Here is a 238,930-nt window from a genome sequence, read left to right as displayed (position 1 = left end):
ATGTATAATATCATTTTATAAATATTGTTTAAACGCTACCCTTTTTATTTATAATTTTATCAACTATAAACGTTATTTCACAAACATAATTTCAAATTTTTAAAAACAACAAAAATATTTTTAATTTTAATAATATTTAAAAAGTACTAAATATTTTACATTTATTTCACAACCTATTTTAAATCCAACTTAATTTTAGGTAACTTTGTTTTTTTGAAAACAAAATTTAGTTTAATTTTTTAATATTAATTATCTATAAAAATACAAATTTTCTTAATATTTTTATTTTTATTCACTTCATGTAAATTTAAATAATTTTTAAATTATTATTATATACATCTTTTAATTTTAAAAAATATGAATTATTTAAAAAAATCAGATAAACTTGCCAACAGAATTGGAAATTTCATTTGAGATAAAATACATTGAAGTTGTCAATCCAGTATTCAATTTTATCTAAACTGAAGTTGTCAATCAGGTTGGAAACTTTAATTAAAAAAAGAAAAATAAAGGGGTTAATGAATTTAATTTATGTTGCCTACACCATTGGTAACTTTGACCAAAAAATGACCATTCTTGTAACATTTTCTGAATATGCCCATTTATGTAAATCTAAAAAAAAACTACACCATTTTGGTAAAATTCCCTGGAAGTGTTCATTACTTTCTCTCCTCAAACACATTTTTTTTTTCTCTTCTCCTTATGCATATTTTGATGCATTAATATATTTAAATAGAAGAAATATCACAAAATAATAAAGTCGGAAAGAATTGTTATTAAACCAAATTGATTCCTACTTAATTAATCAGTTTATTAATTATTTAAATATTAAAAGGATATTAAATATATCATACATTTCAAATATTACTCCATTTAAAATGTATAGATTGGATTAATTTAATTAAGATTAAAATATAGTTAATACGCATACTGTTAAGGGATACCCCCGCATAACAATTAATGTTCTATAAATCCTCAACCAAAAGGTTAGTGTACTCCTTTTGTTCCTTAAGTGCCAATTCATTGATATGAAAATCACCTTTCGTAGTGACTTAGTTGTTGTGTCCTGCTCATAGGCAAACTTGATGGGTCTACTTAAAGCATGATCATGGTCCAGATGCTAAAGGAATCTCACTATGTTAGTCACTCTCTCCCTCCCATGATATACTTGAATAAAGGAATAATGTAGAAAATGTTAGAATTAATGGCTCTAGAAGGGAATTGAATAATGTCTTAGATTTTGTTCACTGATAATTAGACTAGACAGTCTTAACGTAGAAGCAACATAAACAAGATAAGAAAATTTATATTGATTCACTTAAACACATGAGCTATGTTGATTTTTTCCTTAAACAAGTTGTTTAAGAGGTTCTATTAATCAAATCAATTGATTACAATGAGTACACCAACCACTTAGAGTTATAGTGAGTACACAGACCACACCTAATTATTTGGAGTACACAAACCAATCCTGATTAGATCATCTTAACCTTACCCTGAGTTTAAGACCTCGTTGAAAAAGAATAAGAATAATTCTTAAAGAGCGAATAATTTTAATTCACTGAGCTTACCTCACGTTTGAATAATTACAACGGTTTCACACATCCATAAGAAACATTTAACATTCCTTGATGCATGCTTGATTAGAAATATTCACTACATTCTTTGATACAGCTTGATTAGAAACTTGATATGAAAAGTTTATATATATAAGTATTAGATTATTGTTAGATACAATATTATGCAATATACAGTTTTCAAAATATTATTTCACGACTATTTATAATAAAATCTTTCTTTACTTGAATTTTTAATGTTGAAGTTATAACTTTGTACATTTGAAACAATTGTCATATAGTATTGTGAAAAATAGGAAATAAGACAAGAAAGGAAGGTCGAGTTGTGTTTTAAAAAAAATGCATTTTTTCGCTAATTTGAATATACAAAAAAGATTTGAAGATTTTCGCAAGATTTGATTTTTCCTTCCTTATTTAGTTAGTTAAATAGTTATATAACACACAATGTAAAAGATTAAAGAAAAAGAAAAGATACTTAATATTTTTATACTGGTTCGTCTGATCACATGGACTACATCTCCTTCTTGACCAACTAGTTAAGTTCCACTGAATAGTTTACTATTTCAAAGTACATATGATTACTCTTTGATCAAGTCACTCGTGCTAACACTGAGTATTCTTTACACTTGCCACTCCTAACTCAAATACTTGTCACTCTTGGTTCAACACTAAGTATTCTTGAAACTAGCCACTCCTGGTTCAATCCTAAATACTCTTTGATCAAGTCACTCCTTTCTAACACTGAGTATTCTTTACACTTGCCACTCCTAGCTCAAATACTTGTCACTCTTGGTTCAACACTAAGTATTCTTGACACTAGCCACTCCTGGTTCAATCCTGAATATTCTTGACACTAGCCACTCTTGGCTCAACACTAATTATTCTTGACATTAGCTACTCCTGGCTCAAGATAGTTAGTTACAAGGTTTCAGTGATCAATAAATCACTTATTTTTTCTCATAAAGAGGATAGCGTCTTTCGGTATATGGAAGATTTAAACTCTTTTTACTAGTTTGTAAGAATGAACACAAACAATATTCTTACAAAACTTCAGGGCATAAAATAATTTAGTAAACTTCCAATACTTGCAGAATATGACTCACTTTCTTGTTTTTTTCTTCGAAACATGTCTTCTTATAGACTTGTGAAAAGTATGTATTAAAATAAAGGAAAAGAAAAATAGGATAAATCTCATTGTGTATATTGAACACAAGGTTATATTTATATAAAGAAAAAACATACAAAAAATATGGGCTAAGCCCATTACGTAGATAGAAATATCTAACAATAAGTAATAAAATTATTATACTTATGTTTCATCTCCTTTTTTGTCCATTGAGTATATTTGAACTCACTTCATTGTCCTATCTTCTCCTACTATTGTGTAATGAGCTCTTATGTTGAGAAGCCTTAAATACATGACATGGAACATTAAAATTTTTTTTTTCTTCACGAAAACTCTTTGATAGCTGGCCACACTAATCTTCATTGGTAGCAGATCCTTTTACACCAAATAGTGATTAAAAGTTCAACCGTATATGATAGGCAATTAAGCCAGAGTTAAAACTAGTCATGTCATAGAAGTTGGTGGTCATTGCACTTTTAGCTCGTATCCCAAGAGATTTTAAATGTTTTTGTTTGGCATATATCTTCCCCAGGTAGACATAAAAGACATTCTCTATTTCTGTAGACTTAGGCTTTGGAATATTCTTCATGTGTGTTAGCTTGAAGTCTTGGTTTGTACTTATCGTTTGAATAATCTTCAATTAACTTATTAGACGAAGTGGAACTTGACATAATGCTCTATCTTTTATCAGATGAAGCATATACATTTTTCATCTGATCAACTTCTGTCAGACACAATTGCTTCATATTTTTCAAGCTCTCGACTTATTGTGTTTAAAAACATAATCAAAACATTTAGGGTGTTGTAGTTTTGCTACAACAAATATATCTTAGAAAAAAAAATTGTTGCAATGATTTATTTATGCATGACAAAGTTTATTGATAGTAACATTAGATGGTCTAGTGGTCCTTTAACTAGTACAAAAACACATATTAGAATGTTCACATAATAAATCTGTCTATACAAATAATTCAAACTTAGTATTTGTTATCATTAAAACTCATAAATAGTCTATTGAGATTAGACTCTTTAGATGAGCTACATAGGTTAAATCGTCTAAGGTCTCAGCAATAAAAGGGATGATCTCTTGCTAAAAATACTAAAATCTAGACAAATAAAAACATACTAGTACTCAAGCCTCTTCCTACATGGATGAAATGCAATGCATCTCATTTAGACAAAGACATTTATGTTTGTCATCATGTCTATCTCTTAAAAATGGTCTTTTGTTTATATGAATAGTTATTAGTTGGTCATTGCTCCTAAAAGATGCAATGTGAGCAAATACCAACCACTATGGCTAAAAGTATACTCAAAAGTATAGTCTAGAGCACCCTCTGGAGTGAAGCATGAAACTTGTACATGATTACTCCTGAGTCAAATGTGTGCGCAAATGTTGGGTAGTTCACCATTCTCCAACACCCCTAGGTCTCCACGATCTTCTCATACATATAGCTTAGCCTTTCTATATTCATCTAGGAATAACAATGTAGAGAGAGTTGATGCATAATTCACAATAAAAAATATGGGATGGGTTAGACTTTTAGTTTGTCATCTCGCACATATTGCCCCATATAAGCCAGAGTTTGTACAAGTTAGCCCTTGCCCTACGATTCATATCCTTTTCTTTTTAATCTTATTATTTTTAAGAATTATTTGGGTTGAATATTGTTGAAATTGGTTTTGATGTCTCCAAATTCATGAAGATTTGTTGAAATTGGTTTTGATGTCTCCAAATTCATGAAGATTTGTTGAAGGCCTTGTTGCTAGGTAGACATATTAGAAATAATAGAAACTAATTTAGAAATTAAAATTTTTTTTGTCTCTAAAATAGTCTCTAATTTAGTCATTGTAACAACTAATTATTTTTAGTGTTTAAAATTAGTTTCTATTTTATTATTTTCTTGTAGTGATAAATAATGTATCAAAATTAAATTATTTTCTTAATCACAAGTATTGTAAATAACTAAAATTAAATTCAACAACTAGTCAAAAGTTTAACGTGGTGTTCATTTAAAGTTACTAAGGTAAAATTTTACTTTTAATTAAAAAACTCTAACGTACGATAGCTAGTTACTAAGAATATATTCTTTATTGAGTTCCCTTGCAGAGTGAGTGAAGTCAAATGAAAGTGGTGCTGTAAATTTGGCATAGTGATGCAATTGGGATTATTTTTGTATGGATAGCAGTGGAAGCTGTCATTGCCAGTTCTAAGTCATTAAATAATATTCTTCTTGCCAATTACAGCATCACAAATGCATACACCAAGCATCAGAAACCCTTTGCTGTTCTTTCAGTTCATCATATTAATTTCCAGTCTGTTAAGGACCTATTACCAAATAACAGGGTACATTTGACAAGACTAACACAAAAAAGGGGTCTAGAACATGAGTACTTTTATAAGTTTGGAATTTGTTCACTTGTACTAATACAATTTTTGAAAGATTAAAAATTGAATACTTTAAATGTTTAGAGCTATATTAAAATCTATCTTCAAATAAAATTAGACGATTACAAAGTGAGAACTAAGTGCAATTAAGACTTTTTTTTTTACAAGTTGACAATGGATACCGAGAAGGTATATGTTCAAAACCAGAATGATATTTAAGTGGTTACTATACTTTTTTCTTTCATAATCCTGAGTTATCACCATCTTCATCAAAGATAAACCCACTTCTTTGAGCAGTGAAGTGTAACAGTGTTCAGCAACTGTAACACTGTAAAATCCTTTCTGTCAGATGAGTTTTATATTCCATATATTACAAATTGTTCGTAAGGTTCAAAGAATTCTTGGTGATGCGTGAATGAGAATAATAAAATCTAAATCATGCAATTGTAAAATCTGATTTTGTTTCCTTTTTCTAGGATGTTCATTGGGTTGGTTTAGCCATTAACTAGACATGTGCACCTGATACACTTGTTTGCTTGCTGTAGAATAAAAACGAAGTGTGATTAAATGTAGTTTTAATTGGACATTTATTTTATCATGCGATTTAATTCCAATATTAGTTTTTGTTAAATAATTAACTGATAGATTTGACAAAACGACAAATGCCAATTGAGATAGTTGTAAACTATGTTAGTGTGATTTAACTTCATTTATAGTATGGATATCACAATCATTAGAGAAAGTTTTTAGTTAAATGTTATGTATGTTTAATACGACATTTTAGTATTTTTTTAATTTTTTATTAGATAAAAAAACCTATTTTAGCATATAGATAGTGCTACTTTTTTTTAATAATCTATAATGTATTTTAATTATTATGTACTTTTTTTTATATTGGTCAAGTATCTAGGAGTGAATAGAAGTGTTGTAAGTAATTTGAGATTGGTTTAGAATGGTGAAAAGTAAAGGAAGATTTGGTTCTCAAGAGATAAGATAAAGAACAAAGATGATTAATAAAGAAATTATCAAGAAGATAATACTTTATCTTGGTCAAGTTAGCTTCACTTTGGAAAGTTTTAAGATGAACCGTCATGCACTCTAATGTACTATGTTTCAAGTGACAAGCAAGAAAGTGAAGGATCCTTATTTGAGTTTCTACTTAACCATAAGAGCTCTTCAATAAAAAAAGAAAAAAAATAATTTTTGTTTAATTCCCTCTGGATTAAAGCTCAAAGTTATGTTTACACATGAGACTCATAGGGTTTAGGGTTTAGGGTTTAGATAAGAGGTCTTGAAATTTGAAATCAAATAAGGAAAACTATGTCGTTTAAGTAACTCCTAGGTTGGATTACTTAACACTTTTCCAAAAAAAACAACTCAATCCACAATCTAAACTAAAGAAAGAATGCAAAAAAACATTGTTCCTATTTACATTCTTACAAAGAGTTAGGACATCCTTAGAAGCTTATTTTATTGACTCCTTAAAAGCTTTTTTTATTGTCTGAATTCTTTTCTTCTTTTCTCTTTCTATGTCATTCTTCTTGTTATCACTCCTCCTTGACTTGGTTTTTTTCATAATTCATTATCACATCACATTGTAGGTTTGCTTTTAATAATCTCATTCATTAAGTGATTCCATACTAGTTACGAATGAGGATAATCTTATTCTTACTAATGCACTACTTTAAAGAAAGTAAAAAAAAATGTTATTTACTTTCTAAATGATGTTATTACTGCTTTTTTTCATGATTTTGGAGGTTCTATCTACCATATTCATTGGTATATCATACGTGAGGATGTTGTTAATAGTGCAATTTCACAATTCTTTCTTCAAGATTGGATCATCTTAGAAATTAATTCAAATGTTGTGTTCTTTATTAATAACTATCGTTTAGTTGACAAATTAAAAAGATTTTAACGTAGACCTTCTAACGAGGTGATATGTCTGGGTATAGAATCTAGTTAGGTGTTTGAACCTAGTAGCTTACTCAGTGATTGAAATATTTTCTTGTTCCAAAATTCAATCTATTTTTGCATATATGACACTATCAAAAAAATACTCATCCAGAAATCTTACTTTGAAGCTTCCTAGGTCACATTTTCTTTTTTATCTTTCATAATTTGTTTCATGTCTATCCACCAAAACTTAGTTTCTTGAGTTAGCTTGTAGATAACATAGGATAACTTTCTCTCTTCAAGACATTGAACGTCTTCAAAAATCCTCTTAATATCCCTCACCCGCTAATTTGCTTTATCTAGTTTTTTTTTTCTCATTAAACTTAGACGGATTGTGCCCACGAAATCCTTTGGGCTTAACGAATTATGTTGTCAATGAAGTTGGGATGCTTATGTTGCTATTTTAGCATCAAGAGTAGATGATGGGAAGCTCGGTGTTGTTGTGTCATAGGCACACTTTGTTGTTGTAAGGTTGTTGGCATCATCCCTATTGTCCATGCTAATTAGGACATATCCGCCGATGGAGGAGGAGTAGGTGATCTTAGTGTCATCTTCTAAGCACATAAAGAATTAAGTTAGAAATAAAATAGAAACTTCTAACTATAATTTTGGATCAAACTTAAAAAAATACCCACAAAGAAGAAACATAAAAAACTCACTACTCTCAAGTCATCCTAAAGACAAACAACTCTGTTACCATGAATGTAACACCCAAAAAAAAATTATCCACTATACTATAAACCCAATAAAGAGCCTGTACATAGCATAATATATTTTAAAGTAAAATTTAAAATACAATATATATATATATAAATACTTACAAAGAAATGTTAAAATAAAGTCTCTATTATCTTCCACGAGTTGCATCTTTATCTACACAAACATGAGTGAGCTATTGAATGAATTTCTAAAACAATAAAATATATATTAAAGGAAACAATTTTATTAAAAATTCTTGCACAATCCAATTTCAATCCAACACAACACATATAAAAACCATATAGACCACACAAATCTATACATCAAAGGATATTCAACAAATGAAATATCGATTGACGTCTTCGAGAAGACTCATACCAAATATGTCCTACCAGAAAGTAACATCTGAACCAATCTAAGACTTAGATTTGCAAGTGAACCCAAGAATAATGACTTAGGATAAGTTCATTACAACCCAAGTCGCACATCTGCACATGTCACAGTGTGTAAGAAATTCCCCCTCTGATTCTCATCACTTGATATCTTAGTCAATGTGATTAGACCATCAGTGAATCAACATGATCTCTATTACAACATAGGTGTCAATACTTAATACACAAAATAAACAATGATTTACATGTCATCCCATATTTATGACCCTAAATTCGTACAAATTTCATCAATCTTAGTAAGCATTGTCATACAATATAACTTTAAAAAAAACCATAAATCAATCAAATATAAAAATTAATATTCATTTTTGCATTTATCAAAACATTCATATTCAATTAGTCAAAGAGACCACGAAAAGAAAATATTTTTTTAGCTGGAGTGAAAATCTCCTCGCTTTTTGTTTTAGTGAAATTAAAGTCGAAACTGGGTTAGGTTACAGTGCTATTTTTGCTTGACCGAAAATTTCTTCGCTTAAGTGAAAATAAGAATGAAAGGAAGATTGATTTTCAGCTCTATTTTTGTTTGAACGTTTCGCTTGAGATAAAATAAAGCGGAGAGTAAGGTATGAATCTATGTTTTATTATCTTTTGAGCGAAAATCATCCGCTTGAGCGAAAATATCATAAAAATCAGCCTTAACAATAAAAATCAAAGTAGTTTAAAAAGCAATACAACTTATAAACAATTCAAAATGATCAATCTAAACTTTAATTTATTCAAACATCATCCTTCACTCATTTCAATTCAACCTTTATCATTCAAACTCAAAATATACATATTTATATTCACATTAAACTTGAAACGAACATAAGAAAAATTATAGAAAATAACTCTACTTATCTAAACCATATTCAAAACACAAATTAAGAAAACTCTATAGCTTAGCATGCATAATCTAATCATTAGATCAACTTATCAATAAGAATATCCAACTCCAAACATTTCAAAGCAATACATTTATTAACCAAAACCCAAAAACACTCAAATTCAAATGTTCAAATAGTTTTCAACCAACTTCAATCCTTGCATAGGAACTTACTTCATTTTAAATTTAATAGGACAAAAATGTTCTAGGTTTTTCAACTACTAGAAAGTGTGATCAGATTCTAAAATAAATAAGATGTGAAAACAAAAGCTTAGAAAGAAGTTGGAAGAAGAGAAAAAGAAAAAGAAAAGGAGAAAGGGGTATACAAGTCTGTATGTGGAGGTTACATGCAATAGTTATAATAAGAAAAACAATTTCTAAACTAGATAATCTTAAATAGTTTTTATATTAGTTTTCTTTGTTAAACCATTTCTTTTATCATTCTATTTTGATGTATTTCTTTCAACAAAGTATTTTAATTTGCATTTAATCCCCTATCTTTTGTTAACCCTATATTTTCTTCCAAATAAATTCCTTCAATGGAAGCCACACCAGCTGGGGAAGAGAACTTCATTTAGTAATAGTATTTTATGGCGTTATTGGAAGTATGAAAACTTTTACCAATAGAAAAGGTGGAAAATACTTACCAAATCACACCCATAAAACACAAGAAAGAACATAGCCAACATATTCTATAATTCAAATTTTTTAAATGGCTTTGTCCAAATCTGATGGTTCAGATATAGTGCCATCTACCATTCTCATCACATATAGTATCAAATATAATGTATTCTGGCTATACTGCAATATTAACCCTTAAACATGAAATCTAAAGGGAATTGACATTAGCCGTAGAATTGTGCAAGTTGAGAGAAAAGCTTCTGAATTTGAACTTTGCATCCACTATTTCATTAAAGACTCATACACACCACTTCCTGTCTATCTACTTTTTGTTCTCAAATTATTTTTCTTCATATTCTGTTTTCATATCCTTATTTACCTTTAAATTTTCACTGCCACTTGGAGTTGAATAGTGCCCTCAAAGCTTTATAAGAAGAGCATCCTCATGGGTCTCTTCAGTGATAGGGAGTGAAGAACCAAACATGGCAGAGACTCTTCGCATTGTTGCTGTTTTTGGTACTTCTTTGTTCATTCATTCCTTATCTTAGCATTGTTGACCCTTACCATGTCTTCAACAGTTTGGGTGTTTCTTGCATGTTCTAATTTATTTATGGTTTTCTTCACCCAAAGGAAAGGCAAGTTATATATCTCCTCCACCACCCTCTTCTCTTCTTCAATTTAAAATCTTTCCAAGCTTCATACCTTGTTTTATTGTATTAATTGTATATTTGGTTTCTATCAGATCAAGTCAAATGTAGTCCTAATTAAAGCTGCTACTTTGTATAACTTCCACTGTTTCATTCAAACATTAGTAGGAAGCAAACCCCAAATCAAAGTTTTTTTTTTAAAATTTATTTTCTAAATCACTGAAACATTGTTGATTTTTCAGAAATTACAAATTAAGGGTTAGGCTTTACTAAGAAGTTTGGTTAAGATGACATGATTTTTTACATATCAAGATGAAATTGTGATAAGGTAGCATGGTCTAACTTTAAAAAAATTATACCTTAACACGAATTTATCTTGATATAATAAAAATTGTGAGATTGACACGACTATTCTTAATTCTTAATTTTCAAAAAATCAATCCCATTTCAGTTATTAGAAAAAAAACTGCACAGTAAGAAAAAAACAAATCAAACGTACACTCAAACTAATCCAACCAAAGGTTGAAAACCTAAGCAGCATCAATGATACATGCATTCAATCTTCATTATATTAATTGTTTTCCAACAACAAAGGGTGTGTCAGATGTTAACTTCAGTCATAAACATACACTAATTTCTTCACCACCTTTCTCTAACAATATCTCACTCCATCAAAATACGGAAATGGAAATCAGGTTAAAGGAAACATGTGATTTATTGTTCTGTATTACATCTAAAAATCTATCCCCACACTCTATACATGGTTTCTGAACCAAGTGAAATTTCACAGGTGAAGGTGGCCATGACTGCTCTATGGTGAGTCTCTTCCTCCTCACCACAGCTTTTGCTTGTAGTATTTTTACTTCAGTTTAAACAGAACAGGGGAACCCAGTACTTCCATCATCAACAATCCAAGCTAAAAACCATCAAATATAAGAAAAAACTGAAGTACCTACTCTCTCACATTTTCAAATTATTGTCTCAAAATATCTGTATGCGTTAAATACATTATTAATCATAATAATTTATTAGATTTTTTTTGTACTGGCCAGGAATGTTTGGGATCTCGGTCCAAGCGTTGGTCAGCTTGATTGTGCGAGTTATGTCTTGCTTGGCTTGAGTCGAATATAGGGCCCAAAAGTGTGTTATGAAGTCAATCCAGGTTTTCTAGTAAATTTAGGTGGAAAACATAATTAAAAATAACAAAAGAAATAATTGAATTGGTTGAAGTACAAATTTAAATACAAGAATAACTGAATTGATTTAAATATATTATTAAATGCAAGTGAGGGCAGTTAAGAATGTTTGTGTCTAGATAGACTTCATAATCAATTTTAACTTTTTCTTGTTCAATATAATCTTCAAAGTCCTCATTTGGAAGTGAAGTACTAGGACTACCACGCCTTCTTATCACATATGCAGTTGGTCGCACACAGTCTGAATTAAAAGATCATCCTTCTCTAGTCCTCACCATCTTACTATTCATATAAATATCATCAAATAAAAAATAAAATTGGTCCTCCAAAAAACAAATAACTTGATAAGGATAATTTGAGGAACTAATCGTTCCGAACACCAAATAAACAATTATTCAATCATAAATAGCTAAGTGCACTAATATAATATTATAAGGTCAATTTTAAGACCAAAGATAGTAGGAAAATCACTGAAGTCAGAAAAAAAAACTCACCTAATTAATAGGTTTCGGATAAAAATATACAAAACCCACAACACACTTCTAGATAAAAGTATCCAGAATCCACAACACACTTCCGGATAAAAATATTTGGAACCCACAACACACTTCCAAATAAAAATATCCAGAACCCACAAGCAATGCAGAAACTCACCATTTTCGCCGGTGCACGGTGCCTTCGCTCTCTGTCACTACCTTAGTCCCTGAAAAATACACACCATAGAATTGCTAGAAACTCATCTAAACTGTCCCCCATATTTCCTAGATGCTATCCCAGAATTGATAGATACTTCACAAAGTTGCTACACACCCCCTAGAATTGCTAGATACTCATTGAGAGTTGCTTGACGCTACACAATACCCCAGACTTGATAGACACTTCCGAGAATTGATAAAATCCAATGGCATGAATCTGACGAGAAACCTTTCATAATTACCATCGGTATACAAGTTGGACTGAATGTTAAACTGATATGAAATCAATTCAAAACTTTAATGAGAAAGTAAAAACCACATAACATTGATCTTCAGTCTAACAAGCCATTTCCCCCCATGATCACATGACATATTCGTAGAAGGGGTGATTATGAATTAAAACACAAAACAAAAGTTAATCATCAAGTAAGCCCAAAAGCAGGTGTAACATAATACACCATCTCTTGAAGACAGTTTGTGACAAAACTTCCCAAATTAGAGGAGGAGCCAAATCAAAGTTTTCCTTTGTCTTCCTCCTTCATCTTCTTCTGCCACCTTCTCTTCTTGTAATCCAGCAACATCTGGGGCATCTTCTCCATCAACTTTTTGGTGTTTTCCCGCTTCTCGGCGGATATCCTATCACATTTGTGCCCTTTCCTCCTGGTCTTCATCTCCTTTCTTTCAGGATCATAGGGCCAATCTTGCCCGGCAAGGAGCACTTCCTTTCGAAGTCTGGCACGTCGCCGAGCACTGATACTCAGTGGCTTCCATGCCCCCAGGTCCCAGTATCCCCATACTCCCTTGGCAAGTTCATCCTTGTATTTCACTAGCTTCTCACGCCAAGGATACTGATATTCTGCCACTGCCTTTACCATCGAACCAACACCTTTGCCCGCCATAACGCAACAACAGACTCTTTTTCTCTACACATGACAACAGCCACTCGATCAGGCAAATTCACAAACAACTTCAAGGCCAACATTTTATCCCTTTTACACCAAATTATTACACACTACATTTATCACGTACATTCTCTTAAAATAACATAAATAACCAGAGAAACAATAAAAGTCCAGAGAGAAAAACAGACTGTGAATAAATAAAGTGAAGAAGCAAATAAAATCCAATTTAGGTCATGATTTTAGAACAGAAGCGAATATCGGATCTAATTCATAATTGAAGAAATTGTTCAATGCTGGGACAGAGGAATGACAAGAAATTGAATCGGCTATTAGCATCAAACAAGAAACAGAAAAAAGCAGACATGCAAATCTTTGATGAGAGACAAAACCCTGCAAGGTTAAGGTTCAACCTTGCTATGCGAGTGAGGTGGGACCGAAAATGACTACGGAAATAGTTAGAATTTTATGCAGGAAATGGAAAAAAAAAAAAAAAAAGAGGGATTTTTTATTGCTTACATGTTTCGGTTCAGTGATTCTTCTTCTTCTTCCCGTTTTCTCACCCTCCTTGCGGAAACAAAGAACAGTGTTTGTGTGAGACTTTTAAAATTCAAAGTGATGTTTTATAATTATTAATAGATAAAATTTTAAAATATTATTAAAATAAATAAAATTTTAAAAAATTAATAAAATGAGTAAGTTGTTTTAAGATAATATGTTTTTAGTTCAAATTTAATTCCACTACAAACGTGTTAAAACACACCTTCTTTATAATAAAATAGTGTTTTTTTATAATAAATAGTGTGATGTTGAGGTAATTTATTTATTTTAATAATTTTTTAAAATTTTATTTATTTTATTAATTAATAAGTGAAACTGCAATCAACAGAATCGTGTTTTTGTTCGTATAATTTGAAAATACTAAAGAAAAACGTTTGTTTTATGTAGTCTAAAAAATATAATGGTACTTTTTTCAGCTTAATTAGATTAATAAGTTAATTGGGTGGATTCTAATTAAGGAGCAAGCAATTAAAGCTAAGGATGTAATTTACAAGTTTAGTGAAACTTGGGTTCAATTAACCAAACAGTAGGTATACAGTTATATTCAAGTGGAGTTTTTAATCCATGATACTCCCAAATGGCTTCTTAGATTAATTCTAGCACAGGAATGCTCTTCGTTTGAGGGTTCCTGTTGATTCTGTCTCTGAGTCTATAATAAAAATGCAGATCATATAGAGAGGTATTAAGAAGTGGATTTTAAGTCTAACTCAACTCCATAAAACCGACTCATGGGATGAGGTTTGCACCCACTTATATATTATGGAAGGCTCTAATCTCTAGTCGATGTGGGATCTCCAACACACCCCTCACGCCGAGATTGTCAACTCATGCGTGGAATTATATATTATGGGTGATCCGATTACGGCCTGATAACGGATGGCCTGATAAGCTCAACAAACACTCGATAGGATAGGCTTAAAATGACTATGATAGTGTTAGGCTAAGTGAGCAGAGGAGAGAGAAAGAACTTATATTTCATTATGTATTTCCAAAAAGTATCTATTACATAAGGCGTAAGGGTATATATAGGAATACCCATGCAGTTACATAAAAGGTCATTCAGTTATACACTTAACATCCCCCCGTAAGCTTATGGTTGAAGCAGGGACAACCTTGAGCTTATTTCGAACCCGAAGGAAACTGACTCCAGACACAGGCTTGGTGAGCAAATCAGCAACTTGGTAGCGAGCTGGGATGTGAAACAGCTGAACCTGCTTAGTCTGGACATTGTCCCTAACAAAGTGCAGGTCTAACCCAAAGTGTTTTGACTTAGAGTGCATGATAGGATTAGCACTGAGAAGGACAGCACCCAAATTGTCAGAGTAGATTCGAGGGATGGACGTGGGTATGTGAAGTTCGTGAAGAAGCGACCGGAGCCAGAGGAGCTCAGCCATGACTGCAGCGATGGCACGATATTCAGCTTCAGTGCTACTCCGGGAGACACATTTTTGCTTGTGTGTGGACCATGCGATCAGATTGGAACCAAGATAAACACAGAAGCCTATGGTGGACTTGCGGTCATCCAGGTCGGCAGCCCAGTCTGCATCGGCAAAGGCTAGGACATTCGAGGTAGAGGTACGGTGAAGAAGGAGACCGTGGTGGACAGTGCCAGCAAGATACCGTAGAATACGTTTAACAGCTTGCCAGTGATGATTCTGGGGAGCATGCATGAACTGCGCAACCTTGTTGACTGAGTAAGAGAGTTCAGGACGAGTGACAAGGAGGTACTGGAGAGTGCCAACGACTGACCGATAGAGAGTGGGATCATGAAAGGCCGCAGATGAGTTTTGTTGAAGACGAACAGTGGAGATCATGGGTGTGGGCTGCGGATTGGAGGAGACCATGGTGGTTTTATGAAGGAGCTCGCGAATGTACTGTGACTGAGACAGATGCATGTCACCTGTGGAGGTACGTGTAACTTGGATACCTAGAAAATGATGTAGATTACCAAGATCTTTTAAGGCAAAGCAGGAATGGAGGCTGGAGATGAGGGAAGTGATGGCAGATAGAGAGGACCCAGTTATCAGAATATCATCTACATAAACAAGAACCAGAAGAGTGTGTGAAGAAGTAAAACGAACAAACAAGGAGGTATCACTCTTTGTAGGTGTGAAACCAAGGGTATGTAATGTATTACTTAGCTTGAGAAACCAAGAGCGAGGGGCTTGTTTCAGCCCGTAGAGGGCTTTGTGAAGCCGACATACGAGATGCGGATTTGCAGAAACGAAACCAGGGGGTTGTTGCATGTAAACACATTCACTAAGATCACCGTTAAGAAACGCATTGTTGACATCAACTTGACGTACATGCCAACCTGAAGTGACAGCATGGGCGAGCACAAGACGTATGGTAGTGTGACGAACCACAGGGCTAAAGGTCTCGGCATAGTCAAGCCCGTGCGTTTGATGAAAACCTTTTGCCACGAGACGAGCTTTACATCAATGAAACGAGTCGTCTGCATGTAGCTTAGTTTTAAAAACCCACTTGCACCCAACCAGCGATGCATTGGGAGGGAGAGTAGTTAAGGTCCAAGTGTTGTTAGAGAGCAAAGCAGTGTATTCTTCGTGCATAGCAATTGACCAAAGCGGGGAAGCAAGGGCAGTTTTGACAGAAGATGGAATGTGAGGAATGGTGGGAAGAGAGGAGAGATACACCTTTGGTTTGTGAATGCCAACCTTTGCTCGAGTAACCATCGGATGAACGTTGGTCGTAGTGGAGACAGGAAGCAGTGCAGAGGACGCAGAAGTATCAGTGGGAGGACCAGCAGGGGGACCCTCAGGAGGAACATCAGGAGGTGCAGCAGGGGGGGTAGCAGGAGGAGGATGAAACGGCACAACGGTGAGAGGGGGAGATGAAGAAACAGGAGGCAAGACATTACCTGATGAAACAGCAAAGGGAAGTGAGTGTGCATTATAGGGAAAATGAGATTCATTGAAGATAACATTGCGAGAGATAATAGTTTTCCCATCTGCAGTTAGGCAAATATAACCAGCACGGTGAAGGCTGTAACCAAGGAACAAACAACACTGAGAACGAAAGGCAAATTTACGTGCGTTATAGGGGCGAAGATTAGGATAACAAGCGCAACCAAAAACCTTAAAGTGAGCGTAATTAGGAGTGGTGTGAAAAAGTTTATGATGAGGCGTGTCACCTTGTATAGGGGAAGAGGGAAGAACATTAATAATATGAACTGCAGAAATAAAAGCCTCAGCCCAAAATTTTAGGGGAAGATGAGCATGAGCAAGCAACGCTAAACCCATGTCCACAATATGGCGGTGCTTTCTTTCCACAGAACCATTTTGTTGGCGCGTGTAAGGGCATGTTAAACGGTGATGTATACCATGTTGTTGAAGAAAAGGAGTTAAGGCAAGAAATTCACGTGCATTATCAGTTTGCAGATTACAGATTTTATGGCCAGTTTGGTTTTCAACCAGGGCTTTAAATTTTTTGAAAGCATGCGAAACCTGAGACTTGGTATGCAGAACATAAATCCATGTAAATTTGGTAAACGCATCAAGAAAAGACACATAATATCGAGCTCCATTAGAAGCAGGGACAGAAGCAGGACCCCAAATATCAGTATACACAAGTTGTAAAGGAGCAGTGTAGACAGTTAACGTAGTGGGATAAGGAAACTGATGACACTTAGCACGCGCACAGGCAGCACAGAAATGAAGATCATGTTTTACAGAGATATTACAAGACGAAAGAATTTTCTTTAAGGGTGTTAAGTGGCAATGACCAAAACGCTGATGCCAAAGATTGATAGTGGCACTGTTTCCAGTAAAGGAAAGAGAATTAGCAGAGTATTGTGATGAAGCCTTTAAGCCAGGAAAGGTGTACAGCCCATCTTTAAGAGTTCCTTGAAGAAGGACTTGCTTCGTATCCTGATGCACAACATAACACGAGTGAGGGTAAAATATAAAGAAAACATTGTTATCACGAGAGAATTTTGAGACACTTAGAAGATTTTTTGTGATATCAGGCATGAGCAAAAGGTCGTTTAAATGAAGGGACGTACTGTGAGTACCAGCAGATAAAGAAGCAGAACCAATATGGGAGATGCACAAACCTTTTCCATTACCCATTTTAACCGTTTCAGAACCTGCATAGTGTTGTTTATTGGAATAAACAGAAGGAGAGTTGGTGATGTGGTGAGTAGCGCCACTATCCGGATACCATAGAGGGTCATCCACGGAGGAAGGCGCACCAAGTATGGACGCGTCACCAGGAACACAATCCTGAGAAGAATAAGAGGAATAATGTGCCATCATATTATTAGACGAAGAAGGATGATACCGCTGCCAACATACATCCGCAGAGTGGCCATGCTTCTTGCAGATTTGACAAACAGGGCGAGGCGAGACCCAAGAGTCAGTATGCGAGGGTCTGTAGCTGGAAAGACGTCCTGAATTCAAAGGAGCATGCATGACGCCACGACCACCACGAGAGCCACCAGGCTTGCGGTGAGATTTGCCATGGGTGGAACGCGTAGGAGTCCACGTAGCAACATCAGTTGTGGGCGGAACAGTGAGATGATCAACCTGAAGGTGTTTAGCGAGACGCTCTTCTTGAGCTAATAAGAGAGCTTCAATTTCATCAATAGTGTACGCCTCTTTGCGGGACATGATGGATGCAACAAAAGGATCAAAATCAGCAGAAAGTCCATCTAGAATTGTTTCCACATGATCGTCAACAGAAACAGGGGCTCCTATGGCAGCAAGAAGATCAACGGTCTTCTTGATATCCAAGAGATAGGTGGAAACAGAGCGCTCATTCTTGGGGTTCTTGAGACGCAATCGGAACTTCTTGATCTGTGCACGTGTGTTGGCAGCGAAATAGGTGTGAAGAACATCCCAAATCTCAGCGGAGGAGTGAAGACCCACCATCTTGGTGAGGAACGGTGTGGTCATGGAAGCTAACATCCATGCCACGAGCAAACTATCTTGTTGTTTGTACCGGGTAAAGGCAGGATTGACACACGGGGTGGAGCCCTCAGTAACAGGTGGAAGAACAGAGGAAGGGACACAAGAGCCATCAAGAAAGTGAGAGAGGAGTAACCCATCAGTGGTTGCAAGGACCTGCTGCTTCCACAGTAGAAAATTTTCTTCAGACAGTTTCAACGAAATCGGTGTGGTAAAGAAGTGAGGGGAAGGAGAAGAAGAGGAAGAAGAAGCAGAAACTGTGGACGTAGCGGAAGACATGACAGAAAAAAACAGGGAGCTCTTGATACCATGTTAGGCTAAGTGAGCAGAGGAGAGAGAAAGAACTTATATTTCATTATGTATTTCCAAAAAGTATCTATTACATAAGGCGTAAGGGTATATATAGGAATACCCATGCAGTTACATAAAAGGTCATTCAGTTATACACTTAACAGATAGCATATTACGAAGTGGACTTTAAACCTAACTCAACCCCATAAAACCGATGAAGTTGAGGTTTGCACTCACATGAAAGACTCTAATCTCTAATCGATGTGGAATCTCCAACAATAGACAATTAAACTCTTGAGAAAAATGCAGTTTCAATGCCAACATCCTGATCGGACTACTTTGGCCCTTATTCTCAGTTCATGAGCTGAATTGGGACTTCTTGAGGCTGGAAAAGAGGTTCATGCTGCGTCTCAAAAGTTTGGATTCTATGATGATGTTTATGTTGCCAGTAGCCTTATTAATGTGTATGTATTCGAAGTGGGGGAAAATGGAGCTCTCTAAGCATGTGTTGAGTAAACTGCCTGAAGTAGATAATGTATGTTAGAATTCAATGTTAGCAGGGTTCTCAATCAATGCTCTTGAACAAGATGCCTTGTCTTTCTTCAAACAAATGCCAAGACTTGTCTTTCTTTTTCTTCAAACATAGTGAGCTCTTGTGCAAAACTTTCTTCCTTGTTTCAAGGTCAATTGTTTCATGCTCAGATCATAAAAGATGGTTTTCTAGATGACATATTTGTGGGGAGTTCTCTTAAAGAAAGGTATAATGGCACCACTCCAAATTTTCGCAGCATTGCATTGGATATTTCAAGTCCTTCATCAACCAAAGACGAGTGGCTACAAGCAGTTAAAACAGCAACAAAAGTAATATCATCAGGTTTCTCACCAGATGAAATCATGTCATTGTAAAGACATAGAGCATTGTGACCATCTCCATTCTGTGCATAACCGTGTATCATTTCATTCCATGTAACGGTGTTTTTACCAGGCATCACATCAAAAAAACATCTGCCGCATTATATCTCCACATTTACAATACATTTATATTATCTTTTCTTTGGATTAGGGAGAGAATTAAAAGAGTGAATTTGAGATAATTTGAAGGAAAATTTTGAAGAAAGTTATACTTTTTAGATTAAGGTAAATGGAGGAAAAATGTAAGGAAAGTTTATGAAGATTTATGAGTAATGTGATGGATGTGATTGTAATTGTAATTTTTGTTCATTGATAAAATGTAAGTTTACATATTTGCCCTTGCATTTAAAAATTGTTGAAAAAATAATTTGGTTGATTATTTGTGAATTATTATTGTTTTGAAATAAAATATTATTTTTGATAATTGAAATATTATTTCCGATATTGTATTAGAGTTAACTTCAACAAAATATAAATGATGTAAAATTTTCGTACCATGTTTATGATTATCAGAAACTTTATTTAGAAAAAAATTGTAATTGTGGTTTATTTATTTTTTAATTATAGTTGTATGTAATTAAAAGATTATTTTTGTTATTGTGTTGTTGGAGCATATTATTTTCGATATTCTATTGGAGCTATAATTTGATAAAGCAAAAAATATTTATGAAATAAATATTAATGCAATAAATTATTTAAAGCAAAATTCATGGATAAAGTCCGTGTATAACAAATATTATAAATGTGCATAGATTTCGTGTCATAATTAAAATTACAGATCCGAAAAGAAAACAACATATGCATAATAAAAGACAACCATGCTGACCAAAAATAAATAAATAAATGAATAAAAGACAACCAAATTTTTACATAGTTTAGGGTTTTGTTGTCATTATCCTCACAAGTTTTCTCATTCGTCACTTGAAAGGCAGGCCAAAGAGTTGCTTCACCACATTAGGATGACCACACAAGAAGTCATAATAGTATTCTAATAGATCTTCTTCATGTATGTTCATCTCCACTAATATTTCCCAGATATCATATTCAAAGTACTGAAAAGTCGATGTATGGCAGAGTGTGCCCGTTTGTTCACGAAATATGGAGTTTCGTTCTTCTTCTACAACAACATGGCATTTGTTATATTGCATATTTTCTTTTGTAGCATTACCCACTCACTGTGATGACAAAGCGACAACCTCATATGAAATGGCTTGTCACTCAACAATATGACATAACCTATCTGATTGATCGCTACCCCTCCCAAGGATATCTGATAATCTTTCAAACCTTGTATTAAGTCTTTCCAATTGCATGTCAATGACGCCCACCATGGGAGCTGTTCCTGCCGGTTGACCTGGGTACGCCTTTCTGTGCGACCTTGCTCGTCTGCTAGGGACACCCTTTTCTGGTAATCCGCGAACACCTGCAAAGAAGTGAACAAATGGACGCCCTAGCGGCCGTTTGCACTCCGACGCTCAAGTCAGCTAACAAGAAACACCAAAACTCTGCACCTTCGTATTGGAGCACCGCATTTAACACGTTTCCTTAAAACCTTTAATGGAGGCATTTAAAGTGTTTTTAAAGCGTTTGAAACGTTAACTGGAATAAAAACATACCTGATGAGGAAACATTTAATGTTTCCTCATTTACTGCCTTTGCTAACTTCTCGCTGACTCACTAACTTTTCGCTGACTTGATTACTATCACACGTGGAGGGCCTCACGGCGCCGTATCCCAATCTTAGGGACATTCTGTCGCGTGAGTTCCCCCCTTCTCGAAGTGCCGCTGGCGCAGGGGGTGGCATTCTGGGCGCCAACTCATGCTCCCCAGGTTTCAGCCACTCACCCTGGGAGTGTATCTACCTTCCTCTCGCATCACGCACCTGGTTCGTCCCTGGGCATGACCCTCTCTTGGGTCGTAACTATCCCAGGGATCACCCTGAGGTGGCGTGGGCTTCACGAGTCAGGATACTCCCCACTGGTACTAGAACTATGGCCTTGAAGCCACCTTTATCTTCTCTCTAACTTGGCTTCTGGCGATTTCGTCCCCTCCACAGTCTTTCCTACCCGTGGGTATCGGGGGGCGACGCCATCAGCACCTTATACTGGCGACGCCATCAGTGCCTTATCCTGACGACGCCCTTTTACTGGCGACGCCTCCTCTTGGCGGCGCCTCTTCTTCTTGGCGACGCCTCATCCTCCTTCCTCGGGCCCCTCACGGGGTCCCACCGTATCTTTGACTTTGACTTTAGTCAACGCCCGGGGACGGGACAGTACAGGAGCTTTTCTTTTTTATCTCCTAGAAGAAGAAGCACCACCTAATGGTTGGGATGACTGAGGTGGCATCGATGGGGGTGTCAGATTAAGGCTAGGACTGTATGAATCGACATTAGGTCCAGCTGAACGAGGAGTTTCACATTGGATCACATCAATATCTGGCTCCTTCGAGATGTACTTCATATTATGATTGTTAAGATCTACATTAAAACTATACGATAAGTCAATATCAGGTTGAATACGCTACCTTTATCAACACAACCCATACTTCATCTTCAACCTCAAAAAATTTCGAGCTTTGATTCCAAGCGAAACCACTCAGTCTACTAAATAGATCATGGATCTCACACCATCTATCCTTAAAGTTTTTTCTGTCTGTTCTTCACATGATTTTTTGTAATCCTTGCCAATCCACTTTGATGTGGGGATTTTAACAATGTTTGTGTAACCCTGAGTCATCCAACTATCGTCAATGTGATTACCCATAGATGTCTCATCAATCATGGCATTCAGTAGTCGGAAATCCATGTCGGTAGTCCATTTTTTGTGTTCACGGATACTTGCATATGACTCCAATGCAATACCCTTTCTCCGATCCATGATAAAAACCTAATAAAAAATATTGAACTTTTGCAATAAAATAAATAGTTTCATATGTAAATATTAATAAAGGTGGAATGTCAACATTAAACCATGAGATTGTTCTTATAGCAATATAAATATAAGTTCACAGATGTTACATAAAATTAATTATTACAATAACCTGTCCACATTTTATTTATTATAGTATCCCTAATTTGTCACCCAAGCTTGTAATCATCTTCACGAGTTTGCGAGTGTGACACATCTATATCTCCTTACATCAAGTCACGAAGACTCATCATTATCCACCTGCCAAGAAAATTATGAAAGAATACAACATGCTAAAATAATATTGGTCATAATGTCCATAGAGTAATGAGGCTATGTTCCGCTAGCGATAATTGGGAATAATTTTTTTAGGACACCAAATGTTCTTTCGATAACATTTCTAAGTGAGGAATGACGACGATTAAACAACTTTGCGCGCATTTTGCGGACCTCTTTGGGAATACTCTTTTAAATGGTATCGAACTCCATGATATGGAGTTATAACTTAGGCTTTCAGTATAAAACCAACGTCTCCAAGGTAGTATTTTCCTACAACCATCCATTAATACTTATTACTTATAAGTAATATCACCAAATGAATATTTATTGCACTAGTAACGGAGCATTGAACTAACCTTCTGAAATGACCAATGGATCCTCTCGTACAAATGCATCCTTCAATATCCTAGAATCAAAGGTTGTTTCTTCCCGCCCAGCAAGAACATATGTGAATTTCATGTCAAAATCACAAGCGGCAAATACGTTTTGAGGTGGCCAGTCTTTTCTTCCACGAAAACGAGGTGCATCAGCTCGTGGGACTTTGACAAGGACAAGTGTCGTCTATGGCACCTAAACAATCCTAATACGCAACAAATTCACATTTATAAATAACTTCAATTGTATAGAACATCAATTAAATATTTAAGTATTGTTTCTCATATTCACACCTTAAAGTATGGAAAAAAAATCAACTGTTGTTTAAGATATGAGGTTCAACCTTGATCCTAGATGGTTGAATTAAGAACTCTCCATGCAACATCAATATTGCCTTCAAAACATTATGAAAGTGACGAGATATTGTTTCCCCGGATCAATGAAAGAAGAACGAAACACTTTGATTTTTGATGTTATGACCAATGATGTGTAAAAATTTAGCCACTTGTTCTTTAACTATAGATCGAAATGCATCTTTAACCATCATCGTTCCTCTTAGTCATTGACATAAATTAATAAATGATTTTGAACCATGCGAATAATGTCACGACATCTTTCAGTATGGACCAAGTACGACTTCAATTCTTGGCGACGACGTTCTTTTTGTGGAACCAACTCCGGCATAGCATTATTTGTCTCCGTTAACACACGCAACACATTCAATCCATATCCAATCATGTAAAGGACTGTCATTGTTGCTACTAGCATCCGCAAATTTATTTACTCTTGTATTTGTGAAATTAGTGTGAAATCGACACCAACAACATCGTGATTCTTGTCATTCGTGCTAGACATCTCCACATTGTCAAAATACATAGACCAATGATTATCGTTATCGATGATTACAAAATCTTTCCAATCATATAAGTTTAACTATTAGGTTTCAAGAACCACATTTAGAAAAAAAAAAATAGTACGTAAAATAAAAAATTAAATTATATAATTAATTTATAAGATCTTGCGTAAAATTATTGTGGAGTTTAAATTGTGATTTCTGCACTTCTAAATTTTTTATTTAAAGTTTTTTTTTACTTCATTTAAAAAAAATATTATATGTAAAGTAGTATTTTTATACTAATAATTAATTTATAAATTTAAAATAATATTCTTTATACTTATAACTATTTTATAAATTCACAATAATATTTATAAACTTTTTTTACTTCATTTTAAAAAAAAAAATTAAATATATATCTAAAGTATTTGCACAGTAGTATTTTCAAAAATTAAAATATTTTTTATACTTATAACTATTTTATAAATTCAAAATAATATTTATAAAGTGTTTTTACTTCTTTTTTTAAAAGTTCAATATTATATATAATGTAGGCTTTTCCAAATATTATCTATAAAGTAGTATTTTTAAATCTTTAAATATTCCTTTATATTTATAATTACTTCTTAAATTCAAAATAATGTTTATAATTTTTTTACTTGATTTTTAAAAACAAATTAAATACTGTGAAGTAGTATTTTAAAAAAAATAAATATTTTTTATAGTTTTAATAATTTTATAAATTCAAAATAATATTTATAAAAAAATTTACTGTATTTTTCAAAAAAAATAATTCAATATATTATATGTAAAGAAGGCTTTTCGAAATATTAAAAAGTACAAGTATTATTTTTAAATCTTTAAATATTTTTTCTATTTATAATTATTTGTTAAATTTAAAATAATATTTATAATTTTTTACTTGATTTTTTCAAAAACAAAATTCAATATTATATGTAAAGTAGACTTTTCCAAATATTAAAACGTATAAGTAACATTTTAAAATCTTTAAATATTTTTTATACAGATAATCATTTCTTAAATATTAAAATGTAGGAGTAGTATTTATTATATGGCTCAAAATCAATTTTACAAGTTAAATATAAATAAATTTTAATATCTTAATTAACTCTATTTAATATTATTATCTAAAAAATATTTATGTTTTTAAACCTAATTACCATTAGCAATCACTATGCTATCAGAGTGTCACAAATGATTATTCAACAAAAACAAACCACCTAATTATCATTATATATTTTATATACATATATAAAGATAAAAATAAATATAAAAAACAAACTAAATAATTATTCATTCAGTCAAACTATTTTTTTCTCATATATACATAAATCAAATCGCAGCATAAATGCATACATACATATAAATAAAAATGAAAAAATAAAATAAATTATGGAGGGATATCAGAATGTGTAGAACTGGTTTCCATTGTTGAAACACTGATTCTTCAAAAGTTCTGAGTTTTCACAACTCTCCATTAATTATGGGTTCTCATTTGTGTACGTGAGTCCACGTGCACCATTGACCAACGATCATCACCGTGCACCACTAACCAATGACGACCACCAACCACACACCACGGCTAGCCACATCCATCGACCACCACTAGCGGAGCCACACACCACCATATGACCAACTTGCACCACACACCACCAACCTCCAAGAATTTCTTCACCAAGTTCAAACTCTTCATAACACACTCACCTCCTCCCTCAACTCAATGCATTTGGAACCCACACCTCCCTCACTCCCCTTCCACTATTTATTATTCCATTCACTCATCAACCACCACTTTTATGACAGTCAAAGGCTGATGAAATCTTTGTTGCATTTCTCTACATGGAATATGAAAATTGTTCAATGGCATGCTTTGTTTGAAAAAACATTTCTCTACATGAAATATGAAAATTGTTCAATGACATGCTTTGTTTGAAAAAGAAAAGGATAATATTGTAAAAGCACATTTCAATAGTGATTTTATTTGCGAATCACTGTAGTGTGTCAAAGAACCAAAATGCCTATTTTCTCTACAAATCACTACAGTGCGTCAAAGAACCAAAATGCCTATTTTCTCACCTTTATTCACCACTCTTTATGCATGAGTTGTTAGATACTGTACTACTAGCAGGGTCCGCATGATTGAGACTCGATTCAAGCTGACCACAAAGACCATTACGTCTAAGCTGGATTAATGAGGCTAATTAGCGATCAAACACTAAGTAATGTATTCCTAAGCATGACCAAACTCCCTAATCCAACCCAATAATAAAGGACCCAAGATAATAATATAAATAGACATAGATTCCAAGAATCAGGTACGTCATTATACTCATTATACAGTACTCAGAGCATCGACTGCCGAATACCAAATTCTCACTTGAGTATCGGAGTGCCTTTTGTAGGTACCATCCGAGCCTGTACTTCCCGAAGATCGAGAGGCAAAGTGATGAAAGAAGAAGGAGGAGTTTGTTCAGAAAGGAAGGGAGAAAGTGCAAACCAACCAACTGAGGAGTAGCTTGAATCGTTCTCTTGGTTTCAACCCCATTCGAGAACAGATACAAACAGTCCCTTAAAGACCTAACCCAAACCTCTTCAAGCCCATCACCAACGCCGCCCCTCCCTCTACCATCAACCACCATAAGGCATTGGTGACGTGGGAATGGTTAACAAATGGGAGTGTAGGAAGTAAAATCTTAATTTCAAACAGCAAAAGCGAAGAAAAGAAGATCCAACCCATCTGAAAAGCCCAATTGGTGAAACATTGAAGGGTAAAAGAGTAAAAGAGTAAAAGAGTAAAAGAGTAAAAGTGAATATTCTCAAAACGATGTCGTATAACAAGCGAGTAACAGCAACATTGGGTTGTGGGGGGAGAAGGAGAAGAAAGAAGAAGAATCTCAAAAGGAAAAAGTCATCAACCATGGCAGGGAGATTGACAAACGCAGCATCAAGGATCTTGGGCGGAAACGGCGTCGTTTACCGATCTGTTGCTTCCTCTCTCCGCCTCCGCTCCGGCATGGGCCTCCCAGTCGGCAAGCACTATGTTCCTGACAAACCCGTACATTTCTCTTAGCTTTTCTTATTCGAATTTTGCTTTTTTTTTTTATAAAAACCTAAAAATAACATCTCTTTTGAACTTGGGGCTTTTAGCTTCCCATGAATGAGGAACTTTTGTGGGACAACGGGACACCATTTCCCGAACCTTGTATAGATCGTATTGCTGACACTGTTGGAAAGGTATCTGTTTTTTTTTTTTCTTTATTTCTTATTTTTGTAAGGAAATTTTGCTTTAGTATTGATGCATGGGATTGATTTTGCTTTAATTTTGAAACAAGTATGAAGCATTGGCCTGGCTGTGTGGGGGATTGAGCTGTTTTGCGTCTCTGGGGTTGTTGGCTGTGTGGAATGACAAAGCCTCCAAGATACCGTTTGTGAGTCTTCTACTTTAACTTTATCCTTCACAATTCCTCTGAATCTATGCTCGGTGTAGACTTTGATTTGGTTGTTTTGCTATTTATTGTGCGTTTAGGATGTTGCTGATTTCAATTCTGTTATAGCATTCCTTAATAAAATATTTAAGGGAAGCTAATCATGGTCGACATTGATTAGTGTTACTGTTGGAAGTGTTTTAAATTTCCAGTAATGTTGTTGTCAAAAAATTTCTTACACTCAAAATCTTGACTGGTAGCTACAATACACATTGTTTCATAAGCCTTCTTATTTGATGTGCAAAGTTAAATTGCATTGTGAGTTATCCTATGTAGGACATATTACTATACTGTAGAAAGCTTAGAGGGACTTAGTGAACAACATTACTGTAAGGAATGATGTTATGAAGCTAATCATGGTCGACATTGATCAGTGTTACTGTTGGAAGTGTTTTAAGTTTTGGCCGAATTGGATGCTATTGTTCTCATTTGCCGCTTAGGCGATGCACTTTTGGTTGTTGTGTTCTTTTAATTCAAATGTCAAAACCAATCTGACCAGCCAACCAAAGGAGAAGATAGAAAAGCATGCGAAGTGGTAAAGAGTTCACACTCTTGAAGTTTCATACTTGATGTGTGGGATTTCATGAAACAACATTAAATCTTCTGAAGAGTGTCTTCTAAAAGGAAAATATCTCCTAGTCAGATAGTAACAGTATTAAGCCCTATATTTCAACCTCCTACCAACCAAGACCAATGTAAAAAATATACCAAACAAATCTATCATGTGATGGACAATAAATAAAATATATATAAACTTTAGGGAAAAGATTCCAATACATGATGCAAGCCTTACTCAACATCGAATCACATTTGTATTAAGATAAATGATTATTTCAACTCACCATGAGATTCTGCACCAGGAACTAATCCAAAGCACCATCATATGACTAGAAAAATAGAAAAGAATAAAAAACGTATCAATTTCATTAATTTACATTTCAACAAACATGTATGAGCAGAATATAGTACAATCTTGAGATAATTCTCTTATTCCTCTACCAGTTTGAGACACTAGGTTCACTGTTCACATCCCTGGCAGCGTAATATGTAATCCTTCGTTTTCTCCTTATCCATACCACTCCAGTTGTTCAGCATGAAACAGACTGCAGCTGATACAGTCAATCAGTTAAAAAGAGATATATCAATTCCAGGATTATTACTCAATCAAGTAGCTAGCACCGGCATTTCATAACTTTATTTCTCTTACCAGCACAATATACAAACCTAAGATCCGTTTCTCCTCCAGTATGAATGGGAATGAAACTGTCAACATAGATAAGAGAGATATTCCACTAAAGTATATCATTAGGGGCATTAATCTTGACATTAACCTGTGGCATCATTAGGGGCATTAATCTTGACATTAACCTGTGGCATCATTAGGGGCTTTTATTCCAAAACAGCTGTGAATTTTACATTTTCAGCATTGCATAGGCTTAAAGGCCATGGGTCTAATCCAAGTTTCAAAACCAAACCTTCCATCAAGCTGTTAAAGGTTCCTCATAGAAGACACGATTGATTCAGAATCAAGGTTGGATAATTCATAGCCAACAATTTTTAATATAGCAATGCCACAATAAGTACTGGATAAGTGACTGTTGTTGCAAATCAAAACCTTAAAAAAGAAAGGAAAAATAAAAGCATAAAAAAAATCAGGATCCTTCAACAAGGATGCTCACACCGGGCAAATGCATATGACATCCACACCCTAGTTGCTCCTAGCTCTTATAGTGTAGAGTGTTGTGATGGAATAAAAGACACAAAAGAGAGGGTTGAATATGTGTATATAAAACTATTTCAAAACCTCTTTTGTAAGATAGATAAATTTGAAATGGTTATAAAAGCTTTTTGATAAGGGTAAGGAAGCAAGGGGGAAGAAAAACAAACAACCAAATGTAACTTGTATAGTGGTTCACTCAACTGAGCCATACTGATCCCTTTTACAGCAAACGTATCTACAATTTTCACAATGTTACGAATATTCTGTCACTTCAGGCTACACCAGCAACAATCTCTATCTTAGATTGTCATCACAAGTATTATTTGTTCACTAAGTCCCTCTAAGCTTTCTACAGTATAGTAATATGTCCTACATAGGATAACTCACTATGCAATTTAACTTTGCACATCAAATAAGAAGGCTTATGAAACAATGTGTATTGTAGCTACCAGTCAAGATTTTGACTGTACGAAATTTTATGGCAACAACATTACTGGATATATTGGAAACTTGGGTATTTTTACTTTAGGAAAATGTTCATTGAAAGAGAAAATATATTTGTTCTAATGAACATTGAATAAACGTGCATAGCTTCCTTGTTTCTTGTGCCTGATTCAGTTTAATAAGACAGAAAAATGTGTTTAGAGAATACAAAAAAATGGCATGTCTTTGCTTGATAAATTGACTAAGGGAACCTATTCCTGTGCTTATCCAAGCATAAAGTTTGTTCATATTAAATGTAGAGCTATTTGATCATTGAAACATATAAGAAGGGAATTTATTTTATGGTTTGAAAAGCTATGTTAGTGTGAACTTTGAATCCACATAATCTAGAAAGGTTACATCAACATGAATATGAACACGGTCCATTTTAATATTTGAAGAGGAATTACACTGGATGTGCTTTGTTCAATAATACATTGAACACTTAAAAAAAATAATAATGCCTTTGGCCCCATTTTTTTCATTGGACTCTGATATATTTAATGGTTTTGTTAAAAACTTTGGACTCTTATTTTTGTAAAACATATTTGTGCACAAAGGTTAGAATCATGGTTATAGAATCGAGATTTGAATCCTGAATCGAATCTTATTATGAATCTCAAGATACATAATAAATAAAATATGATATATTTTTAAATAAGAATAAGTAACATGAATAAATGTTCAATCCATAAAATCAAAATATCAAGTCAAAACGTTCAATCCACAAAATCAAAACACAATAAAATGTAAAATACTTTCTACATTTAAATCCTACATCCTAATCTTATGCTTCCATTCATTATCTCCGAGATCAACATCACTTAGATCATCTTCTTCCTCTAATATAACATTCTCTTGCAGCTCATTTTCCTCCCCTTCCTCCACATCTTCAACCATATTTTCAATTTCATTATCATTTGCGGTTATGGTAGATTTTCCCTTTCTATCAACCTTAGTAGTTAAATTTCTTGGACCTATTAAAGAAACAAAAACCTTATTAACATTTATGATTAATTTAATTAATTGTAAAGGTTTCATAATTTGAACAAATATCTCTCTTCCTTTTGTTGCTTGGAGCCCTCTCTTCAAGAGTAAAAGATTCATGTATATTCATTCATGAAACATCATTTGGTAGGCAAAGATCTTCCTTTTCAATAATCTACTCATCATTTAATTCCATATCAGATAAATATACAAGATCATAAGTATACCCTTTCTCCTCTCTAACCTTTCTCACCAAAGAGCTGTAATTTCGAACAAAAAGCTAACATTAATAAATCGTCATCCTAACTGTTATGCTTTTTATGAAACTATTAGGATTAATTAAATGCTTTACCAGATGCTTCTTATCCTTGATATCTATTGTCATGCTTCTTCCAAACAATCCTTGTGCTTTTTTTTGAATCTATCATGTTGTTCATCAAGTTGAAATTTAATTCTTTTATTTGGGAAATTTTTTTCAATGGTCTCACATAAACCATATAAAACTTCACTATCCATATTGAAATTTTTGTCATAATGAAATATGATAAAAAGAAAAATAAAATATTGAAATAAAAATCATTATTAATTTGCAATAATGATTAAGATAATAATAGTTATTTAGGATTAAGGTAGTAAACAGCATGGAGAGGCCTATGTAATTGCAAATTCTAACTAGTATCAATTAGTTATCTGTTTGGTTGAAAGAAAAGTACAGTTTGTTTGCTAGAGCTGAGCATGGTCATGGTCTACAGACTAATGGAGGTTTCTGTCTTGCATCTGTCATTGTTGTATTCCTTGTATCCCAATTGCAATATTACTTGCACTACCTTTTCTTTGATATTTTTCTCTTTTGATGTTTCATATTCAATGCTATTTGTGCAGCTATTTAATACTTATGTTGATTGATTTCTCTGTTATTTTCTTTGTATCAGACACCCAAAGTATATCCATATGACAATCTGCGAGTGGAGCTTGGTGGTGAACCGTAGGTAAAATGATCGAATGCGAAGTTATTATTTGATGTAATTGTTCTTTTACGTTTATCTGTGTAGTTCAAAATAAGACTGGTTAAATCCAACTAATGGAAGGGCCTAATCTGGTTCTTTTGATATTTCATGCTTAATTGCTTATGGTCACTGTTGTGAGGAGTGGGCGAGTACTATGCGCTATGTTTGAATGCGTACTTATGAAATGGATTTTGAAACGTAATTTTATAAAAAAAGTTTAAGTGAACGTGATTTTCATTTGGTATCATCATGTATTTGAAAATTGTTTTTTTGCAAAGAATGTTGTTTGGAAATTGCAATCAAAATTGATTGAGTCTGTAATTACTAAAATGAGTTTTAATGTTCATATATAATATCTTATGTAATGTCATTAATTACCATTTGTGAGCAATCCGTGTTAATTCAACATAAAATTGGGATTCAATTATAAGAAAACATTTTTATACATTCAATCACTGATTTGGCCGCGGCGATTAAAAATAGATGCAATTTTTTCATTCAGGTTTTACCCTACGAAACCGATAATGAAAGTTATTTAGTAGATAAATTTAGTTGTTGCAGGCAAAGCGGTTCATCGTAATAGAATGAGAGCTTGGCGTAATTAGCGATTTGCAAAGGGAAAGCTAATCACTGTTTCTAACTTTAAACTGTACATTGACAATTTCTTCATGCATCACTTTCAGTATCATTATTAACACTGCTACTATTTGTTAACACTGCTACTAATTTAATGAGCAATTTAATACATTACACTGAAAAACATGATAAGCATTTAGAAAAATTATGCTATAAAATGGTGTTAAAAGGGGCCTAAAGTTATATGTATGTTCAGGGATTCTCAAGTACACACAGGCACATGCGTAGGAAAAAAGAGGAGACTTGAAATCAGAAATATCTACTCTTGATATCTACTCCAAGCTGGTCTTCCCAGTCTTTACCTAAATGTGACAACCATAGAAACATCAGAAATGACACATATTAGTGCATACATAGTAATAGAAACAAGCAATGGGTTAGTTCTATCCTCCGGTTCTTAAATATTCTTCTGCTGCATAAACTGCATCACTTCCATTGGAAATCTTATCAGCCCCAGACCTAAAGTATTCTGAAGCAACTTCCAAACTAGAATTAGATGGTTCTTGTTCAATAATCAACCACACCTCCAAGAACTTGATATTGTACAGATGTCCAGTGTCTTGGCATATCTTCTATTTGAATTTTAAGCAAACTTTTAAAACCAAAAAATAAGTATGATCTCTGATACCTCGTTCTCTTTTGTATGTTCTCTTATACATCATACTGGTTTCCTTTGGTTACAACAAGGTCCCCCTTATCGTTTGCTCTCACATCAAGACAAACAATCACCATAATAAACAACGCTTTGTTAGGAACTCAACAGAATGAATGCACCAGGAGGGAGCCAAAAAATACATATTAGTTCATTTAAAAGATAAGGGTTTCCATGACTATTAAAAAAAACAGATCACTTAGACACTTTCATGAAAATAAGGAGTAAGAATATGACAGCCAAAGCAACAAGGAGATTTTCAAAGAATACCATTTGCAGAAGAATAGCAGAAATTAAGCACTAAAGAAATATGAAATGCACAAATACCAATATCTCCAAATCTAAATGTTTTGGGTAAGAGTATGCTTGGGGGCATGGGGTTTGGAGAAAAGGGAGGCAAAGGGTAAAAATTTGCTAGACAAATAACCCATAAACTGATGGACAATTCCCAGAATTGCTAGACAGTCCAGTTGCTAAACTGTCCCCCATATTTCCTAGATGCTATCCCAGAATTGATAGATACTTCACAAAGTTGCTAGACACTCATCGAGAGTTGCTTGATGCTACCTGAACTGCTAGACGAATACCCATACTTGATAGACACTTCCGAGAATTGATATTCCCAAAATTGATAGACACTTGGCAGAGTTGCTAGACAGTCCCCAGAATTGCTAGACCCTCGCACTAGACGCTCCCTCACCCTCGCACTAGACGCTCCCTCACCCTTGCGTTAGACGCTCCCCAGAAACGCGCTAGACGCGTAAAAAAAATCTTCCAAAGACAAAGCAATAGGGAAAAGGCATTAACTTTGTTCCAAGGAAATACGCTGCAGATCATAAAGAATGTACCACGATGAAAACGAACCCACCACAACATTAGAAAAAAAGCAAGAAATGATTTGAGAACGCACCTGGGTCACTGCTTCTCACTTCCAACTTTCTGTCCTTTAGCTGTTCTGGATTGGGTCATGTTTTTAATATTAAAACTATAAAAATATTAGAAAAGTATAAAGATCTATTTAAAAATAATATATAATATGATCAACTAATATATCACACTAACAAAGATTCCAGTTTTTTTAATTTAAATAAATTTGTACTATTTTTTATTGTTTTTAAAATTCAAATAATTATTTCCAATAAAAAATCATCCATAGAGTAAAAATATTAATGATATGTTTGTTTCTGTGGATAGAAACATGGGAAATACTTTTAGTAAGAATTAAGAAAAAACATAAAATTATAAAAGAATAATTGTATTAATTGTGAAAGAATTAAGCTTTAGACATTCCACTTAAAAGTGTGAAGAAAGTTTGACAAAAATTATCTTTTGATAAATTAATCTTTTATAATATAATTTACTTTTATTAATAATTGTATTTTATAAATAAATAAATAATTAAATAAATATTAATATTTTATTTAATAATATATTGAAATAAATTATTTTATTTGATATCAAAATTTAAATTAATTTATTATCATTTTAAAATATATTTTTTATACATTAAAATTTATAATAATTTATTTATTTTAATTTTATTTACATTTCTAAAATTTATATTTTACATTAAAAAATTTAAAATTCCTTTTATAAATAAAAAAAATTGAATTGCATCAATCAACATCATTTACAAATTTTTATAAAGTTTTCCATCATTTTCACTCTACTTACCAGAATACAAAAGAATCTCACTTTCTTCTTAATTTTCCTTTGAATTCACTGACTAGGGTTCATTCTTTTCTCTAATAAATCCTGCACCTGTGTGTTACGCTGCTCTTCTACCGCTCAACCGTTCCACTTCTCTTCTCTCTATTTACTTCGTGTATGCTCCAGCAATTTCACTCTTCGCCTGTGCCAATTTTAACAATCTGTTCTAATTTTGCGTTGATTTGTTAATCGTTATTTTGCTAAATCAGTTCTCATTTTCTTCTTGCAGAGCTTTCTCCTCTACTCGTATCCGCTGGCTCAGTCTTCGTGTAGTTGCTCCTTCCAGGTTCGTTCTTATGAATGTTTCTTACGCATCGTGTGTACTTGATTCATATTTTGCGGATTAACCATAATATATTTTGTTGATTCACAGGTTGCGTGAGTATTTTTTACAATGAAGGTAAAGAAGGCCAAAAGAGACCCGCATACTGGGGAAAAAAAGAAGAAAAAGAACAGGGAACAAAATGCTGAAGTTGAGATAGATGCTACTGTGGAGAGCGTTGACAGTAAGTGCTTTGTTTTCACAATCATCACCGTTTTGTTTGGCTGTCTCTGATGCAAAGTGTTTGTTTCAGTGGATAATGCAATACATATTAGTGACTCAAAGAAGGAGAAGGCTTCTATCAACAAAAAAAGGAAGAACAAAGGCAAAAGCGTAGTAAGGAAACCAAAACCAAAGGGTGAAAAAGTTGATTTGGAAGAGCAAAGTGGTGAGTTGAAAGTTATGTTTGTGGTGTGGGCTAGTGCCATAATGTGAACTAGAATATATTTTATTTTCAATTGTTGTAGAACTATTGCCCATACTTCTCTAATACTATATTGCGTCGATTTTCATTTTCTGGCATTGTTTCTCCCTGTTCTGGCACTTATAGGCATCTTTTTAAGTTAATTATGGTCATGTTCAACATATTTGTTCAAATGGTAACAGATGGAGTAGTAGACAATTGTCATTCTAGTGCTGAGGAGATCCAAGACTTTGGTGGTCATAGAGATTTGGATACCGGGGCAGTTATCAATCCCTGTAAGAAAATAAATTTTCTAGTTTAATTCATTTTTTTCACTTTGGAACGTAATGCTTGAATTTATGCATTGGTTTCCCTCATGAATTTTTTTATCTTGTAGGTAGGTCAAAGAAAGGTAAGAAAAAAAGGAAAAAGGAGGTTCAAAATTCCCTGGAAAAGGGAGAAGGGTACAACAATCAGAAGGAAGTTTATACTATTTCCTCTGGAGATGATGACTCCTCAAAAGGAATGAAAAGTATGAATTGTTAGTATTAAGAGCATTTCTTTTTGTTTGATTTAAAACTCCAAATATTAGACATCCATAACTTTTATTTATGATATACATATGACATGATGGGCACATATTTCGTAATGCCAATAATTGTGTCATAGTTACTCAATTGCGTTGCAAGCCCATTTAAATGTATTTTGGCTCTATTTGCAATAATAATTGCCATATTTAAGGATTTTTATGTTAATTTTCATGTATATCTTATCATTTGCCATCATCCACCAGTACTACCTTCTGTGTTTGAACATTTAGAGATATCTTTTAACTTTATTCTTTCAATCTGTGGACAGAATGGATTGTGATGCACCTTTGTATTTTGTCCATATTTGTTACCAATTTCTTATTAATGATTATGCCTAGTATAGTTTCTGACTGGGGACTTCTGAAACTGCAGAATGGATCATGGAATACCATCAAAGCAGACCAGGATTGGAAGTACTGCAACATCAAATTGATGACTTTATAACTGCTCATGAAGAAAAACTGGAAGAGGTAAATGTTTTGACAAACATGCATGAAATGATAACAGATTGATTAGGCGCACTTGTCACTGGTTCATAACATGGACCTTTTTCTTCAGGCAAATTATCATTGGCACTTATCAATTTGGATGCTCATGTTACATAACACCATTACTTCAAAATTAGGTTAATTTATTTATACTGTTTTATGACTAAATGGAAGTTCCAGTGAACCTTTTCCTTTGGGCATAATTATCTTGGCATGAGTTTTGTTTATATATGGTATAATATTGTTGTTGGCTGGTATCTTATTCAATTGGAGCTTCATTTCCATGGCTTTGAAAAATAACTAATAAGTCCTTCATTACCAAAAGTGGGCTTTAACATATGAATCCCAGTTATAGTTGTCTCATTTTTTAGAGTTGTGTTAGTTACGTCCATGTTTTGCGCATTAGGTGATGCTTCCACTTGATGAAGCTTGTATATTTTGAGAATGGTATTTGATCCTAGAAGGATGTTAGGATACAGAGTTATTCCAATTTGTACTTTGTGGATTGTGCTCAAAAATGAATTTATGTAGTTCTCTGAACTTGCAAATTCAAAGGTATATGAAGGATTAGAAGTTCATTTTCGTTTTGGTTTGATGTTGACTTTGTGGAGTGTACCATTTGGATAGTTTCTTTCTTTTGGTCTCCTATCCGATGTGACTTGTGAGGTTACTTTTTCTGGCATTGGCAGCATAAATGGTATGGCTTTCTGCATACATGTGTGCAATACTATTTGTGAGGAGAGAAAGAGGCAATTCATGAACAAACAAAGAAATTAATTCACAGTTGAAATGATAGCATTTATGCGGCTAGCATACTGGCAATGTTCTCATCACACTGTTCTTGAGTAATGCTAGTAATCTTTATTACTGGAAACCAGTGATAATTCTGATGAAATCTCTTGCTGTTATTTAAACTGAAGCATATTCTTACGGTTCATTGGTAATGGCAATAATTTAAAGAGTAGAATTTTGGAATACAAGTCCTTTTTGAATTTATAAAAATTGTATATAAATACGGTGGTTGAACAGATAAACTAGATTCTTAGATTTCAAAAAACCAAGTTGGTTTTATGCTAGGTAGGTCAACCCTGGAAATAATATACCTTTTAAGAGTATTGGATACATAATTTAAAGAATAGAATTTTGGAATACAAGTCCTTTTTGAATTTATAAAAATTGTATATAAATACGGTGGTTGAACAGATAAACTAGATTCTTAGATTTCAAAAAACCAAGTTGGTTTTATGCTAGGTAGGTCAACCCTGGAAATAATATACCTTTTAATAGTATTGGATACATACTGAAAGTAGCAAATAGATCAACCTGTTACCTGAGGCTCTTATTGAATTGGAAAAGGCCTATGATGCTAAGAGAAGTCTAGCAGAAGGCTCTACGGGAGAAAAGAGTTTGCTTAGGAGCAAGTAATCAAACTTATTTATGCTGGGGGTTACTTCATGGTGAGGTAATTGAGGATTTCCTTTTAACCATAGGTTTACACCAAGGGTCTACTTTGAGCCCTTGTCCTTTTATATTGTTTTAGGATATGTTTACTGAACACATCCCAAAGTTAGTTTCACCATGTATTTGTTAGGATATAAGGAGAAAGAGAAGTTTACTAAGATAGTTAGAATATCAATGGGTTAGTTGGTTTGTTCGAGGGGTTAATTAGATATAATATATAAATAGGGAAGAAGTCATGCTCAATTTGAGAAAGGATCCTTTGTGAAAGAGGCATGCTCAATTTATAATAAAAACAATCTGAATCTCTCCTATCCTTCTTCCCCTATATGTAAATTATATCTGTTAACCCCTCTAACCAACTAACTACCCATTGACATTCTAACTATCTTAATAAACTTCTTGTATCCTAGCAGTATGCTTTTTAAAATGATTTAATTTAATATTATTATGCAAGTGGAGATCAATTAATTGTAACTAGAGTAGTGGAGAAAATCTTTGGAAATGCATATCTGATTAAAGTAATGCATTTCCAATTCAAAAACACTAGTTCTAGTTTAGAGGTCAGAATTGGGGATTATTCGATTCCACTAGTTTTAAAGTATGTTGGATCTTTTATACAAGATAATTGGACTTCAAGTTGGGGTGAATGTAATGACAAAGTGTCTTAGTTATTTGTGATTCAAAAATGCTTCTGAAGCGTAATGAAATTTTTACTGCACAAAACAAGATCTGGGATATCGTATGGGGTCTTATATATTGAGTGAGTGGTAAAGAGCCAACAAGAGAAGCCCGTGATAGTGTTGTTGCCAACATGAGGATGTTGTGGTTGTGGTGAATAAGTGGGCATAAAAGACTAGGTAGAATCAATAATGAATAAATTATATAGAAAGCTGGTGTAGCGTCTAGAGGAAAAAAATGGTAGAATATTGCTTAAAGTGGTTTGACTGCGGGAGAAGACAATAGAAGTCTCAATAAGGAGAGTGTCTCAGATGCTAGATAGCTCCTATAGTTAGAGAGGGAGAGAAACCAAAATGAACTTACGCAAAATCATTTGAAAAGGACTTAAATCTAAATGGAATTTTGAGGCTTTGGTTTGTGATAAAACACAATGGCGCCATTTTGGGAGGGTACTCTGTTGGATTTGAATTGCATTTGCGGTATCGGACCGAAATGAGTTATGTGTGCCTGTGACTAGTTGTCCATTTTAACTCATAAGCATCTTTTTAAATTCCTTAAACGTTTAAGCTTTTATTTTCATAAGGCATGAATGATCCCACATTTTTTTGTCTTTATTTTTGTTTTAGATGTAATGATTTATTTATCATTGCAGGAAAGAAAAGAAAAAGAAGCCCTTGCTGCAGAAGGGGGGTGGACGGTTGTTGTACACCATAAAGGTAGAAAGAAAACTACTGATTCTGAAACTGGAATTGCAGTGGGTTCGGTTGCTCAAGCAGCAGTGGAGAATAAAATGACCAAAAAGAAATGTAAAGAAGTTGGTCTAGATTTCTACCGATTTCAAAGAAGAGAAGCACAGAGAAAAGGTATTATTTCTTTTTTTGAAGTTGACCTAAAAGTTGCTCTGTTTATGTCAAACAAATGTCAATAATTAGCGAGTTTTCTATCAAGGTTTGGATGAAAAAATTATTTTAGGAGTTGATGCCATTTGTTTTTCTTTTGTTTGTAATGAATTCCTTAATGCGTAAAAGAAGAAAACCCATAGTTTTTTCATTTCTATTACCATGCTTGATTTTTTATTTGACTTTCCATAACTTCTGTTGTGCTGAAGATTCACAACTCATCTTGTCAGTAAACTAAAGTTTATGCATATGAAAACACTCGCAAATCCTTGATGGTTCTTGAATGGATGTCTTGTTGCCGTGGGTTGGACTCACTTAAGGAATTATATGATTTTATGTTGAAGTCTCATGCTTTTTTATACCATATATTGTATCATTCATAAGTGCTGTTGTGTTCTAGATTTTAAACCCATTTTGCTGCCAATTTAAGATTTATTCACAAATGACTGTCTGGAAAGAATATTTCTGGATATTCATGAAATGGATCTCATGTTGCTATTGGTTGGAACTGCTTAAGGAATTATATGATTTTATGTAAATGAATGTATCATGCTTTGTACCTCATTTTGTTTCTTGGCTCTAGTTCTTGAGAATCAAAACTTAGTAACTCTCTAAATCGATTTTGATTAGATTTTTGTTGGTGGTGGTGCTCAAACTGAGATAAACCCTTTTTGTTTTTGTTTGCAGAGATCATGACACTACAGAGCAAATTTGAGGAAGATAAAAAACGACTGCAGCAGATGAGAGCTGCCAGGAAATTTAGGCCTTATTAATCAATGTTTTAACGTAGTACAAGGTTCACGGTAGTTTTTTATGGAGGATCTGGGGTAGTTGTGAAGTCTTGAAGTTCAATTATCTATAGCTCTCATTAAAAAAAAAGGTTCATTTATCATTCCAATTTTGGCGAAAGTATTTGTTGTACATTAATGTAGGTAATGGATATTTTATTTCGAGTTACGTGACTTTGCATAGTATTAACTAATATGCAAAGGCTATGATCTGACGCTGTTGTTGATATGAACATGTCATGCCACAACTACGAGTAACCTCGATCAGTTACAGCACTGTTGTTCAGCAACAACCTGGACATCACATTACATGGCTTTCGTTACGTGAGGCAGCCACTACAACATTTCATGGCTTTTGTGTGTATGAAGTTGATGACCAATCTAGGGACCCACATTGCATGCTTCTTCTTTTGCTTTGGGTTGAAACATTGCATGCATGCTTGCTTCTCAGTTTTTCTCTGATTCTTCATCACAGCTTTTTGACAAATTTGACAAAAAGATGGGATGAAATTGCCCGTCAATGTGTCGTGGGTCATGACCGAAAGTGCCATCTTTTCTAACCCTACCCCTACGTTGAAGAATCATAACAGGTCATAATAAAGGAATAAAATATGGCTTCATTGCATATTTTTTTGTGTTGCAAATTGAAGGTACACGCATATATCTTTTTTGTGTTGTGAAAAAATCTAAATTGTCAAATTTAATTCATAATTATGCTATTCTATATTACTTTTAAGTCCACTTAAATAAATTTATCTCAACCTGAATCTAAGTTGAGCTAAGTTGATTTGAGTCCTGGTCCAACTAAGTTGATCCAGACCTAGGTTGAGTCGAATTGGCATGACCCAAGTCGAGCTAAAATGACTTGGGACCAGGTCCAATAGAGTCAAGTAGACTTGGGTCCAAGTCAAGTCGGCCTAGAGCCCGGTCAAGTTGAGATGACCCATGCCTAGGCCGAGTCGACCCAGGTGGAGTTGAGTCAGCACGTGCCAAGGTCAAGCCTACTTGGTCCAAGCCCAGGTTAACCCGAGTCGGCTAGGTCGAATTGAGTCGGTCTAGGTCCACAAGTCTACTCGGACCCAAGCTGAGTCGAGTCGGTCCAGGCCTAAGTGGAGTTAAGTTGGCCCGACCCTAGGTTTAGTCGAGTTGGCATGGGTCTAAGCCAAGTTGACCTAACCCAAGTTAATCCACACAAGCCAGCACCTAGGTCGAGTTGAGTCTACTGGAGCCTAGGTTGAGTCGAGTCGACCCAGGCCATGGTCCAACCGAGTCGGGCCAGGTTCAGGCGAAACTGTGTCTATCTGGGTCCAAGTTGTACCGAGTCGGCCTAGGTCCAAATCGAGCCGAGTTGAATCGGGCCTAGGTCGAGCCGAGTCGATCCGGGGCCAGGTTGAGCCGAGTCGAACTGGGGCCAGGTCGAGTCGAGTCAACTTGGGTCTAGGTCGAGCCGAGTTGGCCTAGGCCTAGGTTGACTCGAGATTGCCTGGTACTGGGTTGAGCCAAGTCGGCATGGGTCCGGTTGAGCCAAGTCAGCCCAGGTTTTGGTTGAGATGAGTCAACTTGGTCAGAGTCAAACTGAGTTGGCTTGGGTCAAACTGAGTGGGTCAGGTAGAGTTGGGTTAGGTCGAGTTGGGTTAGGTCGAGTTTAGTTGGCTTGAACCAGGTCAAGTCAAGTCGATCAAGACTTAGTTGAGTTTATCCACTTAAGGTTGATCCCATATTATATTTAATCTAACTAACAAAGTGAATTTAATATAGATTAAATATATTTTAAATTTGTTTTAACATTAATTTTAATATGAAATTGACGTAGAAGATTTGAAGCTTTAGGAAAGACATTGGTAATTACATTAATCAAAGCAAGGTTTATGTCACTGACAATGACTTCAAGGACCACATATGATCTAAAAAATAACTCTCTTAAATTTTCTAGAGCCCAACTGAAGTTGTTTTCTTGCCCACCTGATAAAAACACAAAAGTATCAAAGAAAGTCAACCATATGGATGTCACACCAATAATCCAAGCAAAGGAAACCTATATTTGTTGTTTTGTAAGTGCTATCCATCAAGACGATGATACTAATTGCTATCAATTTCATGATACTAATTGCATTCAACAAAAGATCACTCACAACTTAAGAAGTCTAGTGAATATAATTGTCATGGTCTATCAACTTCATTAACTGTTGCAATTCAGGTCTTCCTCCTCTATTTGATCTCCAATATAAGTATATGACATTGTACACTTCCTTTATTGTCACATTATTCTCACAGTTCTCTTTCAAAGTGAGTAATATGTTTGTCGGTTTAACTAGACTTTTAGTCATGTCAACAAGCATGGATTATTCATTCACTTTTTAATCTCTCGGTATAGAGATGACCAACTAATGTTTTAACCAATTCATGATTATGAGTCTCACATATTACCTTCAATATCCAACATTCACCATTTGCAACAGGTTTACCCCGCAATTTAAAGGGACAAACACATTTTCATTTACTCGTTACACTAACCTCCAAATCATGTTTGTATTTTCTACATTTATCACTCACTTCGCAACCTAACAAGACATTTGTCTTTCACCGTTTTTTTCCATTTGCGATGTTAAATCTAATAATCGCTATCACAAAACCAAACTCATTCCAATCTTCACTACTCGCATTATTCATTAATTCTTCCATATCTGACATTTTATATACTTCATCGGATATTTTGCTAAAATATCTAGATTCCTTCTTCGTAATTCAGCAATCACTCCCCTAAAATTACAATAACAAATGATAGATAAAACCTTTTATTATAATTTTATCAATTAATAAAATCAACATTTTAAGTTTATATTTTGGATTTAAAATAACCTTCCTGGTTGCACCTTCTATTGTAGATGGACCAATCCAAAACGTATAAATCCAAGAATATGTTTAAGGTTAGTCAATCTAAAATATAAAATTATATTCATATTGACCAATCCATAACCTAAATATGTTTCAAATTCATAATTCAAAGTTATATTCTAAATTGGTCAAATCCAAAACATACTCCTGAATCTAGGAATACGTTTTAGAATGGTGAATCTGTAATAGATTAAATTCATTATATAATCCAAAAAATTTCTAGATTACAGAATCTAGATTTAAAAAAAAGAAATCTAGTTAACTAAAAAGGAAAACCAACAACCTACCACCACCACAAACAACCAATGCACTGGCAGAAGGGAAAACCAGCAACCTACCACCACCACAAATCACCAAAACAACCAATACCACAAACTTCACCACTAACCTCATTCACCTCCAACAATAAAACACCATAACCTAAAACTATTTGCAAAAAATATTTTTGAAATTAAAAGAATTATGGGACTGCAGGAAGAAATTCCCCAGGAATTCTGAAGTTCAAACCCATAGTATGTAATATATTACCATTTCCTATATCCATGTTAGGGGCATAGAACTTAATTAAACAGAACTAAATAAATTTTGGCTTGAATCATAATAATTTTCCCAAGTCACTCAAGTCATTCTTTGTCTTTACTACCCTGCTTTCCTCATACCAAAAGATTAAATTTCTCCTATATATAAAATCAATTTATGGAATTTACTTAGAAACATTTTCTATTTTAAAATTGAAATGCACAAAATTATTGTATTTATGAAAAAACCAATTTGTTTGACCTCATAGTACAAAGATAGGAACTCTAGCAGATATTGTATAGTTTGGAATGTAGTTTTATAAACACAACTCATTACATGTAACAAGCATTAGGTTGTTATTTCTTATGATCAATAACTCCTTCATATACAAATTACATGACTATTGATTAGATTTTGTATGCTTAAATAATCGTAATATAAATTATGATGGGTATGGCTATAGGTAACTGGGACTATAACAGCAGCAATAGAAGCATATATACATTTGTGAATTCATTATACAACATAGCGACGGAGATAATCCAACCGAGCAGGGTGCTTCAGCTTCATGAGAGCCTTAACTTCATGCTTCCGAACCATTTCCCTCGAAATATTCAAATTCCCAGCGATTTCTCCCAACGTTCTGTCACCCTTCCCATCAAGTCCATATCTCTGTCTCATCACTAAGCTTTCCTTTGGCTTCAAGGAATCAAGCTACAAAAACATTCCCAACAAATGACAGTGTCAATTCCATGTTATGGTTTTACAAACATGAGAAAACCTTCTAAAATGACTAACTTAGTCTCCAATTAGAACTTGGAGGATCAAAATCACACATTTTCAATGGATCCGTTTAAGGCAGTTGAAACATGAGAAACCAAAATTGCAATGCAGTATAAAAATTAATCTAGAGACTTTGATTTTCCTCTAATTATGAATCACGAATAAATGTTCTGCCAGTGAATTAGCTAAGCCCTTGTTTATGTACTGGAAAATGATGAGTGAATGGAAGTAGATTGTTCATCACTAGAAGCATGATTAAGAATCTTCTTGTTCACAAAAATGTCTTTATTTTCTTATTTTTACATTTCATGGACTTAATTGAAATATAATAATAGAACAGGTTTGACCTTGCTTTATAGGGAGTGTGTTAAAGACAAGGGACAAAGACCTATTGAAGGGCGCCATTGAGGGAAGGACCTAGATGATTTTCAGCATTCAATACATATCTTGGAGCTGCACTTTCCATGGAAGTTTCTAGGTTCTTTGGAGTGCCAAGCATCATGCCACATCACACTTTGAAGCAACATGGGAACTTTCTAGGCTCTTCAAGCACCAAGCAAGGCAAGGAAAACATGCATGCAAACCACATATACCTTAGAATTTAATGGAAGGTGTCACTCAGTGGAAGATCCCTTTTTCATGCCTATTTTTGGGGGTTCCATCAGAAGACATCTAGGTCTTGTGAGTCTCACAGTTCAGTGAGGATAACTCTTGCAGGAACCCAGTGTTTATACGTGTAATAAATCAAACTTGGAATATCATTAAAATAATTTGAATTGATTGCACTTTGCATTGAAAAAGGTACTTAAATTACACAATTCTCTTCTCTTCCCTTCCCAATACAGATGAAAATGCCTTAATGGTGGTGAAGAACTTAATGCATATGCCTAGTTATTTTATTAAATATTAAAATCAGTTCATTTTAAACACCATACCATGATTTTAGGATTGTAGAAGATGAAATAAAGTTTAAGCTTTTATAACATCTAAAGTTTTTTATATGATAGTAGAGGTTCAGAACTAGTAGTTGAATGTTGAGAATGTCCAAAAACTCCCCAAGAGACAAAAACAGTATCCTTAAGTAATTTTCACTAAAGATGAATCAAGTGTAACACATATATATTCAACACTCAATGAAGGGGTCTAGTACAAAAATATATAATTCCAGCAAGATCTTTGTTGTCTTTTTTTATTATTAAGTTAATATACATTAAGTTATTCATTAGTTAGGCCTCTATACGCACTGTACTCCTCAAGGACAGACACTGAAAAGGACTGAGGAAGTAAGGTTTTAGGTTGGAAAGAATGTGATAATCATACTTATTTAAAGGTATGGCAAGCAGCACACAACTTTGACATTCAAAGCACTAAGTTTTAGCACATTAATCAAATTTCACTTATCATCAAAGGGAGGGTATTAAGGAGTTGAATTTTTACCACATCATCAAGAGCAAGTCTTAGAACAGCAAGTTGCCTCCTATTATCACCATCCACACCATCAAGATCAGTAATCCCATTAATAAACTCTTCTTGCGTCACTATATGTCTTGAATGAAGGGATAGAATGGGTTTTGATGCCTTCAATACATCATAATATCTTTCAGGGGAGATCCCAATTCTTTCCACTACCTCTTTTTCCGTTGGTGACCTCTGGAGCTCAAATCTTAACTCAAGTTTTGCTCTATGGATGTCTGCTCTAACCTGTTTGAAATGAATGTGAAATGTTATAAAAGGCTCATACCATACTAAGTCTATAATAATTTCCCAACCTGCATATTTTCTTTGAATGTCTTCACAAAAATTAGATATGGTCAAAGCACCAAGAAATTGTTTATATATTCTATTTTAATTATGAAAAAGCCTTCCAAGTCAAATCCTAAGGAAAACAATCCTAGATCTTTCCTTCTTTCATTTTTACCCTACAAAACAAATTTGTTGAAACTGCCCTATGATACAGGCCAAATTTAATAAAGTATGCTGCCTGTGTAAACTTGGTAATAAAAGCAATTAGTCCATTTTCAAAATAATCACAATAAGAAAAATGAATACCCTGTCAAGTCCAAAAGGAACACGTGTGAGGCTTGAGAGGGTTATGGAACGAACAATTGAATGTCTAATCCAAAATAGACTGTATGTAGATAGCTGAAGTCTCCTTTTTGACTCAAATCGATCAATTGCAGTGATAAGTCCCTTAACTCCAGCCTGACAAAGATCTTGAAACCTTGGACCACTTGCAAAATCTTGAAAATATTTGTTAATCACGAACAATACAAGCCGGAGATTGTGCTGCAATAGAAATCACTATGATTTATTAGTCACAATATAACTATTACTCATTCCAAAGAATATCAACAAACACATCAACAATTAAACCATTTGTTTCCAAAGCAACAAACAGAGAGAGAGAAGTAAAAGAATAGATGTTTATTAAATAACTGATCTTTGAAGGCTTATTATAAGCCAATCTAAAAGAAGAGTTGAACATTCCATGTTACCTTTATGAGCTTGTTTCTCGCAGCTTGACCAACCTCTAGAGCTTTCCTTACTTGAATAACGCTAATGCTGTTTGCATCTGCTAGTTCACCATCTGAAATTTCTTTCCCTACTTCCTGTAAATCTTCTCTCACTTGTAGGAGTTCCTGAACCATAATAAAACACAGCCTAATATCACAAATACTTGAATTTTCACTAAGGATCTTAAGCTATTAAACTTAAAGATTCCTTGGCATCAGAAGCTTTCATGACTGTATGCTCAAGATGTGGATCCTTGATTACTAATTCTCGTGATTTCTTCATGCCCAAATGAGTTTGACATGAAGTATACGTATACAAATGATAAAATCAGTTGAAAGTCTTTATCTTCCTGCTTAAGCTTTTAGGTTGAGGGTTCTTTGACATTCAACAATCAAAGGTGGCAAACTTCTATTTTGAGAAGAAAGGGAAAAATCATAAAAGAAAGTGCATTGGAGACCAAAACAGGAAAATAATTTCACCTTCATAGGTTCCATCAACTTAAATAACCATGCATGTTCTGAAGAAGGAAGAACTGGCGGAATTTTGATTTTCTTCCAGTCCATGCTAACTAAATCAGTTGATGCTGAATATTCCCTGATAAGCGCATCAATATTCTCTATTCTATTAACATCTCTTTTCTTCTGAGCTTGAACAATCACCTCCTGCTTTGGATTCCTTTTCAATGCAATCCTCTTATCAAGACTCAATCGTTTGGCCTTCTTATTCTGGTTTCTAACCACACTACCATCATTTCTGTCATCATGTTCATCACCAACGTTCTTCCTCCTCCGCAATACTCTCTTGGTTTTACTATCTATATCTTCCGTGTCACAAGTACTAGATACAGAGCTGAGTTTATATATATTTTCAAGTTTGGCTGCAGCTTCATTGTAGTCCACATCCAAGGTGAATGGTGTGGTTTCATCAGTAGAGACAGCTCTCACTCTCTTCACCGAATCATTAGTCTTTCCTATCCTTTTCCGGTGTTTCTTTGCCGTTTCTAAGGGTAGAGGAATTTGCTCCTTAGGTGAAACCAAAGTGGTTTTATTCAATTTATTTCCTTTAAAAGCTACAATTAAGAGTCGTTTATGTGCCTGCTGAAGACTGATCAACTTTGTACTCAATCTTAAGGGAGTCCTAGCAGCTGAGGTAGAAACAGTAACAACTCCCATGCCAGGTTTCTAAGCCGTGTTTAGAGCATAAAAAATTAAACAAATTTTCAATGCAGAGATCCTACAAGAGCAGATCAAGCCAATATCAATGACATGTGCTAATAAAAAATGTGGCATCAACATCAGCACCAATATCAATATCACTACCCAAAAGAACAAAACAATGAAAAACCAAGCTATTGTTTTATCAGACACTGATTATCCAATTTTACGATAGAAAAATGGTTTCAATTGAAATACCAATACAAAACCCAGTAGGATCGAGCTAGTAGCAGGTTAAAGTAGATGCATGAAGTCTTACGTTCAATTTTTGTGTTGTAAGCATTGTTCTAAACAAAAATTGATACACCAATACTTCAAAATAATAACAGCATTAACCAACAGAAATCAAGAAACAATCTTAATGAGTTCTAAAACAAATTGAATTTTCTGTTTTGTTTATTGTAAATAATGACATAAAAATGAAGTGAAGTAGCAGGGAGCATTAGTAGCACCTTGAACTGCAATGTTTCACTGAGTCCACGAAGATTTTCGACCACGGCGAATCTATGAGAACACGTTGAGGTGTGGTTTTGTTAAACGCGACATTGAAAAATTGCGTGTCCACAATTTAATGTCTGAAAAATCAGGGAGAGATGGACGGTGGAAAGAGAAGAGAAGCGTTGTAGGATGGATACACGTGGAGAGAACGTGGCATGATAGCGCTGACGTGGCGAAGAAAGTGAATGTGGCGCTTTTGGAATGGGGGAGGAGATATTTGGGAGAAGTGTGGATGACATGTGGTGCAGGTGGCAAGCTATTTGTGGTTGTTGAAAGCCTTTGATATTTTTTGTTGGACCTCTCGTACGTGTGGTCGTGCTGTCTCCACATGCCCACCATGCATCTCCTTCAAATCAACGTACAAAATCCATTTTAGTTTAAATAAGAGTTAAAAAAAAAACTTTTTCTTTTTATATTTTTATTAAATTTATTTTTATTTTCAATTTATATATTTTGAAATTTTGTAATAAGAAAATTATTAGTTTGTTATATTATTATGAAAAAAAAATATTTATAAAAATTTATTTCAATAATTTTCTTACTATAAACATTCAAGATATTTAATGTTTAGAATAAAGATAAAAATCAATTTTGCATCATTCAAATTATTTCTTTAAATAAAATTTTTCAGATTAAGCATCACTATGCAACTTGAGATCTCAGCTTATAAGAAATTGTATGTAAGAAGATTTTAAGAAGAAAAGTATTTACATCACTTTTATGTATAGGAAATATATATAAATATATAAGTGTATGGAGACTTTCTCTTCCCAAATTACAAGCTAATTAGGAAGGATCCACTAATCATGAAATTCTATCATTATTAAATTAATTGCATATAATTGCGTATAATATCATACAATAACGTATAATAATTGCATACAATAATGGTGTATAATTTGATAATTATTATTTTCTTAATGTTCCCCTCAAGTTGGTTGGTGAAGATCATGAACCCCCAACGTGTGTGTCGTAGCGTAAAAAACGATTCTTGCCTAGTGTCTTCGTAAAAATATTTGCGAGTTGATACTAGTGACATGTAAATACCAACTTTGGAACGGGAAAATTCAATTCCTAGAAAATATTTTAAGTCTCCAAGATCTTTAATGTGAAATTGTTGTAATAGATAGTCTTTAACACACTGAATTTCTGTCAAATCATTTTCTGTCAAAAGAATATCATCCACATAAATCAAAAGGGCAGTAAATGATGAGTTATTCTGTCTTGTGTGAATAGAGAGTAGTCTATCTTGGACTGTTGAAATCCTACATATTTAATCACACGAGAAAATGTTGAAAACCATGTTCAGGATACCTGTTTGAGACCATAAAGGATTTGTTGAGTCGACATCGACATACAATTTCATGCAATGTGCCATGTAAGAAGGCATTTTGCACATCTAGCTGGTGAGTAAACCAATTTCTGGTTGTTGCAATGGTAAAAAGACACCTCAAAGTTGTTAATTTTGTTGTTGGTGAAAAAGTTTTAGAATAGTCAACGCCTTCAATCTGAGTGTACCCCTTTGTGACAAGGCGCGCCTTATATCTGTCGAAGTTGTCATCTAAGTTGTACTTTATTTTATAGACCAATTTGCATCTGATGGGTTTCTGCCCAGCGGGTAACGGTGTCAAGGTCCACGTTTGATTTAGCTGCAATGCAAGGCAGAAAGCTCTTCGTCGATTACTTTTTTGTCAATTTGGATCAAGGATAGCTTGAGCATAAGTGTGAGGTTCTTTGGTGGTTGTGATGTTAGCAAGATATGCACTATGTGTAGAAGAAAATCGTGAATTAGAAAGAAAATGATGCATAGAATACCTGGTTCCATTCAGTCGGTCTTGGGCAGTGGTCGAATGATTGGCTTAGGATCCCGTTGCCATGAAGGTGGGGTTGATGTGCGATTGGATCGTCGAACAGGAAGGTTGGTTGGAGAAGGTTCAGTAATGGGTGCTAGACTTCCTAGCGTGGGATAAGAAGGTTGGTCTGTTAGAGGTTCAGGAGCATTGTAACAAGTAGGAGAAGAAGGTTGGTTTGCTGGGGGTTAATGTGCATTATGACGAGTAGAAGAAGAAGGTTGGTTTGCTGGAGGTTCAGGTGCATTGTGACGAGTAGGAGAATAAGGTTGATCGAGTGAATGTTGGACAAGAGTGGGTAAGTCAATGTCAATAGTGAGCAAAATACCTTGTAATGGAGGTAAGGATTGCGTCTGGGACTATTGACAAAATGGGAAAACACTTTCATGGAAGATGACATCCCGACTTTTTAAAAAAGTGATTGCATCTATATCAAATAATTTGTATGCTTTTTGATTGAGAGGATAACCAATGAAGATGCATTGTCGAGCACACGGATCAAATTTTTCTTAGTTGAAACAACAGTTGCATAACAGAGGCAACCAAAAGTTTTTGAGTGAGAAAGTGAAGGTGAAGGATTATATAGCATCTCAAAAGGTGATTTATTTTTTAGTAAAGGTGTTGACAAGCAATTAATGATATATGTGGCGGTTAAAACGCATTCCCCCGAAATTCTAATGGTAAATGGAACTGAAATAGGAGGGCTCGTGCTATGTTTAAAATGTGTCTATGTTTGCGTTCTACTACTCCATTGAGGAGTGTAGACACAAGTGGGTTGACATTCAATGCCCTTTTTGAGAAAAAAAAATTACGCATAGAAATAAATTTCAATCCGTTGTCAACGCGGATAGTTTTAATAGATGCCTGAAATTGATTTTGTGCAAAAGTAATGAATGATTCTAAGAGATGTTGGGTTTCAGACTTGTTATTCATAAGAAATAACCAAGTACATCTAGTTTAGTCATCGACTATAGTGAGAAAAAAACGTTTTCCAAAATGAGTTGGGGTTTTATGAAGACTCCAAATGTCACAATACAATATATTAAAAGGAGAATGAGATTTTATTGTGCTTAAAGGAAATGGTAGTCTTGTCTGTTTAGCTTTGGGACAAATACTACAATTATTATGAATGGGAATGAGATTTTTACTGATAGGTAGTAAGGAAGATGCAAGTTGTAGACACGTTGGAAAAGGATGTCCAAGGCGCTTGTGCCATAAATCAGGGTTGGTCGAAATTTGAGATGCATGGGCTTGGTTTGGAAGAGGGGACATATAGTATAAGCCTGCATGTTGTTTAACCGGCCAATGATCCTCCCCATAGCCAAGTCCTGCAAAACGCAACCATGTGGAGTAAAAAGGACACAACAATTTAGTGAACTAGTTCTCTTACGAACAATTTAGTGAGCGCAAAGAACATCTGTTAGAGTGATATTGTCATTGAATTTAATTGTATCCGTAAATGAGATGGGCGTAGTTGAGCCTGTGGGCAGATTAACATTTGGATTAAATGATGATGAAGTGTGTGTGAAAAATTATGAATTGGATGCAATGTGATTGGTTGTTCCACTATCCAAAATCCATGGTTTCGTAAAAGCAGAATTAATAAACGGGTTATGGGCAAGCAGACCTGCATAGCTAACAAACATGACACTTTTACCGTTATTGTTAAGCGAGTAAATAACCTTTGTCAATTGCTGAATTTGCTCAGCAGTGAAACCTTGTACGAGATTTCTATCGGACTCGTTAATGGTGCCTTCTTTTCCAGGCATGATCTCTTCATTAGCGGATAAAAATGGAGAGGTTGACAGAGTACCAAGATCAGCGCACTGATACCATATAAGAAAATTGTAAGTAAAAAGATGGTAAGATGAAAGAAAAAATTTTTATTCTCTTTATGCGTTCTTAAATCACAATACGAGTTTAAAATGGTTTATAGATCCTCTTCTCTTTAGACTGGAATTAAGCAGTTTTATTCTACTATACTTTATTATACTTCTTGGATTGTGGGTACAAGTACTTTTATTAATTTTTGGAATGATAAATAGTGTTCTTCTACTTGTTTAGCAAATATTGCAGGACTGCCAACAGTGCCACCGCTGGCGCCCTATTCCCAACTTACCTGAGGCCTCTGTCAATCGCTCGACAGCCTGTCACCGGCTGCCACTTCCTTCTGGTCGATCCCCCAATTTCCCACCTGTGTCGTCCCTGCTGTCGAGTTTTCCGCAACGTGTATTTACATCACTCCATGTATAGGAAATATATACAAGTGTATGAAGACTTTCTCTCTCCAAATTACAACCTAATTAGGTAGAGATCTATTAATCATGGAATTCTATCATTATTAAATTAATTGCATATAATATCGTACTATAACGTACAATAATTGCATACAATAAAGAAGATGTTTTTATTTTCTTGTGTGTTCTTAATCAAAATACGAGTTCAAAATGGTTTATAAATTCTCTTCTCTTTAGACTGAAATTAAGCAGTTTTATTCTACTATACTTGATTATACTTCTTGGATTGTGGGTACAGGTACTTTTTTTAATTTCTGGAATGATAAATGGTGTTATTCTACTTCTTTAGCAAATATTGCAGGGTTGCCAGCACTACCACAGTTGGCACCCTTCCAACTTATATGAGGCTTCTGTCGATCGCTTGGCAGCCCTTCCCCCCATTTACCAACCGTCATCCCCGTCACCGGATGCCACTTCCTTCTCGTCGGCCACCCATTTTCCCACCTATTCCGCCCATTATTCCATGTATAAGAAATATATATAAGTGTATGCAGACTTTCTATCTCCAAATTACAACCTAATTAAGAAGGGATTCACTAATCATTGAATTCTATCATTATTAAATTAATTGCGTATAATATCGTACAATAACGTACAATATACAATCTATGAAGCTCTGACACGGCCGGTGACGGCCTCTTCCTTGCGTCGGACGCGTATTGGACACGGATACTTGACCGACACGAGGTTGACACCGTGTCGAATGCACTGAGCTGGGCCGGACACAACCCAGATTGTGGACACGCGGTGGAACTTTTAAATGCGCGGAGGATGCAGAGGAGAACGAAGAAGATGAAGGAGTGAGGACGAAGATTGTGAATGAAGTTCTGGTGAAAGGAAGAAGAAGATGAAGCTTTTGGAATTTTTGTTTTAAAAAGGGAAACTGACATGACATGACATTTACTGTGTCTACTGCTTTTCCTTTATTTATTTCAAAAGTGACAAGACAATCACAAGGTGTTTGGGACTTGCCATTAAATAATATTTAATAATTTAAATTAAATTTTAAACAGTAATATTTTATTAAATATTAATATTATAGGATTACATCTTAACTTTAAAAGAAATAAAATATTTTAAATCACAATATTTTATATTTAATTATAATACTTTAAATAAATATAATTAGTTATTAATTACTACTTATTCATAAATATTTATATGATAATATAAATGTAATTAAATAATTATTTTTATGATTATACTTAATGATAAATATTTTTATGATTATATAAATATAAACACTTAAAAATAAATATTATATAATCAATTAATGATAAATATTTCGATGATTATGTAAATATAATTACTTAATTAATGATAAATATTTATATTTATTTAAATATAATGACTTAATTATGATTATGTAAATATAACCACTTAATGATAAGTATTTATGGTTATGTAGATATAACCACTTATGATCATTAGTTACGGTTATACAAGTGTATGAAGACTTTCTCTCTCTAAATTACAACCTAATAAGGTAGAGATCTACTAATCATGGAATTTTATCATTATTAAATTAATTGCATATAATTGCGTACAATATCGTACAATAACGTATAATAATTGCATACAATAAAGAAAATGTTTTTATTTTCTTGTGTGTTCTTAAATCAAAATACGAGTTCAGAATTCTCTTCTCTTTAGAATGGAATAAAGCAGTTTTATTCTATTATACTTTATTATACTTCTTGGATTGTGGGTACATGTATTTTTTTTAATTTCTGGAATGATAAATGATGTTCTTGTTTGGAATAAGCTAAATAGAAGAGTGTATAAATAGGTGTGCATTTATGTTCATTTGTGTACATCATATAACACACAGTTTCTCTAATAAAGGTTTTTCAGTTTTCAATTCCAACTATCATTTAATTCCCAAACAGAGTGGTATCCAGAGCATAGGGAGGGGACTTGTGTGGTTTCCTGGCAGTGAGGGTAAGACTGTTGCTGGAACTTTGAGCAGAGGAGGATCTGCTGTTTTGCAAGCCAAGAATTGAAGGTTGACTGCTGTAGGTGATAGCTGTTATGGCTGCATTTGGTGTGGTTCCAGGGAGTCTTCCAGTGTTTGATGGGAAAGATTATGATGATTGGATTGTGAAGATGGAAGCCATTCTTGGTTTTCAAGAATTAGAAGAAGCTGTCAAGATTGGGTTTCAAGATTCAACCAAGCTTGAAACAGAGGAGCAGAAGAAAAAGTTTGAGAAGCAGTCAAAAGAAAATAAAAAGATTGATTGCAAGGCACGGATGTTATTGCATCAGTGTGTCTCAGCTGCCATTTTCCAGAAAATCTCAAAAGCTGAATCTGCCAAGCATATTTGGGACATACTGGAACAGACCTATGGAAATACTGGTAGGGTTAAGAAGGTGAGGTTGCAATCACTCAGAAGACAATTTGAATTGTTGTCCATGACTGATCAAGAATCAGTGTGTGATTACTTTGGTAAAATCCAAGCAATTGCAAATTCCATGCGAGGCTGTGATGAGCAGCTGCCTGATTCAAAGGTGGTTGAGAAGATTCTTAGAACTTTGACTCCTGCTTTTGATCACATTGTTGTGGCAATTGAAGAATCCAAGGATCTTGATGAAATGACAGTAGAAGAACTCCAAAATTCTCCTGAAGCACCTGAGCAGCGGTTACTTTCAAGAAAAGGTAAAGAAAAGGTGGTAGAGCAAGTTTTCCAGGCTCAAACTGTTGGCAGAGGCAGAGGAAGAAGTGGCTGGAAAAAGAAAGGAAGAGGAAGAGAAGAGGAGGTCAATCAAGTGATTTGCCTGCTTCAAGCAATCAGAACCAGTGTCAAAATAGTGTGCTTGTTATATCCTAAAGTTTTGGGATTTGATTAATATTATTGTTGGGTTGTTAAGATTTAATTAGTTAGGATTTTATTAGGATTTAATCATTTATTTAATTAGTTAGGATTTTATCAGGATTTTATCATTTATTTAATTAGTTAAGATTTTATTAGGATTTTATCATTTATTTAATTAGTTAGGATTTTGTAATCTTTAGTACTCTATAAATAGAGTATTGAACTATTATTTGATACATGAATAATATATGCAGTTTGTTTCCTTTTCTCAATTCTCTATCATTGTTCTTGTTTTTGGTATAATCGGAAGCCACCTAAAGGTTCCCTTTGTCCAAAGCCTAATCGTTCTTCGAAATCTCTTACGAGAGGACCTAGACGCTTCTATATACGATCGTTCATAACAGTTCCCTTTGTCCAAAGCCTAATCGTTCTTCGAAATCTCTTACGAGAGGACCTAGACGCTTCTACACACGATCGTTCATATCAATTGGGTGCATAATTGATACAATTGCCCATTTGAATGTCATGGTAAGCTGGGCTCTACCGCAAACCTTAAAACAATTAAGAGGGTTTCTGGTTGTATGAATGATGTCCTATATGTGCCATCAATGAAGAATAATCTTCTCACCTTAGGCCAACTACTGGAAAAGGGATTCAAAATGTCAATGGAGCAGAATTCTATGAAGATCTATGATCATAAATCAAGGTTAGTTCTTAAGGCACCTTTGTCTAAAAATAGGACTTTTAAGACTAATCTTAATACATCAACCGCACAATGCTTGTCTTCAATTGGGAATAAGGAGGAAACAAATCTGGAGTGGCACTACAGATTTGGCCATTTGAATTTCAAGAGTTTGAACCAACTGAGCAGTAAACAAATGGTCACAGGGTTGCTACCAATCAACCTATCTCATAAGACTTGTGAAGGTTGCCTATTTGGGAAACAATCAAGAAAGAATTTCAAGAACTCTGTACTGCAAAGAGCAAAGAAGCCTTTGGAGGTTGTATACTCAGATGTATGTGGCCCTCTTGATAGCAATTCACTTGGAGGTAATAGGTATTTTCTTACTTTTGTGGATGAATTCACCAGAAAAATCTGGATCTACCTATTAAAGGAGAAAGGTGAGGTGTTTGGAAGATTTGTAAAATTCTGTGCTAAGGTTGAAAGGCAATCAGGCTATGCCTTAACCATTTTCAGAACTGATGGAGGTGGAGAATTCAATTCCAAAGAGATGGAAGAATTTTGTGTTGCAAAAGGAATTGAACATGAAGTTACAGCTCCTTACACTCCACAACATAATGGAATTGCAGAGAGAAGAAATAGAACTTTGCTTGATATGGCAAGGTGCATGCTCAAAGGCAAAGGGCTGCCTCATAGTTTTTGGGGAGAGGCTGTCACCACTGCAGCCTATATTCTCAATAGGTGTCCTACAAAAAAATTGGTGGCAGCTGTACCAGAAACAGTTTGGTCTGGACTTAAACCAACTGTTAGTCATTTGAAAATTTTTGGTTCCTTGTGCTATAGGCATATTCCAGATGAGAAGAGGAAGAAGTTGGAAGATAAAAGTGAAGCTCTTATCTTAATTGGATATCATCCAACAGGTGCTTACAGGTTGTTCAACCCAGTAAACCAGCAAATTCTCATCAACAGAGATGTTGTTGTAGATGAGAATGCATCCTGGAATTGGAGTAAATCTGTAAAACAGATTCATTGTTTTTTAGAAGACAGTGGACAACAACAAGATGAAGAACATGAAAATACTGTTGAGCCAGAATCTAGAAGATCACAAAGGCAAAGATTTCCTTCTTCCAGATTAACAGGTCATGAAGTTTACAGTGATAATTTGATCACTGATGAAGGAGAGTTGGTTCACTTAGCATTTGTGGCAGACATTGAGTCAATCACTTGGAAGGAAGCAATAGTTGATAGAAAGTGGAAGAGTGCAATGATTGAAGAGCTGGAATCACTGGAGAGAAATGAAACCTAGGAATTAGTGGCTTTGCCAAAAGGAAAAAGACCAATTGATGTCAAATGGGTTTTCAAGATAAAACTCAAGTCTGATGGCAGCATAGCCAAGCATAAAGCAAGATTAGTTGCTAAGGGTTTTCTGCAGAAACATGGAATAGACTACACTGAAGTCTATGCACCAGTGGCCAGATTGGAAACCATTAGATTGGTGATTGTTGTGGCCAGTTCTAGAAACTAGAAAATCTATCAAATGGATGTTAAATCTGCATTCTTGAATGGAATTTTAGAAGAGGAGGTTTATGTGACTCAGCCACCAGGTTTTGAAGCAAAGGATGCCAGCACTTTATGGACTCAAACAAGCTCCTAGAGTGTGGAATAAACTGATAGATTCGTTTTTGCTCAAGCTAGGCTTCACAAAGTGTTCAGTAGAATATGGAGTGTATGTAAGAGAGTCACAAAGTCAAAGCTTAATTTATGTATGTCTATATGTGGATGATTTGTTAATCGCAGGGAGTTTAATGACAAAGATTGAGCAATTCAAAAATAGATTGAAGGCTGTTTTTGAAATGACAGATTTGGGAATGCTTAGCTATTTTCTGGGAATGGAATTTGTATACACAGATCAAGGTATTATCCTGCATCAAAGGAAGTACATTAATGAAGTGCTCAACAAATTCAAATTCAATATGAATCAATGCAATGGAGCTAGGGTGCCTGTTGCTGGAAATTTGAAACCTGACAGAAGCCTAGGAGGAGATTGCAGTAGATAGTACTTTGTTTAAACAGATTGTTGCAAGTTTGACGTTCATCTGCAACAACAGGCCTGACATAAGCTATGCAGTTGGACTAATAAGCAGATTCATGTGTAATCCAAGAGTCTCTCATATGGCAGCAGCAAAGCACATATTGAGTATCTTAAGGAGACAACAGGGTATGGCTTACTGTTTCCAGTAAGCTTGAATAAATCTGAAGACTGTTTGGAGGCTTGGAGTGATTCAGACTGGTGTGGTGATAAAGTGGGAAGGAAGAGCTCCTATGGATATTTTTTCAAATATCTGAAAGCACCAATTTCTTGGTGTTCTAAGAAGCAAATTGTAGTTGCTCTCTCATCTTGTGAGGCAGAGTATGTAGCTGCAGCAGAGGCAGCTTGTCAATGTGTTTGGCTTGAATCTGTGCTTAATGATTTGAAGCTGGATCATGTCAAGCCTGTGCAACTTTGTGTGGACAACCAATCAGGAGCCATCAACCTTGCAAAGAATCCAATCTCACATGGGAGGAGTAAACACATAGAGACCAGGTTCCATTTCTTAAGGGAACAAGTTGGAAAAGGAAAGTTAGAAGTGAAGCATTGCAACACCAAGGAGCAAGTGGCTGATATTTTCACCAAACCACTTAGACTAGACAGATTTGAAGAACTAAGAGAGTGGTTAGGAGTTAGAAGTGTTGCAGAATTTAGCTTAAGGAAAAGTGTGGGAATAAGCTAAATAGAAGAGTGTATAAATAGGTGTGCATTTATGTTCATTTGTGTACTTCATATAACACACAGTTTCTCTAATAAAGGTTTTTCAGTTTTCAATTCCAACTATCATTTAATTCCGAACAGTTCTACTACTTCTTTAGCAAATATTGCAGGGTTGTCAGCACTACCACTATTGGCGCCCTATTTCGAACTTATATAAGGCTTCCGTCGATCGCTTGGCAGCCCGCCCCGCACATTTACCAACCGACATCCCCGTCACCGGATGTCACTTCCTTTTCGTCGTACACCCAATTTCTCACTTGTTCCGCCCATCATTCCATGTATAAAAAATATATATAAGTGTATGCAGACTTTCTCAATCCAAATTACAACCTAATTAAGTAGGGATCCACTAATCATTGAATTCTATCATTATTAAATTAATTGCGTATAATATCGTACAATAACGTACAATATACAATCTATGAAGCTCTGACACGGCCGGTGACAACCTCTGCAGCGCGTCGGACGCGTAGTAGACACGGATACTTGACCGACACGAGGTCGACACCGTGTCGAATGCAGTGAGCTAGGCCGTACACCGCCCAGATCTTGGACACGTGGTGGAACTTTTAAATGCGCGGAGGATGCAGAGGAGAATGGAGAAGATGATGAGTGAGGAAAAAGACTGTGAATGAAGTTATGGTGAAAGGAAGAAGGAGATGAAGCTTTTTGAATTTTTATTTTAAAAAGGGAAACTGACATGACATGACATTTGGTGTGTCTACTGCTTTACCTTTATTTATTTCAAAAGTGACAAGACAATCACAAGGTGTTTGGGGCTTGCCATTAAATTATATTTGATAATTTAAATTAAATTTTAAACAGTAATATTTTATTAAATATTAATATTATAAGATTAAATCTTAACTTTAAAAGAAATAAAATATTTTAAATCACAATATTTTATATGTAATTATAATACTTTAAATAAATATAACTAGTTATTAATTACTACTTATTCATAAATATTTATATGATAATATAAATGTAATTAAATAATTATTTTTATGATTATACTTAATGATAAATATTTTTATGATTATATAAAAATGAACACTTAAAAATAAATATTTGTATGATTATGTAAATATAATCAATTAATGATAAATATTTTGATAGTTATTATGATAAATATTTTTATGATTATGTAAATATAATTACTTAATTAATGATAAATATTTATATTTATTTAAATATAATTAAGTATTTATGGTTATGTAGATATAACCACTTCATGATAATTATTTATGGTTCTTTATACAAGTGTATGAAGACTTTCTCCCTCCACATTACAACTTAATTCGGTAAAGATCTACTAATCATGTAATTTTATCATTATTAAATTAATTGCATATAATTGCGTATAATATCGTACAATAACGTAAATAATTGCATACAACAAAGAAGATCTTTTTATTTTCTTGTGTGTTTTTAAATCAAAATACGAGTTCATAATGGTTTATAAATTCTCTTCTCTTTAGACTGAAATTAAGCAGTTTTATTCTACTATACTTGATTATACTTCTTGGATTGTGGGTACATGTATTTTTTTTAATTTCTGGAATTATAAATGATGTTCTTCTACTTCTTTAGCAAATATTGCAGGGTTGTCAGCACTACCACTGTTGGCACTCTATTTCCAACTTATATAAGGCTTCCGTCGATCGCTTGGCAGCCCGCCCCTCCCATTTACAAAACGACATCCCCGTCACCGGATGCCACTACCTTTACGTCGGACACCCAATTTCTCACATGTTCCGCCCATCATTCCATGTACAAAAAATATATATAAGTGCATGCAGACTTTCTCTGTCCAAATTACAACCTAATTAAGTAGGGATCCACAAATCATTGAATTCTATCATTCTTAAATTAATTGCGTATAATATCGTATAATAACGTATAATATACAATCTATAAAGCTCTGACACGGCCGGTGACGGCCTCTGCCACGCATCGCACGCGTATTAGACACAGATACTTGACCGACACGAGGTCGACACCTTGTCGAATGCAGTGAGCTGGGCCGGACACAGCCCAGATCTTGGACATGCGGTGGAACTTTTGAATGCGCGGAGGACGCAGAGGAGAACGGACAACATGAAGGATTGAGGAAAAAGACTTTGAATGAAGTTTTGGTGTAAGGAAGAAGAAGATGAAGCTTTTTGAATTTTTATTTTAAAAAGGGAAACTGACATGTGTGTCTACGGCTTTTCTTTATTTATTTCAAAAGTGACAAGACAATCACAAGGTGCTTGGCTTGCCATTAAATTATATTTGATAATTTAAACTAATTTTTTACAAGTAATATTTTATTAAATATTAATATTATAAGATTAAATCTTAACTTTAAAAGAAATAAAATATTTTAAATCACAATATTTTATATGTAATTATAATACTTTAAATAAATATAACTAGTTATTAATTACTACTTATTCATAAATATTTATATGATAATATAAATGTAATTAAATAATTATTTTTATGATTATACTTAATGATAAATATTTTTATGATTATATAAATATGAACACTTAAAAATAAATATTTGTATGATTATGTAGATATAATCAATTAATGATAAATATTTTGATAGTTATTATGATAAATATTTTTATGATTATGTAAATATAATTACTTAATTAATGATAAATACTTATATTTATTTAAATATAATTAAGTATTTATGTTTATGTAGATATAACCACTTCAAGATAATTATTTATGGTTATACAAGTGTAAGAAGACTTTCTCAATCCAAATTACAACCTAATTAGGTAGAGATCTGAATGGTTTATAAATTCTCTTGTCTTTATAATGGAATTAAGCAGTTTTATTCTACTATACTTGATTATACTTCTTTAATTGTGGGTACAAGTACTTTTTTTAATTTCTGGATTGATAAATGATGTTCTTCTACTTCTATTGCAGGTTCTACTTCTATTGCAGGGTTGCCAGCACTACCACTGTTGGCGCCCTATTTCCAACTTATATAAGGCTTCCGTCGATCGCCCCGCCCCACCCATTTACCAACCGACATCCTTGTCACCGGATGCCACTTCCTTTTCGTCGGCCACCCAATTTCCCACCTGTTCCGCCCATCATTCCATGTATAAGAAATAAATATAAGTGTATGTAGACTTTCTCTATCCAAATTACAACCTAATTAAGTAGGGATCCACTAATCATTGAATTCTATCATTATTAAATTAATTGCGTATAATATCGTACAATATACAATCTATGAAGCTCCGACACGGCCGGTGACGGCCTCTTCCGCGCGTCGGACGCGTATTCGACACAGATACTTGACCGACACGAGGTCGACACCGTGTCGAATGCAGTGAGCTGGGCCAGACACAGCCCAGATTGTGGACACGCGGTGAAACTTTTAAATGCGCGGAGGATGCAGTGGAGAACGGAGAAAATGAAGGAGTGAGGAAAACGATTGTGAATGAAGTTATGGTCAAAGGGAGAAGAAGATGAAGCTTTTTGAATTTTTGTTTTAAAAAGGGAATGACATGTGGTGTGTCTACTGTTTTTCCTTTATTTATTTCAAAAGTGGCAAGACAATCACAAGGTGCTGGGAGCTTGCCATTAAATTATATTTGATAATTTAAATTAATTTTTAAACAATAATATTTTATTAAATATTAATATTATAAGATTAAATCTTAACTTTAAAAGAAATAAAATATTTTAAATCACAATATTTTATATTTAATTATAATACTTTAAATAAATATAACTTGTTATTAATTACTACTTATTCATAAATATTTATATGATAATATAAATGTAATTAAATAATTATTTTTATGATTATACTTAATAATAAATATTTTTATGATTATATAAATATAAACACTTAAAAATAATCATTTGTATGATTATGTAAATATAATCAATTAATGATAAATATTTTGATAGTTTTTATGATAAATATTTTTATGATTATGTAAATATAATTACTTAATTAATGATAAATATTTATATTTATTTAAATATAATGACTTAATTATGATTATGTAAATATAACCACTTACTGATAAGTATATATGGTTATGTAGATATAATCACTTCATGATAATTATTTATGGTTATGTGTATGAAGACTTTCTCTCTCCAAATTACAACCTAATTAGGTAGATATCTAATAATCATGGAATTCTATCATTATTAAATTAATTGCATATAATTGCGTATAATATCGTACAATAACGTACAATAATTGCATACAATAAAAAGTGTTTTTATTGTCTTGTGTGTTCTTAAATCAAAATACGAGTTCAGAATAGTTTATAAATTCTCTTGTCTTTATACTGAAATTAAGCAGTTTTATTCTATTATACTTCTTTGATTTGATTGTGGGTACAGGTACTTTTTTTTTCATTTCTGGATTAATAAATGATGTTCTTCTACTTCTTTAGTAAATATTGCAGGGTTGTCAGCACTACCACTGTTGGCGCTCTATTTCCAACTTATATGAGGTTTCCGTCGATCGCTTGGCAACCCGCCCCCCATTTACCAACCGTCATCCCAATCACCGGATGCCACTTCCTTTGGCCACCCAATTTCCCACATGTTCTGCCTATCCATGTATAAGAAATGTATATAAGTGGATGCAGACTTTCTCTCTCCAAATTACAACCTATTTAAGTAGGGATCCACTAATCATTCAATTCTATCATTATTAAATTAATTGCGTATAATATCGTACAATATACAATCTATGAAGCTCCGACACGGCCGGTGACGACCTCTTCCGCGCGTCGGACGCGTATTGGACACGGATACCTGACCGAGACGAGGTCGACACCGTGTCGAATGCAGTGAGTTGGGCCGGACACAACCTAGATTGTGGACACGCGGTGGAACTTTTAAATGCGCGGAGGATGCAGAGGAGAACGGAGAATATGAAGGAGTGAGTGAGGAAGAAGACTGTGAATGAAGTTCTGGTGAAAGGAGGAAGAAGAAGGTGAAGCTTTTTGAATTTTTGTTTTAAAAAGGGAAATTGACATGACATGATGTGTGGTGTGTTTACTGCTTTTGCTTTATTTATTTCAAAAGTGACAAGACAATCACAATGTTCTTGGGGCTTGCCATTAAGTTATATTTGATAATTTAAATTAATTTTTAAACCGTAATATTTTATTAAATATTAATATTATAAGATTAAATCTTAACTTTAAAAGAAATAAAATATTTTAAATCACAATATTTTATATTTAATTACTACTTATTCATAAATATTTATATGATAATATAAATGTAATTAAGTAATTATTTTTATGATTATACTTAATGATAAATATCTTTATGATTATATAAATATAAACACTTAAAAATAAATATTTATTTGATTATGTAAATATAATCAATTAATGATAAATATTTTGATAGTTATGATGATAAATATTTTTATGATTATGTAAATATAATGACTTAATTAATGATAAATATTTATATTTATTTAAATAGACTTAATTATGATTATGTAATATAATCACTTAATGATATGTATTTATGGTTTTGTAGATATAACCACCTCATGATAATTATTTATGGTTATAAAAGAGTATGGAGACTTTCTCTCTCCAAATTACAAGTTAGTAGGTAGATATTCATTAATCATGGGATTTTATCCTTATTAAATTAATAAATTAATTGCGTATAATATCGTATAATAACCTATAATAATTGCATACAATAAATAAGAGAATGGTTTATAGATCCTCTTCTCTTTATGGTGAAATTAAGCAAGTTTATTCTACTATACTTGATTATACTTCTTGGATTGTGGGTATAAGTATTTTTATTAATTTCTGGAATGATAAATGGTATTCTTCTACTTTTTTAGCAAATATTGCAGGCTACAAGCACTGCCACCGCTGACGTCCTATTCCCAACTTATCTGAGGCCTCCGTCGATCGCTCGGCAGCCCATCCCTATTTACCAACCGTCATCCCCATCACCGGCTGTCACTTCCTTCTCGTTGGCCCCCCAATCTTCCACCTATTCCGTCCATCACTCAATGTTTAGGAAATATATACAAGTGTACGGAGACTTTCTCTCTCCAAATTACATGCTAATTAGGTAGGGATCCACTAATCATGAAATTATTAAATTAATTACATATAATTGTGTATAATATTGTACAATAACGTACAATAATTACATACAAGAATTGCGTATAATTTGATAATTGTTATTTCCTTAATACAATTATAAATCAAGTAACAACAATTATTTTTTATCACATAAAATAATTATTATTCAAAAAAATACATCATTTAGATTATTTAACCCATTGTTTAATCCATTATACTTTAATTTCTTCAATTGAATTTAATATATTTTATTTTTTTGTCTTCGAGTTTAATTAGGATTTTATTTAAATATAGGAGCTCACTTATAAAGACTTCAATTTCAAAAGACTATTTATATATATATATATATATATATATATATTGAGAAGTTGTAAAATTTTGAAAAGTTTTGTATAAATACCAATAAAATAGTGTATACTTTAATTGTTATAAACAAAATAGTGATAAAAAAAATTAACTAAACTATTAAATAAATACTGAAATTATCATGATACCAAATAAAAATAATAATATATATAGTATAATATAGTATAAAAACAAGTCAAGCATGTATGTTCAATATTTTTAAATTTTACTAAAGTGTTGATTATTTTTATCCGTAAAGAGTTATTTTGAGTGACTCAAAGATTAGACTCATTTACGGAAGTAAGTAAGTTATTACTAGTCTCACGGATTTTCGTACCTAAAAAATCTAATACAATATTCTTTCTAAATAAATATCTTCAATATATATATAAACATAAAATATCTTTGAATTATAAAAAAAGAAGAGTGATAAGTGCTTTTTTTAATTAAAACAAGTATCCACTAGCATTAATATGTTATCTCTGAAACTAACCAAATTAGAAGGTATATCACATCAATCATATGCATCATACTTAAAAAAATAGTAAATGCATGATGGATCAAATCAAACCCATTAAACAACAAACTAAACAAACTTATAAAAAGGTAAAAGATATTTGTTACTTAAGAAATTTACATGAGAAAATAATTCTAAGATTAAGATTTAAGTCTAAGCACACTAAATAACTTTCACTCTATGTTTTAATGATAATAAATAAAATTAAGTTTCAAGGAATAAAAAGTAAAATAAGACATTTTCTAATAATAAAATATACATTTGAATTAGAACGTTACAGTTTAAAGGTAATATAATCTTCTATATAAAAGAATAATATATTGTCTAAGGTTTATATTGTGATAAACCTTTTTGGGAAGGTTTGAAGAGGATAGATATATCATTCTTATAAGTTCACAAAAAAATTAGAACAAGAAGAATAACTTCTAATAGGTGTTGTTGATGAGTTAGGGTTTATTTGTAGGTTGTGCAAGGTGTCTGTAAGACTAAGGTATAGTTTGATTTAGGTTTAGGAGGAAGGATTCAAGTTCTTTGAAGAGTCATGAAGCTTTTTTGGAGTTGCAATTAATGTTTTCTAAAAAAAAGTGAGAGTGTTTAGACACTAAACTATTTATCACCCAGTAGACAATCTTATATAAATTTTATATGTTTTAATGATAACAAATAATATAAGATTTATTATGGTATAATAAAGTTTACTTAAGATTAGACAAAAATATTAAAGAATATGAGTAAGATTCACTAGAAGATCTCTCACAATGAAAAGAGTCAAGTAATAGCAGAGTAAACAATCCAACAGTAGAAGACCATTAAACGATCCAATCTTGGTCTCAATGCTGAAAACTTTTCTAAGATCCTATAAAGATAACATCTAAAGAAGAACATTAATGTAAAGAAAAGAATACGCGACAGATATCTCACATAAACATATAAGACAATATACATAAGAAGCTCACATCAGACAACTACGTTAGACAAATTCATTAAGATCTTATCAAACAACCTTAGTGCTCATGGATAAATCATACATTTCTTATCAGACGATCCTCTTAGATATCACAAAGCATATGATATCAAAGCACTTAAGTCATCTTACGATATCTAAATATTACACATATCATACTATACCATTATTTTTTAGTCGTTATACGAACTACTGCATCAACAAAGTGTACATACTTAATCATTACATTCTTAGAATATTTTATGACATTATTCTTATGTTTCTAAATCTTTATTCTGTAAGTTGTTGGTCCTTGTGGGCTGTTGGGTTGGTAGTTGGGTTGGTGGATAAGGTCAGGTGTTATATCTTGCCCCTTGTTATGGCTGTAATAAGTTTGCTCTGAGCTTGCTTTGAGTTTGTACGGGTCTTATAGCGGTAGATTTTTTGTTCTTGCTTTTTGTTGGTTTGGAAGTTCAGTGAATGTGGAATATATTATATAGGTTTGTACAAGGGTTGAATCACCCCTTAAGTGATTCTTGTTATTTAATTCTTATTGATGATAAAAAAAAATGTTTCTAAATCTTATTTAATATTTATAAATCATAGAAAACATTATTTTTAAATAAGATAAATGATTTTAGAAAGATTTCATATATGAGAACATAACATAGAGAAATTTAAAAATTTCAAATACATTAAATGATTTCATGAATGAAAAACACTTTTCATATTAATCATAAACATTTTCTAATATAGTTGTGCTATTAGAACTAAGTTTAAAACTGTAGTGAGAAAATTTTGAATAAATAGTTTTAATGTAAAAGTCTTTGAAAAATTGAGCATAAATATTTTGTATATAAAAGAGCTTTTTGAAATATAGTTAGCAAAACATATGCAGGTTAAATGTGATTACTATTACGAAGTGGACTTTAAGCCTAACTTAACCCCATAAAACCGGCTCATAGGGTTGAGGTTTGCACCCACTTATATACAATGAAAGGCTTTAGTCGATGTGAGATCTCCAACACACCCCCCTCACGCCGAGACTACCAACTCGTGCGTGGGACTATATATTATGGGTGGTTCGATAGCGGGTGGCACGATAGGCCCAACACAAACACTCGCTAGGATAGGCTCGAAATGGCTCTGATACCATATTACGAAGTGGACTTTAAGCCTAACTCAACCCCATAAAACCGGCTCATAGGGTTGAGGTTTGCACCCACTTATATACAATGAAAGGCTCTAGTCGATGTGAGATCTCCAACAATTACTGAAAAAGTTCAAAATTTATATTAACTTAAAAAGACTTGGAAAAAGCATTCAGTTGAGAAAAGAAAGTTTTGATAATTTAGAAAGTTTAGATAATTTATTGGTGTAGTGATATTCATGATTTATTTTGTTAATTATAATGTTCACTAATATTGGTATTGTTTTCAGAAAATTGTTAGAGGAACTTAAAGACGCAAATAAAGTTGATATTCAATATTTCTATTTTGAACGTCTAATACATGGAAGATGATGAATAGTACAAAAAGGGAAATATCCAAGTGCATTAATTGATTCAAGCTTTAATGTTCAAATTAAATACAATTAAAAAAAATTGAAATGTTTATATTAACTCAGGATCATATAGATTGCATCAGAACAGAAATTTCCATTTCGAACATCTAATTCATTGAAGGAGAAGAATGACATGGTAGATTAATGCAAATATAAAAGTATTCAGTGTTCATATTTGAAAAATATAAGGAAAGTATTTGAAATTCCTTAAAGTTCAAGACACACAAAGATCAATCATAAGCAAATATTTCTATATTAAACGTCTAACAATTATATGGAAGAGTGAAGAATGCAAAGCTTCAATGGTTGTATTCTTAAGACTATATAAAAACCTTGAAGGTGATGAACACAACAATAAAAACACAAACAAATATTCAAAATTGTACAAAAATGCTTTCACAATTGTGTATTAAGATTTGTGCATATACATTCATATTAGCTACTGTAGAGCGACTTGTGACATCGGGTTGTGAACTATACTTCATGTGAGTTTTCAATGTTCTCTCAATAAAAAAAAAATCATTATTAAAATGTATTGATCTTAGGGGGGGATTAGGACTGAATTCCGAAGAGGCAGAGAATATTTGGTGTACTTGGAGAGGTAGGTGACCTACAAATGTGTAAGATTACTTGGTGACTTGTAGAGGTGTAAGAATAATGTGTGACTTGCATAGGTGTAAGAATACTGCAGGTGTAAGAATAGGAGGTGTAAAATACTTATGTATGAAAAGGTGAAAAATACTTAGTGAAAAACTCTTGAACGGGTTGCTTGAACGGACTAGATGTAAAGAAATCTTTGTTTACTTATCTCTTTTTACTCTTATTTAAACATTGCTTTTAATTATTATAATACACATAAACGCGTCACCATATAAGATCAACAAAATATCACTAATTACAAATAATATATTTCAAGGTTAAATATATTTGTCGTGAAATTGGTTCTCATCAATTTGAACATCAATTTCACATAGACAAATAACATATCTAATCCATATATTTCATCATCAAGATTTTCAATAATGATAAACATCTAAATATTTCACAAAATATAATCTATTAGAAGACATGTCATACAATAACCCACTAGATTGACCATGACATAAATTTGTTTCAAAAATAAAGTACAACAAAGATGCATGACAAATATTTATCAATAATTACAATTTAATTAAAAGAAAGTAGATGTAAAAACTTTTAAAAATAACAATATATTTTCATAATAAGTATAGTAACTTTTTAATACTGAAAACATATATGAATAAACCATTTTATAATTTTAAATACACTAAAAAGTCTAAATCGGATATTTCTTAAATTTTAATTTTGATAAAATACAACAATGTTCATTAGCAACAAAAAATAAAAATTTCATTGTAGGTAAATTATAAAAGATCAAGCTAAATATAAATTATAAATTAATATAGTAACATAATTATAATGTTATAAAATTATAAATGAATAGTAATTGATAAATCTGAAGTCTTTACCCATATGAAAATACCTCTACTATTAAGTTAACACACTAGTCAAACTGAACTACATAGTGGATAGAAAGGACTACCAATGTCGAATTAATCACTGGCTAATTCGAAAAATATAATCGAAAGGACCAAAGTGATAAAAATCGACTTCTAACTACGGTATGATTGGATAACTGTGATAAGAAATCAGTTAAATCTTCGTATGAAAAAACTAACAAATTTTAATTTATACAAAAATCAATTTTACTTTTTTTAATATACTTTTATCCTAAAAAATCCCTAACGTAGCAGCATGATTGAAAATAATGCATATTGCATTTATTAGATCAGAACAAAAATACCATCTTTATGCCTCTACAAACAAAACCGGAAATATATACGGACACAAGCTGAAATCAGTTTTGAAAAGAACAAGACTCAAAAATCCCAATACAATAGTGACTTACATAAGAAAACTAATGAATAAACAAATCGCTTGCTGACATTGAAATTGGGCCATCATGCATGTGACGATTTCAGTTCATTCCATTTGATGCGAATAAAACCAACACATGCATATGTACTTTTCACACAGCTTCTACTCATGCTCAGCACTAGCTGATTCTGCTTTGCCAGGTTTAGCTAGGTCTTTTTTGTCATGATGGAAGCGAACCACAATGCATGTAATGTTGTCAGCACTCCCACGGGAAAATGCTACTTCTGTTAACTTCCGAGCAGCTGCCTCAGGCTCCTCTTCTGTGCGTGCAAGAGAAACAGCATCCTGAAAATACAGAGTAGACATGGAAAACCAATCAAACAATATGAACACCTGAACTAAGTATTTAACAGACGAACTATTTAATTGCGTATCAAACTGAAGAATTGGAAGCCACCACAATGTCACATGTCCATTTCATACCAACTACTACTTCTAGTCCTAGGCAAACATAAATACATTTTCTTTGGTACATAAATCAAACCTCTGCAAATATAAAATAATGTTATGGGCGCAGGTATAAAAGTATTCAATTTTCATTTGCAGTTAAGGATATGACAATAAACAACCCTACGACTCTATGCAGCTATACTGAAACAACTATGGTTCCTATTGAGCTACTTTCCAGCTAGCATAGCATGTCCAAGAAAGTAGAACTGTAGAAGTCAAAACTTGCAAACAGACAATCCCTCACCAGGTCCCCAAAAGCCCAACCAGATGGTTTTCTCTTTCCCTTCCCAGAGACTCCTAACTTATAGTTATTTTATTATAGGTAATCTTTTCTGATCCACTGAACACTAGTCTTAAAGACAGGGATTTGATTAAAGGTTCTGGCAGGATGACATTATTCCACAGGGTAAACATGGACCTCTATGTTTATTACTTTTCTTGTTTCTTTTACGGGCATTCTAGACTAAAAGGATAGTCCACTCCTGCCTGACTAAAATGAATGAGGCATCCAACATGCACAAATAAATAAAATAGGAAGACAGCTTACATCATTCTGTACTACATCCCAGAGTCCATCACTTGCAAGAATAAGCAGTTCAATTTGTTCATCTATCTGCTGGTCCTGAAAGCATATGAAAAGATAAATTTCATTGTCAAACTATGTCGCTTATCACTTTAACATGCAACTATCAAATGCAACAAAAGTGAGGTGATTTACATCACAGAAGCGGTTCAGCAAAACAACTAAATTAAGGCGTGTACATTATGAGTAGAAAATAGATGGTCTAAGTTAGGAATGTCAAAAGGGTGACCCGGACCAACAAGCTAAGGTGTAAAAAGTACTAGTCCGGACCAGCCCAATATCAGACTAACGATCCATTTTACAAAAATTAAACCCAAAAAATAAATATTTAATTATAAATTTAAGTCACATTAACTAAACTAAATTTAATTAGATTAAGTGATTTGATATATTAATTAAAAACATGTGTTTTAATAAGATATTATTTATTTTAATTTTTAAAGATATAATTATTTCATAAAACAGGTAAGCCAACCTAAAGCCATATGACTCCCAAACTAAATGGGTGGGACTAAAATTGACTCGGTTCAATGTTGGCCACATTTTTTTACCTGGCCCCGCCTGTTTTATATCCTTTCTCAGGCTGACCCATTGGACCCATGCCTACTTTGACATCCTAGTCTAAACACTTTTGTGCTACTATGTAAAACACAACCACAAGTTTCTATAAGCAACATATTTTGAGCTTTCAAAAGATGAAAAGCATCAAGGGACATGATTCCCTTAAAAAAATTAAACTTTGGTACTTACATGAAAAATCTTTCTACGGCTCCAACAAAATATACACACATGTTAAGTTTACTAGTACAAAATAAACCTTCAAGAAAACTTGATTAAAGAAATTAACCTATCCACATGAATTAGTGATTTGTTGAAATGTCAACTAACTTCAAATCACTAACTAGAAAGGACAAACTCTATTAAATTTACATACTGATAGTCTTTAGATTCTTTACTACTATGGGTTTTGTTATAATATTTCAGTAAATCATCAAAACATACTGTGAAACCCTTTTTTAATCAAGGAAATAATCCTAAAGAGATGTTCTCTTATTTATGCTTTGAAATTTGTTTCCTTGTGAGGTTTTAAATATATTCAGGGAAGAAATTGAGAACAAAACTTTGAAAAATATTCTCTTAATACTATGATAAGTTATAATGATGTTCATAGAACTTATTGAGAAGTCCCACATTGGCCAGAGTTAGAACCAAAATATAGTACATAGGTTGATGTTATTTTAGATGAAGAAGAATCTAATCAAGAAGGAAAGAATTTCCTAGAAAACCAAGGAGTAACTAACAAGAAGCATGGTATAAGAAAAGAGCAAGAAGAAGCAATAAGGAATAAATTCAAAGGAAGGTTCACAAGAGGAAAACTCAAGAAAATAGAAGAAACAAAGAAAAATCATTTGTAATTTTTTTGAAGATTTTAGAATATTCTAGAATCCCCTAAAATGCCAAAGGTTGGACGGCCAAACTCATGTGAAGGTTGTAACCTCTTTCACGTGTCACTTTCAAGCACACATAATGGTTGTAACTCCTTCCACATGTCACTTTCAAATGCATGTGATAGTTACTACTTCGCATATATTCACTAATTGGACATCCCATGTGCTTAATGCAAGATTAAGGAAGTTAACTTTATATAATCATAAGATTAGTATTCACATTAGATCTAATCATTAGCTTAGTGTAATCATTAAGCTTGTCTTCACACTAATGTAATCATTAGTTTTGTATTCACTCTTAGGATTTTTGTAATCTTGTCTTCACACTAATGTAACCCATTTTTGTAGGTCTTCTTGGTCGCATCTTAGCTTATAATTAAGGCCATCATCTCCTGTAAAAATTACACTTAAATATAGAATGCAAATAGCCTCTGTGAGAATACTCATTGAGTGTCTTGAGAGTATGAGACTCTTGCCTTTGGTTCTTATCTTGAAGAGCTTCTTTAATTGGCAAATCTCCATTGCATTCATCCTTGGAATTCATTTAAAGGTGGTGTGTTCTAATCACTTTCTTATCTCAATCCATTTTCTATTTTTCTTTTGCAACTTTGTTCTTTTTGGCCTTGTCTCCTAACCACAAGCTTCCAAGCTTCTTCCATGGAGAATGGTTTCCTAAACATATTTGAGTTTATGGATCATTCCACCCTTCCAAGAAACACATCATAGGTGGGAGGACAACTCTTACCATACAAGTTGGTAAGTTGATCATTCTTTGTTCTACCATCATTCTCCCCAAGGATGTATCTACCTCATTGTATATGTGGACAACATTGTTATCCCAACTAGTGATATGGAGGGTAGTGCCAACTAAAACAATATCTTGCTCCATAATTTGAGACAAAAGATCATGGACACTTGAGACATTCACTTGGTATAGAAGTTTCAATCCAAGGATGTTTTGGGCATATCTTAAGGAAATATGCTCTGAACAATCTAGAAGAAACAGGGATGTTAAATGCTAAGCCCATGGATACATCAATAGATTCCAGTATCAAAGTTGTACTAACCAAGGAGAGTCATATTGACCCTGGGAGATACAACCGGTTACGGTAAAGCTAAATAACCTCACTATGACCTGTCCTAACATTGCATTTGCAGTGACTATAGTAAGTCAATTTTTAAACTCTTTTTGTCAAGATCATATGATGCCGTCTACATATACTAATATAGATTAAGAATGCTCTTGGAAAATGCCTTATTTATGAGGATAAGAGAAATACTTATTGTTGGGTATTCTGACACTGACAAAGCAAGGTCTCAAAGCAATTGAGCTCCACTTTAGCGCACTTTTTTCCTATTGGAGGCACTTTAATATCATGGAAAAGTAGGTCACAAAATGTAGTGACAATATGAAGTGCAGAAATAGTATATAGGGCAATGACATTTGACACTTGTGAGATGATATGGCTAAAGCAACTCCACAAGATATTAAATTGGAAGAAAATTCCCAAAATGCACCCTATATGTGACAACCAAGTAGCATTTACATTGTCTCTAATCTTGTCCTTCGTGAGAGGAGCAAGCATATTGAGGTAGAATAACATTTCACAAGAAAAACGATGGAGCCTAGAAACATGACCACTAGATCTGTCAACTCTAGTGAACAATTGGCCAACATATTCACCAAGTATCTAAGAGGACCAAGGATCAATCATTCGTGTAGCAAGCTATGCACATATGACTTATACACTCCAGCTTAAGGAGGAGTGTTATAATTATAGACATAAGGCAAATTATAATTCGGAATATCTAGATTATATATGTATTATTAGGAACATTTTTATTTATTCATGTATCATATATTTATTATCAGAGTACATCATATCTCCTCAATTTATTGTACTATTTTTTTTTCCTTAATGTAAATAAAGCCCTCGTGCTGTCATAAAAACAGTTTTAGTCCAATTCCTTTCTATTTCTAGTTTAACAAGTGAAATAGAAAGGTTGTTGATTTCAGTTCTTAGGGTTATTAAGTCTCATGCAATGGGCTGTTGACTTTTTATCTCTAATTGCTATTATCTTTCCAGTGATTTGATGTTCTTCACTACTTTTGAAAGTAACTTCAACATTAATAGCTGTTAAAAGTTTGACAAGTACTTCTGTAATATGATTATGCTATGTTATAATAATGAAAATAGAGTATTTAATGGCAACTTGAAAATTTGGGTCACGACCCACCAATCTTCCTAACAAATATTCAGTGCTAGAATTGTAATATTATTAAACTTTATCCTACTAATTAATTCCCTCGTAAAACTAGGAAGTTACTAATTATCCAATGAAAATAATTATTAGTGAATCATCTCTAGCTATTAATAGACAATTCATTTTCAGATTTTCACACAGTAATCAAGAATCACCTGGATCTCAGGTTCTGCTACAACAAACTGCTTCAACATACGGTTACCAAAGGCCCGAGACATTGCTAGCACCCCTCCTACCCTCCAAGTACCTGACCAGCAAAATAAACAAGTATAAATATCACCTGACCCAAATTAATCATTCCATCATTTGGATGTTTGGCCAGGTTAAGGTGAAGATATAAAGCATATTCTATGCAACTATAAGCTCAGAACAGGGATACTACTTGCATAAATCAATCTAATGTCAAATTTGTGGGTGAAAAATGGAACATGTATACAAAAGCCCAGTAGATTTCATCCACTTTATTACAGTCCATGTGTCCTCTAACACATTGATGCATTATAATAAAAAATGTTTTCTTGTTCATATGAGATCACTGAAATTTGGAGGTACCCAGAAATCCTATCATGCTCAGGAATTTTCTCTGGAAATATAATGTGGGATCAACATGTTGCCAAACAATCCAACCATGAAGACCAAAAAGCCCAGAAGTGAAAAACCCAGAAACCCAACCCAATTTTAAGACCCTCCATGCAAGCCCTGTTCCTTCTTCCCATTTTGATTTTGCTCCTTTGCAGTCAAACCCCACACCCTCTTCCGCTTATCTGCTACAAACAAGACTCAGTAATGGCAATTTAATCACTTCCCTGATGTCATTGGCTTTGTACTGCTAGGAGACAACCTGATCTGCTTGTTTCCCATAATCTTGTATCAGCTTTATATCTGATATTCTCTAAGTGCTGGTTCGACAGGGTTTTTTATTTAATCAACTTCTAGCCATAAGATACTGCATTGGTTATTTTCTCTTTCCTGCTTCTCTATGTTGGCGCAGGTTGGACTGAGGTAGGGTTCTGACACTGTTTTGCTGCACTAAATAATTAGTTAGAGTAAAGAGATCTAGAGTTGGACTGTTTTCTTTTGAAGTTGTGTTTTATTTGGTGAATGCCTTCTATATCTAGATTTGGAGTAAAATTACAACTTCAGCTAATGTGAGTTTATTACTTTGCATGTCATATGTGACTTTATCCGTTTCCAATTTAAGTTTTAAATAAATGTTAGCAGCAAGGCTATTTATCTTATTTTTGTAATTTAGGAAGGAAAGCACATTCCATATTGTTACCCAACTTAAAAATTACCTTCACTTTCCAATTCAATCCTAGGTATGTGATTGAAGACAAATATCCTGCTCAAAATTTGCAAAAGAAAATTTAACAAAAAAATTGAATAAATGAATTTCTATTAACTCTATGTACTTATATAAGATTAAATGAGATATAACAAACACTTTACAGACACAAACTGGAGAAATATTTGGCATATCCATCAACCAGAACATAATTCCATGCATATTATTGTTTCAAGCTGCCAACATAACCTCTGATCAAAAGGATCCAAGATAGAGTCAGCTCAAGCTTCCAATGTCACCATAAATCACTTAAATCTCAACTGTGGCCTTAGATAATGGGAAACAACCCATCACCATTGAATCATACACTAAATGTGCCAGAAGCAGAACATCAACAGCAGAACAATTTAAAAAGGCCATTTATATGCCTGAAATATAGTATCTAACCTGCCCACATGACAACACCACCGGCATTCTCAATTCTCTTCCTCTCATCACTTCTATTTGGCTTATGATCCTCAGACAGAGCAATTGCTGCCAAAAGAGAAAAATTTAGTTCACAATGATACTACCACTCTTACTTGCAAAATGCATTCAAATGGAACTATAGGAGAAAATTTATCATATGACCGGACAAATCTTGTCGGAAATGCTGCATCTTCCACGTGATCTCTGTATTTACATTATCAAACAGCTTTCTCCCAACATCACATCATTAAGATATAAAACACTTTTTAAAAAAAAAAATTTAATATATTACTAAATAAATACTACATCAGAATCAGAATTTATAAAGGATATGACAACTTAAACTTTACAATATTATAAGTTAATTAATAATTACTATAAATAGAAGATGTCATCAAATAGTAGGTTATCACTTTACCTTTACCAGATTTTGATATTATGGTCCTAGAATCTCCAACATTAGCTACATAAAGATGGTTATCAACCAAGACTGCTGTCGAAGCTGTAGATCCATCATCCCTGAAGGTGTCCTTTTCGGAATCCAGAAAATTAGCGTCAGTCTGTTTGTATGTTTCACCTGCAAGCTTGTTGAGGTTACTATAATGGCAAAAACTGGTGATGAAGATCAAAATCATTCCTTGCAGGAATCCAGCCACATACCGCACAAGGAAAAATGACAAACATGAGATGGATGAGCATCAAACACTTTCAACCATGTTGAAACACACAACAAAGCATTAATAAATTATAAACAACAAGACATTCGTGACAATAAGTGAGAGAAAGCGAACCCACATATAGCCAATTTGGCATCTGTCAAAAATTTTGGATGCTTCAACAGATTATCAAAGAGATGCTCCTTCAAATACTCAGCAGCACGGGAACCACCGTGACCTGTATGGAATTTTAAAAATTTATTCGCATGTTACCATAACTGCATGAGAAGTGAACACATACTCATTTACTGAGATCAAAGAACTATTTTTCTCCGACACAATCTAGTAGAAAATCTTACCATCAAATATTCCAAATAAACATATTGATTGGCCACCAATCTTCAATGTCTTAATATCATAAAAATCTTCCATTGTCGCTCTCTTCCCCCTAAAACTTGAATACCCACAGATAAGCCTTCCATCTTCACTGCCAGATAAAAATTTGATGAAATAAGTAACATTTGATGATAATTTATCGTGCAACACCAAATCCAGTCAAACAAGCAAATTAAATTGTTCATTAATGTCATTCTTCCAATGTAAGCTCTTACTAAAATTTCACATTAATTTGTCATAGTATGGATTGATGAAGATGAATTCAATAAGAAAATTAAAAGGATTAAAATGAAATATTATCAATTTAACTCCTTGATTTCAACTTTCAAGTATACATTATTAAAATCCAGGCTTCCACCACAATAATTGTATTACCTTCCACAAAAATAACTCAACCTTTTAAGGCATGGGGAGTTTAGCTCTATTTATGGTTTCTTATTATTTCCAGTCGTTTTCTATGTTCCCCAATCTCCACCACGTTGAAATATGAATATCTGTTACTTTTATTGAGCGAAAAGAGAAACAGTTCAATAAGCGAAACACAAGCCATCACATGAACCAAATGATTTAAGAACCCTTGGAAATGACCATCCGTGGTGTGTCTGATAAGATTGCACCACACCTTCCTAAATCACTTTGTATTAAAAAAATACTAGTTTTGATATATTGGGTCTTCAAAAATTCCTTTAGGCCTTTGAAAATCCTGCTTTCAGCAATAAAACTATTTTGACAAGTGATATCACCTTAAAATCGTCCCTCGATTTTAAAATTTCCCCATCATGTATAAACTAAAAGAAATGTCAATCACTTTTTCTGTTAAGTTGAGGTAACCAAGAATAATTTTCCTTACGAGGTCAAACAAAAAGCAATTCCGGATAACCGTTCCAAATATAAAACTGAATCTTTCAAATCATAGTTCTCTTCAAATCTTAAATCTAATAATCCAAGTTAGAGGCTGAATGAAATATTAAATTATAATCGCTTAACTCCAACGGCCAATGGGGATGTTAAAGATAGTACCAAGGCAGCAAAGTAAAGATTCCATCTATGGAATAACAGATATATGCCCTTTTCAAGGCGTCAGCACAAGTTTGAAGCAAGTTGTGAGAATCATATTCACCTTTTCCACCCTCCACTGGCAAACCGACCATCGTCATCTTTCTCAGGCATCATATCAACAAGGGGTCCAGCCCTTGACATAGAACCCGTATCAACCATCATCCCTGGGAATGTCTTGTATTCACGAATCGGCCAGTAAGAAAAACCACGAACTACCCGCAAACTCCTCCCAAATCCGTTGATTTTCACTCTTTTGGCGAAGGTTCCAGCTTGAACAACCAAAGACCTTACACAACTCCCGCATACCATCTAACTGATACACCTAGCGAATCACAAAAAAAACACACAAATAATCTCAAATCCCAACAATAAATTAACCCTGACGTAAAGCAAACAGAGACTAAAAGGAGAAAACCAAATAAAAATTTCGAAATTCACAAACAACAAATAATCATAATCATCATCATTACCAATCAATATAATTATCCAAAAAAAAAAGTACACGGATGAAAACCTTTTTTTAATATTGAACTCTCTAAACTACAGTAACTATCGATTCGAAAAATAAACTCAACGCAAAATTCGGAGAGAATTGTGGAATCAAGGGTTGAATGTTCGAATTGGAATCCGGTAGAAAGCGGATCGGATAAAAACCTTGTCAGGAATTCGAATCGGGATCGAGCAAAAGTTGGGAGACGAAGCAAAGCATCTACAGATAGTATCTGTTGTGAATCTAGAATGAGAAGGAAACCCTAGAGAGAGAAAAAGATGTTAGAAGAGAAGAGATTTGTCAAAAGGGACAGGGGAAAACGAGAGGAGTGGGAAAGAGAAAGAAGAAGAAAATATAGAAACATGAGAAAGGTAGAAATTCTTTCATCAATAAATCCAAAAAATAAAAAAGTTCCATTAATAGAACCTCCAAGTTTTATTGATTGTAATAGACTTTTTTAATTGTTCATGGAGAAAAATAGGTCCTAGGTGGCATTTCGAAACGACACTGTTTCAATTTTGTTTTCTTTTTTCTGCAGGATTTTTTTATTTTTTATAAATATATTTAAAAATATTTAATGATTTTAATGTAAAAATAATTAATGATTTTAAGTAAAAATATTTAATGATTTTAATTTAAAAATAATAAAAATTAAATTTATTCACTCAACTATTTTTTAAGATTATTAAACGTAAAGTTTAATTAATGAAAAATAGTATTAATAGTTAATGTCAATATGAAATATTAATTAGTAACTAGCAGTTTTTATGAAGACAACTTGAACAATATTAATATTAATAATTAATATTTAGCAGTTTAAATATATTTTCACATTAAATATTAAATTTTAATTTTAATGTGTTCATTTAAAAATTAATGAAAAGATTAAATATTGTTTATATCAAAAACTAGTTTGGAATTCAACTTTTTGGGGATTGAAATTTTGAACTGAATTTTCAAAAAAAAAATTACGTTAGTCAAATTTAATTTGAAAAATATTTATAAAATATTAAAGTAGTGAATAAAATATTTTTAAATAAACATTATTAGTATTAATAACTAATATTAGTGATTTAAATATATTTTGATGTAAAATGTTAAATTTCAATGTAATAATTTAAAATATTAATAACATTTTTAAATCAAAATTTTAATAATATATCTAATTTACTAAATTAGTATTATTATTAATAGTCAAATGTATCAACATTATTACATACTATTTTTTAAATATTTTTTAAAAGTTTGTTGTTCTCTTTTTATTATAGATATTGCATTATAATTTTATAATAATTGTAATTTTATTAAATTAACATATAAGGTTTACAAATGTCATTATAAATTTTACTATATATTTATATTCATACATGTTCTAGAAATAAAAACATTAATTTACAATATATCTTGTAACAATTATGTAAAAAAAACAATGAATTAGAGAAAATGAATTCTCTTGTATGCATCCTATTAGAGAAAACAATGAATTATAATATATTATTATTATATGTAATTTTGAATAATTAATTATATATATTACCTTTTATCTTTTAAAAAGAGATTATCTTTTTAGCAAATTAGTTAGTTTAGTTTTATCTCTTTATTATTATTGTGAACCCACCCGATAAAATAAATTTGCATATGAACCTTCAATGAAAAACGTGATATATATATAATTATTTTTGTTAAAAGTAATTATAAAAATAAATAACTTTTTTAAATTATATTGTATGTAAATTTTTTTAGTGTGTAGGTGATTTTATTGCGAAGAATTATTTAATTTAAAAAGTAGTTATTTAAAAGGTAAAATTGTAAGAAATTGGATTCTTTTTCAAATTCAAAGTTTTCTAAATTTTTTTAAATTCAAAATTTTATTTTAAAATAAATAAGTGTCAAATTTATTATATTTAATATTATAAATGATAAAATTGAAAATGAGATTTGTATAAATAGGGGATCTTCTCTATAGACGCCATTGCGTCTCCGATTTTTTAATTTTTTTCATAAATATATGTATTCGAAATTTTTAAATATTATTATAAATTTATAATGTAATATCTTAACATATATAAAAAAAAAACACAATGTAAAGAAGAACGAAGAATTAAAATAAAACCAAAAATAAATAAATTTATATTTGTTAAAGTAATAGTGTTTTTTTGCAAATATTAATCAAAACATAAAGAGAAAGGAGAAGGGAAACATATTTTTGCTAAAAGAGTGAAGGGAAGAGTGAGAATGTGAGTGTGTCTATATAAATGAGGAAAGGAAGGAAGTGGAGCTTAGATTGTAATTGATAATTTTAAGAGAAAGATAAATTATTAGACTAATAATAAAAGAAGTTATTAAATTGTTAATTTTTTTTTTAAGAATAAAATTGGAAAAAATAAGTCATTAAACTAGTATATTCAATTAATTGTTATTTCTTCCGGGATAAAATCGGAAAAATATTATGTACATAAAAAAAACAATTATACCTTTGTAAAGGATTTCTCACTTAACTTTCATTTTATTTTATTTCAATTTTATTCTTATATTTATATTTTATTTTATTATTTTAAAATATATGGGAGAAGATATTTGTCATTGTGACTTATTTTTTTAAAAAAAAAATTAAATTTTAAATTATGGAGTAATTGTAAACATAATTCAAAATATTTTGAGTCACTCCTCTTTTCATTTATTCAACCAAACATTTTCCTCCAAACTCCATTTTTCTTCCTTTCTTCTTCAATGATTGAGAAAAACCACTTATATCATCCAAGAATCTCTCTCCGCAACTTCATTAAGCATGTAACTTTCTCAGTTGATGTTGGATCTAAGGGTGTAACGGTGTGTAATGATGCAGGAAAAAAGAAGAAGTTAGTTTCATGTTTTCAACAAAAATAACTCTTTCATTCTTCTTAGGTATGCACATTCTCTTCTTCATTTTACCCAACTTCTTTGTTAAACTTTTTATGATTATATATTATTTATAATTATATTTATTCGTCTATCATTTCTCCTATCTTTTCTCTACAAATTTGTTCTTCTTTTCTTTGTAAATTTATTCTTTCGTATCTTTGTACATTTTTCCCTCTCTTTTTCATTATCCATAGGTGTGTTTTCGTATCAATATTATGTGAGTACACATTTGATATTTTGTGTCATTTTTTGTTTATGATCTATTCTCTTTGAACTTTTACTGGGTTTTTTTAGAGGGAGTGAGAGAGAGAAAATTTAGAGCGAGAGAGAAAACAATGAAGATCACACGTTGTTGTTGGTGCTTAGATGCACAGGTGAAGGTTATGATCCCATGATTCTCGCGAACGCTTCCGATCATTTCGGCTACTCCCAACATCACATCGTTAAGGAGTTCATCGTCTTTGTCGATCGTACCGCCGCCAAACACACCCCTCAAAGCCAACATTAATATGTACAACACGAAAGTTCCTTATATGATCAATTATTGCACCCCTCATGGTCAATTATATGTTGTATTGTCAAAAGGTGTTTCTTAAGCTTCAACAAAAATTCTTAAAAAATCAAGTATTGTTTCATTTTATTTATGTGTGACACATAAAGATAAGTATATGTGAATATTCTATTTACACTATTTGTTATTGTATATTAAAGGTAACATGATATACAAGGAGTCCTTACAGTTGAATGAAGATATCAACATTTCTTATTTTTTTCATTTATATATTAAACAATGTTATTATTCGCACACTTATATTAATAATAGACAATTAAAGTACATTATGAATAAAAAAAAATGTCATTATCATCACTATTATGTAAAATCATTATATCTTGGGGTGAATTGGTTTAACTAATGCGAGTTGTTCTATTCCTTACAAATTTTGTTTCCTACAAAAGAATGTCAATTTATGTTTTATTAAACCTAATAATAATAAAAATACTAATTTATGTTTATAAATTCAACTTTTATTTTGTTGTAGGATTTAATTTTTTATTTTCTTCATTTTTATAAAAAAAAATTAAGCTAAATATTTTCAATTTATTATTTATTATTTTTATTTTGTAAAAACTCCATTTCTTTTCTCAATAGTTATATTTCTAACTATTTTAAACATTAAAAATATTTAATTTTTACAAGCAATACATTTATTTTTTTAATGCATCCAAAATAAAATTATCAATTTTTTTATTTATTAATTTTTTTTTTTACTTTTAAAATGGTGCTAGAAAAATAAAAATAAAAAAGTGTTAGATTGGAAGAGAAATAAAAGTAAAAATAGTGTTAGTTATGAAATAACTTCTTTTATGAGTTTAATAACTTCTCTTTCCCTCAAAATTATCTGTTACAACTATTTCAAACCCCATACTCCCTTCCTTTTTTATCTTGCATAGATACTCTCATTGTCACTATTTCCTTTTCTCTCTTGTGCATATACACAAATACTCATTTCTCTTTCTTCATCTTTCTATGAGTTTAATTAATCTCTGAAAAAAAAATTAAACTAAATTCAAATTTTCCTAGCTTTATTCCAATTATTTAATTTTTTTTATATGCATTGTGTTGTGTTTTTTAAAGTAGGTTAGATTATTACAGTATAAATTTATTATTTAAATATTAAAATATAATAAATTGGATACTTATTTATTTTAAAATAAAAGTTTGAATTTTAAAATATATAGAGAAATTTGAATTTAAAGAAAAACAAAAAGAATCCTTTTTCTTATAATTTTACCCTTCACATAACTACTTGTTAAAATTTAAATAACTCTTCACAATAAAAAAAATCACATACACACTAAAAAATGACATACAATAAAATTTAAAAAGTTATTTATTTTTATTATTACTTTTAACAAAAAAACTTTTATCATATTATAAATTAGTGTTTTCGTTTTTAGAATATGTATCAATAGAAATATATAATAAAATTTATAAATCTTATATGTTAATTCAATAAAATTACAACTATTATAAAGTTATAATGCAATATCTATGATAACTAAAACAACTTTACTTAAATAACTAAAAAATTAATTTTTATGTTAATTAAAATTGTATCAATGATAATTGTTATTTTTAATCTAAAATCGTGTGACTTATTTACATGAAGTTATGCTCTTTTTAGAATCATTTGTGCTAAATAATGTTTTTTATTTATTTGCACGTGACTTCAGTCAAAGGTTTTGACTAGCTGTATCATTAACTTTTTTTTAATATAACTCTAACAACTTTTACTATAAAAAAAGTTGTGAATTGTGAACCCTCTTGAATGAAAAATAAGTGGATTTAATAAGTAATTTAAAATTAACGGATGTGTTAAATTTTAAAAGAAAAAAATATAAAGATAGTAGAAAAACCATTTAGAATAACTTAAGTGAACCTAAAATTATAACTAGGTTTTAAAAAATTATATTTGTAATTAAACGAAAAACCCTTTCGAACATAATGTAACTCTTTAAGAAAACGTAATCTACAAAGCAGTTTTTTTAAATTAAGAAACAAACAAATAAGACCTTAAACGTGTTTATAAAATGTGAAGAATTTGAGAGACCTTATAAATATAAATAATTGTGTGTAACAAACTCAAAATGAAGGAAAAGTTTGATTAAGTTACATATATATTAAAATGAAAATGAAACAAGATTTAAACCTGGCATAAAAAAATTGAACAAAAAATGTGTTAGAATGAAAATATAATATAATAAGAGAAATAAGTGAAAGAATTAAATAGTTAAAGAACAAAATAGTTCAGCATGTATGGTAAAGAAATTTAATTTATAGAAAAATAGTATATTTTTATAGGACAATTCTCTTATAACCTTTGTTCTAAAAATATGAAATTTGTCCGTCTTATTTGAAAATGACTTATCCATTTTATTATTGATATATTGTAGTTGGTTTTCTAGATTTCTTTTGTTGTATATGTGGGTTGGGTATCAAATTTGGACTTGTGTAAGAGATCAATAATCTTGATTCTGAATGGGATGAAATTGAACTTAATAAGTCTTATAAATGTTTTGAAGGGTGTAGACCGGAACAACAAATGTTGTCAGATGTAAATGACAATATGCACAAAGAACAATGACATGCAAACAAAGTAACCTTAGTGTAAGATTTGGTCGCAATGAACTCAAATATTGTGTTTGAACATACACTAAAGAATGATACAAGCTCATCCACCAAATCCCTCAAAGTAAATTTGGAGGCATAAGAGGCAATCTCATCGAGCACCCAGGAGTACTCACGATCAGAGACAGAAAGAAACTTGTTGTTGCATAATCAGGAGAATTATGTTATAACTAAATGCAGATTCTATTCTATATTTATTATGACAGATTTGTTAGTGATTTGATTTTATTTGATTTGTACATCTTTAAACATCCATTATTTCTCGCTTTTATTACCTATTATTTATTTCCTTAATTAGGTTGTAAAATAGTCTATAAATAGAGGCTGTAATCACATTTGTAAAATATCTCAGAAATATATTTCATCTATTTCTTTCAACTTGGTATCAAAGCTCTTTATCTGAGAGACTCTGCTTCTGCAATCTTTTTTTTGTTAGCAACCTTCATTGTTGATCTTGTCACGGGAAAGACTATTGGAATTGCTAAAGAGCAGGGCGAGTTATATTATTTACAGCATGAAGAAAATAAAAAGTCTGCTAGACTACAGGCACACACTTTTAATCTTTAGCAAAGTCATGAATCTTGGTCATCCTCTCAGATATGGCTTCAACACAAACGTCTTGGTCATCCTCCATTTAGTAACCTAAAGTCCTTATTTCATGTTTTATTTACAAAATTGTCTGTTGATTCATTTCATTGTGATGTTTATCACTTTGTTAAACACCATCAAACAACTTTTCCTCCCAATGGTAATAAAAGTTCTAAACCTTTTGATCTTGTTCATTCAGATGTATGGGGACCTTCACCTATTCCTAATATCTCGGGTGCAAAATGGTTTGTTTCATTTATTGATGATTGTACTCGGGTTACCTGGATATTCCTCATGAAATTAAGTTTAGAGTTTTTCACCTGTTTGTAAAGTTTTACAAAATGATTCAAACACAATTTGAAAGTCCAATTAAGAGATTGCGTTATGATAATGAAAGAGAATATGTGAACCAAAACCTTTCCAAGTTCCTTCAGGAAAATGAAGTTGTTCATGAATTAACCTGTGTGGACACTCCTCAACAAAATGGGGTTGCTGAAAGGAAAAATCGTAATCTCCTTGAGGTTACTCGAGCTTTATTTTTTCAAACATTTGTTCCTAGATCTTACTGGGGAAACAGTCTTGATTGCCACTTATTTGATTAATAGATTACCCTCTCGGGTTCTAGAGGGTGTTACTCCTATTTAGCTTATGACTACATTCTATCCTTCTATACCCATGTTGAATAGTCTTAAGAATCGTGTCTTTGGTTGTCCTGCTTTTGTCCATGTTCATAGTCCTTATTGGGGTAAGTTAGATCCTCGTGCCATCAAATGTGTCTTTATCGGTTATGCCCCCAACAAAAAGGGGTACAAATGTTATCATCCTCAAAGTCGTAAAATTTATATTTCCAAAGATGTCACCTTCCATGAAACAAAGTCTTTCTTTCCCAGTTCTCAACTTCAGGGGGAGAGTATTCAAGAAGCTGAGGACCTTGAGTTGCCACCTTTTCCTTTGTTGCAGGATTTCGTTCTTAGGGAGAATGACAAAGACCCTGTGCCAACATCATTACTAGAGAAGAATAATGAGGATAGATACTTTGGGAAACAATATCAACAAAGGCAACAAGAACCCGTCCTGATCGAACAACAACTTCAATTGTCCGAACCGGAGGTAAAAACTCATACATATGAGACTTTTGAGGTCACCTTAAATGAAACTAACTTAGATGATTTACCTATTGCCTTGAGAAAAGAAATTTTTTTTGTGCCAAATATCATATATCTCAATTTATGTCAACAGAAAAACTTTCTATGCAGCACCAGAGTTTTCTTTCAGCTATTGATTCTATTAGAATCCCTACATCAATACAAGAAGCCTTAAAGGATGAGAACTGGGTTCGAGCCATGAATGAAGAAATGAAGACATTAGAAAAGAATGAGACTTGGGAGATTGTAGAGAGACCAAAGGATAAGAAGGCAGTGGGTTGTCGGTGGATATACATAGTGAAGTATCAGTCTAATGGCACATTGGATCAATATAAAGCAAGGTTGGTTGCAAAAGGGTACACTCAAACCTATGAGATCGATTATGATGAAACTTTTGCTCCAGTAGAAAAAAGGAATACAGTTAGAATTATTCTCCCCTTGGCAGCGCACTTTGGTTGGGAGATGCATCAATTTGATGTTAAGAATGCCTTCTTGCATGGAAGCTTGGAGGAAGAAGTATACATGGAGATTCCACCTGGTTATGGTAATGTTAATGAAGAAAATAAGGTGTGCAGACTTAAGAAGGCCCTGTATGGTCTTAAACAATCACCTCGTGTTTGGTTTGGAATGTTTACTCAAGCTATGGTATCTTTAGGGTACCGACAAAGCCAAGGTGACCATACTCTGTTTATAAAACATTCTCAGAATGGTAAAATCTCTCTACTTTTGGTCTATGTAGATGATATGATTATTACAGATGATGATGAGATTGAAAAAAAAAATTGAAGCAGAGACTAGCTGCTCAATTTGAGATGAAGGATCTTGGGAAGCTGAAGTACTTCCTTGGGATAAAGGTTGCTTACTCGAGACAGGGCATCTTTATTTCTCAAAGGAAATACATCATTGATCTTCTCAAAGAGACTGGTAAGTTGGGTTGTAAGACCACTGGAGTGCAAATAGAGCAAAATCATAGGATTGAGAATGATGAGGAAAACCCAAAAGTGGAGAAGACACAATATCAAAGACCTGTGGCAAAACTCATTTATCTATCACACACTAGGCCAGACATAGCCTAAGCAGTTAGTGTGCTTAGCCAATTTATGCATGATCCAAGGGAAAAACACTCGCAGGCAGTAGATAAAATTCTTCAGTACCTAAAAGCCTCTCCAGGAAAAGGATTGCTATTCAAAAAGGGGGGGAAGTTATCCATGAAAGTATATACTAATGTTGACTATGCAGGATCGATTGTTGATAGGAGATTCACCACAGGCTACTGCATGTTCTTGGGTGGAAATCTAGTGACATGGAGGAGCAAAAAGAAAAATGTAGTTGCAAGATCAAGTGCAGAGGCATAATTTAGAGCCATGGCTCAAGGGGTGTGAACTCTTATGGATGAAGATCATACTTGATGACCTAAAAATAAAATATGAAGCTCCTATGGGTTTGGCGTGTCATAATAAGTCCGCTATCAGTATTGCACACAATCCGGTTCAACATGATTGAACAAAGCATGTAGAGATAGACTGACACTTTATTAAAGAGAAGTTGGATGATGGTCTTATAGCCACTGAGTACATCCTTTCAAGACTCTAATTGGCAAATATGTTTACTAAGGGACTTCCCACAAAACAATTCGAAGATCTTACTTTCAAGTTGGGAATGATATACATTCACCAACTTGAGGGGGAGTGTTGCATAATCAGGAGAATTGTGTTATAATTAAGTGCATATTCCATTATATATTTATTATGACAAATTTGTTAGTGATCTGATTTATACAACTTTAAACACCCATTATTTCTTTTCGTTACCTATTATTTCTTTCCTTAATTAGGTTGTAAAACAGTCTATAAATAGAGACTGTAATCACATTTGTAAAATATCTCAGAAATATATTTCATCTATTTCTTTCAACTTTTGTCATTCCTTGTGTCTCTTAGACAGGTTTGACCCAAAAGTCTTCTCAACATTTTGGGATGAGGCTTTCCGCTTAGCAAGGATGGGGACAACCTTGTTACTCCTTGCTGCAACGAATGATGCCACTGTGACGGTCACCATGGTAAGGGTAGCTCCTGGAATGATTTCATCTAAGTCAGTCCACTCAAAAGAGAATGACTCAGTACGACTCGTGGAGGGATGACAAAGTGGATTGGGCCTAGCGGGTCAGCCCGCATTAACCGACCTGCATAACTTGCCAGCCACCCTTCTTTATTTTTGGCACTTTTAAAGAGGAATCTCATGCTTTTGAAATTAAAATTGGTGGTGGTCAATGTTTCATATAAAACTTTATTTACATTAATTTTTTATACATAATTTGATTCATTGAAATATTATTGATATTTACTTTATTTTGTTAGGCATTAAAAATATTGTCGATTCAAATTTATTGCTCTTCTTGTATTTTTATTGTCCAAAGTGACATCAATGACTACAATCAAATAAATAGAAAAAAAATTACCAAAAAAATGATTTTCTTTTTAAAAGTGACGGGCTCGCTTGCTAACACATCCTATAGTGAGGCGGATTACCAATTTCAACCTGTATAATCTTGGCGAGCCAGCCCGCCCCGCCTCGCTTTTGGTGGGGTCAATGACGGGTTGGGCTGACCCGTTTTGCCACTCCTAACAAGAGTACTATTCCCAAAGGATGAAATAAAATTAGAAGAAGAAGAAGAAACGAAAGAGGTAGACATACCTAAATGAGAAAGAACATCAAACGCAAAGACAAATGCAAGGAGAACCAAAGTGAAGAACAAAAGCAGAGCAAAACACACACATGAATAGAGGCCAACAAGCGAAAGTGAAAATGTGTCTTCTTTTAGTTGACAATAGTGGGAATTAATCACATGCAAATGTCGTGTATCTTAGAGGCACTGGAAAGTAACTAACCCACATTGCCGCTAAAATTGGCTAAATTTCTGATAATGGGTATTAGTTACTTAGATATTATATACGCCCAAAAGCCCATAAATACCACCTTAGGGAGTATTCATCTAATTTTAATACTTTTCATCCATTACTTATTTATTCACATTATCTAAACTACTCTTAAGAACTTGAGCATCAATGAGTCTTGTGCACGTGAACCACCACTATGCTTTCATTCACAAAGCTTGACAATCCTTTACAAAAAAGATCAATTAGTTCATACCACTCGGATATCCACCTCGAACAATTCTAGCTCATCATCGCTAAGAATAAAACATTTATTGGGGTTGCTGGTGATTGTGTTTTGCTATTTTTTTATTAGTTGAAGTTGTGCACCGTCTATGATATTTTTGAATGGGATGCACATAATTAATGATTTGTAGTTCTTACGTAAACTTTTGTATGTACCATATCTTAATGCTAAAAAAATCACTTCTATAATATGAGTATTAAATTTTAGGATTATCATTACATATTTTAAATATCTCTCATTCTTAATAAACTTAGTATGGTTTAGAAGATAATTTAAATATATATATATATATATATATATTTTAATTCAATGTTGACAAGACAAATTTATTGAAATAAAACTTAGACTTTATTTATTATTTATTTTAAGAATTTTTATAAAAAAAAATTACCCTTCACTACAAGAAAATAATTAAATAAAAATTAATTTTAGAGATCAAAATAATTACTTACTATTTTGATTAAATTAGAACCATTTTATAAACTAAAAAAACTACTGGTATCTAAAGTAATTTCTATTATTAATAAAAATTTATAAAATAATTTCTAAATTGGTATCTAATCATTAGCTACAAAGATTTTAGTTATTTACTACTTTATATTCTAAATTAGTCTCTATTAGTCTTTTAGAGACCAATTTAAAATCTAAAATATTAGTCAGTAAAACTTAGGTAGTTAATTTAGAAACCATTTTATAAATTTTTATTAATAATAAAAATCACTTTATATATGAATAACTTTTTAGTCTTTAAATTAATATATAATTTAGTTAATATAATGATTAATTATTTTTACTTTTTAAATTTGGTTACTATTTCGTTAACCATTTGTATTTATCCCTTTAAAACAGGGGTGGCAAAACGGGGTGGGGCGCGCGGGCCGACCTGTAGCCTGCAAGAAATAACACGGGGTGGGTTCCCCTATTTGACCCGCCAACCCATTTAAGCCTGCCCCGCATAACCCACGGCCCATGGGCGCTTACGACGGGGTGAGATGAACTGACCCGTCAGCCCACACAAAACCCCATCTTGTAATGTTGTTGTGCTACTGTGTTGCCCTTTCTCATCACCAACCATTTTCATTTCAATCCCTAAAATTAAAATCTCTCTATGTGTTGCGATTCCTCCACTGTGAGTCATCCTCCATCGTGAACACTACCATCTATGCGACTGCGACCATCCTCCACCGCCAACACCATCATCTGCGACCACTCTTCACCGCCAACACCACCATCTCCCAATTCCTTCCATCCATCGCCAACACCATCATCTACAACTACGACCGCCCTCCACCGTTGTCTTCCCCCAGGTTTTATCCTTTCCTCCTTAACCTTCCGCCACTTTGATATAATTGATGCCTTCCTCTGATATAAAAGAGATTCAAGTGATCTGAAGAAGCTTTTATATTTGTTGTAGTGTTGGCTTCGTATGTGACAACTTTGGGGTAATTTTTAAGTCCAACGTCATGTTGGTTCTGTTATGTTTATCTCTTTGTATTTATGATTATGTTTAGATAGGTTCTTATGTTGATGCTATTAATTAATCAGGATCTTAATTTGGAAATTGGAATGGCTAAAAAGGATATTAATATTCCCCTTTGTGAAAATGAAATTGAGGAAGATGATTTTAAAAAACAATCTGAATCTGTTGAAGGTGACAAAAAGAAAAGGGATAAGATTACCACATCTGATTGTTGGAAGTATTTAACTAAGATTGGGGTGGATAAGGATGGAAAAGAAAGGGCAAGGTGCAATAGAATATATCCAACTGGTGGAAAAAAATATGGCACTTCTCATTTAAATCGTCATGTTGTGAAATGTGATAAAATAAAAACTGAAGATGTGGGTCAAATGATTTTAGATATGCAGGGAAAGTTGAAAGGAACAAAGATAGATCAAGTTGTACATTGTGAATTGTTGTCTAATCTAATTATTAGACATAATTTGCCTTATAATTTTGTTGAGTATCCCGAACTTAGACCTTGGATAAACTACTTGTGTCCTGATGCAATTATGATTTCTAGAAACACTGTTAAGGCTGATATTGGGAGAATGTATATCAAAGAAAAGATAGTGCTTAAGGAATTGCTTGTTTCTATTCCTAGTAGGATATGCTTAATACGGAGGGTTTCATATCATTTACTGCCCATTTTGTTGACCTAAATTGGAAGTTAAATAGCAAGCTACTCAACTTTTGTCATATGCCTCCCCCACATACAGGTTTTGAGTTGTCTAAGAAAATTTATGAATGTTTACAAGATTGGGGATTAGAGAAAAAAAATATTTTCTATCACTTTGGATAATGCTTTTGCTACTAATGTTCTCTAAAATACTTTAAGAAGCCAACTTCTTTTACAAGATGATTTGATATGTGGTGGTGAATTTTTTCATGTTCGTTGTTGTGCAGATATATTAAATTTAATTGTTCAAGAAGGATTAAAGGTGCTTGCTGAGGCTTTGAACCAAATTAGAAATAACATCAAATATGTGAGGGGTTTAGAGAGTAGAATGGTGAAATTCAAACAATGCCTTGAAAAGTTTAGTGATATTGATGCATCATGTGGGTTGTGTCTTGATGTTCCTACAAGGTGGAACTTAACCTACTTGATGCTTAAAAGTGCTCTTAAATATCAATGTGTTTTTGGAAGCTTGCACTTGATTGACAAATCTTATAAATATTTCCCTTTAGAGGAAGATTGAGAGAGAGCTAAAAAAATTTGTAAGTTCTTGTTACCATTTTATGATATCACTATCTTGATTTCTGCTACAAGTTATCCAACTTCCAACTTGTATTTTTTACAAGTTTGGAAAATTCAAAGCTTGTTGGTGGAAAATGTGAAAGATGAAGATGCACTAATTAAGAATATGGCTGAATTGATGATAGTCAAATTTGAAAAATACTGGGATGAATATAGTGTTGTACTTGCATTTGGTGCAATTTTAGACCCAAGGATAAAGTTAGAAACATTGAGTTTTTGCTTTGAAAAGATTGATTCACTGACTTGGAGGCTGAAATTGGAAACATCAAGTAAAAATTATACAAACTTTTTGCCAAATATTCTAGCAAAGGTTTGAGAACAACAACATCAAATACTCTAAAGCGTAAGCAAGGACAATCTTCATCCTCATCTACTTCTAAACTAAGTCTTTTTTTATGTAAGTTGCTTACTTGAATGTACTTGAGTTCATTTCTTAGTTTTTGTTGTACTTGCCCCATGTTACTAACTTATTACATCTATAATAGGAACTAAAAATATGCAAGCTTCAAGTAGCTAATCAAAGTTGAAGAACACAATTTGACACTTATTTGAATGACCCAACTTTGGATTTTGATTTTTTGGAGCATATGGATGTGTTTGAGTGGTGGAAAAGAAATAGTCAACGTTTTTCGGATCTTGCTTTAATGGTTAGAGATTTGTTGAGTATTTTTATAACTGCAGTTGCATCATAATCTGCATTTAGCATTGATTCTCGAATTTTTAACAAGTATAGGAATTCTCTTTTGCCTGAAAATGTGGAAGCAATCATTTGTATTTGTAGTTGGAAGCATGGATTTCTTGAGGGTAAATTCATTCTTTCATTGTCATTGTTCAAATATATGGAGATGATGGAAAAAATTATAATTATCAAAAAGTGGAATATGAAAGTTCTTTTAAGGTTGCATCTAATGTTCTTGAAGTGGAAGAAGATGATATAATAGCAACTGCATAACAAAGGTTTGATGTGGTAGCTGTTTTTTATTGTTAATTGAAGTCAATTGCTTATTCAGTGTTGTTTTTGAGTTCATCAAAACTCTTCTAACTATTGATGATGTGTACTATGAATGATTTTTGGCCATCTTGTCTAGTCAATTTCAGAATTTGTGAGATGTATTTGTTTGTCATACTTTCTTATACACATATGTTTGATTAATTCATAATTTCAAATTGCATCAATTCATAATTTCAAATTGCATCTATATAATAGTTCATTTGTAAAAGTTATGCGGACCAACCAGCAAGCCAACCCGCATGCCAGGTGGATCAACTTAGTCCGCATTTTGCATACCTATACGGGACGGGTCAACCCACTTTACCACTACTTTAAAAGGATAAAGATTATAAATTATATATTATAATATAATAAAATTTAAATACACTTGAAAAAAACATATATACTTTTTACTAGTATAAATAAACGTTTTTACTTGTTTCAAATTTTAATTTATTTTTACTTTTTCTAATTTCTTAGTTAAATAAATATTTTCATATTTACAATTAAATTATTTTAATAAATATAAATATTTACATATTTATAATTAAATAATAATTAAAGTTAATTTCTCGTAAAATAAAGATTCACTTAGAAGTATGTAAAAAAATTGTGAGTCCCATAATATACTTAAAACTACTCAACCATAAATACAACAAAATATTAAAAAAAACTATCAGAAAATTATATTTTATGCACACTTCTCAATGCATTTTTTATTATCAATTAAAATTAGTCAAAAATCATAAATTTTTATGGACTCACTCTCATTTAATAATAAATGAATAATAAAGTGTGTTGCTTAGACTTCTTAAATGTAACTTAAATGTAAAATCAAACAAACTTTTAAATAATTTTTCCATTAAAATTTTGAAAAGAGTTATTAAAATTCTTGAAAATTAGTAAAAACACAAAAACTCCCGCCTATTTATATTCATATTTTTCCATTAAAATATATAATTTTAAATTTTATACTTTTTTACAAGTAATTAATAAAAAATAATACAGTTAAATATATATATATATAATTTAATAAAAATAATATTAAAAATTTATATATTATTTTAAAAACTATTTAATTATTTTGAAATAAATAAAAAATATTCAATTATTTATTCAATAAAGAAAAAACGGCTTACTCTGACTTTTCTTAAATGTAACACCAAACAAACTTTAAAATAATTTCACCATTAAAACTTAAGAAAGAAGTTATTAAAACTTTTTGAAAATTAGCAAAAAAAAAATGCATTTCTGCACATTAATTAAAAATATATAATTTTATAAAAATATAATCGTTATTTTTAAAATATAATTATTTAAAATAAAAAATTATACTAAAAATGGTTTATTTTTTTATATAATATATATATGTAACTTTATAAAAATAATATAAAAAATTTATATAAGAAATAATAATTATATAATAGTAAGTATAGACATGAACTTCCATTGAATAGAAATCCTGGGTAAGTACCCGTTAGATATTTAAAAAAAAATAAAAATAAAACGTCATTTCTGTGATGTGACAAGTGTGACATTTTTCTTAGTGGAACCATAGTATTTTGGAGACAACTCATAGGGTTTGAAACTTCTCAGCCTCTTCATGTTTATTTGAAACAGATAAAGTAGAACCAAAACACTCTCCAACGTTCCCATTCCTCTCTCTCAACTTTTCAAATTTTCCTTCCATTTCCGATCGTTACAATAGTTCATTTTGCAGATTGATTCTTCTTTGTTAAACTTTGTTCTCCGATCTGCTAATGCGATTCGCTTCGATCTTCTCTGTATCGCTAAGGTAACTTCCCTTCCCTTCGATTCATTTGGTATTTTCTTTCTTAACTTCGATTCGAATCGGTAATTTTTCGCTTAAATGGTCTTTAGATCTTTGTAAAGAGAATTAGAGTAATTCTAATTTTATTACTTGGAATATTTTTGAACTTTTAAATATGAAAGTTAGAAAAACTTTGAAAAAAAAACCCCGAGAATCTACTGTTAAAAGGTGTGGATTTGTAGAAGCTTTTGTGTTTGCTTTGCATGATTGATTTCCTCTAGTATAATTTTTTGGTTTATTTTTTTGTTGTTGTCGGTAATGTTCTAATTTTCTTTTCTCATTTAGTTCTGTGCAGGAGGAGTTTGTGCCTGTGGCTCCTTGGAACGGATTATAATGATTTGGAGAACCAAGTTTGAAAAGAGTAGCAATCCACTTAGAATATGGACGGTGAACGGAGCATGCCTGCTCCATCTTATGGACAAGTTGACGGGGCTCAGAAAGTTAAAGCATTACATGGGTATTTGTGATTAATCTTTCTCATAATTTAACACTGTTTATAATACATTTGTTCAGATTAAACAAAACCAGTAGAATTTTCCAGATGGGGGAGTTTAGAGAGGAAGTGTAGGAGAACATTGTACTTTTGAATAAGTATTTCCCTTTATTTGAGTTTTTTTTTGTTTTTATTGAGAGACTATAATGTAGCATTTCTCAACTCTCAAACCGTTCCTTATTTATTTCTGCAAAATGCTTATCATTTCTTACAATCAGAAATAAGACAATACTATATTCCCCAACAATACAGGTTATATTTCTGCAAAATGCTTTATTTTTTTAGACAATTTTAGTCAGTGATTGGTTCTTTTCAACCTTTCTACTGTTGACATGTTTATCAATTTCCTAAAGGGATGTTTTGTTGATAAGACTTATCTAGATGTTCTTTTATAGAGTCAAAATTGTTACATTATTAGCGGCAGAGGGTTTGAATACTTTCGAAATTATAGTTTATCATCTTGCCTTTACTTTAAAATGTCCTTTCTATTGAATTGATAATGTTCAAATATAAACGGGATAGTAGTAGTTGGTAGCTTTTTCTTCCGAGACATTGATGATGAAGTTAACTGAGCTTTTGCTAACCATAAAATATCTATTTGTAGGAGGACCACTGGCCCTACAAGGCGTTCTACAAAAGGGCAATGGACATTAGAGGAGGTAGTTTTTCTTAAGTTTGGCGACACTGTTTTACTTATGCTAAAAATATTTAATTTAGTTATTCCTCTATATATAGCTTGTTAATGTTTTTCATTTTTTTTCCTTCTCATTTTGATTATAGAAATAATATCAATTATATAGTGAATAAATATGTAACACATGTTATTTTTTGTCCTGCAGGATGATATCTTACGGACGGCGGTTGAGAAATTTAAGGGAAAGAATTGGAAAAAAATTGGTAATATATTGATATTATTCATTGTACATTTAGTGTCCAGTGTGTGCTTAAGTTACTTTGCATCTCCATTACTTGATTCATGTACCTGAAATGAGCTTTCTTCAATTAGAGACCTGTTCAATCGATTTAAATGAAATGAAAACCTATGTATTGTTGGGGGAGGTATATGCTTTATTTTCCTTTGTAAGTTTCTAATATAAACTCTGTCCTACTCCTAAACCAATTTGTAATTTTAATCTGTCCGTGTATCATTTATATAGCTTGTCTCTTATGAAGATTTGTTCTTTTTGCTCAGATCTTAAGCAATTTTAGCACATCCAAGTGTTTTTCTATATAGATTTTTATGTTTGCTTTTCTAATTGCCAAATATATGTTTGCAGCCGAGTGTTTCAAGGAAAGGACTGATGTGCAATGCCTGCATCGGTGGCAGAAAGTTTTAAATCCTGAACTTGTTAAAGGTCCATGGTCTAAAGAGGTAATCTCTTCTTTCCGTTTTTTTGTGTGCTCATCTTATCATATTGAAGTTATTCTTTCGCCCTTTCCTTCTGAACCCTTAAGGATAACATGATACTGGAGCCTATTTGATCATATTGTCTACAGTTCAACTGTAGATGCCTCCGTTCCTTTGATCTGACCTTGGACTATCAATTTTCTAGTTAGATCTACTAATAACATGCTTGTTTAATCCAATTGTAAACAGGAAGATGACATAATTATTGAATTGGTGAATAAAAATGGGGCTAAAAAGTGGTCATCTCTTGCACGACATTTACCTGGACGTATTGGTAAGCAATGTCGAGAAAGGTATGGTTATTGGATTGGATTTCTGCTAATTCTTTTCCTGTATTCATTAAGTTTCCTTTTTTCACAAATAATTTTTTTTCTCTTTAGATTATTTGGTCCTCACAACCTTGATAGTGTATCCTAGAATGTGTTACGTCAACCTTTTTTGTATATCCTGTTTACTTGTTATAATATCCATAGCTCAGTCCTGGATAATGGTGCAAGAGTTGTCTCAAAATCACAATAAAAAGATTTTCTCCATACAAATCAATATAGATACTTGAAGAGTAGTTAATAATAGTGCACTATAATTTCCCTTATTGCACTGTTGCATTGTGTTACGTCAAGGTTGCTCTCTTCCCCCATTGAGTTGCACTTGGCATGTATGGTTGTACTTGTACTTGAGAGATCACATCCTGTTTGGCACCACAACCAATTTTAGGCAAATGGGTCTGCAGACTCTTTTATCACTTAATTAGTGTTGCTTCATCAATGTTGTTAAATAATCATTATGGCCACACTGTAACACTAACATGGTGTTTTTGGACCCCTCCATTGTTTCGCTATATGTTATATGCTATTATATGCCAATGTCAGTATTCAACATTTTGGTCGCCATGCCCATGGGTTGTGAAATCCATGGTAGGCTCCATGACCCATTTTGCTTTTAGAGAAGGTAACTTCATACTTAAATATATTCCCCCGTAACAGGTTGTCGATTTATGTTATAGTATTCTCTTCGTCTTGATTTAACTGCATCTTTTGTTTCAATCTAATATTTCATTTTATTCCAATAAAATAATGATTTTACCTTTAAAAAAATTGAAATTCACTCTCAACTTAAATCATTCAAAATCATACAAACATAGAATCAAAAGCATCCAAACATATATACTTACAGAAATATATATTTATTTTTTGGTAGAGAAAAGGAATATATAATATAGTTAGTATAATTATTTCCATAAATAAGATATATTTTAATTAAATTAGTATATATACATATATGTGAATAAAAACAGATTAGTGGGCTGCAAAGTATAGTATCTGGACTTTAATCCATCTTATGCGGATGATATAGTTTTGATTGAAGAGTCAACATACATAATTAAACTTGAGCTTTGGAGACAGACTTTGGAAATAAATTATTCCCTCAAGTAGGAGCAACACAGAGTAGCATTGCAATTTAAGCAAGAGGCAAGAGGAATTTACTTGGAGATGGATATGGAAGAAGAACTCACATTATATGTTTCTAAGTTAAATTTTTCGGAACAACAATACAAAATGATGGGGAAGTTAATAAGGTGTCATATATAAGCGAGATGGTTAAAATGGAGAAAGGCATCAGAGGTTATTTATGATTGCCAAGTACCTAGTAAGCTCAAAGGCAATTTTTATTGTAATGTTTTATCTTTAGCTATACATTATGGTAAGGAGAATGTTAAACCACCTAAGAAAATATGACAATTATTTCAGATGGTGTGGTTGGACACATAATAAAGGTCATTGAAGAGCACTATTGAGGAAAGTAAATTATATGTTTTTTTTGGTGTTTTGTTGGATGTTGTTTGTTTGGTATGTTAGAAATAGGAAGGAGAGAATTTGAGTGATAGGGTCCTACCATATTCCACTCTATTTCTATACATCTCTCTATCTATCTTTATTTATCTTCAGCCAAACATGTTCTATTTTTACCTTATTTGCTACCTATTTTCCATTTACCTTTTTTTTATTTTCCATCCACTCTATTTCTCTCCTCTCTATAAGACGGACTCTTAGTCCCATTAAATGGGTGAGAGGGACCCTAAGAAGGACTATGATAGGAACTTCGGTATCATGAGGTACCCAAGTCCCACATCGAGTGTGGGATGCTTGAAAAAGTATTTAAATATTTGGTTCTCCTTATGCTAGCTTTTGAGGGTGGGTTTTCAAAGTTCTTGGCTACTTCTCATCAATTGGCATCAGAGTTGGTTGTCAATGTGAGATTACCCTTAATACTATAAAGAGGTTAGTGCTTTGGTCAACTTGAGCCATATTTCTCTTTTCTTTTGGCCCTATCCTAACCCCAAATCAATAGTCCTCTGCAAGTGTCATTCACAATTTTAATTGTGAATTGGTATCTTCTTGAAGTAATTCTGGAGGGATGATATGATGTTCATTTTTTGTTTGGTCTTTAACTTAACTGAATGACTTGTGATCTGTGTAGTCAACCTTGTCTAATGGATGGGGATTTTGTTGTTATTGTTGATGCTCATTTTCAATAATATAATTTGTAAAACTTGGTAGGTGGGTTAATCATCTTGATCCTACTATAAAAAAGGAGGCATGGACTCAGGAAGAGGAGTTGGCTCTAATACATTATCATCAGATATATGGGAACAAATGGGCCGAGTTGTCAAAGTACATTCCTGGAAGGTATAAATACACATTAAATTATTTTTCATTAACTGTGAACATGCTGTCAAGCCATTCCCCCATCGAGTCACAGTTCTATTTTATTGATGTTCCAAGTCTCATAGGGATTTGGATTCCCAAAGTATTGCAGGCTCTGGTATGAGAAAGACTATAAAATTTTAATTGAACTTTTTCAGTTAGTTTTTATCTTTTCTTCTTTCCTAAGGGATATCTGCTGTAACTGTATGAGATCTAAATTGCAGCATGAGTAATGCCTGATTTTTTCATGTGCCATTTTAGTTCATTCTCTCAATTATCTGTGTAAACAGGACAGACAATGCTATTAAAAATCACTGGAACAGTTCTGTGAAAAAGAAATTGGATTCTTATTTGACATCTGGTGTGCTTAATCAGTTTGAGCCTGTACCTCATGTTGGAAATTCAAATCAATCAACAAGGTTGCAATGTAGTGGTGATGATAATTGTTCCAAGAGGATGGAAGGAGAAGAAGTTTCAGAGTCCAGCCAAGGTTCAGCTAATGCTGTTCGCTTTCCATCTGCTAGAGGGATGGGCAGTGCTGAATTACAAACTGGAGAGCCGGTGTGTAGGCCAAATGAAGAATGTAATCTCAGAAAGGATCATAGTCCAAGTCGAGCATCTTGTTCAGAGCCATATTATGTATCAATTGATGATATATGCATTCCTGAAATTTCTCACCAAGAGGCATGCACTTCTCAGTTCACTGAGCAACACTCACATGAACCTGGAAATTCCATAAGTGGGGATTGTCATTTCAATTTACATTCCTTACCCAATATTTCATCAATGGTCTTGGGGCAGGATTCCTCGCAGTTGCAAAGAGATTGTGTAGCTTCTAGTGAAATCTGTGACATGGTGAATGCTCCATTTCAGACTTCAGAGGGGTTGGGTGTTTCAACGTCCATGGGACCTGCATCTTTGGATTCTCTTAAACCAGAGCATGTGTTGATATCTGATGATGAATGTTGCAGAGTTCTATTTTCAGATTCAATGAATGATGGGTGTTTCCCCCCTGTAGATTATATTAAAGGTGAAGATACAGTTGAATTTTCTGGATGTACTTCATTTCCTTGCCAATCTTGTAATATCCAGATGGCTGAAACTGGTGGAACCTCAACTCCTCAGTTAACTTGTCCTCGTTGTTCTAATAATTATCAAGGAACTTCGTCCTCCCTGTCTTTCCCTCCAGTACTTTCTGCTTGTGATGATAGGGAGGGACCAACTGCTAATGGCAATCATTTATTTGGAACAAATGGTCACCAGTTGGTCTCCAGAGCACCTGCTAACTTCACTTATGTCAATTACGTATCCAGTTCTCCCTGTGTGGATGACATGGGTACAGCAGTAATGGAAGAAGCACGTGATATTCTGAATGGTACTTCAGAGGAAAAGACAAATGTGCATACAGAAAAGGAGGACTCTGGATCTCTATGTTATGAACCTCCCCGTTTTCCAAGTTTGGATATTCCTTTCTTCAGCTGTGATCTTGTACAGTCTGGGGTTGATATGCAGCAAGAGTTTAGTCCCTTGGGTATCCGCCAGTTTATGATGTCTTCTATGAATTGTCTTACTCCTTTCAGGTTGTGGGACTCACCCTCTCATGGTGATAGTCCAGATGCATTGTTAAAAAGTGCAGCTAAAACTTTTACAGGTACACCATCTATATTAAAGAAACGACACCGAGATTTATTGTCACCACTCTCAGATAAAAGAATTGATAAGAAACTTGAGACTGACATGACTACCAAAAACATTTCCAGTTTGGATGTCATGTTTGGTGACAATGAGACTCAAGAAGCAGATATGCCTTCATTTAAAAAACAGAGCAGCAGTGCATGTGTTGATGATAATAAAGAAAATTGCGGACAAGCTTATAAGCCAATTAAATATGCAATTTTTGATGAAAAGAACTCCCTCAAAGACACTGTAGACAATTCAAAGTCTAATGTAAAGCAACAGCAACTAAAGATTGAAGCATCAGCTGCTGCGATGGTAAGTACTAAGTACTGTTCCTCACCTTTTGTTGGTGTAATTAATTATGTGAAAATTTGAAATACCTACTAACTCTTCTCTGACAAACTTTTCACTTTTTTCTTTTTATCAGGAACAAGAACCTTCTGGTGTTTTGGTTGAACATGATGTGAATGACCTGACGCTGTCTTCTCCTGATCAAGTTGGTTTAAAATCAAACAGAGGTCTAGGTTCAAGTACTAAATCACCCAAAAGCATGAACAGGTCCTTGGAAGCAGTTCCAAATCAGAACAGCCATTTGAAATTATCTTCAAAAATTCCACGCTCAAGGATTAATTCTAGTTCTCCTTGTGTTCGTGCAAAGGAGCATGAAAAACTTTCGGTTGCTGTTACTCGTGTACAAGCTCCAGGGGACAATTCAGGGGAACAAACTAGAAAGGATGGTGGTTTTGAAACATGTAGCATGTATAATTCCTTGTACTTCTTACCTTTTTATTCCTGTCTTTCCATTTTTCATTGTTCCTTATGGATATAGTTGATTGCTTTGATATTGAAACCATAGGTACAATTGCTAATTGCTTAAGCTGCTTCCTTGGAAATTGCTTCTATGTGTGCCACACCTTAAAACTGTTTTTTTTTCTTCTGCATACAACAGGATTGTTTCACATTTTGGTACTAGTTCTCTCATTGCAACTGACTGTTTTCTTGTTTGATGGTAGATTCGGTGGAACACCTTTTAGGAAAGGCCTTGAATCACCTTCAGCATGGAAATCTCCTTGGTTCTTCAACACTTTTTTATGTAGCCCCAGACTTGGTACTGAAATTACAGTTGAGGTACTGAAATTACTGTAGTTTTTTTTTATGACAAGTTTCTTGATTTGTAGGTTAGATTTTTAATTTTTTTCACTGTATGCTATAATCAGTGAACATGTTTGCAGGATTTTGGGTATTTAATGAGCCCAGGTGATAGAAGCTATGATGCAATCGGGTTGTTAAAACAGATCAGTGAGCAAACTGCTGCTACATATGCCAATGCTAAAGAGGTTTTGGGAAATGAAACTCCTAAGGCAGCATCACGGAAAGATGCATCTGGAAACGAGGAGGATAAGTACCATGGTTCCCCCAATCAGCCTGGGAACGATTCTCAATTGGCTTCAAATGCATTGGTAAAGCTAAATATAATGATTCCTTTTGTGCATTATAATTATAGTTGGATCTTTTAATATGACATTACAAAAACCTGTTTGAATGAGTAAGACATAGTACTATTTGTAAAATATGGAAGGTGAATTTGTTTGTGCTCTCTGCTGCGGGGTCATTCAATGAGAGAGAATCCCAATTCCGAGTGTTCTAATACATTTTCCACCGAACTACAATGTTGATTCTAGATAAATCTTAACGGTTGTTTCGTCTCAGAAAATTACTTTTTATTGTTTTCTGTTCTCATTTTCTCTGTACAATTTGAAAACAAAGTGAAATTACATGACATTTTGGTTTCAATAGTAAAACATAGAATATTTTTTCAAGCCTAATGACTTCAATTTTATCCTGTGAATTTTTATATAGTAGAAGGAAACAGAATATAGAAAATGAAAACAGAAAATATAGGTTCAAACAAAATGACTCTGATATGCTCCTATGGATTCTTATAGTTGTAAGGATTTTTGTGTTTGCAGATAGAGCGACGCACACTTGACTTTAGCGAGTGTGGATCACCAAGCAAGGTTGATGACAACAAATCATCAGCTATAAGTTTCCCAAGCCCTTCTTCTTATCTGTTGAAAGGTTGTAGATGACTGTCAAATATGGATAAAAAAACTTGTTTTTGCTCTATAATGAGTTTACAAATATATGTATAGTCTTTCATTTCTATGAATAGTGTTTTGTATGAAGCATCTGGGCGATCAAAGCTGATTGAAATAAATATGTTCCTTTCATTCAGTAGTGGTGCTTCTTAGTAAGCCAATTAAAAGATTTAGACTTCTGATCGGGTAAAACTTTCAAAGTTTTGTCAGAAGCAAGCAAGGTAATTTGAAATGATACTCCTTATTTAGTGGAACTCGGTTTAAATTTGTTTTTTCTGGGCTAACTCTTAACAGGCACTTTTTTCTTTTGCTTTATCGTTGAGATAATTTTACTTTATTATTATAGGAAGGATTTCGAACTCCTCAGCACTAAAGAGGTTAGAACTTAATCATATTTCATTCACAGCTAAATTAATTGTTTATCAATTAGAATAACAATATACGAAGGAGCAATCTTCAGTTTTTGGATTTTTAGCATATATGTTAAGATTTAAAATTATTTGTTTTTTCACCTTTTTAGAATCTTTTTGTTCATCACTTACACTTCATTTAATTAGTTGCTATTTCATTTTCTCACTCACTCAAGTGTGTTAGCTTGATCGTTTAGAACAGCAAGTTTTAAAATTTGAAACTTTTGGATATTTTTTTAATTCAGTGATGCAACTGTTGTTTCTGCCGAGTGCACTGATGAACTTTCATTCCTTTCTTTTTCATATCAATTTATTTCTAATATTTTGTTTAATTTTTGCTTTTAATATATTCAGGGATTTTCTCTCTTCTCATATTTTTATTTACTAACCAAAAAAATACTTTATGTCGAAGGTAATCTCGCACTGCACAATAATGTTTTTACCTTATTTTTTCAAAAGAGAACTATGAAATTGACCACTTTATTAATGCTCTAATAATAATAATTTTTTACTTTTCAAATTGAGTCTATACGTTGCAGAAAGCCTGTATTGGCTCCAAAGTCCTTTGTTTATAATCCCCGTTTACTCAGGCATTAGATTCTATGTTTCCTTTTTTATTTTTTCATTAATTTTGTTATGATGATAAAATTTAGACATTCTTTTTTATCATTTTTTATAATTAATATAAACTATATTTCTTTCTCTTAAATTATTGTTATTTTTTTTTTATTTGTAAAATTTTGGTTTCTTGATTTTTGTAGAATTCTTATGTCAATTTTTTTTTCGGTTACTTTTTCGTTTCTCATTTTATAATTATAAATTTTCATGAGATAAGAAAAGCTCGGTTGCCTTAAAAATTACACTTGGAAGAGGGAAGGACATAAATTAACAGTAAGAATAATAAAAGAAAATTAGGAAAAATTGACGCTCTTTCATTTCATTTAACTATTCCAATATTTTCTTCAAACTGTTAATATATTATTTTAGGTCTTCACTAATTATAGAACTTAATTTAGGTCTTCACTCATTATAGAACCATTATATATAATTTAAAGTTATTTGTATTTAACTCAAGCTACTTTTTATTCGTTCTTTATTTCTTTATTCATGTGTAAGTTATATTCTGTTGTTTAGAATAATAACAATGAGTTTTTATTATTTATTTAGTGATCTTTAATCTCGATATTAAGAAGGAACGTCGCGGTTCAAAGTTTTTTTAATTAATTTTACTTTAAAAAAATTATATTGGATAATTAGAAAACAGTTGTTCCTATCCATTTATAAATTTATAAATTTAAACATTACTACTATGAACTTTTTACAACTCTTAATTAATTATTTTATAATTAGGTAGTTATATTTAAATATTTATAATTAACTTACATAATTATTTATCAAGAAATTGATTTTTTATTATTTTTTAAAAAATGGACACTAATTATTTTTATGAACATATTTTTTTATAAAAATTAATATACATTTTTATTTTAATAAATTATGATAATTTTTTATTTCTTTTTTCTTATCCTAATAAAAGGATATGTTTTTCGTAACGTATCCAGAGAATATATATTTAATAATTCTATTTTAATATCTCTATTTATATTGGTAACACTTCAATATAATGAATATGTTACTATTTTATTTCCAATATTGTAATAAAATAAACAGTAACTTTTAGTATTATATTTTTCTAAGAGTTAAACTAAACGTATGATTTTAAATAGATTAATTTCATATCACTTTCTTTACTGCTTACTTAGGTATACATATCATTATATCTATTCTCAAACTTTTTACATGTTCTTGTATAGGATTGAGACTTAGAGAACGATTGAAACTACTTTTCTGATTTCTTGGTCGATCGGTCGATCGGTCCTTCTTCTTCTTTGCTCGTTCCAATCCTCGGTCTTCACGAAATCCGGACTCGGATGGTACCTGCAGAAGACACTCCAACGCTCAAGTCAGATTTAGTATTCGACACTCAGTATTCTGAATACTGTGTAATAACGTACTTGATTCTTGGAATCTGTTCTATTTATATTATTTTAATAGATCTTTCTTATTCGGTCGGATTAGAGAGCTTAGATCATGTTTAGGAGTGTATTACCTAACTCTTCATTGCTGATTAGCTTGACTAACTTTGCTTAAGCGTAACTGGATTTGTAGTGTCGGTTGACATGATGATCGAGACCGAGACATGGGCTCGGTCGTGTAGATCTTACCCATACACTTGCCCCCAGGCTCGGGAATGGTTAATCCGAAGAGTCTTTGTCCAAGATCGATGTGACGATTGAGCTTTTCGAGGTCTGATGTGACATGCATTAATGAGGTTGCTTACCATCACTTGTTTTGGCACGTTGCTTACCATACGAACAAAAAAGTTAGTCATGTATTCCTCCTCGTCTTCCTCACCTTCGTTGTTGTCTTCTTCCTCTTCTAATTTCTCCATGACCGAGCCTTGGAGATCATACTTATTAGTCGGAGATCTCCTCGGACTGTTATCAGTCAATACAAGAGATTCTAAGTATTTTTTAATGATAACAAGAAAACTATAAAGATGTGCTATGATTTTTATAAACAATATTAAGAGTGCAGTAGATATTGTCCTAGAAGGAAGAAAGATGATGTTACATAAATGTATTTGACATTGCCAAATGTTATATATCCATGACAGAAAATGACGTTGAGCGAAAAAGATCGTGCTAACCAAAGTCTTAGTTGAAGGCGATGGACGATGTCGAAGAGGAACTTGCTAAACCATGTTGAAACATGTAAGAGTTATACAAAGATCTCATAGAGATAGTAGACAATGTTTATATAAGAACTCAATAGATCAACCTCGTTATATAGTGTTAGAGAAAACTAACACAAATGAGAGATGATGAAAGCTCTACAAGTGTCAGACGATGATCAAGTCATATATGTGACAAACGATAATGCACGTTAGATGATCTTCAAAAGGAAGTTTAAAAACTCAATATTACATTCTATATATGTTCAAATGATTATCAAACTCTTTCATCCTCTTTTTTATATTGTGTAATAATTGAAAAAAGATTTAAATCAAAACAAATAGTTGAAACTAAGAATAAAATGTGTTTGCGAAATAGATTTGAAATACAGTGCAAATTGTTTTAATACATGTATATATGTACATGTGCTTTCATATTTCAAGGAAGAAATATAATTTCTATAAATATTCATAAAATTGTTTATGAAACAGTTATGCCTTCGATCTTATTCAAATATGTATAAGAAGGATTTTGAAAAAAAAGTTTATAATTGATATTAAATGATATTGTTCTTAGTCATACTCATGCTTTAATATGAAGATTATATTGATTGTTAAGATTCACAAAGAGTTTCTAAATGTGTTTTAGGAACATAAAGACGCGTACAAAGACAATATTTAAAGTTTCTATAATCAGTGTTTGATTGAGGAAACCATGAAGTTGATGAACAATATTAATGCGATCAAGCATTAAAGCGTCATTCAGTCATTGTTTAGAGGTAGCAGACCCAATAGATTCATCCTCATTTAGCACCCTTTTGTTTTTATTTCCCTATCTAACACCTTTTTGTTTTTATTTTCCTATCTAGTACCATTTTGTTTTTATTTTCTTATGTGGCACCGTTTTTTCCCATGGTTTTATTTTGTATTTTAAAAAAAAAGCTCTCTTAGAATTTGGTTTCCGAGGATGATGTTTTTAGAAATTTTTATTTCTTTATCTAGAGTGCATGGAAAAGAAAAAAAAAATAGAATAAAAATAAATTTAAGAACCAATAAAATAAAATAAAATAATTTTTAAAAAGGAATTAATAAATTAAAAAGAATTGATAATTTTAATTTTGAATGTTTTAGAAAATAAATATTTTTAATGTTAAAAAATAGTTAGAAATATAATTATTGAAGAAAATATTAAATGAATGACCATCTTTAATTTATTTTCCTTTTTATGTTCAACATATACTACATCGTTTCTATAATTAACAACAATTTACAACTAATAAACATGAAAATATTTAAAAATAATTTATATTTATGTTATTTAAATATCATGTATTATCTTTTTTTCACCTTTAACTAATATATAAATTGTATTTTAATTAAGGTTCACTACTTTTTTTCATTTATCTTTATAATTTCTTATATTTATTTATAATTAAATATGATTATATAATAATTTTATTATAATTTATTACATATATTTATATATAACTCATTATTTACATAATCTTTCAATTTAAATATAATTTTTTCTTAATTTTTATTTTAAAATTATAATTTATACATTTATTTTTTTATTAAACCTAATAATAAATTTATTCATTTTTTTTTAATTATTACATACATATCATCAATGAATAACTTAATTTTAATTTTTAATTTTTTAAACCATCCAGTTAATATTTTTTTTATAAGATTAAGATATCCAAACAATTTTATTTAATATTTACTAGTACTTATTTTGATATCTTTTTAATAAATAAAAAATACCAACATTATCATTTATTATAATTTTTTCATCCAAATTTTATTATAAAAGTATATTTACAATTATATTATAATTTATTCTTCACAATTCAAATTTACTATAAAAATAAAATAAAAAAAATAATGTTACAATTTTACATTTATTTTATCCATAATATTTACTTACATCCATTTCTTGCGCCTTTAAGAAGGACTTGCTCCAAGGTCATGATTTAAGTATTATCATGAGCTTTTTTTTATTTCTTAATACACATTATATAAAGTATATTAGATTCACCAAATTTGTGTTATTATCAAAACTTAGATGTAAAATAACAAAACTTAAGGTATTTAAGAATTGTCTTAAAAGAGCTTAACTCGTCTGTGCCTTAACAATTAGGCGTTGGTTAAAACCATCAATGACCCTCATACACTGTCTGATAGGCCATTTGTCAATGTTTTTATCCAAAAATATTTTTAAATGCTTAAACTATTGAAAACATAGTACTAGTAAAAATGACAACATTGTTAATTATTAATGAAAAGAATATAAAAATGAATAAGTCGACATAAATACTTCATTAAGAAAACTTGAAAAATACTACAGTAACTTTATTTTTCTCTTTCACAATAAATTTGATCGTATGGTGCTTTAAATAGGAAATAAACTTTCAGACTTAAAATACCAAACAGATAGAGGTGATTCATGCAAAAATACAAAAAAATAATAATAATAGTACAGTAGAGCAGTTCAAAATATCTTCCACAAAAATGTTGTGATAAAAAGAAAAGGGTATGCATTCATTAAATTATAATACCAAAAACTGCAAAAAGGGCAATAACTTAGTGTGTTACAAACTAACCCCAGAGTCGCGGAGAACTACATCATGCTACTCCTAACAAACTATAAACAGATCAAAATTTACGGTATACATTGCCAAATACCTCTCAGCAACACAAAAAAACTGATATCTGAAGTCATCTATAACCATTAATCTTATATAGTTAAAACCTTCTAACTTTATTTGGGCGATCTAGTGCAGATTCATTCTCTCTGGACCGGTTGAATTTACCTCCTCTCCCCCCATGCTGTCTTCCCCTGCAATGGAATGTAAGAAGAGAATGTGTCAAAAAGAGCATTAGAGAATGCTTACAACATTTCTTATTAGTTATATCCTAGTTTCAGTTCCACCCCTCCCGAGAAGCCCCAAAATAAAAAGGTAAAAAACTTAAATATATTTTTGGCCTCAACATATATAATGATTTTCACGTCACTAGAAATGTTATGTTTATTGGTCTGACATTTAACAAAATTGATAGCCTACTTGTTGGGAACAAAAAGTCACATACATAGTGAATACCTTTTTTTATAACCATAAGAAATAGGTCAAATTTTCACCAATCAAAAATATATTTAAGCCAAAAATAAAAGAGGAACCGATAATGGCTTATTCAAGACATGGTTGAGTGACTCCTCTTACCTTCCTCGGTTATTCATACATCCCCTGCGCTTTTCTTGATTACCACGAAGCAGGCTCCAGTATTCTCTCTCCGCCTCACCTGAAACCATACCAGAAGAACAGCTATCAGATTAACCAAAAAAAAGTGTTGATCAAGATATGAAGTGTGCGTTTTTACCAAACAGATGCATATGAATAACTCATGAAAAATTAAATTAAAAGAGAAACAAACCAGTCACTGGTTCCAGAATAGCAATACAATTCTTCACAACTAAGCCCTATGAAGTGGGCTTTTTACCAAACAAATGCATATGAATAACTCATGAAAAAATAAATTAGAAGAGAAACAAACCAGTCACTGGTTCCAGAATAGCAATACAATTCTTCACATCTAAGCCCTCCTTTTCAGAAAGAACTACAGCTGCACGAGCTTTCTGAGCACCTTCAGGTTCTTCAAATCGAATGTATCCTGACTCTTCTCCAATCTTGAAATCAATGTACTGAACAGGCAAACAGTATACAATTTATACATGTCTTGGTCAATTCAAATAGCTAGATAATAAATAATAACAAATGTTTTAGGGGTTAAAGGATGAAACTGAGACAGAATGGTCGAACTCACCACCTGGGTATTCAAACAAAACTAGGCACAAAGTATCATTTTAAAAGTGCTAAAAACTCCAAAAAAAAATAAAGTAGCTATAATAAGTAGATAGCTGTAAAATGGACAAAAATTAAACAGGCATTAAGCCCCAACAGCCAAAGAAAGGGGGAAAACCTATTACCTTCACAGTACCAAACTTCTCAAAGACAACCCTCAAGTCCTCTCGTGAGACAACAAACTTGTTGTCCTTGTCAGCAGCAGCGAAATTTTTTTCACCAGTTTCTTTACTCTTTTCCTCACCCTCAGTCTCTTTTCCTTCACTCACCCCACTGTCTTCTTTATCATTCTCATAATTTTCTGACACCTTTTTACCACTTTCCTCAGCAGCAATTTCAGATGGATTTTGTTGATCGTTTTTGGCGATATCATGAGCGTCATTGGTTTGTTGATCAGGGTTATTTTGTTCTGAAGGAACTTCATCAGAAATAGTCTTTAGCTTGAAGGCTATAAGTAAGCCTTTAGGGTAGCTGTGATAAACATAGATAATTAGCTAATAAACTTATCTGTTTTATTGTAGGAGTGGGGATCAAAATAATTGTTAGTATCTTACACTGCTTCTGTATTTGTGTTATTCTGGTGATCTAAACCCACAAGTGGACGAAATTTTTCATGCTCTTCTAATTCTTTCTCTCTCTGCATATCAAAGTCCTTCCTGAATTGGATACAATAAACATAAACAATATTAGATAATATGCTTATGTAGACTGTTTTCACATCCTAAAATTCTCATGCTACAACAAAACGAATCATTGCAACCTAAATGCATTACATTCAAATGTTCATGTAATGATACAAAAACAAGCTGACTGTAAAGCAGCTATTATCAATGCTCATTTTTTTTCTTTTTTTTTCTATTACAAATATCAATAATTGCAAATCTTTCAGCAATATACTTTTTTCAAAGGAATTTGACATAAAATACACAAAACTATCCTCTCTTTCTTTCACTTACATAAGAAATTATTCTAATTTACAGAAAAAAAATATAACAATTTTTAATTATAATTGATCAATCAATGACTCAGTACTGAATCAATACAAGCATTCTTACTTTGGCTTTAATTCTAACTCAGCCCCCGCATAGACAAGGTTTTTCTTCAAAAAGAATTCCATTTCTTCATCTGATGAAAACTCAATAAGAGCAGTGCCACAAAAGAACCTTTTGTCTCCAACATGGCGAGGCAACCGAACACTGTTAACCTGAAACAGAAAACTAGAATTTATCCCTTTCGTAACTTAAAATAAATTATCAAAAAGTACTCTTTACCACAAGGACCATCTTACAAACATTTTTTGTCATCAAAGTTTTCTATAATCTAAAGAATGTAAGATTGACCAGTGCAATAAATTTCCAGATTTTTATCTTTAAAAATGAAGACAGTCTCTTTACAAGAAGCATCCTGCTCCAGCTTCACATCAAGAAGTTTAATGAACTTTTTATACAATTTTCACTCCAGTTGCCACATACCATACATAAAAAACAATAACAATAAGGAGAGGAACTACAATTCTCTCAAGCAAAAATGCTATAATATAAATGATAGCAGCAATTTAAACAATACCTTGGCATATTGACCAAAGAATGCCTCCACATCTTCAAGCTTCACATCATATTGAAATGGCGATGCAGCAATTGTTCTTATCTCTACCTGCTCAATTACCTCTTCTGGCTTCAGAAGTTCAGTTAACCTGCCAACTTTGTTCCCTGAAACATGAATAAACAAATGAGAAAAATTTGTCTACAACTGTTAGAGAGCTCACATCCATTAAAGATAACACCAAATTCAAGTGTGTAGATGCATGCAAACCACACCTTACAAACTCATTTTGTGAGGTTGAATCGGGCACAAACTTACTAATACAAAACCATTCAAAGCTTATCCTAGTCAACTTTGTTGGGACTTGTGTCACCCGCTATCGGGTTCCCCTACTGCCACGCTCAAGATGTCCAATCTTTGGCATGAGAGGGTATGTTAGAAAACCCACATGATTGGAGATAAGGTCAAATTATAGTATATAAGTAGATCAAACCTCACTTTACAAGTTAGTTTTGTGAGTTAGGCATAAACTCTTTTACTAAGAATAACTAAGTAGCATGAATTCATTCAGCATAGAACCTAGCTCCAAAAAATTAAAAAAGCAGAATATATCCATACAATCAACGGATCTGGCACTGACAAATACTGGGTTAAACATGTACTTATCATTCATAGTCACAAATAAAAATTAAATTTAAATAATGACCATTTGATTCCTCTTCCACTCACCTCAAGAACCCCTAAAATTTTTCAAAAACATAAACACACCATAACCATTACAAGCAATCACCATAAAACTTATTTCAATAGCAAACACAAAGTTGAGGAAGTAAGTGGTTCAAAAGAATAAATTGTAGCATGTTTACGAAAGAAACATTGCAAGAGACCAAAAACAGTGTTCAAGGGGAAAAAAGCTTATTTCGATAACTTATTCATATTGCTACAGCACGGCAAAGGGAAAAAAAAGTCTCCGTCTAAACTAGCCACAATAAAGAAAGAATTTACACAACCAAAAAGCTAGGAGGAATTCACAGTAATCTTATATTCTTTTAATTATGAATAAATACTAACTTAATGTTGCCTGAATAAAACCACATTTTATGCATCAAAAAAGAAACCAACCATCTTCTGAGACTCTGACCAAAGCCGAATCTTTCAAAGCTTGAGCAACAGCTTTGACTGTATCTTCGCTCACCTCAGCCGGTTTTACTTCCTCCAGTTGAAGGTGCTTTCGCATCCGATTAAAAGAACAAATAAGAGCCAAACTGACCACTGTGTGGTTGCAGGAAGAGTCAAGACCAACAACATTGCAAAAGGGAAAAAAAAGAAGCAAATAGCCACATTTTTGGTTTGATCAAATAGGTCTTAATGGAAACAGAACAGCAATAGGATTAAACACAATGACGAATGTCCCTGTTTGGAATTTTAGAATTGAAACAAAAAAAAATGACAAAAATTGATCCAAAAGCCTAAAGTAATTTCGGTATTACTCTTCAATACAAATTTATTGTTCTAAGGCTATGTTTTCTTGTAAGCAAAACACCATTTAATCACTTTATCGAAAAGCTACAAATTTGGAGCAATTTATCGAGGGAACAAACGCGTAATGAAGAAGATAGGATACTGCCATCTTCGCTTTCACTGACGGTTTTCTTCAGAAAGTTGTCTCTGGGAAGGTTGCTATCACTGAAGTAGAACTCCACCTGTTTGGGAACAAAACGTAAACAAAAGTTGAATAAAAGACGAACGAATAACTAAAGGCAAAAACGACAATTGCAAACCTGTCGTACGACTTTCTTCGCAGTTTCATCGTCCAGCAACGCAGTCGACATTGTTCAGACCAGAATCAAAGAGCGGTTTCAGAGAGGGAAAGGGAAGGGGTGTAGGGTTTTAAATTTCTTAGAAAAATTTGCAATTTCTTTTCTTTTACGCTTGAATATATATATATATATATATATATATATATATATATATATATATATATATATATATATACACACATACATGTAACTGCTATATCTTCTTTACATTTAAAAACTCAAATTAAAAAAATCATAATGGCCTTTCATATATTTTTATTGTTATCATATATTAAATAATAAATATAAATAAATTTATAATGCATATATCTATAACATCTATATCTATATATTTATATCTATATATATAATCTATATATTTATATTTATAATAAAGGAATATAAGGGAGATTCTTCATTATAACCGTTTTTTATTTATCTATATCTATATATAAAGGGATTTCCCTCCTAACTGCTCTTAATTTTATTTTTTTTATTCTTATATTAATATTTAATTTTATTATTGTATTATGGTCATTGTGTCATTTTTTATTCCCCTCTTAACTGCTCTTAATTTTTTTTCCATTTTATCCTTACTTAATAATTTATTGTATTAATTTATTTTGGTTATTTAGACATTTTATAATTTCAAAAATTAATAAAATAATTTTAAAATTGATTTTATTTGTTACGTTACTTTTTTGATTTAAACTTATGATTCTCCACTACACATAACCCACGTATCATACTTTCCACTTTGTATAGGTACCTACTCCCCACTTTCTCTCTCCACTACACATAACACATTCTTTTTTTTTACCATACTTCTCATGTAAATAAATAACTTTGTCATATGTAACTTTTAATGACCGCTCTCCACTATTTTATTAACCTACTCTTTAATAGTATACTCTTTAACTTCTCATTTTAATGTTAGAGAAATTGTTTTTTGAAGAATAAAAAGATACTAAAAAAGAGAAATAAAAAATGCGGATACACACTACTCTTTAATTGTATACTCTTTAACTTCTCATTTTAATTTTATTAAGAGAAATTGTTTTTGAAAAATAAAAAAAATATTAAAGAAACAAAAATAAAAAATGCGGATACACAGGCACGTCACTGCCTGTGTTCCCACTAGTCTATATATAAAGAAGATTTTTTATTATAACCGTTTTTTTTTTGTGTACATAATTTTTTTCCGATTCTACACTTATTTAATATATCTCATTTTATTAATATAATGAAATATTTTTTTTTATTTAATATGAATTACTTAAAAAATAAAATTATTTTTTTAATTTTTTAAATTAATATTAATGTATAATTTTTATATGATTTTCTATTTTTCCTTTAGTTCCTTATTTTAAGGCAACAAAGAAAGCATACTCTCACACATTTTCACACCAAATCTCACATATAAAATAAAATAACCTCCACTTTCAATTACTCTTGGTACTCCATTTTTTACATTTATATCATCTATATCATAGTGAAAATTTAGTAAAAGAGAAAAATGTGTAATAAAAGAAAATATTTATTTTAAAAATAATTTGTATTTTCAAAATAATTATTTATAAATATATAAAGTTCAACACAATTAATTATGTACAAATAATTATATTAACATATTATATAAATATTAATATTTATAAATATATTTATTAATGAAAGATATATTTAAAATTATTTATAATATTAAGGTACGTTTTTTCAAATTTTTAATATAAAAAACCAAATGATAAGAAGGGATAACAACTAAACGATAAGAAGAGATAAAAACTATAATTTTTAAGAGAGATGAAGATATGAAGAAAAAAAAAAAACTGTTTCACGTCTTAAGAACTATTCCACCTTTCATCAATCAACCGTTTCTTTCCTTCCACGTTTGACAAACTACTCCAAATTTAAAATTGATGATTGTTTTTTTTCGAAATGATAGTATATTAGTTTTAAAAAAAGTTTTTAATTAATTAATTAATTATAAGAATAATTAGTTATTTAATAAATACTTAAAAAAATAGAAAATGTCTGAAATATCCAAAATAAAATAATAAAATCAAATATTAATAAGGACAAAATAGGGGAAATTTGTGTAACAAAAAACAATTACAATGGAGAATCTCCTTTATATATAGATTATATATAGATATAGATGGTTGTTTATATAAATATGAATTATTCCGATTTCAAGTCTATTACAAATTGTTATTGACATTGACTCTTAAGTGATGTGAGACTATTGGGTATACTAGAACAAGTCCAGAATCGAGGACTAAGGTAACGACTTTTCGTTTCCACAAATGACCTCAAGTCCACTAAAATAGCATCACTAGGGTCAATCACCGCATCTGAGGCATTGTTCGCTTTGAAGCTCGGAACCTCGTCAATTAAAAGGCTTCTTGGTCAATTAAGGGAGGAATATGTATATAAACCGTCATTGGCCTCAACTCCTAAGCGATGTGAGATTATTTGACATACCATAACAAAAATAATAATAGAATAACATAATAAAATAACATAAACTATGGGTCAAGTCCGTTAAATTCTACATTTTCTCAAGGTGGTGTATATAAATTGTATGTAGCAAACTTGTTACAAATATAATCAATTCTAGATCTCCGTAAAGATTGAGTGAAAATATATGCTAATTAACAAACCCAGTCTTGATGTCTCCAGGTACAATCTTTTCTCAAATGAAATGATAATCAATCTCAATATGTTTGGTCCTTTCATGAAAGACGAGATTTAAGCTAATAGGAATAGTATACTAATTATCACATATGAGTATCATTTGAGTAATCTCTCCAGATTGAAATTCTTATAAGTTTACTTAATTTCGTGAGTTGATGAAGAAGTTTGTTGATTTAGAATCACAAGATGGGTAGATGTAATAGATGAGTAATTGATTTCTAAATTATGGTACTTTATTTCTTTTTATTGGTCTGTAATAATTTAGTGATGAATCGACAATTTTTAAGTAACTCTTTAAGTCAAACAAGCTCACAAGTAGCTAAGGTCATAGTTCTTTATTATGCTTCATCAATATATCTTGCCACAACATTTTCTTTCTTACTCTTCCAAAAAATCAAATTTTCACCAATGGAAATACAATATCCTTTTGAAAGAGAGGGTGCCTTCGGGAACACGGACACAGGTGGTGCATGGTTGTCATCAGGTTGTGTCGTAAAGGGTTTGATTAAGTCCCACAACATGCAACCTTCGTGTTTAGTTTCCAAGATTAAGTTTGGAACCCTAACAAGATTGTCGGTGATAAGCCAAAGGAAAGTGAGGATGACATCAAGTCATCATGTCCCTTATGTCCTGGATGACATATGTGCTACAATGGAATGGACAAAGGATCTAAATCTCACAAGGGTGAGCTAACCGCAAGGAAGGGGATGTCGAAGGCAGGGCTAGTGACTGGAGCGAAGTCATGTATTGGAAGGTGCAGTTGGATCACCTTCTTTTTAAGGAGAGCTAATGCTTGTTGGGTAGTTTGACATTGCTTACCCAAAAAAAAAGCAAGTTATGTTTGAATCAAATTTGGAGATGGATGTCTTCTTTCATTTCTCATTGGTGAAGTAAGACAAAACTCATGACCTTATTATCCTAGGTTGGAACAAGTTGATAGGAGCTCCCTTTTTTCATCCTCATCCATGTCGCCGGCGACATGGATGGGGTATAAAAATGAAAGTGGGTGATGGGGTTTCTCTTGATTTTGGCATAGCAGACCTCGGTAGGAGACTCACATGACGGGTTATTAGCTTAGTGGTAGAGTGCATCCCTGATAATTGCTTCGTTGTGCCTAAACTTTAAGGGCTCTTATCCACATGAATAGTTTAATGTGCTTATGAGCGCCTAATCTGAGACGTGGATCATCCCAGGCACATTAGCATGGCGTACTTCTTCTATTTGAACCGGAGTTTGAAACCAAACGTATCCTTGGGAGGATAGATAGGGTGATTTAGATGAGATCCAATGTAGACCCAACTTTCTCTTCACTCTTGGGATCCAGGCAAATACTACCCCATTAGTATGATTATTGTGACTATATAGCAAGCATGTTCCAAGAAAACCTTTAATGTACTTCAATATTCGAATGACTACATTCCAATTATCAACACATGAGAAATTAAGGAATTGACTCACCACACTAACTGCAAATGAAATATCAGGACGAATAACGTTAAGATACTTTAATTTTCAAACTAATTTTATGTACTTCTCGGGATCTGAGAGAGACTCCCCTGACTAGGTAGAAGTTTGACATTACGATCCATAAGTGTGTCCATAGATTTTCAATTTATTAATTTAGTTTCCTCCAGAATATCCAATGCATACTTCTTTTGAGAGATAATAATATCATTGTTGGAATATGCTACCTCAATCCTCAAGAAATATTTGAGTTTGCCAAGATATTTGGTCTGAAAGTGGTGACAAATATGTTGTTTTATTTGAGAGATGTCATGGTGATCACTACCTGTAAGAACAATGTCATTAACATATACTACTAGATAGATGCACCAAACACTTAAGTGACAAAAAAACCCTGAATGATCTCCCTCACTATGAGTAATACAAAAAATAATAAAAGTAATTAAGACTTTTCTTACTTTTTTTAGATATACTAATATTTGGAATTCTCCTTCCATTATATATACATGGTTTAATGTTTAATAATACAAAATCTAAAATATTATTACTATTAAATAGGAATATTAAATGAAGTCATACTTAAGTGTATTGTTCGAAATTGTCTTATGAGTAACACCTAATATTTTAAATTGATTATAAGAATGAAAATAGGGATAAGTATGTATATATTTTGTCTTTGTCCTCATCCTTATATATGTCCTTATTTTAAATTGTTAAAATACCCTAAGTTTATTAGGTAACAAAAAAAATTGTTTTTTTTCTTCTTTTTGGCCATGCTTTCATTTTATTTGAAACAACTCTTAATTAGTTGAACTATTTGTCATTCTCTATCTTAATTGTTTAACTCATTTGACAATTACTTAGAACCTTTCATTATAACCTTGAGTATTCATTTTGATTATTCAAAATGACGTATTATATTTTAATAAATACAAACCTCCATTTAATTAAATCGTTTCTACAATACATATTTGATAAGTTTTACTCATTTTTAATATTTTTATTTGTTTTTTATTTGTTATATGAGAATATCTGACTCTCAATTTTGAATGTTTAATCATGTAAGCCCTTAGTTTATATTTTCTAGTTGGTTCTTATTTTCTTTAATTTGAAGAACCTACTCTCACTAACAATTTTTTACTCTCTTTTGCACGGTTTGACTTAGTCAATGATTTTTTTTTTTTTCATTTCACTTAAAGAATCCTACTTTAGTTACGTAATTTTTTATTCTTTTTCTAAATTATTTGAATTGTTTGATATCCATCAAACTCACTTGTATCCTCAAGGTATTTTACTTCATAAATTTTTTTAAAAAATAACAAAATTATAATTATAATGAAATTTCAATTACGTTAATTGTTTAATATTTTTTTATAATTACTTAATATTTTATGTAATTGTTATTTGATATTTTATTTTAATATTTATATAAATATTTTTTAATATTTGACATTGAAAAAAATATGTGTTTTTTATATTAAACTCTTGATGACAACTTATTTCTTTTGTTGTGATTTTTTTTTTTAAAATTTAGAATAATATAGGGCTAGTACATATGTGGATACATGTATACCCACTATATAATTTTTACTTTGAGAATAATAACATAGCCAACCCTTCTCATCATTATCATCCCTAGTATTAAACAAATGGAGATCCCACATCGACTAGAGATTAGAGCCTTTCATTATATATAAGTGGGTGCAAACCTCAACTCTATTAGCCAGTTTTATGGGGTTGAGTTAGGCTTAAAGTCCACTTCGTAATAATAAGATAAACATAAAATAAAATGAAAAAAAATTAATAAAAAATCTATGATTAAAATTTATTTATAAAATGTATTCATTTTACTTTTTTTTATATCAATTAAGGTTTAAGGTTTATTTTTTTGTTTTTATATGTCAGTTATAAGGTTTAAGGTTGTTTGTAAATATAAGAAAAATAGTATTTTTTTTACCACAATAAAAGTAATAATTGATAAAAACGAATTAATGTTTTCTTGAATTTTGAAAATAATAATTAAATTTTTAAAGAGATCTTAAATAAAGATAAAGACAAATTGCCAAAAATAGATTATATGAAAATTCATTATTCAATATATGAAATGAAATTAATAATATATTATGTCCTTATATATAATTATAGAGAGTAGGTAATAACAATTTAAATAATCATATTTTGACAAAGTTGATTATTTAACATGCTTTAATTAGCTTGAACCAAAAATTTAAATTTTAAAAGTTTTTCTTTATATTTTTATATAAGACATTTATGTTTAATCTACTAAAAATATTTTTAAAATCATATAACGGTATCAAGATAATTATAATTATTTAAGATATTTATATCTAATACACAATGAGTATGTACAATGAGTGCACTAATGAAATGCACCAATTACACAAGGAGTTCATTTGTATTCGACATAATCACTTGAATATTTTCACATATAAATTTGATATTGTGTTGCTAGCAAATTAGTCTCGAGTTATAAAATATTGACTTTAAATTTGATATTGTGTTGCTAGCAAATGAGTTCGAGATATAAAATATCGACTTTCTTTTTTAGTCTTTGACTAAACATCCAAGAGTACTTGACAATATATATTATTGATTACTTTTAGATATATTTTTCTTTGTGTTTCTTATTTTATTGTAATATCAAATTATTCCTTAAAAACATTTGGAATAATATATTTTCATAATTATACAATTTGCTCATTAAATGCTAATTACGATTTTTTATATTATTTTTTAGTATATTTGAATTTTACTATAAATATTTGATTTTATGTTAGAAATAATTTCTTATTACAACTTGATCACATGCTTCGATTATCATTAATTGTGTTAACAAGTTGGTAAATCATCTTGCTTGTGAACTATTAGAAGATTTTGTTGTATGTGACTATAATTTTGCTTTATAGAGGACATATTAAAAAGTCTATAAATAAAATAAAGATTAATTCAACTATTGGTTTATATTAGAGATCTTAAATATGTATTGCAAATTGAAGTGACTAAATTGAAAGTCATATTTTTGTATGCTAAAGAAAGTATAATTTAATTTATTACTTGAAATTGAGATGTTTAAGTTTGAAGTACATCGTTGTTGATAAAAACCATGAGTTGTTTTAGTGCTTAAATTGTTTTTTTTTTAAGTATTAAAGGAATGATGGAAACCAAACTTGGCTCCATGTTCTTGAGTTTGAGTTTTCTTTGGATGGAGCTAGATCATGTCTTATAGAAGCTATGGAGAAGTGTATTTTCAATGGAGGAATGAGGTGAAACCGTGAGAGAAAAAAAGGTCTAGAATAGGTGAGGTCAAATCCTAGATATGTCTAGACTAGTCACACTAATAGGTGTTAACATAGAGAGAACTTGACAAATAGAAGTGTTTCAAAATTTGGACAACAAATTCTTAAGGTTTTAGATCGGGTGCAATAGTTTAAGCTAAATTTTCTACCAACTTTGCACTACAACAATTACAACTAGAACCATTATCCACAATATCAGAACAATTGTTTTAAATTTTTTTGAATCAAGTGTGGGAGAGGTTATTGTGACTGTAGTAATGCAATGGATTGACTTCTAAAAAGCCTTCTCACCAATAAAAATTCTACATCATAAGGAAAGACTTCTTCTTCCTTAGATTTTAAAACTTCTTCCTCACTAGGTGAAGACTAAGAATTATCCTTACTTTTAATGTCTTGATCATTTAAAATCATTGTTCTTTTATGAGGACACTCAAAAGAGTAGTGTTTTTTTCAAGACATTTGAAGCATTGGACATTTATCATTTTAGCCTCTTTGGAAGAGTTTTATAATTATATTTTTCTTTTTCTTTTCCTCTATCCATATCCTTATTTTCTTCCAGTGGCTCATTATTTTTAGATTTGGAGGGGTAACCCTCCCTCTTAAGCTCTCTCCTATAATAGGATGTGTCAGGGTAGTCCTTCCTATTATTATACCTCCTTTTAAGTTGTTCTACCCTAACACAAAGTTGAATAAAATCATTTAAGTCATTATAAGGTAAAAGTTCAACCCTTTCCTAGATTTCATGATTGAGGCCACTTTGGAACCATACCATGGTTATTCTAGGTTCTTCTCTTATTCCCGCCCTTATATTAACTCCATTTTTTTGCCTATATTCCTCTACAATCCTGTCCTTTTGTTGAAGTTGTTGGAGTTGATACATCAACTCCCTATCATAGTAAGATGGTACATGACGTTTCCTTAGGGTTGTCCTAAGTTCATTCCAGTATTTGATTTGAGGGTTATCATGAACCCTAAAGTTTCTCTCTAATGTTGTCCAAATTCTGCGACACTTCTACTTGTCAAAGTTTTCTCTATAGTTATTTTCTTGCTAGACACATTTTAGACTCCTCATAGTAGTGTTGGTCCAACCTCACTCTAGAAACTAGTGTGTTGGCCTAACCTCGCTTAGAATCAAAGTTATAATTTTCATTTCCAAATCATGACATTGTTTCACTTCTTATATGCTTCTGTTATTCTTTATCATCCATAGAAAAATTTCAAACCAAAACATTGAAGAAGAAGAATTGTCATGCACATGGAAGGTTTTTCCATCAAAAGGTTAGTTGGAAAAGTAATTTATTTATCTAGATTGTATATATGAGTCAATTTTTGCGTAATCCATTTAAGAGTCATGTGGATTTCTTCACAAATATTGAAATATTTGAATTCTTCTCCCAAAAAAAGAAATATTATTATCAAATTATACACACTTAAAGGTAAAAGGTTAAATAGATGTAGATTATACAAGTTTAGGACATGATATAAGGTCCATTTCTAGATACTCCATTTTTATAGGAGAGAATATGATAATTTGGAAGAATAAAAAACAATAAGTGATAGGAAGATGAAGTGATTTTGCAAATTTTCAAGATAAATTTTCAAGATAAAAGTAAGAATTTGTGAATTTTCCTTGTTAAGAAATATATTGTTTGACTTTGGTTTGAACCAAAAGAATCCATAAATTTGGATTAATATATATACTTCTAGTTCTCTTGAACAAGATAATATATATATATATATATATATATATATTTACAAATAAAATATTTTATTAAAATACCTCCTCAACATAAGGTATTATTAAATGTTTTTATTACAACATTACTAGAAAGTCATGGAATAGAAACCATTTTTAGAGACAAAAAATAATTAGTTGCATTGACTAAATTATATAATGTTTTAGAGACTAAACAAATTGTTGGTATCTAAATTGGTGTCTATTATTGATAAATAGTTTATAAATTGTAAAGTTGGTAGTTAATTAAATATCAATATAGAAACTATTTATCAATAATAGAAACTAATTTAGATATCAATAATTGTTTTAGTTTCTAAAACAATATTTAATTTAGTCAATATAATAACTATTTTTTTTTTTAAATTAGTTTTTATTTAATTTCTTGTAGTGTAATTTTTTAGTGTGAACAATAATTAATTGTCTTTTCGACTTTGTCAACCGAAGGAAATTATTTCAACTTCAATTTCTAATTTGATGAAATGTTTATCATATTATATATATATATATATATATATATAACTTTTTTTAGTTTATTTTTCAATATTTTCATTTATAGTGTGACAAAAAAAAAACATCAAATATAAATTAATTTTATAGACCAAAATAATTAGTTATTATTTGACTAAATTAGAGAACATTTTATAAACTACAAAAATTCTCTATCTAAAATAGTTTTTATTAATAATAAAAAATTATAAAATAATTTTTAAATTAGTATTTAAATTAGTTATCAAAATTTTAGTTACTAATATTTTAGATTATAAATTAGTCTTTATTAAATATAAATAATATTTTAATCTATAAAATAATATTTAATTTAATTAATATAGTGATTAATTATTTTTTATCTTTAAATTTAATTGTTATTTAATGATTTTATATAATGGAAAAAGGTTATTTTATATATTGTGCTCCTAAGTAAAAGGTTATTTTTGAAGGTTTTAAGAGTAGGTTGGTCTAAGATTAATTCCTTCCACGCTCTCTCCTAAATTACTTAATCTCTCTTTCTTTTTACATGGAACAATTAATTATGTAGATTTATTTTCTTTTGACAAATCTTACAAATATTAGAAGTTCAGTAGAACTAATCAAACAGAAACCATATGTATAAACGTAATTGTGATTTTATAATTCGTGCAAAAAGGTAGAATACATCTTCTATGGATTTACAAAATTTAAAGATTCTATAGAACTACCTTTTTAAAACAAGGACAAAACATATAATCTCTTCGTGTGGTGGCAAGCCACAATTAATGACAAAAAAAATGTAAATATATACTTGGAAACATCTAGTTATTATTGTTGCAAAAATTCTCAAATCCCATATATTCATTGCTTTCAATCTCCAAGATCACGTTTGATATTCCAACTCCACCTATAAAGAGACATAAAAAGTGAAAGTTATGAGAAAACGGTATATTCTCATAAGGCCAATCAAAGAAAGGAGAACAAAAGTTTTATTAGGAGAAACTTTTGGATGAAGAAGTAAGAGAAAAAAAATATAATGATTTTTTAATTAAGTTTTTAATATCCTATTTGAGTATTTTCAACTAAGTCTATTAATTTATTTTTCTAGTAAGTGGTTAAAATATTTTTTATAAGTATCATATTTTTTATTTTATTGTCAAGAAGAAGAAGTAATTGTTACCTCCAATTTATGCATCTAACTCACAGATCAATTTGTTTTTGTTCTTCCAATCTCTTTCTATTTGTTAGTCAACTCGTTTTTGAAAAAAAAAACGAGTTGAGTCACGAGTTAAAAGAGATTAACAAGAAAAAAAAGTGAGTTGATTGATGAATTATGAAAAAAAACGATCACGTTACTAAGTTTATGGTAAAAATCAAAACATCATGATAATCAAAAGTAAAAGAATAATATTTTAAATATCTAATAGAATGATAAATTTTAATCCACCCAATTGAAAGTATTTAAATTTATGAGTATTTAAAATTTAATTAAACTTAAAATAAATTATTTATTTATAATTTACATTAAGTTATGCACATGGTAAAATTAACTTCCGGAAGTAAGTGTGGAAGATATTTTTTAAAATTTGAAATGTAAAAATCATTTCACCTAATTTGTTCTACTGTAAATGTTTATTAAGAAATTATATAAAAAAAAGGAGAAAAGCAAACAATTAGCAAGTATGAAGTAATGGAAGCAGCAAAAACACTCACCCAATGCAATTGTACTAATAAATATTGTGAAGGCCAAGACAAAAATAATTAAAGATGCCCTTTTGTAGATATTAACAAGCCTGTCAATGAGATGCTGTCCTAGGAATGCTGCAATGGCAGCCACAAGGGTGAGGAAGAGAGCTGCCAAACAGTAAGAAACATGAACATAAATTACTTGAAATTTATGTTTCCTTTGAAAACCATTCAGAGAGATTTAAAGGGTAAAATGTGAAGTGTTATTTCACCATAGGGAACTGGAAAACGGTTCAAGAGATAGTATTGTACAACTGATAAAGATGCTGAGTACATCATTCCAAAAGTGGCTGTGGCACTTGCTACCTGCAAAACCATGAAAGATAAGAAGATAACTGTTCTGGTTCAAATTAAATTCTAGGTACTCACATTGAGCACTATGAAAAATAAGGGTGAAAGTGAAAGAAAGATCTATCAGATTCAGAACTCACCTGTGGAACAATTCCTACTTCTAGAAATAAAGGACCCATGACAAATCCAGAACCTGTACCAAGAAGTCCACCAACAATTCCAGCCAGCAGAGAACAGATGCTGGCTAGAAATAGATGGTGCAATGGCCAATGTGTGTGTTGACCACCTGCAGATCTCCCCTGATATAGGGCTCTTGCTTGATACAAATAAAATCCTACAGTAATTGGTATCTACAAAACACAAGTAGTGCCAGCATATAATGAGTGTAATTTCCAATTTGCCACATTTGAGATCAAAGTTTCATTGAATATGTAGTTGGTTCAATTATATAATAGATCTTAGCCTCTTATGCATGGATATTTGGCACCACAGAAAAAGAAGTGATACTAATTGGTTTACCTGTGACAAAAGAAGTATCCAGTATGTGACTGAACAGGAAGCTACAAGATTCTGCCAAAAGTTAATCCCTTTGAATGGTTAGCTGAAATGATTGCACAAGAAAAAAGGAAGAATGCAATGCAAGTTCTTGTAATTCTATGGAAAAGAAAATTACTTTGGCAATCTGTAAGATAACAAATGCGAGCCACACCAGGAAAACAAGTACAAACTCCTTCCAATAGATGTTGCCAAGGAAGTTCACCTGCATGCATAGACCTTCCTTTATGGCATATAATAACTTAATTTGATCATGTTAAGAACATGTGGACCAGTGCATACCAACCTCAGTTTTTCTAGTATTCTTTGCAGCACCTTCTTCTACACATCCTGGAAGATACTTGTATCCCTCATCCCCATTGCAAGTAGCTGGAAGAGAAGGTCCATGGCATATACTTGGTTAACTTGTAGATATATATTGAGGTTGTGTCTTGTGACCAGATGAACAAGATGAAGTCTTTATTTGAGAAAAAAAAAATCAATTCATAAACTCACCAGAAGACTCTGATGAAAGTTTGCTAGTCTCCTGATATTATTGAAAAGAAATGGAGGATCAGAATCTTTATACCATATTCACAAGATTTTTGCTTTGGAGAAGAACTTGGTAATATGCAAGGTTATTGAGTGAACCAGTATGTTCCTAATTTCACCAAGCATGATTGGAAAGTCCATGGAGAAACTAAAAAAGCTGTGTAGGTAAGGTGCAAGGTGATTTAAACCCCAAAAAAGTTGTAGCATTTACCTCTTTCATTTTGGTTTCCTTTTTCCATGTCTCAGAACCTTTGAAGAATGATCTGATTGATGTCACTGCAAAGACCCAATATAGCAAATTAATGATATTGCTGAGTGAAATTTTGATCAAAGTACAAATCTTCTATCATTACCTAAACAGAGAATTATTAGAAGAACAGTGACCATCCAATCAGCACATATTACGCTTAAGATAACTCCTATGCTGATTCCCAGCATGAGAGTGGGTTGGATAAGCAGCATCAAATCATAGTCAATAACAGGTTCATCAAGCGTGGGATGTTTTTGTTTCAAGCAGAAGAAAACAGCTGAGATGGCTGCACCTGTCACCATACCTGAATACTAAACACAGTAAATGGCTAAACACAGAACAGTCAAAACCATTTCAGTAATAGACTAGTCTATAAACAACTAGTTTCTTTCTTCACAGAAAATCATATAATTATTAGCAATATCAGCTGCATTTCTGAACAATGATTGCTGAAAGAGATACATGAATGCTTACACTTTGAAATGGAAACTGCTGATTTTGGATCAAAACCAAGAATCAGGATTACCATGGGCACAAAGATGCCACCACCCCCTACTCCCCCTACACTTCCAAATGCTGCTCCCAAGATTCCAAGCAAGGTTCCAACAACAATTCTCCAGCCAAATTCCATTTCCTGTTCATAATTGAGTAATCAAATTTGCTCTTTCTTAACCCCTGAATTTAGATAAGTGATAGGCAGAGATTACTGATATCTATCTATCTATCAATCTCCTTGCCCAATAGATCAAAAGAACATGTTTATCTTAAGAGTGACATATAAAAATACAAGTGTTACTTATCTTATAATGCATAAAAAGCATTGTATTACAATGAATTAAGGAATTAACTTCCTTGATAATCAATTAAGCAATTAGTGATTAATGAAGAGAGACACAGTGTAATGTGATGGATGCAAGAACTTACTGGCCACACATGTTGATAACCAAGATGACTCCATGTGAATTCCAAGGCTTTGATATGGTAAGAAAATGGTTTTGCTTCATTTGTCATAGACACTTCAATTTTAGTGCTTGTTATAGCATAGAAGAAGACACAAAGCAGCAAAAAAATGAAGGAAAAAATAACCACATTTCTCATGATTAACCAGCAATTATGAAAGGAAAGCTAGAAGATCAGAAGATGGCTGCTATGCAAAAAACCGTATGATGTAAATGTTTTAAAACTGTGACAGCTAAGAAATGCAAGATTTTTCAATCAAGGAAATTTTGCATGTGCTTAAAATGAGGAACACATTACACTTTTTTATTATAGAAACAATGAGTGAGTTTTTATTGTAGTTTTATAAAGAAAAGTTTGGGTTCACATCAACTACAATTTTTTTCTTGAAAAGACTAATATCTACTAATCAGAATTACAAATTTTGGAATTACTAAATGTGTTTAATATTATCAAAATATTATACCTAACAGAATAAAATTAATTTTTTTTATCTAAAAAACCATTTAAAAATAAATAAAAAAGTTAAAGTTTCATTATATTATTAACATTAAAATAATGTTTTGTTTAAACTGTTTAAATTTATCTAATACCATAAAATTTACAAAATCAATATAAAGAACTCAATTTAAGAAAAAAAAAATATAGATTGAAGGAATAAGAGAAATAGTTATTAGTATTCCCTACATAGGAACTAAAATAACTTTTTTTTTTGAATTACACACACCAGAGAAAATAATTCTAAATATAGTAAAAAAAATTACTATAGAGATTAAAAATATATTTTAACTTAAAAATTATTCAGATTGTTGGGACTCGGATAAGAATAAAAATTTTGTAGGGCATACTGTCTAATAATAAATTAATAAAGGGCCCTCCAAGCTTGAACCTGATCTGTCAAACTGAAGGAATGTGTGTCTTTTGGATTGTTCCAAGGGTCACCAATGTTTTTGAAGGGTTATATTTGGTAATATTTGTATGGTGCATTAATTTAGTCCTGGAAAAATAAAGAAAACACTCTCTTCTTTAATATATTTGCATTTTTTTAATATAAATAATTATATAAATGAAACTATATACAAATAAAAATGAAATAAATTATGAATTGGTATTTAACTTAGATTAAGAAAAATATTCTGAATTCTCTTATGGGAAAAAAATGATTTTAGATTAGATTGCAAAATCAATTGTAAATTTGTTCATGTAGAAATTATTTACTTGCTTTATATTTTTATCAGAAATTGAACGTTTTTTGTGGAATAAATGGAAGTGAGTTTTCGAATTCTATAACCATAATAAAGAATATGTTTAATATTAATGAGAAATGAGATATAAATTAATAGAGGTGCGAATGACTAAGAATAGTGAACAAAAAAGTTATTATAAGTGTAAATTGAAGTGAGTTTTGTTGTTATAGAGATATTATTTTGTAATCTTATCTTTTTGCTAATAATATATTCATAATAGGTCTTAAGGTATTATTGTAAATGAATAATATATCAAAGCTATAATGAACGACAAGCAAATTGCTAGCTTTTATCTTTAAATGATGATTAATCTTTAAATGATGATTAATTTATCTCTTATTAATAAGAATAATAATTTATTTATAAGATATTCAACTTATATTTTGAGTGTATTGAGAACAACAAGTATGTTCTAGAAGTTGAATAAAGTTAAGGATAACTATGAAAGTCCAATTTAAATCTAAATATTTGGATTAAGAATTTAGATTAGAGTTTAAATTCAAATCTATATTTTTCATAAAAATAATTTAGACTTTTTACAAATTCAAATTCAAAGAATTATATTGGATTTTAAATCTAAATCCATATTTTTATTAAAAAAAATAATTTAATTTTAAATTTAAATTCATATTTTTTTTATAACAAAAATAACATAATATTATGTAAAAAAAAGTTAAATACTATATAAATATCAAAGAAATATAATAAAGTTATAATTTAATAATATCAAAAATTCAAGATAACATAATACATAATTTTTTACTATTCAAAATACACATACCTAATACTTTAATTAAACTTGAAAATATTATTTTCATTTCAGATTCTATTATATTTTTTTAGTTAAGTGAATGGGTAATGTAAGCTAGAGGTAGAAATAATGGAGCAAATAAAATTCCAAAGAGGATGCATAAAAAAAATGTGGTTTTACTAATGATTTGTTTGGATTAGAGTGTGAAAATGAGAGAGTGGATTTGAGATGATTTGAAGAGAAAATGTAAAAAAAGTTAAGGTGTTTGGATTAAGGTAAATAGAGTGAAAAATGTGAGGAAAGTTTGTGAGTGATGTGATGGGTGTGATTAAAATTATATTTTTTTTAATTGATAAAAATGTAACTTTAAATATTTGCCCTTACATTTAAAAATTGTTAAAAAATTAATTAATTAATTATTTATAAATTATAATTATTTTTTATTTAAAATATTATTTAAATATTTATAATTATAAATATTTGATAAAAACTTATTTTTATATTAAATAACATTATTATTTTAAATTTTAAATTTTTTAATTAATATAATTATTATATAAATTTATTTCTTTATTATTAAAAAGTATTAATTATGTTATTTTAGTAGAATTATTTTTTTATAATCTTAATTATATTTTTTATATTTAAATTATAATTCTATTTAAAAAATAATAATTATATTTTATTTAAAATAAAAAGGGTAAAATAATAAATTATAATTAATTATATATATATATATATATTCAACTTTCTTTGCAACTCAGCGAAGAAAGTTTAGAGTGCAGATTTTTTTGGGATTCCATGCCTTTTTACATTGATTTTCGAGTTTTCCTTCTGCATAGTAAAACTTCGTTTTTCCTTGCCCATAAACAAACAGGGCCTAAAGGTGGTGGAGAGTGAAGCAAATGAAATTTCAAAGAGAATGTATATAACATGGTTTTGGTAGATGAGTTCGAGAGAGCGCTTCCAAAATTCTAGATTGGAAATTTGGATTTTTAATTTTTAAAATTTGTATCTCTTAAGAAATTCCAAAAGGATTTCAATGATCAAATGTTGATTACAAATGTTTGTACACAAACCACTTTAGTTTACCCTTTATTAATCTTTCTATGGGATTAAGAATTCCAAATATTATTTTCTATCTTTTTCCTATAAACAAAAACAAAGGTAGGATCAAAGGAATAACTCTCCAAAAGAAGATGTACAATAAAGCTTCTTTTATAAGAGTGTTTAATTCACAAGGTCATGTATATTATAGTTTTCTGACTCCCACTTGTACAAAAAAAAATATACCAACAAAGCTTTCTCGGAGAGTAAAATGTAATGAATGTTTTGTATCATTGTATGTGTCTTTGTCATATATATATATATATATATATATATATATATATATATGTGTGTGTGTGTGTGTGTGTGTGTGCGCGCGCGCGCTTATAATATAATATGACCTTCTAGAGCAATTTATATATGATATATTTGTTGTATTTCTTAATAATATTAATAATTGAATCTTAATATACAACACTACTTGATTTAACATAAGTGTCAATTATGGACTTGTGCTCAATATAACGGGAAACAATGTGTAATATATTATATCACATAATAATATATGTATTATTTTTAGTTAGTGAGGTAAGTGTTCTTATTGATTGAGATAAAATCCTTCCATAAATTATGTAAAAATTCATTACAAAGAATCATTCATATAACATTAGATTATATATAGAAAGATTTCATGTTGGATGTTGTACTTGAATTGAATGATTAAAAAAGTAATGCAACTACCATTAAAGATTCATTTTCGAAAGAGGTCAATCACATTAATAAATAGTTTATTAATTATTATTATTATAAATTGATGGAAACCTAGTTGAGATCTCTCTTGGAAAGAGGTTATGCTTGTTAACTAATTTCTTGGCTTCATTTTTTGTGTGTTTATGTATTTTATAGCTTGGTTCTTATGTGGTAAGATATGACAAATGAATCTAGGTGGACATGAGATAAGTTTCTTGAGTTTCTTGTTGGTTTATTTGAAAATTTATTAGAGAGAACTTCATGATAAGGTTCTGGAAGCTAAGTTATGGTGTGCATGATTTCTTAGTTGGAATAGGTTGTGCTTTTGGTGTTCTTTTAGTAGGGTTTCCTTCGATCATGTAGTAGAAGGGTTAGGAAGTGTTGGAGGTGGGTCTTGGTTGGTTCTTGGGTCAAGGATGAGAGGTATGATGTTCTTGGATAAAAGGTAGCTTAATTTTTTGATAGAATCTTAATGGAAGGTGGTATATATTTGGTTGCCTTAATGATCTTTTGTGGTTTTGGGTAATTATTAGCAAGCTTGGATGGTGGATGGATGAGGGAGGTGGATGCATAATAAGATCATAAGAACATATGAACATAATTTAAGTAATATGGTGTAGAAATGAAAAAAAAATTGAAACGAAAGGAGACTAAATATCAAGATATGGATGATGTAAGGCTTTGATAAATCTCTTTTCAATAAAAGAAAACAACACACGCGTTTTCAGAATTTTGTGACAAGTATAAGTATGAATTTTGTGACAAGTATAAGTATGTAAACTAAATGCCTAAAATATAGAAAACTTAGTAAATGGATTATTATGGCACTTTTTGGTCCCCAATTCCCTTTCGGTATTGGTCATTGTATTCCTTATCACTTTCTGTTCAATTTTCATACATCATGCACCTTATTTTAAGCTCTATAACAAAAGTCATAAATGTTTGAACCTTTTTTACCAAAAACTTTCAAATTTAAATTTATGGTTATTCTAGAAAATGTAAGGACTATACTATGAAATATACACGAAAACAAGTTACCATAAAAAATTGGGTCAAAAATCAAGAAGTAAATATATAATATCTTATCTGAAGTGACGATTATTTATGTATCAAGAAGTAAAACGTTACTTTATACGTTATAGCACGATATTTGTAATCACCATTACTATATTACATTGTGAATTATTGTACTTTAGTTACAATGGTCGTAATTCGAGTATTAAATATTTTAATTTTTAGAGCATTTTCTAGAGTATCTTGAAAGAGAGAAAATTCTCTTATGATTGGATCTTGATTTATTGGATCAAGTGAGAATTTATCTCAGCACTTATCTTGAAGCAACTTCAAGTGGCATGGTCTTCTTCATCGATCCATTAATTTCTCTCTTCCACTTTCTATTCCTTTTCTTTCTAATTTTTGAATTGTTCTTATTGTTTCCTTATAGTGATTCACTTTATGTTTAGTTTTATTTGTATGTTCATTTTCACTTCTTAGAAGCAAGTTTTCACACTTGTATAATCCTTTGGATTAAACTTGTGTTCATGGCAAGCTTCTAAAAATTTATTTTCTATATTGTTCTTATGTTATTGATTTTTTTTCGTTCCACTCTTAGAAGCAAAGTTTCACTCTTAATGGTGAACATCTTTAAGATTCATGTTGTTTTATATGAAATTCCAAAAAGATAAATCTAATTAAAGTTTCAATAAGCAAGCAAAATCATAGTTAGTAAATCATCATTTGGTCATCCGAGTAAGGTTATAAACCACAATTGTATGAAGATGAGTTGACATGGAATGCTAGCTTGTTCCTTGTATGATTTGAATTTTCCAAACTAATCATGTTTGCAATTGTTATTTCCATTTTTAGTTTTGCTGTTATTCGGTTTGGTTATTTGCTCATAAATTTTTGACTTATTTTGATCAATGAATGTTGTTTTTTTAAGCATGTTGTTTTGTCTAATTATATTATTCATTAATTACAATGTCCTATAATATAGTTTACCTTTGTTTATTTCAGTCATATGCACATAATTGTTCTTTTAAAGTTTTCTTTGTTTCTAATCTAGTTACTTAAACATTTTTTTTTAGTAAAACATAATTTCTATAACAAATTTCTAATTAATGTGTAAGTTTGATGTTACTTTTAGTGTGAATTGATTAGAAGACTTCAAACATAAGTATAATAGTGTTATTTTTTACTTGAATCATATAGTAATATTGTGTGTACATTTGAAACCTTAAAATCACACAACAAGCAAATAAAAAAGAACTTGAAAGGCCTAAGTCAAGCAATTCAAGACAAAACAAGGCCAAAAAAAATTGAATTGAAAAAAATTTAAGTGTTTATCCAATTTGTTATGAACTTAGGTACAATATTATTGGCTGACTCATATAGATTTGGCAACTTATTTCTAAAACTGTGTTTTCCTCATTTTCTTACTTTGAGTGATATTAAATTTAGGTATTAATTAGCTTGTTTTAATACCTTTTATTAATAATTATAAAACATTGTTAAATTACTATTGTTTTTTTTAAGTTTTTTTTTGTCTTTTTGTTATAGCCTTTGTTTTTTCTCATAATCAACACTTTTGATTTAAATACTTTTTTTTCTTTGTAGATTGTCTTTTAAAAATATTTATGTTTCTTCCTTGATAAATTTGTATTATTTGTTTTAGTGAGTTATTCTTTCATTTGATGCTTAGAATCAAGAACTAGATTATATATTGAAAATTTAACTCTTTCTTTTAAAAGATTAAGTGAAAAGAGGGCATACTATCTCCAGTAAACAAGTCTAGAGTACACATAGGGAGAGTGACATTTTGGTTTTTCAAGATTCTTTCTTTTAGCTTGCTAGTATTTGTTGGTGTTTGATAGGTTAAAAAAATTATTAAAAGTATCTTCATCATTTTCAATCTATCCTTAAAAATATTGTTTGATTTACGTATTAAGTAAATACATGTTATAATAGAGATTCTCATTGCCTAAGTCACATAGATTAAGATATCAAGTGGTGAGTAATTAAAGAAAGAAGTTCTTGCACATTATGACATGTGGAAATGTGCGTCTTGAGTTGTAATGAACTTATCATTTGGGTTCGCTTATTAATTTAAGTCTGGAATTGGATCATATATTAGTTTCTAGTGCGACATACTTAATAAGAGTCTTATGGAAGACATTAGTTGATATTTCATTATTGAATATCCTTTTATGTATAGATCCATATGTGGTTTTATATGGTTTTTATATGGTTTTTATATGTTTATTTTTTTAAAAAATTGATATTTTTATGGATTGCTAATTAAAATGTTTCCTTTTATATGCATTATTTCATATTGAAATTTTATTTTAATAACTTACCCCTTATATATGTTATTTGTGTGATAATATAGTATGATTGTAATATATATATATATATATATATATATATATAAAAGTACAAACACTATATGAAAGAGAATAAATATTTTATTTTAAATTTATTGTTTAAATAATTATATTTAAACTGATTTTTTTTATCAATTATTAAATTATAATTTTATACACTACAAAAAATTATTAAATTACAATTAATTTTAGAGACAATTTTAGAGACTAAAATAATTATTGGTATCTAAAGTAGTTTCTATTACTAATCAAAATTTATAAAGTATTTTTTAATTTAAATCTAATCATTAACTACCAAGGTTTTATTTATTAATATTTTAAATTCTAAATTATTCTCTAAAAGACTAATTGAGACCAATTTAGAATAGAAAATATTAGTATGTTAATTTAGATATCAATTTAAAAATCATTTTATAAATTTTTATTAATAATAAAAATCACTTTAGATAATAATTTTTTTTTATCTAAAATAATATTTAATTTAGTTAATATATTGACTAATTGTTTTTCTCTCTAAATTTAACTACTATTTAATGAATTTCTTATAGTGATACTATTAAATAATAATAAAGTGATTAAATATTTTATATTTTAAAGTATTTTTTAAAATATTATTACATTAATTTTAATTTATATAATAAAATATTAAACAATTTTAAGGTTAATATAAAGTTTTGTATGCAATATTTAGGTGAACAAAAATTTTCATCTAGCAGTTATTCTTTAAAAGTTATAGTTAGACTAAAAGACATTAAATAATTTATATTTTATAATCATATATATATATATATATATATGATAAGTTTGTATTTTAATAATTACTTTAAAAACTATATTAACTATGGTTTGTGATTGAATACAGTCGATTTTTTTAAAGTAGTTTATCTCTATATTTTAGAATTGATATTTATATATTACAAATAATTATATTTATTTTAATGTTATAAAGCCAAAAAGTGTACAAACCCTTAACATAAATATGATTAAAATGAGCACACAAATGTTAATATTTAAATATGCAGATTTCTTGTTTCTTAAGAAAATGGTTGATAATAAAAATAATAATAACTGTTGCCAAATTGTTCATTTTTTAATTAAAACTGATTGATTTGGTCACATGAATCTGAAAATAGTAGTTTTTTAATGTTGAAATCTATGAAAAGGTCAATTATGGAGATATTTGGGATTTTTTAATAACCATGTGAAAACATGAGATAGGGTCACCATTCTCTACTAACTCTACCACATGCAATTCCTTGTGAGAGAAGTTTGATATTAAAGAATTTTTTAATTTTTTATATGTTTCGCAAAATATAAAATATTTATAGTCAATCAATAACTATTTTCTTCAAATTATATTTAATAAATAACTATTTCAGTTTAATTTTTTTATTACTTATTTGTCCATAAAAAATATTCACGTGTCACAGTTAAATAAATGTTTATTAGTTTTCAATATTAAATGTTTTTTTGTATTAAAATTATATGAGTTGTTATGATAACTTTCACATTTGCAATTTATCTTATTTAATAAAAGATGTTGGAATAGTTGGCTCCAACTCTAGGGTTGAATGATTGACAGCAGAGGATAAAAATAAATGTATAGTAGATTGTCTAACATATTTATAAAATCACTGTGAATAATTATAATAGTTTATAACTCAATTAAAAGATTATAAGTTTTAATAACTTGATTAGGTATTTAATGTGATTTTTGTAATTTTAGCAATATCATTTGAACAATTTAGATTGATTGGCTTGTCTTTCTTTAGTTCTTCATCTTCAATCCCTTTTATTTAATTTTTATTGAAATGTTCATTTGTGCATGGTTGTGGCGAGGATGATGAGTAGTTAGATGGCCATAAACTATGTATAGTGACCTCTGGTTTTGGTTTTGGTTTTGGTTTTGTTCTCACACATAAACCATTACCATGACAAAGGCCTCTTGGCGAAAATTGTGAAATCATCCAATAGTCAAAAGTGTTAGCATAACCATGGAAGAATAAAAAGACCAAAAAGAAAACACTAAGGTAATTTCATTGTGAATATTTGTGCAGAATAATGAAACTCAATGATCTCAATTTATAACCTATGGTTTTTGAAAAAGCTAAGGGTTCTTTTAATGTACATTGTGTTACTAAATTTTACACCAAATATGTGTTGAAATAGTTTTATCAATATATCTATCTAAACATGTTATGTTGTGTGAAACAATCCTATATCTAATTTCAGCTTATACCTATATATTTATAAATAAACAAAATTATGATATAAACATAAATTATGGATGAAGTTTAATGCGTTAAACATTATATAATTTTTTTATAATCAGAAAATCGTTTCACTTAAATAACACCTAGTAGTTGAGATTTTCAATTATTCAAAAATAATTTATAGTTATTCAAAATAGATTTAAGTATGAATCTATACTTATATATAAAAGAAATTTTCCATTATAACCGTTTTTTGTGTACACAATTTTTTTTCCAATTTTATCCTTATTTAATATATCTCATTTTATTAGTATAATGGAGTATTTTGTCATTTCATATAAATTACTTAAAAGATAAAATTATTTTTTAATTTTTAAATTAATATTAATATACAATTTTTATATGCTGACTCCCCATTCTTTTCTTATTTTAAGGCAACACTAGGAAGAGAGAGCATACTCTCACATGATCTTAATGTGAACATCATCACACTTTTCGATCCCAAAACTACCAATGGAAAAAGAGAAAAAACTTGAAAAAAAAGAGAGAGATTCAAACCTGAGAAGAATAAAAAAAGATTGTTTAATCAATTCATCATTTATTTTTTCTTTTACATGTTATTTTTTGTTTTTCAATTTCGACTCATACAAAATTATTTTTGTATATATATTAAATTTCTATCATCATGAAAGTGAAGTAAAACCAAAAAAATATGGATAATCGTGCATGTATTTCTACAAGTAATACTAAAAAGATAATCCTAATCATGACATATTTATTTTCTATCTCGTTGTTAATATCTTTTGTTCCACAAAGTTTGCAGATAATTTTTTTTAATTAAAATATAATGTCTCTCACACACATATGCATTTAAAATTAAAAGTTTTTAACAATATGTATTTAAAATTAAAAGTTTCTAACAATAACAAACCTCTTACACATGTTCCAGCATATTTTATTCATTTAAATCGCAAACATATCGTTCTGATAAAAAATAATGTATTAATCTAAATTTTTAATTTTTTTAATGCTATAACTATTCTTATAAAATCATTTGTCTAGAATGTTATAAATATTTAGAGGGTCTACTGAAAATTGTACTTATACGAACACTCAATATAAGTAAACCATTTACTTAATTTTTTCTATTATCAAAATATTAAAACATAAATTCTACATATAATTTTCTAATCATCAGTCTATAATCTCAAAAAATCATCAAAATTCTCAAGAAAAGATTAAGATGTCTTATTAATATTACATGTTATGTCTTTCTCATTTCTTTAAAATATTAAATTGATGCTCTTCTTTGAACGTGAATCATGTCCACATAAATATTAGAAAAATAGTTAGATATAGCTCATCTTTGAACGTGAAGCATGTGCACATAAAAATTTGGAAAGTGGTTACACGCGTAGAGATAAATATTTTGTTGCATAATTTTTGTTATGAGCAAAATCTTTGTTGCATAATTATAATAATATTGAACTTCACTTCCAGTTTTATTTTATTTTTTGATATATATCTGTAGAATGAACAGAACTATTATATTTGTATTTGTTTTTCAAATATTTAATACAAGTATATATCTGATCTATAACAATTAAAAAAAGAGATTATCTTATTTCATGTTCATAATTATTTTTCAAAATACGTTTTAGATATATTGTTTCTTGGTTCCAATTTACTAACATTTTGTAACAAAAAAATGTCTCAGTTAAACGTTAATTTAGAAAAAAAATATAATATTAAACTGTTACTCACAAATAAATCACTCATCACATACTTATGCCAATTCATTTTAATTGCCACCAAAAAAAATTATTCACCTTAACATACCTATTGATAATATAAAACTAAAATCAATTAAGGATTAAATTTTTAACAAAAAAAAGGATAATATGATGGAAATGTAAACATTTTGGGGCTATGTTTGTGCTGGTTTTAATAATATAAGTATATTAGAATATTTTAAAATAAATTATTATTAACTCTGAAAACTTTTATTATATCTTTAATATTATGTTATTCAAGAACAAATTATAAGATTATCCAAAATAAATTCCCGGTTGCAAGTTTTACACCCAAGGTTATAATAGTGATGTGGCAAAATTTTAACATTGTGGCAAAGAGTATTATTATAGTTGGACTTCAATCATGAAAAGTAAAAGGGGTTTGGAGAGAGAACAAAACTCATTTCAGATCGTGGAAGGGAATTTTTTTTTTTGGATTTCGGTTTAGGAAAAAGTGTGTGGGAGAGGAAGGATAAAAACATTTTGTTTCTTACTTTTTCTCAAAAATAATATTTCTTTAAAGTAAAACAAATAATAATAGGTAAAATAAATAATAATAAGTGATAGTAAGTTTATTCATAAAAAAACTAGTTCTCACATTATTAAAAAAAATTGAATATTTTTTTTTATTTTTATAAAATAGTTATTATCGTATAATTTTGTTAAGATATCTTAAGATAGCAGTGACAACATTTGAGTAATCAATATAAAATTTTTGTATAATTGACTCATAATACCGTTCGTAAGGGTAGTTTTAGATTGGGGAGAGAATTTGTGAGAGAATTTTAGAGAATGAATTTGAAATGATTGAGAGGAAATTGAGATTATTTAGATTGACGGTATGTTAGAGTAGATTTGTAAGAAAAGTTTATTGAAGTTTGTAATTGATATGATATTGTGGAAGATTTTTAAATTTTTTTAAAATGTATAAAATACAAGTTTATAAATTTGATAAATAATAAATTTTTAAAAAATTAAAAAATAATTTAATATAAAAGAACTTAGAAATATATATTAGAATTAAAATAAATTAAAATAAAAATATTATTAAATTTAATAAAAATACGTATTAATAATTAAAATTAATCTTTTATTTATTGTTTATTTTATTATAATATACAAATTAATATTAATAATTAATAAAGAAATTATAAATGTAATATATATATATATATATATTAAAATATAATTTATATATGTATGTAATTTATTAATTGTTTAAAACAAAAACAATATAAATTTATTTTTCCCTGCAAATCTCTGAGGAAGAGAAAGTTTTAAAACAAAAAATTACCTTGTTTTTATGTTTTTATTATTTTATTTTTTTGTTTTTCTAACTTTCTTTGCACTTTAACTTTTTTTTGTCAATTTTCGCCTAAAAACAAACAGGTCTTAAAAGACAAATATGATATAGTAATAACGAGATAAATAAGTTTTTAAACTATTTTTCTATATTCTTTTTAGATCATAAAAAACTTCTTTTTCATATACTATTAATTTTTATTTGAATCCATCAGTGGTTTACAATCAATTATGCTTCGTCTCTTTTAGGATAATAATAACATATTTTCTTTGAGAAACTATAACTCCTTCTTTTGATTGAACTATTTCAATGCCAAAAAATATTTAGATTTTCAAAGTCATTAGTTTAAAAATAACTGCATAAGTGTTTCTTTAAGTGAGAGATTTTAGAAACATCATTCCTAGTAATTACTATATCAGGAACATATACTATTAATTCCGCACAATTTTTCATGGGAGATGTCATAATAGAAAACAAAGTGGTATGCTCATTAGGTTTCATCTTAGAGAAAGAAATTTTCAAACAAAGCTTGAAAAGATTGCTTGAAACCATAAACGAGCAACACAACTTACAAACCAAACTAGACTCCTCCTAATCAACAAACGCAGGAAGTTGCTATGTCTAGACATCATCTTCTAGATCATTATTCAAAAACAAAATATATTTTAATATCTAATTGATAAGGGATCAACGAGGGCACAAAAATATTGTAGATTTTGCATTCTATAACTCTTATGCAATGCTTTTGGATGCACCCGAAATCTACAAAATATACTTTCGGAAACATAATATGAAATACAATTTTCATCTACCACACCATTTTGAAATGTGTTTTTTGGAATGTACATCCACACCTTTCCAAATACCAAAATGGAAGAAACATTCTATGGATTTTGTATTCGAGAAGTTTATCACTGAATTATAAATTCTGACAAACGAATCTTCACCATTACAACCAGCAAAACAAAAATACCCTCTCACAACTTCTCCACCTACCTCGACCTAATCAACTTCAAAACACTACCACCCCTTTCCTGAATTCTTTTCTTCCAATAAAACTTTAAGGAGCAAAATAGGTACTTTGTAACTTATGGGGGTGCAATAGAAATTTTGGGTGCAGAAAGAAAATTGGGGATGCAGATAGAAAATTGGGGGTGCAGATAGAAAATTGGGGGTATAGATAAACAATTGAGGGTACAGATAGAAAATTGGGGGTGCAGAAACCAAAAGCCTTTCTTTGCAATGTGGAGTAATTTGTAGGCAATTGCTTCCTGCACCCGATCAATTGTGACTGGCACCCGACACACTTTTAAAAATTCTAAAATGCCCTTGTCTTCTTCATTTACGGATAAAAATATCCGGAACTGCACGTTGCTTACGGATAAAAATATCCGAAACTTATCGTTGCTTACGGATAAAAATATCCAGAAGCCACAGTTGTGCCTACGGATAAAAATATCCAGAAGTCAGCCACAGTTGTGCCTACGGATAAAAATATCCAGATCCAATTATGTTCTGGATAAAAGTATCCGTAAGTCAAAACAAACTTACGGATAAAAATATCCGGACCCCAAACTCCCTTACGGATAAAAATATCCGCACCTCTCAAAAGTCACTTGCGGATAAAAATATCCGCAACTCTCACTCACTTATGGATAAAAATATCCAGAAGCATGACGTACCTTCGAATCTGGTGCTCTGCCTGCGATAATGGAGGTCACAGTGGGTGCAGAAGAATGGAGAAGAACGTCGCTCACGGTGGCTGCATAACACAGTGGCTTACGGTGGCTGCGGCAGGCACAATGGAATGGAAGAACAGAAAAATAAGGTTGGTGCAGGTGATTGGGTGCATATCACAATTATAGTTTTCAGAATTTCATTAAGGATATATTCATATTTTACTATTAAGTGATTGAGTGCCAGTTAGAATGTGTTGGGTGCAGGGAGAATGTGCCTAATTTGTACTTAGTTACATGTAGTCAGGTAATGCTTTGCCTAGTGAAATACATTTCAGGAAGTTACTTTCTGCACCTATAAAATTTGAACTTACACTTTGAAAAAAATTCACCCTTTTCCATAAAACGTTTCTAAATTTGAATTTCCAGAATATATTTGAATTTATAAAATCTCCAGAATATATTTTTGGGTTTTGTTTTTCAAAATTTCTGTTTTGGAATGTATAATTTAATGCAAATAGTTAAAATGTATAAATTAATAAATTATATTTTTTTTTCAAGACAAACTCATATATTTTTAGATTTTATTATGGTTTTAATATATTTTAAATTATTTTTCAAATGCTTTTTATCATTTTCAATATTGAAATTTAATTTATTATTAAAAACTTTTTTAATGACAATTTTTTTATGTTTGAACGATAATGTTAAATAATTCGTTTTTCACTAGTAAAAATGTACACAAATTTTAATTGATTAAAATTTATAAAAAATAAGAATGCAACTCACATAAAAGTAATTTTTTTTTTCAAATATACAGAACCCATGCTTCTTCAAGATAGGTGCGAACAACCTCCGATTATTAAATATTAAAGTTTTAAATTTATAAAGTTTTTATTTTTATATTTTTTAAATATTTTTATTATTATATTATTAATATGTTAATCTAATTAATTATTTTATATTTTCATGTTTATTTAATTATTTTTTTTCTGTTCCCTCACTTATCAAACTAGTTTGATTAAAAAAAATAAAACTACAGAGCAATGGAGTCGTTTAACTTATCACCGATCCACCAAGGTGTAGACCCCACTCACTCCTTGCTGCATTTTCACGCCAGTAGTCAAAGTCAGAAGCAACGCAGTGACTGTTAGAAAACAAGCAAAAGGCACTGCAGCAGTTCCACCAAGGCGCCATGGACAGCCGAAACGTTGTTGTTTGCGACAATGGAACCGGAGTATATCTCTTCTCTCTCGCACCTTTGCATTGGAACGGATCTTGAAAAATACGCCGAATTAGTGCAACATTTACACTCCCACGATCTGAATGGTGTTATATTTCTGAAATTACTCTTGTTCTTTTTATATGTGAATGCAGTATGTGAAGTGTGGATTTTCTGGGGAGAATTTCCCCACATCGGTCTTTCCTTGTGTAGTGGGAAGGCCAATGCTCCGTTACGAAGAATCACTTACCGAACAAGAGCTTAAGGTAATCCAAACTCAATATCTCAGTGTTAAACCTTATTATAAGAGGTTTTCGTTGTTGTGGATATTGTTGTTGCAAGGTATTATCGTAATCATCATCATCTTTATTATTATTATTATTTATAACGATGATGATGATTTCTATGATTGTGATGATCTTAGGAAATTAGATTGGTTGTTTGTGTTGTGTTTAGGATATTGTTGTTGGCGAAAGCTGTGCAGATTTGCGACATCAGCTTGATGTATCTTATCCTGTGAACAACGGGATAGTGCAAAATTGGGATGATATGTGTCATGTATGGGATCATGCATTTTACAATGAATTGAAGGTGACTCTCTTGGGGCTTGTTTCTGAATTTTCTTTCAACTATTGTTGCTCCGTCTGTTGGTAAATCGGTTCATTTTTGACAGATTAATCCTCCAGACTGCAAGATTCTACTCACCGATCCGCCTCTTAATCCTTCCAAGAATCGGGAAAAAATGGTTTGCTTACTGATTTCGTTGCCTTCCTTTGAAAAAAAAAAACCCAAAAGAGCTAGTATATCTTATATTTAATTATTGAATTTTATAAGGGAAAAGTTTTTTTGTATGCTTATCCAATCATAAATTACTGTATGTAGTAATATTGTTTGGCTTTTATAACACTTGGTTTACAAATCATATTTAATTTAATTTCTAATCAGTTGACAATGTAAAATCTTTATATTAGCAGAGAATGAAAATTAAACTCTTAATTATAATATTGTTGTTTTATGCTATTTGGTCTGGCAGGTTGAGATGATGTTTGAGAAGTACAATTTTGCAGGATTGTTTATCCAAATTCAAGCTGTTCTGACATTATATGCTCAAGGTGCTTATAGAGATGAGTGAAGGTTGATGTTTTGTTTTTCTATTATCTCAGCCTAATCGCAGTTTACTCCCATGAGTCTTATTACACATTTTTGAAAAATGTAGTTTTATAAACTCCGACTATCTTTATAACATTTAATTATTTATAAACTGTAGTTTTATACTCTGTTGTAATTACACACCATATTTAGTGAAATTACATATCATAACTTGTAAGAACTTCTTTCTGAAATAGGGAGTTTTTTTCCATCAATATGTGTTCTCTGGAAAACTTGCTCATCCTTCTCCAATATATGCTCACTTTGTGCCCTCTTTCAGCTTGCACTTTAACATTTATTTACTTGTCTCAGGTTTGTTGACTGGATTAGTTATTGACTCCGGTGATGGTGTCACCCATGTGGTAATTAATTAGCTTCTACGCCACTTAGTTGTTATGCTGACCACTATAATGACAATGGCTTTTGTTCCCTTTTTTTGATATCATTTTTTTATTTCTTTGTACAGTGCCTTTGCTACAGTCAATATTTACATAATGTCAGTTTAATATAAATCTTAGGATGCCAAACCTTACAAGCTTGTTTCTTTGTTGATTGTTATAACATATCTTAGATTGAATTGGGTACAGTAACTAAATCAACTGTGACAATGTCATATCTCTCTCTAAAGAATATTATATGTTATTCTTAACAAGTAACCAAATATTGATAAGAGTTGAAAGGAATAGAAAGAAATAGAAGGAATGTATTTCTGATGTGTCTTACAAATGTGATTACAGTCTCTATTTATAGACTGTTTTACAATCTACTTAAGGAAGGAAATAATAGGTAATAAAAGACAATTATAATGGTTGTTTAAAGCTGTACAAATCAAATAAAATCAAATCACTAACAAATCTCTCCTAATAAATATAAATGGAATCTGCACTTAATTACAGCATAATTCTCCTGATTATGCAACACTCCCCCTCAAGTTGGTGAATGTATATCTATCATTCCCAACTTGCAAGTAAGATCTTCGAATTGTTTTGTGGGAAGTCCTTTAGTAAACATATCTGCCAATTGTAGTCTTGACGGGATGTACTCCGTGGCTATAAGACCATCATCCAACTTCTCCTTAATAAAGTGTCGGTCTATCTCTACATGCTTTGTTCGATCATGTTGAACCGGATTGTGTGCAATACTGATAGCAGACTTATTATCACACGCCAAGCCCATAGGAGCTTCATATTTTATTTTAAGGTCATCAAGTATGATCTTCACCCATAATAGTTCACACACCCCTTGAGCCATGGCTCTAAATTCTGCCTCTGCACTTGATCTTGCAACTACATTTTGCTTCTTGCTCCTCCATGTCACCAGATTTCCACCCAAGAACATGCAGTAGCCTGTGGTGGATCTCCTATCAACAATCGATCCTGCATAGTCAGCATCAGTATATACTTTCATGGATAAGTTTTCCCCTTTTTTGAATAACAATCCTTTTCCTGGGGAGGCTTTTAAGTACTGAAGAATTCTATCTACTGCCTGTGAGTGTCTTTCCCTTGGATCATGCATAAATTGGCTAACCACACTAACTGCATAGGCTATGTCTGGCCTAGTGTGTGATAGATAAATGAGTTTCCCCACAAGTCTTTGATATTGTGTCTTCTCCACTTTTGGGTTTTCCTCATCATTCCCAATCCTATGATTTTGCTCTATTGGCACTCCAGTGGGCTTACAACCCAACTTACCAGTCTCTTTGAGAAGATCAAGGATGTATTTTCTTTGAGAAATAAAGATGCCCTGTCTTGAGTAAGCAACTTCTATCCCAAGAAAGTACTTCAGCTTCCCAAGATCCTTCATCTCAAATTGAGCAGCTAGTCTCTCCTTCAAATTTTGTTTTTCAATCTCATCATCACCTGTAATAATCATATCATCTACATAGACCAAAAGTAGAGTGAGTTTACCATTCTGAGAATGTTTTATAAACAGAGTATGGTCACCTTGGCTTTGTCGGTACCCCAAAGATACCATAGCTTGAGTAAACCTTCCAAACCAAGCACGAGGTGATTGTTTAAGACCATACAAGGCCTTCTTAAGTCTGCACACCTTATTTTCTTCATTAACATTACCATAACCCGGTGGAATCTCCATGTATACTTCTTCCTCCAAGCATCCATGCAAGAAGGCATTCTTAACATCAAACTGATGCATCTCCCAATCAAAGTGCGCTGCCAAGGAGAGAATAATTCTGACTGTATTCATTTTTGCTACTGGAGCAAAAGTTTCCTCATAATCGATCCCATAGGTTTGAGTGTACCCTTTTGCAACTAACCTTGCTTTATATCGATCCAACGTGCCATTAGACTGATACTTCACTGTGTATATCCACCGACAACCCACTGCCTTCTTATCCTTTGGTCTCTCTACAATCTCCCAAGTCTCATTCTTTTCTAATGCCTTCATTTCTTCATTCATGGCTCGAACCCAGTTCTCATCCTCTAAGGCTTCTTGTACTGATGTAGGGATTCTAATAGAATCAATAGCTGAAAGAAAACTCTGGTGCTGCATAGAAAGTTTTTCTGTAGACACAAATTGAGATATAGGATATTTGGCACAAGATCTTTTTTCTTTTCTCAAGGCAATAGGTAAATCATCTAGGTTAGTTTTATTTAAAGTGTCCTCAAGGGTCTCATAGGTATGGGTTCTTACCTCCGGTTCGGACAATTGAAGTTGCTGTTCGATCAGGACGGGTTCTTGTTGCCTTCGTTGGTATTGTTTCCCAAAGTATCTGTCCTCATTATTCTTCTCTGGTAATGATGTTGGCATAGGGTCTTTGTCATTCTCCTTAAGAACGGAATTCTGCAACAAAGGAAAAGGTGGCAACTCAAGGTCCTCAGCTTCTTGAATACTCTCCCCCTGAAGCTGAGAACTAGGAAAGAAAGACTCTGTTTCATGGAAGCTGACATCTTTGGAAATATAAACTTTACGACTTTGAGGATGATAACATTTGTACCCCTTTTTGTTGGGGGCATAACCAATGAAGACACATTTGATGGCACGAGGATCTAACTTACCTCGATACGGGCTATGAACATGTACAAAAGCTGGACAACCAAAGACACGACTCTGAAGACTAGTTAACATGGGAATAAAAGGATAGAATATGGTCATAAGTTGAATAGGAGTAACACCCTCTAGAACCCGAGAAGGTAATCTATTAATTAAATAAGTGGCAGTCAGGACGGCTTCCCCCCAGTAAGATTTTGGAACAGACATTTGGAAAAGTAAAGCTCTAGTTACCTCAAGGAGATGACGATTTTTTCTTTCAGCAACCCCATTTTGTTGAGGAGTGTCCACACAGGTTAATTCATGAACAACTCCATTTTCCTGAAGAAACTTTGAAAGGTTCTGGTTGACATATTCTCGTCCATTATCAGAACGTAATCTCTTAATTGGACTTTCAAATTGTGTTTGAACCATTTTGTAAAAATTTACAAACAAGTGAAAAACTTCAGACTTATCTTTCATAAGGAATATCCAGGTAACGCGAGTACAATCATCAATAAATGAAACAAACCATTTTGCACCCGAGATATTAGGAATAGATGAAGGTCCCCATACATCAGAATGAATAAGATCAAAAGGTTTTGAATTTCTATTATTATTCGAAGGAAAAGTTGTTCTATGGTGTTTAGCAAACTGACAAACATCACAATGAAAATACTCAACCGATAATTTTGTAAATAAAACAGGAAATAAGGATTTTAGGGTACTAAAAGGAGGATGTCCAAGACGTCTGTGTTGAAGCCATATTTGAGAAGATGACCAAGATTCAGTGCCTTGCTGAAGACTAGAAGTGTGTGCCTGTAGTTTAGCACATTTTTTAGTTTCTTCCTGTTGTAAGTAATATAACCCGCCCTGCTCTTTAGCAAGTCCAATTGTCTTCCCCGTGGCAAGATCCTGAAAAACACAATGGGAAGGAAAAAATGTCACTGCACAATTTAAATCTTGGGTAATCTTATGAATTGACAAGAGGTTATTAGATAGGTTGGGAACATGAAGCACATTTTTTAAAGGGAAGGAAGGTTGAAGGTGGATATTACCACGACCAGTAATGGGGGTATTGGAACCATTAGCTACAGTAATATGTTGGTTATAAGACAAGACATTGTAGGATGAAAAATAAGAGGAATGAGGTGTCATATGATCAGTAGTACCAGAGTCTATAATCCAGATATTCTCAGTACCAGAAGCATTAAAGGATAAGAAACTAGAACTCTTACCACTCATGGTTAAAGAACAAGAGCTAGTCTTACTAAGAGAGTTCATGAGAGCTCGTAAACGTTCCAACTCTTCTTTGCTGAGTGAGGGGACCTCCTCTGCTATTTGAGGGAAAGGTAAGGTCGTACTTTCAGAGTCAGATGATGCTTGATTAGCATGCCTTTGTATGGTACCTTTGAATCCTCCAATACGTTCCAAGACCTTCTCCTTTCCATGAAGTTTGAAGCATCTTTCCTTAGTATGACCTGTCTTTTTACAATAACTGCACCAACGATCTTCACGATTAGCCTTTGTGGGAGGCTTTCCAAATGAAGGAAATGAACCTTTTATAGGTCCCTTGCCAGTCGCCATAGCTGAACTATCACCAGAGTTGTTAGTACTTAGAGCTGAACTATCAACGGAGTTGCCCCCATCCAACATTACTAACCTCCGAGTTTCTTCCCCTCGTACAATGTGAAAAACCTCTGAGAGAGAAGGGAAATTTTCCTTTCCCAAAATCTGAATCCTAATTGGATCAAATTCAGGGTTTAATCCAGAAAGAAATTTAAATATGCGTACCCTTTCAAGAAATTGTGATAGTGCAATACAGTCATCTGTGCACTTCATCTTCAAATTTTGATATTGATCTAATTCGATCCATAAACCATTCAACATACCATAGTAGTTTGTTACTGAAAGGCTCCCTTGGCTGGTATGAAAGATCTTGTTTTCTATCTCGTACCATGCTGCAGTATCTTTTTTCATGGAGTATGTTTGACAAAGGTTTTCCCAAATCTCCTTAGCAGTGGAGAAGAACATACAATTTCGGCTAATCTCTGGCGTCATAGAATTCCATAACCAGGTCATGATAAGAGAGTCTTCATCGTCCCAGTCTTCATATTTCGAATCAGTTTTGGCTGGAGGGTTCCCTTCTAGGTGACTCAATTTCTTCCTTCCTTTGAGAGTAGCACGAACCAACTGGGCCCATTGCAGGTAGTTGTTTCCATCAAGACGATAACTGCTTTGCAACATCGGCAAATCATTGGAGCTAAGAGAGGTTGTGTTGTTAGTTGCCATTGGTAAGAGTTGACCGAAATACGACAAAACTGGAGGTGATTTTTGTTTGAAAAAAAATGCTGGAAAAAAAATAAATTTCAGCAGCAGCGGTCAACGGCGGAGGTCGGCGTCGGAGGTCGGCGTCGGAGGTCGGCACATCGGTTACGTCGGTCGGCACGTCTGTCAACGTCAGTCGGCAGCGGCGGTCGGCTACGTCGGTCGGCAGCGGCGGTCGGCTACGTCGGTCGGCGTCGGAGGTCGGCAGCGGAGGTAGAGGTCGGCTACAGAGGTCGGCAGCGGAGGTCGGCAGCGGTAGTATTTGCAGCAATAAAGGCTGCCTAGAAAAGTATTTGCAGCAACGAAGGCTGCCAAAAAATTGTAGAAACAGAGTCTCCCAGATCAGGAGCTCTGATACCAAGTTGAAAGGAATAGAAAGAAATAGAAGGAATGTATTTCTGATGTGTCTTACAAATGTGATTACAGTCTCTATTTATAGACTGTTTTACAATCTACTTAAGGAAGGAAATAATAGGTAATAAAAGACAATTATAATGGTTGTTTAAAGCTGTACAAATCAAATAAAATCAAATCACTAACAAATCTCTCCTAATAAATATAAATGGAATCTGCACTTAATTACAGCATAATTCTCCTGATTATGCAACATAATGTCAATATTTACATAATGTCAGTTTAATATAAATCTTAGGATGCCAAACCTTACAAGCTTGTTTCTTTGTTGATTGTTATAACATATCTTAGATTGAATTGGGTACAGTAACTAAATCAACTGTGACAATGTCATATCTCTCTCTAAAGAATATTATATGTTATTCTTAACAAGTAACCAAATATTGATAAGAAATGCTGTGTTGCTTTGACAATATATTTTGCAAAGGTGCTGAATAAGCTTATTGGATTCTAACTTTTGAATGAGTTCCACTGTTGCATTTATGTGAATATCATATTTGGCTACTTTCAATTCAGTGCATGAACATGATCATTAGTTTGTTTAGCTTTGTTCATATTTTTGGATTGAATTGCTAACATATAATGTACTTTTATAAATATTACTCATTGGATGAAAGCTTTAAATTCCATGGTGGATTTGTGAGCTTGTCCTTAAAATAATTTTTAAATAGTGTTAAAACAGAATGGGCATTTACACTAGCGTTGGTTGATTTGAATCCTAAATATATGAATATTGTCATTACAATGAATTTGTTGAAAAACTCTAAATTCTAATCAGTATTACACCAATTGATGACTTTTTGTGTAACCTCATTTCTTGAAATCCACCACTCATTTAAAGCTTATACCATTTGTAACATTGCCGTAACATTTTAGTTAACTAATACTTTTATGTACCCTATCAACTTATAGTAAATTACACATTTCAGATAAAAAACCCAACTATTTTGTTGCATGCTTGTAGTTTATTTTTCTAAAGTTTGTTGTGTGATTTTAATTCAATTGCTAGATTAATAGTCATTTTCTATTAGATGATAACTGAAGAAACAGTAACTTAATTTATCAGACAATGGATTCCAATCTTCCAAGAGGCTCCCATTGTATAGAAATTGTAATATAAAGTAAGTGCTAAGGAACCCCTAAAATAAGTATAGTCACAGTCTTAGTCCAAGCCTCAGGCTACCAGAAATCTCTCCAAATTTTCTTTATCCCTATCCCCTGATGCTCATTAGTGTAAGCCTTTTTCCATTTCCCTCTTTGACCTCATAATCATGCTGATAGAACTCGATCAGATTGCAAGGAAATGGAAGAAATTTTATTGAGATACAACTCCCCGTCCAATGGACAACATGAACAAGATGATCTTGATCTTCAGAGGAAAAAAAAGAGCTATGACCTCTACAAGAGTATTCAAAAATCGAAAAACCCTGCCCTATCTCCCTCCACTTTGTCAAATCACAATTAACTTTCTCTGTCTGAAATTCCTAATCTGTTTGTTCCTCTCTACTGTGATAGAGTCGTATTTCGTTTATCTTGCCTCACATATTCTCCTTTAATGGGAGGTCTAACACATCCTTCATTTATCATTTGTCACATGCCCTTTTACTTTGGAACCCTTTTATCTGCACTAGAAGCATTCTTCACTATTTCATTCATTACAATTCCTCCGTGCCTTCATTGTTGATATTAACCTAACTTCCTCCAGTATGGACCCATCATGTTTCCTTTTTCTTTCATATACATGGGTTTAGCAGCTATCAGTGTATGTACACTTGAATGGATTCCCCGCATTGTATTGGCTGTTTAAACAAGGCTAAATATTGAGGATCTTATTATGTAAAGGTCCTACAACCGAGAAAGGAGAGCTAGAATCACAACTCACAAAGTCGTTGGCTTTGATCCTGTTGTATGTGTGTCAGCCAATGATCTATGCAAGTAACAATGTATCATGTCTCAAAACATCCTTAATGGTTTTGCAGTTTGGAATTAATTTAAGATTGATGTAGAGAAATTATTTCATATCTTCAAGAAAAATCTCTTCTCTGCCTTTGGAATTTTCTTGAAACAAGACTAAATAGGTAAAATGTCATGACTTGTGATTCATTGTTTATTTTTTTTATTGAGAATTGGGACTCCTCTTGAGTCTTGTCTATTTCCATTTTCTGAATGATTATGAATCGTAATATATGAGTGAAACACTATGATCACCAATCATGTACACAAGTGTTATGTTGTATGACCCATGGTTTAAGAGTGCAAAAGGTGGCTAACATGTTCAATATTTTGCCATTAATGTAATACTAAATTATTATTATTATTATTATTTATATACATTCCAAAACTGTTAATCATGAAAGTTATCGTCCAGGTTCCTGTTGTTGATGGCTATTCTTTCCCTCATCTAACTAAACGAATGAATGTTGCTGGTCGACATATAACCTCCTATCTTGTTGATTTGCTTTCAAGGAGGGGGTAGGGACTAACTCCTTTCATTTTAGTTGTAATGTCTTACGTATGCTTAAATTCTTATTGGAACACAATTTTTTGTCCTCAGGTATGCATTAAATAGGACTGCTGATTTTGAGACTGTTAGGGAAATCAAAGAGAAGCTATGCTATACAAGGTTGGCCACAAATCTCAAGCCACGCTTTGATTTCATGTGCCCTGTAATCTTTGTTGACTAGGTACATCTTTTTCCCCCAGTTACAACTACAAGAGGGAATACCAGTTGGGGCTTGAGACCACCATCCTTGTTAAAAATTATACTGTAAGTTGATATCCTCCTGCATTTGTTGAAATCTTTTTATGACTAGTTTTGTGTAAATAATTCTAGATTTAGTATAAAATTCTGGTTAAAAAATGCTTTTCCTAAAGATAGAGGGACAAGAGTCATGTGTTGTTGATAATTCAATCTGTTCTTCAATGAATCTCAATTCTTATGCCTTTCAAAACTTTTGGTAATTACATTCCTTCTTTTTCTTCCTGAATGCATGCAAGTACTTTGTACTATTTATTATTATTATTATTAGTCATTGTTGTTGTCCATGTAGTGCATTTGGTTTAAAGGGTGGAAGGGGAGAGTTCTGTTGTTTGTTTTGGTCCAAGAAAAGTGTAGATGAGGGAAAATGTGAGTAATGTATTGTTAATCCGTTTTTTTTTATCCTATGAGCATCAGTGAAGGGGATGGGAGGTGAAATCAATTCCTAGAGCAATTCATTCAGCATAGTAAACAAAGTTGTGAACAACCTCATTTCTCCTTGCTTTCTAATTTGAGCTAAATCAGGGAAGATTAAAAAATCGCCTCCCCTCTCTTCCAAATTTCATGTGTGCATAAGGTAATTGTCATTATTATTGTGAGAAGATAAGAAATATCTAATATTATTTTGATGGTATGTCTAATATTATTTTTAGGATTAGCTTCCATATATCCTCATTATCTCTTAGAGTTGGTTAATCTCTTGATTTTTATCTACATAATCAGTATACTCAAGGTTTCATGCTCTGGGTTTTACTATTACTTCACGCATTGTAGTACATCACATCATATCAAGTCAATATCAATCTCACAACAATCCTCCCCTTTTTTCCTGCTTGCTGATTTATCCTTTCTGATTCAGCTTCCGGATGGAAGGGTCATTAAAGTAGGCACCGAAAGGTTCCAAGCTCCTGAGGCTCTTTTCACTCCGGTAGGTATTTGGTGTCCATTTTATTTATGTTTTCTATTGTTAAAGATATGTACATATTTACTTTTTTGGCTGTTTAAATGATGTATTTTCAATGTGTAAATCCTATGAGAATCATTATGGCAATTGTTCTTTAAGAGCATAACTAAAGTATTTTCACTATCTTTGTAATTTTAGGTGAATTACATAGCATGTAATTTTCTGGCTTATGATTGCTTTGCCTTTTCCTCATTGAACAGGAACTTATAGACGTAGAAGGTGATGGAATGGCTGACATGGTTTTTCGCTGCATTCAGGAAATGGATATTGACAATCGGATGATGGTAAGATACTCCTTTTGATATCTACTGTTGTAAAATAGCGAATTATTAGAATAAAAATATCCTCAGTATCTTCATATTGATCGGTAGAAAAAATCTCTACAATTTTCATATTCATTTCATCATATTTTTATTTTCTTATTTTAGAGAGTTTGATTGTTAGAAATAGAGGTGATGAGAATGTTATTGATGTAATTGTTATCAATAAAATAAATATTTTTTTCCTTACATAGTTAGAGTTGGTATAAGTGCTCCCAGTCTTGGGAACTCTCCGCTGCCATGTAAACAATTGCCACTGCCATTGTCCACCACTGCTGCCTTTGAGGTTAGTGGTGGGTCAAAAAGGTGAACCCCATGCAAACCATCGCAAAGTCGGTAGTCACATTGCCAATGGAGTTGCCACATGGCCCAACCATCGCCTTTGAGGTCAATGGTGCTTGTTTCTGGATTTGTTTTGTAGGTTCTTGTATGGCCTCAAGCAATCACCCATGCATGGTTTGGATGTTTTCGATCTATCATCCAACAATTTGGAATAATACGAAATAACATTGACCATTCTTTACTTGTCCAAGGAGAACCATATTTTGACTTAGAGATACAAACTATTAGTTGGTATGCTAAATTACCTTTCCCAAACTCATCCTGATATTGCCTGAGCATAGTAAGTCAATTTCTAAACTTCCTTCGTCAAGACCGTTGGGATGTAGCTGTATGGATCTTAAAGTATACTATGAATGCTTCTAACAAAGGCCTTATCTATGAAAATAAGGGAAATACTCAAATTGTTGGGCTTATTGAGTAGAGTCACCAAGTAGAATACAAGGTACTATATTCTTATGGGAGGTAATTCAATGTGAAAAAGTAAGAAATCAAATGTTGTGGCAAGTTCAAGTGGATAAGTAGAATACAAGGCAATGACTTTAGTCACTTGTGAGCTCATATGGCTAAGAAACTCTTTGGCTGGAATGAAATTCACTGTACCCTTGCACTGTATAAAAGACGAGGTCCAAAGTATGACTCAATTTTAGTTGGGGTGGGGCTATTATTTTGTTGAAATTTTTTTTTTCTCTCTCTGGCTTCACCATTACACCTTTCTGCCTTTTCAACTGAGTAAGTCCTCAATCTTTGTATTAATATTTTTATTTGACATCAGATCTCTATCTACTTGATCATATTTGTATTGAGTCATGGGTAATGACTAAATTGCATCGTTATTGGCCACCAGTCCAAATAATTATCATTAAAATATTCCTTTAAGTGAAGAAATTACATTTATGAATAGAACCACTGCAGCCCTAGCGGGTCTTGCACACTTTCCATAATTTATTCACAGCAGTCCTGTCTCTGATATTCTATTTTGAAAATGTCATGCAATTTATTTATGCTGTAAAGTTTTGTCTTGCAGCTATATCAACACATAGTTTTAAGTGGAGGGAGCACCATGTATCCTGGATTACCAAGCCGGTAATTTGTCATTTCTTCTTTACCTTGGTTCTAATTGTCTCTTGTATGTTGAATTTTTTAGTTAATATTATTATTATTATTACTTTAAATAAGTATTTGCATTTTATATTATTAGGTGTCTTGTAATGGATCAGTATCTCCTTTAGCTGTTTGGGCAGGTGCAACAGTCTGCACTCTTGCTGTATGCATACCCTTTTAACTTTTAACTACACTGTGTGTTACATCTGAGTTAAAAACCAAAGCTTTTCTTTCTAAAACTTAAAGAGTTTAAGTATTATGTAATATATGTCCACACATGTATTACTCGACACTAATCTCAACCCTTAAGTATGTTTTTCTGCTAGATCCATGGTAGTGATAATCAGATGTAATGTAAGAGACAGGTAATATCATATCTGTGTGGATACATATTTGTGAATGCCTTTTGTCCATTTTTCTGAATGTTTAAAGTGCCTCCTAGTGCATCATATCTGTGTGTGGATACATATTTGTGAATCCCTTTTGTCCATTTTTTAGAATATTTAAAGTGCCTCCTAGTGCATTTTTCTTTGGCTGAAAGTAGCTTCTAGAATTCTATATTGATCTTTTAAGAACTAATAAAAGCAGATTCCTTCTCATGTTAATGTGAAAAATTGTGTAGGCAGTAAGCAATAATTATGGAACTACTTTTCTTGATCTCAAAAAGAAACAATACATGGGTATTTAAAGGAAAAACAAAATCCTAATAAAAGAAATAGATCTCCAGAAGGAAAGACTAATTCAGGAGCAAATTTACCAAATTAACTCATAATCTGAATCCCTTAATGTTAGGAATTTTTTACAAACAAATCTATATTTAGTATTGGATAAATAGCCAATTTAGTATAATAAGTATTGACATATGTCGTTTTTAGTACAATAAAAATAATAATAGTCTTACAACAAGAACTTTAATTTTGTTATTTTTTTTTTAATTTTTTGAATTGCATATTAACGTTAATTTTCCCTTTATTAACATATGTGACAATTTTTAAAGTCCCCATGTTCTTAATTATCTCAACCATTAGCAGAGTTAAAAAAAATTTAACGAAATTAAAGTTTTTGTATTAAGATTGTTTTTTTTTTCTGCTTAACGTACTAAAAACAAAATGTCAGTACTTGTTGTACTTTACCCTTTATTGTTCTATCAATTTATATTTATTGTACAGTAAATGTGCAATAATTACACCCGCTCTCATGCTAAGGAATAAACATCCTCCATTCCCAGCTTGGTTATGAGATTATTGAAGTATTTGGTACTGAGTCCTTTTTGTTAGCATATTAGCCACCTCTTGAAGTATTTGTTAGCAGACCTTCTAATTTTTCCTTATTGAAGTGTCTGTCTATTTCAATATGTTTTGTCTTGTCATACTGAATGGGATTATGTGCAATGTCTATGGCTGACTTATTATCACAGTAGAGCTTCATGGGTCCCTTCCAATTAATCTTCAAGTAATCTAAGATAATTTTTAACCATAATAACTCACATAGCCTGTGTGTAATGGACTTGAATTTTGATTCAGCCAATGCAACCACATTCTGCTTTTTGCTTCTCCTTGTCACTAAGTTTCCACCTAGGAAAGTACAATGCGCAATTGTTGATATTCTATCAACAAGAAAATCTGCATAATCTGCACCAGTAGGTTTCACGAGTCAGCTTTCAATTTCTTTTGAACAATATTTCCTTTCCAGGGCCGCCCTTCAAGTAATGTAGAATTTTATAAGCAGCTTGAATATGAGATTCCTTTGGTTTATGAACAAATTGGCTTATGACACTCACTAAATGAGGCAATGTTTGGTAGCATGAGCCATATATATTAATTTTCAACCAGTTTTTGATACATCTTTTTGTCTACTGCTGGTTTCTCTTCAGCCTTACATAACTTATGATTAGGTTTCATTGGAGTTGATACTAGTCTGCACCCAATTTTTCTAGTTTCCGCCAGCAAATTAGTTATATTTTACCAAGGTATGAAAATTCCTTTGTTAGAGTTGACTACTTCAATCTTCCAAACTCTTTTAGTTCAAATTCTTGGAATAATCTTTGTTTCACTTCTTCCTTCTCTTTTTCATCATTCTTAATTACTATAATATCATCAATGTTATTAAAGGAAAAGAAAGAATAGGGTAAATCCCTTGTGTATATTGAACACATAGGGTTATGTTTATATAGGAAAAAGAAACATATGGGCTAAGCCCATTACATAAATATGAGATATCTAACAATATCTATAATATCTCATAATATCAAATAATATCTAATTATATCTAATAATATCTAACACTCCCCCTCAAGCTGGTGCATATAGATCATATGTACCCAGCTTGTTACAAATGTAATCAATCCTAGGTCCTCGTAAGGGTTTAGTAAAAATATCTGCTAATTGATTATTTGAATTAACAAACTCAGTCTTGATATCTCCTGATATAATCTTTTCTCGAATGAAATGACAATCAATCTCAATATGTTTTGTCCTTTCATGAAAAACTGGATTTGAGCTAATATGAAGAGCAGCCTGATTATCACATATCAGTGTCATTTGAGTAACCTCTCCAAATTGCAATTCTTTAAGTAACTGTTTAAGCCAAATAAGCTCACAAGTAGCCGAGGCCATAGCTCTATATTCTGCTTCTGCACTAGATCTTGCCACAACACTTTGTTTCTTGCTCTTCCAAGAGATCAAGTTATCACCAATGGAGACACAATAACCAGAAGTTGACCTTCTATCAGATGGAGATCCTGCCCAATCAGCATCTGAATAACAAACGACTTTGGTATGGTTATTATGACCATATAACAAACCTTTTCCAGGAGAGCCTTTAATGTACTTCACTATACGAATGACTGCATTCCAATGATCTTCACATGGAGAATTAAGAAATTGACTCACCACACTGACTGCAAAGGAAATATCAGGACGAGTAACAGTGAGATAGTTCAATCTTCCAACTAATCTCCTGTACTTCTCAGGATCTGAAAGAGGCTCCCCCTGATTGGGTAGAAGTTTGACGTTGGGATCCATGGGAGTATCAACAGATTTCGAATTCATCAACCCAATTTCCTCCAAAATATCTAATGCGTATTTTCTTTGAGAGATAACAATACCAGTATTGGATTGTGCTACCTCAATCCCCAAGAAATATCTGAGTTTGCCAAGATCTTTGGTCTGAAAGTGTTGACAAAGGTGTTGTTTTACTTGTGAGATGCCATGGTGATCACTGCCGGTAAGAACAATGTCATCAACATATACTACAAGATAGATACACCCAGCACTCGAGTGACGATAAAAAACTGAATGATCGCCTTCACTGCGAGTCATACCAAATTGTTGAACAACATTGCTAAATTTTCCAAACCAAGCCCTAGGAGACTGCTTGAGGCCATATAAGGATTTGCGAAGACGACATACCAATCCAGAAGACTCCCCCTGAGCAACAAAACCGGGAGGTTGCTCCATATAAATTTCTTCCTGCAAATCCCCATTAAGAAAAGCATTTTTAACATCCAGTTGATAAAGAGGCCATTGTTGAAGAGCAGCCATAGCTATGAATAAGCGAACAGAGGCCATCTTTGCTACTGGAGAAAAAGTATCACCATAGTCTAAACCAAAAATTTGGGTATAACCCTTAGCCACAAGACGAGCTTTGAGACGATCAATAGTACCATCAGGACCAACTTTGATAGCAAAAATCCACCTGCAACCAACAACAGATTTCCTAGATGGTAAAGGAACAAGTTCCCAAGTTCCATTATTCTGAAGCGCATTCATTTCATCAAGCATGGCCTGACGCCAACCAGGATGGGCTAAGGCATCACCTACAGATTTTGGAATGGATACAGAAGAAATAGACGAAAGGCAGGTATAAAAGGGTTGAGATAGTCTATGGTAACTCAAAGCAGTATAATGTGGAGAGGGATTACGAGTAGAACGTATACCTTTACGAATAGCAATAGGAAGATCAGGTTCAACAGTCGGAGGTTCAACTATAGGAGCCGGAGGGGGATGAGGTGTTGGCACCAGAATAGAGTCTGCTGATGGACGATGAGATGGTTGACGACGACTATACACCTGAAGAGTTGGCGGCGGTGGTGAATTGTTAGGTGCACTAGGCACAACAAGAGGAATATTAACTTGATTAGATGAAGAAATTGAAGGAGAAGGACAAGACTTAAAGTAAAGGGAAGATTCACTGAAGGTGACATCTGCTGAAATAAAATAACGGTTTAAAGACGGTGAGAAACATTTATATCCTTTTTGTGATCTAGTGAACCCTAAAAAGACACATTTGTGTGACTTAGGAGATAATTTATCAAGACCAGGACTAAAATTATGAACAAAACATGTGGACCCAAAAACTTTGGGAGGTAAAGAGTGGAGAGGGTCATGTGGAAATAAAATAGAATGAGGAATTTTGTTATCTAAAACTGAAGATGGCATGCGATTAATGAGATAACATGCACTAAGAACGGCATCACCCCAAAAACGCTGAGGAACATCACCATGGATTAAAATAGTACGAGTTGTTTCAACAAGATGTCTATTCTTGCGCTCAGCTACCCCATTTTGTTGAGGTGTATAAGCACATGAAGTTTGATGAAGAATACCATGAGAAGCCATAAAATTTTTAAACGAATGAGAAAGATACTCACGTCCATTATCACTGCGCAAAATTCGGATGGAAATTCCAAATTGATTTTTAATTTCATTGTAAAATATTTGAAATATAGAAAACAACTCAGAACGGTTTTTCATTAAAAATACCCAAGTACATCTTGAATAATCATCAATAAAAGTAACAAAATACTGAAATCCTAAATTAGACTTAATACGACTTGGTCCCCAAATGTCAGAGTGAACTAAGGCAAAAGGAGATGAAGCACGTTGTGAGACACTACGAGGAAAAGAACTACGAATGTGTTTCCCTAACTGACACGACTCACACGATAAAGTAGACACATTAGACAAACATGGAACAAGCTGTTGCATCTTGGCAAGACTAGGATGACCCAACCGAGCATGAATGAGAGATGGAGAATCCATAATTGCGCCAACATGTGCAGAGATCTGTAGTTGATAAAGTCCATGAGACTCACATCCGGTGCCAATCATCCGTCCCGAACTCCGGTCCTGTAAAGTAACAGAATCTTTGGTAAAAGAAATAACACAGTCAAGGGAACGAGTGAGACGACTAATGGATAATAAGTTAAATGGAGACCCAGGGACATAAAGAACATTATCAATAGATAAAGATGAAAAAAGATTAATAGTACCAACACCATGTGATGGTACCTTATATCCATTGGCCATGGTAACTGAAGGTAAATAACCCGTAGTAGATAGGGAAGAGAAAAAAGATTTATTACCAGTAATGTGATCAGTGGCACCTGAATCTAGAACCCAAGGGCCATGGGAAGTGGAGTGAGTGAGGCCAACAAAAGATGTACCTGAATGTGCAACAGAAGCCGTGGAACTAGGGTTCTGACGATCCTCATACCATTTAAGAAATTCATTGAAAATAGCAGGCTGGCTTGGGGTATCAATTGAAGTATGGTCCATGGTAGAAGGTTGCACAGGGGTAATTTGAGCAACCGCAACAGATCTAGGAGGACGACCATGTAAGGCATAACATGAAGAACTTGGATCTTTGTTCTAGTTCTTGAGAAGGAGTAGAGGCAGGAGGTAATAACTCATTAAAATCATGAAGAAGAGCATGAAGTTTACCTAGATATTCTGCCATTGTACCATCAAGACGTTTGGGAGCAATAATTGTGAGAAGATTTTGACACACACCATAAAGACGTTGAGTATCATTGGTGTATAATAATTTTGCTTGTTCCCAAACTTCTGAACATGTTTCATAGGTACGAAAAATTTGTTTTAAAGATGAGTGAATGGTCGATTTGATAACAATGCATAATTGAGCATCAATTTTCGACCAACGAACAACCTCATTTTCAGCAAGAGTAGGATGAGTAAGATGATCAACATAACCTTGACTCTTAAGCCATAATTTAATATCTGATGCCCAAGTGTCATAATTGGTTCCATCCAATTTGTCAATGGAAAGATGAACATTGACGTAATTAGTATAAATAGATGAATCCGGCATAATGACGGAAGAAGAAGCCATAGTGGCAGCGGAAGCGGAAGAAGCCATAAAAGATAAGGACAAATCCAGTCACCGGTTAATTGGCGGGAGCAACAAAGATGAAGGCTCCGACAGCGATTCCGGCGGTGTCTCCGGCGAAGGTCCGGCGAAGTTCCGGTGAAGGTCCGGCGAAGGTCCGGCGAAGGTCCGGCGAAGGTCCGGCGAAGGTCCGGCGAAGGTCCGGCGAAGGTAGGGGTGGTGGCTGGAAAAATTCCAGTGAATAGTGGATTCACCAATAAAAATTGAACCCTAAACCCTAAACTCTAACCTTATGCTCTGATACCATATTAAAGGAAAAGAAAGAATAGGGTAAATCCCTTGTGTATATTGAACACATAGGGTTATGTTTATATAGGAAAAAGAAACATATGGGCTAAGCCCATTACATAAATATGAGATATCTAACAATATCTATAATATCTCATAATATCAAATAATATCTAATTATATCTAATAATATCTAACAAATGTAAACTGGAAGGACTGTTGCCCCTCTTTAGTTAACAAAGTGTGATCTCCTTGACTTTGTTTGTGGCCAAATCCCTTCATAGCTTTTGTGAATATTTCAAACCAAGCTCCAGGGGGTTGTTTTAGTCTGTATAGAGCCTTTCGCATTCTGCACACCTTATTTTTTTTGTCTCCTTCAAACCCATGTATATTCATGTAGATTTGTTCTTCTTAGTCTCCATGAAGAAAGAGATTTTTAACATCAAATTGTAGAAGTTTCCAATTGAAGGGGATAACTAAGGATAAGAATCCTTAGAGTATTCATTTTAACAACTAGTGCAAAAGTCTTGTGGTAGTCTACACCATAAGCTTGAGTGTATCCCTTGACAACTAACCTCGTTTTGTACCTTTCAATAAACTCATTAGTCTTATATTTAAGTTGCAGTCAACAATATTATTTTCTTTGGGTTTGTCAAAATTTCCCAAAGTGCTATTTTTTCCCAATGCTTTGATCTCCACTTCATGACATCCGTTTGAGGATTTCTTTAATACCAATAAATACATTCTTGTTTCTTTGGTTAGTGTTTCTAGTCTAATCTGATCCCAGTTCCATCATCCCTTTCTTTATATTGTGTTTCGAAGTTAAAGTTGGTAAATCTATATTCTTCCTCCATCCCATTTTCAGATTGGAAAAGGAAATACTTGATCGTTATCTTGATGTTGTCCTGAAGGGTAACAGAGATGGATTGAAGGTAAGCTTAGGCATCTTCTTTTCCTTTGCTTCTGCATGTGTATCCAATGTAGCATGTGTATTATTGAAGACACATTATTATAATTTAAGCTTCCTTGTCGTTGCTTGTTAATTTAGAAACAATCAATAATTCTTGTTAGCCAATAGAGTTAATTATTGGGATGAGCTATATAGTATTATGGGGTCCTCAAGGCCCTCATTGAGTAGCATGGGATGGTCAATGGAAGATTTAAATGTTTGGTTCTCCCCTTAATAGCTAACTTTTGAGGGTGTGTTCTGCAAGTGCTTACTTATCAATACCTCAAGAGAGAATTATTTTGTTGTTTGTTTGTTTATTGAATAAATTCGGAAGATATTGATCTGAATGGAAGGAAAAGGTTGCTGTGCTCTTGTTAATTAAATCTTTGTGGCCCCAATATTATGTACCAGCCTTAAATTGTGAGATTCCCAGCTCATGATTTTGGATCTTGATTGTAGCAAGACGTCCTCCTCCCAAACCCAATGTTATGTCACTAGAAAATTAAAAAGAATTAAATCTGAAGCTTTTGTGTAGTCCCTAGGTTTATGGATCTATCACTTCCCTTTTCGGTACTTCCTCCAAAAGTGGCTGTAACATGCAACCATGTAAGTTAAGGAAATACAGGATGCTTTAAAAAAGAAAGATAACAGTATGTGATGTGTGAAAGGTTATAGTCACGAATTTGGCCGACTTATTGTTCCCGTATTCTCATCTTTTATGTTGTGATGGTGATCAGAAATTACGACTAAGAATAGAGGATCCACCACGCAGGAAGCACATGGTGTACCTTGGCGGCGCTGTACTAGCAGGAATAATGAAGGTTTGAGTTAGCTGTTAATTTTTTGGTTTATCTCAAATCACAGGCTTATGTGTCCATGCAGATGTGATGATTGTTGGCATATTTTAATATCAGGATGCACCAGAGTTTTGGATTAACAGGGAAAATTATCTAGAAGAAGGAATTGCTTGCTTGAGCAGGTGTGGCCAGGCATGACCTTTGAGGTCCGTGATCACTCTGAAAACGGGAGATCGTTTTTGAATATTGGTCCGTGATCCAATATTCAAAAATTGCTAAAACTGCCTACTAAAATTGCTGCTGGCCTTGTATAGGTGTCCCTATGGCTACTAGAGGCTAGCTGCGATTGTATATGCACTTACGTTTTCGTAATAGATACGACAAGAGAATTCTTGTATCTTCTTTTTGTAACAAGAATTGTTGCAACTATGTGGCATAATGTTGAACAAAGAATACATTGTAAATTTTGTAATGGTTCCTTGTTTGTTTTACTTTGTTGAGAAAACTTGTATACGGAAGACTTTACACATCTATGTCGGCAATAATCAACTAATGCATTAATATTATCTAGCTGTGGAAAATATTGGAGCTTTGTGTGCATGGCACTAAGGAATGCGTTTCACAAGTCTTGAGTTTTTTTTCACCAACGTAGTCCACATATGTTTCAATAACATAGGTTTCGCTTTTAAGTTGTCTGTCTTGAGTTTTATTCAATTTATAATTGTCTCTCAAAGTATCAAGTGTAAATTTGTCTTGAAGTCTTGGTATATTAATTTGTTTCCAAGAGTTTGCTTGGAATGACTTAGCTTTAAATTTTAAGAATTAAAACCAACTTTAAGTTTCCCGGATTATAGTTTTAAATTTTTCTGATTTTAACTTTTTAAATTTTAGTACTAAATTTTAAATTGAAATTCCATAAGTTATACAACTGATGAGTTGGTTTGGTGTCGTTTGTGGTTTATTGATAATGATGTGGGTTTGAGTAACAAGTGAGGGAAATGTAGATACAGATAATGAAAATTGTGATAGTGAAAGTTAATTATGATTGGAGTAATAATGCTAATAACAGTAATAAAGAAAATTATTATCATGATAGAGTAAATGGACAATTAATTTTTTAAATATACAGGTGTTATCAATTTAATTTTAGAAAAAAAATAAAATATTGGTTTACTCTTTTGGCTATGCAAAAAGTGAGGCTTAGTTTTTAATATTATTATCATAGTTTAATGGAAAAAAAATGCTTTTTGATTTAGTGGTTGACTGGTTCTCAAATCACACTAGCGATTGGAAGTGTGAAGTAGCTAAAGATGAGTTGAATTAAAAATGATTTAACTTGACTCACTTGTTTTTAATAAATTAACTGAAATCATTATGAGTTGGTAAGTTGATTACTTAAGCATTTCTCTTGTTTTATATATTATTGTATTAGAAATTATAATAAATTATTTTGATCCACTTATTTATGAGAGTACGTGTTTATATATTTTACCAAACATGAACTGATATTATAAAAATAACAACTTATAATTAAATAAATAAATAAATAGATAAAATATTCCTATTTTACCAAACATGAACTGATATCATAAAAATAATATGTAAAAATCAAAGTGTAAACTTATATAATTAAATAAATAAATAGATAAAATATTCCTGTTCAAACACAATTGAACAACATTTTATTTAAAAAAATTAAAGTGTCAATCTACATAACTAAAAATAGTAAATAATTATAATAAAAGAATGATAAAATTTTCTCTTATATTCAACTTCTTTTATGCTATGGCACGAGAATGAAATGTCAATTGTGATTCTTTAAAAGAGTAGAATATTCTCATTGTGTAGTAGAAAGCTAATTTGGACAAGTTAGAGGTTGTCTAATTCTTTTCGTTCACGATGAGAAATAAACAATGAGAGATGAAGAATGAGGATTTTGTGGTTTGCATACGATGAACGTGAACATGTCCAGAAGTAGAGTTAGGATGAATAATGGGTGACACGAATGAATGATGGTCATTAATATTATGAGTAACATAAGAGGACAAAATAGGTTGATGTGAAGATGCAACAGGAAGAATATAAGTGAATTAAGTGAAAATATTTAGACAAGGAAATATCCTCAATAGGACTTTGTTAGAAAATATCACAAACAGATAACCTTTGTTCATTGAAAATCACAGCTTTAAAAACGTAAATCCTATCAGAATCAGAAAGACAAGTATAATCCTTATGAAAGAGGAATAGCCTAGAAAAGCACATTCTTAGAAAAGAGAAACATGCAAACCCAAAAGTTTTTAAGAAGTTATAATTATGGATCTTGCACACAGCACTATGAAGGGAATGTTAAAATTCAACAAAGTAGTCGATAGTCTATTAATTAGATACATAATAGATACATTGCAATAGTGAAAGCAAAGTCCCATAAAACTAGAGACAAAAAGAAACAAGGTAGAGAAGATTAGTGTTATGTTTGTGGTTTCTTTTCACTATACCATTTTGATGGTGTGTTTGGACAGATTAATCATTAAGTGATACCATGACTAAACAAACATCACATCAGTAAATAGTCAAAACTTTCCTCCCTCCCCAATCAAATTCAATACTTTTTTATTTTGGTGTTTAACTAAAGTTCAATCATGACATTAAATTGTTGAAAAATAAGAAGATTTTTAAATTTGGATTTTAAAAGATAAATCCATGTGAACTTAGAATATGCATCAATAATGGACACATAGTAACTATAACATGGTAACAAGTTAAGTTAATAGACGAACTAATACCCATTAGACAGTCTCATGATATGAGCATCTCTGTGTTTTGATGATAACAAACATTATAAGCTGTATTGTGGTATGACAATACTCACTCATGTGCAATATAAGTTTAGGCAAGAACAACAAAAGACTGTCAGACGATACAAACAACAAAAGACTGTTAGACGAAACAATGACACACGCTCACATTAGAAGACCATCAGACAATTCTATCTTGGTCTTAATCTCAGATTAATGACTAAGAGTTAATAATGATAAAATCTAAAGAAGAAAAAGATGTGCCAAACAATATCAAAGAACAAACGAGATGATTTCAGGAAACTAAGTTATACGATACTAATAGAATGGATCAGACGAAGTAGTAGAGAAGATCTTAGTAGACGATCCTAATGCTTAGAACCTCATTAGAAGATCTTGTTAGATGAACTCTTTGGATAACATAAGGAAAACGATATGAAAGCACTTGCTTACAAGCCATTAGACTAACACTAAAGATTGTACATATCAGACGATACAAGCATCTTCAACTCGTCAGATGAATCACTGTGTCAGAAAAGTGTCCATAGTTAATATTTACATTATTAGAATGTTTTAAAACACCGCGTTTACGTTTCTAAATTTTACTTGACATTTCTAAATCATAGAAAACATTATTTTCAAATACGATTACTCGTTAAATGATTTTGGAAAGTGAGAAGTGTCATATTTTAATAATATTTCATATTAAAAGATAGACACTTATGGATATTTATTAATAAAATAACTATAATTTAACCCATAATTTATGAATTTAAACCTTTTCATATTTTGTGATTATAATATGAATAAGAACGATTTATTTCAAAATTTATGTTAATTTCAGGATTCTAGGGTAAAATGGAGATGGAAGGGCTAAAGGAGAATAGACAACATAAAAAGGGAAAGTTGGAACACTCAAAATTCTCCCAAACTCGCCCAAGCAAGCTCATTCCAGACTCGCCCAAGGCTCGTCCAGGCGAGTTCATTCCAGAGAAGTTGGGTTTTTTCTCGTCAAACTCGTCCAAGCCCGCTATAAATTGTCTAGGCAATAAGTCACTTAGCCCAAGTCCAACTAGGTTAAATATGAGGCGTGAGGCATAATTCTAGAAAACATTGGGAGATTAGAGAGAGATAGAAAACCCTAGAGGAGACATCCGTCAAGGAGAAACATCCTGAATCTTCCTTTCTTGTTTTCCATGCTTGTAATGGCCAACATGAGTGGCCAATTCTACCCTTTGGGATTGAGAGTAATATGTTCAAACTTTTATGTGTTAAGGTGATATTTAAACATAATATTTTATTCTTGATTGATGATTGGTATTGTCATTTTATTCTTGACGTTTGATTTACCAAGATTTTGATCCATAAATTTAACTAGAAAGTACTTCTAAGCATCTGACCTAAATGATAATGCTTGACATATTTGAATGCTAGGAATATATTTGAAATGTTAATTGCTATCAACATTTGTTTGTAACAATAAAGAATTTTTATAAATATGCGAGGAATCGATATTTAGGAGACTATCTTAATAATTTTATATGCGAGGAATCGATATAAATGAATTTTATATGGGTATCAATATCAATTAAATATAGAATATTATATGTTTTTCAAAATACAAAAGAGTGAGAAGGATAACAAGGATATTTAATTTAATGTACCTTAGCTACTAAAACAATCTAATAGACACAAAAACTTCTTTTGAATGCCTATGGCAGCATGCACATCTTATGACAACACCTCTTTAAGAAATTTTTCTTCACCAAACACATCTTCCTTAAACACAATAGTTGGGTAGTCTTCAAGATCTCCAACAATCTCCCCCTGTTTGATAGAGACAAATCGATGCCTTGAAGAATAGACTTTGAACAAATTCAAATACCTGCAGCGAAACAAATTCAAATACCAACAGACTTTTCATCACGGCAATATCATACACTTTACTCCTCATTTGTGTTCACCAAAAATAACCAATGAACAAATGTTGTTTGAATGGATATACCAATTCCACCAAACAAATGATAAGCAGATAAAATAGATTATAACATTTTATCAAACATGCTTAAAGGGAAGATAGTGTTTCAAGTGCAAAACTAGCACTTTAGTACATTCCAAAAAGATAAAAAACAGTGATAAAATAGTTCAGAAAAAAATGCAGGATAAAACAATTCAGAATGAAAGAGAAAATAGTGTTCATCAGTTCTCCCTATAGTATAGCTCAACATGTTGCTCTTGGACTCCTTTGATTTGATGATCAAGGTGCTGGAACCTAGCTTTTGTCATCTCATAATAGACCCTTTAATCAGTAGAGAAAGTATCCATCATGTCAAGCATTTGTTTTTCAAAGCTGGACAAGGGTTCACCTCGGTACATTGGTGCTTCATATGCAATAAGAGCACTCATATCATGTGCTTGAGAATCATTATTCATATCATAGGTTGGAGCTCCTCTATTCATCTCGAGAGGAGGAGTTTCATTATGCATTTCATAACATGAAGCTTCGACAACATCTACTATTTCTTCTTTAGCATTTCCTTCATTCTCTTCATTAGTTTGATTGTCTGCATGGTTTGATGCAGCATACTCAGATCTGGGAAATGCACTTGGTTTGCTTACCCATACATTCTCTTCCTTTTGATATCCCATTTTGATGAGGGTTGAGCAGTCAACCTCATTCACAAATTTAATGGTTTCATTGTGTTCATCAGTGACATCAATTTCAAAGTAGTCAATTAGTTTTGAAATAAAAATATCATAAGGAAACTATCTTCTCCACTTAAGCATATGTTCACTTTAATTTTGTTCATGAGGCAATACATAAAAATAAAATCCTCCTCATGTAGTATTGCATGGTTACTCCCCCTCGGTGTTAGCTGCCATGCAATTACAAAGGCTAAAAGTCTAGGAGTGAGTTTGAGTGTACCTACGTGGAACTTGGTGAATGCATGAGCAGGATCTTGCAAGCAAGTCCTATAAAATTGCATTTTATTGAACTTTTGTATTTCAACTATGTTTCCTCTTCCAACATTCACTCCAGTGTATTTGATCCCAACAATGTTGCTCCATACTTGATTGGTGATAAGCAGCTTAGTGCCTTTTATGCTGGAAACCATATTTCTTCCTTCAAGACTAAGGTTGGTGTAGAATACTTTGACCAAATTTGGATACACATTTCCAGTCATTTATAAGAAATGTTTCAGCTTTTGGTGCTTCAATAGAACTCTTAGTTCTTTCATATTCTCCCTCTTCAGCCATGAGAATTCCAACACCTTTGGGATGTTAATTTTCTTTATGCTCATCTCATGCATGAAGGTGATCATTGCCTCTTCATCACCAGCAAACTAGTTTTCCAACACACCAATATTGGTAGTAGTTGGCTCACGAGACCTTCTCTTTTTGTGTGATGAGGAAGCCATTGAATGAAGCTACATGAAAGAAAGATGTAGAACAAAAAAAACTAGAATGACAGAGCAATGTTAGAAAATTGTAAGAAACAAGTAATAGTGCAAAACAAAAGGAAACAAAATAAGAGTTGCAATGCATTTTTTCACAAACAATGCATATCTAGGTTTATAATGTTCAAGAGCATTGTTTAGAGAGAAATATTTGAAAAGCAATGCCAAATCGAGAAGAATAAAAATGCAATTCTGTGTAGTGCAGAGATGCAATGCATAACAGAGTTTATATAGAGAAAAATAGTGGAGAAGAAGTGTAAAAATGGAGAAAAGATAAGATGCAGTAGGTGTAGTATAGAGATGATGCTTAGGGCAATGCAATTTTGTATAAAGTGCCACAACAGGTTTGGATAATTTGTTTAAAAGATACCAATTAACCAATTGAAACTAAAAACAATCAATGCTTTTTCAGTTTTATTTTGACTAGGCAAAGTTGTGATAAAACTGTTGGTCAATAACCAATTTCCAAGGACAGTCACATGGATACATGGTCAAGGCAGTTAAAGAATTTGTTTCTCTTTCCTAGTCACACATGTGATTTTGAAACAAAAAAACAACCAATTAAAACAACAAATAATGAATTGTAATTTACTGTAGATAGCTATTAAAAACAAATTATGCCTAGTGAATAGGTCGGCCAGTTGTAATTCAGTTCCAGTAAACTTGATTTCACAATTTCCATTGGCAATGTGTTCACGAAGAAAATGATGCCTAATCTCTATATGCTTAGTTATAGAATGCATGATAGGATTTTTAGTCAAATTTATAGCACTTGTATTGTCACATAAGAGAGAAATACTACTTAAAACAATGCCAAAATCAGTTAGCTACTATTTTAACCATAATGTTTGAGCACAACAACTCCTTGCAACTATAAATTCTGCCTCAGCTATAGATAGTGTCACATATGCTTTCTTTTTGCTATGCCAAGATATCAAACTTGACCCTAGCATGTGACACGTTCCACTGGTGTTTTTTTTATCAATTTTACATCGTGCAAAGTCTGAGTCAGAATAACCAATTAAATTGAAAGAAACATTACAAGGATACCACAAACCAACTTTTTAGTCCCTTGTAAGTAATTCAAGATTCTCTTGGCAGCTTTGTAGTGAGATTCTTTAGGTGCAGATTGAAACCTAGCACACATGTAGAAAAAAAACATAATGGCAGGTATACTAGCTATTAGATATAAGAGAGTATCAATCAAACCTTTGTATTTGGTTCGATCAAATAATTTTCCAGCAAGGTCTTGATCTAAGTGACAACTTGTAGAGATAGAAGTGTTGATTGCTTTGCATTGATCCATATCAAACTTCTTTAATAGATCTTTGTAGTACTTGGCTTAACTAATGAAAATCCCATCTTTCATTTGTTTCACTTAAAGGCCTAAGAAATAGTTCAACTCACCCATCATTAACATTTCAAAGTCACTCTTCATGGCTTCTACAAAGGCTTCACACAAGTTTTCATTTGTTGAACCGAAGATGATGTCATTTACATACACTTGTACAAGTATAACGTCATTTATCTTTTTCTTGATGAATAAGGTCTTGTCAGTCATACCTCGGTTATATCCTTGTGATAGTAGAAAGTTACTCAATCTTTCATACCATTGTCTTGGTGCTTGCTTTAAACTGTATAGAGCCTTCTTAAGTTTGTACACATGAAAATTGTAGTCTTCAAACCCAAGTGGTTGTGACACAAACACTTCTTCATTTATGTAACCATTTAGGAAGGCACATTTGACATCCATTTGAAACAACTTGAAACCATTCATGCATGAAAAGGCTAGGAGAAGTCTAACTGCTTCCAACCTTGCTACTGGAGCATAGGTTTCATCATAATCTATTCCTTGCTCCTAATTTTATCCTTTTGCCACCAATCTTGCTTTGTTTCTTGTGATGATGCCTTGCTCATCCACTTTGTTCCTGTATACCCACTTCATGCCTATCACATTCATCTCGGATGTTCTAGGAACCAGAGAGCATACTTCATTTCCTGTAAACTGATTCAGTTCTTCCTGCATGGCCAAAATCTAATTGTTGTCTTGTAGAGCTTCATCAAGATTTTTTGGCTCCATCATTTCACAAAAATTGTTTAGAGAATTTCTAGTTGATACTCCTTTCTCAATGTTTCCAATCACATTATCAAGAGTTAAGCCCCTAAGAGTTCTCCATTCTTTAGGCAATTCTACAGTAACAACAAGTTCTTAGGTAGATTTTGAATCAATTGAATTTGAATCAATCAATTGATCTTTTTGAAGCACAGTTCTTAAATCATATGTTTCAAGTTCATCTTCTATAGGCTTGAACAAGCAATTGTTAGATTCATCAAAGATAACATGAACATATTCCTCAATAGTTAGCAATCTTTTATTATAAACCTTGTAAGCATGACCATTCATAACATAGCCAATATGAATACCTTCATTAGATTTTGGATCAAACTTTCATAGATTATCTTTACCATTGTTTAATACAAAGAATTTATATCCAAAAACTCTAAGATGAATTATGTTAGGTTTCCTACAATTATAAAGTTTATATGGAGTTTTCTTTAAGATAGGCCTAAAAGTTCTATTTAAAACATAAGAAGCAGTATATACAACATCAGCCCAAAAGTATTTAGGGAGACTAAATTCATTTAGCATAGTTCTAGTAATTTCCTCTAGGGATCTATTTTTTCTCCACCACACCATTTTGTTGGGGAGTCCTAGGGGCTGAAAAGCTATATGTGATTCCATACTTTTCACAAAACCTATTGAATCTATCATTTTGAAACCTACCCCATGATCACTTCTAATTGATTTTATACTACAACTATTTTCATTTTTCAAAACTTTGGCCAATTTTCATGTTACGGGACCACCTCTGACCAACGGGTTTACTACCTTGCTAGACTTTACTACTGGGACCAAGGTTGACCCGTGTATAATCACCTTTCTGTGCTACACTAAAACCTTTGAAAGAAAGAAGAATAACAAAAATTTTATATCCTTAAGGCTTTTTAACTCTCTTTTTTTATATACGGGTTCTTCTTACTATCTGGGTACTACCCCTCCCCCCCCAAAAAAAAACTAAATATAAAATGTTCAAATATTTTCTGGTTTTGATACCAAATACATTTTCAGAAGAAATAAAAGAAAAACAACAGTTGCAAAGATTTTTAGGATGTGTAAACTATATTGCAGATTTTATTCCTAATATTAGAATAATTTGTTCACCGTTATACGCAAGATTAAGAAAAAACCCTCCAGTCTGGAATGATGATATGACCAAAGCCATAAAACAAATAAAAAAAATAGTTAAAAAAATTACCCTGTCTAGGAATACTTGACCCCGAAGCCTTTCTTATTGTAGAAACAGATGCCTCTGATTTAGGATATGGGGGGATTTTAAAACAAAAAGTTTCAGAAAAATAAAAAAAGCAAGTAGTCAGATACCATTCAGGAATGCTTGTGTTTGCAAAAATTTCAAGATGATCTATTTAATAATAATAAAAAAAAAGTGTATTGATTGTAAAGAAACTCAAGTGTTTTAACTAAAGATGCTCAAAATCTGGTTTCTAAACATATATTTGCAAGATGACAGACTTTATTATCTTGCTTTGATTTTGAAATAGAACATATTAAAGGAAAAGATAATTCTTTACCACATTTTTTAACAAGAGATTTTTTATAGGCTTCAATATGAGTGTCAAGTCAAGAGGAAAAGATAATTATGGCCCCCCACTGGGATCAAATAAAGCATCTAGTTTAATAAATAAAGATCAATATGGTCTCCCATTGGGATCAAATAAAACATCCAGTTGAATAAAAAAAAGATCAATACGGTAACCCTTGGGATCAAATAAAGTCTCTCAATCAATATCATTAAGACCATCCTCCTCATTGTCTTTAAGACCAGCAACACCTACAAAACCAAACCTCTACCTTAGGAGAAATTATAAAAACTCCTCCTCAATTACCGAACCCCTTAATACCTTCAAATAGATTTACCCTTTTATATTACCAAAATGAATTAATAAGCCCAAAAGACTTTACCAATAGAACTCCTATCCCAACAGATTTTCCAAAACAAATACCTTCAGAAGAATATTTAGAAAAGCCCAAAAGTATGCCAATATTGATATCAGAAAAAGCCTGGCTAACTCCAAACCCCAGACAAATAGCTGAAAAAACTGTTTCCTCAAGACTTTCATTATCTTCCAATAGACATATGCAAAACCAAAACTTTTTATGAATTTATATCAGTGGATACAAAATCCATAGAAGTATCTCACCATAAAGAAGATGAAGGAAATATCCAGTTCTTCGAAATAAAGATTCTGCAGGTCTTAACCCCTTAAGAATGGAACCAACCTCTCCACAATAAAAAATGTTTTCAAGAATGTTTGATCCACAACAATACAATTATTGTGATTATATGGATGCATGGTCCAACGTATTATTTATTAGGCCAGAGAAACATTCTTGGTTCATCTGGTTTAAAAAGGGAATATCTTTAAGATTTCCAAGGTGGTTCGTAATGGTTTGTCGACTTTGGACCACTACCTTCAATATTTCCAACAGAGATAAATGAAGTATATACATACTTTCGACAAAATTCTACATTTGTATTAGGATATAAGCTTATATCTTTTGTACCCTCCAAGTTATTACCTGGATAGTAGCATGGGATTATACCTTGGTACAACCGTATGAAAGAGTTGAAATTAAAATGTTATCAAGAAAAATAAAGATAAAATGGTGGAAGAAGTTAAATAACAAATTAGTGTGCAAGAGCAGGATTCAAGAACAAAAAAAGCATAATTCAGGCAACAAAGAAAGTTTTGAACTTAAACAAGATACATTATTCTTAGCAGAAAAAATACAACTAATGGCAGTCTTACCATCAACAACCTCAAAGGAAGAGTTTTAAAGAGCTCTCTAGAAAGCTACCTCCTCAAAAGGCTCAGACAAAGTCAGTACCAACGATGAGTTATCACAGTCAAATCCTTATCTCTGCAACGAAGACATGCACTACTGAAGATTCTCTCATTTGTAATGTGCCAAAACATTTTTCTGACTGCAAGACAAATTAAAAAAGAATCCAAGAACAAGAAGAGGCATCTGACAACCGTGGATGTGACCAAAGTCAAAAGATTTTGAAAGAAAACAACAATAGCCAGAAGATTCTTCAAGATAATAATAATAATTTCAAAATTGAATATCATTGTAAGTTTGTCTGAGCAATGATGTAGCACTAGTTGTCGTAAGTGATGTAGTGTGCCTATATAAAGAAGCTCTTCCATATGAGAAGGGCATAGTAGAATTGAGAGCTCATTGCAAAACTTGTATGAAAATGGTATCTGTGAAATAAATTGTTTTCGAGCAACTGTCTTCATGATTTTTGTAAATCCTTTTGCAATATTTTTTCAGTTTTTCAATACATTTTATCTAATGAATGTTTTAAGTCTTTCTTATTTATATATCATCACAAATATTATTATTATTATTATTACTACTACTACTAGCGGAAAAATGTATTTGCATTTTTTATTTTTATTTTTATTATATGTATTATCATATGTGTATTTATATTTACTTAAATGAAATATAGATATATGTGTATTCATATTTTTTTGATATCAAATTATCTGTATATATATATATATATATTTGTTTTATAGAAAAAAAATTAAATTATTTTCTAAAGGGAAGACCAAATAAAAATAAATCCCTACTATATACAAATAATAAAAATATAATATATTGCATGACATTTAGTAACTGTAAACCAAATAATAAGAGATAAAAACTATAATTTTTAAGTGAGACGAAGATATGAAAAAAAAATTACTTCACGTGTCGTAAGAACGTGTTTCTGTTTCCACATCTAATAAACCGTTCCATGTTTGACAAACTACTCCACATCTAAAATTTTAAAATTGATAACTGATTTTTACGAAATGACAGCATATTAGTTTACACAAAAAAATAATTACCAAAATTCATTGAAAAAAAGACATTTTTCTCCTATTAAAAAATCATTATTTATATTCCTCTTTTTTAATTTTAAACTTATTTTAATATAATTATGTTTATTGTGTTATAAATTTGAATTTTTTTAATATATTTTTTATTGTAATTAAATACAAATTATAAAAACTATATTGCATGAAAATTTTAAAGTTCTTTTACCATATTACATAACATTTGTAAATTGCATGACATTTGTAAATTTAATTATTATGTTGGTTACAAACAGTAAACAATTTTTAAAAAATTTAATATTAATTCTTTTTAGTTTTAGATTGAAGTACTTATAAAATGATAAAATAACCAAAATAAAATAATAAAAATAAAATGTTAATATAAGAGTAAAATAGAAAAAAAATTATATATAAAAAAAATAGTTATAGAAAAATTCTTTTATATATAGAATATAAAATATAGAATATAGATATATAAATTATTATTATTATTGTTGAAAAGAAAATCTGACTTTTATTCAAGAAAAAATCTGATCTTTATTAAACAAGTGTATGGATCATTTAATAAGAGGAAGTCTCGAGGTCGATGAAGTAAAGAAGAGGTATCTGCTAAATAATATGGAAATAAAACATTCTTGAAAATAAGGATGCCGCCCCGTGCTGAGCGGATATGTTTGTTGAGGAGGTAGTTGACCCGACAATGGTAAAATCATTCCAATCCAAATAACGGATTGCTTCCAATTTACTATTATTTTGTAACCCAAAACTATATGTCTCAGTTAATTTAAAAACAAAAATACAATATTCAACTGTTACTTCCAAAAAAAATCACTCATCACACACTTATGCCAATTCATTTCAATTGCCACCAAAACAAATTATTCACCTTAACATACCTATTAATAATATAAAACTAAAATCAATTAAGGATTAAATTTTTAACTTAAAAACAATAGGATAATATGATGGAAATGTAAACATCAAAATGTGAACACGCATGTATTATTGGGCTATGTTTGTGCTGGTTTTAATAATATAAATATATTAGAATATTTTAAAATAAATTATTATTAATTAATTAATACTATTTAAAGATAAATTTTAATAACTCTGAAAATTTTTATTATATCTTTAATATGTTATTGAAGAAAAAATTATAAGATTATCCAGAAAAAAATCCCGGTTACGAGTTTTACACATAAGGTTATAATAGTGATGTGGCAAAATTTTAACATTGTGGCAAAGAGTATTATTATCGTTGGACTTCAATTTTGAAAAGTAAAAGGGTTTTGGTGTGGGAGAAGAAGGATAAAAACATTTTGTTTTTTACTTTTTTTCTCATAAATAATATTTCTTCTAAGTAAAACAAATAATAAGAAGTAAAATAAATAATAATAAGTGATAGTACATTTATTCATAACAAAAATTTAGTTCAATCAATGTTACAATATTTAAATATTTAAATTTTTTATTTATAAAATTGTCATTATCTTATAATTTTATTGAGATATCTTAACATATGAATGATAATATTTGAGTAATCAATACAAGAATTTTGTATGAATTGATTTATAACACCAACCATAAAAGACAAATATGATATAGTAATAGTGAGATAAATAAGTTTTTAAACCAATTTTTTTTAGGTCATAGAAAATTTCCTTTTGTTTTGTTATTATTATTTTTATTTAAATGCACGGGACAATCAAGTGGTTTAAAATCAATTATGTTCGTCTCTTTTAGGATAATAATAACATTTTTTCTGAGAAACTACAAGTCCTTCCTTTGATTTAACTACTTCAATGCCCAAAAAATATTTTAGATTTTCAAAGTTCTTAGTTTGAAAATAACTGCATAGGTGTTTCTTTAAGTGAGAGATTTTAGCAACATCATTCCTTGTAATTACTATGTCACCAACATACACTATTAAGTGCACACATTTTTCAAGGGAGATGTCATAATAGAAAACAAAGTGGTATGCTCATTAGGTTTCATCTTAGGGGAAATTTTTTTTAAACAAAGGACGAGAAGATTGCTTGAAACCATAAAGAGAGTAACACAACTTACAAACCAAACTAGATTCCTCCTAATCAACAAATCCAGAAATTTGCTCCATCTAGACCTCATCTTCTAGATCATTATGCAAAAAAAATATATTTTTAATATCTAAGGGATCAATTAGGCACAAAAATATTGTAACTCTTATGCAATGCTTTAGGAATGCGCTTTCTGTAATCTACAAAAAATATGCTTTAAAAAACATGAATATGAAATACAATTTTCATCTACCACACTCTTTTGAAATGGGTTTTTCTGGAATGTACATCCACATCTTTCCAAATACCAATATGGAAGCCAACGTTCTTGCCAAAACATGTTATAGATTTTGTATTCCAGAAGTTTATCACTAAATTATAAATTCTGATAAACGAATCTTCACCATTACAACCAACAAAACAAAAATACCCTCTCATACCTTCTCTACCTACCTCGACCTAATCAACTTCAAAACACTACCACCCCTTTCCTGAATTCTTTTCTTCCAATAAAACTTTAAGGAACAAAATAGGTACTTTGTAACTAAAGGGGGTGTAGATAGAAATTTTGGGTGTAGATAGAAAATTGGGGGTGCAGAAACCAAAAGCCTTTCTTCGCAATGTGGAGTAATTTTTTACTTAGTTACATGTAGTCAAGTAATGCGTTGCCTCACTTTTAGGCTAATTCTTGGGCAAAATGTGTTCTTCTTGGGAGAAGGTAGGAGAATGTGGGATTAACGGCTGCTTCTTCCTGCACCTCCATACCTTCTTGTGCCACCCCCATAAATTTTTCTTATTCCAAAAATACCCTTTTCAATATTTCGGATTACATAATCCGAAGTCTTTTTCTAGATTCAGAATTAGCTTCCGGATTATGTAATCCAGAAGTCTTTTGTGATTAGCTTCCAGATTACATAATCTGGAAGTCTTTTCTATACATAAGATTAGCTTCTGGATTATGTAATCCGGAAGTCTTTTTTTCAGATGTGTTATTAGCTTCTGGATTACATAATCCGAAAGTCTTTTCTAAATATGAATTTGACGGACTACATAATCCATAAGCTTATTATTTCAAATTCAAGGGGATGAAAAAAAAGGATAAAATGGTATTTTTCATATTTAGTATGGGGTGGCACAAGAAGGTATGGAGGTGTAGGAAGAAAGAGTCGGGATTAACTTGTTCTCGTAAAATACATTTTCAAGTCAGGGAATTACTTTCTGCACCTATAAAATTTGAACCTACACTACAAACAAAATGCACTCTTTTCCATAAAACGTTTTTATATTTGAATTTCAAGAATATTTTTTTTAATTTATAAAATCTCCAGAATATATTTTTGGGTTTTGTTTTTCAAAATTTCTGTTTGGAATGTATAATTTATATTCTCAAACTGATTTTTTGAAATGAAATTTTGATTTTTCATTTCTATTTCGAAATTCCAATTACAGAAGACAAAAAATTATTAAACATCTATTTTTATAAAATATATTTATTTAATTTCAGATTTTCAATTTAAAAAAAAAGAAAATTTTATAAATTTTAATGTAGAGGTGCATGTCACAATTTAGGAAGAATTTGCCACACCATTCGATTCAAAGTGATCTGTTAAAAAGTTCAAACTTGAGCAACGTGAAATCCAAATTTATTCGTATATATTTTTGTTTAACAGTGTGCTTAGAGAGGCAATTTTTGGGGATAATTTATTTTGATATGAAATTAAATGTTGTTTGAATAACTTTTTAATTTTTTTTTTCTCTTTTTTTTTCTCCTTTTTCTCTACAATTTCTCTTCCATAATCCATCATCTAATCACACCTTGAGTAGCTCAGAAGTCAAACTACATTTCTACCAAATCAGATTTTCAAACAGAGTAAATTCATTTTTAAAGATCCCTTATTCTTTGTTTTTCTCTATGATTTAGTCATCAATCTTGATGGGGAGTGTTGATAAAAGTGTTCCTCTCAACTTGTTTTATCATATACTAAAATTTGGTAATATTTGAATAATTTGTTATAGGCTCCTAAATTTGTGGAGTGATTCTCCTTTTTTAGGTAGAATTTCAAGTAAGGGAAACTAACTTTAATTTTTTTAATAACATCCTAGTCTAGAAGATCTGAATGTGGAGGGGGGGACGTGGTCCCAAGTTTTAATTTCTCTTGCCGGGATGTTATTTGATAAAATTGTTTGATTTTATGTTAGGTGAACATGTATAAATATTATATTTTGATAGTTTGAAAGTTAAATATTATTTTTGATGTTGGAAAAGTTCTTGAATGATATGAATTTTTAAATATTATGTGATTGAATAATATGTATTATATATGAATAATGAAAAATTGTATGCAATTGATGTCATACATTTGGGATAATGTATGAATTGTTGTTTGATGACATTTAATATCAAAAGCCTATGTTTAACCGAGATCCTCTAGCTTCATTGATGATCTAAGTCATATAGACGAAGATATCAAATGGTGAGAAGTTAAGAGGAAGTTTATACACATCAGATCCCGCTGTATACACTCAGTATTGAATGTTTGAACTTACCTGATCATTTCTCTTGGATTTGTTAGTAATCTTTGGATCAGACTCTGATAGGAACATACTTAATGAGTCTTCCGGAAGACGAAGTGGAATTGAAAGAAAATTTAATGATTGTGATTGATAATAGATCCATGTGTGGTCTATATGAATGATACAATTGGTTTTGAAATTTTATATGACAACATTTAAAAAAAAGTTTATAAATGATTAGTTTGATTGGTTCTTTTTGTACTAATTAAATGTTATGAATTTTGTCTTCATTAACTTACCCTTATTTTTCTTGTGTTGTAAACTGCGCAATTTTGTTAAAAGTTGTTAAAACTGCCTACTTAGATATCTTAGGTTAATTGCTGTTGGCCTTGTATAGGTGTCGCCGTGGCTACTAGAGGCTAGCTGCGATTGTGTATGCACTTACGTTTTCATACGACAAGAGAATTCTTGTATCTTGTTTTTGTAACAAGAATTGTTGCAACTATGTGGCATAATGTTGAACAAAGAATACATTGTAAATTTTGTAACTGTTCCTTGTTCGTTTTACTTTGTTGAGAAAACTTGTATACGGAAGCCTTTACACATCTATGTAGGCAATAATCAACTAATGCATTAATATCATCTAGTTGTGGAAAATATTGGAGCTTTGTGTGCATGGCATTAAGGAATGCATTTCACCAGTCTTGACTTTTTTTTCTTTTCACCAACGTAGTCCACATATGTTTCAAGAACATAGGTTTCGTGTTTAAGTTGTCTGTCTTGAGTTTTATTCAATTTATAAAATTGTCTCTCAAAGTATCAAGTGTAAATTTGTCTTGAAGTCTTAGTGTATTAATTTGTTTCTAAGAGTTTGCTAGGAATGACTTGGCTTTAAATTTTAAGAATTAAAACCAAATTTAAGTTTCGTGGCATAAAGGTATCGTTCTGGGACACAAGATCTCAAAAAGGGAATGAAGGTAGACAAAGCCAAGGTAGAAATCTTTGAAAAACTATCTCCACCCACAAATGTCAAAGGAATCAGAAGCTTTATACGACATGCAGCCTTCTACTAGCAAGGTCTTAAATTATGCACAAGTAAATTATGTCACAACAGCAAAAAATTGCTAGCATAGTATATGCATTGGAAAAATTTAGATAATATTTGATTGGATCACAGGTAAGGGTTTATACAGACCATGCTGCAGTTAAATACTTGTTGAAAAAACATGATTCTAAACCTAAACTAATCACATGGGTATTTCTGCTGCAAGAATTCAACATAGAAATCAATGATAAAAAGGATGTGAAAATGTAGTTGTTGATCACTTACCCAGGTTAGTGAATCAAGAAGTCACCGCAGAAGAAGCTGAGATTCATGAAGTATTTCCTGATGAAAAGCTATTTGCACTACAAGAAGGACCTTGGTGATGCAAAGATGCAAAACAATATGTTTGTGATGACCCATGCTTCCTGAAATACATGAGGACAACCTCTTAATATTAAAGTTTTAAATTTAATATATTTTTAATTTTTTTTTAAAAATTTTATTATTATATTAATTTAATTGATAAAATCATGACAGATAAAATGGACGATACCTTCAATCCGGTGATTGATTGATAATTGAAGTGTCAGCTGATATGTAAGTAGGATAAGCTTTTTATATATAATTGATAATTTTATATTTTCATGTTTATTTAATAATTTTTTTTTCTGTGCCCCTGGATATACTATTTTGATTAAGAAAAATAAAACACACACGTTCATTCGTATAAGAAAACAAACAAAAGGCAGTGCAATAGCTCCACCAAGGCGCAATGGACAGCCGAAAAGTTGTTGTTTGCGACAACGGAACCGGGGTATATCTCTTCTCTCTCGCACCTCTGCATTGGAACAGATCTTGAAAAATACGCTGAATTAGTGCAACATTTACACTCCCACGGTCTGAATGGTGTTATATTTATGAAATTACTCTTATTATTTTTTTTTATGTGAATGCAGTATGTGAAATGTGGATTTTCTGGGGAGGATTTCCCTACATCGGTCTTTCCTTGTGTAGTGGGAAGGCCAATGCTTACCGAACAAGAGTTTAAGGTAATCCAAACTTATAATCTCAGTGTTAAACCTTATTATAAGAGGTTGTCGCTGTTGTGGATATTGTTATTGCAAGGTATTATCATAATCATCATCATCATCTTTTATTATTATTATTATTATTATTTATAATGATGATGATTTTTATGATTGTGATGATCTTATAAAATTATATTGATTGGTTGTTTGTGTTGTGTTTAGGATATTGTTGTTGGCGAAAGCTGTGCAGATTTGGGACATCAGCTTGATGTATCTTATCCTATGAACAACGGGGTAGTGCAAAATTGGGATGATATGTGTCATGTATGGGATCATGCATTTTACAATGAATTGAAGGTGACTCTCTTGGGGTTTGTTTCTGAATTTTCTTCCAACTATTGTTGTTCTGTCTGTTGGTAAATCGGTTCATTTTGACAGATTAATCCTCCAGACTGCAAGATTCTACTCACCGATTCGCCTCTTAATCCTTCCCAGAATCGTGAAAAAATGGTTTGCTTACTGATTCTGTTTCCTTTGAAAAAAAAAAAAAAACAACCAGAAGAGCTAGTATATGTTATATTTAATTATTGAATTTTATCAAGGGAAAAGTTTTTTTTATGCTTATCCAATCATAAATTACTATATGTAGTAATATTATTGACTTTTATAACACTTTGTTTACAAATGGTATTTAATTTAATTTCTAATCAGTTGACAATGTAAAATCTTTATATTATCCGAGAATGAAAATTAAACTCTTAATTATAATATTGTTGTTTTATGCTATTTGGCCTGGCAGGGTGAGATGATGTTTGAGAAGTACAATTTTGCTGGAGTGAATTTACAATTCCAAGCTGTTCTGACATTATGTGCTCAAGGTGCTTATAGAGATGAGTGAAGGTTGATATTTTGGTTTTCTATTATCTCAGCCTAATTGTAGTTTACTCCCATGAGTCTTATTACACATTTTTGAAAAATACCGGCTATCTTTATAACATTTAATTATTTATAAACTGTAGTTTTATACTCTGTTATAATTACACACCATATTTAGTGAAATTACATATCATAACTTGTAAGAACTTCTTTCTGAAATAGGGAGTTTTTTCCATCAATATGTGTTCTCTGGAAAACTTGCTCTTCCTTCTCCAATAAATGCTCACTTTGTTCCCTCTTTCAGCTTGCACTTTAACATTTCTTTACTTGTCTCAGGTTTGTTTACTGGATTAGTTATTGAGTCCGGTGATGGTGTCACCCATGTGGTAATTAATTAGCTTCTACGCCACTTCATTGTTATGCTGACCACTATAATGACACTGGCTTTTGTTCCCTTTTTTTTATTTCAATTTTTTACTTCTTTTGTACATTGCCTTTGCTACAGTAAATATTTACATAATGTCAGTTTAATATAAATCTTATGATGGCAAACTTTACAAGCTTGTTTCCTTGTTGATTGTTATAACAAATCTTAGATTGAATTGGGTACAGTATCTAAATCAAACATGACAATGTCATATCTCTCTCTAAAGAGTATTATATGTTATTCTTAAGAAGAACCCAAATATTGATAAGAAATGCTGTGTTGCTTTGACAATATATTTTGCAAAGTTGGTACTGAATAAGCTTATTGGATTCTAACTTTTGAATGCGTTTCACTGTTGCATTTATGTGAATATCGTATTTCGCTACTTTCAATTCAGTGCATGAACATGATCATTAGTTTGTTTAGCTTTGTACTTATTTTTGGATTGAATTGCTAACATATAATGTAATTTTATAAATATTACTCATTGGATGAAAGCTTTAAATTCCATGGTGGATTTGTGAGCTTGTCCTTAAAATAATTTTTAAATAATGTTAAAACAGAATGGGCATTTACACTAGCGTTGGTTGATTTGAATCCTAAATATATGAATGTTGTTATTACAATGAATTTGTTGAAAAAGTCTAAGTTATAATCAGTATTACACCAATTAATGACTTTTTGTGTAACCTCATTTCTTGAAATCCACCACTCATTGAAAGCTTGTACCATTTGTAACATTGCCATAACATTTTAATTAACTAATACTCTTATGTACTCTATCAACTTAAAGTGATTTCTAAAGTTTGCTGGAAGAAACAGTAACTTTATTTACCAGACAATGGATTCCAATCTTCCAAGAGGCACCCACGTATTAAAATTGTAATAAAAAGTAAGTGCTAAGGAACCCCCAAAATAAGTATAGTCACAGTCTTAGTCCAAGCCTCAGGCTACCAGAAACCTCTCCAAATTCTCTTTACCCCCTATCCCCTCATGGTCATTAGTGTAAGCTTTTTCCCATTTCCCTCTTTGACCTTATAATCATGCTGATAGAATTGGATCAGATTGCAAGGAAATGGAAGAAATTTTATTGAGATACAACTCCCCGACCAATGGACAACATGAACAAGATGATCTTGATCTTCAGAGGAAAGAAAAGAGCTATGACCTCTACAAGAGTATTCAGAACTAACTTTCTCTGTCTTAATTTCCTAATCTGTCTGTTTCTCTCTACTGTGACAGAGTTGTGCATAGTTTATCTTGCCTCACATATTCTCCTTTAATGGGAGGTCTAACACATCTTTCATTTATCATTTGTCACATGCCCTTTTACTTTGGAACCCTTTTCTCTGCACTAAAAAACTTCTTCACTATTTCATTGATTACAATTCCTCCGTGCCTTCATTGTTGATATTAACCTAACTTCCTCCAGTCTGGACCCATCATGTTTCATTTTTCTTTCATATACATGCGTTTAGCAACTATCAGTGTATGTATACCAAACATTTAAGCCATATCCTTGAATGGATTCCACGCATTGTAGTGCCTGTTTAAACAAGGCTAAATATTGAGGATCTTATTATGTAAAGGTCCTACAACTGAGAAAGGAGAGCTAGAATCACAACTCACATAGTCGTTGGCTTTGATCCTGTTGCATGTGTGTCAGCCAATGATCTATGCAAGTAACAATGTATGATGTCTCAAAACATCCTTAATGGTTTTGCAGTTTGGAATTAATTTAAGATTGATGTAGAAAAATTATTTCAATTCTTCAAGAAAAAATCTCTTACTCTGCCTTTGGAATTTTCTTGAAACAAGACTGAATAGGTAAAATGTCGTGACTTGTGACTCATTGTGTATTTTTTTTATTGAGAATTGGGACTCCTCTTGTCTATTTCCATTTTCTGAATGATTATGAAGCGTAATATATGAGTGAAACACTATGATCACCAATCATGTACACAAGTGTTATGTTGTATGACCCATGGTTTAAGAGTGCTTAATACTAAAATATTATTATTTATATACAATCCAAAACCGTTAATCATGAAAGTTATTGTCCAGGTTCCTGTTGTTGATGGCTGTTCTTTTCCTCATATAACTAAACGAATGAATGTTGCTGGTCGACATATAACCTCCTATCTTGTTGACTTGCTTTCAAGGAGGGGGTAGGGACTAACTCCTTTCGTTTTAGTTGTAATGTCTTATGTATGCTTAAATTCTTATTAGAACACAATTTTCTGTCCTAAGGTATGCATTAAATAGGACTGCTGATTTTGAGACGGTTAGGGAAATCAAAGAGAAGCTATGCTATATAAGGTTGGCCACAAATCTCAAGCCCTACTTTGATTTCATGTGCCCTGTAATCTTTGTTGAGTAGGTACATCTTTTCCCCCCTCAGTTACGACTACAAGAGGGAATACCAGTTGGGGCTTGAGACCACCATCCTTGTTAAAAATTATACTGTAAGTTGATATTTTGCATTTGTTGAAATCTTTTTATGTCTAGTTTTGTGTAAATAATTCTAGATTTAGTATGAATTTCTGGTTAAAATGCTTTTCCTAAAGATAGAGGGACAAGAGTCATGTTATGTTGATACTTCAATCTGTTCTTCAGTGAATCTCAATTCCTATGCCTTTCAAACTTCTGGTAATTACATTCATTCTTTTTCTTCCTAAATGCATGCAAGTACTTTGTGCTATTTATTATTCTTATTATTAATGTCATTGTTGTTATCCATGTAGTGCATTTGGTTTAAAGGGTGGAAGGGGAGAGTTCTGTTGTTTGTTTTGGTCCAAGAAAAGTGTAGATAAGGGAAAATATGAGTAATGTATTGTTAATCCTATGAGCACCAGTGAAAGGGATGGGAGGTGAAATAAATTCCTAGAGCAATTCATTCAGCACAGTAAACAAAGTTGTGAACAACCTCATTCCTTTTTCCCTGCATGCTGATTTAGCCTTTTTGAATCAGCTTCCAGATGGAAGGGTCATTAAAGTAGGCACCGAAAGGTTCCAAGCTCCTGAGGTTCTTTTCACTCCGGTAGGTATTTGGTGTCCATTTTATTTATGTTTTCTATTGTTAAAGATATGTATATATTTACTTTTTGGCTATTTAGATGACGTATTTTCATTGTGCAAATCCTATGACAATCGTTATGGCAATTGTTCTTTAAGAGCATAACTAAAGTATTTTCACCATCTTTGTAATTTTAGGTGAATTACATAGCATGTAATTTTCTGGCTTATGATTGCTTTGCCTTTTCCTCATTGAACAGGAACTTATAGATGTAGAAGGTGATGGAATTGCTGACATGGTTTTTCGCTGCATTCAGGAAATGGATATTGACAATCGGATGACGGTACGATACTCCTTTTGAAATCTATTGTTGTAAATAGCTAATTATTAGAAAAATATCCTCAGTATCTTCATATTGATCGGTAGAAAATATCTCTACAATCTTCATATTCATTTCAACATATTTTTATTTTTTTATTTTAGAGAGTTTGATTATTAGAAATAGAGGTGATGAGAATGTTATTGATGTAATTGTTATCAATAAAATAATTATTTTTTTTCCTTACATAGTTCGAGTTGGTATAAGTGCTCCCAGTCTTGGGAACTCTCTGTTGCCACGTAAACAATTGCCACTGCCATTATCCACCACTGCTGCCTTTGAGGTTAGTGGTGGGTCAGAAAGGTGGACCCCATGCAGACGATCGCAATGTCAATAGTCACATTGCCAATGGAGTTGCCACGTGGCCCCACCATCGCCTTTGAGGTCAATGGTGGGCCAGAAAGGTGCAGACCACACGCCTAGCTCTGTTGAATTGCACTTGTAGCCAACATAGGGTCGTTAGGACCTCTTGAGCTTATTCCATGGGGTCGTGCCGTCTAATGTGAGTAGATTTGAGTTTTTCAATTCTTTTGACAAATGTGGTATTGTTGGAAATCTCACATTGACTAATGATATTATTAAATTGTATTAAATTGTAGTATATAAGTTAATGTAAATTTCACTTTACAAGTCGGTTTTGTGAAGTTTAGATTTAAAGTTTACTTTTTGAAATAGTATCAGAGTGTACTCTAGCAAAATTTGTTAGACTGATTGTGCCATCCGAAAGTATCATAGGCCTAATAAACTTTATTAAGATAAACTCTTATATCATGTTAAATTATAGGATATAGAAACATTGAGCTGATATCGTGTGTTAGAGACATTGTAAATGCTTTATTTATTCTAAGAAAATGAAATCAATACAATAAATAGAGAAATATGGTACCCTGTAATAATAAAGATTTGGTATCCTTTTCATATGCCTCCTCCTTATGGTTTTAAATTTGTTACCTTTATTAATAACTATTCTAAATGTAATTGGATTTGGTTGATGCTCTTAGAATAGGTAATAGGTCTTAAATTGTTTTTTATTGGAAAATTGTTGTGAGTTGTACCTATCTTTATACCTAAGACTCTAGTTTTGTCTTTTAATCTTTAATTTTTACTCTACTCATTGTATCATAATTCTATCAATATAAATGAGAATAGAACAAAGGTGATTCAAGCTCTCTAAAATATGTTATTACTTTGTGCTTATCTCAGAGTGGGTCGATCCTGCTCGGTTGGTCTTAGTCTTGTTTGGCGAATTCTCCGTCGTCGTTTGCCATTCCCCACTTCCTGATGTTGTCATCACAATTTTCTCCGGTAACCACCAAATCTGAAGCATCTCCCTAAGGGACCCCAATCGGGTGTCCAGACTGAATCAATACAACGCGCTGCCACACACTTTTTTTTATCACCGTTGCAAGGCACTTTATGTCCATGTGTCGCCTTCATCTCACTGAAGCAACGCCGCACCTCCTTCCTAGGTCTGTCGAACCTCCTTATCCTTGTTTTGACCTTTGGTTCTCCATTATATAAGTTGAAAGTACCTCGAATAAATAATTTTATACAAATATTACAAAATGTAAGTTGTTAAAGTCATACAAATTAAATAGAAATGGACAAAATGTCAAGTTTCTATGTCCAATCTTCTGAAAGACATCATCCTCTCCATCATCATCTTCATCACAATGTTGATCACCATTAAACTCTTACCAAGATGAAAATTGTGCATCCACATTAGCATCAAAAGTTATATTATGAAGATCAAGTGCATCTAGAGTTGGATCTCTTATTGATCCATCCAAGTGAACACTTTCATCTTCATATTCACCTTAAACTTGCTCAATCTTAATAATATCATCTCCCTCTTCAATTATCATTTCATCATCGGACTCAATATCATCAAATGGAAGAACAAAATTCTTTCTAATTTGTTTATTTTTCAACTTCAAGTTATGCATCACATAAACCAAATCATTAATCTTTCTACAACACCCTTAACCTATCTTCTCATGCACCTATACAACCCTCTTTTACTAGAGAATCATTAAGTCTAAAATTAGGTTCGTAGCGAAAGTGGGGGTTGAAATAATAGGCAAGGGCATGGAAAGGCCTATGAAGTTAATTATCCCACTTGCATCAATTATTTTCCAAACATCTTCATAATTACATTCAATACGAATTACAATATATTTGAAATAATTTCACAAATAAGTAATTAAATTTTGAAAGAGAAGGTATAAAACTTTCACCTTTTCTTAATATTGTTAAAATTGCAATTAATCTTATCCTTTGCATAATCCATCTTCTCATATATGAAACCCATTGTAGACTTTGTATCTGAGTCCATGAATCTTGGGACTACCATTAGAGGGGCAATAACTTTGAGGCATGTGGACACATTCTTCCAAAATCGACTATTTAATACCACATTTTCAACTTTTCTCCCCTCCTATGATGTTCCAAACTTGCTTGTTTTCCATTATTCAAAGCTAACATGGTCAATAATGATGCTTTCAATTCATGAAGGCAAGCTAGAGTCAAATAAGCCATGACAAATCTAGTTATACCCGACCCTATCAAGTCTCTTCCTTTTGTGAACTTATTCAACATGCTTATTAACATTGTTTTTCCATGAATATAACTAGTGATTTTTCTTCCCTTCTTGATAGTAATTTGATGGACTTTGAAATTCTTTTCAAAATCTCCAAAGATCAAATCAATGCAATGGGCAGCACATGAGGTCCAATACAATTGCTCCATTTTTTGCATCTTCCTTGAAATTTGCAGCATTTCAAGAAGTTACAAAACACCTATTTTTTTTTCCACCCGTTGGACATAATTGTGCAACCTAAATTCTTAAAGGATTAAATCAGTTTTGTCCACTGCTTGCTTCAAGAGCTTCTCTCTAACACCATGATAAGAAGGGGTTTATAGCCAACTCCATATTTCCCCATCATTTCACACATTTTTTCCAAAAACTGAATTTTATTTCATTAAATGGAATAACGGTTGTATAAAAAAATTCAACAATTTCCATCAACTTCTTCTTTATAGTTTTTTTAATCATTTGACTCATAGTTGCTTTAACTCCCCGTACTACCAACTATTTCTTTTCCTTTAAAACCAAACATGCTTTGTCTTTCTTCAACCCCCTTACTTTTTCACGGTCTTCACCAATTATATCAAACCTTCTTTTCTTCAATGAAGCTTCCTTAGCTTTTGCAACAACTTTTATCATCAAAATTTTGATTTCTTCTAAAAAGGAAGCACAAGGTTCATAATCCTCCCTAGTTCCAACAAGATGATGCTTGAATCTAAATATTCCTCCATCACAATCTTTGAACAATAATTACATTTCACTTTTTAATTACTTCGTTAATATTTATCCGTGCTTCCATCCAATATTTGACCTATTTTAATAGATGAGGATGCAGTTTGATTGCCCTCAGTTGAATTTGATCTACTCTCAGTCTTACCTAACAAAAACATGATTTTAAAAAACATAATTCAAAAGCCCTAATCTAATCTTTTTCCTGCCCTAATTTTCCTCTAATAAAAAAATGGCTTAATTACTTTTTTGGTACCTATATTAAGGGGGCAAAAGTCACTTTGGTGTACAGGTTTTAAAAAAGTTCACTTTTGTCCCACTATTTTTTTTAAAATGATGCAATTTGGTCCCTTCTATTAAATTGACTTAAACCTCGTTAAGTGGATGATGATAAGGCACATAGAGTGGCACAATGATTTACACATGTCTCCACGTGTAATTTGGATTGTATTCTAACATCCTTTTCTTCCCTCCATCCATTCTCCCCCATCAGAGCCTCTTCTCCTTCACCCAAATAAAATGCATTTCACAAACCTCAAACCCCATTAACCTAACTTCTCAAAACCTTAAACCCTTTTCTCTACCCTTTCGTCAAACCCACCTGCATCGCATTAGTAGCCATTGCTTTTTTCTTCATGTGCCTCCACCCTCCCCCTTTGCATTGGCGCTTCCACATGCCCCTTCGCCACCTTCCTTCACGTAAAATATTCTTCCTGATAACATGGTTGCATCAGAAACTCTCTTTGACGAGAGAGTTGCCGAAGGGCAATCAAGCGATGACGTCCTGAAGCTTAATTCCCTCATGCGAAGTGTCAGCGAAATCGATGAAGCACTCCTTGCCCTGGACCGTCTAATCAAACTCGAATAAGAGGAGCTTGAGTACTCATTTGTGAAGGTGCACCTGCGCCTTGTCAACAACAATAACAAACTCATTGTGAAGGGGTTTGAGGACTTGTTGCAGAGGGATTCATTCCTCGTGGAGATGTATTGATGCCTGTTAATGCTAATTTCGAAGACGAAGTGGCCGAACATGGAGCTTTTGAAGAAAATTGAAGAGGGTGTAGGATTGCGTAAAGCAAGAGAGGGATTCTATTGTGAGAGACTTTAAGTTGTTGATTGCACATATAAAGGTTATCAATGGGAATTTATCGGTTGCGTTGAAGGTTATCTATTTTCCAAATCATGTTTTAATCAATTTGTATTGTGGTCTGACAATTCTTTTTTTGTCTTTTTGATGCACCTTTTGAGAGGTGTAGGAGTTTGAATTCCTTACATGAACCACAACATTCATATAGGATACTCACTGTAGAGTCCACGTTTACATCATTGTGCCACATTATCACCCACTTAACACTATTAAAGCCAATCTAACAAAAAGGACCAAATTGCATCATTTGAAAAGAACCGTGGGACCAAAGTGAACTTTTTAAAAGTTTGTACACCATAGTGACTTTTGCCCCTTAATATAGGGCCAAAAAAGTTAATTAAGCCTAAAACAATTCATCTTACCTATTGGCTGACAGAGCACAACCACAACAACATAGACCACCACCTTAGACAATAATGCACCACCAAAGCAGACAATGACGCACCACCATGCAGTGGCGGCATAATGAATGATCAGAACCATGTCACACTACAACAACATTACGTGACATCGTAGGATGTCACATGGAGTACAACAGACACTGACAAACAACAAGAACGATGGTGCAGATAATAGAGACGACCATGAAGACAAAACCCTTGCAAGCAACGATGGAGAAACACGAATTAGGTGAGTTTTGAAAGAAAACCCTTTGAACTCATCAACTTGATTGTAGACTTGCAAGTTTAGTTGAGTTCACCAAATTTGCTTCCGAATGAACTTGTCCAAGGAAAGTAGAAATATAAATGTTTGTTTGATAACCATGTCTATTTCTTTTCTGTTGGTCTCCTCTAACTGAAATGTCTTTTGGACTTGCTCTCTCATTCTCTTGAACTCCTACCATTGCTTTTGGAAAATTGAATGAAAAAAATTGTCTCTCTTGGTTTTCCTCAGTTGAACTTTACTTTCTTGGCCAAGGTTTCCAAAATGACCTTGAACAAGATAGAAGTAATGTGCCTTCCGAACAAGTTGAACAGCCGTAGAAAATTGATTTTCAACTATGTTATTGTGGTAATATGTGTTTAGTTGGGAACGTGCAACTCTTTATGGATAAAAGGCTCAAATATTTTTGCAAATGATATTCAACGCCTTTTATGACTATGCTAATAGGCTATTCTCTCTCAAACAAATAATTTACAACATGATGTCTTTTATGAGTGAAGATCAATCTTCTGTTGAAGAATTGAAGATGTTCTTGGAGGTTAAGTCATTAGACGAGATTAAGAAAAAGCAGGACAAATCTATATGGTTATGATCGTCCGTACCATGCATCCAACTTTTGAACATATTAGAGATAAACTTTTAACATATCACAACACGACTCCTTTGGGTTCCAACTCTTCGAAGCAGGAATGTTCAAGAACCTACAAAATCTTCTAACATGGTTTCTACACGAGGAAGAGGACGTGGCAGTAAGGGACATCCTCAATACACATACTGTAAGAGAATGATTCACATTCAAGAAAACTACTTCTCTTGACATGGCTTTCTTGAGAAGGAAACCAATATCTCTAAAGCTTAAGTTGCTAAGCTCAAATTCTCTAATGAAGAATACCAAGAATATTTGAGGTTGAAATCTAATAGCTTGGCACACTCATCTACAAATCCCAACTTGTTAACAACATGCATCTCACAATCAGTGGAAAGTCAAAGTCAACAAATAATTGACTTAGGTGCTTCAGATCACATTTCTAGCAATACCTCGTTGTTCTCATCCCCTTCTTTTCCCAAAAATCCTCATTTCATAACCTTATCCAATGGTTCTAGAGTTTCCTTTAAGGGAATTGGTCAAGTTTCCCTTTCTTCTTCTTTAAATCTAAAGTTTGTTCTTTTTGTTCCTGCCTATCCTTTCAATATTATTTCTTTTAAGTTAATTAACCTAGTCTTTAAATTGTTCAATAACCTTTGATGTTAATTATTTTGTTATGCATGAACATGGTTTAGGGCTATTGCTTGGAGAAGGACATGAATCTAGACTATTTTGGAACTAGTTCAATTGTTTCTTGATTTGCATTCCCATCTCCTAAGCTTTTAGATGATCGGTTGGTTCATCCTCACTTGTCAAAATTAAAGAAAATGGTCCTCAATACACTTTTTAAGAAAATTAAAACTTCATAGTTAAAAGTTTAAGTTTGTTTGAGTCTTTATAAGTGTTTTTCTTGTTTGTCTTGTTTATGTTTTGTTATCATCATACTTCCATTTTGGTTTAGCTTTCTTTCTTTAAACTTTTCTCGTTTGTCTTTAAGATTTTCTTAAGGTTTTGCTGGAGTTCTTTCTATGAGCAAGTGATAAGAGCTTTGACCTTTTTCACTTGAATTGTTGCTTCCAAGTGTATATACCCTTTGGAAAAATTGCAAAACCTTTCTTGAGTGAAGTTAACATTTTTTCATCCTTTACTAAATAGCCGAGTGATAAACGTGAGTGAGTGTATTAAATTGTTGTTTTTCACTAATTGTTTGCTTTCATTTGTGCAAATCATGACTCAATTGTCTTTGGGAGAATCTTCAAAATCGCTATCCCCTCAAAAGGCACGTCTTTTGGGGGAGCTTGAGGATACAAGAGGAGCTTGGCCCACAAGGAAGAGAAAATGCGACAACTAGTGGAAAGAATGCAAAGGCTAGAGGATACTCAAGAGAGACAAGCTAGAGAAAGTAGGCGGGAGCCTAGAAGAACCACAAGACATTACATTCGCTATGGAACCACAAGACCTTTTTCACTTGAATTGTTGCTTCCAAGTGTATATACCCTTTGGAAAAATTGCAAAACCTTTCTTGAGTGAAGTTAACATTTTTTCATCCTTTACTAAATAGCCGAGTGATAAACGTGAGTGAGTGTATTATTGTTGTTTTTCACTAATTATTTGCTTTCATTTGTGCAAATCATGACTCAATTGTCTTTGGGAGAATCTTCAAAACCGCTATCTCCTCAAAAGGCACGTCTTTTGGGGGAGCTTGAGGATACAAGAGGAGCTTGGCCCACAAGGAAGAGAAAATGCGACAACTAGTGGAAAGAATGCAAAGGCTAGAGGATACTCAAGAGAGACAAGCTAGAGAAAGTAGGCGGGAGCCTAGAAGAACCACAAGACATTACATTCGCTATGGAAGTCAAGAAGAAGAATGGAGAGTGCAGAATTATCAAGCTAGGCACCATCATCAACACTAACCAAAGAATTCTTTTCCTTTTGTAAAGTTACCTAGTTTTAGTGGGGAAAGTGACCCTAATGTGTACTTAGGATGGGAAGCTAAGATAAAACAAATTTTTAATGTGTATGAGGTCGAAAAGGACAAAAAAAGTTAGCTTCCCTAGAATTTTTAGACTGTGTCATGCAATGGTGGCATCAAATTGTAATGGACATTAGGGTAAACAAGATGTCAGTCGTGGTCTCTTGGAATGATTTAAAGTTATGCATGCGCGTGCGATTTGTTCCTCCTAATTATAGTAAGGAACTCTTGTTGAAGCTCCAACGGCTTCATCAAGGATCTAGGAGTGTAGACGAGTATTTTAAAGATTTAGAAGTAACTTTGACAAAGCTTTCAAGGATTTTGGGAGTTGGCTAGTGCATGATATCTGAACTTTTTTAGGATTCATCTAAACTCCCTCTCTCGAAATTTCATGCCCTAGATACTGCACTTCCTGTTTACCAAACTCGCATTTTTTGTAATTTGCGTAAAATTGGTGATGTTTGAGAGTTTTTAAAACCTGTTTCAAATGTACCATATGTTCCTCTCATGTGTTGTTTATATCATAATATCATAAAAAAAACACAAACTTCCTCAAGTAAGAATGAAGAATGTTATTCATGTTGCATTGAAAAGTAGCATGTGCATTAGTTAGTCCAAACGGCATAACTAGTGATTCATAATGTCCATGGTGAGTACGAAAAGCAGTCTTCTGTATGTCAGCTTCGTGCATACGAATGGTGATAGCTAGCTCGCAAGTCCACCTTGGAGAAGTAATGTGCCCCATACAATTCGTCCAACAATTCCTCTATTATCGGAATCAAAAATTTATTCGAAATGGTTGCCTTATTCAAGGCCCTATAGTCCACAAAAAACCTCCAACTGCCATCCTTCTTTTTTACTAGAATCATAAAACTTGAATAAGGGTTGTTGTTGGGTCTGAGCTTCCAAAGACTCACAAGATAAGACTAGGAGAAGGAGAACAAATCTCTCTCAATTTGAGAAGAGTAACTTTACTTCAATTTCAATCTAATGTGTCTTTAGAAAAGCCAAACTCCTCTTTATATAGAATAGAGGGTCGGTCATGAAGAGGCAAGGTAAATGAAAAGGCATTGCAAATGCCGCCCCTCCAAGTCACTCCCATTCTAGAAAATGTGACTTTTCTACTACTTCCCTTTTATGTTCTATCATAAATCTATTCTAAAGATATTACAAAAAAATATATTAATTGGGCTTGGGCCTCTTTTGAGATGACTAATAAGAAGAACTTCAAATGTTGTGGGCCTTGTCCATTTCTTCTATTGATGAAGTCTTTATTTGCTTGTTGAGATGATCCTTCAAGTTTAGCATTCTTGGTCATCTTTATGTATTTTTGGGTCACATCAAAATGTTTGGTTTCTTAAAAAAAGCCCCTCACATTCTTTCAACAGATCATTCAATTCTATTGTAACTCTCAGGCTGGTCTGTACTTGGCTGGTCAGCGCTCTCTATTCCCCATAAAAGGGACACCACTTCGATCTCATTCTTGTTTTTTAAAGCTTTAAGAGTCACTAAAGTCCTAGATAACTTATGGTCTCCTCTAATTTGCACCTTTTGACCGTTAATGCAAAAATACATTGTCAACATTTCCCAATTGACTTTAACATCACCCAAAGTTGCCAACCATGGTACTCCCAATATCACATCCACCCCTCCTAGCTCGAATAGGAAAAAGGTCACTTTGAGCATATAATTTCCCAGTGTCACCTCCACATCTTGACAACACCCACTCGCTCTTTTCTTATGGCCATCACCTAACCTCATGTTATACGATGTTGTGGACTCAATTGGTAATCCCAATTGGCTAAACCAACTCGGCAGATATGAAGTTGTGACAAACCCCATTATCAATCAACACCAATGTTATTCTTCCCTTCACTTTCCCATGTAACTTCACAGTGTTGGGTTGTGTTAGACCCGCAACAGAAAAAATGGATAAATCCATCTATTGACACTCCCTTTCCTCTTCTTCATCCTCTAGACTCTCCTCAATCTGCCCCAATATACCTTGATCCACCTCTGCGGGGACTCCCTCGTCTTCTGCGCAGATGATTACCCACGAATTCTTTTTAGAACAACGATGCCTTGAACCATACGCCCCTCCATAGTGGAAACATCTTCCCTCTTCCCTTCGTCGCACATATTCGGGATAGGAAGGGTCTTGGACCCCTTATTTCTTGAACCTTCTCCCGCAACTCCTCTTGGTCGAACCTCTTTGCTTGAGTTGAAGAACTCATTTCTTGCATTACTAGCCAAGCTAGACGAAACCTGCCCACTATTTCCCCTATACACTTCTGTGCAGGTTGTTATTCCCGTACCTCTTTGATAACGTCCATAGGAAGCATTATTCCTATACCCATTGCTACCCCTTTTTTCTTCCCTAAAGGATTCCTCCACATCCAATGCAATTTCCATGGCTCTCATTAATTCCTTGGGATCATGGGGTCTAATTTGGTTGCGAATCTTGGACCATAACCCAGAAAAGAATATCCAGTAGTTGTTCATCTCCTGTTTGCGGTGCTTGTGATAGTAAAAACTCAAATAACTGAATGTATTCATCAACTTTTCCATTTTGTTTGATCTTTGCTAGTTTCTCAAAAACAAAAATCCTTTCCTTTCCACCGAACCTCCTATTTAGCGCCATTGAAAACACTTCCCAAGAAAAGGGTTCTTGGAATTCTTTCTCCAAAAACTGAATCAAGGACTGACGCTTCCTTCCATATTGATGAAGGCCAATTTTAATCTTTCCTTGGCTGACACATTCTGCACCTCAAAGAATTTTTCTGCTCTGGCCAACCATACCATTGGATCCACACCCTCAAAGATCGGTGATTCCACCTTCCTAGACTACGGTTTCAACTCTCCTTCATCCTCCGTATCAAACTTGGTACCCTGTCTTAAACGCTCTTCCCTCCTTTCATTGCCATTCACCAAACTCTTTCCCCCTCAAACATTATGTCCCCTTTCTTGATATCCCGCAACCTTTCTTTTATTTCTTTGAAGTCCAACATGCCTTCCTTCAACCCAATAATGTTTGCTCTCATTTCCAAAATCCATCTTCCTCGTTCGTTGGCCAACTTCTCCAATGTGGTCGTCCTCTAATGTGGTCGTCCTCTGTTCCATCCTTTCTTCCTCCCTCTTTGTTTTTAAGTCAGACCAAATTGATAAGTTCCCAAAAAGAAAGACGAAGACTCTCTCAAAGAACCAAGTTAAAAAAAAAAGAATAACTTGTTTTTTATTCCACCACTATTACAAACACTCAACAAAATACAAAGAAAAATAGTTCCTTTCACACAGGTATTATCCTGTCACCACTTTACACATGCAATCAACTAACCTCTCCCATACCAGGTTGGTCTTTATTTAAAGACAACCCGTAACTAATTCACTAACCCTCTTTTATTTTTAAATTTCCTTATATGATACACCCTCCATATACTATCCTTATTTTCTTGCCTAACAACTACCTTGTTATAACTTCAAACCTGGGCCAGTCTTATATGAAATTTTTTATGTCCTCCGTTATTTCCTATATCACTACAAGAAAATCATAAAATAAAAACCAATTTTTAGAGACCAAAATAATTAGTTGTAATAGTAACTAAAATAGAGATCATTTTAAAAATTAAAAAAAATGGTTTCTAAATTAGTTTCTATTATTGTTAAATAGTTTCTAAATTGCTATCTAATTAACAACCAAAGTTTTAACTACCAATTATTTAGTTTCTAAATTTGGTAACAAAAAACTTGGTTGCTAATTAGATACTAATTTTGAAACTATTTAACAATAATAGAAACTAATTTAGAAACCAAATTGTTTTTTAGTTTCTAAAATGGTTTCTAATTTAGTTACTATTGCAATTAATTATTTTGGTCTCTAAACATTAGTTTCTATTTCATGGTTTTCTTGTAGTGTATTAGTGTCAAGTGCATTTTCTGCCTCATTTATTCTTTTGGTTCTCAACACTAAGAAACTCTTTGGCTGGAATGAAATTTACTGTACCTTGCACTGTATAAAAGTTGAGGTCCAAAGTATGACTCAATTTTAGTTGGGGCTATTATTTTGTTGAAAAATATTTTTTTTTCTCTATGTCTTCACCATTACACCTTTCTGCCTTCTCAACTGAGCAAGTCCTCTTTGTATTAATATTTTTATTTGACATCAGATCTCTATCTACATGGTCATATTTGTCATATTTGTATTGAGTCATGGGTCATGACTAAATTGCATCGTTATTGGCCACCAGTCCAAATAATTATCATTAAAAATATTCCTTTAAGTGAAGAAATTACATTTATGAATAGAACCACTGCAGCTCTAGTGGGTCTTGCACACTCTCCATAATTTATTCACAACACTCCTGTCTCTGATATTCTATTTTGAAAATGTCATGCAATTTATTTATGCTGTAAAGTTTTGTCTTGCAGCTATATCAAAGCATAACTTTAAGTGGAGGGAGCACCATGTATCCTGGATTATCAAGCCGGTAATTTGTCATTTCTTCTTTACCTTGGTTCTAATTGTCTCTTGTATATTGAATGTTTTAGTTATTATTATTACTTTTAAATAAGTATTTGCAACTTATATTATTATGTGTCTTGTAATGGATCATTATCTCCTTTAGCTGTTTCGGCGGGTGCAACAGTCTCCACTCTTGCTGTATACATATCCTTTTAACTTTAACTACACTGTGTGTGTTACATTTGAGTTAAAAACCAAAGCTTTTCTTTCTGAAAAGTTCAAGAGTTCAAGTATTATGTAATATATGTCCACACATGTATTACATGACACTAATCTCAATCCTTAAGTATGTTTTTCTGCTAGATCCATGGTAGTGATAATTAGATGTAATGTAAGTGACAGGTAATGTCATGTCTGTGTGGATACATATTTGTGAATGCCTTTTGTCCATTTTTCTGAATATTTAAAGGGCCTTCTAGTGCAACATATCTGTGTGGATACATATTTGTGAATGCCTCTAGTCCATTTTTCTGAATATTTAAAGTGCCTCCTATGCATCATATCTGTGAGGATACATATTTGTAAATGCCTTTAGTCCATTTTTCAGAATATTTAAAGTGCCTCCTAGTGCATTTTTCTTTGGCTGAAAGTATCTTCTAGAATTCTATATTGATCTTTTAAGAACAAATAAAAGCAGATTCCTTCTCTTGTTGATGTGAAAAATTGTGTAGGCAGTAAGCAAAATTATGGAATTACTTTTCTTGATCTCAAAAAGAAACAATACATGGGTATTTAAAGGAAAAACAAAATCCTAATAAAAGAAATAGATTTCATGAAAGAAAGACTAATTCAGGAGCAAATTTACCAAATTAACTCGTAATCTGAATCCCTTAATTTTAGGATTGTTTTACAAACAAATCTATATTTAAATAGTCAATTTAGTATAATTTTAGGATTTTTTTACAAACAAATCCATATCTAGCATTGGATAAATATTCAATTCAGTATAATAAGTATTGACATATTTTTTTTTAATAGAATAAAAAAAATAGTTCTACAACAATTTAGACTACTTCAATCTTCCAAACTCTTTTAGTTCAAATTCTTGGAATAATCTTTGTTTCACTTCTTCCTTCTCTTTTTCATCATTCTTAATTACTATAATATCATCAACGTAAACTGAGGACTGTTGCCCCTCTTTAGTATGATCTCTTTGACTTTGTTTGTAGCCAAATCCCTTCATAGCTTTTGTGAATATTTCAACCCAAGCTCTAGGGGTTGTTTTGGTCCATAGAGCCTTTCGCATTCTGCACACCTTATTTTTTTTTTCTGTCTCCTTCAAACCCATGTAGAATATTAATGTAAATTTGTTCTTCTTAATCTCCACGAAGAAAGACATTTTTAACATGAAATTGTAGAAGTTTCCAATTGAAGGGATAACTAAGGACAAGAATCCTTAGAGTATTCATTTTAACAACTAGTGCAAAAGTCTTGTGGTGTATCCCTTGACAAGGAACCTCGTTTTGTACCTTTCAATAAACTCATTAGTATTATATTTAATATCCATCTGCAGTCAACAATATTATTTTCTTTGGGTTTGTCAACAATTTCCCAAAGTGCTATTTTTTCCCAATGCTTTGATCTCCACTTCATGACATCCGTTTGAGGATTTCTTTAATACCAATAAATACATTCTTGTTTCTTTGGTTAGTGTTTCTAGATTCTAATCTGATCCCAGATCCATCATCTGTTTCTTTATATTGTGTTTCGAAGTTAAAGTTGGTAAATCTATATTCTTCCTCCATCCCATTTTTCAGACTGGAAAAGGAAATACTTGATCGTTATCTTGATGTTGTCTTGAAGGGTAACAAAGATGGATTGAAGGTAAGCTTAGGCATGTTCTTTTCTTTTGCTTCTGCAAGTGTTTTCAATGTAGCATGTGTATTATTGAATTCGGCCGAGTTATTGTTCCCGTATTCTCATGTTTTATGTTGTGATGGTGATCAGAAATTACGACTAAGAATAGACGATCCACCACATAGGAAGCATATGGTGTACCTTGGCGGCGCTGTACTTGCAGGAATAATGAAGGTTTGAGTTAGCTGTTAACTTTTTGGTTTTTCTCAAATAATAGGCTTATGTGCTATGAAGCTCAAATACTTCTATCGGTGTTCGATACTCGTATCAGACACCGATACTCGTATGACACCTGTAGCACGTATCCGTGAAGTGTCTAAATTAAAAAGTATTTGTTAGATTTTTGACAATTCTAGTATGATTCTAACACAATTTTAAAAAGGAAAAATACATTAATTTTCTAAAAATTCAAACTTTATAAATTGTTATTATGATTAAAAATAAGAAACAAATCCTTGTGAACACATTCATGAAAAATATTTTCTGCTCCAAAAAATAATCTAGAACATACTTGTGCGCGTAAATTTTTATTGCCAATTTATATAATTCATAATTATATAATATATAGATTTGTGTCCTCATGTCCTACATTTTAGAGATTTTACGTATCTCCGTATCAGTGTCCGTGTCAGTGTTTGTACTACATAGTTTATGTGTCCATGCAGATGTGATGAGTGTTGGCATATTTTAATATCAGGATACACCAGGGTCTTGGATTAGTAGGGAAAATTATCAAGAAGAAGGAATTGCTGTTTTCAGCAACTTTCGCCAGGCATGACAGTGAGGTCCGTGATCACTCTGAAAACGGGAGATTATTTTGGAAAGCAAAAGTGATGAATATTCAAAGTTATTACGTTAAATGCTGATGGCCTTTTATAGGTGTCCCTGTGGCTACTGAAGGCTAGCTGCGAATTCTTGTATCTTTTTTTTGTAACAAGAATTGTTGCAACTATGTGGCATAATGTTGAACAAAGAATACATTGTAAATTTTGTAATGGTTCCTTGTTCGTTTTACTTTGTTGAGAAAACTTGTATACGGATGACTTTACACATCTATGTCGGAAATAATCAACTAATGCATTAATATTATCTAGCTGTGGAGAATATTGGAGCTTTGTGTGTGCATGGCATTAAGGAATGCGTTTCACCAACGTAGTCCACATATGTTTCAATAAAATAGGTTTCGCTTTTAAGTTGTTTGTCCTGAGTTTTATTCAATTTATAATTGTCTCTCAAAGTATCAAGTGTAAATTTGTCTTGAAGTCTTAAGATATTAATTTGTTTCCAAGAGTTTGCTTGGAATGACTTGGCTTTAAATTTTAAGAATTAAAATCTATGAAGCTCGGACACTCTTCTTAAATGACATGTCGGACACCGACACTCATATGACACATGTAGGTCACATGTTCGTTAAGTGTCCAATTCAAAAAGTATTTGTTAGATTTCTGACAATTTTATTACGATTCTAACACAATTTTAAGAAGGAAAAATACATTAATTTTAAAAAAAATTAAACTTTATTGTATAAATTGTTATTATAATTATAAAAATAAGAAACAAATATTTGTAAACCAGTCATGAAAAACATCTTTCTGCTTCAAAAAATAATTTGGAACATATTTGTGCACAAGCCAATTTATATAATTCATAATTATATAATATATTGAAACAGTGTCCCGTGTCCTACATTTTAGCGATTTTACGTATCTCTGTGTTTGTGTTCGTGTCGTATCAGTGTGCTACATAGATTAAAACCAACTTTAAGTTTCGTGGCATAGTTTTAAATTTTTAAATTTTAGTACTAAATTTTAAATTGAAATTCCATAACTTACACAATTGATGAGTTGGTTTGGTGTCGTTTGTGGTTTATTGATAATGATGGGGTTTGAGTGACAAGTGAGGGAAAGTGAGGGAAATGTAGATACAGATAATAAAAATTGTGATAGTGAAAGTTAATTATGATTGGAGTTCAATCATGACATTAAATTGTTGAAAAATAAGATTTTAAATTTAAATTTTAAAAGATAAATCCATGTGAACATAGAATCCGCATCAATAATGGAAACATAGTAACTATAACATGGTAACATGTTAAGTCGATAGATGATCTAATACCCATTAGACGATCTCATGATATGAGTGTCTTTGTGTTTGATGATAACAAACACTATAAGATGTATTGTGGTATGACAAACAACACGGTTAAACAAAACAATGACACACACTTGTAGGAGAAGACAATCAGAAAATTCTATCTTGGTCTTAATCTTGGATAAATGACTAAAAGTTAATAATGATAACATCTAAAGAAGAAAAGATGTGACAAACAATATCAAAGAACAAACAAAATCATTTCAGGAAACTAAGTCGGACTATACTAATAGAATAGATCAGACGAAGTAATAGAGAAGATTTTATTAGACAATCCTAGTGCTCAAAACCTCATTAGAAGATATTGTCAAACAAACTTCTTGAATAACACAAGAAAAACGATACAATAAATTTAAAATTTTAAAAAATTAATACATTTCTCATTTTTAAAAATTATGTTAAAACCGTATTAAAATTATCATAAATTTAATAAATATATTTTTAATTAAACACTTCCCATATATATCCTACGCAAAAGTATCTTGGTGTCCCATATGATACAGACATTTAAGAAGCGTGTCCGACACTATGCGGATATTTGCCGGCGCCCACCATTCCTTTCAACGTTCTTCCTCAACAGTTCGGAATAGGTACTGAAATCTAACTCCTTTACATTCGCACTGAGCTCTGCTTCACCCCCATTTCTCCTTATGATTGTTTGCAACCATTATTGTGTTCATTCAATGAGCTTTGTATGAATCACATGCTGCCAGTGAACATAGGTAAGGAAAAATGCTTCTGTCCTTATTCCGCAGAGAATTCGCAAGGGGAGTGTGTTCCATTCGAACCCTCTCTTCAAACCCCGAAATGAAAGACCTTTCAGATTACTTAGATTCCCTAAAAAATTTCGAGAAATCAGGATTGCCCAGAGGTGCCGGCACCGATTCAGACGAGGGTTTCGATCTGGGTAGAATGAGACGCCTCATGGAGCGTTTCGGTAATCCTCACACCAACTTCAAGGTTTCATTCCCCTCCCTCCCTCTTTTCACTCATTGTTTTTAAAACGGTTCATCTTGGTCTCTGAAATGATCAAGTGCTGTTGTAGTAATTCCTGAAAGTAAGGAAATTCAAAATAAGTTCCTAGATGTCATGTAAGTCCTTAATTTAACTACTTTCTAGCAGTCTAGTTCTTAAACATGGGTTAATATTATCATTTAAGTTACAGAACTTGTGAATTTTGGATCAAGATGATTCACAGATTGCACTTCCTGGATATTTTTTGAATTTTCTTATTTTGAGAGAATAATGAAACAATGTTCTACACTTTCTGAAACTTGAATGGTGTCTTACCCATCTAAAACTTATTTTAAGGTTCTATTAATTTAATAAATGTACTTTTGAAGAAGACATCAGGATACCAACTAACCCATAAACTTAAAATGGCCATTTTATGTCTGGGCTTTAGGGAAATTTTTGTATTTTTATGCAGTTGATGGAAGTGCTTACTCCAATTGTAGGCGGTTCATATTGCTGGGACTAAGGGAAAGGGATCAACAGCTGCATTTATATCTAATATTCTGAGGACCGAAGGTTATTCTGTTGGTTGTTACACTAGGTGAAGTTTTTATATGATTTAAATGTATTATTTTTTAATATAACCTTAGGCTACTCGTGATTTCGTCTTTAGCTATATCTTTTTTACAATTTTGTACATAATTGATGACAGGCTTTATTTTTCTCAAGCAGTCCACATATCCTGACCATCAGGGAGCGTATTTTACTAGGAAGATCTGGCCATCCAGTGTCAGGAAAGTTATTGAATGATCTCTTTCACAGGATCAAGCCGAAACTTGAGCAGGCAATGAAAGAGGAAAATGGTTGCATAAGCCATTTTGAGGTATTGAATGTTGAACATTGTCAATGGTTGAATGTTGTAAAGAAATTGTTGTGGTAGCTTGAGGAGTTACGCTGATGGAATTCTGTGGGTCCTATTAGTGTCCCAGAGTTACTATTTGTTCTTTTTGAGACTGTTGTTTTTCTTTCTAATTGGTCTGCATTTATACATTACAACATTCATGAGGTTAATATTTCATTATTTGGATATTTCTGCTTGCATGGTTCACAATTAGTATTATATCGAAATACAGGTCAAATACTTTTTGTTTGCCTATTTGTTTACCCAGCAGTTTATATATGGGTATTTAATATATTAGAAGAAATCATGCACATTGCCAACTTCTGTATTTGATAACTTAAATCACTTATGGAAATGTCTCAGGTTTTCACTGCAATGGCATTTGTCCTATTTGCTGATGAGAATGTTGACATTGCTGTTATTGAGGTTAAATTTCTATTTCCCTACATCTTGCAACTGCGTGCTTTATACCAATATCTTTTCGGGTGATTCTTCTAATAATGTTGTTGTTACCTCTCCCCATAAGAAGAATCTTGAGTTGACAATTACTTTTAGGTAGGGTTTGGTGGGGTTGGTGCTTGTTAATTTGGCTTTTTCTCTTTACAATTAAATCCAAAAAATCTAAATTATACTATTTCTTTTATAATTAAATTCTACAGGCTGGCTTAGGGGGTGCACGAGATGCAACAAATATCATATCCAGCTCTGGACTTGCTGCTGCAGTCATAACTACTGTAGGTGAGGAACATTTGGCAGCTCTTGGGGGTTCTTTGGAAACAATTGCAATGGCAAAGGCAGGAATCATAAAACAAGGCTGCCCAGTTAGGTGTTTCTCTATCGATCTCATTTTGCATAGTAATGTAACACACTGAATTGACAAGATATAACCCTTTCTTGTACACATGAGTACATTTTATAAATGCAAAAAAAAGAGAGAGAAAATGAATGAAAAATAAAACTCGGGTTATTATTGCTGAAATTAGTTTGCTACATCACGTAGAATCAAAAGTCTAGTCTTAGGATATAAGGAGAAGAATAAATTAGTTAAGATAATTAGAATATTAATGGTTAGTTTGTTAGTAGTTAGAGAGGTAGTTAGATATAAATAGGGGAAGAAGGATAGGAGAGATGGATGTTCATTTTTGTAGATTGAGCATTAGCTCTTTGTGAAAGGGAAATGTAGAGTCACTCAGAATCACTCTATGTTAGACGCTCGAAAGATTTGCGCTAAGAGAACCTTTATAATACTAATGCATGTAGATCGCTTTATTTCACTTAAGTCATTCATTAGCCTTTTTCTACATGGAAGAGCTTCTATGTATTGATGTCTTGAATAAAACCATGGGTAGACTTATAGATCTTCAATCCACTTGTTAGACTATCTATGTCTTCAGAAATAGTTAACAGAGATAAGTAATTAATAGTGCAGTGGTAATTTCTGTTTATTATGGAGGAAGAGTGGTGCAGTGCGATGGTAATAAACAAAGAAGGAGAAAAATGGAATGGAATCAAATTATCAAAGTGAGTGGAAGTGATATTAAATAGCCAAAGGGAGAGTAAAAGTCTCTCTTTTCTGGCCAAGGAAGAGAGGTAGTCATGACTATTTTTTAGGCAAGGGGGGTATGCGTGGTTTACGTGGAAGTAATTGGGTTTTGAAGGAATTAAAGTTGGGCCGAAGGTTCGAGTTTTAAAACTAGGTCACGTGACTCAGCCCACGAAAATAACCTAGAAACAAACCACGACAAATGCTGCTCCTAGCTCATGAGAAACGTTGCTCCCACATGAGTCGCCATCTTCAACAGTGAACCGATGTGATTTGCCAAAGTCACAACCTTGAGGTGACATGAAATTGGAATGAGTGGAGGTGATCCTAGACGCGTATGATCTTGTGCTATAGAGCATGATTTTGACTACCTTGACTTCTCCTTACTCAAGAGAAATACATTTGGGATTTGCCAGTTAACACCAATATGACTGAGGCAAAACCGACATAATTTCCTATGATTATTGGTTGCAAATTGACTAACACATTCTTAATCTCTTGCTGATTTGTACTCTTAGGAAGCAAGTTTAAATCTAGTTCATCCTTACAAAACCGACTTGTAAGGTGAGGATTACTCCTACTTATATACTTTAAATTGGTCTATTTCAAGTTGATGTGAGATCTTCAACACCCCTCACGCTGACACATGGACATCTCATGCATGAGACTAGATAGCAGGGTGGTACGTTAGGCCTAGCAAACCTCGCTAGGATAGACTCTGATACTATCTTAGGAAGTGAGTTTAACCCTAAAATTGTCACAAAACCGATTTGTATGGTGAGAATTGCCCCACTTATATATTGTAACTTGGTCTTATCTCTAGTCGATGTGAGATCTCCAACACATACATGTACAAGTCAGTGCTAGGTGCCCTCTAATATGCTACCATTCTAGACCAGAAATAGTCTATTCTATTAATAAGGTCGGCCAATTCATGGCTGATCCTCTTGAAGATCATTGGACAACAATGAAAAGAGTTCTTATATATCTCAAAGGCATACTTGCTTGGGGCTTACACTTGAAAACGTGCTAATTGGGTGTTTGATTTAGATGTTCGGAGATCCCACATTGACTACATATATAATTAAATTATAGTATATAAGTGAGTGTAAATCTCACCTTCCAAACCGGTTTTATAGGATTGAGTTAAGTTTAACGTCCACTTTCTATGATAAATGATAACAGGGGTGTCTTAAAGAGCCTGTGACCCCATTTCCATCACTGCCTTTTGTGATGCTTGCTTGGCATCTGATCCAAGATGATTTAAGGTTAACTTTTGGTGCTTGTGTCTTTTTTGGAACCAATCTTGTGTCTCTTGGTGGTTCAAGAAACAAACAGTTGGAGCTTGTTCCAGCACAGAAGCTAAGTATCAAAGTCTTGCTTTGGTGATTATTGAGCTGCATTGGCTTCAATCTCTTCTCTCTAACCTTTAAGTGAAGCACATGGTTCCTGTATTTAATGTGACAATATGAGTTGTGTCTCACTAGCTCTTAAACTAGTGCTTCATGCTTGAACCAAATACATGGAGCTTGTTCTATTCTTTATTTGCGAAGAAGCACCAAGCAAACAACTAACATCATTTCATGTTCCTGCTTCAGCTCGTATGTTGATATTGTCAAAAAAATATCTCACCTACAACATTTAACTTAATGAGATCCAAGCTTACAGTATGACTCCTCCACCTTGCTTCGGCTTCACCTACCATGAGCTCGGGGGGCAGTGTGTATTAGAGCAGTCTTACACCATAAGTTGAATGTAATGTTTTCTTTTTAGTTAGTTACTATTTCTTTACATTTTCTGTTTTCTTACAGTTAGTTGATTAGAACGTTAACTGTTTGAGTTTTCTTACAATTAGCTGGTTAGAGTGCTATCAACTATATGTATAGCATGTTCTACTTTTGTAACTGATAGATTGATTGATTCTTATGGTATAATCGAGCATAGTTTTGTTCTGCTGTGATTTTGCCCTTCCTCTGTTTCCTTTATTTTTCTGACTAAATGAATATCATTTCAGTTGGTGTTGGGTGGGCCATTTGTCCCTCATATTGAGCGCATTATTCGAGATAAAGCAGCAACCATGGAATCACCTGTAGTGTCAGCATATGATACCGGGAATAGGTGTACTCTGAAAAGTTTCAGTATAGTCAATGGAAGGCCTTATCAAATTTGTGATATAGTGATACAAGTTGTGAAAGACTTGAAGATGGTATGCACTTTTGTTCTTTAGCTTTCAATCTGTTTAAACAATTCAGTGTACTTATCTCAGATGTGGCTGCTTTAGATGTGGACATTGATTGCTTAGGTGCATATTATAGATATGCTGTGCAATGTTGGTTAACATTCTTTAAACCTGACACAAGCATGATATGAGCATAATATGTTGATTTGGTTCAGCATAACACCTTGCATTGGAATAGTAGTTGACAAGAATTTGATTTTCAATTACAAAAATAGGGAGTCTAAAAGTATAACCTAATTTGAACACACTTGATTTTGAACTCTAATTGTCGTATGTACATTATCATTTTTTATTCTTTTGCCTCCACATGTTTCCTATATTGCTTTGCATCTCATGGTATATCACATCTTATTGCTGTACAAAATTCTGAATGTTTAAAGAATTTTTGCATCCTATTTCCCACCCCCCTACCTCAGTATGTAATTTAGGCAGGTTTTCAGTCTTCTTTTTTATCATTGATCATAGAATTTTTTTATTAGCAACTTATGAATATATCTATTAATGTAGTCTTGTAAGTTACATGATGTGAAGTTGAAAATGCTTGGAGATCACCAGCTTCAAAATGCAGCTACTGCTACTTGTGTGGCTCTTTGTCTTCGTAATTTAGGTATAACTTTTCTACCTTTTGCTTGGCCCCACTCTACATGTGTGGCTTTTCTATTTGTTGAATTTGAAGAGTTTATGTAGGGAAGAAGAAAGAAGATAATAGATTTTAAAATGAAATGTTATTTTATGATTATTTCTTTTGTATGTACCCAACTTTAGGTTAGGGTTAAGGCTTTGTTTTGTAACTTATATATATACATCAATACAAGCATATCAGTGTAGGTTTAATACACTATTTATATTTGTCTTATAAGTTACTTTGATTTTCAGTTAACTCCTTTTTCACTGTGCATTTCTTCGGCTTTTTTTTCACTCTTCTCCTTAGTCCTATAAAAGGACAACTTAATAAATTCTAGTCCTTATTGAATATAGATACAGATAATAAATATAAAAGAAGAATAAATCCTAAAAGATCATCTAGGATACTCTAAATAAAAATAAAGAAAATATCATCAAATATTTCTAACACTTTATATATATATATATATATATTTAAATTGAACATAGTTCTGAAGTTACTTGAGATTCAGATGTGTGGATTAGTTAGATCTATAAGGGTTTCTGTGGCAACTAATGTCCTTTATAGCTATCAAACTCGTGAACTAAATAATCTAGTATTGCATATGCTATAACCTCTTGCATTTTGTTCAGACGTCGCATCAAGGTTTTTGCGTGTTTTAGTTTAATTATTTATAGTTTTTCTCCGTGACAAACCAAATCAAAGGATTTGCATTGTTTTATAGAGTTTTTTTTGTTATATGACCTTCACTTTCTCCTTGTTTATTGGATGATTAGGATGGAGTATTTCTGATGAATCAATTAGGTCTGGTTTAGAGCATACACATCTCCTTGGAAGGAGTCAATTTCTAACATCTGAAGAAGCAGGGGTATTAGGACTTACTGGAGCAACAGTACTACTTGATGGAGGTTGAGTGCTCTGACTTTTCCTTTATTACCATGGTATTAACTGGGGACATGAATTCTGTTTTAAAAAAATTAGGCTTCATTTGTTCTGGAAAATTTTCTAGAAATCCTTTGAAATTGAGAAAGTAAAAGTCGTTTAATATGGATAATTCCAGACTGGACGCATCTTTAACATATCATGTGGTTCTGATGGAATCTTTATGTTTTATTACGATTTATTATCTGTTTTGTGGGAAGAGCCGAGTAATTTGGCTTAGTGCCTCAAATACTTGAGAACAAAGTTGTGGTTATATGCTGTAGCTCATACCAAAGAATCTGCCAAAGCTCTGATGAAAACAGTAAAGATGACATTTCCCAAGGCTCCATTGATTTTTGTTGTTGCAATGGCAAGTGACAAAGACCATGTGGGTTTTGCACGAGAGATTCTCTTAGGTAAATTTTTTTAATTTCTTATTTAATTTAATTAAAATATCATGTTAAATAGAATTTGATAAAGTGGGATCAAAAGAAAGTGAAAGCCAGTTATGAGAAAGTTTATTGATTGAACGAGAGCATTAAATATCAAGTTGGTTTGGTTCCTGCAGACCACTAAATTTGTCTGCTTGTCCATAATGCCATTTTCACTAAATAATTGAACCCGATAAGCAAGAGGTTTTTGGGCATATCATTTTCTCTAATGATTTAACCCAATAACCAAGAGGTTTTTTTGGCATATCGTTTCTTTCTATTGCTTCTTATTGATGATGTTTTAATTTGCTTCTGAATGTAGGATTTCATTCTTCTAAAATAAGCGTTTCATAGATTGAATCAAGATAGTGACAAATTACTTGCATGTATGTATAAAAGTTCATGAAATGATTAAAATTCACTTCATTGGTTCTCCAATTTATGGTTATATTCCTGTACTTTTCTCTTCAATTGTACCCTTCGCCTCACAAAAGAGCTAAATTAAACAAAGGGTACATGTGTTTTAAAGCCTACAATAGCTAGTGTGAAACTACAAGTCTAAATATGCTGCTATGGCATTTTTCAGGTGGACATGTGGAGACTGTCCTTTTGACAGAAGCTGCTATTGCTGGAGGTGTAACTAGAACAACATCAGCATCTTTGTTAAGAGATTCTTGGATTAAAGCTTCTGATGAGCTTGGCATTGGGATATTTCATGATGGAATGGCAGAATATAATGAATTAATAGATCAGCCAGTAGGATCTGAAAGCAATTTGGGTGATGGTATGACCATCTTGGCTACTGAGTCATCTTTAAAGAGTTCTTTGAGAACTGCAAATAAGATTCTAACCAGAAGAGGGGAAGAGAAGGGTGTTATTGTCTTCACTGGATCTCTGCATATTGCAGCTTCAGTCTTAGCCTCTCTTTCTGGTTAATGGGTTTTATAGTGAAGCTACTGAAACGGAATTTTCCTGCTATAATAACACAAAAACTAAGATAAGACGGAATCATGGATGCCTTCATATTTAATATTTCCCATCTCAGTTTTCAGCTTCCATTGAATGGTTTATAGTCTTAGTGCTGACAGCTCCTGAAGACTGGAATATTGGGTTACATCATTGATCAAACAGTCCTATATATTAAGCGTTTTTGGTTTCATAGTTTTCATATTTAGATGTGATTTTCTTTCCAATGTAATTTTCTGAACCTTTGGAATGTAAATTTTCATTTGAGAATCAGTGATTTCTGGATTACTCAATTTAGAAGGTAAAGTCAAGTGCTGGAGCTTAATTAGGTCTTATATTACTAAAAAGTTCTTATATTTTATGCTTTAATATCAATTCAAATTATGACACATTAAATTAATTACAATTTGAGAAATAGACTTCTGATAAAATATTTTCATTTTATTGTTTCATTAGTTTTATATACCATTAATTAAAACTCATTAAAGCAAACAACATTTTGAATCTAAATGTACAAAAATTTAAATTAAATTAGTTTGATGCTTTCTCACTATCATTCAATCACAAACATAAGTTTATTTACTTTTATTATAAGTATCTTTGAAAAGTTATAAACAACTAATAATTTAAAATTTGTGCAAAATTATTAAGCTTCTACATTAAAAATAAAAAGAAAATGTCAAATAACATTAGAGGATTGTCTAATTTACCCATGATAGATTTTGATCCAATAATCTCCAAGCATTTTAAAAATAGTAGCAATCACAAATTAGGAAATTCCTAATTGAAAATGACACGTTTCATTATATATTAGAAAGAGGTTACCTAAGTAAACCCATAGTAGTAGCCTACACAATTTTTTTACAATAATTTATTATGAGGTGGTTTAATTCAATTTTTATTTGGGATAAATTAAACTATTCCTAATTGAAAATTGCATTTATTTTATTGAAAAAGAAAAAAATGTCTGAAATTAGAGAGATTATGTAATTTTCCAAATAAAATTGGAATTAAAAATCCCATAACAGATTACTAGTATATGAAATGAAATTGTTCCAATCTTTTTAAATATATGGAAAATTGTACCAATCATATAATACAAGGTTTATTAATCACATTTTTATTTTAGATAAATTAAACAACCTCTAATTAAAAATGATATATTTTCCCAAAGAAGAAAATGATTTAAAATTGACAAAGGAGTTTCTTCCTGCGCCTCTACATTTTTCTTCCGGCACAAATTATTTCTAGAACAGGGATTCCGTAAACAAATGGTGTTTTCGGAATAGAAAATTTAAAATAAAAAATAAAAAATTCTAGAATATCCATTCTGAAACACATTTTTTTTATATTTATTTCTTGATTAGTAAATTTGAAATTAATAAAATGTGTAAAAAAAATATGTTATGAAAATATTTTCAGAAGAACAATCCAGAAGTCTTTCTTAAAAGGATAAAATTATCTTGTATAGGAAGACATTTTGAAATTTAGTTGGTGTATAAAAGTTACTAACTAATAATATGATAAAGTAAGCAAAACAAACCAAAGCCCACCGTTTTGTCTTTCACTAGTCAAATTTAAAAGTGCCAAGTTGCCTCTTCTCTACACACAAATAAATAAATAGATAAAGCCAACTATTTTTCCCCTCTAAATTAAATTTTTATTGGTGAAAATATTTGAATCTTTCCATTATTATTTTTTGTTCTTGTCAAATTCATAAATGTATTATGAAAAAAAAATCAGAACATAAAATCTAAAAATGCATTTTGAAAAAAAATTTCAACATTCAAAAATGTATTCCGTTTCTAGAATTAAAAAATGTGTTCTGGAAATTCAAACCTGAAATATTTTCAAAAAAGAGGGTTTCGAAAGTATTTTTTTATCCACGCTATTTTCTTTTTAAGGTTATTTTTGTCATTTTTAGTGATAGATTGGGTGTAAGTTGAAATTGATATGGTGTAGAGAGAATTTGCTGAGAAATTATTGTGTATTTTTAACACATTTTACTATTATTTGCAAACTAGAAAATGAGAGAGATTAGGGTAAATGCTATTTTGTTACTTATATGTGAGAAGTAAGTTTTAATTTGATTTGAAAGAAAAAATTTCGTATTTAGTGCTTAAATGTGTAAAGGTTGATGTAATAATAGGATTAAGCTTTACAAAATTAGTTTGTTAGTATATTGTATTCAAATACCCATTTGACATTAAGTTACAAAGTTTAAAAATCATTTTGCATGAAGTGACTTTATGAGTTTGACCTTCTATTATCTATTTATATTGAATATAATGTTCTTATAAATGTTTTTTGAAAATATTTTTAAACTTTTTAAAAATCCAATTTACATATGATGTTCAAATACTCTAATCATAGTGTTTTGAAATAAATTGAGTGTTTTTTTCAAACTTTCTTTTAAAAAATTTTGTGCTTATTCACAAGGATATGAAAGAGGGAAACATAAACGTATAGTAAATGTGGTAATGTAGGCTTATTCTTCCACTCAAACTAAACTTTGAGTTATCCTTTAAGAAATTTTGAAAAAATTTCATTATATTCAAACTAATTATACAAGTATTATTATAGCCATTTTTTATTAAATGAGAACAAAAAGTCACTTCGTGTTTTTCTTTATCACTCTTGAGATAAAGAACACATGTATTTTATAACACCAAGCTACTTGCAGCCTTCACGAGTATTATAGAGTGTCATTCATAACTAACAATGATAAGTTGCTTGAAATACAAGAAATAAGTCTCTACGCGAGGATATAAAATCTAAGTTGTCACTTTTGTGATGAGATAGTGACATAACAATGAAGGATTTACAAATATAGCACACACTTAGTTATTGTCTTATCATATAGTCTAATATTTAGAGAGAATAGATTCATTCTTTTGATCACATAGCAACAATGCATGTAAATATTTATGTCATTTGTTAGTTTTTTATGCATAGAAAGGTTATTGTACTTCTAGGCAGCTCAATAATACAAGTTGTTTAATATGAAAGAAAAAGTATGTTTAAAAAATTCCAACCATATTGAATGAGCTTCATTCTCTAGATAAACAATATGATTTATATGACCATATTAATAAAAAATTTCTTAGTTTGTCCGAGTAATGAACACCACAAGCAACAACTTTGAGAGTGTTAAAAGGGTTATATGGGATGTCCTTGAAAGAGTTTGTTGGAATTCTTAAAGCTCGTGAGTTATAACTATAACAAGATATAATGATCAAGAAGGAAAAAGAACTCACTCTAAAGGCTCATAATAAGATATACAAACCTACCAAAGCTTTAATGACAAATGAATCAATAAATGAACCTTTAGAATAAGAGAACTCTAAAGTAGAGGATGAAATATCCTTCTTTTCAAGGAAAATCCATAAAATGTGGACAAAAAATAGAGGTTTTAGAGGAAGAAAGTCTCAACCTCATCAAGGAAGAGAGGCAAGGAAAATGTTAGAGAAAAATCCATCATTACCCTATTTATTTTGATTAAGTGATATTAAACAACAAAATATAAAATCTGAATATAGTTCGTCAATAAGACACAAGCTTTATATAAAAGATAGATCACGTAATATGTAGTGTGTTTCTTCTCACAGATGATACAACACATGTTATTTTTGTTTTGTTTGATCAGCGAAGTCCTCATCAAACAATATGCATGCACGCAGTGTTTTAAGCTAATGTTGTACCTAACTAAAATCTTTATGAGTTATTATTTGTTGTAGAGAATGTTCTCATCTTCACGTCTATTAAGAAGATATAACAAAGCACAAGTCAATATCAAAGATATCTTGAAGGAAGCGATAAAAGTTGTTTTATGCCAACACACATTCTGACATTCCAATGTCAAACAACTGTAGAAAGATTATTTGTCTTGTATAGTCTTGTGCTTTACTCCAATTTGGATGAAAGCTCTTTGATTGAGGCTTAATAAGTCATGCCAACTATCATATTTTTTCTTAAAAAAGAGATAAGTGTTTAATCATTATGGAAAATCTAGACACACAAGTATCTGAAAAGGAAAATTTTTAAAGTTAATAGGAAAGGACCCAAGAAAAGTTCGTTACAAAAGGAGCTCATAATTTATGTTGCAAATGTGTTTTATTAGAAGAGTTTAGGGACTAAGTTGGTTCCTAAACAATTGATATTTGTACCATATGACAAACACAAAGTCTACATTCCTCAACATAAAAAAAATGATGGGGGCAAGGCACCTTTGAAGGAATAGGCAAAGGCAAGCATGTATATGTATTATAGGTACGTCTTCCTTATGTAAATTAAAAATGTTTTATATGTTGAATGACTCAAGTATAATCTACAAAGCATAAGCCCCTTAGGTGATATTGGTTGTATGATTTCTTTGAACAGAAATCAATGTATCATCTCATTGTCTAATGGATAGACTATCTTTACTGTCAGACGATAAAACAATTTATATGAGATTGATCTAATAGATCTTAGTAAGCAGAATGTCACCTGCTTACTTTCTAAAGAAGATGAGAGATGAGTATGACATGAAAAACTAGGGCATTTTAACTTGAAATATATTTCAAAGCTCTCTCAGATAAACCTTATCAGAGGATTGCCCAATCTCTATCGAAAAACTCATCTTCTTTGTAAATCATGTTAGAGGGGATAACAGTTAACAAATTATTTCAAACCTAAAATTGTGTGTTAAATGTTAGACCTCTATAGATTTTTTCATATGAGTCTATTCAGACTAACTAGAACATTGAGTCTCGAAGGAAAAAAGTGTGGATTGGTCATCATTGATGACTATTCACAATACACATGGGTATTCTTCCTAGCCCACAAGAGTGAGTATTTCAAGGTGTTTTAGGTATTCTACAAAACAGTAAAGGCAAAGCAAGGTTTCTATATCTCTAGCATCAAAAGTGATCATGGTACTGAGTTTGAAATGGAGAATTTCAGTCATTTTGTGAATCAAAATGGTATACAACACAATTTCTTTTCATCGAGAACACCTCAACAAAATGGGATTGTGGAAAGAAAGAAATATAAATCTTTAGAAGATGGCTAAAACCATGCTCTATGAGAATTCTTTACCAAAATACTTTTGGGTAGATGTGGTAAACATTGCATGCTATATACTAATAAGAATATAATGGAAAAACTCCTTATGAATTGTGGAAGAAGAAAAGACCCAACATATGATACTTTCATTCTTTTGGTTATTCTTGTTTTATTCTTAACACTAAGGATCAAATTGGAAAACTGGACTCAAAGGTTCATAAAGGTATATTTCTTGGTTACTCAAACACATCAAATGCTTACAAAGTTTACAACTCTCATACTTTGGTTGTTGAAGAAACTATAAATATTAAAATTGACAATTTTGCCCAGACTAATATGAGACTAATAAGGGTCAAACTGTTGTAAATATCATAGCAAATTAGGCATGCAAAATGACTATAAAGCATGGAAAATCCATCTGAAAGGCATGCAATTCCCCACAAAGTAGATTTTGACTCAAAAGAAGAAGAGAAGAAGAAGAATCTGAAGAATATTGCAAAAAAAGGGGAAAACAACAAATGAACAATATGGATTAAAAATGACCAATTCGCTCAGTGCATTAAAAAGGATAAGTGGATTGTCTACATATAACAAGCATAAAAAATTTCCAAAACATTGAGCGCCAAAGGCATGCCCTGAGTGGATTGATTCCAGATGGATCAAGATTTACAAAGTTTAGAAGGTTGAGAGAATTCTAATGGGTTGAGAAAAAAGAACCATTCACAATGAAGAAAGATCAGATTCGCTTAGAAAAAGGCTTGGAGCTAATCTAAACTAAAGAAGAGAGGTTTAAGATTCGCTTAGGCTTGACTTGAAGTCAATCCTAAGCGTAAGATGACTTCATGGTAAAGAAAGGATTTCGATGGCCATGGCTTCAAGAAAATCCTTGCAAAACCTATAACCTCTGAAACTGATGAAGCCCAAAAAGGAGCTTAAAACCAAAAGGTTCTTCATAATGAAGAAAACCAATCCGCTTAGAGAATTGGCTTTACGTTGAGCGGAAGTTGAATATGCTTAAGCTCCTCATTAAACACTATTATAGAGGTCCTGAAACTTCATAAAAGGGCTTAGAGCAACGAAACTGAAATAAAGGCAAAACAAAAATACATCAAGTTATAAAGACCAAAGCCTAGAGGTTGAAATAGAGACAAATCTTAAGGTGGAAGATTTGAGCCTAAGTTAGCTAACAACATTCACGGATCCATGTTTGTTGTTCTTAGAGTCTCATTCTTGTGCTTCACTATAAGATTTATCATGAGTTGCTAAACTTATCCTCTTGGGATTGGAAATCAATGTGATATTTCTTGAGTTATTATAATGCAAGGAATTGATCATGGCAACTTATGGTTCTAGATAACCCCAATGCAAGGAATTAACTTGATTTAGTCATAAGGAACAATGAACTTGGATAATCATAGCATTTATAAGTAACATTAACAAAAGATATTCACAAAGCTATTTCAATCCCAACATCTATGATGTATTGTTATCCTTCCACTTTATTATTTTGTCAAAGTTTTAACCTAGTTAAATATTATATTAGGATTATTATACTTCTTTACAAAAATATATGTAACACACTTTTATTGATTTCTCACTTCACTTTGAAAGATATTTCGAAGTTGGTAAACTTTAATTCCATGTGGATATGACAACCTTCAATTGTACTAACTGACTTCGCTCGCTTGCCAAGAAAAGGGTTTTAAATCCGACCTCATCAAGTCTTTCTAGTGCCATTGTTTGACAGCTAATTGATTCACCAGTAGGTATATTTTTCTATTTGAAGAAGTTCATATTGTAATATTTGTGAATAACTAATTTACTAACTAAAGATCTAACTTTAATTATTTAGATTAGTCTAACTTTCGTTGACTCTTTAACCATTTTCATTTTTATTTCTATTTTCTTTTGTTTGATTTTTATCTCCTTGTGAAAGATAATACTTTTATGCTAACAAGAGGCAAGACCTCTTCAGAGGATTAGTTATTTGAGCATGATATTGAAAAGCTTCTAAGAAAGAAGAAAGCTCAAACAAAACCAATAAGATCAAGAAAAAAGACCATATATAACCACAACCAACTCTCAATCTCACACACTCCAACCAAAGAACATGGCTGAAAACAAAAATAATGAAGAGGGAGGATTGTAATTCCTCAAAGAAGAACCTTAGGAGACTATGATGTGCAACAAGGACCACGATACTTTTCAAGCATATTTATGCCTACTGGAACCAAATTGTTGGAAATGAAACTAGCATTATTGAGCTTAATAAGTATTCATCAATTCATAGGAATTGATCATGAGGACCCTTACACTCATTCATCCACTTTTTATGAATTAGTTGGAACCATGGGATTTGAAGAAACAAACTTAGAATCATTCTACCTAAGATTATTTCCTTTCTCACTAGTTGGCAAGGCAAAAGAGTGGCTTAAATTCTATCCTAACCATAACTTAAACAACTGTAATGATATTAAATAAAAATTCTTAAGCATGTTTTTTCACTCTCTCGCTTTATAAAAGTTAAATCTGACATTTCCACATTCAAGCAAGGACCAAATGAACCCTTATGTGAAGCCTGGGAGCGCTTCAAAATGCTACTAAGAAGATGCCATAACCACTTATTTGAAGACATAACCCAGCTAAGTATCTTTCATAATAATTTAAGGCCTAAGACTAAAATGATATTAGATGCACTCCCTTTTAATTTGTGAAGAAAATAACAATAGACAATGGATTCAATCAACATGTTTTCTCTTGGATTCGACCTAGGTTGATCATATATAACATTAGGGGGAATCTTAGTTTTTGTTTAAAAACTGGCAATCATCAGAGATCTTTTTCTAATGTATGTCATTCATTATAGAATTAGGGTTAACTAGATCTATGTGATTGAAGATCACATGTTAAACTCTATATGTTTGCCAAACTACCAATTTCTTTATGGTGTCCTTTTTTCCAAGATTTTGCATCACTTTGGAGTTAGTGTAGATGGGAAACTTTCATAAGTGATCAAAAGTACAAATGAAATCACTAGTACTACACTTCATTAAATGGGGTTTATAAAGGTTGATAATGAATGGACTACAAAGGATGATGATGAAGATGTTGTTCCTACTCACAACACTACAACTGAAGTTGGACCAAGCAACACCGACGATGATTTTTTATTGTTAAGTATATTATTCCATATGTTCTTCTAGTGGATCATGGTCCTCCTATTTCCCAGTTTGATTAGTTGTTGTTGGCTCGCATGGATATAATGGTTGTTGATCAAAGTTCCCATCATTTTTTTTTTGATCGGCAAAGTTCCCATCATGAATGTTGTGTAGTAAGGTTTCAACATTTGGACAGGCAAATTGAAAGGAATCTTGACCAACTTTCTAAGCATCATTTTGATAGGGGAAATTAGGCATATATGATTGCATCAATTAGTCTCTGCTTGCACTTCTTAATCTTCTTGCTTGTTTGTTTTTCTTGCTTTTCTTGTCCTTTTATCTTGTTATTTTTGCATTGGAACACTTTTTATGTGATTGTTATGGTTCACTTGTTCATTTCATTTATCTACCCAATGTGATGAAGTCAAAGGGGGAGAAAAATAATGTGTTGGTAATGTAGTGGTGCTTGAATATTGTTATACTAATTTTCGTGTGGGATGATTTGTTTCGTGCAAGGATCTATCTCAAATCAACACACTTGTGCGTGATCAGATGTTGCTTTCATCAAATAGGGTGAGTTTGTTAAAGCTATAATTCATGTATTTGATTAATCCAATGCCTCTTTTGAAGAATTTGAAGATTGACAATGATCATGAAGATCTTAAAGTGTTTTAGGTTGTCTTGTGTTGAATATGAATTGTAAGTTTTCTCTTTCATGATTTTATCCTAAATTTGTAGTTAGAAAGTTTTTCTAAATAAATTAGAGCTTGTCTTAGTGATATGTTATTTTTTTAATTGATTACGATATTTTTTTAATATGTTAAAATGTTCTTAATTGTAAGAAACATTTTAATCAATTAGATAATAATTTTATTATTTAAAATCATTTAAAATAATAAAAAATTTTGATTTCTCGATTTTAATCTATTAAAATTAGTTTTTAATATATTAAAATCAGCTTTTAATATATTAAAATCACTTGATTTATATGAAGATTTTGGACTATTCTATTTTAATCTATTAAAACGATGAGTTAATCGATTAATTTCACTAGAAAGTGAAATTAAAAGTAAATAGATAGATTAAAATTTACACAACTCTCTCATTTCTAAATTATCTTACACGAGATCAAAACTAAAGTTTTTCTCAAATCTTTTATACTATTGAGAAAAAGTCCAAATTGAGTTGAAAATTATTCTTGAAGTTTTCTTTGTGCAAATTCTATGATGAATACCATGTTTGATTAGAAACATAGAACTTCACTTGATCTTATTTTATATGATATTATTTTCATTTTCTCAATTCATTTTGTAACTTTAAACTATCTCTGCATAGAGTTTTCAGGTATAATATGATCACAGGGTGTTACTAGGTGTGTAACAAATCTTTTAAGGTTCAAAATTTGGTTTCTTAAGTCTTTTAATTTAACTATTTGTGTTATATGCTTGTAAAAACTCTATATTTTTGTGAGTTTTACTGATGCAGCTGAGCAACTGGATGTAACTCTTGAATAAGAGTGAACCAATATAAAAACCTATTATGCACATCTTCCTCTCTCTCTCTCTCTATTATTCAATTCTTGACATTATTTGATCTTGTTTTTGTGCATAAAATTGAAAGCAACAAAATCTTGTAATTGACTAACTTTATAAATATATCACTTTAAGTTTTGCGAAAAATTGAGATTATTTGAATCAGGCTCTCTCAAGCTCAACCCCTTAAAACTAACAATATCAACCCCACAAACAATAACCTATAAATCAAATTCACTTAGCGGATTCAACTTATGTTCAACGAATTCCTCAAATATGATACACTTTTCAACACATACAACATTTTCGTTCAACAGAGGTAGATTCACTATGATAATTACTCTATAATGATAAAATTTACAATTTTTTCTTCTTCCTCCTCCTCAAACTTTTTGGCTAATATGAATTCTTCAACTTCTTCCCTTGTACCAAATGGTCTGACACTTACATTCATGAATTAGTAACAATTTGTATAGACAATTCATCAAACTTTTGAGATTGTTTTCAATACACACAACTAGCTTATTGACCAATTTAATTCTCCAATGTTTTAAACTAGCTTGTATACTCTAATGAAATCGAAAAATATTCATGGCTATTTCTCTCATTAGCTCCTCTAAAGATGGTTGTTTAGAATTACAAGTTGTAAAAGGTTGTACAAATTGTTGATATTATGACATTGAATATTGTTGAGAAGTGATTAAAATTTATGAAATTCATATTGGTATAGTTGTTGAACTTGTGGTTGGTACAAGTTTTGTTGATCCTAATAAAAATATGGCTTATATTACGTTTCATTATTGAATTGTTGAGTATGTTAAATTAAAGTATAACTTTCATGTAACTTTGTTGTTGAAAAATATTATTGAGGATACTTCAAGTGATTAATCACAAAACCTAAATCCATACTCAGAGAAAGAAAAAAAAACTGCAAAATTTGCTTTTGCAAAATAACTTTCACCCAATGAATTAAAAAAGGAATAATAATAAACAACATAAGCTACTGAAATTTTTTAGCTTATCAAATAAATTCGTGGGACATTTTGTCATTTTTTACTGATAGAAATAGCATAATTATAAACCACTAGAAGACACAATCTGCTAGGAAAAAATAGATTTATTAAATGAAAATGTTGTGTTCTAAAAAACTAGAAACAAAACTAGAAATATTCAACTAAAAATGAAACTATGACTCAAACTACGTACAATTCAAAATAGTATGAAAATATTTTACGAAGTAATTGAAACAATAAACTCAAAGACACAAAATTACATAATAAAAATGTATTTGTTGAAACACAATTCTTGGCAAATACAATAAAATTACAAAAACACTTTATACATTTTCCAATACCAAACAACTATTTTTTCATGTGAATTAAAAATTTGATTAACACCAATTGCTCCCTATTAACAACATTGTTTTGATGATTGCTTTATCACTTTAACACATTATTTATATTTTTAAAATGAAAAACATATAGTTACCAACGTTTAACCTATGTCATGTTTAGGGAGCATTGATCATTGTTAAAAGTTTAACTCTTCATTTTCAAAATTAGGTTTCAGGGTTTTATCAAGGATTTTTAGTTCTAATCTTTTTTTAAAAAAAAATACTACAACTCAATTTATATGAAAAACAATGGTGAATTGTCTAATTTTATTTTTGATTCACATGCATAATTGAGTTTTAGATCTTTTTATAATAACATAGAACCTACGAAAGTTTTTAAACATTTTAATTCCAACTAACTAGTTATAATAGATGCATTAGATTCAATTCAAACTAGATTCAGGAATTAAAATTTAAGGAAGCAATCAAGTTGACCTAAATTCAATTTATGTTGTAACTCAAAGAGTTTAACCAAACAAAATCATTTACGTATTAAGAACATTGAAATGTGAACATTTAAAACATAGAAAATCAAATCTCAACCAATGAACCAAAAATCTAACTAGAAATTAACCTAAAAAGTTTATAAAGTATAATAACAAAAGCAACAATGTGTAGAAATTAAGTTGCACAATTTGAAATTAAAGAAAGAATAGAAGAATGAATGGATTGAAAAAATAAGTATATGAACTAAATTAAAGTTGTTGAAGGTTTTGCAATTTTTCGACATTATTTTTAAAAGTATATTTACTCTAAACAATGTTTTGTAAAAAGCAAGAAAATCGAGAGGGAATGGAAATTTAAAAGTAAACTAAATGCTAAAATATGACAAATGACTTAAAAGCTTTTGAAGTAACTTTGTGGAGTCCTATTATATAAAGTTATTAAAGTCATACAAGGCTTATCCAAGAGTCATAGATGAGCTTCTTCATGATCAACTAATCTTTCTATGTTTGAATTATTTTACTCAGTGGATTTAAATTTGTTGAGTGAAATAATAAAAAAATTTATTACATGCCTTTACAATAGGATGACAATGTGAGTTGTTCGATCCGCATTTACCCGCAAAATGCAAGTCGAGTTGAGTCACACCACATAAAAAATGTAGGTTGATTTCATTGATCTGCCCCTCATAAGAGTTGGCATGCAGGCCTACGAATTAGTCTGCATAAGATTTTTTTTTAAATTAATAAAATATAAATTTTGAAAAACATATTTTTGTTTATTAAGTTAATTATTTTTCTTACTTAGATGAATTGGGTAAACACTCTCACAATATTATTACCAATGAGACATGAGTAATAAGATATGGGTAAAAAAAAATTATTATGATGTTTTGATTTCAATGAAATTTGAGTTTTAATTGTACTAATAAATTGACTAATAAAATATTTCATTAAATATTTTTTTAAGATAATACATGTTGACACGTGACTAGTATTCTAATTACAAAAATAATATCTATAATACATAATATATATATATAATATTATATTTCAATTTTATTATAAAAATGACTTAGTTTCAACTACTACATTGGTTGAGTATTGAAACCTAAACAATCTATGCATTTCAAAAAGACATAAAAATACTATTAAATATAAAAAAAACCATCAAGCCTTACCAAAATTTCTGAAGTTGTTATGAATTAAAAAATGAGAGAGTTTCTTCCTGCACCTCCATGTCTTTCTTTCTGCACCTCATACTTCAAAAAATACTTAAATTACCCTTTGACAGTTTTCATTGAACTTTTTTCTCTAATTTTGAAATGTTGAATCTTGAGACTTCTCAAGTTATAGAATCTTTAAGTTAAAATTTATGTTTATAGTTATACAATCCAAAAGATATTATATTTTGGATTATAGAGAATGGAATGGATAATTTTGATGTTTTTTAGAGTACGAGGGTGCATGAAGAAATTATGAGGGTGTAAGAAGAAGTTTATAGAATTTTAAGATATGCAGGTCCGCCTGCCTCGCCCCATACTTAGCATTCGCTAGGGATGACAATGTAAGGTGGGTCATGCGAGTTGTCTCGCAACCCATTATGAAAAACCGCGGGGCGGGCTGCATATTTTTACTCGCTGACCCACTTAGCCCACCCCACATAACCTATATCCCGCGCGAGCCAAGTTCGTTGTGGGGCGGGTTTGCCTGAATATCTTAAAAATCTATAAATTTCTTTTTACACAAACTATAATTTCTTCTAAAACCTCATATTCTCAACAATTCAAAAATTATTCATTCCAAATTCTACAATCTAGAATACAAATTTTTATTCTGGATTGTACAATTTGGAAATTATACAATCCAAAACACAAATTTTAACTTCTAGATAATATAACTCGAGAAGTCTCTAAATTCCACATTTTGGAATTAAAGAAAAAAAAATCAATGAAAAATGTCATAGGATAATTAAAGTATTTTTTGAAGTATAAGGTGCAAAAAGAAAGGCATGGAGGTGCAGAAGGAAACTCTTTTCAATCCTTAATTCATATACCTTTACATTTTGAATATTTAATAGTGTTTTTTTGTCTTTCTGAAATGCATAGATTGTTTAGGTTTCAATACTCATCTAATAGATCCGACCTTAGTCTTTTTTATAATAAAATTTAAATATTATATATATATATATATATATTATTTTATACTATTTTTCAAATTAAAATTGTAATCATGTGTCTACATGTCCTTAAAAAAGTTTATATATTTAATGAAATATTTTATTATTTAATTTATTTGTATGATTAAAATTCAGATTTCATTGAAATCAAAACATCATAATAATTTTTGTACTCATCTTATAACGCGTGTGTCGTGAGAATAATAGTATGAGAGCATTTATCTAATTCATCTAAATAAGAAAAATAATTAATTTAATAAACAAAAAATAAATTTATTGAAATTTTATATTTGAAATTTTATTTTTTATTAATTTAAAAAAATATATCTTAGGCAGGCAAACCTGTAGACACGTAGTGAGCTCTTACTCGAGACAAACCAATAAAATTTATTTTGTCCTTAAAAAAATATATTAAGAATTCTACCGTCCGAAAATGTTAATTTTCTAGTTACACCTCTTGGATTGTAAAAAGCTTAAAGATATTTATAAATCTAGAAATACCTTTCAGATTTTACAATCTGAAATATTTTATTTCTTTTAAAAAATCCATTATAAATTACATAATCCAAAAGATATTCCTAGATCCGGTAATAGCTTATGGATTGTAAAATCCGTAAGAGTCATTACTATAATATGTATTTTGGATTGTACAATACGATGGGTATTAATATATCAAAAAATACCTTTGGGATTGTACAAACCATAATATAGTTTTAAAATGTATTCCACATTGTACAATCTAAAAAGTATTTGCAAATCCGGAATTACCTTCTGGATTGTATAATCTAGAATACATATTATAGTAAGGGAGTGTTACAAATTTTACAATCTAGTATACATGATAAAAATGAAAAAAAAAAAACAAATGAAAAACCCTAACATATACTCAAAATGAGTAGGGTTGAAATTTTTTAAAAAAAAATATAGAGGTGCTCATAAGAGTAGGGTAGAAATTAAAAAATATATATAGAGAGGTGCCAAGAGTAGGGTTGAAATTAAAAACCAAAATATAGAAGTGCCCATAAGGTTGAAATTATATATATATATATATATATATATATATAGGTGCACCGAGAATTTGTCCAAAATAAGTCTTGATCCCGCAAATATCCATAAAGGAAAACAAAAGATTAAATTACCCATCAAATGAATTTCAGACAATTATAGTTAAAAAATATATTTTTTTTTAAAATGATTGATAGTTAATATCATGAACAAAAATAAAATCTATATATTAACTAAATTATTTTTTACATGACGTAATTAAATAAGGTAAATGAATAAATAATAATAATAATAATAATAAAATGAATAAAAGTAAGAAATAAATAAATAGAATAACTTTGACTATGAATCTTGTATTTTTACAGCCTAAATTTTGAAATGAGAAGGAATCTTATGCACAAATTGAAAGATTCAAGGAATTATTACATCAATTTACCTACGTAATTTACACTTTATCCTTGGGATAATTTTCACAGAACTTACTATCTATGTTGCTGAAAAGGAAGATCTTGTTTTGAGTGAATGTCAAACAGGACTTGATGCATTTCTTGAACTCTCCCCAGAATAGGGAAGTGGAGAACTGACTTCATCCTGCAAAAGGGTGATGCAAAGTAAGCAAGATCAAGTTTATATATTCAACATTTATTCAATAATGACATCAATTAGAAGAGGTTTACCAATTGAAGAGAAACTTGGCTTTGATTAGATGGGCTAACATAGCCACCAAACATTGGACAGTGATCATGGCTCTCAGCAAGTTCTCTTAGCCTATTTAGTTCAGGCAACACTTCCTTGCCAAGATCAGGTCTGTCTCTCCTCCTCAGTTCAGCACACCTCACAGCAATCTTTGCAAAGATCAAAGCATCCTCTGTTGGCCAATCAGGCACTTTTGGATCCAACATATCAACAAATGTTCCATTTTCAATGGCTCTCTCAACATGATGAGTCAATCCCATTGGAGGTCTTGCTGTCAAAATTTGCAAGAAAATGATCCCAAGAGAGTATATGTCAGATTTCACTCCCAGCATTCCTGTCTGTTGGTACTCAGGGTCTATGTAACAGAATGTTCCAGCAGCTGATGTCATCCTATATTGTGTCACAGTGTCTGCCACTGAGGGTGGAACCAGTCTGGCCAAACCTACATCACTGATCTTGGCGACATAGTTTCTGTCCAGCAAGATGTTGGCTGGTTTAAGATCTCTATGCACAAGAGGCTCAGGTTTGGTCTGGTGGAGGAACAACAAGCCTGTGCCAATTTCAGCTGCAATTTTGAACCTAAGCTGCCATGAAATTGGGGGTGCGTTTCCTCGACAGAAGAGGCAGTCATCTAAGCTTCCATTGGCCATGTACTCATACACAAGGCAGCCATATTCAGGGCAGGCTCCTAGGAGGAGAACCATGTTTGGATGTCGAATGCAACTCAGTACCTCAACCTGTAATGTTCATGCCAAAGTATCAACTTAAATTGTGGACGTGATCATGGTAGGATTTGTTTGAGTATTACAACTGCAGAAAATCTAGGCCAATGTGGATAATTATTTATTTTAGAGATTTCTCAAACCACAATTTTAAGTGTTGCATATAGGGGTAATGAATTTTTGTTTTTTGCTAAATTACCTCTCTTTGAAATTGTGACCTTCCTTGTGCTGCGTCAGGACGTAGAACCTTCACTGCCACAGGTGTATGGTCTAGAAAGCACTTATAAACTGGACCATAACCCCCTTCCCCAATCTTTTGTGACTCAGTAAAAAAATTTGTGGCAGCTTCAATCGACTCAATTGTGTACCTTCTATACCTCAAACAATTGTTTGATAAAGCATCCACTGCTCTTCTTTTCTCTTCTGTTTCTCTATATGCTTTCATTTCTGCATTGATTCTCTTTTGTGATTCCAGTTCTGCAATCCTCTTTTGTGCCTCAGCTGTCTCCCAGGCTACTTTTGATTTTTCCTTCTCCTTTTCTGCGCTTGCCAATGCAGCTTCTTCGGCAAGCCTTACCTTCTCCATTCTCCTCTCTTCCTCTAGTTTCCATCGTTGGAGTTCTACAGTCTGTGATGCATTGAAACATGTCAGAGTCAAACCATCTTGTGCTTTTAAGATGATGCAGAAGTAGATACCATAACATCGTACCTTTTGCTTTGCGGTGAGTGCTTCTTTGCAGGCATTACTATACATTTCCATTGTCTGCTCCAGCTCCAATTTTAGTCTTCTCATTTCAGCCTCCACATCATCCTACACTTCCAAAACATGTTTATCCACAATGTAGTAGCAATCAAGAATCAAACACAATTTCAATTTATAATTATTTATAAAGATTATTAATGTTATTAGCAAACTATTGTTAAAGGGAATGAAACTCAAATTTCTTGAGTGACCAGAAAAACATTATAGGAATCAAAATACTTTACCCATATAAGAAAACATGTAACTAACTGAAATATTTGACTATTTGATCTTTTGTTTTTATGACAAACTACATTCTACCCCTTTAATTTAGTACTAGTGCTACTTATCCCCTTCAATAATAACCATCAATTAAAATGAAAATTACTAAATCCATTAACTTTCCTTAATCTAATAGCAGCTTGGGCAAGGCTTAACCGAGGTTATGGCATTTTTCTCTTATTATTGTTATATTTATTAGTTTTATGAAACATTTTGGATTATGGTAAACAATTATATAATGTTAACTTAATAAAGACATTATATACTTCTAGATTTATCAACCATCATATTGACCCAAAAAGAAATTAATATTTGAAAGAAATGTTACATAGAACACATATATTGATAATTGGGAAGAATATGTATATCTTTTTTTATGATAATCTGAGTTATTAATTACTTAATTGAAGGTTATAAGTAAATGCACTTTATTCTCCAAAGTGAACCTCGACCATTTCACACTTTCTTATTAAGATTTTGTTCTATGAGGGAATCGAATACAGGTTCCATGGGTACACATAGAACTTTTAACCACTACACCAACTTTGTTGGTGTGCATCGAACTAAATTTATCTTAAACCATAAAATGATTTGGCCTTTTATATTATGAAATAAAAATGCACATTGGCTACATGTCTTACCATGCCTTGTGATGTAGTGGATGACAAGCCCTCGCTCTCTTGTGAGAAGGATGAGAAATCAGAGCTGATGTCCATAGACCTTCTTCCAAAATGTATTGACTCAAAGCTATAATTAGTTCCATCAATGTCAGAGCTATACGATAGTCGGGGGTTGGATATTCCTGTCTCTGAGTGGTTGTTGTTGCTATGCATTGAAGGGAATAAGCGATCTGTACTTGACCTTCTAGAGCTTACAAAACTTATGTCAGTTTCTGGCATTGAAATTTCCCCATACCTGTCATTATTCACTCCTCTCCTAGTGAATGGAGACCTGATTCCATTAGCATTTTGCTTTTAGATCATGGAGAATTTGTTACTTGTTAATCATGCATGGATTATTAAAGCATGCATGAAAATATAAATAAAAAATAAAAAAATTGCCATGCATTATGCAATAAATGTCCATTACCTGAAGGAGTCTGATCCATCATGTGATACACGGGGTGGTGCTTCAAAAGACCTTCTTTCAAGCCCTAAAAGAAACCAAATATTTCATTCAGAAACATCATGGCAATTTAAACAGACATATTTTTATAGGTGTACCTTTTTTATAAGAGATAAAGTTACCTTTGACATTGTTAGCCAGAGGCAGACGTGGTTCTGGTTGAGTAAGTAGGTTTTGAAGAGGGGAAAAGGCAGGAGCAGCACGAGAAGCAGATCGCATGGATTGAATCTTCCCTTTAGCAACAACATATACTGTGCAGAAATCTGGTGCCCCTTTTGAGACTGTTCCTGGAACATCTGCTATCTTGAATCTTCTGATGCAAAAGGCATCCCTTGGTAAATGACTCATATAAACTTACCCAACACAGAAATTCAACCAACTTGCTTAGTTATGTACACTTATACTTCGAGGAACATAACCATTTATTCTGTAAGTGCTTCTAGGATAAAATGAAATTGATTTTTTCATAAGCTTATTTTATTTTTTATTCTCATTTTTCTCTCTTAAAAGTTCTTATAGAATACAATTTTTTTGTTCAAATAACAAGATATTTATGGTTCTTATAGAACCTAAGATATTTATGTTTTTGTATATGACATGTGATAGAATGGAGAGATGACCAAATAACAAGACTCAAATAGAAGTTTGGATTGTTTGTCAAGACTCAACAAGCAAGAAAGGTGGCAATAGAAAGATTCAAACCCACACAATGAAGCACATGTGAGTTTGTTATGAATCCTTAATGACTTGTGCCTCCAACATTAGTAGGTCCTAGATTGTTGTGCATATCATGTATGACACAAGCTTGATTGCACATGCCTATTTGGGTTTGTTGTACTGGATTCAATGTTAATGAGTTCATTTATAAGATGCACTTTACAATTTTTATCCTTGTAAAGAACTTATACATATCTTATTATTGATATATTAAAATGTGATCTAGAAAGCAAACTTTGTAGCACAACACGACCATTTAGCATGGATAGACAACAGAAAGACATACCTAAGAAAACCACCTTTGTGTGAAGAGCCTATGACTAAATGCTCAATTGCATATTGAGAAGCATATTCAATTAAAGCTTTGGCTACGTCTACATCTTCTATTACGGTGTCCTTGCAGTGTATCTATAGACATAAAAACCACAAAAATGATGAGATGCTCACATTAATGTCACTATAAATCTTGTAGAGGATCAATGGAGCAAGAGAAGAGACTATAGCTAATTGAAACTTGAATTCTTTTCACCTCTTTTGGCTTTTTTTCCAAGAAAAAGAGAATAAACTTACATCTTTCCTTGCACAGAATACACGGTATGGATGGAAAACTTCTTTGGTTTGCTCATCAGGGTCCTTACAAACAAGTGCATGCTCACCAATACCATTTGCCCCTGCAACCTAGAAAGTCACTAAACAATCTACGACCTAGTATGGCTACAAATGTTACTTTTTCCCCTCCTTTTTGAACTTCTTTTGCAATTAGAAATCAACCATTCATATAGCAGATAACATACTTACACAGATGGTCCAAGGAGGAATTCATGCATATGCTATTATATGTTAATTCAGATAATGTTTTCAAAAACCATTTTCAGGAGAAGAAAATAAAGAGATAGATAGGCTTACCTCAACTTTTAAGAAACCATCTCATCTTATTTCTCTAAAACTAGACATGAATACACTGATTTGACTTAAAGAAAAAACGTACTAAGAAGAACATGGATGAGACATAATAATGAATCCTTACTAGGGTTCACAAGAGAAACTGATGGATAAAGAGAAGATGGTTTATGCTTGACATGAATGAGAACTACATTTGACCCTTTGGTGAGGAGATGATCAATGGTCCATTTTAGTGCACTCTGGCTCCCCTTGTCTGAATCTATTGCCACTGCCACTATTCCATTCACCCCATCCTTCTTGTCGCAGTGATGCTTTTGTAGCCACATCCCTCTTCCTTACTTTTCTTTTTCAAACACTCTTCAACTTTTTGTGCTCTTCCTATTACGATAAACCACACAAATATATACCCAGAAACCAAAATGTCTTTCCAAGGGGACCTCTAAACTTTCTTCCTTTTACTTTCTACCTCTTTTATTATATCTTTTCCTTTCTTATGTTTTTTATTTTCAAAAGGGTTCTATGATGAAGCAATGGAAACTCTTCTCAAGTCAATGCAGGCTTGTTATTGCTTTTGTTTTCTTTGAATCTCCTTTGTCCCTCCCTCAATGACGATCAAGAGACAAAAGGAATTTGATGTCTTGTGTTTTCTTTACTTTCTTTCTTTTGTTTTTGTGTGTGTTTTAAACAATAAAGTATTGAACAGCAACGGCTAAGGAAACACAAGTTCCTCTAACTATAATTTGCAGCCATATTTGGCTTCCTTTTTAGCTTAATTGAGTTTTTCACGGACATAACAACCACACAGATTCTGCTCTTTCTTCTCTCTTCCCATGAGAGAATAACCAAATTTTACGGGTTTCCGTTGACTTTTTGAAATGGAATGTTGCATCTCTTTATTTCTTGCAAAACGAAATGGTGCTCTCGTTTATTTATGCATGCGTTATTTGTTTCTGAACTCAATAAAATAAAAACAAATTTTCAATAGGTTAATGCGTTATTTATAATCATTTTTTCTAAAATTTGAGAAGTTTTTATTTCATTAAAAAATAATTAAAAAAGGCATCATGATTATGATAAAATTTATGAGAGTTTATAATTTTGGATATAGAGTAATGTAATTTATATCAATTATTAATCACATAAATTTTAATAAAATATATTTTTATGAAATATAGTTATTAGATTATAATTACATTGATTATTTATTATGAGTGTTTGCGGGTTGAATTGGGCTGGATTTGGAGAAATTCATTATTCAATTTACTAAAAATTTTCGAGTTAGACATTTGTATTTTCATTATGTTAAACTCAATTGAACACAACTACTCTTTTGTGAATTAGATTGAATTAACTTAATTGGGTCTAAGAATTTAAATTATTGTTGCAAATCTATTAGAATGTTTCACATTTAGTAAAACTCTTTTTACAAATTAATGAAATTTCTCCATATTTTTCAATGAATTTTGTAAAGTTTTGTGAAATATTTGTAAAAAAAAAATCTTCTAATAATACTATAATACAATTTAATATTTTTAGTTTACTATTTTTAATTATAATATATTTTATATTAAAATTTAATATTATAAATTTTAAATATATGATAATAAACATTGACTTTATGAAATATATAAACTCAAATAATAACAATATAAATGTTGACACTACATGTTGCTTTAATTATTATTATTACTATTTTTTTTATACCATGATACATTATTTTTTGAAGTAACTAAGAGGTTTTAGAAAGATTAAATAGAATAGAGACCAAGAATCCAAATATTTTTAGCATCACTTCTAACTACATGTAAATAAGGTAACCTAAGGAATTATTCTCATTAAAAATAAGGTAACCTAAGGAATTATTCTCATTTAGAGGATATTTATCTAAAATCTTTCTTACAAAGAAATAATTGTTAATTCATAAACATTTTATTCATAGGTAGATGCAAGTCTACATCTAAAGAATCTGTCTAGAAAGTCTTCTATGATTTTGATGATAACAAATAATATAAAGTTTTTGTTATCTAACAAGTTTGTCTATGTATTAAAAAATAGTATTATCAAACTTGTATGATAATACTAACATAATAGACTATTGTAATAAAAACAATATGATAAGTTGCTAGATGCACAAGAAATTCAAAACACCAAAAAATACATATGCTTAAAGTTTAGACAATAACTTACGAAGTTTAGACAAACCTCTCTAAAAAGCGCTAGATGCTCATATAAAGACTAGATGACTATATATAATAAGTAGACACTTTTTAAAGCTCTAACCTTGGGCACATAGAAGATCATTTATCCCAAAAAATGGATTCTTGCAATTTTTAAAGTAGATCATAATATTTGATCTTGAGTATTGTATGTTTGTTTCAGTGAAATTGGTACAACATAAATAATTGTTCAGATAAAGTTTTTCCTTCACCTAAACAAAAAGGTATCATATAGCAGAAGTATTAACATGAAGTGATGGAGGAGGGCCAAGCACATCTCACCATGGAAGCCAAGACCCAAGGCTAGACCGTGATGAGCGTCTAGCATCAAGGAAGGAGCGTCTAGGACGTGATGAGGGAAGGCTACACATGGAGCGTCTAGGAGGAGACCTAGACCGTCTAGGACCCATTACAAGGTCAATGGCTAAGCACATTCACGCCCAATTGGATGAAGCCACGGATGGAAGAGAGAAAGCCTTGTACATGTTACATGGAGGCCCATTAGGGGTGCTTAGTAATTAGAGTAGTGCTAGAAAGCATAAAAGAGTGAACATTCTAGAATCTCTCCTTACTTGGCCGGTCATGAGCATGTGCCATGTGCCTTGTCATTTTTGCATTTCAATTGGCTCTCATTTCATTTACACTTAGCTTAGTATTTACGGCCCTATAGCCTATAAATAGGGAGGCCATCTCTTGTATTTTCCAAGTTTATTGTGAGTAAAGTTATGCTGCCATTTTGTGCCAAGCTTTGCTTCTCCCTAGAACTCTAGGCTCTAAACTTCACATCCTTCACCTTTCCTTGGGCTGGCCGAACCTCCCAATGTTCATACACATCATGCACCTTCAAGATCAACATCACTCTTAGGAGGATCTTGCACACACACATCCATGGCTTCCACACCATCTCTTACATGATTCAAGAAGAACTTCATGAATTTTGCCATCATTTGGTATCATGAGCTTAGGTTCTTCAAGATGAGTTGATCTTGGTCTTTTCATTTTTAGTTCTTCTTTATTTCATGTTGTTCATCTTATTTCCATAATTGTCTTGCTGTTTTTTACATTTTAATTTGTTTTGGTGTGCTATTTGGAAGATCCAACCGGTGCACTTTGTTCAATTGATCTTGAACAATTCTTGTGCAAATTGTGATAGGATTCCATACACCTTTGAGTTGTTGTTTTCTTTTAGGTTTTTGAGTCTTTATTGCACTTTTAATTTGGTTCATATTATGCTTTTGAGTCTTTAATTTCTGAATCCATATATGTTTTGTCAAGTCATGTTCATCCACAATGTCAACAATTCTTAGTAGTCCTTTATTTGGCTTGATTGTTTCTTGATTTTAGGTATCTTTAATTGCTTTGAATCTGCTGTTCTTTGATCTTTTGGTGCCTTTTTAATTTTAGTTTGAGTTCATATTTGTGTTAGATCCTACACAAATTTTATTTCACAAATTTCATTGTGTTTAAATTTTGGTATCTTGCTGTTTTTTGTTTCCAGTTTTCCAGAATCCCCTGTTTCACATTCTCTGTGCTGGCTGTTTTGTTCCAGAAAAATATTTTCAGTCATAGGAAAATTTTGATTCTCTGGAATATGCAAGTTTGAAGTGTTATAGAAAGGACAAAAAAAGAATTAGTTCAAAAGAATCAACAGAAAAAAAAATGATAAATCTTTTAAAATCAGTGTGCAAATCTGAGGCGCTACAGCTGGCGTAACTGAACACCAAAATTGCAAAATTTATTAAAAAAAAATGGTGCATGCGTTTTGAGTGATTCAAAAGCCAGATTTTAGCTAAGATCTTGAATATCTTGCATATCAAATTTCAGAATCATATCTTAAAAACACAGCTCAGCATAAATTGGGGAAAAACACGTTTCTGGCCCACAACAATTTTCCAGTGGTGCTGTTTTTTATTTTGTAATCTAATTCTAGTGCCATTCTTAGGAATTCTTTTGTGTGCCTACCTTTAATTGAGTACCTTTTATTTGCTTGCTTAATATTTCTTGGACCTATTTCTAGTTTTCATAATCTAACTCCTTTTGATGGTACTGTTTTATTCAATTAAATATTTTCTTGCTTTTGTTCTTTGACCTCTAATTTGGTGCTGGAATTTATTCTCCTTCGGTGCTTAATTGAATGGAAACTTGACTTGGGTAAGGTCTAGTCTTTTGATAGGTGCTGGAATTGGAGAATTAAGACCTTCATTCTAAGGGGAAACAAAGCCAAGGCAGAATCAAGCTTTCTTGAAAACACTACAAACACTTGGAGGGCCAACAAGCAAAGACAACAAGGAAGTGCATTTAGCAAAAAGAGGATCAACAAAGGGAGTTTTCTTAATTTCCTTGCAACTTAATTTGTGTTAATTACCTCTTAATTACGTTATTAGACGGTGAGTGTGTCTTCAAGGGTTCCAAGTGTCCAAGAAGCCTCATCTAGGGCCGACTAGTATAGAACTCTTTAATTAGCAATTGTTAATTGTTTTTAGTTGTTTCTATATTGCTTAATTAGTAACGCTTTGTATGTGTGGTTGTTTTAAGCTTTGTTAAAACCGTCTAGCTTTGTTAACTAGTTAGCATACATTGTTTTTCTTGCATTGAAAAAAAAAAGTTTTGAATTCTCAACTTAATTGTGTTCTAAGTAGTTTACTAAGAGGAAGTTTTGTGTGAAGACATTGAGGGATAGTTTTTGGCTAAGGCAAAGGCTTGGTACTTAAGTAGTCCTTTGTGACTCACCTCCCTTACCTGGAAAACTACCTTCTTTGACTTTCCTAAATTTCCCCAAGGTAAAACACTTATATACACAAAAACTTTAGCCATGTCTTCTCCTCCTCACTGTCCAAAGTCTATTGAAAGTGAAGAAAAATCTATAAAATCTCTTTTAAAAGAAGTTTCACAAGTTGTGCAACTAATTTCTTTTAGACAATTGGAGAATGAGAATAAAATTAATGAATTGGCTAAAGCCCAAGAAGAGAAATCCCAAAAATCACAAAAATCAAAGAAAACCCATACTCATGCATCTAGGAGTAATGAGTCTCTAGAGGAGGGAAGCCTTAGAATTAATGACTATTACCAACCACCCCCTAGAAGGAATAGGCAAAGGGAGCAAGAGGGGCCAAGGGAAACTAGAGTAGACCTACCTCACTTCCATGGTAAGGAGAATGTAGAAACCTATCTAGATTGGGAGATGAAGGTAGAACAACTCTTTGCTTGCCATAGGGTGAGTGAAGAACGTAAGGTACCCCTAGCCACCC

The 238,930-nt window shown here is 32.0% G+C and overlaps 13 protein-coding genes and 2 pseudogenes across 41 annotated transcripts; 9 read left to right on the top strand and 6 right to left on the bottom strand.

Moving 5' to 3' along the window:
* Positions 1 to 12,519: 12,519 nt before the first annotated feature.
* On the bottom strand, positions 12,520 to 13,720 carry LOC137813430 (uncharacterized). 2 transcript variants are annotated; one of them, XM_068615676.2, is made up of 2 exons: positions 13,642 to 13,720; positions 12,520 to 13,146 (listed from the first exon to the last, which is right to left on the bottom strand). In XM_068615676.2, exon 2 carries the CDS (start codon positions 13,120 to 13,122, stop codon positions 12,736 to 12,738), a length of 387 nt encoding a protein of 128 aa, XP_068471777.1. In that variant the 5' UTR covers positions 13,123 to 13,146; positions 13,642 to 13,720; the 3' UTR covers positions 12,520 to 12,735. The 2 variants fall into 2 exon arrangements, with proteins under 2 accessions (XP_068471777.1, XP_068471778.1); XM_068615677.2 differs by lacking the exon at positions 13,642 to 13,720 and adding an exon at positions 13,536 to 13,637.
* A 13,229-nt stretch (positions 13,721 to 26,949) lies between these two features.
* LOC137813427 (NADH dehydrogenase [ubiquinone] 1 beta subcomplex subunit 8, mitochondrial) lies at positions 26,950 to 32,025 on the top strand. The gene is made up of 4 exons (XM_068615672.2): positions 26,950 to 27,282; positions 27,375 to 27,461; positions 27,560 to 27,655; positions 31,835 to 32,025. Exons 1-4 carry the CDS (start codon positions 27,052 to 27,054, stop codon positions 31,889 to 31,891), a joined length of 471 nt encoding a protein of 156 aa, XP_068471773.1. The 5' UTR covers positions 26,950 to 27,051; the 3' UTR covers positions 31,892 to 32,025.
* Positions 32,026 to 34,843: 2,818 nt separating this feature from the next.
* On the top strand, positions 34,844 to 40,705 carry LOC137813426 (uncharacterized). 2 transcript variants are annotated; one of them, XM_068615671.2, is made up of 9 exons: positions 34,844 to 35,022; positions 35,137 to 35,193; positions 35,281 to 35,413; positions 35,483 to 35,617; positions 35,836 to 35,928; positions 36,030 to 36,164; positions 36,595 to 36,692; positions 39,502 to 39,712; positions 40,436 to 40,705. In XM_068615671.2, the coding sequence occupies exons 3-9, from the start codon at positions 35,302 to 35,304 to the stop codon at positions 40,519 to 40,521; spliced, it is 870 nt and encodes a 289-aa protein (XP_068471772.1). In that variant the 5' UTR covers positions 34,844 to 35,022; positions 35,137 to 35,193; positions 35,281 to 35,301; the 3' UTR covers positions 40,522 to 40,705. The 2 variants fall into 2 exon arrangements, 1 of the variants encoding a protein (XP_068471772.1); XR_016519290.1 differs by having other exon boundaries at positions 34,882 to 35,022; positions 36,034 to 36,164.
* Positions 40,706 to 44,282: 3,577 nt separating this feature from the next.
* LOC137813429 (RNA polymerase sigma factor sigE, chloroplastic/mitochondrial) lies at positions 44,283 to 49,146 on the bottom strand. 2 transcript variants are annotated; one of them, XR_011081426.2, is made up of 6 exons: positions 48,914 to 49,039; positions 47,727 to 48,480; positions 47,229 to 47,372; positions 46,783 to 47,019; positions 45,122 to 46,434; positions 44,283 to 44,664 (listed from the first exon to the last, which is right to left on the bottom strand). XR_011081426.2 is itself a non-coding variant. In XM_068615675.2 (6 exons), the coding sequence occupies exons 2-6, from the start codon at positions 48,417 to 48,419 to the stop codon at positions 44,467 to 44,469; spliced, it is 1,536 nt and encodes a 511-aa protein (XP_068471776.2). In that variant the 5' UTR covers positions 48,420 to 48,480; positions 48,914 to 49,146; the 3' UTR covers positions 44,283 to 44,466. The 2 variants fall into 2 exon arrangements, 1 of the variants encoding a protein (XP_068471776.2); XM_068615675.2 differs by having other exon boundaries at positions 46,171 to 46,434; positions 48,914 to 49,146.
* A 5,991-nt stretch (positions 49,147 to 55,137) lies between these two features.
* Positions 55,138 to 55,953, top strand: LOC150029501 (uncharacterized). Its single transcript, XM_090295548.1, has one exon. The coding sequence runs from the start codon at positions 55,138 to 55,140 to the stop codon at positions 55,951 to 55,953; it is 816 nt and encodes a 271-aa protein (XP_090151674.1).
* A 14,718-nt stretch (positions 55,954 to 70,671) lies between these two features.
* On the bottom strand, positions 70,672 to 80,380 carry LOC137813428 (Protein phosphatase 2C family protein). 4 transcript variants are annotated; one of them, XR_016519304.1, is made up of 11 exons: positions 80,115 to 80,380; positions 79,522 to 79,782; positions 78,365 to 78,492; positions 78,145 to 78,243; positions 78,010 to 78,054; positions 77,768 to 77,926; positions 77,329 to 77,415; positions 76,892 to 76,938; positions 75,752 to 75,843; positions 71,848 to 71,922; positions 70,672 to 71,135 (listed from the first exon to the last, which is right to left on the bottom strand). XR_016519304.1 is itself a non-coding variant. In XM_068615673.2 (10 exons), the coding sequence occupies exons 2-10, from the start codon at positions 79,767 to 79,769 to the stop codon at positions 70,953 to 70,955; spliced, it is 1,116 nt and encodes a 371-aa protein (XP_068471774.1). In that variant the 5' UTR covers positions 79,770 to 79,782; positions 80,115 to 80,380; the 3' UTR covers positions 70,672 to 70,952. The 4 variants fall into 4 exon arrangements, 2 of the variants coding, with proteins under 2 accessions (XP_068471774.1, XP_068471775.1); XR_016519307.1 differs by lacking the exon at positions 78,010 to 78,054; XM_068615673.2 differs by lacking the exon at positions 76,892 to 76,938.
* Positions 80,381 to 96,212: 15,832 nt separating this feature from the next.
* On the top strand, positions 96,213 to 105,050 carry LOC137813425 (transcription factor MYB3R-1). The gene is made up of 12 exons (XM_068615670.2): positions 96,213 to 96,496; positions 96,818 to 96,989; positions 97,630 to 97,684; positions 97,865 to 97,922; positions 98,303 to 98,397; positions 98,623 to 98,726; positions 100,992 to 101,120; positions 101,429 to 103,130; positions 103,243 to 103,574; positions 103,829 to 103,943; positions 104,048 to 104,275; positions 104,786 to 105,050. The coding sequence occupies exons 2-12, from the start codon at positions 96,913 to 96,915 to the stop codon at positions 104,903 to 104,905; spliced, it is 3,015 nt and encodes a 1,004-aa protein (XP_068471771.2). The 5' UTR covers positions 96,213 to 96,496; positions 96,818 to 96,912; the 3' UTR covers positions 104,906 to 105,050.
* Positions 105,051 to 110,575: 5,525 nt separating this feature from the next.
* On the bottom strand, positions 110,576 to 115,393 carry LOC137813424 (la protein 1). The gene is made up of 10 exons (XM_068615669.1): positions 115,245 to 115,393; positions 115,088 to 115,166; positions 114,586 to 114,735; positions 113,488 to 113,630; positions 112,977 to 113,125; positions 112,476 to 112,577; positions 112,047 to 112,392; positions 111,614 to 111,761; positions 111,283 to 111,361; positions 110,576 to 110,900 (listed from the first exon to the last, which is right to left on the bottom strand). Exons 1-10 carry the CDS (start codon positions 115,293 to 115,295, stop codon positions 110,807 to 110,809), a joined length of 1,341 nt encoding a protein of 446 aa, XP_068471770.1. The 5' UTR covers positions 115,296 to 115,393; the 3' UTR covers positions 110,576 to 110,806.
* Positions 115,394 to 125,579: 10,186 nt separating this feature from the next.
* On the bottom strand, positions 125,580 to 129,661 carry LOC137813423 (sulfite exporter TauE/SafE family protein 3). Of its 2 annotated transcripts, none has more exons than XM_068615668.2 (12): positions 129,241 to 129,661; positions 128,791 to 128,950; positions 128,420 to 128,627; positions 128,278 to 128,342; positions 128,031 to 128,061; positions 127,822 to 127,904; positions 127,654 to 127,740; positions 127,500 to 127,550; positions 127,121 to 127,330; positions 126,902 to 126,995; positions 126,657 to 126,797; positions 125,580 to 125,850 (listed from the first exon to the last, which is right to left on the bottom strand). In XM_068615668.2, the coding sequence occupies exons 3-12, from the start codon at positions 128,616 to 128,618 to the stop codon at positions 125,765 to 125,767; spliced, it is 1,047 nt and encodes a 348-aa protein (XP_068471769.1). In that variant the 5' UTR covers positions 128,619 to 128,627; positions 128,791 to 128,950; positions 129,241 to 129,661; the 3' UTR covers positions 125,580 to 125,764. The 2 variants fall into 2 exon arrangements, with proteins under 2 accessions (XP_068471769.1, XP_068471768.2); XM_068615667.2 differs by having other exon boundaries at positions 128,420 to 128,620; positions 129,241 to 129,592.
* Positions 129,662 to 144,445: 14,784 nt separating this feature from the next.
* On the top strand, positions 144,446 to 165,766 carry LOC137813421 (actin-related protein 2). Of its 4 annotated transcripts, XR_011081425.2 has the most exons (16): positions 144,514 to 144,673; positions 144,814 to 144,924; positions 145,115 to 145,249; positions 145,332 to 145,403; positions 145,692 to 145,770; positions 146,120 to 146,169; positions 153,906 to 154,009; positions 154,092 to 154,160; positions 154,241 to 154,304; positions 155,155 to 155,223; positions 155,460 to 155,543; positions 156,946 to 157,004; positions 157,120 to 157,185; positions 164,305 to 164,371; positions 165,126 to 165,209; positions 165,303 to 165,766. XR_011081425.2 is itself a non-coding variant. In XM_090299737.1 (15 exons), the coding sequence occupies exons 5-15, from the start codon at positions 145,762 to 145,764 to the stop codon at positions 165,381 to 165,383; spliced, it is 762 nt and encodes a 253-aa protein (XP_090155863.1). In that variant the 5' UTR covers positions 144,446 to 144,673; positions 144,814 to 144,924; positions 145,115 to 145,249; positions 145,332 to 145,403; positions 145,692 to 145,761; the 3' UTR covers positions 165,384 to 165,766. The 4 variants fall into 4 exon arrangements, 2 of the variants coding, with proteins under 2 accessions (XP_090155863.1, XP_068471766.1); XM_090299737.1 differs by lacking the exon at positions 157,120 to 157,185 and having other exon boundaries at positions 144,446 to 144,673; positions 145,692 to 145,792; XM_068615665.2 differs by lacking the exon at positions 157,120 to 157,185 and having other exon boundaries at positions 144,485 to 144,673.
* A 17,890-nt stretch (positions 165,767 to 183,656) lies between these two features.
* On the top strand, positions 183,657 to 203,981 carry LOC137813422 (actin-related protein 2). Of its 3 annotated transcripts, none has more exons than XM_068615666.2 (15): positions 183,657 to 183,820; positions 183,963 to 184,055; positions 184,257 to 184,391; positions 184,473 to 184,544; positions 184,834 to 184,912; positions 185,247 to 185,296; positions 187,402 to 187,505; positions 187,588 to 187,656; positions 187,739 to 187,802; positions 188,309 to 188,377; positions 188,613 to 188,696; positions 200,842 to 200,900; positions 202,693 to 202,759; positions 202,883 to 202,966; positions 203,490 to 203,981. In XM_068615666.2, exons 1-15 carry the CDS (start codon positions 183,779 to 183,781, stop codon positions 203,568 to 203,570), a joined length of 1,152 nt encoding a protein of 383 aa, XP_068471767.1. In that variant the 5' UTR covers positions 183,657 to 183,778; the 3' UTR covers positions 203,571 to 203,981. The 3 variants fall into 3 exon arrangements, with proteins under 3 accessions (XP_068471767.1, XP_090155870.1, XP_090155873.1); XM_090299747.1 differs by having other exon boundaries at positions 183,717 to 183,820; positions 184,834 to 184,934; XM_090299744.1 differs by lacking the exons at positions 200,842 to 200,900; positions 202,693 to 202,759; positions 202,883 to 202,966; positions 203,490 to 203,981 and adding an exon at positions 188,924 to 189,360.
* Positions 192,468 to 193,423, top strand: LOC150029500 (uncharacterized; annotated as a pseudogene).
* On the top strand, positions 194,138 to 195,249 carry LOC150029499 (uncharacterized; annotated as a pseudogene).
* Positions 203,982 to 205,423: 1,442 nt separating the features above from the next.
* On the top strand, positions 205,424 to 213,848 carry GLA1 (Folylpolyglutamate synthetase family protein). Of its 17 annotated transcripts, none has more exons than XM_068615664.1 (11): positions 205,424 to 205,533; positions 205,657 to 205,903; positions 206,401 to 206,498; positions 206,630 to 206,780; positions 207,162 to 207,224; positions 207,458 to 207,619; positions 210,356 to 210,547; positions 211,088 to 211,187; positions 211,982 to 212,113; positions 212,411 to 212,542; positions 213,144 to 213,848. In XM_068615664.1, the coding sequence occupies exons 2-11, from the start codon at positions 205,676 to 205,678 to the stop codon at positions 213,491 to 213,493; spliced, it is 1,608 nt and encodes a 535-aa protein (XP_068471765.1). In that variant the 5' UTR covers positions 205,424 to 205,533; positions 205,657 to 205,675; the 3' UTR covers positions 213,494 to 213,848. The 17 variants fall into 17 exon arrangements, 16 of the variants coding, with proteins under 16 accessions (XP_068471765.1, XP_090155827.1, XP_090155818.1 ...); XM_090299701.1 differs by having other exon boundaries at positions 205,426 to 205,533; positions 205,699 to 205,903; positions 206,610 to 206,780; XM_090299692.1 differs by having other exon boundaries at positions 205,426 to 205,533; positions 206,373 to 206,498.
* A 14,740-nt stretch (positions 213,849 to 228,588) lies between these two features.
* Positions 228,589 to 234,208, bottom strand: LOC137813419 (U-box domain-containing protein 35). Its single transcript, XM_068615662.2, has 10 exons — positions 233,591 to 234,208; positions 233,134 to 233,234; positions 232,850 to 232,971; positions 231,969 to 232,156; positions 231,811 to 231,874; positions 231,363 to 231,672; positions 230,407 to 230,508; positions 229,897 to 230,325; positions 228,957 to 229,712; positions 228,589 to 228,870 (listed from the first exon to the last, which is right to left on the bottom strand). Exons 1-10 carry the CDS (start codon positions 233,790 to 233,792, stop codon positions 228,805 to 228,807), a joined length of 2,340 nt encoding a protein of 779 aa, XP_068471763.1. The 5' UTR covers positions 233,793 to 234,208; the 3' UTR covers positions 228,589 to 228,804.
* Between the last annotated feature and the right edge of the window lie 4,722 nt (positions 234,209 to 238,930).

This window comes from Phaseolus vulgaris, chromosome 1 (genome assembly GCF_051622355.1).
Source record: "Phaseolus vulgaris cultivar YP4 chromosome 1, ASM5162235v1, whole genome shotgun sequence".
Classification (NCBI taxonomy): Eukaryota; Viridiplantae; Streptophyta; class Magnoliopsida; order Fabales; family Fabaceae; genus Phaseolus; species Phaseolus vulgaris.
This window is presented reverse-complemented; position numbering and strand designations above follow the sequence as displayed.

Bases quoted from the DNA above. Each gene is read 5' to 3' on its own strand.
- LOC137813430 (XM_068615676.2), bottom strand. From the start codon at position 13,122: ATGGCGGGCAAAGGTGTTGGTTCGATGGTAAAGGCAGTGGCAGAATAT.
- LOC137813427 (XM_068615672.2), top strand. From the start codon at position 27,052: ATGTCGTATAACAAGCGAGTAACAGCAACATTGGGTTGTGGGGGGAGA. The intron at 27,283-27,374 runs GTACATTTCTCT...TGGGGCTTTTAG, and splicing joins ACTATGTTCCTGACAAACCC to CTTCCCATGAATGAGGAACT. The intron at 27,462-27,559 runs GTATCTGTTTTT...TTTTGAAACAAG, and splicing joins TTGCTGACACTGTTGGAAAG to TATGAAGCATTGGCCTGGCT.
- LOC137813426 (XM_068615671.2), top strand. From the start codon at position 35,302: ATGAAGGTAAAGAAGGCCAAAAGAGACCCGCATACTGGGGAAAAAAAG. The intron at 36,693-39,501 runs GTAAATGTTTTG...TTATCATTGCAG, and splicing joins ATGAAGAAAAACTGGAAGAG to GAAAGAAAAGAAAAAGAAGC. The intron at 39,713-40,435 runs GTATTATTTCTT...TTTTGTTTGCAG, and splicing joins AAGAGAAGCACAGAGAAAAG to AGATCATGACACTACAGAGC.
- LOC137813429 (XM_068615675.2), bottom strand. From the start codon at position 48,419: ATGGGAGTTGTTACTGTTTCTACCTCAGCTGCTAGGACTCCCTTAAGA. The intron at 47,373-47,726 runs GTGAAATTATTT...ATTATGGTTCAG, and splicing joins AGTTGATGGAACCTATGAAG to GAACTCCTACAAGTGAGAGA. The intron at 44,665-46,170 runs GTAAAAATTCAA...ATGTTTTTGTAG, and splicing joins GACTTGCTCTTGATGATGTG to CTTGATTCCTTGAAGCCAAA.
- LOC150029501 (XM_090295548.1), top strand. From the start codon at position 55,138: ATGGCTGCATTTGGTGTGGTTCCAGGGAGTCTTCCAGTGTTTGATGGG.
- LOC137813428 (XM_068615673.2), bottom strand. From the start codon at position 79,769: ATGGTATGCGGGAGTTGTGTAAGGTCTTTGGTTGTTCAAGCTGGAACC. The intron at 78,244-78,364 runs GTAAGATTTTCT...AATTCCATACAG, and splicing joins TTTATTTGGAATATTTGATG to GTCACGGTGGTTCCCGTGCT. The intron at 71,923-75,751 runs GTGATTCTTGAT...ATATGCTTTCAG, and splicing joins TAGCAGAACCTGAGATCCAG to GACCAGCAGATAGATGAACA.
- LOC137813425 (XM_068615670.2), top strand. From the start codon at position 96,913: ATGGACGGTGAACGGAGCATGCCTGCTCCATCTTATGGACAAGTTGAC. The intron at 97,685-97,864 runs GTAGTTTTTCTT...TTTGTCCTGCAG, and splicing joins GGCAATGGACATTAGAGGAG to GATGATATCTTACGGACGGC. The intron at 104,276-104,785 runs GTAAAGCTAAAT...TTGTGTTTGCAG, and splicing joins AATTGGCTTCAAATGCATTG to ATAGAGCGACGCACACTTGA.
- LOC137813424 (XM_068615669.1), bottom strand. From the start codon at position 115,295: ATGTCGACTGCGTTGCTGGACGATGAAACTGCGAAGAAAGTCGTACGA. The intron at 114,736-115,087 runs GTATCCTATCTT...GCAACCACACAG, and splicing joins CAGTGAAAGCGAAGATGGCA to TGGTCAGTTTGGCTCTTATT. The intron at 113,126-113,487 runs GTATTGTTTAAA...TTTCTGTTTCAG, and splicing joins TCTTTGGTCAATATGCCAAG to GTTAACAGTGTTCGGTTGCC.
- LOC137813423 (XM_068615667.2), bottom strand. From the start codon at position 129,414: ATGAGAAATGTGGTTATTTTTTCCTTCATTTTTTTGCTGCTTTGTGTC. The intron at 128,343-128,419 runs GTAATGATAGAA...GGGTCTTTGCAG, and splicing joins TCTAATAATTCTCTGTTTAG to TGACATCAATCAGATCATTC. The intron at 127,905-128,030 runs GTGAGTTTATGA...CTTCTCTTCCAG, and splicing joins ACTTTCATCAGAGTCTTCTG to CTACTTGCAATGGGGATGAG.
- LOC137813421 (XM_068615665.2), top strand. From the start codon at position 144,632: ATGGACAGCCGAAACGTTGTTGTTTGCGACAATGGAACCGGA. The intron at 157,005-164,304 runs GTAATTTGTCAT...TCCCATTTTCAG, and splicing joins TATCCTGGATTACCAAGCCG to ATTGGAAAAGGAAATACTTG. The intron at 164,372-165,125 runs GTAAGCTTAGGC...GATGGTGATCAG, and splicing joins GTAACAGAGATGGATTGAAG to AAATTACGACTAAGAATAGA.
- LOC137813422 (XM_068615666.2), top strand. From the start codon at position 183,779: ATGGACAGCCGAAAAGTTGTTGTTTGCGACAACGGAACCGGG. The intron at 185,297-187,401 runs GTAATTAATTAG...GTTATTGTCCAG, and splicing joins GTGATGGTGTCACCCATGTG to GTTCCTGTTGTTGATGGCTG. The intron at 187,803-188,308 runs GTAAGTTGATAT...TTTTTGAATCAG, and splicing joins TCCTTGTTAAAAATTATACT to CTTCCAGATGGAAGGGTCAT.
- GLA1 (XM_068615663.2), top strand. From the start codon at position 205,472: ATGCGGATATTTGCCGGCGCCCACCATTCCTTTCAACGTTCTTCCTCA. The intron at 206,781-207,161 runs GTATTGAATGTT...GAAATGTCTCAG, and splicing joins GTTGCATAAGCCATTTTGAG to GTTTTCACTGCAATGGCATT. The intron at 207,225-207,457 runs GTTAAATTTCTA...TAAATTCTACAG, and splicing joins TTGACATTGCTGTTATTGAG to GCTGGCTTAGGGGGTGCACG.
- LOC137813419 (XM_068615662.2), bottom strand. From the start codon at position 233,792: ATGTGGCTACAAAAGCATCACTGCGACAAGAAGGATGGGGTGAATGGA. The intron at 233,235-233,590 runs GTAAGGATTCAT...TCTAGGTTGCAG, and splicing joins AGTTTCTCTTGTGAACCCTA to GGGCAAATGGTATTGGTGAG. The intron at 229,713-229,896 runs GTAATTTAGCAA...TGAACATTACAG, and splicing joins GGTCACAATTTCAAAGAGAG to GTTGAGGTACTGAGTTGCAT.